Source organism: Lepisosteus platostomus, chromosome 3, assembly GCF_059453375.1.
Source record: "Lepisosteus platostomus isolate fLepPlt1 chromosome 3, fLepPlt1.hap1, whole genome shotgun sequence".
Taxonomy (NCBI): Eukaryota; Metazoa; Chordata; class Actinopteri; order Semionotiformes; family Lepisosteidae; genus Lepisosteus; species Lepisosteus platostomus.
In genome coordinates, this window is record NC_142613.1 from 13119243 (window position 1) to 13406110 (window position 286868).

The 286868-nt window shown below is 50.6% G+C and overlaps 8 protein-coding genes and 4 long non-coding RNA genes across 26 annotated transcripts in view; 4 read left to right on the top strand and 8 right to left on the bottom strand.

Moving 5' to 3' along the window:
- Nucleotides 1-13078: 13078 nt before the first annotated feature.
- Nucleotides 13079-20170, bottom strand: LOC148674450 (uncharacterized). 3 transcript variants are annotated; one of them, XR_015935312.1, is made up of 3 exons: nucleotides 17658-17881; nucleotides 15183-17428; nucleotides 13079-13728 (listed from the first exon to the last, which is right to left on the bottom strand). It is a non-coding gene; the product is annotated as an uncharacterized LOC148674450 (long non-coding RNA). The 3 variants fall into 3 exon arrangements; XR_015935311.1 differs by lacking the exon at nucleotides 17658-17881 and adding an exon at nucleotides 20101-20170 and having other exon boundaries at nucleotides 13079-17428; XR_015935310.1 differs by having other exon boundaries at nucleotides 13079-17428.
- LOC148674451 (E3 ubiquitin-protein ligase NEURL3) lies at nucleotides 18070-25436 on the top strand. Its single transcript, XM_088624568.1, has 4 exons — nucleotides 18070-18227; nucleotides 22222-22731; nucleotides 23353-23475; nucleotides 24148-25436. The coding sequence occupies exons 1-4, from the start codon at nucleotides 18089-18091 to the stop codon at nucleotides 24351-24353; spliced, it is 978 nt and encodes a 325-aa protein (XP_088480694.1). The 5' UTR covers nucleotides 18070-18088; the 3' UTR covers nucleotides 24354-25436.
- A 5790-nt stretch (nucleotides 25437-31226) lies between these two features.
- Nucleotides 31227-58706, top strand: LOC148674452 (STE20-like serine/threonine-protein kinase). Of its 3 annotated transcripts, none has more exons than XM_088624569.1 (18): nucleotides 31276-32417; nucleotides 37913-38077; nucleotides 39647-39695; nucleotides 40638-40787; nucleotides 41410-41482; nucleotides 42547-42741; nucleotides 43681-43885; nucleotides 44485-46518; nucleotides 48756-48782; nucleotides 49016-49146; nucleotides 49676-49799; nucleotides 51191-51370; nucleotides 51955-52084; nucleotides 52861-52985; nucleotides 53189-53374; nucleotides 54726-54851; nucleotides 55844-55957; nucleotides 56565-58706. In XM_088624569.1, exons 1-18 carry the CDS (start codon nucleotides 32268-32270, stop codon nucleotides 56691-56693), a joined length of 4293 nt encoding a protein of 1430 aa, XP_088480695.1. In that variant the 5' UTR covers nucleotides 31276-32267; the 3' UTR covers nucleotides 56694-58706. The 3 variants fall into 3 exon arrangements, with proteins under 3 accessions (XP_088480697.1, XP_088480695.1, XP_088480696.1); XM_088624570.1 differs by having other exon boundaries at nucleotides 31277-32417; nucleotides 44488-46518; XM_088624571.1 differs by lacking the exon at nucleotides 48756-48782 and having other exon boundaries at nucleotides 31227-32417.
- Nucleotides 58707-67953: 9247 nt separating this feature from the next.
- LOC148674453 (uncharacterized) lies at nucleotides 67954-77860 on the top strand. Its single transcript, XM_088624578.1, has 2 exons — nucleotides 67954-68112; nucleotides 72713-77860. The coding sequence occupies exon 2, from the start codon at nucleotides 72732-72734 to the stop codon at nucleotides 74289-74291; it is 1560 nt and encodes a 519-aa protein (XP_088480704.1). The 5' UTR covers nucleotides 67954-68112; nucleotides 72713-72731; the 3' UTR covers nucleotides 74292-77860.
- A 1857-nt stretch (nucleotides 77861-79717) lies between these two features.
- LOC148674454 (uncharacterized) lies at nucleotides 79718-84250 on the bottom strand. Its single transcript, XR_015935313.1, has 3 exons — nucleotides 83765-84250; nucleotides 82941-83658; nucleotides 79718-81556 (listed from the first exon to the last, which is right to left on the bottom strand). It is a non-coding gene; the product is annotated as an uncharacterized LOC148674454 (long non-coding RNA).
- A 1227-nt stretch (nucleotides 84251-85477) lies between these two features.
- Nucleotides 85478-88019, bottom strand: prnpa (prion protein a (Kanno blood group)). Its single transcript, XM_088624577.1, has 2 exons — nucleotides 87757-88019; nucleotides 85478-86308 (listed from the first exon to the last, which is right to left on the bottom strand). Exon 2 carries the CDS (start codon nucleotides 86294-86296, stop codon nucleotides 85688-85690), a length of 609 nt encoding a protein of 202 aa, XP_088480703.1. The 5' UTR covers nucleotides 86297-86308; nucleotides 87757-88019; the 3' UTR covers nucleotides 85478-85687.
- Nucleotides 88020-92764: 4745 nt separating this feature from the next.
- On the bottom strand, nucleotides 92765-111044 carry rassf2a (Ras association domain family member 2a). 4 transcript variants are annotated; one of them, XM_088624574.1, is made up of 11 exons: nucleotides 110896-111044; nucleotides 102495-102617; nucleotides 101193-101268; nucleotides 99729-99880; nucleotides 98701-98798; nucleotides 97811-97959; nucleotides 97159-97260; nucleotides 95689-95740; nucleotides 94762-94883; nucleotides 94586-94683; nucleotides 92765-93922 (listed from the first exon to the last, which is right to left on the bottom strand). In XM_088624574.1, the coding sequence occupies exons 2-11, from the start codon at nucleotides 102545-102547 to the stop codon at nucleotides 93853-93855; spliced, it is 972 nt and encodes a 323-aa protein (XP_088480700.1). In that variant the 5' UTR covers nucleotides 102548-102617; nucleotides 110896-111044; the 3' UTR covers nucleotides 92765-93852. The 4 variants fall into 4 exon arrangements, with proteins under 4 accessions (XP_088480700.1, XP_088480702.1, XP_088480699.1 ...); XM_088624576.1 differs by having other exon boundaries at nucleotides 102495-102579; nucleotides 110896-111038; XM_088624573.1 differs by lacking the exon at nucleotides 110896-111044 and adding an exon at nucleotides 105796-106180 and having other exon boundaries at nucleotides 102495-102579.
- Nucleotides 111045-113344: 2300 nt separating this feature from the next.
- slc23a2 (solute carrier family 23 member 2) lies at nucleotides 113345-162015 on the bottom strand. Its single transcript, XM_088624585.1, has 18 exons — nucleotides 161522-162015; nucleotides 141784-141886; nucleotides 140665-140982; nucleotides 135997-136095; nucleotides 132964-133080; nucleotides 132578-132735; nucleotides 128575-128663; nucleotides 128169-128236; nucleotides 126814-126995; nucleotides 126479-126599; nucleotides 125966-126122; nucleotides 124103-124250; nucleotides 123272-123377; nucleotides 123058-123187; nucleotides 121819-121956; nucleotides 121425-121520; nucleotides 120957-121116; nucleotides 113345-114131 (listed from the first exon to the last, which is right to left on the bottom strand). The coding sequence occupies exons 3-18, from the start codon at nucleotides 140773-140775 to the stop codon at nucleotides 113903-113905; spliced, it is 2109 nt and encodes a 702-aa protein (XP_088480711.1). The 5' UTR covers nucleotides 140776-140982; nucleotides 141784-141886; nucleotides 161522-162015; the 3' UTR covers nucleotides 113345-113902.
- Nucleotides 162016-164122: 2107 nt separating this feature from the next.
- On the bottom strand, nucleotides 164123-256498 carry kcnip3a (Kv channel interacting protein 3a, calsenilin). 6 transcript variants are annotated; one of them, XM_088624581.1, is made up of 9 exons: nucleotides 256183-256498; nucleotides 238903-239074; nucleotides 180442-180566; nucleotides 176765-176834; nucleotides 175635-175705; nucleotides 173531-173638; nucleotides 172408-172512; nucleotides 170803-170865; nucleotides 164123-169733 (listed from the first exon to the last, which is right to left on the bottom strand). In XM_088624581.1, exons 1-9 carry the CDS (start codon nucleotides 256186-256188, stop codon nucleotides 169686-169688), a joined length of 768 nt encoding a protein of 255 aa, XP_088480707.1. In that variant the 5' UTR covers nucleotides 256189-256498; the 3' UTR covers nucleotides 164123-169685. The 6 variants fall into 6 exon arrangements, with proteins under 6 accessions (XP_088480707.1, XP_088480706.1, XP_088480710.1 ...); XM_088624580.1 differs by having other exon boundaries at nucleotides 238903-239077; XM_088624584.1 differs by having other exon boundaries at nucleotides 238903-239186; nucleotides 256183-256374.
- Nucleotides 256499-265178: 8680 nt separating this feature from the next.
- LOC148674459 (uncharacterized) lies at nucleotides 265179-266608 on the bottom strand. Of its 2 annotated transcripts, XR_015935317.1 has the most exons (3): nucleotides 266448-266579; nucleotides 265572-265747; nucleotides 265179-265465 (listed from the first exon to the last, which is right to left on the bottom strand). It is a non-coding gene; the product is annotated as an uncharacterized LOC148674459 (long non-coding RNA). The 2 variants fall into 2 exon arrangements; XR_015935316.1 differs by having other exon boundaries at nucleotides 265179-265747; nucleotides 266448-266608.
- A 194-nt stretch (nucleotides 266609-266802) lies between these two features.
- On the top strand, nucleotides 266803-269469 carry LOC148674460 (uncharacterized). Of its 2 annotated transcripts, XR_015935314.1 has the most exons (4): nucleotides 266803-267320; nucleotides 267871-267951; nucleotides 268372-268473; nucleotides 268996-269469. It is a non-coding gene; the product is annotated as an uncharacterized LOC148674460 (long non-coding RNA). The 2 variants fall into 2 exon arrangements; XR_015935315.1 differs by lacking the exons at nucleotides 266803-267320; nucleotides 267871-267951 and adding an exon at nucleotides 268036-268206.
- Nucleotides 269470-286597: 17128 nt separating this feature from the next.
- Nucleotides 286598-286868, bottom strand: part of pcna (proliferating cell nuclear antigen) — a 6623-nt gene continuing 6352 nt past the window's right edge. The window contains exon 6 of the mRNA XM_088624587.1: nucleotides 286598-286868. This exon is cut by the window's right edge and continues 1408 nt beyond it. The gene's annotated coding sequence lies outside the window, so the exon portion shown is untranslated.

The following is a 286868-nucleotide window of genomic DNA, read 5'->3' on the forward strand; positions in this document are numbered from 1 at the left end:
CGGCTTTAGCCGGTGGAGCGCTTGGTTTAGCGCGACAACCCGGACATCCGGGACCGGGACTGGACCGCCCTGTAGTCTGTGCGCGTTCGCCTGCTAGCCCTGACACACGCCGCTCCACAAAGCGATCTCCCGGGAATGTAAGGTCATTCGCTGCAGTTTCTGGTGTTAAAACCCCACTCCAACCCAACCCGGACTCAAAAAGGTTACGAAGTTTTCTGACTTCATGTAAGAACATTAATTTTCAAACGATCGATCTTTTTTTTTTTTTGGTTGCGAAGTGTTCCGAGGTTCTCTGTCGAGAGGAAGGTTTTGAAATAAACCAGGACCTCGGCTTGTTCCACACCCCCACCACCCTGTGTGTAAAGAAGTGCCTTCCGTCCTCAGCTCTATCTATCCACCTTAACCGTATCCCGTATACTGTATCTACAGGTTTTTTAAGATGGGGTGTTTGAAGTTGAAAGGATGTGCCGGATGGGGAACTAGCCTATTAATTACTGGCAGGTAATTTCAGAGCCGCAATTCCGCCGCTGGCTTTAGAGACGCCTGGCCCCCCTCTCGCGCGCGCTCGGCGCTCCCACACGGGCACGGCTCAACCTCGCCTATGATCCCGGCGAAACACCACCGGGGGGGCTGGGAAAGGGTTCTTTTGATCGGGGTAGAGACTACATAGTATATTAGCACTTCAATCGTATACCGACGGAGGAAAACGGCTTCTAATTAAAAAATAAAATAGCTGCTGTATTTCACTCTCCTCGGTCTGTCCTCTCCCTGTCCTCGTGCATTTCTGCACACATCATTTGTGTCGTCCGCTTGCTCCACCTGTGTGTGTGGTGGGGGGGGTCACAAATGTCCCCCTGGCCTTGACCAATCATGGCCTCCTTACGATCCCCATCTCTGAACTGGCTTCATCACTCTGTTCTCCTCCCCACTGAGCGCTGGTGTGTGGTGAGCGGACTGGAGCATCATCCAGGTGGGGCTGCACACTGGTGGTGGTGGAGGGGAGTCCGATCTGAACTGACCACCTGCCCCCCAGTGGCGAGCACTGAGAACTACAAGCAGCCTGGCCTCTTGTATTTTCAGGATTCCAACAGCTTTATTGGCATGACTGATGAATCATAGTATTGCAAAACCAATAACAACAAGATATTTACAGACACCACCTGAGACCTGTTATTTAAAAGGGTCAGTCGCTGTTCCTTGCTGGCAGTGGGAGCACAGCCTGTCCTCTCTGGGTATTCAGGTCTGCCTGTGTCCAGTTTCTATGGCCAGGCTGTGGTCACTGAGCCTGTCCTCTCTGGGTATCCAGGTCTGCCTGTGTCCAGTTTCTATGGCCAGGCTGTGGTCACTGAGCCTGTCCTCTCTGGGTATCCAGGTCTGCCTGTGTCCAGTTTCTATGGCCAGGCTGTGGTCACTGAGCCTGTCCTCTCTGGGTATCCAGGTCTGCCTGTGTCCAGTTTCTATGGCCAGGCTGTGAACACTGAGCCTGTCCTCTCTGGGTATCCAGGTCTGCCTGTGTCCAGTTTCTATGGCCAGGCTGTGGTCCCTGAGCCTGTCCTCTCTGGGTATCCAGGTCTGCCTGTGTCCAGTTTCTATGGCCAGGCTGTGGTCCCTGAGCGTGTCCTCTCTGGGTATCCAGGTCTCCCTGTGTCCAGTTTCTATGGCCAGGCTGTGGTAACTAAGTCTGTACTTTATCAGGGTCTGTTTCTGTTTGCTGTGTCTCACCCTGGTGAGGTGCTTCCCGGCCAGTGTGTAATGTCATTTTAGGGTCTGGTAGCGTTGCATTTTGTGTTGAGTCTGTGCGTGCGTGTCTCAGTGTGTGAGATATGTGTGAGGCTGGCTGTTGCGAGAGTGGCTCGGGACAGTGAGGGGCAGGTAGCTTCAGGAGCAGCTGGCTCAGAGGGCACTTCTTTCAACAGACTGTTGAATAGCAAACAATACAGTATATCAGTAGGGAAGCCACTTTCCTGTTTGCCTCATTGTCTCGGCTGTAGAGTTCTTCTTAATGTTTAACATCACAAACCAAGAAAAGGAAGTAACGGCCAATTGAGTATCTCAGCTTTGAGGAGAGATTGCAGTGTATGCAATGCATTAAGCAGGGCAGTTACTAGCCCTCAGGTGATGATTACGAGTATTATCCTCGTTGCTCATGTGCAAACGTGCTTCCTATCTCACTTTAATCCCAGTGATTTAAGCTGCTCGCTTGTAGCAGCGGCACAGCAGGTGTTTTGGCTAAAGGAAAAAAAAAACATTTTAAAATAAAAACTATTATTATGATGATGGTGCGACGTCTCCAGAGATCCAGCCTGAAGAAAAACCAAGAAATCCTGTTTTCTTGGGAAGTAGGGTAAGGAAATCAAGCTCTGAACTGGAAGGAACAACCCAGCAGGGGCAAGTGAAAGATAGAATGAAAGTTTAAATTGAATGAAAGTGGAATGAAAGTACTGTAAATAAGAATAAGAATAATTAATTAATAATTGCTTACACTTATATAGCACCTTTCTGGACACTCCACTCAAAGCGCTTTACAGGTAATGGGGACTCCCCTCCACCACCACCAGTGTGCAGCCCCACCTGGATGATGAGACGGCAGCCGTAGTGCGCCAGAACGCTCACCACACACCAGCTCTCAGTGGGGAGGAGAGTAGAGTGATGAAGCCAGTTCTTAGATGGAGATTATAAGGAGGCCATTATTGGTAACGGCCAAGGGGAAATTTGGCCAGGACGCCGGGGTTATACCCCTACTCTTTTCGAGAAACGCCCTGGGATTTTTAATGACCACAGAGAGTCAGGACCTCGGTTTTACGTCTCATCCGAAGGACGGCACCTGTTTACAGTATAGTGTCCCCGTCATTATACTGGGGCATTAGGACCCACACAGACTGCAGGGTGAGCGCCCCCTGCTGGCCCCACTAACATCTCCTCCAGCAGCAGCAACCTTAGTTTTTTTCCCAGGAGGTCTCCCATCCAGGTACTGACCAGGCTCACACCTGCTGAGCTTCAGTGGGCTGCCAGTTGTGAGTTGCAGAGTGATATAGTTGCTGGCCCTTCTTAAGAATAAGAATGAACATTGAAAACATAATAGGCATATAACAGAATTTGCATTAAAAAATACATCCAAGCAGGAATCATTATTCCAATGATTACAAATGTACACATTGCCCATCCATTTCCAGATGACCTGCGAAAGCGTTCTTCAAAACTCCTAATCTAATCCTGTTTTGTTTCTCAATGAAGGTGTGTGGCATGTTGTTCCAAATACCCCCTCACTTTCCACACTTCCCACATCCACCCACATTTGGCCTCAATGCCTTTCCTGCCTGGACTCTGCTCCAGGTCGTGACATTGTTCTGACGTCCCATGAGCCTCTCTGTGTCCCAGACGGGGTTTCACTGTACTGGCTGTGCACCCTGGGTAACTGTCGCTGTTCTCCTAGTTGTTTAAAAGTGTCATGGATGGTGACACCTAAATACAGGATCATTTTAGCTTTTGCAGCCGATTACACCACTTAGCACAATTACAGGGTGCCAGGACTCCCAGAGCCACCAGAGCACCCACAGACCGGCTCAAGACACCAGTATGACATATTTACCCATTTCACTACAGTCGAGCAGGCTACCCTTCACACAGAAGTAGCCCCATGACACAAGACTTCCGATAACTGCCTGCCTGACACACACAACACATGACAACATGACACATCTCATCCACAAGAGCCTCTTCCAAAGCCAAGGTCCTAAAGGAAAAGTCCAGCAGCATTACTGGCGTGCGTCCTCCCACTGTGCCCAAGGAAGGGATGAAACTCTCTGTGTAGCTCCTTGGAGGTCTTCCTCTTACTCCCAGCCAACTCAATCCAGTTTGTATGCTGTGTTTTACAATGGACATTGTCACAAAGCAGCTTTACAGATTTCCAGGCCTGAACCCCCAGTGAGCCAGCCTGAGGTGACAGTGGCAAGGGAAAAACTCCCTCAGACCGAAGTAGGAAGATAGATGTGAGAGGATCGCAGAATGAACACACCCAGTATGAGAGTTGTCTGTGTTCTATTACATGGTGGGAAAAGTACCACACGTACGGTAATGTCCAACAGCATCTGGAATGTTCCATTGGTTTCCTTCAGCTGAGATTTCTCTGGAAAATCGGCTGTTGATTTTACGAGCGGTCTGCAGGTCCAGCCTCAGGCAGGGGGGCAGGAAGACCTTCCTCTGCTGCTCCCTGTGAGGTCCCTGGTGTTTTTCTCCCTGGTGGTTGTTGACGTCCCAGTATCCGGAGCTCAGGACTCCCTCTCGGGGGTGTGGGAAGTGTCCCTTTGTTGTCTAGGGGTGTGGGCAGAGCTAGACCCTCAGGGCTCATTGATCGACAGGTTATAGACAGATGGCCAGGCTGTGTCCTCGCACCCTGCTCCAGAGCCCACCTCTCAGCCTGAGGCCCAGTCAGAGCTGCCTTGCGACCCCACCTGGCACCTCTGAGCTGGGCGTAACCAATGGGTGTCTGTGTAAGGAGGACCTGTCATCAGTGGGAGGAAGCTCAGAGAACAGGGTGAGAAACATGGGGAGACACCAGCCATTCTATGTAAACCTCAAGTCCACACACTGGGGCTCCCCAGAGAGATAGGGGCTCTTCTCACTGTCTTTCCAGCTGTGTGTACATCAGTGACCCCCAGACTGAAGACAGCGCTGGGCTTGAAGGACTGGGGCTCCCCAGGAATGCAGGGCTAGAGACCACCAGCCACTAGAAACTGGAACAAGATGTTTCCATCCCATTCTGGGCTTTTAATTTGCAACTGGCAAGTGGCTCCTCGTTTTCATGTAATTGGAACCCAGAAAAGCAATTCCAGCCATGCTTCTCCCTAGAGCCGGCACGCGTTGCGCGAAACCAAAACGACAGCAGCTGGCTTGCCTCACAGATTTATCCTTGGAATTTCATCATCAGCTTTCATGTGTTGACCCATGTGGTGTTTTTTCCATTTTGCTCGCCACACGTGGTAGGGAGTGGGCGCCATGAGCCGGCTGGAATCCATTTCTCTCGGAAGAGCCGTCTGAGCCAGGGCGTTCAGCTGAGAGACCGGCTGGCGCAAGGCAGAGGAGCTGCCTGTGCAGTTCAAGGGGTGGCAAGGCCCGGAGCTGTCTGTGGCAGCTAGCTCAGATCTCTGAATAAACTAGTAAGCAAATTTTTATTAATTTGAAAACAACGTAATGCCCCTTGCAGCAGGCAAGTCCAGTGCTGGGCCTGGGGGGACAGTGTGAGTCAGATTTACACCAGGACTCACCACCGTCCATCCAGGACCAGGACTTGACACAGATTTACACCAGGACTGACCACTGTCCCTCCAGGACCAGGACTGGACACAGATTTACACCAGGACTCACCACTGTCCCACCAGGACCAGGACTGGACACAGATTTACACCAGGACTCACCACTGTCCCACCAGGACCAGGACTGGACAGATTTACACCAGGAAATCTGTTGCAAGTTTGTTGCAACTGAGCTCTAGAATTATTTCATTGATCAATTTATTTAGCTCATTTGATTATTGAAGGCTTTTTGTCCAAATTATTATTCATTAGAAATGTCATAGTATTACATTTTCTAAGTATCTTAAGACATATTTTTAGCATCTGAAAATAGTGAAAACATCCAGCTAGTCATATCATTGGTGTGCATCAATTAACCTAGAGTTCAACTGGGTGAAATCCAGGAGACACTGTGACCAACAGAACCTTCATCAAACATTTCCAAGCTGTTGTAGCACCAGAGTCTTGCCACAAGGTGGCAGCCTGCATCCGCGTCTGATGTCTGAAATTTCCCTTCAAGTTTTTATCTAAACTGGACCGACTTGCATGCAGGTTAAATGCTGTAATGCCGTAAGCTGCATATTGTTGAATGTTTTGTGATGCCACGTTCTGTGTGCAGAATGAAAGGATATGTTGGTTTTAATGCTGCAATTGCTACAGATGTTTCCACCACCATTATATTTTTTTAATGGAGCCTCAAAGTTTCCTTAGAGGCCAGACACACATACACACCCCTGAAGGAAGGGCTTTCGATCACCCTACACGCTTACAGGGGCTGCTTCAGTGTATGTCCAGACAGTGCTGGCCTGGGCGGGGGCTGTAAGGTACACAGGGAAACCACCCCCCTCTGGCTGGGGAATTCCTAGACCGTGGGGATCAGCCCATGTGCTGAGAGCTTCCTGTGAGGGGCGGTGGCCCAGGACCCTGCATTAAACCTGGAACGTGTCAGAGGACTCGTTCATTCTAACCCCAGCACCATTCCAGCTCAGCACAACTCGCATCCTGAACTTACAGCTCAGTCCACAGAAAACCTGGAAATGTTTCCAGAGAGGAATTATCATCTGAGCCAGCAGACCAGGACTGGACACCCTTGAGTAGAGACAGCAGGGGGTCATCTGAGCCAGTACTCCAGGACTGGACACCCTTGAGTAGAGACAGCAGGGGGTCATCTGAGCCAGTACTCCAGGACTGGACACCCTTGAGTAGAGACAGCAGGGGGTCATCTGAGACAGTAGACCAGGACTGGACACCCTTGAGTAGAGACAGCAGGGGGTCATCTGAGCCAGTACTCCAGGACTGGACACCCTTGAGTAGAGACAGCAGGGGGTCATCTGAGACAGTAGACCAGGACTGGACACCCTTGAGTAGAGACAGCAGGGGGGTCATCTGAGACAGTAGACCAGGACTGGACACCCTTGAGTACAGACAGCAGGGGGTCAATTGGACTGGCTCACCACGACTGGACCCCCTTGAGTAGAGATAGGGGAGGCACCCTATTTTAATTTGATGGAACAATGATTAAATAAATAGACCCAGCTGGTCAAATACATAACAATTAAGTGTTGTGAATTAAAATTTAAATACTATTGAAAATAGAATACTAATTTATTTTTTTCGAACACTTCAGTTATGGGGTTAATGTGTTCAAATACGAAATCCAGGAAATGTCTCTCTTTAAAAGAGTATTGTCAATATCACCACCTCTCCTAAAGATGACAACTCCTTGCCCACATATCTAAGAGAGGATATGATATAACTGTTTTACTTTCATTTTCTTGTTAATCGTGAATGTCTTAGGTGTGGAAAAAACTTTCTTTTGCCCGTTTAGACTTCTATATATTTTATACGTATTCTATACTGTATGTAACAAATGCACACAGACTGTGGTGATCAAGATTCAGGTGTAATGGGAACTCTCTCTGTTTGCAGTTCTGAACAAGTAGGATCTTGCGCAGCTCGTGCTGGAATTCCCAGCCCAGCTCCACCGGGTGCCCAGCAGGACTGAAGTAGAAACACACACCAGCTCCTTATCAATTTCCCCATGGGATTAATAAAGTATTATCTATCTATCGCTATCTTATTGCCCTGAGATAAGGGGGAAGGGGAATGTAGCTTTCTTAAGCAGATAAGATAATTAAATAAGAAGAATTCAGCAATAAAACACTTTGAAGCTGCATGAATAAACAACAGCTGCCCCCTGTTTCCCCCACAGAAAGTGAGGAGGAGGAGAGGAAGGAGAGGAAGTTTCTGTGTGGCTGGGTCACACCAGCTTCAGAGGGCAACAGGGCTTGTTGATGCTCATCAGACCTGGATAATCGCGCCTTCACTGGGACTCATTCCCTCATCTCCTCACACCTCACACACACTCCGCTGGCTCATCAAGGAGGCCGGGAGCACGCCATGCTTCATGTGAAAAATGTGTGTGTCTGCAGTGTCCACCGTGTGCAAATCACCAAAATGCATGTGCCACGTTTGTTGTACAGCTTATTGTCTGCTCTCTGAATACAGAGTTACCACAATTCACGAGGAAGGACAAACTTTTTTTTTTCTTATAAAATATACTTTATTCCGAAAAAAAACATCTCAAAAGTAAACATCTCACTTATAAACACTCCATGTAGTAAAAACAACGGCGGAACGGCGGTGATTGTCCGTTATCAATCCTTGCAAGTGTGGGCGGATTTGCGCTATTATGAGAGTCCCTCCAAACCCTACCACTTGCTGTTAACCATTAATCCCTGTACAGGGTCCATAGGCCTTTCCAGCGCTCCTTTGCCGTGGGGAAGCCCCATTTGGCAACGTCGCGCTTCATCCTCCTCCTGAGGTCCGCCAGGATCCTCTCCTCCAGCTCTCTCGCTCCCCACTTGATGTTGTGCCGGATTAGATTGTTCCTTGCGTCCCACAGGCCTTTTTTTGTGAGGGACAGCAGCAGCACGAGGAAGGACAAACACCCAAGAATAAAGCATGGAGCGAAATTGTGGCTCAACCTGCTTGGCTGGGGGCTGGCTTCTCGGCCATAGGACAAGGACACCAGGACCCCCATGCAGGGTGACCAAGGGGCAGCTGCAGAGGTGGAGATGGGGTGGAGGTGGGATGCAAGAGAGAGAGATAGGGATCTCGCAGGTATAATAATAATAAACTTTATTTTATATAGCACCTTTAAAGGTGGCTTTTTATAGCGTTTTGTAGAGGTAAATACAAAATAAAATAAAAATACTACATAAATCAGGTATTTATAGCGTTTGGTAGAGGAATGGATTGTCAGGAGCGATTGCTAATTACTGACAGCTGTCTGCTGATTGAGCTTGGTTGTTGTCATCCCTCCTGAACTTTCGTTATAAACTCCATTTTTCTTTACAGATTAACAGTAAGGCACGTTGTGCAGTGGACTGAGTCATACAGAAAGCCATAAGCCATTTACTGGAAGTACAATAAAAGCCCAATCACACCTTACACCTTAAGCAAATGATCGTACAACAAAGGTCAGGTATTAGCAGCGCGCTCAAGGACTTACACAGAAGTGTTGCAAAAACAACTAAAAGAAAATGAAACAAAAACAAATGCAGGAGTGGATTGATAAGATTATTAAAGCAGTTACAAACAAGGGTTTGATAACTGGTATTTAAGTGATCTAAAGAGTTCAAGGCTTGGTAGCTTGTTCCCTACTCTCATCATCCTTTGTGAAAAGAAATACCTACTGTGCAGAGTTTTAAATGCACTTAATTTACTCTTCTGGTTCTGAAGAAATGTACAAATGTGTCTGTGACTTGGCACTGAGTGAACTTCAAGGCAGGCGGCAGATAAGGTTCTCTCCAGCAGAGACTTTCTTGCCTTGCACGGTTGGATGCATGAGCTTTGTGAGGTATGTGCTCGTCTTTTCCTCTGCCAGTGCTCTGAGCTGCTGCAGCAGAGCAGGAGGAGATCTCCCAGCTGGGCTGCCCCTGCAAGTCCGACTCCAGCCAGCTGTCCGAAACAGGTCGTGCCGACTTTCACAACCCCGGTCATGATGGATCTGGGCTACAAAACTAAAGCATGGCCCGAAATCACTGCAGCTCTTCTCTGCAGCTGTGCATCTTCTCTTCTCACAAAAACATAAGAAAGGTTTAAGAGGAGAAGAGGCTGTTCATCTCGTCTGGCCCGTTGGGTGGTTAGTATATAAACCTGATCCAAGGATCTCACCCAGCTGTTCATTGAAAGAATCCAAAATATGGGCTTTAACATCTTGGTGGGGTAGCTTGTCCCACACTCCCACAACTCTTTGTGTAAAGAAGAGCCTCCTGTTCTCGGTTTTGAATGCACTTCCACATAGTTTCCACTGGGGTCCTCTGGTTGGCGTTTCACTGTTGTCTCTGAGGAAGTCCACTGGGCGGACCTCATCCGTGCTTTGAAGATTCTGAATACTTGTATCATTCCTGGTACGTGTCTCACTCCTGGTAGGCTAGGCCTGTGCAAGCCTAGGGAAATGATCCACCATGACCAGAATGTACTCAAAGTCTCCTTTTCTGGGCTCCTGATGCAGATTGCCATTGGGAACAAGATCAAAGGGTGAATAATACCTGAGAGGGAGCAATTACACCTTCCAGTGGTTAGGGGGCTTTCAGGGTACATAGCCGTGACTCAGACAGGGCTCTGTCTGGGGTTGAGGGGTTTTTCCAGGTAATGCAGACAGTTTCTCAATCTCTCTCCTGCCAAGCTAACTGCTTTTTCAGTCCCTGCATCAGTAACATCAGCATCCACTGGAATAAAGATGGTGGGGCTGAAAGCCATCCTAACACCCCCCCAGCTTTCTGTACAGAAATCCCAATTCCATGTGCAGCTCATGGAGACACTGTTTCAGAGCTGGTCTTCTGCTGCTCCTGACATGCTGTATTTTCCAACCTCCGAGTCCTCATCTTGAGTCTCTCCAACTGCCCCCATATTTATCCATCAGCTTGGTAAACTGCCCTTGTGGTGGGAGAAATCTCTTCTGCAACAGAGCGATTGCCCTGGAGGTGGGAGGGAGACTTTCCCACCATGCAACAGAGTGCATGTCCTTGCAGCAAGAGCAAAACATTCCCATCATGCAGTAGAGGCACTTTGTTGTTGCTTTGCGTTGGTCAACTCATGACACAGTCCTCCTGCAGATTTTATCCTTGGATGGATTCCCAGGACAGTCCTCAGTTCAGCACAGGATAATTCTCCTTCATTTCTCTGTAAAGTATATCCCATGTCTGAATTTCTTATTGTTTCTCCTTCTCTGTCTTTTTCTGCACTGTTCTCTAATTTTACTGAAGGTGGGCGGTGTCTCTCTGTGTAGACGGCACTACAGTGTGAGGACACATATTTTGGAACAGTGTTTGTGTTTTCCTTATTTCCACTTTTCTAGTGTGAAATATATGACATGCTGTGTGACGTGTTGAAAGCAGCCTAGGTAAATAGATGGAAATTAGTTCCAGCCCTGGACAAGGGTATATACTTTGAAATTATTCTTTCATTGCATTTCTATTTCTTCTTTTTTTGTTTATGCTAGAGTTATAAGTACATTAATCAAAAAAAGGAGATGAATTGATCGTCAGGGAAAATGAATCCCCTTACATTTCCAGAGATTCTTCAACAACTTGATTTCACATTTTTAAAAAAAATCCAACTTTCCATGTTTTCATACAATTGAAATGCTTACAATACCAAACAAACATTGAGTGGGAACTACATATTGAAAAATGTGTTTAATGTGAACTGTACATAATGTACATACGGCAAATTCGCTAACATTGTAAAACAACAACAACAACAACAACAACAACAACATCCAAGAAACGGATTTCAAATCACTTTACACACGAGACAATTCCCCAAAAGGGTGTCAACACTCAGAAGTGCGGATGAGCAATCTGTAAATCATCTGTTGCCTTTTACTTTGAGCATTAAACCTGTTCACTGTGGTAACTTTCCACCAGACAGGCTCGCGCGCTGGGGAATGACGACACGGAAGGGACCCGGATCTAGAGAGGAGTGTGTCTCGTGACAAGCTGCTCCTAACGGCGGGGTGGAAACTCCTTTTCCTGCAGCTGCTGCGAGGTCTCATTTTTCCTTCACCACCGTTGTTTTAAATTCCCAGCCTCATCTTGTTCTCGTAATTCACAACTTTCTCATAAATTGTGTCGCTAACCCCCTGCATTGAATTCTTACACACGTCCGTTCGCGTGACTGGCGATCTGATGAAAACGGAATATTTTCGCGTGTGCTTTTCTAAATCCCTGTAACGATTTTATTGTGATCCAGCAAGCAGGTAATTTTGCAGAAAATAATTTAGAGCTAATTTAGTCGTGTTGGCGGAGAGGACCAGGGTTGGAGATCCCGAGAGAGCCGTGTTTCTCCCTCAAGCGACAGGACTGCGGCTCTTCAACTGCAGAGCGGCCGGAGTTCGTCTTTTCCATTAAAATAAAGGGCCTACCTCTCTCCTCTGTTTCTGAGAAACCGAGGAAGCTGAACATGCTTTAGTACAAGCACTTCAATATTTCCACAGCAGTCACACTCAACTACCAGTGATGGTAAAAGCAATTCTCTTCAGCGCGTGTATAGACAGTTCTTGTATACACCTGAAACACTTGGGGTTAATTTCCACAAACTGAATGCGGGACTTGATTCAACCCGATTGGCTGGTAAAAAAACTGAACAGATTTTAGTATTTCAAAATAGTCACTACTTGTAATTTTTTCAGACTTTTCTGTGACGTTTCCTTACAATAACTGTCGGACAACAACAAAACAGTGAGACAGGTTTAATTGTATCCTCATAACATAAATCTTATTAACCTTTTTCAACCATAAAAAAGCTAATTCCCCAAAGCAGATTCACTGTCATCTAGCAGGTAATCGCGTTCACTATGAAAATAGCTTTTCTCCTTGGTCAGCTCCACATTAAAGCATTAAAATAACTTCCCCAGCACAACTTCACACCCTAATGATGTGTACATGTACAGACGGATAAGTACAGAATTTCCAGCGTACAGTTTGCTGTGGCTAAGGGTCTGCGCCTGTGACTGGAAGGTGGCCGGTTTGTATCCCGCAACCGGCAGAGGAATCCTACTCCGTCGGGCCCCTGACCAAGGCCCTGAACCCCAACTGCTCCAGGGGCGCCGTATAAATGGCTGACCATGCGCTCTGACCTCAAGCTTCTCTCCCTGTCTGTGTGTCTCATGGAGAGCAAGTCTGGGGTACAGTATGCGAAAAGACGAATTCCTAATGCACGCAATTGTATATGGTCAGTCAAGTGATCTGATCTTACAGTACGTGACGTAACATGCATTATTTTTCTTCGACGCGTATAAATGTTTCTCTGGTAAGTTTAGACTCGGGGTACAGCCGGTGGTCTCACCACTAGCCCTATCGTCACATGACTCCCAAATACCACTATACAGACCTCATCACAAACTGCAGGCGGAAGTTTCCAATGAGCTTCCGCTCCGTACCACAAGTCTCAGCGATCTAGCATCCCGGCGCATACAAATCGGAAGAGAGTTACAGAACTTGTCTGTGTCTCGGGCCAACTAGGAAAAACACATACAATTCAGTCTTTTACATAACTGTCCTACATAGTCTTTTAACCCAAGAAGACGTGGTGTATTTTTTTACATTAAATTGTGATATTAGATGTATAGGTGTTAAAATCATTACGATTCATAGGATTTACAAGAATAAAATCCTTAAATGTAAATATGTTGCAGACGTATTGGTCAGTTAATTTTATTTTCAATCATTAGTACGTCCAGACGTACAGTAAATAAATAATTTAGCAAATAATAAAAATGCAGTGCAAGAAGTACATTTTAATAATACGTAAAATTTTCCACATTCAAACACAGCTATCAGATGGATCGTTGATGCGACGCGCCTCATGATGTTACAGTTAAATGAAGTCTTTACGTATAAACCGTAGCGGTGTTCAGATGAATACCGGTCTGCAATTCGGTCTCCCGTATATAACTCTCGGTTCACTCTGTACTCTTCCATCAAGGACCAAACAGTCGTAAGTTTACAGTATATTTCACTGAGATCCAGTTTGACATTCCAATTGTTATGTTCCAATCCAATTAGGATGTTCATCACGTCACCGTAGGGCAGTCACATGAGCCCCGCGCCAGCCCTCTTCCTCTTTGAGTCCCTGAAATAGTTTCTCTGGCCATAAATACAGGGCTTCATCGCACACGTGTTCCCTGTCCTTGCCCTGTGTAAAAAAAGTATTCAAACTCTGTGTTTGCTCTGAGCTCAGGTGGGAGTTTCCCACTGGCCTCTGGCTAAACTCTCCAGAGCGAGGCCCCCCCACCAGCACAGTCTTGATTTCACTCTTTTATTCAGGCTGTCTTCTCCAGTGGGGGACTTTCACACTGCCCACCGACTCCTGACCTGGCAGCCAGAGGGTCTCCACGCCTGACCTCCGCTGTTCGGTGGGCTTTTCTCTGCAATAGGGGCAGGAAAGAGGTTCGGGTAACAGGGCAAGATAATAAACTTTGATTAATTATCAAAGCACATTATTTTATCTACATTGTGACATACAGCTTAATTACTGCAGCACTGTGAGATACTGTACAGTACACATAGAGATGCTACATGAAAACATACAGTTCAGTTCAATTATAATTCCGATTATACAGCTCTGCATTTTTCTAGTTCTTTTCACCTTAAAGGATCCCAAAGCATTTTACATAGAGTACAAGTTCATCCACCAGCAGCCCCACTGGGGTGACGCACTATAGCTGTTGTCCAGCAGTAGCCCCACTGGGGTGACACACTAACACTGTTCTGCACCAGTAGCTCCATTGGGGTGACACACTATAGCTGTTCTGCACCAGTAGCTCCACTGGGGTGACATACTATAGCTGTTGTCCACCAGTAGCCCCACTGGGGAGACACACTAACACTGTTCTGCACTAATAGCCCCACTTGGGTGACACACTAACACTGTTTTGCACCAGTAGCTCCACTGGGGTGACACACTAACACTGTTCTGCACCAGTAGCCCCACTGGGGTGACACACTATAGCTGTTCTTCACCAGTAGCCACACTGGGGTGACACACTATAGCTGTTCTGCACCAGTAGCCACACTGGGGTGACACACTAACACTGTTCTACACCAGTAGCCCCACTGGGGTGACACACTACAGCTGTTCTTCACCAGTGGCCCAACTGAGGAGACACACTTTGTGATTTCAGCTGATAAATTATTTTGTTTGTGCATGTGAGTTTGCAAGCAACATTTGAAAACCTTTAGAGGGTCTGAATACTTCTTCAAGGCACTCTATACAAACTTGTGTACACACACACGCACACTTGTGTGTGTGCAGTACTTGCACTTGAGAACATACACATGCATACACACACATGTGCACCCACACACACTTGTACACACACAGATACTTGTACATACACATACAAACACAAACTTGTGAGCACACAATCATACATATACTCACAGACTTGTACACATACTGTACACAGCTCATGATTTGGTCTCCAGTATTTAACACTCCAGGTTTGGAGAACAGATCAGACAGTGTGTAATAGCAAAGAAAGGAGGATGACTAAAGTGCCTTTTAAGCTGTGAAGATTTTTATTTCCTATATGCAGGTTCAATTCCGTAGAGATTACTGAACTGCTCTCTCATGGAGCATCCTACCAAACAGTCTGAAACATTGTCTGAAACACTGCAAGATCTCCAATGGATTTGAGCTTCTGTGTGCATTTACATATTGCAGTTTTTCAGTGTGCATACAATAACCCTACCACAAAAAGAGATCATACGTGCCCACCCACACTGTCTACTGGAGCTTGAAGCTACACATGCTGAAACAATCTACACATGCTATACAATCCTCCAGAGAGGGCGTGGGAGACAGTACACTCACACTCACAGAGGCAGGAGCAGCCTGGAATTTCCAGCTTCCCCACGCTGCTGAAAGCCCCATTCCTGTTGTACAATGATTAAGAAACAGAAACTGCAGGGTAATGTAGGGCTGAATGCTGCAGCCACTTCTCTTGTGTCAAGGCTGGTAAAGCTGAATATTGAAAGAAACAAAACTCTGCATGAGATCAGAACGGATGCAAACAAGAGGAGGCCGTTCAGCAGATCAGAGCAGCCAGCGGTTAATCGATCTGAGCATCTCATCCAGCTGTTTCGTGAAAGAAACCGGGGTATCGGCTTCAACAACGGTTGGCTGTCTCGTTCCACACCCTTTGTGTCAAGAAGTACCTCCTGTTCTAGCTTTTAAATGCACTTCTTCGTAGTTTCCACCTCTGCCCCCCGCACCACGGTCATGTTTCAGTGTTCATTCAGCAACAGCAAGAAAAATCATAGGAATGCTGCTATCATCTTATTTCTCCTGCAAATTCTACCATTTCCACGGAAAAGGTGACGCATGGATACCTTGGATAAGAAAATCATGCCAAATGCTGCTTTAATTCAAATGGGAAATGAATTCTTCCCTGCCCAAAGGAATGTGACCTGTGTCTGATATTTGTTTGGCAGTGTGGGTGAGTGGGCTGGATCACATGCAGTGTGTGAGTCAGTCTTAAAGGCAACAGGAGCATCCCTGAGCTCAGGCAGAACTTCTCTTATTCACTTTATAAGCATAAGAATGTCATGTCATTTGCCAAACCACTTTATACCATACAGTGTTTCAGGAAGCTGGAGCCTACCCGGCAAGCAACGAGCACAAGGCAGGGTACACCCTGGACAGGGCGCCAGTCCATCGCAGGGCAAGTGCAAGCCAATCATACACGGGGACAATTGGGAGGACACTGGGATAACTCCTTACTCTTATCGAGAAATACCCGGGGATCTTAATGGCCACTGAGAGTCAGGACCTCGGTTAAACGTCTCATCCGAAAGATGGCACCCACTACAGTACAGTGTCCCCGCCACAGTACCCACACATTAGGACCCACACAGACGGCAGGGTGGTGTCCCCATCCGGTCCCACTAACACCACTTCCAGCAGCAACCATGGAGGTCTCCCATCCAGGTACTGACCAGGCTCAACCCTGCTTAGCTTCAGTGGGTAGCCAGTTGAGAGCTGCAGGGTGATATATTTGCTGGCTATTCTAAGAAAAAGAATAAAGAATATGAAATGTGCTGTTTTGTGCTTCTCTGCACAGTGTGTTTTCTGTTTGGGGCTAATTGATAGCTGCTTCTGGTAAGAGTGGTGTCACCCCAGCTCCCGTCCCAGAAGCACAAGGCACAAGGGAGAGCAGGTCTAGACTCTGTTGCAGGGCCCACACAGCCATACCCAGTTACACACAGGGGCAGCTCAGAGACACCAGTTCACCTAGTCAGGGTGTCTGTGGAACGTGGGAGGAATCTGGGTCTCCCGGCAAAAGCCTCACAAACCTGGACAGAGCACGCAAGCACCACACAGAAGGTGTCCAAGTCCACAGTCAAACTCAGCAGCTCTTCAGATTCGCATGCGATAGAGAGCTAAGAAACCATGACCAGGTTTTGAATGACCTGGGCGTTGTGACAACGTGCAGTAAGTAAGAGAACGCATGTCACAGGACAAACATGTCCGCCTCTCACCAAAAACACTCCCCAAACAGGTCCAGAAGAAAGTTAGAGAACGTGAAAGCAATTTCTTCTAATGAGCTGTGTGATCAAAACAAATGTTTGAATTAGAAGAATAACATTTGCAATACTCATTAGCGATTGCACAGACATTTAAACATACTGTATTACTCTTCATCACTCCTCTACAGACATTTCATACAGCAACATAACAAAGATTACAAATGAGAGGAGACCATTCGGCCCATCTAACCCATTTAATAAGTAGTCGGTGATTGAGCTGAGCCATACAGCCACTTTTTAAGATGGATCGTTTCTATACACCCACAACCCTGTGTGTAAAGAAGTACCTCCTGTGCTGATCTGAGAATCTCATTCAGCTGTTTCAAATGGAAACTAAAAAAACCTCCAACCACACGGTGGGGTAGCTTGTTCCACACTCCCACCACTCTTTGTGTAACGAATTGCCCCTCGTGTTTATGACCTCTAGCTGGTGTTGCACTGTTGATTCTGAGGAAGCCCGCTGTGTTTACGTTTGCTGTTGCCTTTCGCCATTGAAGATTGTGAATACTTGGATCAGGCCCCCTTCTGGTCTTCTTTCTGCAAGAATGAACAGGTAAAGTTCTTTTCACCTGTCAGGGTAGGGCATTGCTTTAAACCAAGGAATGTATCTGCTTGCTCTTCCCAGTACTGGTTCCAGATTGCCTTTTGTTATGATGAAATGACCACAGATACACACAATATTCTAACTATAGTTTACACATTGTGTAAACAGTATATAACAAAATCATTGTACAATCTAGCATAATATCCCTAAATTGATCTGTACCTTTAACTATGGTTTTTCACATGCCCTTTTATTGCCCTCCACATTGCCTGGAGGGTGAATTTGTTTCCAGATACGCCAGCTTAAAAAATAAGGTTAATGCTTATCCTGCTGTTGCATCTTCATCAGACATGAACAACAACAACAAAAATCATAATAATCCATCCGTCATTAATTTCTGTGTAGTCCCACACGAGGTGCTGGCGAGTAATAACAAAGTGTCTGCCTGTGCTCTGAGAAGGAAAGTGAAAGTGTTTCCTAGTGAAATGAGATCATTGATGGATTGGTTAACCTTGGCAAACACACACATTTTTAAACATTTATAGTATACTCTGGGTACTTTTCCACCCAGGAGCTCCTCCCACTGGCCCTGTTCACAAACCTTCTGTTAAACCTTTTTTTCCAAACTATTTTTCAGCACGTGCTCAGCCTGTATGTATATAAACACCCCAGCCTCCCTGACTGTAGACTTGTGCTTGTACATTTCACTGACTGAACAGTACTGCGGCACAGAGAGACCCACAGGGCTTCACAGAAGAAAGATGGGTCAGGAGACTTTCAAGAAGAGCTGTGGTAAGATGTTCCACCTCATCACATACCGATAATTTCATTTATTATTTTAAGACAATGTAAGGATTGTTGTGCTGCAACATGTACCTAATGTGTCAGAGGGTTAATAGCATATTATCTATGAATTAATATGTACTGAGAGCACAAGCAATAGACTTCTAAGAAGCACTCTTTTTCAGTTATAATGTATTTGTAAAGATTTCCAGCTGGGGGAAAAATAATCAGCCACAGTGAGATATAAATTATACATGTACAGTATGTACAGTACAGTTATTATGCAAATCAGTAATTATCCATTTTCCCTATGTTATGAAAAAAATTGTGTTCACATATGTACTGTACATACAGTATGAGGCTTGAAATTGATGACACAGGTACATGAGGGGCTACTCAGCCTCATGGCAATATGCTGCATGAGAGACAGAGGCACACTGTCCTTAGAGCACATGCAGTACACTCAAACTACCCAGTCATTTCATCCTTGTTTATGGTTTGTCCTTTTCCCGGAAGAGAATGTGGATGCTGAAAATACTGAAAACCATTAGTAATTTAATTAATAAAATCAATACTGCAGATCACTGAACTACAGTAGATTAGGTCTGCGAATGCTCTTTGAAACTGTCTTCTGCTGGTGAAGTGGAACGATGGCACGAGGTGTAGATGTGATTCCCAGCACCCATGGGCTCCTGTCTGTGGTTAGTGGAGTCATCTTTGTAGGCTACAATTTTAGCAGCATGGAGCTGATTTGCTTCAGACTTTTTTATGGTGGGGGGGAAGGGCTACAAACGGAGGAAATGGGAGCAAGTTTAAAAGCCATTGTGTTGTAGTTATTGGAGGAACGCCAGTTATTGGACTGTTTTCAAAGCTGAGTTTTTCAAATCATAACAAAAACATCCACACTTCCTATAACCACAGTTTCTGTTACGAAACACTAGGTTAGATGACTGCTTTGGAGCCTCAATGTTATTTACATGCATCATTAATACATATTACACACATATACCCACAGACACACATTGCAGGTAATTGTTTACAACAAGGATCGGTATTTTCAATGCTTTACATAGGAAGCAATTCATAATTTCCTGTTTAACATGACTTTAGGTCACATTGCTTTAATGGGAGAGTAGCACTTCCTGCTTCTCCTCATGAATTAATTATGACTCAGTGAGTCAAGGTACTGTACAGTGTTTCCAAATGCATACCAGGTTCACGTGCATTTAATGTATCCTTTGAAAAAAAGTCTTGGATAGACGTCACTTTGATCTGTTTGTGAGCCTCTTGCAAATCCTGGGAGTCTTGTGTAAATGATGCGTTGGACACGGTTTGCTGCCACAGTGGAGGTGATTTGATATGAGAGGCAGAAGAAAAGAGTGAGAGAGGAGAAAGGACAGGCAGAGAGACCGAGTGAGATGTTTGCCTGGGTTGTGCGAGTCTGCAACAGACGACCCAGCCATGCCAAGGATGCTGACACCCTGTCTTATTTCAAGAAACAGTTGGGTGCCATCCTCAGATTAATGAGCGACTAACGGCCAAAAAGTCTAAATCGATCAAATGGTCTCCTGGGGCTGTAACTTTCCTATGTTAGTTAGAAGCAGAATTAATATGAATATTGCATTGCTAGTAATCTTATTCCCCAGGGTCTTTCATGAGATAAGAGCTGACAAGAGTCTGTTATTGATTAGCGGCTGTGCAGTGCAGGAAAGGTGTCTTGTGTGAAGCGACACACGAGACACTGCGAGAATATAGCGCGGCGCTGCTGCAGGAAGTCAACACTTATAGCCACCGTCTCCTCGCAGCCTGTGGCTGTGGCTTTTTTACACTCACACGTACTGTTTATTTACACTTGACCACAGCGGTGCGCGTATAGACATACGTGTGCTTGCAGAGTCGATACGAAGGAGGGTGCTGTACGTCTTTGAGGATCTCTTTCCAAGCCTGCCTGTAAGATGATGAACAAGACACTGAGAATGTTAACTTGGAGGAGCCTGGGTTTGGGAGAGCAGGAGTGTGGATATGCAGAACGTGGCCAATAGTGATGTGCTGTGGGTGCTGACCTGTGGTGTAGCCCCCTGCAGTGGGAGATCTGTATATCTGAGAGCATGCCTTGCACTTGATGTGTGAACCCTCTGGCCTGTGTGCCAGTAGATCGCTCCAGGTTGGATGGGCAGTGAAGTGGGCAAACAGAGGACTTCAAACACATGGTGTGTGCCAGCCAGCAGAGCCCCCTCACTTCCAAGACTTTGCTTTCATGATCCACATCTAGCCAGGATCATCAGAGACTCCTCTGAGCCGGGGAGCAGGATGGGCAGAGCTGATCGGCATCCGATCACTACGTCCGGGCGGGCTTGAGTGGGCTAGGGCATCTTAAATGTGCCTTGTGCCACCACGACCCCTGTGTCCTGCCTGCCATGAGTGTGCTTGAAGCTGGAGCAGTCTGCTTGCGAGATTTTGCTTGCACATACTCTACACACCGTTTCGGCTCAAGGCTGCAAGCAGACAGTGCCCATGGCGTTTTGCAGAGGGATGTGTGCGCATGCAAACTGCTTCTGTACTGGGACATCTTGCTGCTTTATACCAAGAAGCTGTGAGCCCTGTCTTGTCAGCTTGGAAATGCAGGTTCCATTACAGAAAGGACAAAGGCAACCATGCAGTGAGAGTCCCACGGGCACCGTCCCAAGCTCACAGCCAGATCAGAAAGAAACCCCAACTAAAAGCTCATAAAGATATACTGCATACAATAACAGGGGTATATAATCAAGCACAACAGCATGCTATAAAACAATCTGCAATAAGAAATACAGTTTCTTTGTATTCTGTTGCAGTGTTGAATGCCAATAGTCCTGTAATACACAGAGATCTGGGCGATGATAGAGTGCAGAGAGGGGAAGAGAGCCAGTGTGGGTAGCAGGACCTGACAGAGAAGAGCAAAGAAATGGAGACGAGGGACAGGAGGAGGGGGAGAGGAAGTGTGGCCTAGTGGCTAGTGAAAAGACAGCCTCAAGGTCCTCTGTAGACACTGCAGGTTGGCCGCCAGTCCCTAAGAGGAAGTTCCTCTCGATGCACCTGTGTGTTTCTCGCCTTCCCACACCACTCACTGGACAGGTGCTGAAGAGGACACACGCAGGGAACTTTCTCTTTCGGTCTCACCAGCGCTTTCATTTTCACCCACCTTATTGTTTTTATTGCCATTCCGGAGTAATTCAATACGCTGTGATCCTGGCCAAGATCACAGAGCGTGAAAGATAAGTGACTAAAAGATACAAGACATAAAAGATTAACGGATACAAGAAGGTCATTGAAAACTAGTTTTTTTTCCCGTGCAGTTTCCAGTAAATGACAATTGGCACAACTCTAGATTACAAGCCCAGCAGACAGCCAGGGAGCAGGAGAGAGGGATCGAAAGAGTGAGCAGGCAGGAGGAGAGAGGGACTGGAAGAGTGAGAGAGAGGGAGTGAGGGACTGGAAGAGTGAGAGAGAGGGAGTGAGGGGCTGGAAGAGTGAGAGAGAGGGAGTGAGGGGCTGGAAGAGTGAGATTGAGGGAGTGAGGGGCTGGAAGAGTGAGAGAGAGGGAGTGAGGGGCTGGAAGAGTGAGAGAGAGGGAGTGAGGGACTGGAAGAGTGAGAGAGAGGGAGTGAGGGGCTGGAAGAGTGAGATTGAGGGAGTGAGGGGCTGGAAGAGTGAGATTGAGGGAGTGAGGGGCTGGAAGAGTGAGAGAGAGGGAGTGGGGGACTGGAAGAGTGAGATTGAGGGAGAAGAACAAAGCCATGATCTTTAGAAACTTACCTAACAGGTTCCCGATTGGCTGAGTTGAGTACGGGCTGAGCTCGCTGATCCAGGTGTCACGGGTTCGAGTCCGGGTCGGGTCACTAGAGCCCACTGCAAGCGGATCAAGAGTCCGGCCTGTGGGCCCAGCACTCCCTGCGGCAGAGAGGGAGCTGGCGATCCCAGCCTGGCAGTGAGCCTGACGGCCTGTCTTCTCTCTCCCTCTCCACAGCAGGGGCGTCCCTTCGCCGCTGCGGCCGGCGCTGCCTGGGGCCGCTCACCTTCCACCCCCACGCCAAGGGCTCCAGCATCTCGCTCCGCGCGGGGGGGCTGCTGGCGGAGAGGGTGGGCTTCTCCTTCAAGGACGCCATCGTGTTCACCAGCCGGCCGCTGCAGGTGGGCGAGGTCGCGCGCCTGCGGGTGGAGCGCGGCGAGGGCCGCTGGCACGGCGCCCTGCGCCTGGGTGTCGCCTCTTGGCACCCCTCCCACCTGGACCCCGACCTCCTGCCCCCCTTCGCCTGCCCCGACCTGCAGCAGCTCCCGGGCTTCTGGGTGGAGCCGCTGCCCGAGGAGTGCGCCTCCCCCGGCAACGAGCTGGCCTTCTGGGTCACCAGGCGGGGAGAGCTGCACTTCCAGGTCAACGGCGGGTGTAAGCATAAGCTGCTGGGCGGCATTGACATCAGCGCCCCCTTGTGGGGGCTCATCGACGTGTACGGGCAGACCCGGGCGCTGTGGATGCTGGGTAAGTACAAGGATGGGTACCTTACCCGCACAGACCATGTTATCCTGTAGCTCTAGAGCTATCCAGTAGCACTGTATTGTGTTGTCCTGTAGCTCTAGAGCTGTACTGTAGCACTGTATTGTGTTGTCCTGTAGCTCTAGAGCTGTACCGTAGCTCTAGAGCTGTACCATGTTGTCCTGAAGCTCTAGAGCTGTACTGTAGCTGTAGAGCTGTATGGTGTTGTCCTGTAGCTCTAGAGCTGTACTGTAGCTGTAGAGCTGTATGGTGTTGTCCTGTAGCTCTAGAGCTGTACTGTAGCTCTAGAGCTGTACTGAAGTGCTGTATTGATGCTGTAGAGCTGTCCAGTAGCACTGTATTGTGTTGTCCTGTAGCTCTAGAGCTGTACCGTAGCTCTAGAGCTGTACCATGTTGTCCTGAAGCTCTAGAGCTGTACTGTAGCTGTAGAGCTGTATGGTGTTGTCCTGTAGCTCTAGAGCTGTACTGAAGTGCTGTATTGATGCTGTAGAGCTGTCCAATAGCACTGTACTGTGTTGTCCTGTAGCTCTAGAGCTGTACTGAAGTGCTGTATTGATGCTGTAGAGCTGTAGAACTAATGTTCCTGTGGTGTGCTGCTCTTCCCAGGCTCGAAGAAGAAGGGCTGGTTTTCCACCCGGACGTCGTGCCCTGTCCAGGTGTCCAGTCCCATCTCCCCGCTGGACTGCTGTGTCAGCTTCTCCACGCAGGCAGGAAGGACCCCACCAGCAGGTCAGCAGATCCCACAGAAGGCCTAAGCCGCCTGCTGTTAAAGATTTGTATTACTGCCCAGTGACACGGGCAGGTGAAACTGGAAGGTGCATTGCAGGGCTTTATTCTCCCTTAATTATTCAGTGAACTTCTAAAATGCAGGGCGCCTGTGAAGGCAACTGACCTAACCGTGTCATGAAACCTGTGCACTGTGGGACACATATAGAAATGGCACCATTGGGACCTCATAATTATGGACAGCTCAGAGGACATTAGGATCATAGCTGTCCACTAGACTTTCTGCCACAAGCACACACTGCTCGATCTCAGTGAAGCCAGCATCCTCTGCTGTCCACAGTCGCTCTCCATGTTCCCTCTCCACTGCAGTGCACTTTTCATGGCGCACTGGTGCAGAAAGGCTGTCTGATTTCATAAGCACCCTAGACATGACAATCAGATGCAGGTGGAAAGGAAAACCTGGACTGGAATGTGGAGGGGGAATAGGCGGTCCAGTCAATCAGGCCTGGTCATTTTTAGGTGGAATAAAGTCTTGCAATGAAAGGGGTGGCAGAGCCAAAGGTGCCATTCCTGGGCCATCAGCAGCGATGGCAATCTTGTTTTCCTGGCTGCTCGGTGCCGGGAGCTGTCCACACTCGGGTGTCTGAGCCCGCCTCTCTGTGTCGTTGTCTACAGACCCTGTCCCGGCCAGCTGCTTCTCGTCCGACGAGGACTGCATCATCTGCTTCTCCGAGGCGGCCTCGACTGTCCTGTCCTGCGGCCACCAGTGCCTCTGCGTCACGTGCGTGGAGAGGGTGTGGCGCGAGTTTGGGGAGTGTCCGCTCTGCCGCCAGGCCATCACGCATGTGGTCCACGCGACACGTGTCAGGGAGAGCTCCTGACATGGGCGGGCTGGAGATCGCCGATCGATGCCGAGACCGCAGAACAAGAGACAGTTCTAAGCTACCTCCTGCTCCCATTTGAAAAGCATGCCACTCGAACCCACCACCCAGCTGAAGATGGGTAGGAACTCTTTCTTTCTAAGAGCGCTTTCTGGGGGGGGGGGGGGGGGTGCTCATCAGGAGGAGACCGTGAGGTAACCCACAGCTACACCCCCCCTCTCTTCAGTGGAAGAGACCCACCTGCACAGACCTGAGCTTTCTGAGTGCTGTCTCATTACCCTGGAAGACAGCTCACCGATATTCACAAGCAGCCCACGAGGCCTTCTGGAGAACCTCACGGGAGAATTTGTTGATGTGTCGGCCCGTGGGCACTATTAGGTTGCTCCATCCTCTGATTTCTACCTCACGACAGCGGAAGCCCACCCTTGAGCCTTGACACAGAGTAGGTGTCCACAGACTCCCAGCATCCCTCGAGCTCAGAGGGCACGAGCGAGAGAGACTTTTTTTTTAACAGCAGTGCAAAGAGCAAGAGAGCCAAGCCCCTGGGCAAAGTGCACAAAAATAAAACCGTTTACAGCCGCAAACAAAGCACACATGACACGTGCTTTATTTTATTCTTGGGCAGTTTATAATGTATATCCTTCCAACACATTCCCCAGAACCAAGAAAACAGAGACTATTTCCGCACTTATCTCTGGGTAGATAGAGTTCCTTATAACTCACATTTTATCTAATCGCGGTTTGTTTTGAATTCCTCAAGACCTACTGTGTGCAACAGTGATGAATAGCATGTTTGCTACAGTGCCTAGAGTACGTTTACTGGTAGAAAGTCACTATGCACGACCAGGGTAGAGCTTACGCATCTATAGCCAATCAATGGTTTTGATCAGATCTATCCAGGCAGTGTTCAGCAGCCCTGACAAAACATTCACCCGCTTACGAGTGCAATATAGGAATAAAAAGAGGGAGTTAACTGAGTTAATACATTCTGATTCAAAGAGCTTTAATAATAATAATAATAATAATTGTTTACACTTATATAGCGCTTTTCTGGACACCACTCAAAGCGCTTCACAGGTAATGGGGACTCCCCTCCACCATCACCAATGTGCAGCTTTACTGACTGATAAATTGCAGAGTTGCCAAACAAATGACAATTAGCCAACATTGATGAACATTTGTGCACAATGACATACGATACATTTCTGAGATGTTGTTTGATATAATATTCCTACTCTCTGTGTGGGAGGGAGGAGCAGAGCACAGTCAAGATTCAGGGTGAACAGGAAGGAGAGAGCAACAGGCCTTTTCATACTCTCGGACTGTATGATAAACGCATGCACAGCTACACGGAGCGCACACACACACACTCATTCACACACTCATTCACACACGTCTGCTGCCACAAGCTGATCTGCTGGAAGTCACTCAACACCAGCATCACACTGCTGAAAGGACATTCAATTTCATCTGAGAATGGAGAGAAGATCTGACCTCTAGCTGAATGAATGACAGACCAGAGTCAGAAGGAGAGAGAGAGGGGAAGGAGAGAAAAAGAGAGAGTGATACATAAAGGAAAAGAGAGAGTTTTTGTTCTGCAATAGAAAACCTGATTCTGACTTTTAGATTGGAAAAGCAGTGACAAAAAGCGGTCTTTGTGACCTTGGGGGATTTAAACTGGACGAATTAATACCACTGGGGTGATACTGGACCATGGCGTTCTGCACACAGACAATCACACTACATAAATACAGTGTCTGAAAATGCACAGAATGCATCTATTTGCTGTATGATTTGTAAATATCGTCTTTGTAAAGAAATTGATTAAGTTGTCTTTGAAATGAATACTGTTCTATTTTGACATATTTTTTTATTTAACAGTTGATTGCTGCTGGAATAAATGTCTATTTTCTAGAAAAGCATGGTTGTTCGTGTGGTTACTTTGTGAAAATGGTCTGGGCTCTGTTCCTGTGAGAGGGAGACCTGCAGCCACAGAGCCCAGCTCGAGGGCAGTTTCGTTTCCCTCAATGGCTCCGGTCTGCTGCAAATCCCACCATCTGCGGAGTAGTAATGCACATCAGCTCATGGGTTTTTAAACCCTAGCAATTAGTGCAGATTCCAGATTGGAATTCGCCAGCGGCAGGGCAGGTGGAGGTTTTCATTCGACCGGAAGGACAAGCATTAGTACACCAGTGTGAGAACACTAGCACAACTGGATTTATATACCAGCTGCATATCCATATTGAGATAGGCATGTGTACACGTAACAGGCCGAGCTATACTGCAATCAAGCACGTCCACAGGTATGAGCAATAACGAGGTAACAACGGCATATTACTCCTTCACGTAGTATCCAAACCTGCTCAGACAGGTCTCCCACAGTCCCAATCTGTGACAAGAATGCAGGAGCCAAACTATAAATGCCCCCTGCGTGCAGCATTGGATGGAGGCCACTATAGCTACAAGTATAACCAATAACATTGTCCCATGTGGCGTCTAAGCCTGCACAGACAGGTGTCCCAGCAGAACACCACCACACTGAGCTCTGCGACGCACAAATCTGTGACAGACTCCAGGAGTCAGGACGTGACTGCCTGCTGCACTTCTCAGATGACTGAATTGTCTGCTGGGCAGGCTCTTCTTCAACAGGGTGAAGGGGGGGAAAGTCACTGGGGCAGGTCAGATCTGTGAGGAGAGTGGAGCTGCACTGACCGCCCATAACAACATAACCCCCCCCACCCCTTCAGCAAACGTAACAGAGACAGACGCCCCCCCCTCCCTCCTGCGTGCATTATTGAACACCTATAAATCCATTCAGTTCCCAGTTGGCGCGCAAACGGCAGGAGCCCAGCTGCTTGTGCGCCACACTCAAGGAAATGTTTCAAGACTGTCAGGTAAGATTCCAGCAGATCAAAGCAATGGTATGAAGGACAAAGAAGAGAACTGCAGGAGTTACTGGGCCATGCCAGCACAGACACAGAGGACGTCAACTGAGCGGGCTTGCGCAGCTCAAAAGCACTCCCAAATGCTTTCAAGATTGCTGCCACCTGTGTTTAGTAAGGTGGGACATTCCCGTCACACCCTGCCATCCAGTATTTCAAGAAGGGCTGCAGCGAAAAGAATGCTGCCAAGAGCCAAACCTGCCACCGTGCCAAGCACTGCCACTACAGCCTGTCTAGCAGGAACCGTCCCTTTGAGCCCCAGGGGCTGGCGCCGTGTTTCCAGAAAGCGAGAGACTGGTCCAGCAGCTGCAGGAGCTCTGGGTTATTGTTAAGAATCACTCTCGCCCCTTCCATATGACTCTGGCGACAGCACCTCTTGTTGTTATTTCTAGATTCTCTCACAACCTTCTAAAACCCACCGTATGCCACTTTAGCCTGTGGTTACTGGGTCCTCCTGGCTGAGCTGAATCCTGTGAAAGGCTCAGGTGCTGTATCAGTTTGTGCTTGGATAAACAGAACGCAAACTGTACATCTCCAGTATCCTCCCTTTGCTATTTCTCTGATTGCTTCCGCCATCTTCTCTCAGTCAAATGTTATCGACATGAATTCCTGCTTGCAGGAGCCCTCAGATCAGTGCGCGGGGCCCGGGGGTGTCAGACCAGTGTGCTGGGCTGTGGGGGTGTCAGACCAGTGTGCTAGGCTGTGGGGGTGTCAGACCAGTACGCTAGGCTGTGGGGGTGTCAGGCCAGTGTACCCAGCTGTGGGGGTGTCAGATCAGTGCGTGGGGCTGTGGGGGTGTCAGACCAGTGCGCTGGGCTATGGGGGTGTCAGACCAGTGTACTCAACTGTTGGGGTGTCAGATCAGTACACTGGGCTGTGGGGGTGTCAGACCAGTGTACCCAGCTGTGGGGGTGTCAGACCAGTGTACTCAGCTGTTGGGGTGTCAGATCAGTACACTGGGCTGTGGGGGTGTCAGACCAGTGTACCCAGCTGTGGGTGTGTCAGACCAGTGTACTCAGCTGTTGGGGTGTCAGATCAGTACACTGGGCTGTGGGGGTGTCAGACCACTGTAACCAGCTTTGGGGGTGTCAGACCAGTGTACTCAGCTGTTGGGGTGTCAGATCAGTACACTGGGCTGTGGGGGTGTCAGACCAGTGTACCCAGCTGTGGGGGTGTCAGACCAGTGTACTCAGCTGTTGGGGTGTCAGATCAGTACACTGGGCTGTGGGGGTGTCAGACCAGTGTACCCAGCTGTGGGGGTGTCAGACCAGTGTACTCAGCTGTTGGGGTGTCAGATCAGTACACTGGGCTGTGGGGGTGTCAGATCAACATCCCCAAACACCACAGTATCCACTATAGCCTAGCCCTGTGCTTTCTCAGGACCTGATACAGACAAGCACCCAGAAAACTGCTATTTCTACCCTGTGGCATAGAAGCGTTATGGAGGAACACTGGAGAATTGTGGGGAAGCTGCCAGCTATTCATTTATTACACAGCGGGGCTATTTACAACAGAGCTAATCCATCAGCAACAGATCATGTTGTCTTGACCACTCAGTGCTCCAGCCACACTGTGAAAATCACTGCCAATGTCTTAAAATACACTAGAGTCTGAGGACAGAGGTCTACTGAAACCACAGGCCCAGAAAAAGAGAGAGAGGTGCTTTAATGATTTAAATACACACTCCTTGGGTGAATGCAAAGGGTTGGAGAGGAACACTGTCATGCATGTATGCCTCAAGAAATAAATGAAATTTATCATTCTGCTCAAATCCAGGGGTCTCCTTTAAATGATCAGTCTGATCAATGGATCAAATCAATCTGTTTAATTAAGTCAGGCCTGACAATTAAACTTAATTGTGAGTCTGCAGTCATGCGAGGATAATAATAGTAATTGCTCACACTTACACAGTGCTTTTCTGGTCAATCCACTCAAAAAGATTGACATTTTATGGGGACTCCCCTCCATCACCACCAGTGTGCAGCCCCACCTGGATGATGTGATGGCAGCCTTAGTGCACCAGTACTATCACCACACACCAGCTCTCAGCGGGGAGGAGAACAGAGTGATGAAGCCAGTTCAGAGATGGGGATTGTTAGGAGGCCATGATTGGTAAAGGCCAGGGGGAAAGGCCGGGGTTACACCCCTACTCTTTTCGAGAAACACCCTGGGATTTTTAAAGACAGCAGAGAGTCAGGACCTCAGTTTTATATCTCATCCGAAGGATGGCACCTTTTTTTACAGTATAGTGTCCCCATCACTATACTGGGGCATCAGGACCCACACAGACTGCAGGGTGAGCGCCCCCTGCTGGCCCCACTAACAACACTTCAAGCAGCAACCTTAGCTTTCCCAGGAGGTCTCCCATCCAGGTACTGGGCAGCTTCAGTGGGCTGGCAGTCGTGAGCTGCAGGGTGATATAATCAGCTCAGCCCAGTCTAATCCAGTCTAATCCGCCGCAGTGCCTGAATAACACCTGTGTAATCCTGCCGTTTGTCAAGTCACTGAGGAGCCAGTCGGAGATGAGGATGCCAGTCCAAACGAGCTGGCATCTAGTGCACTGAACAACGAGTTGCTGGCACAAACCTTTCCAATCCGCAGATGGCACAAGAGCCACCTGGCCTGTTCACATGGCACATAGCACCAACATACTCCCTAACACCCCTTCCAGCTGGGCCAGCCTTGTTCCTAAAGCTTTACAATAGGCAAGCAGACAGCAGCATGGAATGTACTCTGAGCCAAGTCAAGAATAAAATAACCCTCTCATTGATTGCAATACTGTGTGCCCACTCACACTAAAACTATTTTTATACAAACTCCAACAGATCGTACATCAGTATGCCTTTAGTTTCTCTAAGAAACCCGAAGATAACTGCATTTTCCTGAGTGAAAATGCCTTTTTATTTCTGAAAACAAATTTCATTCTGCAATTCAAATGAACACATTTTTATTTCTAGATTTTTATTCAAATTTTACCCTCTGAATGTGTTTGCAGCAAGACTGTACCACTCACAAACAACAGAGCAGGAAAGAAGTCTTCCTGGTTAAAAAAACCTGTGGTCATTCATATATTGGTCATTCATAGTGTTCCGTTTGCTTGGGCCTCTTACTTTTGGAATCTGTTGTATAACCGTAAATGGCCATTTTAACTGTTTCTATGCCAAAAGCCTTGTTTTAGCTGGGTCCCAAGTCTGCTGATATTGTACACATTTTCACCCCTATTCAGAGGCTGGTGCTGCCCCCTGCTGACAGAAATGAGAAGGAGCCACTTCCTGACACTGCGGAGCCCAGGCTGAGCACGCGAGGTCCTGGTTTCCCACACTGTCTGCTGAACACGGTTATAAAACAGCAATGTGACCCTCTGTGTGTTACCTTTCTAGAGAGGTAAAACACACAAGCAAGCGACTGAGAAATGACAATTCAAACACAGACACACTGACACATACCCACAGACACACACACATACTCATGGACACACACACCCACAAACGCACACACACACTTACTCATACTGACAGACACACACAGACTTGCACATACCCACAGACACACACACACAGACACATACTGTACCCACAGACACATACAAACCGGCAAATACCCACAGACACACACTGACACATACCAAGAAACACACACACACACACACACACACACAGCACCCACAAACTCACACAGACTGACACATACCCACAGAAACACACACACACCCACACAAACCGATATACCTACACACATAGGCAGCCTCATGCTCACAGACACACACAGATAGACATACGTACACACAGGGACTGGCCCATACCCACAGACACGAAATTCAAGAGAGCACATATCCACACATACGAACTTGCACAGATCTAAACGCGAGCAAGTTTGCAAAGACCCCCACACACAACACCGCCGGGGTCAGAGAAGGAGCCATGCAGCTGTCCCCTACCCCTGTGCAGAAGGCAGAGGAGGAGACAGGCGGGGGCCACAGGAACAAAGAGGCAGAAAAAAGAGAGAGAGAGCGAGGGGGGGAGGAGTAAACGAGAAAGAGTGCAATTTCAAACTCCCCATCCTCTGACTGAACGGCAGCGCGCTTTAACCTTCGCAGGCGGCGTGCAGCAGGTCAGAGGGAGGATGTGGCAGAGCCGGAGGACCACAGACCCCGCTCTCCGACAGCTGCGTACACGTCTCCGCGCGACACCTCTCCTCATCCCACTGCCCCGGAGCCTTCGCTCTCCCTAAGAAACAGCCGAAACCGGCGGATACCCCAGCCCTGCCCAGCTCTCTCCCAGGGACGTTTCCACGCTGTGACTCTGCTCCTCCTTGGTTACAACAAAAAAGGTCACGGAAACCATCGCAAATATCTTGGATGCTTTTGGACACAAACGAAAAGACGACCCGGTCAGCTGCTTCACAACCAGTGGGTTCTTTCTCAACCTGGTGGCTCTATTTTCGTTTTTTTTCCCCCCCCTCGGTCGAGAATGTGGCAGATTGTGACGGCGACTTCCTGTGTCAGAGAGAAGGGCGCTTTCGGGTTTCGGGCTGAATCCTCGGAGGGACGCTGGCTCTGAGGGCCTGATGCTGGGACGGGCACTCTGTTCTCGTATGTGGGTGCCATGACACTGGGATGCTGGAACTGCCCTGCTGGATGACTTTGTGTGAAGCCATTACCTGATTCCCATTACCAGTACCAGTACCATTATCACACCTCTACTGGAATGGATCCTCCTCACACGGAAGCACTGTTTTAATTTGTGCTTTAGACCTACCTGGCCTGCTGGGCTTATAGACATCATCTTGGGTTTATTTCACAAACGCCTCGTTAAATTACTTTCTCCTTTTTGGACCCAGGCGACACCACATTGACCCATTCTCTAAACAGAATCACCGCTTCTGTTTTTACCTGTTTGTGGCGGAGGTCCACACTCTGGGATATTGGTGTCAGCCGGGGGATTTCCGGGCATCTGGGACTGCTGGCAGGGTCATGGCATCTCTCCTGATGAAGTTGTTCCGCCTGGGGGGGGAGAAGAAGAAAATCAGGCATTATGAGAACGTACGGAGAGACGTCAACCCACAGGATGGCTGGGAGACGGTGGGCGAACTGGGAGACGGTGCCTTCGGGAAGGTCTACAAGGTAAGAGGGGCTGCTGGGACTGGAATTCCAGCGGGAACCCATGCACTGTGTGTGCCAGGGAGTGTTTTGTGCATCACTGAGGGTGGACTGTACTGTATGTGTCGTTGAATCTGAATCTGACTCTGAAGGATCCTTCTTGGGACCAGACTACAGAATGAATTAGCAACCAACTACCCAAATAAGGTATTTGGGCCAAATTTTCTTCTCTAGTTTGCAAGCTTTCTTATATCAGGTACTGTACATGTATGTCCTGTGGCTGTTTTTAGCTCAGCCAACATGAGAATGGTAACAGACGAAGAGGAGGCCCATTATCTCGCCCAGCCGTTTCTTTAAGATTCAAGAGGAATGAGGAATGGCCAGCCAGTGTGTTTCAAACACTAAGAGCCCTCCAGCTGCATCTCCTTTTTCAAAGCATAAACTCTTAATTTGTGTCCTCTTGAGCTTTTTTTACGCATAGAAATAGCAGAACAAACAGTGACTAGCTGAAAAAGTCAAATTGAGAAAGGGGACAAATCCAAGAAACTGCTTGGACCGGACCAGATCAGATGGGTTTTGCACTCCAGCAAATGAGCTGTGCTGTTCTCTGAGGTATAGCCACTTGGATGAAATGTGCATGCCATTTTCTCAGTTCAAGACCAAAGATGTTCACCTCATTAGAGATGTCTGTGTCTGGCATCAGTGGGATGAGGAATTACTGTTGTTACTCTTTTCTGAACTGTCTGTCCACAGGTCTTGCCTAACTTCACAAGCACAGCCACACAGTAACACTTGCCTATTGATATCACTATATATATAACACTAGAATGAAGCGTTCCACAGGAAGAGGCTGTGTGCTATCTAACAGACCATATAACACCCAGCCTCCCCTGCAGAGTCACAGACTCCATCAGAAAACAGAGACAAAAACATGAACCACCTCAGAATCTAAGGCCTCCCCATCAACATGCCTGCAAAGGAACATATCCTTATTCCTGACTTACACAACTCCCACCAAAGCATCATCTCAGAACTAAAATATTACATAAATACTCTATATGAGCATTATGACAAGAACTACCTCTGAGGGACCGAATCAAAATTAGTTTTGAATAAACATAACCATGGCTAAGATGAAATTTCTATGGCATTTTTAACCCTATCCAGCAACTACTGTATATACTGAACCCGAGCTTAATTTGCAGTAATTTCAGTACCAAAGAAGATGTGCTCAAAGGTGACATATTCGTCTTCAAAAAGTGATCCAATTTATTGTTTAGATCACTCCTCTATTAACCTGCATCCTCATGCATTGTAGTATAAGAATATCCATGCCTAAAAGTATGTCAAAATGTCACAATGGCATGCTGTATACAGTATGTAAGTGTGAGTGTGTGTGTGTCTGTGTCTGTGTGCCCTGCGATGGACTGGCGTCCTGTCCAAGGTGTATCCTACCTTGTGCCTGCTGCTTCCTGTGACAGGCTCTGGCTCATCCAGGACCATGAATTGGAAAGAAATGGTTAGAAAATGGTTGGATGGATATTTGAAAGTGGGTGGCACAGTGGTACAGTGGCCAGCAATGCTGCTTCAGTGCAGCCCTGGGTTCAGTTCCTGGGGGTGCCATCTGCTTGGAGTTTGCATGCTCTTGCTGTGTTCCCATGGGTTTCCTTGGGGTCCCACAGTCCAAAGACATACTGCTCGCTTAATTGTCTTCTGGGGAATGGGCCCTAGTGAGATTGTCTCTGTGTCTGTGAGTGCCCTGTGGTAGACTGGCATCCCACCCAGGGTGCATCCTGTCCTGCGCCAAGTGCTTCCTGGGGTAGGCTCTGGGCTACCATGACCCCATGAATTGGATAAACGATTATTGAAAGTAATGTGATATTTGCAGGCTTTGAGGTGGAGCTGGAGTTAGGATTAGATTTACCCTTTTTTACGTAGCTTTCAAATACTAAAGAGATCTGTCTAAATCGGGGAGTTAAGAAGGCAGAGACTTGCAGACTCTGTTACGTAAGCAGGAACTTGGTACCTTCGGTGACCCTGAGGAGTGGGAAGATGCCCCGAGCCCCCAGGGATCAAGAATAATTAAGAGAGTCAAGACAGCGCGGTGCTCTTGTGAACATGCATTAAGCCCTGGTGCAGAAGCACTGAGCTAGTTAACATGCATGTGCTGAGCTGTTGGTGCCTGAGCCAGGCCGATGTGGTTTTGGCTTTGCTTTCTTCATCGTTTCTTTTTCAGCGCTCATGGATTTTACATAAATTTCAGAAGAAGAGAGCCTGTGGCTCGGCCCTCTGGGTAACACAGAGAGCTAGCTACCTCAGGGGCTTGACGCCGATGTCCCTGCTGTGGCCAGCGGTGCAGGGCTCGAAGGTGCTTTTTTAGAAACGCCCGCCCTCTCCCCTGCAGTGTTATTAGAAGGAGAGGGCGCTGCCTGCACTGGAACTGCGCATGGGCCATTGCCGGAGCCCGCGATGGCATTCTCCTTCCTGTTTCAGCCAGCGTGGAGGGCAGGCGAGAGAGCGAGGGGGTGCGTGTGTGTGTGTGTGTTTTCGGTGATGGAGTCTCGCGGGCCTCCTGTCTGAGAAGCCACAGTCTCTTCCGCTCTGAGCTGCCTGGCGCAGCCCCCCAGCCCTCACTCTGCACCTGTGTGTGATCACTGCGGTCAGGCCAGCACACAGCTCCTCCAGGGCCCAGGGCCTCTCGCTGACCTGTAACTCTGGAGAAGCACATCACAAGCACGCTGTCAACACCAAGTACGCGTGGAGGCGTCACATGCAACAAAGCACAGATTGTTCTTAAGATACACAATTAGTCATCAATGTCCTACACCCATCCTTAGACTTGATTATGCTATGTAATGATATCACAGGTTATGAAGAATTATAGCCCCCGATGCACAGCTGTAGCAATTACATTGCTACATTTCCATTCCTCTAGTGGATATTCATCACATGCAAGACATCAAACCCCTGCAGAGTGGCAATTACCGGAACACATAAACCTGCCATCACATGGACCAGTGTCACCTGGCGCCATTGATATTTTAAAGTGCAGTGACTCACGGTCAGGTGGCACTATCTAATCCCCCCGCTCGTACTGAGGCTATGATATCGAAGAAAGCAGGAAGGGGTTAATATTAACGGTGCATTGACAAAACCTTATATTTAAGGACTGTAAGCAAGACTGTGAAATAGAATTCAGTCAGATATTTTAGTCTTTTTGTTTACACAAACTGTTGCTATGAAGTACAAACACAAGATTCATCCATCCATTTTCTTATCGTTTTATTGAATTCAGGGCAGGGCCAGAGCACAAAGGGGGCACAAGACAGGGTCCACCCTGGACAGGTTGCCGGCCCCTCGCAGACAGACACAAGATTATCCGCACAGACGCGCTTGTGGGCTTCGCCTCTTAACAAGGGGACAAGCATACAAGCACTTAGGAAAACCTCAAACAGGCAAATCTTTGGAAATCGGATTTAACCACGGCCATGTAAAAATCCTGGAATTCTAATTTATTTTCCTGACGTGTTTATTCAAAACAACATGCATTTTTCCTCGTTTACACAGCTGGGCATTTGACTGCAACAGCTCAGGTGAAGCACCTTTCTCAGGGTTACAGCAGTGGGTGTTTTTTGAAAGAAGCTACTGTATCTGCTTCAGTAGCATAGCTGGGTAGCTTGTTCCATACTCCCGCTGCCCTTTATGTAAAGAAATGCCTCGTATTCTTGGTTTTAAATGCATTTCCAACTATGAAATCTGTGCGTAGTGTCCTAGTTTTAGACATAAAATCTGCTATGAGTGTAGTTTTTGATAATCTGAAGGATCCAACTGCTTCATCCAACCAGAGCTGCTGGGGAGCTGGGACCTATCCCAGCAAGCAACAGGCTCAAGGCAGGATACACCCCGGACAGGACAGCAGCCCATTGCAGAGCTGACACAAACACTGACATGCACACAAACGCACCGGGGCCAATTTTCTCAGAAGCCAATTAACCTACCAGCAGGTCTTTGGTTCATTATATAGCTATTTTCTGTTAGGTTTACTCTCTGTACTCTCCACTCAAAGTGATTTACAGGCAATGGGGACTCCCTTTCACTAGCTCCAGTGTATAGCCCTGCCTGGATGATGGGCCAGTACTCTCCCCACACACCAGCTCTCAGTGGGGAGGAGAACAGAGTGATGAACCCAGTTCAGAGATGGGGATTATTAGGAGGCCATGATTGGTAAAGAGACGAATTTGGACAAGACACCAGGGTAACACCTCTATTGTTTTCAAGAAATGAAGAGAGTCAGGACCTTGGTTTTACATCTCATCCGGAAGACGGCGCCTATTTACAGTATGGTGTCCCTGTACTGGGGGTTGGGGCATTAGGACCTAAACAGACCACAGGGTAAGCTGGCCCCACTAACACCTCCTCCAGCAGCAGCCTTAGCTTTCCCAGGAGGTCTCCCATCCAGGTACTGGCCAGACTCACACCTGCTGAGCCCCAGTGGGTTCTCAGCTGTGAGTTGCAGGGTGATATGGCTGCTGGCAACTTTAACCATTGGTTTTTCGTAATTAAGTTAAGATCTCCAGCGAAAAAGAATTGCAGAGGTTCTGATCAAGCAGCCTGTACATGATTACCATCTTTTCCTGACCTCTGCAGTGACTGGGGTGCTCCAGGACTGGGGCTAGGGACTCAACAGTGTCTCGGGTTATTCTGGAAATCTGTTTCTTGGCAGTGAGTCAGGAACCACGAGAGTGGCCTTCTCCTGCTCTCTTCTGACAGAAGAGCCTTTCACCAGCAGCGGCTGCGAAACAGAAAAACAAGAGAGCTACTTTTAAAAAACAAAAAACAAAAATAACGAACGTGTTCCCTAGGTAACAGGTAGGTCGCCTGGCATGCTAGAGTTGACTGCGGTTTAGTGCGACTTCCTTTCAAAGCAGTGCATGCAGCAAACAGCTTCCTGCCTACCGTGCGTCTCTGTCTCGGTTTCTGTTTGAAAAGGGCTTTTTAAAAGTTTTACAGCATCGCTCCAGATCAAAACCAAATGCCCGAACAACAGCACCCAGGGCTCTTGCAAATTGAAACACACATCTTACTCCTTCCTGCTGTCTCCAGCCCTAAACAAACACACACCAGAGCTGTCCTCTGACCCACGCTAACGTCTCCATCTGCCACTTCCTCCCCTCTCTCTGCCTGTGTCTCATCGCTGCGCGTGCAGTTAGCACTGCAGGCTGTTCCTCACGGCTTGCTCTGCTCGCCCAGCAGGGCTTGAAGTCTCCTGAGCTTAATCCACTGAGGGAGACCCCCTGTCACACCTGTAGCATTTCTAGTCCAAGGGGGACCCTTTCAACAGACAAGGTGCTATGTTCTAGGACGGTGATCTTCTCTCCCAGTCCTGACAAAGCACGGTTCTGCAAATCAGACCGCTTAGTCACCCCTGAGATCAGTAAAGCCCTGAAGAGCTCAGGTACCCTGCTGTTCTGCAAGAACAGGACTGAGCACGGCCACGTCCCCGCTTGTCTTTCTGCCAGGCACGCAACCGGTCGTCGGGGCTCTCCGCCGCGGCGAAGGTGATTGACGTACGCAGCGAGGACGAGCTGGAGGACTACATCGTGGAGATCGACATCCTGGCCGCCTGCCGCCACGGCAACATCATCGGGCTGCTCGACGCGCTCTTCTTCGAGGGACAGCTCTGGGTGAGGAAGAGGAGGGGGAGGGCCGCCGGACACTGGAAATGGCAAAGCCCCCAAAATTCTGGATCACATGTACAGATTGGCGCTGAATCTGGAATCACCGTGCACACAAAGGCTGTGGGAAAGGAAAGATATTGCTCATCCTTCCCCATTGCAACTTCCAGATCCTGTAGAGATGCCAGGAGTCACAGCCTAGCTCGGTGAAGATGTGAAAGAAGTTTATTTCACAACAAGGAGGCCTCCTATCCGATCTACATACTGTTGTTCACAAGCACCTTTCGTACTTTTTTACAGCATCTCCTCTAAGGGCCCTGAATGGCACTGGAGAAGCTGGTATTCTAGGATTGATATATTTAGATTGAACCTTTTGATCCTCCCCGCAAGTTTCCATATATGTGAATCAACAGTATGCCTGTTCAGGCTGGCAGATTCTTTGTGACAATAGCAGGTGTCTCTACAGCATGGGCTCCACACAAGAAAATCCTTCACACAGAGTAAATCCTACAATCCTCTAATGCAGGGGTACCCAGGGGTATCCTGGGGTGGGGGGGGGGCTGTCTCTTCCTGGGGTCCCCCTGTGTGGGTACGGCTCTACACTGATGTCTGTGTGTGCTGTCAGCACCACATCCTCCCTTCACTAGGAAAGCTAGTGTAGTGCACTTCCAGGAAGCTGAACTTTTAAGATGCAATTTTGCCCAAATTGTAAGCAGAACAAGCAGTTCAAACATGAACCTTAATATGAGTTATCAGTCTTCACACATACCCTCTCAAGCTGTAATGGTTTCCTAGTATAAGGCAATATGTCTGGCTGCCCACAGTTTTCTGAGAAAACGTTCTCAGCAGAGTCTTTAGAACTTTAATGATTATTAAACACTGCCTGAACTAGACCTCACAGACATTTACAATAACTAGAAATGACTGGGTGTTAGAGCAACAGTTACATCTAATTCTTGGATTTCCAATGCAATATTTCTACTGTATTATTTTCCAGATATAACACAAAGTAAACAGACGCAGATATTTCTCACAAAGCGTTATCCTCAATGTGAAACCCTAACCATACTCCCCGGTCTTTATGCCTGACCCAAATCCCTTTACACATGACCTGCAGGACATCAGCACCAGAGGAGGGGCTTCCAATATCCAGGGTGCCATTCCTACTCCTTCTGAACCTGGAGCCAGGAAAATGTACAGTAACTCATAGATATAAAAAAGAAGCTGGAAACATGTGTTTAGACTCCATTAAACTTCTCTAGCTTCCCAGTTCTTCCTACAATAGGTGATCTTCTCAGCAGCAGTCTGAAACTCACCAGTTCTGTTCTTGTCCTTTCCAGTGCACGACACTTCAATCTCTTCCAGGTTTTACCAGCAGCAGGCCCTAGTGCAATTCCTAACAAGCAAGCAGGAAGGGTCCACTTAATGGATTTTTTAATATTGTTTTAACCCCCATGTCTGACTGTACAAGTTTTAAATGATTGGAACCTGGATTAGATTCAGCTGCCGGGCATTAGTGTCCCTTATATCCACTGTAAGAGTGGGAAAGCGCCTCCAACATCTCTCTCTCTCTGTCAGATCCTGATTGAATTCTGTCCTGGGGGGGCTCTGGACGCCATCATGTTGGGTGAGTGACATCACTGATGAGACGAGAGCCCCTCTCCTCCCTCCCTGTGGCAGACTGTGAGTAAGCCAGTGCTCTCTGGCTGCAGGGTGTGGGGCCAGGCATTGATTGAAGAGCTCTGCCATCACATTCAAACACAGGTTTTTCCCTGGAGTGTTGCTAATGAGGGCTTTGCTCCCAGTCCAGGATCAATAAACCGCCTGCTAAACAAAGTGTATCTGACAGAGCCGCCCAGCTGTGACCTGAATTGTAAATGTAATTATTCTCTGGATGGAGCTGGATTCTCAAGTGCTGAAGTGTGATGCCATACAGATCACCAGCTGACTGGCCAACACAGTGACTGACAGACATATACACTGGCCATCTTACTGACTTTCATGATGGGCCAACTGCATGACCAACGCAGATTATGACTGAGGCAAATAACTGCAAGACCTTCTGATGGGCTCACTGGCACGGTGACTGTCTAACTTGCTGACCGACACACTGACTGACCAGCCAGTTGACTGGCTGTTTTAACTGATCCAGGGAGAGATACACAAATGAATGACACCCTAACTGACCAACACATCAGCTGACACACTAAGGGACACACTGACAGACTCACACAGGGACTGACAGAGTGAACCACACACTAACTGACTGACACACTGACAGACTCACACAGGGACCGACAGAGTGAACCACACACTAACTGACTGACACACTGACCGACACACTGACAGACTCACACAGGGACTGACAGAGTGAACGACACACTAACTGACTGACACACCAGCTAACACACTGACATAATGAGAGACTCACACAGGGACTAACAGAGTGAACGACACACACACTGACAGACTCACACACGGAGTGACAGAGTAAATGGCACACTAACTGACCGACACGCTGACAGACTCACACAGGGACTAACAGCGTGCCGCTGTCTGTGTGTGGCAGAGCTGGAGAGAGGCCTGACGGAGCCGCAGATTAGAGAGGTGTGCTGGCAGACCCTGCAGGCGCTGGACTATCTGCACCAGAACAAGGTCATCCACAGGGACCTCAAGGCTGGAAACATCCTGCTGACACTAGAGGGTGAAGTCAAGCTGGGTGAGGAGGACCGGACACTGTTGGACAACACTTCATCTCTGTGACTCTCTCTGGCTGGGCTGTACATTTATATACAGAGCCCATCTCTCACTGGCTGGACTGTATATTTATTATATGCAGAGCCTGTCTCTCTCTGGCTGGGCTGTAAATTTATTATATACAGAGCCTGTGTCTCTGTTTCTGGGCTCTATTTTTATATACAGAACCTATCTCTCTCTGTCTAGACTGTATATTTATTAAGAGAGCCTGTTTCTCTCTGTCTGGCCTGTATATTTCTATACAGAGCCCATCTCTCACTGGCTGGACTGTGTATTTATTATATACAGAGCCTGTCTCTCTCTTTCTGGGCTGTATATCTATATACAGAACCTGTATCTCTCTCTGGACTGTATATTTATATGCAGAACCTGTCTCTCTCTGTCTGGATTGTATATTTATATACAGAACCTGTCTCTCTCTGTCTGTACTGTATATTTATATAGAGAGCATGTTCCTCACTGGCTGGACTGTATATTTATATAGAGAGCCTCTCTATCTACATTTTCCCTACATTTTTTTCTGTACCTCTCCCACACCTCTTGTCTGACTCTGAATACTGCCCTCTTCTCTCCCTCCTCTCCAGCTGACTTTGGTGTGTCTGCGAAAAACAACAGCACTCTGCAGAAACGAGCTACCTTCATCGGCACCCCCTACTGGTGAGTCAAGTACAGCACAATGGCCAAGTTATAACAGCCTATAGTACAAGGGCACTAATGTTTCTTACTATGGGGACAACAGTAAAAGTACTATTACACCCATACTATATGAACAGTAAAAGCACAATATAATAATCACATTTCCATGTTGTAAAAGGCTATACACATGCTGACTGAAAGCTTATCTGATTGTGAGAAGCTAGACATCTTTCTTCTTGTTTTGTTCTTAAACATTAATTTAAAAATCGTTCAGCGAAGGAATCTCAACTTTTCTCATGAAGACACAACACGTTAAAAAAGCTAAAAATTCAAAGTGTCCTAATGAAACAGAGAAGACAGCGCTGATGAGAATCTTGTGAGAGCTAGGACTCCTGAGACACGTCACCACCCGAGAGGCTAGTTTAATTAATCACAAGTGGAAACTATGTGGAAATGCTTTTAATACCCGAGAACAGGGAGGAACGTCTTTTCACAAAGTGTTGTGGGAGTGTGGAACAAGCCACCCAGCCATGTTACTGAAGCTGATACCCTGGCTTCCTTAAGAAACAGCAAGATGAGATTTTCGGGTCAGTTAGCTGTTAACTACCAAATAGATGGAGCCCAATGGCCTTCTCTCATTTTGAACTATTCTTATGTTCCCATGAATCAATGAAGTATTAAACGGACAACTCTGAGCGCCACTCATTCCCCTGTTGATCAGCCATGTCTGAGCCATGCTATTGTAAATAGCATCTGTGTGCAAAGGTCGTCGCTGAATGAGCCAGGCAGGGGAAAGGTGGACTAGAAGTTATGTCTCAACTCAACTGTGTTCATTTTCTGTTTGACAAATTCCTTAATTATTCTAAACTGAACACCGGCAGCAAGGTGTAAAGAAGTCAGGAAAGGACAAAGAGTGACAGGCTTGATGTCATCCAAAGGCACAGATGAAAAGCCATTCGAGGGATTATAAATGTCTTTTTTTATATTTGGTTGATTTTCAAATGATGCCAAGCTCAAGGAGTGGGAAGGTTAAAGTCCTACCTTATCCGTGGCTCACTTTTCCTTTTTCATCTCCGTGGCAACAGGATGGCCCCGGAAGTGATCCAGTGCGAGACCTCCAAGGATGCCCCCTACAGCTACAAGGCAGACATCTGGTCGCTGGGGATCACGCTGATCGAGGCGGCCGAGATGGAGCCCCCCTACCACGACCTGAACCCCATGAGGGTCCTGCTGAAGATCACCAAGTCCGAGCCGCCCTCGCTGTCTCACCCCCGCCGCTGGTGAGCAGTGGAACAGTAACCCATCAGCGCACACTCTCACACATACGCACGCACGCACGCACGCACACACACAACCTCCACAGCAGCTATTTACTGAGTGAGCATTGTGCAGCAGCCAGCATCAGTGTTTGTCCACCTGGCGCTGGTAAATAAACACACAGCCCTGCCTACACCGTATACACTATAGCTGTGGCTGGTGCATCATACAGGGCCTGACACATAAGCTCACGCCGAAGGCAGATGTTTATATGTTCCGGTGGGGAGATCTCCAGGAGAAGCAGGCCTATCACGGTGTTTGGGGGATGTAAATATCAACCATCTCCTTCTGTACTTACGGTCCATGCAGTCCACGAGAGCTCTCACTCACCGCATTCTCGAGTGCTCTGCTATTAATGCATTGCGAAGGCGGACAGTAATGCACGAAAATTGAACTGCAATGCTAGAAGGCACTAGAGCCACAGGAAAGCTGAAAGCATTTGTTAGTGCTGGAGGGATTCTAAGCCCTGTCTGGGTGACCCCTGCCAATCTGGGGGCTGGAGATGGCCGGGGTGCCCTCAGTCTGCTGCACGGCTGTAATCGCTGTCCTGCGGGGCAGCTGCAAGACTGCAGTGCCACGAGAGCAGCTGTGCTCTCGGTCCTCCAGGTGGCGTTATCCACATGTTGATTAGATGGGAAAAGGCACAAGCGGTCCTCTTGCCTTCAGTGCCCACCCGGGAGGTGTAAGGACAAAGCCCATGTGGAGTCCAGACTGGGAGGAGAGCATTTTTGAGTCGCCAGCCGTCACGTGCCTCTTGCAGAGGGACTCGATTCGCGCCACGCTAAGATGCAACTGCAGCATCCCCCTGGGGATTCGAACCCGCAACCCTCTGGCCCAGGACTCAGGGCCCTGACTGCTACGACTCTTGGTGATGCCCCCCCCCCCGTCTTCTCGTGTTGCAGGTCAGGTGGTTTCAAGGACTTCCTGGGCAAGGCCCTGCAGAAGGACCCCGAGGCCCGCTGGAGCGCCGGGCAGCTCCTGGGGCACCCCTTCGCGGCGGAGGGGCGGGGCCACAGCGCGCTGCGGGAGCTGATCGCCGAGGCCAAGGCCGAGGTCCACGAGGAGATCGAGGACGGGGGCGGCGCCAGGCAGAGCCTGGCAGAGCATGTACGGAGCAGGGAGAGGGAGGGGCGGAGGGCTGCTGGGAGGCAGGGACACATGTGAGAGGGGTGGTGAGGGGGTGAGGGGGGCCGAGAGACCTACATTTGAACCGATCTGTTATTAGAGAAAACAATCACTTTCACACGAGGACGCAACAGGCTCCAGACAGTTCGTACCGGAGTAGCCAGACCACCACCCAGTGCCACAACGGCTTTAGTGCTTCACAGAGCACTGTAGTGCTAGACCAGAGGGTTGCAGGTTCGAATCCTCAGCTGTTGCACCCTTGAGTCGGGTATCTATATATAGTATAGGGATTAGAGGGCCCTGACCTCCTGGTGATCACCTGGAATTATGTGCTATATGTATTACGGAGATCTGTGCTCCTCACCTCTGGTAGAATCGCCCCCCTGTGGCATTTACAGGCAGCTGCAGTTTAAAATGGGTTTGAAGCGGCTCAGACCAACTACAACGGATTATGCTTAGCTATTAGAGCTCAGGCAAGATGCCAGAAGAAGCTGAAATCTCTGACAGATAATTATCAGAAACTATTTTTGATACAATATTTTAGGCACTCTCCTAATGTCTCTTTCTCCACTACCCCACAGCAGGCCGTCCCGGAGTTCTGGCGCTCCCTGTTGGTGCCCGGCCCACCGGGTGCCGAGGAGGAACGTCCAGCAAAGATCCGGCGCGTCTCCGCGGCAACAGAAGCCGAGGCAGAGGGCTCGGGAAAGGGGAACACTTCTGCCGGGAAGGGGGAGGAAACGGAGGGATCGAACATGGAAACGGAAAAGGCTTCCGAAGTTGCAGACGTCTCCGCGTCTAAAGAGGATCCCTGTGCAGCGCAGCCTGTTCGCAGGAGAGCGCCCCCTACAGGGGGGCAATCGGGTCCGGAGGCGACCATGAAAGACCTGAAGCGGGCCAGACGCAGGTCCGTCCCGGCTGCCTTTCTCTCCTTCTTTTCCAGCGGCCAGAGACGCTGCAAGTCCGTCTTCTGGGGCGAAGAGGCAACGGAGGCCCCCCACATCCCGCCAGCGAGTGACACCGAGCCGGCGGCGGCACAGCCTCCTCCAGCGCCGCCAGCTGCTGCTGCTGCTGCTGCTGCTCCCCTCCTCCAGCAGGGGGAGCCGTGCGAGGCCGAGCCTGGACGCCAGGGCCCGACCGAGCCACCAGAAACATCAACCCGAGAAGCCGAAGATGGAAAACGTGCAGAATCTGACAGCATCCCAGAGGCAGGCGAAGATGGGAGAGCAGATGGGAATCATGACGTCGGTGACCCGAGCTCTAGTGCTTCAGCTACAGAGGATGAAGGACCAGGGGCAGACGGACCCACTGGACTGCAAGAGGAGGTGTCCAGCGACAGGGACAACTCGCGGGATCCAGATGTCCAGGATTCCAGGGGTCCTGGAGACCACGGGGGCTCTGAGGAGGTGCTAGAGACAGCATCTCAGATTCTCAGCCCTCGGGAAACAGAGCTCAGCGATGTGATGGGAGAAACTGAAACACAGGATTCCACCAAGCCCGCGGAGACAGAGGTTGGAGACGTACCCGCAGATTGCCAGGAGCATCCTGGCAGTTCCACGCCGCCCGACTCTGGTGACGACATCACCGTGACTGCCTCCGACCACCCGGACAGTCCTAGGGGAGAGCAGTGCCAAGGACATGTGGATGATCTAGTCATCCAGGAATCCCTTGAGGGTCAAGCTAAAGCTGCACCTAACAGCTTGGCACCTTCTGAGCGCATCCAGCTCCCAGGCACGCCCAGCCTCAGTGAGCTCTCCTATCTGGCCTTAGAAAGGACTCGGGCTTCTGCAGGGGGCAGGGAGAAGCCCCACCCTTCAGTATTAGACTACCTTGACTTGGTAGGGAAACCGGTCCCAGCTCGGGTGAGATCCAGGGTCACAGAGAAACCAGCGCTGGGCGTGGGCCCGCAGGGTCTAGGAGATGAAGAGGTGTGTGAGCTGGATGCCGGCCCAGTGCAGGGAGAGAGTGTGGGTGAAGGCCAGCAGACGGCTGGGGCTGAGCTTGGAGAGGGGGAGCAGGAGGACAGGGGCGATTCAGCAGAGGAGGGAAGAGAGTCCATCCCGGAGGAGCAGAGAGCAGGTGTCCCGGAGCCAGAGGACAGCAGCGACTCCGAGCTTCCAGAGGCAGTGGAGATGGACGTCCAGGGAGAAGCGGAGCAAGGCGGATCTGGGAACAGGCCTGGAGAAGGAAGGGAGGAAGAAGTGCAGGACCTGGAAAGAGAGGGGGATGCCGGAGGGAGGGAGGGGCAGGAGAAGGAGCTCGCAGAGGGAAAAGAGGACAATGGACCCCACGAGGGAGGGACAGAGGAAGAGGGGAGCATCGTGCAGGGGGGGCTGCCGGAGCCTGCCGGCGCGGAAGTCAAGCCCAGGATCCGCACGAAGAGGGTGAACTTCGCGGCCCAGCTGGAGTCGCGGGAGGGGGACGGCGGGGGCGCAGACAAAGAGGCCGGCCCACCTGCCATCAACGGGAGCGTGGGGTCAGCAGAGGGGCCAGGACTCTGCAAGGATCAGGGCGCTCCGGATGGGATCCACGCCGAAGCAAACGGGGGCTCGTGCCACTCCACACTGGATGACCACGCACCTGTCCCAGAGGGGAGAGAGACCGGACCCCCCAGCCAGGTGAGGCCCCCTGACTCCTGTAGGCATCCCAGGCTGTCCAGACAACAGCACCCTGCAGCTTAGTTGAGTGTCCCTCTGAAACGCGGTCAGTTTCTCTCGGTTTCATTTGTAATACATACAGTGCCTTGCGAAAGTATTCGGCCCCCTTGAACTTTTCAACCTTTTGCCACATTTCAGGCTTCAAACATAAAGATATAAATTTTTTATTTTATGTGAAGAATCACCAACAAGTGGGACACAATTGTGAAGTGGAACGAAATCTATTGGATTTTTGAAACTTTTTTAACTAATAAAAAAATGAAAAGTGGGGCGTGCAAAATTATTCGGCCCCTTTACTTTCAGTGCAGCAAACTCACTCCAGAAGTTCAGCGAGGATCTCTGAATGATCCAATGTTGTCCTAAATGACTGATGGTGATAAATAGAATCCACCTGTGTGTAATCAAGTCTCTGTATAAATGCACCTGCTCTGTGATAGTCTCAAAGTTCTGTTGAAAGCGCAGAGAGCATCATGAAGACCAAGGAACACACCAGGCAGGTCCGTAATACTGTTGTGGAGAAGTTTAAAGCCGGATTTGGATACAAAAAGATTTCCCAAGCTTCAAACATCCCAAGGAGCACTGTGCAAGCGATCATCTTGAAATGGAAGGAGTATCAGACCACTGCAAATCTACCAAGACCTGGCCGTCCCTCTAAACTTTCAGCTCAGACAAGGAGAAGACTGATCAGAGATGCAGCCAAGAGGCCCATGATCACTCTGGATGAACTGCAGAGAACTACAGCTGAGGTGGGAGAGTCTGTCCATAGGACAACAATCAGTCTTACACTGCACAAATCTGGCCTTTATGGAAGAGTGGCAAGAAGAAAGCCATTTCTCAAAGATATCCATAAAAAGTCTCGTCTAAAGTTTGCCACAAGCCACCTGGGAGACACCCCAAACATGTGGAAGAAGGTGCTCTGGTCAGATGAAACCAAAATTGAACTTTTTGGCCACAATGCAAAACGATATGTTTGGCGTAAAAGCAACACAGCTCATCACCCTCAACACACCATCCCCACTGTCAAACATGGTGGTGGCAGCATCATGGTTTGGGCCTGCTTTTCTTCAGCAGGGACAGGGAAGATGGTTAAAATTGAGGGGAAGATAGATGCAGCCAAATACAGGACCATTCTGGATGAAAACCTGTTGGAGTCTGCAAAAGACCTGAAACTGGGACGGAGATTTATCTTCCAACAAGACAATGATCCCAAACATACAGCAAAATCTACAAAGGAATGGTTCACAAATAAACGTATCCAGGTGTTTGAATGGCCAAGTCAAAGTCCAGACCTGAATCCAATCGAGAATCTGTGGAAAGAGCTCAAAACTGCTGTTCACAAACGCTCTCCATCCAACCTCACTGAGCTCGAGCTGTTTTGCAAGGAAGAATGGGCAAGAATTTCAGTCTCTCGATGTGCAAAACTGATAGAGACATACCCCAAGCGACTTGCAGCTGTAATCGCAGCAAAAGGTGGCTCTACAAAGTATTAACGCAAGGGGGCCGAATAATTTTGCACGCCCCACTTTTCATTTTTTTTATTAGTTAAAAAAGTTTCAAAAATCCAATAGATTTCGTTCCACTTCACAATTGTGTCCCACTTGTTGGTGATTCTTCACATAAAATAAAAAATTTATATCTTTATGTTTGAAGCCTGAAATGTGGCAAAAGGTTGAAAAGTTCAAGGGGGCCGAATACTTTCGCAAGGCACTGTATCGTTTCTAATGAATTCATCCTATATATCCTTCCTGATGTACATACCACTGACCTGAAATGGATATTGATATTATATACAAGGCACATATTCTGAAAATGAAACAGCTTGTCGTCTACTCCTCTGAAAAGAGGTGGTATAATCATGGACACTGGCCCAAAAATGTTCAGTATATAGGGCATGGTTGGGCTGTGAAGGGGCAGATGTTACACTAGAAGTTAGATGCCCTTTGCAGGGGGTGATATTAGAATTTAGACGCCCTTGGAAGAATCAGATATTAGTCTACAAGACAGATGCTCTTGAAAGGGGTTGATTTTGGGTTAGGAATTAGAATTCCTATGGCTACTTTTTGCTTTCTGGCTTATGGGTCAATTATGATGACAGCAGGATACCCACAGCAGAGGTGAACCACCCTTCTGCACTGTCAACTATCCTAACGTTTCTTTGGTCTTCTGTCTCATCGTGCCTTTTCCCCATCTGTCCCCAGGTGATGTCAGCTGTCACAAATGAGGGGGTGAGTTGTCATCGGGGTTTTCCTGAGTTTCTCATCCTTTCCTTTGGATACGCACCTTTGTGTTTGCCGTGAGAAATCAGATCTGCTCCTTGAGCAAGCCGGTTGAGAGCCCAGAAGAAAGAGAGGGGCTTTAAACACTGCACCCCGAGAGAGAATCCATCAGGGAAAAAAAAAGTCTTGTAACCACCATCCCCTCCTTCCCCCTCCCTCCGCCTTCCTTCCCCCTCTCCCAGGACCTGCCAACAACCAGGAAGACGGTGAAGAAGACTCGGAAGTTCACCGTGGACGGCCGGGAGATGAGCGTCACCACCTCCAAGATCGTGAGCGACAGTGACAGGAAGGAGCAGCAGATGCGGTCCGTCAGGTAAACCCTTCCCACCGGAAACAGGGGCTCGGTACAGAGCGGCTGGACAAACAGGAAAGGGAGCTAGGTGTGTGGGAGCCCCCGAGAGGCTCAAGCAGTTCAGGATGAGCCCTGTGGCTCAGGAGCCGCTCAGGTAGAACCTGGATTGTGTCAGGAGACGACAATGCAAGGTTGGCTCTAGGGCAGGGTGGGCACGGCCTTAGTGGGCTTTCAGGAAAGCAGCGGCCCTTGTGAAATGCCAAGGATCTACAGAGCTAGCAGTGATGCCAGCGAGAGACATGCCATTTCTCCACTCAGCGCTGACTTATCACTGTGTAGTTTGTACACCTCACATGGGTATGGAAACATATTCCATAGAAAGGAGGTGCCTTCCATGTGCACTCTAAGCTGGGCCGAGCCGGGACGGTACGACGACCCATCTAAAGCAAAGCGGACAGACCTGATTCGTAGGGCCTGAGGCCCGGAGGCCTGACCGTGTGACTGCATCTGCGCAGACGACAGGACTGACTGTGTGACTGCATCTGCGCAGGCGACAGGAGCTGCACGCGCTCAAAGTCCTGCAGAAGGAGGAGCAGAAGGAGCAGGCGCAGCTGGAGCAGCGACTGCAGCAGCAGAGGGAGCAGATGTTCCGACACATCGAGCAGGAGATGACAGTGAGAGCAATCATATTTATATCTCCCCCAGCAGCAGGGATATGCATCCCTGTTCTTAAAGAGCTGCAGGTCTGCTGGTTTACTGACTCAGTAACTGTATGCTCAATTAACTCTAATTACAAGTGTAGAAAATGGGGACTTTGTACTCTTTTCCAAACCACGCAAGCTGCAGCTCTCTGGTACCAGGAGTATCACTGCTCTAGAGTGTATCAACAGTATACTGACAGCATGCTAAGTTTGCAGTGTATTGAAAAGCTTAATTTAAAAGCACATTCAGACTATTAATATTGTGTATATGCTTCAATCCATTTGCTGTCTGCTTGATAAGACATATAGTGCACTCTAAGTATCACTAAAATTGATCAACATTTTGTCTCTTGCACATAGACAATGCCACCAACAATGCAATTAAAGAGCACCAAATTTATTTCAAATCCATTAAACACTTCATTACCTTGATACTATTAATATCCTGTGCCCTTTGTCTGCTTTGTATTATTCTGAAGCTCTTTCGTAAATGAGGCAGGTTATCTTGGATTATCTTCTTCATTTTGTAATCTCCTACACCACACACCCATGCCAAGGAACACCTTGTCTCTTTCACCAAATAAATTCCAGTCTCGTAAGGAATAATTGCATAGGATTATTCTTTTTATGGACCAGGGAAGTAGACAGACAAAGTGACAGTGCATGAAGAACAAGCATCCGTGAAAAGGACATGCCGGGTGCTGAATATTTGAAAATGAGCTCCTTTCTGGGGTCTTCAGGCCCCTTTTGGGTATGTTTGGATAGCAAGCTGTGATGCCCTTAGGGTGACCGAAGATGAAAAGAGCCTTATATTTTGTACATTAACACGACTGCTGACAATTGGTGGGAGCAGTGGGATTTATTTATGAAATCAGCAGGGGGTAAAGTCTGTATCCTACTGGTTGATCAGCAGGGTTGAAATGTGGGTATAGATGACAGTTCTGTTTCTGATGGGGGCAGGTTGTGAGCTGTTTGTGTGCACAGTCCTGACAGGTAAGTCACTTAGGAACAAAGCTGATGCAGCCTTGAGCTCTTGGGCTTTCCACTGTTTTCATTTTGCTTATTCAGCAATCTCCGCAATAAAAGCAGACACAGGACACAGGGTATTGATCATAACAGGGAAAAGGATCAGTTATTGTCAATAATTGCAAAAACTGAATTAAATAAGTTTTATGCTACAGGGCAGAGCTACCCCTTTATTTTCAACAATGTCAGTGGATAGAGAAACGGTTCCTACAGAGTATTGACAGGAAACTGCTTCCTCTTCCCCACCCTCTTCATCCTCCTTCCACCCTCTCCCCATTCTCCCTCTTCCCCCCATCCCCGGCCTTCCGCCCCCTGCTCCCTGCCCCCGCCCCTCTCAGAGTAAGAAGCAGTACTACGACGGGGAGCTGGAGCGCGTGGAGCGGCAGTACCGGCAGGCCAGCGCGAGGCTGGAGGAGGAGCACACGGTGCGGCTGCGCGAGGAGGCCCGCCGGCTCAAGGCCCAGCAGGAGCGGGAGCAGACCCGCCGCGGCGCCGCGCTCAAGGCCGACCCCCGCGAGGTCCCGTCCGCCAGCGGCCTCGCGCGCTCGTCCCCCGCCCCGCACGCACGCACACGCGCCGCTCGGGCGGGTTCGCAGGCCCCGGGGTCGATCTGCCAGCTCTGCAGCGCCCGGCACATCTCTGCCGAAACGCTGGCCTCACTGGGCGGCAGGGTCTGGCCCCACCAGATTACGCTCTGTGTGGCGGCTTTCTGCACAGCCAGTAATCTACACTCATCTCCAAAACATACTGCTCTGCCACCTAACGCTCAATAGCACGAGCTCACCCTTTCAACGCTGCAGCACCGACACCAGTGCACTACTCATCACAGTGTAGTGCACTACACATCGGTCACTGTACAGCAGGTGACACTGTTTAACGGAGGTGAAGTCACTTTCCCACCAGATCTTTCACATGATATTTCTGCGCACAGCTAATTGGACTTCTCCACTTCTTCATCGAATCACAACGACTCCTGGCCTAACCGTCTCCGTCTCGACACCCCCCGGGCGTAGCTGCCCATCAGTGTCGACCAGTCTGCCTCCTCTTTGCCCATCTCTGCCCGTCGGCGCCGGTAACGCGGCTCGTTCTGCCTGTCTCTCAGGAGCAGCGATTTCTGCAGCGGCAGCAGCAGGAGCTGAATGAGTCTCTGCAGAAGGCTGTGCAGGAGCACAAGAGGAAGGTGGCATCCATGGAGTGGGAGACCACAGCCAAGACCCAGCAGCTGAAGAGAGGTATGAGACACCTGAGCACTCTGTACAGTGTGTACTGTTAACTGCATCCATACTGCACCCTGGATACACTCTGCACACTGCACACAGACTGCACACTGTAAATTCTGCACAGCACATACATACTGCACACTGCATACATGCTGTGCACTGAATGCATACTGTACACAGTATACACTCTGCACACTGCACACACACTGTACACTGTAAACTCTGCACAATGAATACATACTGTGCACTGTATACACTCTGCACACTGCACACACACTGTACACTGTAAACTCTGCACAATGAATACATACTGTACACTGTAAACTCTGGACAATGCATACATACTGTGCACTGTATACACTCTGCACACTGTACACACACTTTTCACTATAAACTCTGAAAACTGCATACATACTGTGTATTACATTACTGCACATTACACTCTATTCACTCTGCACATTACATAATACTCATCAATGCATTCAGTGCACTTCACATATTAGATACACTGCATACATACCTGTACTGTGCAGTATATACACTGTCTATACTGATATCTATACCTGATGAACACCCATTCGTCCTAACAAGAAGTAACTGAGATTTCAAGTAAACCAATGCAGGAATTAATTAGGGAGTAAATACTGACCCTTATGACTCTACAGACATTTACTGGAGATTTAGAAACCAGAATTCATTGTGTTTCTACGCACTGTCTAACAAAAAACGCACCACACTTCTTACATCCATTCACTTTCCGTCATTCTCTTCACACACCCCCCCCCCAGCTCGGGAGTCAGTGATCTGGGAGCTTGAACAGCGCCACCTGCAGGAGAAATACCACCTGTTCAAGCAGCAGGTGAAGGAGCAGTTCTCCCTGCAGAGACAGCAGCTCATCAAGAGGCACAGCAAGGTAGGGTTGGACCTGAGGATCTTCCTAATAGCCAATACTCTAGGTCTTCCTGCCTGTCCAGGTGTGCATCAGTAAGTCTGGGTATCTCCCCGTGTTTGTCCATCTCTAATTCTGTGCTTTCTGGCCTTAAACTGCCCTTCTGTCTCCATACTCATCTGTCTACCTCCAATCTCTTCTCCTTCCTCCCCCACCCCTGCTCCCAGGATAAGGAACGTGCCATACGTTTTCACCAGTCTCTGCTGGAGGAGCAGCGTTCCCTGTTTGCCCAGGAGCGTGCCAGGCTACCACGCACCCAGCGCCCCGAGGCCAAGAACCGACTGGCCCAGTTCAAACTTCGCCTCAAGAGCCAGGGGCTCAACAGCCAGGAGATGAGACAGCGCCTCACACAGGTCAGCACGGGAAGTGCACCCTACCTCAACTGGACAGCTTAAGAAGTTAATTAAGCAGCTGTTCAGAACCTGCTATTACTAGTTCCTATCTCCTGAGGGCTGTCGCGAGCAGAGGACAATTTCTTTATTCCCATGCTAGTTTGAAGACATGAGAGCCAATTACAGATGTTGAAATATAACTTAATGAAACGTTTTTTGACTGAGTCAACTAATGCAGTAATAAGACATGCATTTCAAGTTAAGAACAGTACAGAAAAACATCAGAGATTTGGAATGGTTGTTTCCCTCTGCCAGGAACTCCTGTGAACCTGACACTGATTTGACTGATATAATCTGCAAATCTGCAGATTATAAACTCAGTTATAATCAGTCAGAATCCATGCTGAGCTCTGAACCAATAGACAAGTACAGCAGAAACTGCAGCTTGCACGGAAAGCAGGGAGAATCCTACATGGGTCAGGTCAGTTTTTAAAAAATTGGGCACTTTTTAAAGGGTACATAGACAGACCTGACTACCCAGAGAGGACAAGCTCAGTAACCACAGCCTGGCCATAGAAACTGGACACGGGCAGACCTGGCTGCCCAGAGAGGACAGGCTCAGTGTCCACAGCCTGGCCATAGAAACTGGACACAGGCAGACCTGGATACCCAGAGAGGACAGGCTCAGTGTCCACAGCCTGGCCATAGAAACTGGACACAGGCAGACCTGGATACCCAGAGAGGACAGGCTCAGTGTCCAGAGCCTGGCCATAGAAACTGGACACAGGCAGACCTGGATACCCAGAGAGGACAGGCTCAGTGTCCAGAGCCTGGCCATAGAAACTGGACACAGGAAGACCTGGCTGCCCAGAGAAGACAGGCTTCCACTTCCAGGAAGGAAAAACAGAGCTAGAGATGCTCTTTCCGTTGCACTGCATGAAATACTCTGGGATTATACAAACATTCCTTCCTAAAATAACAAATCCGATCCTAGAATTCCCACACCTGCGAGAAGCAGAACAGCTTCCAATCCTATGGGAGGAGGAAACTCAGTAGAGCTGTGACCCCCTGTCTCAGCCCGAGGAACGGAGAGGGAGCCTCTCAAACAATAACACTGAGTCCTTGACCTGAATGTCTGTAAAGGTTTCCTAACTGAATGACTCTTTCCCTGGCAACACTGCAGCTCAGCAGTCCTGTAAAGGTAAAGGTAAAAATTAGAGGTTAAAACTAAAGGTAAAGTAACTTCAACCTTGCATGTCACCAAAAAAAAGCAAACTAAGCAGCTAAAACAAATCTTGATGGTCAATGAAGCTGGATGTGTGCAGCGGGCCTCAACCCTCTCCCCCTCCCTCCCTCCCTCCCTTTCTCCCAGTTCCTCGCGGAGGAAGAGAGCCGCCAGAAGGAGGAGCGGCTGAGCCTGCAGCAGAGTCAGGAGAGACAGCTGAGGGAGCTGCAGGAGCAGTGCGACTCCAACATCGCCGAGCTGCAGCACATTCAGGTACTGGACGTCCCCGCCCTCCCCGCGGGCGTCCCGGAAGAGTTTCCGCGCACGCTGAGAACGCAAGAGAGGTGTTCCCAGAGGAGGGCGCTGGCCGCCCGCTTGCAGGGAAAAGAGACCCCTGGGAAGAACTGCGATAAGACACTAACGTGCACGGGACGTCCCAGACCAGGCAGACGCAGGAGCGGGCAATGAGATTTAAAGGGTGCTACTACCCCCAGATCATGATGCTCTGAGGGCTGGGGTGCTCCTTACACCTTAATGAATCAAGCTCACTCGATCACCCCGTCAGATAGGCGCTGCACCTCTCTGTAAGAGCATAGGAACAGTTACAAACGAGAGGAGGCCATTAAGCCTAGCTCCTTTGGTAGTTAGCAGTTAATTGAGCTAAGGGTCTCAGCCAGGCATTCTTGAAAGAGACCAGGGTACTGGTCATCACCATGGCTGGGTAGCTTGTTCCACACTGCCACTGCAAGTCGACTTCTGGACTGACCGGGTCTTGGCACTTGCCCTTGAGCCCTCTAGTCGACACGTCTAAGGATTTTAAATACTTGCATCAGGGAAACTAGTGGCTGCACAGCACAACCTTTCTTGTAGCCTGCAAGCACCCTGTGATTTCTGGGGAATGATTGGTCTGGGACACCACATCAGGATGGGATAATGTGAAAGTCCATGCATTATGTAGTTGATTTACGCATTTATGCTCCACTTATGGGCTTAGGCGCAGAAAAAAAACTAGGAACAGGACACAGAGTCTGAGTTGGACTGCAGCACCATTTCTATTTGAAATGATCAACAACCTATTTAACTGCAAAGGTCATCTGATTCAGCGGTCAAAGGTGTTACACAACTGATGAGCTCAGGGTTCCTGCAGGACTGTGGCTCTCCCACACCCTGACACAAGATCAGTACCGGAAGAACCTGGAAGAACGCAAGCCATGCGGCTCAGAGGAGCGCTGGGTAACGGCCCTGTGTGTGTCTGTGTGTGACAGAACGAGAAGCTGCACGTGCTGGTGGAGTGGGAGAAGAAGAAGATCCGGACTCTGGAGGAGGAGCACACCATGGAGCTGCACGAGTGGAGAGAGAAGCTGGCCTGCAGGAAGGAGGTGATGGAGAGGGCTACCGGCAGGGAGGAGAGGGAGGGAGAAAGGCTTGGAGAGAAGGAGCGGGAGAGGGAGAGAGAGGGCTCACTGAGGGTGGAGAGGAGGTGAGAGAGGAGAGAGGGTGGAGAGGGGGAGCGAGATGGGGTAGAGGGTCAGGGAGGGAGCTAAGGGGAAGATCATGAGGAGGTGAAGGGTGGAGAGACGGAGGACAGAAAGAAAGGGAGGGAAAGGAGGTGAGAGAGAGTGGAGATGGGTGGGAGGAAGAGGGAGAAGAGACAGAGGGTGGAGAGAGATGGAGTAGAGGGGGAGGGAGGGAGAGGAGAGGGCTAAGGGCAAGATAATGAGGAGGTGAAGGGTGGAGAGAGGGAGGAGAGGGGTGGGAGGGAGCAGGAGAAGAGAGATGGTAGAGAGAGATGGGGTAGAGGGGAGGGAGAGAGGGGGGGTGTGGGGGGTAGTAGAGGAGAGAGAGGGGGAAAGAAGGGAATAGAAGGAGAGAGAGGGGGATAAGGGAGAAGAAGAGGAGAGAGAAGCCCCAGTCAGCCTCTGAGCCGCCGGCGAGCAGAGGGAGGGGCTCTCTGACGCAGGCTCTGCTCCGCTCGGTGTGCCCCAGGTCCTGGAGGAGGATCTCGCCCGGAGGCGCAAGGAGAAGGAGCGCGCGCGACGCCGAGGAAGTGAGCCGGAATCTCGGAACGCTGGACGCCTCGCCCGCTTCCTCCCCAGTCTCAGCTTCTCCGGATAGCACTCCGGGATGTCTCTGCAGGCGCAAACGTGCACCGGGATGAGCGACAGAATTCCCAGCCCCGTCTCCACTCCCCGACAGCCAGGGACTGGAAACCCCAGCCTCGGACGTCCCGCTCCCCAGATGCAGAGCGGATTTGCTTTTGATATTTCACATTTTAATAGAATTTAAGAAAATTGGCTGTGGCTTTTCAAACTATGTTCAGGAAGTGGAAAGTTCATGGACATTTCCTAAGACTGATCCCCAAAAAACAGTGTAATTCCACTCTTTACAGAGGGAATGATCCATGCCGGGGCATTGGGCAGATGTCAGCACTGTGGAATGGGAATTCCAGATAGTCTGTGGCTGCAGTGGAGGAAGGAATACCCAGGATTCCCAGCCCACAGACTCGTTACCTTTGGCAGAGGTGTTCCTGGTTCCTGCATGACTCCCCACAATCCCCGTCTCCAGTCCTCTATAACGGGTAACACTCTGGCTCTAGAGTCAGGGCAGAAAATGTCACATCTAAGTGACATTACTCAATGGATTCCATTCACATATTAGGACTGGGATATAAATGTGATATGCAAGCTCTACAGCATATTAGACATACTACGCACCAGCTGCCAAACAATATACTGGATACCTACCATATATATCAACTGTACAATATGTCCACCTGGTATATTTAATGTACTGTACTCTCCCTGTTTGTAAACTACACACCTCATGTCTATATATACAGTGCTGAGAAAAGGCTGTAAGCCACTTTGGCTGGTCCATATTGTGATATTTTAGGCCATTGCTCCAGGTCATACCACACAATTTCAAAGAGGTTAAGGTCCAGACTTTGGCTTGGCCAATACAAACAATGACATGTCTTCTTCTTCAGCCACCCTGCTAATACGTTATAGTCCCAACTCCGTGCTTGTCGGTCGGGATGAGCTTCCACTGTTAGAAGGCAGTGTCTGGTTTTCACTGGTCTCTCACTGTGGCCAAAAACTTCAGCCCTTAACTCATCTGGCCAGAGGACATTGTCATTGACATTGTCATTGACATTGACATTGACATTGAGGAGTCTTCCTGAGGGTCCAGGTGCTCTCGAGGAAGCAGTTTCTTCCTGGCTGTTCTCCCATGAAAATCACTCCCATTCCGGATGGCTGAGGCATGACGACTGACATCGTCCAGAGCGAGAGGGGCCTGCGGACCTTAATCATCTTTGCGTACTTCATGCACCATTGCATCTCTGAAAACACTGGACTGCTAAATATAAACATTATTGGTGACTTATGAAAAGAAGGGTGTCATGGCAGGAAATTGTCATTCCCATAAGGAAACTGGGGCTCGGAAACGTTTTCTTGGCACTGTAGTCCAGATTGCAAGCTCCAGCAAATACAGTACAATGTGCTGCAGCCTGGTGTGTATATAGTATACTGCAAAGGAACAAGTTAAAGGTTTATTCCATGCTGAAAGGAGAAGAAAGGAAACACAACGTTTTGGGTGTGAAGAAGAAGGCTCCACAGCTGAAACGTGTTTTCTTTCTTCTCTTTTCAGCATGGAATAAACCTTTTACTTGTTCCTTTGCAGCCTACGCATGCTGACGCAGCTACCCACCTGAACTGCTATATAGTATACTGACATCTATAAACTACACTCCTGTCGACATATAATCTATATAAACACCATGCTCCTGGTCTATGTCTAATATATATTGTAAAGCTCCTTCACATTTAAGATGGTGTATACCTATTGTCCACCTGGGGTGCGTGTGATATACCGACACATGCTGTCTACAAACTATACACATCTCAATATATTCTATACAGTATACAGTGCCATTTTTCCTGGTTTATGTGATGGATAAGATACTGTATTGTATTTCACAGAGCTCCTGCAGATGTGTTTAAAATTACCAATAGCAGTCATTGGCTCCTTTCTTACTGCACATTTCACCTCTGTAAATAAGACGGTCCTGTACCCTAAATGAAACAATAAACACATTTTCAATAAATAAACCGCCAGATTAAAAAAAAACCCCTCCAGGGCTGCTCGGATTTCTGGGCTGTCGGTCAGACAGACAGTTGCGCAGGTGATCGGACGCACAGGCGCACATAAGCAATAAACGCCTTTCCACCCCCCACCCTCGCCTTCTTCAATCAAAGGTCGTTTCCCAGAACCATTCCATAGTTCTAAGTAGCGGCCTTTGTTTCAGATAGATAGCACAACAGGTGCTGGGGAAAACCCCGCGATGGCGGAGTCCGTCCGGTCCGTCGCTTGGTTCCGGAAAATTCTGCCCGAGTTTGTCCTGTCCTTACCGAAACAAACTTAGACCCCTGGAAAACGCCCGGTGAGATGGAGGCACGCTGTCTGTGGCGTACCGAGACGTGCACAGGGAAATGACAGTCCGAAAAAGGATTTCGGACTGTCGGCAGGGGGTTTAGCACAGCTTCGAGGGTCCAACGAAGACAGCAGGACTTCACCGGAAACAACTCACTGGGAGACCTTTCCTGAAAGCAACATCGCGGAATCTTCCTTCATTCGGCGTTTTAGTTATCTAATGTAATTATTTAGCTTATTTATTGCTTGACATGCGATAAACAGCAAGGTCAGAATAATTAAAGAGACGATTTTACCTACAGTGTGTGTTCGATGGCGTGGAGTAGAGTAGGAGAGTCCCGTGTCTAGCAGTGCGTGGTTTCGGCTCTGGGCTCCAGCCCTCCACTCAATAAAGAAAAAAAAACCCTTATCACCTGCTCTTTTGAAAACACTACCAGTGTTAGATCAATTAGGCTGTTCAAATCTACATATCCTGTAAATGACTGGTGCCCTGTCTGGGATATATCCTTTCCTTAGGGCCATTGCATGCTGGGACAGGCTCTTAGAAAACGGTTAGAAAATGGATGGACGTACAAATCACCTTTTAATATCTGTTTAGCTTCCTATCTGTGCCTGTCTTTGTCTTCCTATCTGCCTTTCCACCTCTGTCTAGAAATCTGAACTGGCATAGGTACAGAGTAATGAATGATATGCACAGTAATAATATATATTGCTACAGTATATACTGTACATATAAACTCTTCCAACATTTATCACGTCTTCTTCTTCTTCACTTTTTCCTGACCTTGTTATTTTCTGCTGCATTCCCAAGGCCAGGGAAATATGTGCTTGTGACACACACACACACACACACACACACACTCTCTGCCCACTCCCCAAACTGCTCTGATCAAACCCTCTGGAATCTGTCAACGTGACGTCTCTCCTGCTCCAAACAGGCGCTAACCTGTGCTGCCTGGGACACCCCCCAGCCTCGCTGGCGCGCCCATGTTTCCACAGAACCCTGCCGGATGTCACTGGTCCTCCCCTCTCCCCTTCCGTGCCCTTTCCGAAGTGTTCAGTCTGAACCAGCAGTCGTGTCAGAACAACGCCGCCCCCCTTTTTTCTTTAAATCCCAGATTATGTTACAAATTCCGATGTATTTGTTTTGGTGTAGATTTGCGGTCGGCAGAAACGTGTCAAGTGAGTGCATCATCACAGGAGCCGGTCCAGGCTCCCTCGGAGCGTACTTCAGGACCCTATGCAGACGGTCTTTTTTTTACAAAATATTCTTTATTCCGTATGGACATCTCAAAAAGGAAAAACATTCTCACACAAAATAAACATTGCATGCAATAAAACATTCTGTCCAGTGGTGATTGTCCGTTATCAAGCTGTGCAAGTGGGGGTGGATTTGCGCAATTAAGAGACTCCCTCCAAGCCCTACCACTTGCTATTGTCCATTGTCCTGCACAGGGCCCTAAATCCTCTCCAGCGCTCCCTTGCCGTAGGGAAACCCCATTTGGTGACGTTGTGGTTCATCCTCCTTCTGAGGTCCGCTATGTTGTGCCGGATGAGAGTGTTCCTGGCGTCCCACAGGCCTTTTTTTGTGAGGGACAGCAGCAGCCCCAGTAGGAACAGTATAATCCGGAAGTAAGTGGAGAAGGACATCAGGGGAAGGGGGGCTGACAGACAGGGGGCCAGGCACTCCGAGCACCGGACTCAGACAGTCAGGATGCCGTGATGAAGCCTATGCCATCGGGTCTCTCCTGGACCGGCTGGTAGGCGGACTTCTGGGCGTCCATCTCCCAGTGCTGAGCCCGGAATATCGAGAGCGCCAGGCTTAAATAAGGAGGGGCAAAACAGGGGGACAGGTGGAAGTAATCAGGTGAAATACGAAAGAGCCGGGGCGCCCCTAAGAGGAGGGATTATGATCGTGACAGGCCTCAAACAGATTGAAGGTGTGAAGGGCTGGGATTAGTCAGAGTGACAGTTCTCCGTTTCCTAATCCCCGTTCCCTTCAGCCTGTCCCTAAACAATCCGATGTTAAGAGCAGGTGTCTCCCCCGTGCCTCCGCAAAAACATATGACTGAGAGCAGGAGTCTTGGAAGACAAGTCCAGAAGAGAAATGAGTTTGAATCTAGATGTGATCCCATAATTCTAGTCCCTTTGACCATTAGTAGCTCATCGAACCCAGGATCTCATTCAGCGGTGTCTTGAAAGAAGCCAGGATCTGGGCTCCACCAGCACGGCTGGCTAGTGGCCCAGAGGGACCTGTTGGAGTTGCCTCGGCCCCCCGTGTCACCTGCTGCTGCACTGAACCGCGAGAGCAACGCTAGAAAAGCACAACCGGAAGGAATTCTTGAGGTTTTCCTGAAATGGCCAAAAGAAAGTGTCAGCTCCGGGAACCGGAAATCTGCTAGAAGAGCCCAGTGCTGGTTCAAAAGAAGCATGAGCTCTTGGTTTTGTCTGAAAAAAAAAACATGGACTTGTGAGAACAATACTGTATAAAAAGGAAAATTTGCTCTGTCCGTCTGAGGAAGTGACGAGAGAGAGGAAAGCAGTAGTCGTAGTTTGATTTTTACTTCTTCTTGTTTTTTTTAAGTAGAGTTAGATCGGAGACTAGTGGCACAGTGAATACGTTTTTAGTTTTCTACAGTACTTTAAGTTGCTTTGTTATTTTTTTCCTTTTCCGCTTGAGAAGACCTCTGTAATCGGTAAGCTCATTGTTTTCTCTTTTCCCCTGCTCGCTTAGCCCTCCTAAGTATCGCCATATAAATCCTGTTCTGCTTTAAATCTGTGATCCCTATAAGGCTTCTAAATAAAGAGTTTGTTGCTTTCCTCCTGGGAAAAACTAAGGTTGCTGCTGGAAGAGGCGTTAGTGGGGCCAGCAGGGGGCGCTAACCCTGCGGCTCATGTGGGTCCTAATGCCCCAGTATAGTGACGGGGACACTATACTGTAAACAGGCGCCGTCCTTCGGATGAGACGTAAAACCGAGGTCCTGACTCTCTGTGGTCATTAAAAATCCCAGGGTGTTTCTCGAAAAGAGTAGGGGTGTAACCCGGTGTCCTGGCCAAATTTCCCATCGGCCTTTATCAATCATGGCCTCCTAACAATCCCCCTCTATAAATTGGCTTAATTACTCTGCTCTCCTCCCCACTGATAGCTGATGTGTGGTGAGCGTTCTGGCGCACTATGGCTGCCGTCGCATCATCCAGGTGGGGCTGCACATTGGTGGTGGTGGAGAGGAGTCCCCATTACCTGTAAAGCGCTTTGAGTGGAGTGTCCAGAAAAGTGCTATATAAATGTAAGCAATTATTATTATTATTATTATTATTATTATTATTATTATTATTATTATTAAAAGCTTGCCTCTCAGATCTGACCTTATCTGGCCAGTTAGGGTCGCCTTTGGAGCCTCTCCAGAGGAATTAGCCTTGCAGGAGCACTGGGAGGACTACAACAGCTCTGCCCAGGGGTTTTAGGGTTTGTGCCCCGCAGGGGCAGGAGACTCAGTAGTGCCAGGGAAGTGTCCTTCTCCAGGTAACTCCTGTGCTTTGCTAGTTGAGCTGCAACAAAGGCTTCCAAGGACAAACCCCCTGGTCTTGACCCACAGGGTAGAGTGAGTCCGTGGGCCTGACAGAAGGTTGTTCCATACTCCCACATCCCTTGGTGTAAAGACGTGCCTCCTGTTCTTGGTTTTACGCAGTCTTCCCTGTAGTATCCACTGGTGTTTCCTCTGCTTGGTGTTTCACTGTTTGCTCAGAAGAAGTCCACAAGGTAGACCTTTTTGATGCCTTTGAGGATTTCGCATGATATCATTGTTGTGACACGTGTGTTTGAATAAACTAACCACCTTTATGTGCACCCCTGCTTCCTACAACACAGGATCGTGTGCATCTGCCAGCCCTTCTTCCCTATAGAGAGTTCACTTCCCAGGGATAGAATCCGAGCAGGTTTCTCCCGGTCTTGCCCAATCTTCAGTATCGGGCCACAGAGGAGCAATAACATATCAATCAACCAATCAATCAATCGTTTATTGAGGTCTATAAGGGATATAGTGCCCTTTGCATCAGCTTTCTACAGAACCGCCCAGCGGTTGACAGTGTTGCATAGGAACAGCAGGCCACGTGGGCAGAGGGGAGAGGGGGTCTGGAGACATGTGATCTTTACCAGCATACTAAATGAGTTGAATGTCCATCTGAGGCCCCTGAGAGCAATAGGGTGTGGGCGTGTTCATTGCACACGATCACCAAAGTGCTCTGCTGACCACGACTCCTGCTTCAGCGGTCAAAGCGAAATTGTTCCAAGGGTTTAGAAATGGGAGAGTTATGGGCAGCTCACGTCATCTGATACTCTGCGGCTCTCCATCTCCGGAGTGGGGCTGCCTTATCCAATAACAGCAACACATGATCCATTTACTGCGAAAGCCCATCAATCGTCATCAGCCTGAAGCAAGGGGAAGGATGCACAGATAACATGCTCACTCATCAGGGGGGTGAAAGGATATCACCAGGCTGTGCAAACCCATCAGTTAAGTCCTGCGCTCCCAGGAGACCCCTGTGTTTGCTGCTTTTCATGCCAACTGGGATAGGCTTGCTCTTTTATACTTTTTTCTGCACTCAGGCCTTGGTTTCAAAAATACCTTAAATACCTTGTCCAACAAATTAGGAATTTGCTACTTTATTTCTGTCTAATTGGCTCTTAAAAGATAGCTATTAGGAACGTTAAATTAGGTGATATAATATTAGGAATGACCCTGAATCCCACACTCCCACAGTGTCTGATTGTTCTCTTTCTAAATGGGTTGATAGCAATTACAAACTCTTCTCCTAGAACACAGATGATACTGTAGTAGCAAAACCCACAGGCCAGGCCGCAAGGGTCTCTCACCCAGGACCAGGGCTGTCAGTGAACGATGTGTTCCCTTGGCACATCAGCACAGTGGCTCAGAGAAACAGACATCCTGGGAATAGCAACACAGGCCAGGAAAGCTATTACAGATCCCTGCTAAATTAATACAACACCGTTTCCGGAAGCAAACAGTCATCCCAATCTGCAAGTAGTAGTGAGTGTAGTTTCAGTTACATATCTCCAGAGATCTCTGCATTTCTTTGACACTGAAGTCACGTACACAACACCAGACACGGAATGGAGCAGACACAAACACCCCAGTACCCTGTATGCCTTGGCTTTGTGCATCCTGCAGATCCTGACACCAAAGAAAAAGAAAAAGAAAAAGGATTCGTGTCGGAATTTACCATATAATGCTCTCACACCTATCACACAGTCTTTCAGACTGAAAGGAGATGGAGAATGAGCTTCATCGACATGGCTGAAACAATGATGCTGCTCTCGAAAGCTTGTGAGACATTGAGCACATAAGATGCTTGAGCTTTTCCCGGACATGTGCCCCAAGGCACAGCCCATCTTGGGGAGTGTCTGATTGGTCCACCCAGCAGGACACACCCCCAACAGACAGCAGTGGAACACACAGACTGTCAGCCTGCAACTCAAAAGCACAGAGATGTCGGTTCTCACAGACTGAAGCGTGGTGCAACTAATAAGACAGGAGGCAGACAGACAGGAAAGCCAGCGCTGATGTGCAGCCAGCCACTGCACAGTAACAGGGCTTGAAGGATAAAGAGAAAGTCTCAACAGTTCTTTCAATATTTGGAGAATTATCCCTTGCATAGCAAGCACCGGGACAGGAGACCTCCAGGGAACACCAGTCTGCTGCTGGACGTGATGGGGACAGTGTGCTACAGGATGTGCCAACATCCAGATAAGATGTTACCAAGTCAGCTCTTGGGAGCTAGGCAAGGCTGGGCCTGGTCAGTACTGGGACAGGACACCTCCAGGGAAACCAGGTCGCTGCTATCAGTGATGTTAATGGACCAGCAGGTGGTGACAAGTTCCACTCTTTACAGTCTGACCTCCTCTCTCCTCCACCAGTGGGGCTGCACTGGCAGTGGCTATTGCACAGAAATACTTTAAATGAGGCTTAAACTGTCTGAGAGACTAAACAGACAGAAGATACCTATGGTAGGGCCTTACTGTACAGACTGAAGTGGCAGGTTATGGTCTTTCTTTACTGAACACAAAGTGTACAGACCTTTCCCCTAGATGGCAAGAGCACATGTTTCTCCCTAATCTGCTACCGCCTGCAGTGATACTAGAAGTACAACCTCCTGGCCTTCCCCGGTGGTACAAACCGACCCATTCCCACCCCACGACGCACCCCATACTGCCTGGAAAGATGGCAAAGAGCTCTTAAATCCCAGTCTCCCCCAGTCCAATCCGTCTCCCAGCCCTAGGGGGTATTTCTCTCAGCTGTCCAAGGTCACGTCCCCCTGCTGCAGTATCCATTGCGTGATGTGGCCGTGCGGGGGTCTGTTTCATGTCCCTCTCGGTGCAGGCTGTGGGGGAGATAACTCCGCGCTGGCGGGACTGGAGACAATGTAGTGATTGTGGAGCCTGTGTTACTGACAAGAAAGCATGTGTGACTTGTGTTGTTATTATTAGAAGTGCCCTGGCAGTTTCTCCCTGTCATCTGACATTTGCTGCAGGATAGGGGAATTTTTCCATTACTGTTTTTAGGGGGATTTTAATTTTTGTTTTTTTTTCTTTATTCATTTTTAGGTGAAACCACTTCATTTGAGCCTGGTTTTCACAAAAGTGAGTGCTGGACGTGATGGGGACCAAAATGGGTCCAAAATGCCTCATATTACTGCTAGTTTGTACTGAATAGCGTCATTGTTTAAGCTTGGTCACTCTGCACACATGACTCTGTTCCTGCTGTTTTATGTTACTGCTGATAAGGGCATCGGACGGGCAGCATGGTGGCGCAGTGGTTAGCAATCCAGCCTCAGGGCACTGGGGCCCTGGGTTTGATTCCTGGGGCACTGTCTGTGTGGAGTTTGCATGTTCTCCCCATGTTCACGTGGGCTTCCTCCCACAGTCCAAAAACATACTGGTAGGGTCACTGGATTCTGGGCACACTGGCCCAGATGTGAGTGTGCGTGTGTCTGTATTTATATCAGTGCGCCCTATGATGGACTGTACCCCACCTTGGGCCCACGGCCCTGAATGGGATGAAGCCGTTAGAAAATGGATGGGGGATAATATCATTATCATTATCAAGCAGCAGTGGAGAGGCTGCTTTCTGTTTTTCTGCTTCTAAATTATTGAACTCACTACCACTTTTTATTAGGCAGTCAGGCTCGGTACACTGCTTTAAAAAAATCTTTTTAATGTAGCTTTTAGTTTAAATGGTCCTTTGTTCTTTCGATTGATCTTTCTTTTTTATTGATCTTTGATTCTTCTTATTTTATTACAATTGCCCTCATTTTTATTTCTTTTTCAAGCATAAATTGACATTTATGTTGCTTTACTGTATTACTGTGTTCTCCTTTACAACTTGAAAGTATATCTCTTAATTTTAAGATTTTATTTTTAAGCTTGGTTTGTAAAGCACTTTGAGCTGCCATTTGTATGAAGGGTGCTCTATAAATAAAGTTAATTATTAGGATTATTATTATTTTTATTCACTAGCTACAATATTTACTGCGCTTAATTATGGATTATTTAAATATCTGCATTATTCATCTATTAGCTGAGCACCTGCAAAAATGGGTATGAACTCCCTCTGGCAGGGTGGCCATCCTGGATGGAGTCTGTACCTGTCTGGTACAGGAAAAGGAAGGAAATCCAAGGAACAGCTGTAAACAGCTGTGTGACTCAGGAACTCGCTGCCACATTTTAAACTGCGGCTTGCATTCCAGATCTTGGATGCAAACGGTGAGCAGAAAATGAATTTCAAGAATAAAAAAGATATGATCCTAGGACCGATTTCACTTTGCCAGGGGGAAAAGGCTTTCAAAACCGAGAACAGGAGGTACTTCTTTACACAAAGGGTTGTGGGAGTGTGGAACGGGCTGCCCCGTCACATTATCTGATACTGAAAGCTGATGCCTTGGCCAATTTCAGGACACTGATCCATCATCGGGAGATCAGCTATGTGAATATTGGTTTCGCAAAGTGAAAGAAATTAATCTGGGAGACCGTGCGTATTTCCGTACGAATCACAATTAATATTTATCGAGTAATTCTCGCTTCTTTGTTTTAACAGAAAGACGTTTAGGAAAGTTCGCTTCATTTACTGACTGAACCGGCCCCGTTCTAGAAAATCCTATACTGGATTGCCTTATCAGGATAGTCCGTGGCCTATGTCCTATGATAAAAGATACTTGGAGCTGTATAAGGGGCCCTTATAGACGTTTTAATGCTGAACTCTGCTACACAATAAACTAATTCACGCTCCGTTTATTGCTTCCAGTTTATTGTTAAAAGACGGTGCTATTCAAGACTATCGCAGTCACAGTACCGGCCAAGCTGCTTTGGTGGGTCAGTCGCTCGTCATGTGTGCCGCTCGCTCGTTGCCAATAGCAGCTTGTGTCGGACACTGCGGAGCGGTCCAGATAAGGTGAAGTTTCCTTTGATTTCCATGATGGGCCAAGCCGTGTAGTTCGATTGGCGCCTCTTCCTAAAACAAAGGGGACGTTTTGCTCCTAACAGCAGATTTTTGGCCACTGACTGGAAACAACACACCCATGCGGGTTTGTGTTCCTGCGGAATGTAGTTTAAGCGACTGATCTCCGACGCTTGCGCACCCCAGTCTGTGTACGTGTGTGTGTGTGTTTGTATTTTGGGAGGAGTTAAGCGTGAAAAAAACATTGAAAACAAATAATGTCGATTCATACCGGGGGACCGTGAAATTTCTCCTTGAAAGAAAATGAAAGAGTGAAAAGTGGGAGCCCCAGAGGCGCGTTAACACGTCGTGAACCCCGGGTCCTGCTGTTTTTTTCCGTCCACTTGTAAGTGTGGCGACCCGGGAATCGGTTTTCCCTCTAGACGGGATTAATCCCACCGCAAGTGTCAGAGCCGGGAAGCGGGCGAGACTCCTCCCCCTCGCCTGTCGCTGCTCAAAACCAGCCTGCGCTCCGGCCAGCCGTCATTGCGATCGCACTGAGACAGCAGCGGCATCAGACAAGCGCCGCAGAGACACAGACACAGCCAGGGCGGTGCCAGAGCACTACATACAGTAACTGTACAGGAGATAAGGTAGGCTTGAGTGGGTTCGGTATTTAGCTATATATGCGTGTTAGGTCAACGACAGCTTCAGACAGAAGGCAAATCAACCCTTTGCAGTCTTTTCTCGGCTACTTCAATCTCAGGATAAACTGATGTTGTTTTAAAAAAAAGTTACGTGATTGGTATATGCTGGTAAATTTGCGGCACGATGTGTTGACAGCACTTATATTTACTGTAGACCAGTGTCATAAAATCTCGGGTTTAAAAATGTAGAGAGGTGATCTCATTAGCTCCCAATGGTGGAGAAGCGGTATTCAAGAGATCGGAGTGGGTTGACGAATACCCAGGGAAATGTATTAACGGCAGCAGAAACGTCCATGTCCCGCATTATCCGATAATACGAACATCATATACTCCACACAGAAAGGATGGGAACATTTTATCTCCCCCTCAGTGTAGTACCGGGCAGAAACCGACTGTTTTCGACGTGCGCAGCGCCATTTTAAACTCCAGCGTCAGGGATGTACAGTAGGATGCGATGCGCGGTAGAGCGGAGCTCAAAGCGAGGAAGTAACGGTCGCGCTCGAGCGAGGATAACTGGCCGCTCGGGGCACCACGCCACGAGCCGAAGCTGTTCTGAAAGCCCGTGTTCCGCGCGCACGGAGCGCGCGCACGCCATCTACACAGACAGGCGCAGGTGCCGCCGCCGGCGCGCGGACCCGGGCGGGGGGGGGACACGGGCGCGCTCGTGCGTTCTAACATATGTGCGGTAGATCAGCGTAGATGGAGACAAGGAAGGGCGGGGGCGAATTTCTCCACCCCAGGATCGGGGGTTGGAGTAGAGGTCTGCACGGGCGTGAAATTGAAGCCCGACCCGACCGAGCCCGAATGGTACTGCCCAATCTGAAAGCCGAACCCTAAATCGGTCACTCTATTCCTCTCAGAGCGAGTAGACACAGGTGCACACACACACAGACGGATTCTGTGTCGGCTGCTGTGCGCTTGAGTTGATAGAAAATCCCGTGCGCCGAGAAAAAACTGGTATTTTATCAATCTGTAATACTTGTGAAAGTGGGGAACGGCTGATATCCGTTAGCTAGGCACTGTAGGCTCTGTTACACACATACGAGAGAGAGAGAGCGAGAACGGGCGAGCGCGTTACGAATTTCTTCTAATAAAAATACATTTAAAACATAAAGTAATAAGAATTCATTTTCACTTAGAAGAAAACAAGTTGTACGTGTACGAAGTTGTACGTGAAAAACCGACCTGAACCCGGCCCGAAACCCGATACTTGGGGTCGGGTAGCAGACCTCTAGGTTGGAGTAGAGTAGACAGCGCGTCGTCACTGGGCACTGAACTCGGAACACTGGAAAACGAGAAAGCATTGAATATTAGTATAGAAACACAAATAGTTCACACCCATAGATCTGTAATTAATCGTTACAGGTAGTGCCACTGAAAGACGGTTTTAAAAGGGCATGGAGTTTGGGTGGCTCTATGGATAGTGCTGCTGCCCATTGGATCCTGGGCTCAGGTCTAGTCCTGGGTGCCTGTCTGTGTGGAGTTTGCATGTTCTGCTGGAAGGCTGTGTGGGTCTGTCATGTGCTCCAGCTTCCTTTTTTAGACATGCGGTTTAGGCTGATGGGTGTGTCTGATGCATCTCTGCGTGCGCATGTGTGTTTCTGTGCGTGTGCGTCTGTGCGTGTGAGCATATCTGTGTGTGCAATCGTGTCTATGTGTGTGTGTGTCTCTGTGTGTGCAATCGTGTCTGTGTATGTGTGTTTGTGTGTGTGTGTCTCTGTGTGTGCAATCGTGTCTGTGTATGTGTGTTTGTGTGTGCGTGTGTCTAGTCTGCTGGGTATCCTGGCTTGTGCCCTCTATCTCCTAGGTGAGTCTCCAGTGCCCCCAGGCTCAGGGGTTGCTGATCTTGTGCACGACAAAAAAGTGAAAGAGAAATGAGTCCTTATACCTGACATTCATTTACAGTATGTGTATTTATCCATGGCTAATTAATCTGCAGAGGGTTGTACATTAGTCCACGTTGTCCGCTGGTTATTCAGGATCTGATATTCTCACCTGTTCAGCCCAGTTTGTAAAGGCTGCAGCCTGTCCAGTTCATATTTCTGCCCAGCTCCGTTCCTGACCTGCCTCCTACAGTAGGTCGTGTCAGGTGTTCCCCTGCCTGGGCCTGATGAAGGTAACACTCCGCGTCACAAAGCCCTCTGGTAATCCCAGGACATCTTGAGGGGATTGTGCAACCTTTTGTTTTTCTTCAGGACAAAAATACCTTGTGAACGCAAGAGGAAAAACCATCCTGCGCGTTGTGTAGTGACATTGTGTGTGGTGCCGTTAGTGTGCGTTGTGCAGAGACACTGTGGGTGGTGCCCTGTTATTTTGCGTTGTGTAGAGACACTGTGTGTGGTGCCCCGTTAGTGTGCGTAGTGTAGAGACGCTGCGGGTGGTGCCCTGTTAGTGTGCGTTGTGTAGAGACACTGTGGGTGATGCCGTTAGTGTGCGTTGTGTAGAGACACTGTGGGTGATGCCATTAGTGTGCGTTGTGTAGAGACACTGTGGGTGATGCCGTTAGTGTGCGTTGTGTAGAGACACTGTGGGTGATGCCGTTATTGTGCGTTGTGTAGAGACACTGTGGGTGATGCCGTTATTGTGCGTTGTGTAGAGACACTGTGGGTGGTGCCCTGTTAGTGTGCGTTGTGTAGAGACACTGTGGGTGATGCCGTTAGTGTGCGTTGTGTAGAGACACTGTGGGTGATGCCGTTAGTGTGTGTTGTGTAGAGACACTGTGGGTGATGCCGTTAGTGTGCGTTGTGTAGAGACACTGTGGGTGGTTCCCTGTTAGTGTGCGTTGTGTAGAGACACTGTGGGTGATGCCGTTATTGTGCGTTGTGTAGAGACACTGTGGGTGATGCCGTTATTGTGCGTTGTGTAGAGACACTGTGGGTGATGCCGTTATTGTGCGTTGTGTAGAGACACTGTGGGTGGTGCCCTGTTAGTGTGCGTTGTGTAGAGACACTGTGGGTGATGCCGTTAGTGTGCGTTGTGTAGAGACACTGTGGGTGATGCCGTTATTGTGCGTTGTGTAGAGACACTGTGGGTGATGCCGTTATTGTGCGTTGTGTAGAGACACTGTGGGTGGTGCCCTGTTAGTGTGCGTTGTGTAGAGACACTGTGGGTGGTGCCGTTAGTGTGTGTTGTGTAGAGACACTGTGGGTGATGCCGTTAGTGTGCGTTGTGTAGAGACACTGTGGGTGGTGCCCTGTTAGTGTGCGTTGTGTAGAGACACTGTGGGTGATGCCGTTAGTGTGTGTTGTGTAGAGACACTGTGGGTGATGCCGTTAGTGTGCGTTGTGTAGAGACACTGTGGGTGGTTCCCTGTTAGTGTGCGTTGTGTAGAGACACTGTGGGTGATGCCGTTATTGTGCGTTGTGTAGAGACACTGTGGGTGGTGCCCTGTTAGTGTGCGTTGTGTAGAGACACTGGGTGATGCCATTATTGTGCGTTGTGTAGAGACACTGGGTGATGCCATTATTGTGCGTTGTCCCCATGTATGCGTAGATTTCCTCCAGGTGCTCTGGTTTCCTCCCACAGTCCAAAGACATGCTGCTGGGTTAATTGGCTTCTGGGAGTACTGGCCCTGGTGCGAGAGTGTGTGTTTGTGTCTGTGTGTTCCCTGTTCCCTGTTCCCTGTGATGCACTGGTGTCCTGTCCAACACCCTGCGTTGTGCCCAGTGCTTGCTGGGATAGGCTCCGGCTACACCTCGGCTCTGAATTAGGTGAAGGGTTAGAAAATGTGCAATTACTTCCTTTTTACCAAAACACACAAAGATGTCAAGAATAGCACAACTTACACATAACCAGAGAAAACATGACTGTGGTTAGCAAAAAAGCAGTACCACAAATATTGGTTGTAGCACCTCTTATGAAGAAGCAACAGTCAGACAGAAACAAAGGAAAATGCAAGCAGAGGAGAAGTGTTCAGCCGCTGTGGTAGAGGGCTGTGGGATGCAGGAACATGACATGACACAGAACTGGGCCAGGCTATAACTGTCCCATGCCCTGCAGAACATGTCCGAAGACGCGGAGCCGTTTAAATGCAAATTCCACAAATCAGTCATTTCTACTTTTTGAAACGCTCTGCCTCTGAGGCTTTGATTCAGTCGTTCAGGTGAAACCATGCATGTGGCATATTTGCGGATGTTAAGGAGCCTTGAATTATTAACTTTCTGGCCGATTACACCCAGCAGGCACATTCAGCTGACAGAATTTACAAAGTTTGGAAAGCAGAGTGACTGAATGCCGCTGAACGCATATGTAGCAAGAGTGTCGATGAAGCAGTTAAAGTCTGGATAGTTCGTCTTATTTTGTCTGCGCTCACCTGCCTGTGTAAACTGGCTCAAAGACTGAAGGTCTGAAATATTCATCGGCTTGTGCTGGCTTTTCTGGAGCCACGTGAAACCTGAAATAAGACCTGCCTGGTTGACCATAACAGTTAGCATGAGGGTAGTCATGTTTCCACTGGTCCACTGGTCCTCTCCCAGAAGCCTCCTGGGCCAGTGGCAAGTGGAGGTCAGGAGTCCTCTCTGTGACCTTCGACCTCTCTCTCCCGCAGGTGGTGGGACGCTGCAGCCATGCTTCGCCCTGCCTTTCGCCTCTCCCTGTTGGCTCTTCTTCTGCTCCTGGGCCTGCACTGCGACCCCGCCTGGGGCAAAGGTCGTGGGGGGGGCTCCCGGGGAGGAGGGTCAAAATCCAGCGGCAGCAAGGGCTCGAGCTGGAACTTCGGCAAGAGCAAGACGGGCCAGACGGGCAGCACGGGGCAGACGCGCAACACGGGGACCGCCGCCGGGAAGCCCAATCCTGGGAGCTACCCCAAGCAACAGTACCCGGCGGGGGGCTATCCTCAGCAGTATCCCAACCAGAACCCTGGGGGAGCTGGGGCAAATCCTGGCGGCTATCCAAACCAGTACCCCGCTGGGGGGTATCCCAACCAGAACCCAGGGAGGGCTGGGGCAAATCCTGGCGGCTATCCAAACCAATACCCCGCTGGGGGGTATCCCAACCAGAACCCAGGGAGGGCTGGGGCAAATCCTGGCGGCTATCCAAACCAATACCCCGCTGGGGGGTATCCGAATCAGTACCCCGGGGGATACCCCAATCAGTATCCGGCCAGAGGAGGGGTAAATCCGGGAGGCTATCCGAATCAGTACCCAGCGGCCGGGGGATATCCCCACGCCTATCCAGGGGGAGCAGGGTATCCGGGGGGTGGTCAGGGATGGGGGCAGCCAGCAGGGTACCCCAACTGGAACCCGAATAATAAATTCCCGAGCCCGAGGTTTGGGGGTTACGGTCACGGGGGGGGAGGCTACGGGGCCGGCGGCTCCCCCTTCTCCAGGACCGCGCAGGACATGGGCTACGGCCCGTCGCACAAGTCCAAGGGCTTCGGGAAGAAGGCGGCGATGGCGGCGGGTGTGGGCGTGGTGGCGGGCATGGCGGTAGGCTACGGCTTGGGCCGCTTCCCCCGGCCCAACTTCAACTTCCACAGCCCGGAGGAGGCGCACTACTACAACCACTACATGTGGCGGCGCTACGGCTCGCGCTCCACCGACGAAAACGACTACGGCCGCGACTACCAGTACAACCCACCGCCACAGGGCTACGACAGCTTCATGGACAACTGCATGAAGAGGCCCGACCTCCTGCCACAGCCCGAGGCCACTCCCCCGCCGGCGAGTGACGGCCCCGCCCCCGGACACACCCCTGGCAACGCCCCCGGCAACCCCGGGGCCGAGCCCAACGGCACGCTGCCCAGCCAGGTGAATAACAGCACCGCCAACGGCACCCAGGCTGTGTCCGATGCCGGTTTGGCGATGCCCTCACCACAGGGCACAGGGCCTGACGGGGAGGGGCCAGGCATCCCGAGCCCCAGCCTGGAAGAGCAGGAGCAGGACGACAACGACACCGTGAGCATCATGGAGATAGGCTACCCGGAGCTGATCGAGCAGCTGAAGGTCCGCCGCTGCGTGGAGATGTACATCACCTACTCCGACAGCTACCTGCAGAAGCAGACAGACACCCGCGGTGCGCCCAACCCCAAGGGGGCGGGGACTCAACAGCTCCCCCTCTGTCAGGGGCTGGTACTGCTGGTCACAACCTCTCTCACGCTACTGACCAGCACCCTACTGCTGCAGTGATCCTGAAACGGAAAGAACAGTAAAATCAACCCCCCCCCCCCCCGACTAGGGGACCACACAGACTTCTCAGAGGGCGTGGAGCAGGGAGAGCAGCAGCGATGTAGAGAAGTTGCCCTAGCTAGCGTAAAAAAACCAACCCCTTTAGTTGGGATGTGGTTCTCACAGCTCCAGGCTTTTCAAGCCTTTTTAGCCTCCCTGCATTCTTATTGTTCTATAACCGAACTGGTGCATTCGTGCACGGGCTCCTCGTCTTCACCCCGAGAGGACAAGGGCAGCCCCTGCCCCTGAAACTACCGACAAAGCACCTTGTTTATGAAGCCTGCACTGTACATGTCTGTGCATGAATCCTAAAACAGCTACAGCATACACACTGCCCTGCAAAGACTTAGACCTTCTGCGTGCTCGCTCAGAGACATCCCAGCCATTTCGTTTCAAGCTCACAGTGAGTCCTGAGAGAGCTGCCTCTTCGCCTGTCAGCTCTCTGGAGGTGTGGAGAGGAATGGACCGTGTCAACGAGGGACACTTGACAGCGGGCCGATTAGATTGCTTGATGAACTTGATGGATGAGCTGCTAGAGTCCTTCATATCGGCTGCTCATGTATTGTGTACCTTGCGTGGCTTTATAACGATTCAGATCAATGTTAATTAGTGATCCCCCTTGCTAAACAGGCTAAACACAAGGAAATGTTGTTGCCGTGTAGTGCAGTAGAAGCCTCAATGGAGAGTGAGTAAATCGCAGATGCTCATATTTTGCTTATTTGTAAACCTACTGTAGAGAATCCTGAATGTGCTTTGTTGTCTAAGACTTCTGCAAAGCAGCATACTGGCTGTAGAAGAAGTACAAAGTTGATGTTAACCTGGTCTTTTAAAACCAGTTTGTACTGTTATGCATTGTAATTGAATTCACTGCTTTCGAAGAGGTGCCCAGGGCCTGTAGAAGGAGGGGGAGGGGTGGGCTCTGGGGTCAGCAGAGCAGCGGTGGATAAATACAGGGCCGGTCACTGTGTGCCCCAGACCCAGCAGCCTCCGGGGGGCGAAGCAGAGCCACCTCAGGCTCTTCTACCGAGCCCTCGTGGGTCAGGGGCCGCGTTCGGCGGGTTCTGAAACCCAGCTCCCTCTGGGCCGGGTCCTGCCCGCCGATGTGCCCCGAGCCCCAGCTGCCCACACGCCGCCAATCCCTGCAGGAAGTGCCCGCCGCCGTTGGATAGCAGAAGAAGCGCTGGTGCCCCTTCCAGGGTTTCGGACCCCTCTTCGATCCCCACACATTTCTGGGGCCCCCGCACGCTACCGACTGTTTTATTGCTCCGTTACATGTGGAAACCTGACGGATCAGCTGGTGATGTGCACTCAGTAATGTACCCGCCCTCAATGCGTCGCCCCGGCCGGTTTATCGGCGAGGCACTGGAATGCTGTGTGTGTGTGTGTGTGTGTGTGTGGAGAATGTGCGCACACACGTGAGAAAGTGTGTGTGTGGAATAACCCCCCCCACACACACACACACAGACCCAGTAGTGGCTGGCGGCCACCCTTCAGGGGGTACTGCCCTAGAGAAATGCAATGCACTGCCAGTTTCGTTGCACTTTTTAAGAAAAGGCGGATTAAAAAAAAAAAAAGGAACAGGTGGCAGGCCTGAGAGCCCGGGGGTTTATCTGCACACGTCCCCGTTTCCTTGGTTTCTCCACGGGGACGCAAGTGAAACCCACACGAGCTCGGGCCAGAGCCTGTTACTGGAAAAAAAGTGAGACTCTGCTCTTCACCTGGAGTGATAAGAGCTGAAAAAAAAAAACATTATCTGGCTTCTCTCCTCCGAGACTAGCAGGAATATTTATATTGTATTTATACAGATAGCTAGAAACCTGTGCACACAGCTTTCTACAGTAGTTTTCAGATCCCATCACTTGACCCCTAACAACTGGACATCCATTAATCATTGCCTCAAATCCATATTGGCATTCCAGATTATTTATGGGAAGACTAGATCAATTCCAGCTTGTGCCGAGATGCAGCTAACTTACCTTATAACAATAGCGAGCTGCATCTTCCTTAAAGTCAACAGCGGGAAGATGGATGTTAGTAGTTGGCTCCCTTATACTGAATCTTTTTGCATGGAAGTGAATCGAAATATGAATGTTCTGTACATTTGGCCTGGTTTCACAGGAACTGTTTTGTTCGACACCCTGTGGCAAGTAAAACATGTTCATACAGCTGTGGTGTAGCAGGTTTCCTTCTCTGTTTCCCTGTCATACGTATACAAATACTTGTTAACTATGTGTCTATAAATATTGCATGAACAAGAGAACCTGCTGAACAGTGCTGTTGGTAAGATGGTTTAATATGGCCTGCACAGCAGTGCTGCTCTGTAGGGGGCAGTGGAGAGTGACAGTGACTGTGGGGCTCTTTATTCGTAGTTGTGGGGGCTAGTAGGTGTTCTCGTTTCTGTGGAGGTTCCACCATGAGACCTCAGCTCTGCAGCGGACTCCCTGTGTGAGTTACTGAGCCCCTGAGCCTACTTGAGCCCTGTCCTTCAGGAGAGACCTGTCCCAGAGGTCCGCATGTGCAACAATAAGTCACTTAGCTAGAGACAAATTCTTGGTCTCCATTACTTAACAGCTTAAGGCATTGGTAATAATCATGAATGAGGTGCAAATCACCACCTGCCTTGTGCCGGCACCCGCAGGTGCTGTACGGAACCATATGGTCTTCTGGTGTGTGGTCCACCTGGGCTAGGAGTGGCTGAAGTGGAGCGGGGTTTTGGCTAATTAATCCAAGGTTACATGCTAGTTAGCAGTTTCCAGTTCCCCATAAGCCCCCAGGACCGTGGCTCTCCTGCTGTGGTTCTGTAGAACTCTGGACCCAGCACTCTCCTGTAGGGCCACAGGCAGAACCTGACGGATCAGGAAGAGACGAGCCATCCTCTCTTGCAGCGATGTAGTTGTAGGAGGCAGGTTGTCGCGTAACTCATTGACGTGACAAAAGGAAAACCGCTGGATCGGATTTTCTTCGAGCACGAGCCAAGCGGGCTTGCGAGAGGATGACAAGCCGACCGGTTCTGTGCCGCGCTCTCTGCTGCCCGCTCTCTTCGGGGTGCGCAGACCGCAGGCCAGCGGAGTAATCCTGCTTCCCTTTGGGCAAATTGGAGATGACTGAGTCAAGGACGCAGCCTGCAGTGCGGTCTACACCAGGTGCAGTGGCTGACCGCGAGCTGGCGGGCGAGATTCAGAACCCAGCGCAGCCTGGGCACAGGACGCCAAGTCCCGGTGAAACTAACCGGCTGTGGAGACCCAGAGGGACTGGAACAGAAAGGAAAAGACCTGGACCTGTTTGAAAACGGACAGCGGGTCCTTTGCAATACCAGGAATGCTGATTCTTTGTGAATACGCCCCCACACAGATAAACCCTTAGCGTTTGCATACTGGGCTGAATTTACACACTGTGTATGAGCTTGTAAGAGTCTTTTCTGATGCGTTTCCACTTCCCTCTGCCCACTGAGTGCACCCGCTAGCTTACTGCATATCTCTGTATATAATCGCAGTCAAACACAATAAAGGACGCTGTGGGTTTTCGGGAAACGCCTTTCCTGCTTGTTTCTTTAAGACTCTCCCAGAGGAGTCCGGAAGAGGTCGGGCTCAGCAGGTACTGGCGCCGACCTGCAGTCAACAAAGACTCCCATACGTTCGCAGCAGGACTGCTCGCACTAAAGCGCCCGTGTCAAAGGTCAGAGCGAGGGCACCTGGGAAGGCAAGGTGGAGGGAGCTCTAGAACACAACAGCAGGTACACACGAGAGGCCAGCTGGCCCTTCTAGCCCCAGTGGCAGGTAGAAACTTATGGATTCGAGATACCCAACCCGCTCTCTCTGGTAAGAAGCCAGGGTGTTGGCATTAACAACATGGCGGGGAAGCCAGATCCACACTCCTGCCACCCTTAGTGTACGTGCCTCCTGTTCTCGGTTTTAAATGCACTTGCACACAGTTTCCACCTGGTTCATGTTGCGGTATTGATTCTGAAGAACCCTGCTGGGAGGATGATGTCAGTTCTTCTGAGGATTTTGAATGATACCATGGCTGTATTTGAATGGGCCAACTATCTTTACATGGACCCCCATGTTTTTAATATATGAAACAATATTAATGTATTAATATACTTCAACCTGTTAGTGCAGGACATTCTTTCAATCCCCAGAATGCTTCTGATTTACCTTCTCAGAACTGATTACAGAACAGCAACATCTGTTTGATAATGTGGAGCAAAACTATACGTGATATTCTAAATGAGGCCTCACTAGCGTGCTATACAATTTTAACTTAACATCCCCCCGATTTCAATTCTATGCTTACCTATACATTCTAATGTTCTGCTTACCTTGGGTTCCCCACAGCGTCTAGAAAGCTTCTGTTCCTTTAACAGCTGATTCCCTCACATGAGCTTGCAATCTCGAGCAGGTGGATCTCGAACCCGAGCTGTCTGCTGGGTCTCGAGCACAGGCAGGCAGCTCTTTCCAGAATTTGTAACATTTGTCCCAACAGTTCCTGCCCCTTCTCCCATTCCCCCTTCTGCAGAAAAATTGATTATTAAAAGTTGTTCTTAGGCTAAAAGCCTAAATGGATACACCTCTTTCCAACACAAAGCTTTATTTTCTGCCAGATGTTCTCCGGGCCACTCTTATAGGAGCGAGTGGCCCGGATCGGTTCTCTGGATCAGTCAGCTGTGAAACACCATGACCAACTTGAACCTTGTCTTGGACAACGATGCACAACAATGAGGCCTTTATATCCCTCTTGTCTTCCTATACTGGGCTATCTCCCTCCATGTTCACTGCATCAGACTCTATAGTACTGGGCGACCCCAGTGCACTGTCACCTTGTGCCCACAAAGAGGGAGCAGTGAACTACACATAGGAAATGGGGTGATTTCCAGTTGTAACTGTTCCACCAATAGAACACAGTTAAATATCAGAGTGGTTAGTTTTAGCCAAAAGCAATCATGTTTTCACATGCCAGTCTGGTGCCCATTCACAGAGTCACATGTGCTGGTACATTCTGAATAAAGTGCACTGCTCAAGGATACAGCACCAGTGGCACCAGCTGGGATTTGCACCCACAGCCCTCTGGTCAGGAGCACAGAGTTCTGAAGGTAGGTCAACACTGACAGAGTCATGAAAACTCACCACTCTCAGGAATAGGATCAAAGACTATGGCATATTCCCAGGGTTAACTAGAATCTGAATTTTTTTCAAAAATTCATCGTCCAGTAAGTAAACTACTCTCTATATACAACATTCTTATTATTATACCATGTCTGCAAGAATTGTGTTTTAATTTGTACTTAATGTCTTTGTTATCCCATAAATAGTATGCATGAGGTGAGAAATTATCATTCCTAGATATTATGCCTGCATATTAAAGATGGATATAAGTAAAATCATGATTAATTTATCAAAATTCCACTTTAACAAAAAGTCAAGACCACCTATATTCTGAAAGACCAAATTTGGAATCGGGTTCCATATGGTGTTGTTTTTTAATATAATTTCTAATCTTGTTGGTTTTGAAGGTCACATATGAGGTATAACTCTAAGACGCTGAAGCCAACTTGTGTTTGGGACTTGACAAGAAGATGTTTTCTGACATATTAGGGTTTATTTGTCCATATACATTTATGACATCATCACTAATAAGTTGGGGAATGTCCAGTGAGAGTGCAGTACTATAAAAAATGTTTCCACATGTGTATTCTCCTGCCCTGCTGAATACAGTTTTTATAGAAATCGGCAACAAGCCAAGACGTCTCTTGAGGATCGTCCGTAATTATACCATCTCATCTCGACCGCTCTCCATGACGTCACTCCAGCGCCGTCTCCTCTGTGTGCACCCGGGAGACGTGTAGAGGATAGATCATGAACTGCGATCAGCCACAGCCACACACACACACAGAATCCTCATTCACAAGATCGGACCCGCTATCAGCCGCCTTTGCGCATTTCCAACCATTTTTCCGATCTTGTTCCGATAATGAGGAATCGATTTTGAAATGAAAGACTTTGGCGTGTGCTGCACGCCGCATACTCCTTGTCGTTTGCTATGCAAAGCAAAAACTCACCAAAACGCCTCCACGGAATTGCTTTCACCCCGCCTCACCTCAGTCGTGACCGTCTCACTTGTTATTAAGATAAGCGGTTCTAAATAATCTCCGATCACCTCCGCCACCGTCCTCCCGAAAGTCCCTTTCAATTAGCGCCAGACACCTGACTGAGTTTCAGCGGTGACTCGTCTCTCGCACTCATTGGTTAGGAGTGACGACACCGGCCTCTGATTGGCTGGAAGGGAAACCAGCACACGCGCGCTCCGAGCATGTCTTGCCTGTCCCGAAAATCCCGACACTGCACACTTTCTTCCCGTAACTGGAGTCCCACTGGAATCCTGTGATAATGTCTCTGTCCCCTCCCCAGGCCTCTCGGGAACAGTCCTCATTCAGGACAGCGTGCCCATGTGACACACGCACAGGTAACACGCGTGTGCACTGGGCCAGCGCGATCTCTCCTTTGTTTCGCGGCGCTGACATTAATAATTAAGAGATGTCAATTCAATCAGAAGGATGAATAATAAATGCCGTGCGGCGTGGACTGCTGGAATGACAATCGTGGGGTTGGCGAGGGACAGGTGCAACAGAGACACATAATAACATCGCGCTAATGCCGAGACTCTAAAAGCAAGATCCACGCGCGGCAGTGTGGATCACGAGGACCCGATCAGACAATAGGCTATATTCTTTACGTGACGTCACCTTCTGTGACATGACCGCTGTACTGAGCGTTTTGATTAAAAATGTATTTTCTTTCCATTTTGACCATCTGAGTGGTCAAAATGGAAACAAAAACATCGATTAAACTGGACAATTTCGTTCATGTCATTCAGATATGTAAAACCAATGCACAGATGGACTAATAATAAAAACAATAGCATTAATAATAGCATTAATAATAATAATATCACTCGTCTATATAATTATTACAACAATAATATTGATACTAATAACACGAATAATAATCTGGGAAAATAAAAATGATTTATAAATGGAAAATACCTTTTTAAGTGGTTTTTTTCCATTTTTTTTAATCATCTTAAAAATACCTGTCCTGTGCCAGCTACCCTCAAAAGCCATGTAGCGATGGGAGCTGTTTCCATGGCGACGCTCTCAGCTGGAAGAGATTCTGATGTTGCTAGGCTACAGGTCCCACTGGGGACGCCAGCGACTGAGAGACCTCTCCCTGTGGGTACAGCACAGTGGGACCATTGAGAATGACATATCCAATACCGCAATACGCTTTCAATATCATTTTCATGGGGGCTGGAGGTTATCAAAATTGCTTTGGCTTTTTTTCACTGTCATGAATATTTGTGATGCACGAACTAAAATGTTTTCATCTTCTTTTCTGGCACAATCACAGGGCATGGGCTTAGTGCTCTAATCTTTTCTGTTAATACGCTGCTCTTTATTTGACTTAGCTAAAGAGAGTGACTCAAGGCACTTGGCACGTAGCAAGCAGGCGGGTAATTTTGTACTTTTACTGCAGCCACTACTTAACAGGACTTTAACACTGTCCTACACTACTTTTACTACAGTCTCCACTGTAACAGGACTGTCCTACTGCACTTTTACTACAGTCCCCACTGTAACAGCACTGTCCTACTGCACTTTTACTACAGTCTCCACTGTAACAGCACTGTCCTACTGCACTTTTACTACAGTCCCCACTGTAACAGCACTGTCCTACTGCACTTTTACTAGTCCCCACTGTAACAGCACTGTCCTACTGCACTTTTACTACAGTCCCCACTGTAACAGCACTGTCCTACTGTACTTTTACTACAGTCCCCTACTGTAACAGCACTGTCCTACTGCACTTTTACTACAGTCCCCACTGTAACAGGACTGTCCTACTGCACTTTTACTACAGTCCCCACTGTAACAGCACTGTCCTACTGTACTTTTACTACAGTCCCTACTGTAACAGCACTGTCCTACTGTACTTTTACTACAGTCCCCTACTGTAACAGCACTGTCCTACTGCACTTTTACTACAGTCCCCACTGTAACAGCACTGTCCTACTGTACTTTTACTACAGTCCCTACTGTAACAGCACTGTCCTACTGTACTTTTACTACAGTCCCCACTGTAACAGCACTGTCCTACTGCACTTTTACTACAGTCCCCTACTGTAACAGGACTGTCCTACTGCACTTTTACTACAGTCCCCACTGTAACAGCACTGTCCTACTGCACTTTTACTACAGTCCCTACTGTAACAGCACTGTCCTACTGCACTTTTACTACAGTCCCCTACTGTAACAGCACTGTCTTACTGCACTTTTACTACAGTCCCCTACTCTAACAGCACTGTCCTACTGTACTTTTACTACAGTCCCCTACTGTAACAGCACTGTCCTACTGCACTTTTACTACAGTCCCCACTGTAACAGCACTGTCCTACTGCACTTTTACTACAGTCCCAACGGTAACAGAACAGTTATAATTTTACTTTATTTCGCAGTAACTCTTGTACTCTTACATATGTATCTATAAAAGTGGTCGTTTTTTTATATAAACTAACCCATTATAAATTCAGCGGAACATTTGTAAATATCCTCACTTTGCACTGATTTTTCTTTTAAGTTTTCCAAAACAAACTTAAACAGCCTCAGCCGGGCGCCACAGCGTGAGCAGCAGAGAGGCGTTGCCGTGGGAACGGAAGGAGGAATCTGCGCAACGGCACGCGCACAGCCTTCCCCCGGGGCTCTCGACTTTTGCGACTGCCGGGTCGCCTGGCCGGGACTGCCCCTCGGAGCACAAACAGATGCAGTGTGTGCGCTCTCTCTATCAAAGAGAGGAGAGGGAGCAGCTTCACGGAGCTTCGCCGCGCCGGGCATGAGCGCGAAAGCAGAGCTGCGACAATGGGGGGAAATAAAAACGACTTTGTATGCTCGTCTCCGTGCACGCCTGCAGACTATACAGTCCGTGATCTGACCCCCTCCCCCGGGGGGTCAATAGCTTATTGATCCGACGACCGGAAACCGCCGAAACGGGCAGGCAGTCCGAGCGCACTGCAGCTTTGCCCGAAAGGGCGGGGAGTTGGCGCTCCTATCCGCCGGGGGCTTCAGCGATGTCGGGAAATATCTTCCATCTCACCTCACGGGGCCGGTCCGTATTTCCCAAACCAGCAGGGCTGGGAAATACTGAGCTTGAAACGGTCTGTAGGCACGGACCTGACCTGCGTTCAGTACGCGCAGCAGGAACAATACTACAAAACGTTTTCTGCAAGCCGAGAGCGCCGAGTAATGTTATCCAACAGCCCGGAGCGCTGGGCGCATCTGACAAGAAGAGAGAGAGAGGCAAAAGATCAGTTCAGTGCGCTTGCGTGTTCAGGAAAACAGCCTTCGGATACCTTAACTGCCTCGTAATCTCATTATGATGTACCTTGGCCACATCAATATTTGAAATTGTATGCCCGAACTCCAGCAGGGGGACAGGCGTGTTCCCGGTAGAGCGCAGCTGTCCAGTGTCTCAATTAGGCAGCTCAGCTGGCGGCGAGACCTCCTGCTCAGAGCCCGCTGGAAACCAGCCAGAGTCTGATTGAAGTCTCCAGCATCCGACGTTCACGACTTCAAACAGCAGCACCCTTGACCAAATAAAAACTCCACATCAGAGTATTAAACACCATTGGGATTTCTTCCACGGAGCAGATTGTTTCCAGAGTGCGTCCTGCCCTGCCCACTATGACGATGCCCACGAAGTCCTGTACGCGAGCAAGGTCTCAAGATACAGCGGCCGGGGCTGCGAGTATCAGGCATCCGGCCTGACAGCGCGGCGTCTACGACGAGAAATTAATCTGCCCGCAGAAACGCTGGTCACAGGTTTCGCGTTACAGATAAAAGCTCGGGATAAACATGGGCAGTATGAGGAAGCGGGACTGAGTTTTAAAACGAATTAAACATTTACTGTAAAACCCTCAAGCCTATTACATCTGCTAACCTCTTATAAAAGAATGGAATCTTAAATAGTGAGGCTGCAATTAGGCGCCATTGTCCATGTCTGCAAAGGAACAAGTTTATTCCATGCTGAAAAGAGATAAAAGAAAACACAACGTTTCGGCTGTGGAGCCTTCTTCGGGTGTGGAGCCTTCTTCGCACCCGAAGAAAGCTCCACAGCCGAAACGTTGTTTTCTTTCTTCTTTTTTTCAGCATGGAATAAACCTTTTACTTGTTCCTTTGCAGCCTACGCATGCTGACGCAGCTACCCACCATTTTCCTACGTCTGTTGCTTTATACGCAGTGGGCAGTTTAACAGAGCAGCGTTTTCAATTCTAGTCTGAAAGGATCTGTAAATACGCGAACGTCCCACGAAACCCCACCCGAGTGAGTGATTACTCACAGACTTCGACAGTAGGTCTTGAGGTCTCAGTGATCAAGGCGCTCTCAGAGAGCAGTTGGACCACGATAAGTAAACCGTTTTAAATGTTTCGAAGGAGAGTCAAGCTGGAGACTCAGACCACCCTTTCTTAAAAATTGTCAATAATCAGAATCGGCAATTTTGTTTTTTTCCCCACCTGATCTGTAATGGCTGTGTACTTCTCACGTTACGTTACGGCTACCAAGCCCGCGAGTGTACACGGGAGAGACCGAGGAAGTGCAGACAGACTCCTCCCACCTATCTACCCTTGAGCCAATCGTCTATTAAAACGTCACACACAGCACAGCCCCCAAGCGGAAGATCAGAGCTGATTAGGGGAGAGGTTGCCTGACTGCCAACCTCACCTATCCCCAAGAGACTACCGGCCGACTCACGCTGCTTTACCGCTTTTTGATCCAGGCTCAAACTGCAATCAAGGAGGTCACCATGCACGCAGGGACTCGAGTGCCGTTATCAATTGCGCCACTGGAGTTTGTAGTGGCATGGCTAGGATTAGCTGGTCTGGGCTCTTTCTGGGCACCCAGCTTCTTTTACCATGTTTTACTATACTTGTTTTGTGCAGAAAAACAACAACAACATGCACGTATGTATCTGTAAATCATTATAGACTTCAGGACTTTTCCAGCACACCAAGGTGTGGAGTCACAGATTATGAAGGTGTGACCAGGTTGTCTGGTGTTCAATTCAGCTTAAATTTCTCAATCAGCTCAAAAAAGGGTATTTGTTTTTCAGGGTCTTTTAAAAGACTTTATATTTGAATTATGCACTGGATTCAAGGTACAGTAGCCTATTCAAGGCCGAAGAGTCGGGTTAGTTATCGTAATCAGATACAGAAACCGACAGGAGAGTGGTGCTAGAGCAGTGTTAAAGGCTTTGGCCACTGCTGTACACAGTCAGCACTGCCAGTCCTCGCCAGGATTCCCCGCCTTCCTAGGTTCTTATCCAGGTGCCCAGCAGAACGGAAAAGACCAGCCCAGTGATGATGACAGCTGTCGTTGAGGTGGGCCCAGGGTCCGAGGCTCCGTGATGGAAGTGTCCAGGGAAGAAGACTGGAAGAATAGACTGGTTCCGGAGTCCGATTCCATGTCCGTAGAGAAGCGCGGGGTCTTTCTTGGAGGAGTCCATGTCGAAGCCTCTGTGCAACCGCGATTCGCCCAGAGCTTCCAGCCCGTAGCCCAGTGCCACTGTCCCCATGGCCCCGGCTGCCACCGCCCCCCCCACCCTCAGCCCCTGATTGGTTGAGCCCATCTTGGGCAAGATGTGGGAAGGCAGGCCCTTGAGTTGAGACCCCAACCATCCTCCTGTGGCCACTCCCTTGGCCCCGCCCAAAGCCACGCCCCGGACCCCTCCCAGCGACCCACCTTTGATTCCTCGCCATGTCCCGCCCTTGCCCTTGCCCCCTGCCCTGCCTCTTGCCCCGCCTCTAGCCCCGCCCCTCGATCCACCTCTTGACCCGCCCCTCCGCGACTGGGCTGTGGGGATCAGTGTCATCAGAAGCAACAGGACGACCCACAGTGGAACCAGCCCTCTGTGACACATGATTGCTGAGGCCTAAAAGAAAGAGGGGAGAGAAAAAACAGCGTTGATATCCTGTGATCTACAGTTCTCATAACTTACAGCTCTATTTAGTAATTGCTAAACTTGCAATTCCAGTTAAACTATTCAGGATGTATTCTTGACAGCCATCTTGAAAATTAATGTCCAGTTGGTTTTAGACAGCACACCAAGGAGGGTGGCTCTGAACCTCAGAAAGTGGTACAGGGCTGATACCAATCACAAATCCCACCCTACCTTCTTAGAGCTGAGAGCAAATTTACAAACTTGCATCCAATTGGAAGCTCAAAACAATTAGCCTTTGATTAAGAACTCAGCTAAAGAAAACACTGGAAGACTTTCAATATAGAAAAATATACAACAACGTTTTTAGGGTAGCCTAATTTGGAACAGCCAGTTGTGTGTTTCTCACATCTGGGCTGGCATCTACAAACACTGCGACTGCACACGGGAAGAATGAGGAAGTGTAGACAGACTCCTCCCACCTGATCGCCCTCAAGCCAATCACCTTTTAACTCAAGCAGTGCTGATTGGAAGAGTCGCATGTCCCTCACTGCCTAAGTGTGTGCAAGCCCCCAGGAGGCCACAGGGTACCACCAAGAACCCCGACTGAGTAACCCCACCCTACCCTCAGCAGTGCTTGGACAATTGTGCTCCTCTTCTTGAGGAGTCCTGCTCACAGCTGGCTAGTGACATAACCAAGGTTCGAACCTGCGATCAAGGAGCTCAATCTGCACTCAACTGAGCACCTTTCCTGTTGGAGTCATATTAAGAGGCCCCAGTGATATATTTACATACACATGAATATGTGTTCAGTGCTGGATTTCCCATTATGCACTGTAGGCACAGTGCCTAGGGCCTACTAAATTCTTAGGGCCTACAAAGGAGGGAAACACTAGTGACTAACGAAAAACGAGCTGAAACAACATGCTTGCGTTCGACTCTAGGTGCTCCAAATCAAGGATCAGACGCTATCTAGCGGCTCTTCTAGAAACCAGAAGTGTCGAAGTGATGGTCGCTCGACTTGCTCCATCAATCACGTGGTTTAACATTAGAATAGTTCAAAGTGCATCATGGCAATCGACGTGATTCAATTAGCGTTTACCCCTCTTTTTGCACATTTTGGAGTGAAAGTACCCGGAGCCTACGAACACCAAAATCCGACCCTCTACAGGTATGTCTCAAAATGCTTCAGTGATGGCAAGAGAAACAAGAAAGTACTCATGAAACAAGGAATTTTAAAAAAACTAGACAATAGCCAATAAAGAGTAATTTGAGAAACCGAAAGAAAATAGATGCACAGATACAAAATGAAACTGTCATCATGAAAGAATTCTAGTTTCTAAAACCCAGCGTCAGACTCAGGTTGGTCATTAGAACTGCAGACATGGCGCTGCTTACTCGGCAATGTGCTCTCTTCCCAAACGGGACACTGCACTGCCTACCTGGGAAGGGCGCGGAGCCCGCAGGACAGGGGCTGTGCAGCAGGGGCAGGAGCTCAGCGTCCAGCGTCTGTCACGCTGCGGATCCTGGAGGCTCTCTCTCTCTCTCTCTCTCTCTCCACCCCGCCCCCGTTCAGCACCGCGGGAGCTGTCCCTCAGCCGCCACCCTGGGTGGACCCACTCTGTTTCCTCCCCCTCCTGGCGGATTGGACCAGGAACAATAGGAGTGGGCGACCCCACCCCGCCCCCAGCTCCAGCGCAACGGGATCAATGCCAAGCCTCCCCATTGTGTTTCACAGCTAGCCGGGTTCTCGTCCGCAGTCTCCTCTTTCTCGCGTCCTCTACATATCTGTCTTTCCCCCTCTCCCTTTCTCTGCTTTCCTCTCTCTGTCTGGCTGTGCCCCATCTCCTCCTCCCTGACCCCTCCGTCTCCTAACCCCACACCCAGACGGCCAGCCAGGCCCGTGTGGCAGTGTGTGCTGTGGTGTGGGGGCCACTGGAGCAGTTTCCGGGCTGGTGTGGCTGGGTGGGCTCTCTAGTAACTGAGTGAGGGGTGCCTGCTCAGGGCTCAGGGCCTAGGCCCTCATCCAGCTGTTTGTGTGAAGGAAGGCATGTTCAACAACATGGTTGGGTAATAATAATAATATTAATATGAATAATAATTGCTTACACTTATATAGTGCTTTTCTGGACACTCCACTCAAAGCGCTTTACAGGTAATGGGGACTCCCCTCCACCACCACCAGTGTGCAGCCCCACCTGGATGATGCGACGGCAGCCATAGTGTGCCAGAACGCTCACCACACACCAGCTATCAGTGTGGAGGAGAGCAGAGTAATGAAGCCAATTCATAGATGGGGATTATTAAGAGGACATGATTGGTAAGGGCCAAGGGGAAATTTGGCCAGGATGCCGGGGTTACACCCCTGCTCTTTTAATGACCACAGAGTTTTACATCTCATCCAAAGGACGGTGCCTTTTTACAGTATAGTATCCCCGTCACTATACTGGGGCATTAGGACCCACATGGTCTGCGGGGAGAGCGCCCCCTGTTGGCCCCACTAATACCTCTTCCAGCAGCAACCTTAGTTTTTCCCAGGAGGTCTCCCATCCAGGTACTGACCAGGCTCACACCTGCTGAGCTCCTGATGAGCATGATTCCACAACATTGTTAGGAAACGCACTGAACGCCACTGACTTCACTGATTGCTCATTACCAGAGAATTCAGTTGACCTGCTCTTCCCTGGAGCTCAGTCCTGAGCTCTGAGCCGCTCCCTGCAAGCAAATTCATTTGCAAGCTCCAAGCTGTTGGGAATAAGAGCCTGCTGCTAACGGAGAGGACTACAGAACTTTTCCGTCTTGGATCATGTCTGGGTGGAGCCTGCGTGTTCCTTACTCTGACAAGGGGGCACACGGCTGGTCTGGTCCTGTGCATGGCGCAGTGCAGATTATATAAAACTGTGGGAGACCCCCCCTGCCCTTCAAAAAGATAGCCTCAGGGATCTTAGCAAATAATATTATTAATAATAATAATTGCTTACACTTATATAGCGCTTTTCTGGACACTCCACTCAAAGCGCTTTACAGGTAATGGGGTCTCCCCTCCACCACCACCAATGTGCAGCCCCACCTGGATGATGCGACGGCAGCCATAGTGCGCCAGTACGCTCACCACACACCAGCTATCAGTGTGGAGGAGAGCAGAGTAATGAAGCCAATTCATAGAGGGGGATTATTAAGAGGACATGATTGGTAAGGGGAAATTTGGCCAGGATGCCGGGGTTACACCCCTGCTCTTTTAATGACCACAGAGTTTTACATCTCATCCAAAGGACGGTGCCTTTTTACAGTATAGTATCCCCGTCACTATACTGGGGCATTAGGACCCACATGGTCTGCGGGGAGAGCGCCCCCTGTTGGCCCCACTAACACCTCTTCCAGCAGCAACCTTAGTTTTTCCCAGGAGGTCTCCATCCAGGTACTGACCAGGCTCACACCTGCTGAGCTCCAGTGGGCTGCCAGCTGGGAGCTGCAGGGTGATATGGGCAGCTTGTTCTTTGTTTTAAATGCACTTCCACACAGCTCTGCTGGAACGAGCCAGAGACCTGTGGCTAGGACTCTGCCAGCACTGTGGAGCGTCCGGCGTGCCACACGATGAATGCGCATGCAGGTGGAGGGGCAAGTCGGTCTGTGGCACACTTGTGGGTCACTTGTACCCAGGATTTCATCTGTTGTTCCTCAGGAGCCTAGTGTCCTAGTGAAGTCACGTAGAGCTGGTGAGCGGCAGCACCTGTCATGTGACCCAGCAGGCTTCCAGTACTTCAGCAGGGGTCCCCAATCCCAGTTCAGGATAAGCACAGCTACTACAGTGCCTTGCGAAAGTATTCGGCCCCCTTGAACTTTTCAACCTTTTGCCACATTTCAGGCTTCAAACATAAAGATATAATTTTTTTATTTTATGTGAAGAATCACCAACAAGTGGGACACAATTGTGAAGTGGAACGAAATCTATTGGATTTTTGAAACTTTTTTAACTAATAAAAAAATGAAAAGTGGGGCGTGCAAAATTATTCGGCCCCCTTGCGTTAATACTTTGTAGAGCCACCTTTTTCTGCGATTACAGCTGCAAGTCGCTTGGGGTATGTCTCTATCAGTTTTGCACATCGAGAGACTGAAATTCTTGCCCATTCTTCCTTGCAAAACAGCTCGAGCTCAGTGAGGTTGGATGGATAGCGTTTGTGAACAGCAGTTTTCAGCTCTTTCCACAGATTCTCGATTGGATTCAGGTCTGGACTTTGACTTGGCCATTCAAACACCTGGATATGTTTATTTGTGAACCATTCCTTTGTAGATTTTGCTGTATGTTTGGGATCATTGTCTTGTTGGAAGATAAATCTCCGTCCCAGTTTCAGGTCTTTTGCAGACTCCAACAGGTTTTCATCCAGAATGGTCCTGTATTTGGCTGCATCCATCTTCCCCTCAATTTTTAACCATCTTCCCTGTCCCTGCTGAAGAAAAGCAGGCCCAAACCATGATGCTGCCACCACCATGTTTGAGAGTGGGGATGGTGTGTTGAGGGTGATGAGCTGTGTTGCTTTTACGCCAAACATATCGTTTTGCATTGTGGCCAAAAAGTTCGATTTTGGTTTCATCTGACCAGAGCACCTTCTTCCACATGTTTGGGGTGTCTCCCAGGTGGCTTGTGGCAAACTTTAGACGAGACTTTTTATGGATATCTTTGAGAAATGGCTTTCTTCTTGCCACTCTTCCATAAAGGCCAGATTTGTGCAGTGTAAGACTGATTGTTGTCCTATGGACAGACTCTCCCACCTCAGCTGTAGTTCTCTGCAGTTCATCCAGAGTGATCATGGGCCTCTTGGCTGCATCTCTGATCAGTCTTCTCCTTGTCTGAGCTGAAAGTTTAGAGGGACGGCCAGGTCTTGGTAGATTTGCAGTGGTCTGATACTCCTTCCATTTCAAGATGATCGCTTGCACAGTGCTCCTTGGGATGTTTGAAGCTTGGGAAATCTTTTTGTATCCAAATCCGGCTTTAAACTTCTCCACAACAGTATTACGGACCTGCCTGGTGTGTTCCTTGGTCTTCATGATGCTCTCTGTGCTTTCAACAGAACCTTGAGACTATCACAGAGCAGGTGCATTTATACAGAGACTTGATTACACACAGGTGGATTCTATTTATCACCATCAGTCATTTAGGACAACATTGGATCATTCAGAGATCCTCGCTGAACTTCTGGAGTGAGTTTGCTGCACTGAAAGTAAAGGGGCCGAATAATTTTGCACGCCCCACTTTTCATTTTTTTATTAGTTAAAAAAGTTTCAAAAATCCAATAGATTTCGTTCCACTTCACAATTGTGTCCCACTTGTTGGTGATTCTTCACATAAAATAAAAAATTTATATCCTTATGTTAGAAGCCTGAAATGTGACAAAAGGTTGAAAAGTTCAAGGGGGCCGAATACTTTCGCAAGGCACTGTATGTAGCACTTCTTATGGGTCACCCCAAAATCCTTCATTTCTAAAGCCTTTTAAGCACTGATCCAAGTGAACCCATCCTGCTTGTATCAGGAAGGGATAGCTGTGTCCCCGGTCATATACAGGGTGCTGGTACTTTCATTTTTTAATTAATGAAACAATGGTGCATTGGTGACGCCTGCTGCCTCACTGGGTTCGATTCCAGACTGGGGTGCCTTTTGTGTGGTGCTTGCACGTTTGAACCTGCTCTCCACTGGGCTTTCTTGGGATGTGCCGAGTTCCTCACAAAGACAAGCCAGATACAGAAGTCCCTGCAGCGGACTAGCATCCCGACTGGAGTGTGACCCCCACCGGTGCCCTCCTGCCCTTCCTTTACCAGCTGTCAGCAGACATCTCATAATGGATCGGCCAGATGATCTCTAAACTTAACTGGTCAAATACGATTGTTCCAAATGTGTGGAAATAATTGCGATAAGGGTGACCTGTAGGAACTGCTGATCTGTGGCTCTCCAGGACTAGGGTTGGCCAACCTCGTGTAACAGCTTCATTCTAAATATGTGCGTCCTCATTCTGGCTGTGCAGTACAGGAGCTGCTGCCATGATCCGAGTCTTCAATTACTGACCATTCTTAATCCAGTGGACTGCAGACATAGACTGCAAATATGAAGAAATACAAGAGACAATGGGCAGCAGTGTCACCTGGGAGGGGAGGCCAGGATTTCAGGTTTCAGCATGAATCAAATCACTCTGCTTCAGTCCAGCCCAAGGCAATTGTTGTCTAGTGCAATTCAGCCAGTTGTTGTCTAGTGCTACCCAAGAAATTGAGTCAATTCCAGCTCTCGTACATACTTGACCAGTACAGCCCATCTCAAGTCTAGGACAGCACAAGCTAGCAGAATTCAGCCCACCTCCGGACAGCTCAAAACCTGGCCTAAAAACGGACAGCACAATAATCCAGGCATAGTCCTGTGCAATCTTCCTGAAAGAGCACCCAGCATTGTGCAACACATCTCAATTAAATAATAAAAAAAGTTTATTATTGCAATCCACTTACAGAAAAAAAAATGATGTGCACTTCTTTTCCTCACTCACGTCTTATCTTTAAGCAAAGGTGGACAACGCAGTCGGCTGGAAAAAGCTGTCCAAACGCAGAAGCAGAGAGCACACTCAGCAGACACCCAAGGAACATTCTACACATCAAAATCTTTTTACACACACACACAGCGAAGCTCCATGTTTCCTCAAGAAGACCAAAAAGAGGGAGAAGGAAGACTGGGGCCGAAACGTTAGCCCACGGGACCAGAAGTCCCTCCTTTTGGCTCTTTATTTCCAAACTGATCAGGCAAAGCAGTGCTGGGAAGGGCGACGTCATCGGCGCGGTCCACAAAGGGGAGTGTACATAAAATAAACTGAACCGTGAACCGTCGCGTCGTCACAGTTTCAGAATCACGCAGAGGCGAAGGTCAAGGGGCTGGGCACTGTGGCCATGCCAGTACCCCCAACACCAGAAACACCCGGACCTGGCAAAGAGCAAACAAAGAGTCCACTGCTGCCAGGGAGGTCAGCCTGAGACTGGACGTCCTGCAAGAGGATTGTGCCTCCTGTCCCCAGAGGAGAGCTAGAACCCACTTCTTTCTGACTGACACTTCCTTCTGGGGGTGGAGACTCTGACCAGCTCCCTTATGGAGCATGGGCTTCATTTCTTTAAACTTGGTTTTTATTTCTCTGACCTGCCATTCTGTTCATTAGAGGAACACAGTCCACAGGAACAAAAAGTGCTACAAAAGGTATTCATACTTATTATTGCTGTTCTTCACAAGTTACTACAGTTCACTTGCATCACAGAGGATACTGGTTGCCATGGCGTTGGCTGGGGGTTGCCATGACGATATCAGGGGGTACCAGAGTACGCAGGGATATTGGGAGCAAAACTCTTCCCACAGAAAAGCAGAGTGCCTGTGGCTGCAGAGCCACAGGGGTGGGCAGAGTGGAGCGGTGTGAGGCAGAAAAGGGAGTGAAGGCAGAGGAGAGAGAGAGGGAGGAGTGGAACGATGCTGGGGAGGGGGAGGGCTCTGTGAGGAGGGGAGGGGCTCCGAGGGGTGGTCACATGGAGGTGGGCCCCTCTGACGCGCACTGGAGCTGCCTCTGAATCAAAGAGCGCAGGGCTGTGTACCTGGAGAGAGACAGACACAGAGAGTGGGCGTTTAACATGGACCCAATGTTTCTGCTGTGTGCTGGTGGTCACGTGAATGTGCGGTGACAGACTGAATTTCTCCTTGTGGCCGAGCAGTGGACTGTCCAGATGATTGTTCAGTGTGTGTCATTTATCACACTGTTGCTATTAATGTCCAGGTGCAGTTGTGGGTCTTTTTTGCCTCTTGCTTTGCTTAGTTGTGAATTAAGAAGATGGAAGAGGGAAAGAAGATGATTTTTCTTGCAGTTTTTTGGCTCTGGCTTGTCATTCTGCTTAATTAATTTCTCCAGAGTAAACCCAAACTCTAACCTGCCAACCATTTGCAATCGACAGAGCAGATACTGCATGTTGTTGGTTAGGGCCTCTTTCTTCCACACCATGTGAGCCTGCTGTGAGGCGTATGAGTGACTGGCTAGTGGATCTAAGATTTGCTTTAACGCTTCTGAACAAGGCTCAGTTAGGGCTTCAGGGAGCAGGACATGCAGTTTTTGCAACAAGAGCTCCATCTGGTGGACAGCTGTGGTACCACACCTGGTCATTCAATTCTTTGTGGAACAGTGCTGCAGTATACTGCTCTTTTTACTACACTGCAACACTACGCTCCTGTGGCGTTCAATGCCACCCAGACTGTAATTTACTTACTTAGTCTTCAGTTTCTGCACCTCGCGATCCTCCTCCTCCTGCAGCTTGGCGATGAAACTGCGCAGCACTGGCATCTCGAACTTAATGTACTGAGCCACCTGGGAGAGGGAGAGGAGAGGGGTGAGAGACTGTCCCATCTGGAGGGAGCTCTGTGACCCTGCAGTGTGTGGACTCACGTCGTAGGTGACCTCCTCGCCCAGGTCCTTCTCCATCAGGAAGATCTTGCTGACCTGCTCGCAGGGGCCCTGCAGGACGCGCACGGCCAGAGGGTGGTCTGTAGACTTCAGCTCCTGCCGCTCTGGAGCAAGCAGAGGGGGCAAGACACTGAGACTCGCCAGCCCAGACCCCAAATCCCACACACCCCCCGAGACCCTGAACCCCACACACCCCCAGACCCTGAACCCCACACACACCCCGAGACACTGAACCCCACCCCACCCCCCCTAAGACAGTGAGCCCCACACCCCCCCCGAGACCCTGAACCCTACACACCCCCGAGACACTGACCTCTACTGCCCCTCAGACACTGACCCCACACACCCCCTTAGACACTGAACCCCTCACACACACAGATCCTGAACCCCACACCCCCCTTCCGAGACACTGAACCCCACACCCCTCCCCCCGAGACAGTGAGCCCCACACACCCCCAGATGCTGAGCCCCACACCCCCCCGAGAGCCTAAACCCCACACACACTCCGAGACACTGACCCCTACTGCTCCTCAGACACTGACCTCACACACCCCCTGAGACACTGAACCCCACACACACACAGATCCTGAACCCCACACACCCCCTGAGACACTGAACCCTACTGCTCCTCAGACACTGACCTCACACACCCCCAGAGACTGAGCTCCACACACCCCCTGAGAGCCTAAACTCCACACACCCCCCAGGACACTGACCCCTACTGCTCCTCAGACACTGACCCCTACTGCCCCTCAGACACTGACCCCACACACCCCCGGGACCCTGACCCTTAAAAAACCCAAACAAACACCCAGACACACACGCTGATACACACTCAGACACACACGCTGGTACACACACCCCAAGGCACACCAAGGTGATGACTGAGGGTGGTGACGGTGCTCTTACCCCCGCTGGTGTGCACCAGGTACAGTGAGAACTCGTCGGGGGAATTCTCGATCTGCAGGAGGGAGACACAGAGAGAGGCTTGTGGCAGGCTGGTCTGTGAAGGGGCCGTGATAGCAGCAGACTCGCCACCAGAGGCCACAAAAACTTCGAACACTTGTATATTTCACCACTTGTCAGGTCAGTCATTATATGAATGGTGAGGGTAGGTTACATACTTGCACATGGGTGTTAATCAGGGATGTGTTTTAGGAGTGGTTGGGATTTGGGAAGCAGTTGGCGTATAAACTGCTAAGACTTAGTAACAGAGAGAGGGCTTCTCTTGAGGGCAGGACCTGATATTAATTATATGGAAAGGTCTGTGAGACCACATAGTGTAGAACATGTGCACTTTCATTCAGTGGGTTGCCAGCAGCCATATCACCCTGCAACTCACAACTGGCAACCCACTGAAGCTCAGCAGGTGTGAGCCTGGTCAGTACCTGGATGGGAGACCTCCTGGGAAAAACTAAGGTTGCTGCTGGAAGAGGTGTTAGTGGGGCCAGCAGGGGGCGCTCACCCTGCGGTCCATGTGGGTCCTAATGCCCCAGTATAGTGACGGGGACACTATACTGTAAACAGGTGCCGTCCTTCGGATGAGACGTAAAACCGAGGTCCTGACTCTCTGTGGTCATTAAAAATCCCAGGGCGCTTCTCGAAAAGAGTAGGGGTGTAACCCCGGTGTCCTGGCCAAATTTCCAATTGGCCCTTACCAATCATGGCCTCCTAATAATTCCCACTATATGAATTGGCTTCATCACTCTGCTCTCCTCCCCACTGATAGCTGGTGTGTGGTGAGTGTTCTGATGCACTATGGCTGCCGTCGCATCATCCAGGTGGGGCTGCACACTGGTGGTGGTGGAGGGGAGTCCCCATTACCTGTAAAGCGCTTTGAGTGGAGTGTCCAGAAAAGCGCTATATAAGTGTAAGCAATGATTATTATTATTATTATTATTTGCTAAGATCCCTGGGGCTATCTTTTTGAAGGGCGGGGGGGGTCTCCCACAGTTTTATATAATCTGCACTGCGCCCTGCACAGGATCAGACCAGCCGTGCGCCCCCTTGTCAGAGTAAGGAACACGCAGGCTCCACCCAGACATGATCCAAGACGGAAAACTTCTGTAGTCCTCTCCGTTAGCAGCAGGCTCTTATTCCCAACAGCTTGGAGCTTGCAAATGAAATCGTTTGCAGGGAGCGGCTCAGAGCTCAGGACTGAGCTCCAGGGAAGAGCAGGTCAACTGAATTCTCTGGTAATGAGCAATCAGTGAAGTCAGTGGCGTTCAGCGCGTTTCCTAACAATGTTGTGGAATCATGCTCATCAGGAAACGGAATAACCAGAGGACTGGCGACAGTGGCGAACATCCTCCGCAGGGAGCAGTCTGTGAGGAGACTCCTGGTAGGCAGCGCAGAGCCCAGTGGATTGATCTTGCTCACCTTGAACTTGTTGAGGAGCAGCCTTAGGATCTGCGGCGTCGTCATGGTGCTGTTGATCCGCACGTTGGTCACGGAGCCAAACGCAGGCGTGAAGACAGACGTCTGTGGGAGAGAGCAGCCTGGGGTGAACTTGGGCTCGACAATGTCCTCACTTGTGTGACAAAACTCACATTCTGTTCAATTCCTTTGTCTTGCAAGCTCTTTAGAACCATAAGTACCGCTACTGCTTTGAAGCCAAATTCCCCGTTCCCTTTTTTCCCGCATGTGGAATGAACAGATACTTTCTGTGGTGCTCCCAGTAAACGTGGGGATGGCAGTGACTCTGGGTCTGCGCCCATGTGTAAGGGGGAGGGGCAGCCTCTGGACATTGCAAGAAGCTGAAAGGTGATTGGTTGTCCAGGTGGAGGGTGAGGAGCCTGTCTATCCCCAGCTCAGCCAATCAGGTTTCGGCCCCTAGCCAGCTCCCCAGTACCACCCAGCTGGTGCTGGAGGCCCACACGCCTGCAGGCATCTCTTGACAGGGCGAGCCTACAGGCTTTGCTCTTTCAATGAAAGCCAAAAAGGCCGCTAACCACAGCCCACTCCACCCCAGCACCCCCTGCTTGTGCACACGTGTGTGTGACGAGTCCGTTGCTGTGGAGACCAGCCCTGCCTTGTGGTTGTAGTAGTGGCCGTTGATGGAGAACCGGTGGCGTCTGAGTCGCCGCTGGTCGCTGGGCGTCCGTCTCTTCCCTCTGCGCCACACCCCTGCGTCGCTCTTCGTCCGGAGCAGCTGGGGGGAGTCCTCCTCGTCTTCATCACCTGGGCGGCAACGGACAGGAGGGGGTTGGGAGAGCAGGAAGGGTGGAGGGGAGGGCAGATTGAAACGTTAACCGGAATTATTAGTTAGCAGAATAAATTAGTAGTTAGAAGCCAATGATGCAACAATCTCATCCAGCTGTTTCTCAGCAAACATGGGTGGGCAGCTTGTTCCACACCCCCACCACTCTTTGTGTAAATAAATGCCTCCTGTGTGGATTGGAGGACTAATTCAGTTTCTTCTTGGGGTAGCTACTTCAATAACACGGCTGCGTATTTAAACTCCCACCACCACTCGAACTTAAGAACGATACTGTGGGGAAGAACTAGTGCCTTGATTTTAATTCAAGTCAATTCAATTCAAGGTGCTTAATTGGCATGACCAACGAGTAAAATCAGTGTTCCAAAGCAAAACAAGCACAATTAACATAAAACATTCCTGGGAGTCAGGTTCACTGCTCCTCAGGCTGTGACAGGAGATCACATACTGGGCTGTCAGTTCAACTGCGTTCCCTCCCCCCTCTCCCAGTAGGAGTGGGAGCTGTTATTAACTGTTAGTTTAAACCCACTATGTGACCAAGGGACAACTTAAATCTGCTCTGTATACAATCTGAGGTGACACAACCACCGGGTGTACACTTGTGACAGACTCCTCTCCACACAGTGCTCTCTCATGTCATTCCATGGTGCTGCCCGTTCGATACAGAGCCATGAGGCTGCTCTTCCGTTTCGCCACAGTCCTACCTGCCTCGCCCTCCTCCTTCATCACAGCGCTGCCGTCTGATTGGTCATCGGCTTCGGTCACCTGGATGGCCGGCGGGGCCAGCTGGGAGCCCTCTTTGCTGAACACAGAGAGGAGGGGGGAGCGAGGAGAGAAAGAAGGAGAAAACTGCATTCATCTGTACTGGAACGGGCGATGGGACACTTCCTCACTGTATTCTAAACAGGAAACTGGTAGGACAGTTTAACGGAATGAAGCAACATGGTCTGCGAGAGATTCGCAAAACGCATCCTTATTGTTTTCAATTTTACAGTCATCAGTTTTTGATACAATCAACAGATTTGAAGCTTGGAGCTCCAAACCCCACGATCGGAGGTACTCAGTTCCTCTCGGAGCAGAGGCTCCAGGAGACCACAGGAGAGCGCTATGTCACCATGTCACAGAGGGGAGCCCTGGTCGAACAACCCCGCCCCGCCAGCTGCGCCCCCTCCTGGGCAATTCGAATCACAGCCTCCACAAAGCGACATGACTCGGGCTCAAACCAGAGATCCCAGAGCTCAACTGGGGACCCATTCTTTTACTTCTGTAAACTCTCCTAATTTTGGAAGAGAATTGTTCAATCAAAGCCTACAGCTACAGCCTCCAGACCCCTGTCAGAGTCACACGGCCTGCGACTCACTCCAAGCTGCACATATAGCGCCTTACAAGAGGGCATGCCTCTCACTGGCCATGCTGCACACTGACGTCCCCAGCCTGAGGATACCCCTGTGCTGACAGGCTTGCAGCAAGTGAGCCAGACTGTATTTTTAGATACGTGTTGGTCAGGATAACTGAGATCCAGCCAGTTTTTTATGTAAAACCACATGTGATCATCACTTAGTCCTGTGAGTGCGTAGGAACAGACAGGATCCAGATAAGAAGTAAACTGAATCCTCACCTGGCACGTTCGGCCAGCTTCCCACTATTGCATTTTATCCTAATCGGCAGTGTACATGCTCCCAAAGTCAAAGGACCGAGGAGGAGGAGGAGGAGTCCCGGGTTCGAGCCTCACCTCTGAGCATCCAGAGTGCAGCCTGAGTGCCAGGAGGTGGAGGAGGGGGGAGGTCTGATTCGCTCGTTGTCGTCCTGCATCTGCAGCCTGATGGGCCGGCGGAGACCCCAGGAGATGTTGAGCAGCCCCTCCACTATGAGCTCGCCTTCCTCCTGCCCACGGACACAAGACACGGTGAGGCGCGTCAGTCCTGGAGGGACTGTCATTCCCTGCGCCAAACAGGGCCTCACAGACAAGGAACGAGGTCACCTGGGTGTCACATTACTGTATTATTGAATAAGGTCCAGCACACATTCTCACATGGGCTTAACGTGGGAGATCATGGGCAGTTAGTGGAGTCTGTGTGTTTAAGGGTGTTTCAGTGTGCACTGGGGAGCGTTGTAGAGCTTCAAGGAAAGAATCTGGATGCCTGGAGTATTTTTTTTTGTCGTAAAACTGTGGGATGACGGTAGCCACTCTCTCCAGAACCATTTATTATTTGGAAGAAGAGAGGAACGTTTTCTTTCTTCTAAACAATCAGTTTTTTTCTTCTTTCAAATGAAAGCTAGGAAACATCCTAGACTGTGTTTTGTGGGTGAAAGTTCTCTGAGCCGCGCTACCAGAAAGGGTTAAATGACAACGCACAAGGAAGCTACAACAAAAAGGATTTGTTGTGCTTCTGTCTGCAGGTTTGGCTTCTCTCCCAAACAGGAGAGGAATCCAAGCCATTGTAAGGCTCTCTTGTGTATTCGAAAGATATTACAGTACCTGTGGGGAGTGGGAGCACTTGATCTGGTGTGTATTTCACCTGTACTGCTCTCTCTCAATGGGTACGGGGCTGCAGTGCACACTGGGAGGCAGCAGGGTGCCTGTGTGTGGGGGGTATTCATGCAGAATTGCACACAGACACACGCGGAGTAATTGCCCCCTGCCAAACCACAGGGCATGATTAATTATAGAAGAGGCCCAGTGAAGGAAAAACCGAGCCACACCTGATGCCAGCAGCAGATGTTACAGATGACATGTTTAGCCTGAGACAGAGTGATGAAGGGTGTCTAGGCAACTGGTTATATCTGAGAGGGAGAGGGGGGCAGTGTGGGCTAGTGGTTAGAGCTGAGACACTGGGAGAGAGAGGGGGGCAGTGTGGGCTAGTGGTTAGAGCTGAGACACTGGGAGAGAGAGGGGGGCAGTGTGGGCTAGTGGTTAGAGCTGAGAGACTGGGAGAGAGAGAGAGGGAGGCAGGGTGGGCTAGTGGTTAGAGCTGAGACACTGGGAGAGAGAGAGGGAGGCAGTGTGGGCTAGTGGTTAGAGCTGAGACACTGGGAGAGAGGCAGTGTGGGCTGGGAGAGAAGGAGAGGCAGGTAATAACTGAGAAAGAGGGGAAAGGGGGTAGTCAGACCAAGTGTTGAGGGGTGGAGACAAAGGGAAAACGGGAGCTCTCCCATTAGAACTAATTAGCAACTGAACAGATGGCACAGCTCTTACCTCTCTGTGTCGCAGCTGTAGATTCTGTCCCTCATAGTAGAGATTGTAGGTTTTGAGGTGTGACAGCAGAGCACTCCTACAGACACAGGACAGACCATCAGCCCCAGCACCACAATGGGCAACATGCCAACTTCAGCCAAAGGCTGACCTCAAGGAGATCCAGCAGTCACAATAAAGGGCGCCTGAGTGGTGAGTGATTGAGAGCACACTGCTGCCAGCTCATGCTCCGCTGAGTGGAGGGGTATCACCACACACCTGTGTCAAAACTACACTGAGCTGCGCTGTGACGTCTTGCATCGAGATCTGGTCTCTGTGTGTGTGTGGTACAGCGGGAGGGCTCTGTGTGTGTGTGTGTGGTACAGCGGGAGGCCTCTGTGTGTGTGTGTGTGTGTGTGTGTGTGTGTGTGGTACAGCGGGAGGGCTCTGTGTGTGTGTGTGAGAGGTACAGCGGGAGGGCTCTGTGTGTGTGTGTGTGGTACAGCGGGAGGCCTCTGTGTGTGTGTGTGTGTGTGTGTGTGTGTGTGACAGCGGGAGGGCTCTGTGTGTGTGTGTGAGAGGTACAGCGGGAGGGCTCTGTGTGTGTGTGTGGTACAGCGGGAGGCCTCTGTGTGTGTGTGTGGTACAGCGGGAGGCCTCTGTGTGTGTGTGTGTGTGTGAGAGGTACAGCGGGAGGGCTCTGTGTGTGTGTGAGAGGTACAGCGGGAGGGCTCTGTGTGTGTGTGTGTGAGAGGTACAGCGGGAGGGCTCTATGTGTGTGTGTGTGTGAGAGGTACAGCGGGAGGGCTCTGTGTGTGTGTGTGTGGTACAGCGGGAGGGCTCTGTGTGTGTGTGGTACAGCGGGAGGGCTCTGTGTGTGTGTGTGTGTGAGAGGTACAGCGGGAGGGCTCTGTTTGTGTGTGTGTGGAACAGCGGGAGGGCTCTGTGTGTGTGTGTGTGAGGTACAGCGGGAGGGCTCTGTGTGTGTGTGTGGTACAGCGGGAGGGCTCTGTGTGTGTGTGTGGTACAGCGGGAGGGCTCTGTGTGTGTGTGTGTGTGAGAGGTACAGCGGGAGGGCTCTGCGTGTGTGTGTGTGAGGTACAGCGGGAGGGCTCTGTGTGTGTGTGTGTGTGAGAGGTACAGCGGGAGGGCTCTGTGTGTGTGTGTGTGTGAGAGGTACAGCGGGAGGGCTCTGTGTGTGTGTGTGTGTGAGAGGTACAGCGGGAGGGCTCTGTGTGTGTGTGTGTGTGAGAGGTACAGCGGGAGGGCTCTGTGTGTGTGTGTGTGAGAGAGAGGTACAGCGGGAGGGCTCTATATGACTCTTACTTGCTGATGAACTTATTTTCTCCGACCTGAACTACGTCCTGCCTGTTGTCCATCGTCCGTCAGCCAGGGAGACACATCGGCAGAGCTGTGCAGAGAGAGACGGAGGGAGCCGAGGACAGTGAATTTGGAGAAATGGGGGGAGTGAGAAAGGTGGGAGAGGAAAGAGAGAGAAAGATTAAAACACATAAAACACAACCATTCAACCAAGAGAAGACGACTGAAAAACAATCACCAGACTATCTTTCTTCCCACTGAACCCCCATTACTTGGTGTCCTTTCCACTCTGAAATGAAACCCCACACTAGGGGGGGGGGGGGAAGGACCAAAACCGAAAACCGTAGCATTTCCAGAGTTAAAAGAAGGTGCCATTCATTTGATAAAAACCATGAATTCACATGTTTGAATGTCTGTTGGGAGCTTCTGTCTGTTGTGGAGACTTTTTGTGCAGTTCTGTCCTCATGTTCAAAATGAACTTCCACCACCACGCAGACAGACAGCCACATTGTTTCAAAGCACAGAAAGGCTGTTGGTAAGACTGGAGAGGACTGGAGTCACCGGCTGCAGACAGACAGACGCTCACACATCACTAACTTCAGTCTCATGCTGCTCTCATGACCAGAGACAAGTTCTGAGGCCCTGCTGCTATGACGAGGATAATGCATTTTCAATTCTAATGAACAGTCAACAGTTACCCAGTGGTTAGTCCTGGACATCACTTCTGGTTTCGGTTTGCAGAACGGTTCCCCATCATTCAAACTGATAGAAGATAGAACTATGAATGCTCTTAGTTTTAAGTAAAGAAAGAACTGTGAATGCTCTTAGTTTTAAGTCTGCCAATCGCAGCTCACTTCTTCATAACATTAAACTGAATTTAGAGCGATACAGTTGCATATGCTATATTGTTTTTTATTAGATAATCACTTTGTCCTTTCCCAGGTCTCTCTGCAGAAGATGTTGTAGACCACTCCAGTTTAGCGGTTTGCCCCTTTCGGTGCAGACAAGACCGAGAAAGAACTGACCATTGCAGATTCCTAGTTTCTTATTCCAGGAGCGTCCAATTCCGTGTCCCGGAGGGCTGGCGTTTCTGCTGGGTTGCTGGGGGAAGGTGGCAACCTGTCCCGCTAAGCCAGTAATGAGGGGATTGAGCTTGTTACTGAAACCCTGCAGACACACTGGCCCTGCAGGATCAGGACGGCCCACCACTGTTTCATTCTTTTCGAAAACTGGAATCTGCAATGATTTTTTTATTGAATAGTCCCCCAACTCACAGTCGCCAGCAGTTCTGAAGACTCAGCTGATGGCCACACACCCCGAGTTGCTCTACCCTGACACGCCCACTCATCTGAGCCATTCACCTCTTTAACCACGCCCCGAGATCCACAACGCCCGGCTGGGTCTGCCCAGCCCAGCAACTGGTTTGTGACTGTCCGGACTGGGGTTTATGAGTAAGAACTGGCTTGAACTACTCACCAGCTCCTACCAGTAGAAGGTAAACTGTTGCTTTACTGGACCTGAGTGGAAACTACGTGGAAATTTACTTAAACCAGAAAAAACAGAAAGCACTTCTTTACACAAAGGGCTGTGGGAGCGTGGAACAAGCCATGTTGTGAAAGCTGATGATTCCCTTTACTTCCTGTTAGCTGGACACCGCAGTCCATGTGAGAAGTGAAGGAACTCGGAGAGACAGAAAAATAAAAGAACGTCTCTTATTCAGTTCCCACGATTCAATTTCAATCCAATGTTTGCTAAGGCTGGGATCAGCACTGCGTTCGTTGCCTCTAGCAATTCTATTCCTTACCAAGAAACTGAAAGAAATTTCACTGATGTTTGCCAAGACACAATCCTGTCACCAATGGGTAAAGATTAGGGTTGCAGAAGCACGTTTCTGCAACATATCTCTTTTCCCACCAAATTCTGGTTTGGTCCCATACGCTGATGATCAGAGAATGCTCACAGAGAAGTTCATCACAAATATTAGGCTATGAAATGATGTGCAGTCAAAGACAATGCAGTTGTACACTTGCTTGTACAGTACATCAGGGCCCCAGTTTAATGTCTCATTCACAGGACAGTGTCCCCATACTGGGGCGTTGGTTTGGAAATTCTGACCCAGAGGGAAGAGCGCCACCTACTGGTCCACCAATCCCGACTTACATCAGCAGGAACTGAGTTCTCCTTGGCCACGAGGACTCCCACATTACTTTACATCTCCAGGCGCAGGAGGAGTGCAGGGGGACCTCATAATGCGTCTTACGAGACTGGGCAAAGACTGAGATACCCAGACACCACACTGGGAAAATGTCAATTTGCATTTGCAAAACTTTTTCTTCCAGAAGCAGAAGTGTTCTCTTGGTGATGATACATCTGGCTTGTCTAAATGCACATAAGGGATCTATCCAGATACGGTGCATGTGTTAGCAATGGTACAACGAGTCAATAGAGCGGGTGTTGGTGCTGAAACGCTGTGCTTTTGTGCCGCTCATTGTCTGATTGACAGCCCCTTATTTTCAACAAGGAATTTGAACTTTTCAGAGTAAAGCACGTTTTGGGATACCTAACGTTCAGTCTGGTATGAGCCTCCCTTGCTTCTGAGGACTGTTTGAAAATAAAATGGGAAAAAAAAGCTGAAGCTATGAAAGAGGAAGAAGGTGTTTATTAAGCAAACTCGTTTTCCTCTGCAGTCCGAGGCACAGCGGTGACGGCAGGGCCTCTGTGAACGGAGCACCTCCATGCCTGTAAATCCTGACTGCATGTATCCGGAGTCTGGTCATCTGCAGGCCGTTCGAGGATATATTAGGAAAGTACAAACCACGGCCCTCTGACTGGAGGAAATAATAAATCTCTTAATTTGACTACTGTGGTTCCGCTTCAATACGGATAAACGTTCTATTAATAAACGACTGTTCTTTTAGAAGAAACAGGTGCTCATGCACAATTCAGACCAGGACAGTACACCTAGCCCATGAACAGGTGATATGAGACTCTTCACCTGAACACCTCTGCTCACTGAGCTCACTCCACCAGGCCTGTAACAGCACTGTCCTACTGCACTTTTACTACAGTCCCCACTGTAACAGCACTGTCCTACTGCACTTTTACTACAGTCCCCACTGTAACATAACTGTCCTATTGTACTTTTAAGGCAGTGCCAACTTTTATTTTCATAAAATGAAACAGAACAATACATGTATTAAAAAGAAAAACTCACACAGGACAATTTTACCCTAATTCATGACCCTTCTTCGATTTCTTTGAAAAAGGAAAGAGCAATCAGACAGGAAACAGAGCGAGACTCACACACCTACTGGTGAAGGAGGGATTTCTAGTCCTCCAACTCCAGACCCGCAGTCGGTCACCCTCTCCCCCTGCTTCCCAGCGGGCTGTAGGAGCCTCGGGAGTGGAGAATTCCTTCGGAAGAAGCGCCTTTCCTGGAGGGATGCGCCGACGGGACCTGTGCCACAGCCCGACAGAGCTCTCCCAGCGAGCTGCAGGCCACGGCTCCAACTTCCTCGTTCCGAGAGGCTTCACAGGAAGCCCCGAGTCAGCGAACTGCTCTCGCACTCGTGCGGACTTCCTCCTTGCTGCCGACGCCCGCAGCCCCCTCCGCCACGGAGGCACAGGAAACTCGCGCTCTGACACATTTCTGATACCCTCTCCCCCGGCTCGCCGACGCGCAGACACTCCCACCCAGCGAGCCGGTCCAGGGACACAGCTGTCTCATGGAAACTGCAGGGAGAGGAAAGTCACGGTGCTTCCGAACAAGTCCAAGGGGCAGGTGTTTCCATGGACGGCCCCCGAACTTCGAATTTTGCAGCTTCCTAACTTTTCAGGCTTCTAACCCTGCGCCACGCACTGTCCATGCCTACACATCGTGCCCCTATAGTGCCCCCTTGTGGACACTAACATGCCCACGCAAACTTGTGCCAACCACGGTCCCATCTGTATGTGTACCGACCTGCATCGCTCCACGGAGAGCAGTTTTCAGTGGATTACACACCCACCTTACAGACAGACTAAAAGATACCAGTCCATGCGATCTGATTAACTCACATGTCTCTAGGCCCAGTGTGGAAAATCCATCCACTCGTTTTCTAACAGCATCATTCAATTCAGGGTGGCAGGGGGAGGCCGAGCCTATCCCAGCAAGCTACAGGTGCAACATCCTGGACGGGACACCAGTCCATAACAGGGCAGACACAGACACGCACACATTCAGACCAGGGATAATTTTCCCAGAAGCCAATTCACCCACCAGTATGTCTTTGGACTGTGGGTGGACACAGGGAGAACATGCAAACTCCACGCAGATATGAGGAAAATCCTCTGTGTTCATTGATGAATATTCCAGGAGACAATCAATGAAACTGTCACGATCGCTACTCCTCCTCTTAAGGGCGCTCCAGCCCTTCCTTGTTCTGCCCCATTACCTGCACCTGTTTCTGATTTCCGTTCCACCTTAAAAGCCAGACGCAGACGTCACTCCTGGTTCCTCATTGAATTCCGCTTCGTGAGAGCCCAGGTCCTGCTGCATCTGGCTCCGTTATGCTTTTAACTTTCTGTTCCTGATTCCCCGCCCCACCGGTCCCGACCCGGTTCATGGTTTTGTTCCCTGGAAGGATCCCCTGGCCTTGGACTCTACCTTCAGTCTTGGATTACCCGTTTGGATGTTCTCATGGATTGTTCACCCCGGATTCACTCTCCCTGGACACCTGCACCCCTCGGACACGCCCCCCGTCTCCATACCCTCTCCTGCATGACTTTTTCCCCAGCGTTTCCTCACAATTCCGGATCGTGTCGTCTGCATAGGGCCCAAAAAGAACTGTTCGTGACAGAAACCTTTAACTTAATGCCTCTTGCAGCTATGAACGCCTGTAAAGTTGAGATATTTCCAGGAGTCAAAGTTCTTGATCCCAAGCACCATCTTGAAAAGCAACAGGCTTTGGGTGAACATAAAGGACAGAAAGGTTACGCAGGAAAAGAGGCCCCTTAGTAGTTAGAAGTCAACTGATCCAAGGATCTCCTTCATTTTGTGAAAGAAGCCTAGGTCAACTAAAACAACATGGCTGGGAGACTTGTTCCACTCTGCTGCCACCCTTGACGTAAGGACGTGCTTCCTAATGTACAGTTTTAAAAACACCTCCATGTTTCCACTTGACCAGTGAAGTGAAGTCCCTTGAACTCCTGATCGTACTTTATTGCTCTTCTCTTCTTTTCTATAAGGTGGGGATCAGAATTGTACACAGTATTTTACGCAGGTCTCACCAGCGTGTTTTACAATTGTAATATAGCATTCCCTGTTTTAAATCCTACACTTTAAACTCTGTAAATGAGTCCTAAGCAGATGTTTCAAGTTCATCTTCTCCCAATGCGGATCGATAGCTTGTTTGTACAGAATGAAATGGACATTTCACGTTATGTTCTATTAAATACTGCACAAGACACAAGAGATTTTACTTCCAAAAACTGTTCATATATAAAAATAATCCATTTCATGTATCCATTTAAGACTCACGAAATTTACAGATGAATTCAGAAATTCATGTGCTCTAAGGATGTTCCAGACTAATAGTAGAAATATTGGATCTCCATTCGGACAGGCTGAAAGAAAACTCTTTGAGAAGTGGCGCCAGGCCTGACCTCCAGCTCCAGACAGGCTCAGCTGTGGCACAGAGCACAAGCAAGATTAAATATTAACAGCAGACAAAATTGCATAATTAATATTTCAGCAACAGCAGTGAGGGCTGGGAGACAGCCTCCAGACAGATCTCATCTCCTCCCTCTGATGTCTGCAGCCTGGCTGTCCCTGAACACCGAAACAACTGAACACCTGAACACACCACAGCCCTGGGCACACACTGCAGCCAGGGTCCTTCAGAGCTACAGCATCACATGATTCTGTCTGCAGTCCAGCTGTCCCTGAACACCTGAACACACCACAGGCCAGCTCACCCTGAACATACCACAGCCCAGCTCTTCCAGAACACCTGAACACACCACAGCCCTGGGCACCCACTGCAGCCAGGGTCCTTCAGAGCTACAGCATCACATGATTCTGTCTGCAGCCCGGCTTTCCCTGAACACCTGAACACACCACAGCCCAGCTCTTCCAGAACACCTGAACACACCATAGCCCAGCTCTTCCAGAACACCTGAGCACACCACAGCCTAGCTCTTCCAGAACACCTGAGCACACCACAGCCCAGCTCTCCCTGAACACCTAAACACACCGCGGCCCCCTAAACACATCACACCTAAACTCTCCAGTACCGAGCTCCTGGATATATTGTAACCCGGTGTTCTGCCTGTACTGTAACTGCTGTGACATGGACAAAAAAAACGAATAAACCAACTTCAAACCTGGGCATCAGTTTTTTACTTTGGGCACTGGGCAAGTGAAACAAACCAGACTTTAATGTCAATGTGCATTCCGGCTGTAATTCTTGAAACACTGCACATAAACAGGCCCCTGGGTCAGAGGTCTGTAATTAGAGCCCATTTTGGAAAACCGCAGCTCCTGGATCTACAAGAGTTTTCCAGACAAGATCTACAGTACGTGCCCACTTCAGACCTGACCCAGACTTCCCCTCGGAGACTCTCCCTCCCCAGCTAGCTGGTCCTGGTGGGTGTGATCAGCTGGCCTGGGTCACCCCCCGGCTGTGCTGGTACCCGCTGGACTGCTCTGCTCCAGGGTACTGTGGCAGAGTCTGTCAATGGGGGTCTCTCTGACAGGGTCTCCCCGGGATCAGCCCTGCCCTGCCCCGCCCCCGTGACTCGGACCCGTTCCCACGCCCCGTGTTCCGGTCACGCCTCGCACTCCCCTCGGCTGCGCGGGCGCTTTCCATACACCCACATCGATAGAAACACACACACGACGTTTGTTTGTGCTCTTTTCAGTTTCGTCCGGGCTTAGCGTCTTCGTCTCTTAAAATCTTTCCCTTTCTTTTCCGCTCCATTTAAAGAGACGCCCCCCCCTTCCCCTGACCGGCCACGCAGCTCCATTCAGGGCTCGCCGGCTCTCCCCATTGTCGGCGTCGCCATGGCGACCCCAAAAACACTCACTGACTCACAGTGTCGTGAACTCGTGTGCAGATGGAGCACCGCGCGAGTACGTGTAACAAAACCGCTGCATACGAAGTAGCTTGGGCGAAGTGACTGACGACCTCACACAGACCTGCTGCTCGGTGTACTACGTTTTAATCAACTGCTTGCGAGCAGATGCGTCGCACTAATCCTCATTCTTACGCTCCTTCAGAGAAAAAGAAAAAAACGTCTTAGAAAAATCAAAATGCAGTATTTCGTCATAAAAGAGCAGCTTCCTCATATCTGTGGCTCCGATGGCAAAACCCACCCTTGTCCGAGTTTGTGAAACCGTATCCAGTTCCCTGTTGTTGATGGTTCCGGTTCCGAGACATCGCCGAACCCGAGCCCGCCGGGCCGGCTGGACACGCGCCCGGCAGCGTCCACGCACCTTTTTCACATGGAAAACACGCGCCGGGCGCCTCGAGCGAGCGTGCAGACGCAGCGTTTTTAGAGCCCTTTAATTTCTACTGCTGACACATAAGTAGGAGTATTGCGCTCAGTGATGTTATTTCAACGTGGCCATTGCGTAACTAATTATAGATTCTTATCAGTGACCGATCTGATACGTAAGATTTCTGCGTTTATGTAAAGATTGGGCATACAGCTCTGTTTTTATGAGCACTGTGATATATATTTATATTTTGGCGGCAGTATATGGGTGTAGATGTATAACATACACTTGAGTAATGTGTATTACAGAACACCTACTGTACACCTGTCTGTAGCGAGAGTTCATATTCTATAGACTGCCTCTGCAGTTATACTGGCTAACTAAACCAGAGCCATATACAGCACCCTGTAATTAAAGCAGAAGCAGAGTGTGGTTCATCAATTTCAAGCTGATATTGAAGGCATACTGTACAAGGCGATCGACCGCTGACACGTTATGTAAGATCAGAGACCCAGTCAGTGCGCGGAGACGGGAGCGGCTCTCTGGGTCTGCGGTCTGGGCGCTGGAGAAACCGTCAGGGGCAGACAAGACGCCAAAAGTCACTCGACGGGGAGGTCTCTGGCCTCAGCGCTCAGAGAGAAACTGACACGGCTATCTGAGCCAGCCGTGCAAATCGCAGATTGATGAAACTGCCCCCCCCAGCCCCCCTCAGCCCCCCTCACACCCGTGATGTATATTATACGGCTTTGTTACTGCCTGTTCAGGTCTCGACGCGATATTCCGTGCTGTGTGCAGGAGGCGAGGGGCGGCTGAGACGCTCTTGCCCGACCGAAGGCAAATGAAGAGACCGGGGTGAGAGCCAGCAAGACTCCCAGGCATCTCTTTTCTGCGTGCTGTACTTTTCCCTCGCATAAATAAGGCAACACTCACTTTGTTCCGCCGGCCGCTGTGCCGCTCCTCCGCGCCCAGCGCTCTCCCTGCAGGGCTGACCCGATCTGTTCGCGACGCGCTCTGTACCGTGTCGGTGCGTCCGGTTCGGGTTCGCTCGCGTACAATCGCTCGGGCAAGGGGAAGGCGGGGGGGGGGGGATGTGGAATGGGGGGCGGTCGGACCCCAGGGGAATCCCAGCTGCTCGGAATACATCCTCGGGACCATCCAATCAGCGGCCGCCTCACGCCCCTTTGTTGGTGTCGCCGACCAATGGCGGCGCGGCCGAGGGGGCGGGCTCCCCGTCAAACAATGCCGAGCAGCTCGGAGCCCCACACACGTGTCTCAGAGGGTTTCTTACCCGGGTAGTCTCTGCCGCGCTCGGTGCTCGTCCGTTCCTCCCGTAAATCTATTGTGCGCTACCTTGTTGTCTGGCACACATAAACCCCACGGGACTGTTTCAAAAAGGAAGGATCTCTTCCTGCAGTTTTTGTCTTTTGGCTGGGGAGCTAAAGTCCTTGTGGATATCAACAAATAACCTGAACAATTTTTCCCGAATACGTTCCGCGAGATTTGCTGTGCAAATTCTTTGGGCTGTCGGTGTTAGAGGCTGGCATGTGCCCGTTTTTGCGTGTTTGAGTTCTTCCTTCTGGCCCAAAGTCTATTATTCATGACTGTCTGTACGTGTCCGTCATTCTCCTTTCGCGCGATGTCGCCGCTCCTCTGTCTGGCCGTTACTTCAGCGCCTCCCGTGTTTTATCCACTGAGGAAGTACCGTAGCTAGCAGCTCTTCTCCACCTGTAAACCCGAACACGCGTGGGTCAGAGCAGTCCGGCTCCTGGCGCGGGCAGTCGGCCGCAGTCCAGTGCTAGCCCTGTCAGGTTACTCGGCCAGATCCACCAGCGTGTTCACTAGTACTTCACTCATGCCTAATAGGATCAGTACTCAGTCAGGATAGTGACTCTATTAAAGCACTATGGGACTGGAATGGAAGGACTGAGCGCTGGAGCTTAACCCTTGAATTAGTACATCCTGCCTTGTTTGAATTAGTTTTACAGCACAGGCACAGCCCAACTCTGCAGGGCACAGATTTCGAGGAGAGCCAGAGGCCCAAGCATGAGGTCTGTATGGCCGAGGAAGCCCTGTGCTCGCCTGCGTCTCCGTACCAACACTGCAAACCCTAATCCAATCACCCAGCAGCCATCTGCTCGCCCCATCTTCTCAGACCTCAGCCGGGGGGGTGAACTCCGGATCCCACCTCGGATTCGGGGGGTGAGGTCCTCACCGAATCCTGTTCTGTGGGCTCTCGGACCCTGGACATCACACCGGGGGCGCTCTTGGACCCTGAACATCCTGTTCTGTGTGCTCTCGGCCCCTGAACATCCCTCTGTGTGCTCTCGGCCCATGAACATCCCTCTGTGTGCTCTCGGACCCTGAACATCCTGTTCTGTGTGCTCTCGGCCCCTGAACATCCCTCTGTGTGCTCTTGGCCCCTGAACATCCCGTTCTGTGTGCTCTCAGACCCTGGACACCTCACTGTGTGCTCTCGGACCCTGGACATCCCGCCGGGGGTGCTCTCAGACCCTGGACATCCCGCTGGGGGCGCTCTCGGACCCTGAACATCCCGCTGGGGGTGCTCTCGGACCCTGAACATCCTGCTGGAGGCGCTCTCGGCCCCTGGACATGACTTCCAGCACACGAGCCGCCAGCTCTCTGTGAGCACGCAGGCCAGAGACGTGACCCCAGTGCAACACCGCAAACAGAAGAGCGCAGAACGTACGCAGCCAGGCTCCGGCCTGCAGAGGAAACAGGCAGTCCCTCCTTCCTCTGTCCAGCCCAGCGCAGGAGACACATGGACAGTCCACTACCCGCCCCGGACATTTCTATTTGTGAACCAGGAGCCCCTCCGAGGAAATGACAAGGGATATGAGTTCTGGGTTAAGCAAAATATTGGTCACAGCCCGATACAAGTCCAAATGTCCACTTGTGACCCCGATGTCAGCATTTCTGTGAGATACTAGTGCAGATACTAGATACAGCGCAGACCGCAGGTCCGATACAGGCGAGCGTGCAGCACGATTGTGCTCACAGCTCTTCATCCACCCCATACAGTGCAGACCGCAGGTCCAATACAGGCGAGCGTGCAGCATGATTGTGCTCACAGCTCTTCATCCACCCCATACAGTACAGACCGCAGCTCTGATACAGGCGAGCGTGCAGCACGATTGTGCTCACAGCTCCTCATCCACCCCATACAGTACAAACCGCAGCTCTGATACAGGCGAGCGTGCAGCACGATTGTGCTCACAGCTCCTCATCCACCCCATACAGTACAGACCGCAGCTCTGATACAGGCGAGCGTGCAGCACGATTGTGCTCACAGCCCTACAGTCTGACTTTCTTAGACTAATACATGCTTTTTCAGCAAGTTAGTGAAGAAAAAGAGTCTTGATTCATTCTGTAACATCATATTTTATTAAATAGACACCTTTAGGAACAAGGGATAGAACATATTCAATGCTACCATAACTATACACGATATCTGGTCCAGATAATTATAGCACACTTTTGCATTTTAATATATATTTATATACTTTTGTTTTTTAGAAGATCTCTTTTCACTATTATTAACATGAAACAGGAAGCAATGTTAGAAAAATACATTATGAAAAAGGTCTAGCAGACAAACAAAAACAAACATGTTCTTCTTTCCCATTGAATGACAGTGAACTGAAGACCTCTTGAGCAACCCCCCCCCCCAAAGCCCAGAAAAGGGCTGATGTGTAGACACCAAATCGTAATGAAATGTAATGAAACAGTGCACTGTGCAGCATGAGGATTCAGGATGAAATGCATTTCTTTCATACAAATGTTACTTCTTAGCCTTAAAAAAAAAAAGTTTACAAAAACCCCCCCAAAAACTTAAAGAAGTTTAAGATATGAACCACATGGTATCTTCTATTCAGATATCCCCTTCAAAAGAACTGAAAGGGAGTGTTTAATAGTTCGCTCATTTGCATACAGCACAAAAGATGTCTGGATTGTGTGAAAGGACAAAGGCGTGCCCGCAAGCACACTGGCACTGCTCTGCTCCTCCTCCTGGGGGGCGCAGGGGCACGGGGGACTGGAAGGCACAGAGGACTGTCCACGTGTGCACGTGCCACCACGTCGCACGACGGCCCTTCTCACCACTGCTCTCAGGCCAGTCAGGGTTCCCATGAACTGTACAGTTAATGTCCCTGCATAAATTACAACAGCTACAAAATCAAATAAATACATATAAATAGAAGCAATCAAGAGAACATGAGAGAGAACTTTGTTTTTCAATGGCTGGATTTAGCTGGTGGGCATCACTGCTCATCTCCAACCAGGCGGGAGCTCTGGGCCTGCCTGGCCCTGGAGAGACTGGGGCTCTCGTCGTCACCCACATCTCCATCAGGACAGGAGCCCCAGATCCCTGGGGGACCGTCTCTCTCACCGGGACAGGACAGGAGCCCCAGATCCCTGGGGGACCGTCTCTCTCACCGGGACAGGACAGGAGTCCCAGATCCCTGGGGGACCGTCTCTCTCACCGGGACAGGACAGGAGCCCCAGATCCCTGGGGGACCGTCTCTCTCACCGGGACAGGACAGGAGCCCCAGATCCCTGGGGGACCGTCTCTCTCACCGGGACAGGACAGGAGCCCCAGATCCCTGGGGGACCGTCTCTCTCACCGGGACAGGACAGGAGCCCCAGATCCCTGGGGGATCGTCTCTCTCACCGGGACAGGACAGGAGCCCCAGATCCCTGGGGGGACCGTCTCTCTCACCGGGACAGGACAGGAGCCCCAGATCCCTGGGGGACTGTCTCTCTCACCGGGACAGGACAGGAGCCCCAGATCCCTGGGGGACTGTCTCTCTCACCGGGACAGGACAGGAGCCCCAGATCCCTGGGGGACTGTCTCTCTCACCGGGACAGGACAGGAGCCCCAGATCCCTGGGGGACTGTCTCTCTCACCGGGACAGGACAGGAGCCCCAGATCCCTGTGGTATCGTCTCTCTCACCGGGACAGGACAGGAACCTGTGTGTGTGGCACAGGGCTTGTGCGTACAGTCTGGACAGAAGAGTATCGCGCTCAGGATGTCACAGTTCAAGGTGCCAGAGACACCCAGGGTTCCCGATCAATGAACTCTTAACCTACAAGCAGGGCGGCAGCCTTGCCTATTTTCTGGCTCAATTAAAACCACCAGAGGATTAAGATTTAAGCAGAAGCGATGTATCAACCCGATTCAATCTGGGCCGGATCAAAGTAACTGCTCTCCCGCGTGGATGCTAAACTCTGTCCAGGAATAATCCTAATAAAAATGCTCTACCAGGAGGAATATAGCACAAAATAATTTAATCCAATGTGAACACAACTGCCCCTCGCATTTGGCTGATGTCTCTCCTGTGTGGATTATACAGCTGTTCTCCCAGAATAATACCAACACTTCTCCTCTCCTAGGGTAATCCAAATACAACTGCTGTCCCAGTATACGCCCAATACCACCGCTATCTCAATAGGATGATCTCTCCTGTGTGGATGATCCAACTGCTCTCCCAGTATAATTCCAACAGGTGGACAAGCTTCGAGAGGCATGCCGGAAGGGAACCTGCTGGGTTCTGGACCTGGACATCCAGACCTGGTTTGGATTTATTGTGGGTGAAATGGACTCTCCTAGATTCAAGACATCTGAGGACAGGAGGAGGCTGATGGCTCAGTGCTGAAAGGTTAAGGGGTAAAGAGTCCAGTTAAAGCTTTTATGACAAGATTTCATAATACTGGGCAAAGCATTTTCTTAAATTGATCTATATGGTGAAAGTGTTCTTAATCTTGAGAAACAGGCGAGTTAATATCGCCTCTAAAATGTACAGGACTGGGGTTCTCAGGACCTGTGCTTGACACTACTGCCACCTGGTGGTATTAACCTACAACTGCACACAGCACGCTCAATCCTAACTGCCATTTTATTTTAAAGTTTTCAGACTGGGGAAGAGATCGGTCTGTAACTGTTACATTTGGCCCCCGACAGACGTCTTGTGCTAAACTACATGAGAGTGTAAAAACAGACACACAATGTCTTGGATTGTACAGCCTTGTTTTTTGGCAGAAACAGCTAAGCCTCATGAGAAAAGGAAAAAACCCTTTTATAAGGAGCAGCCAGCCAAGCCCTCCAGCCATTACTCTAGACTCTGCAGTAACACAGCACTGCCACGATAAAATGAGCTGCCTTTGATGACTGTGCAACAAGACATCGGGCGCACAACGGAAACGCCACACACGCAGCGGTGTTCTTCCAGTGCAGGGAGGGAGGGCGGGTGCCAAGCGTCATGCCCGGGCAGTGCCCTACCGCTGGAGGCTCTGCTCTTCTGACACGGCTCTGGAGGCATTGCCTCCCACTGCCCCGCTGGAGATCTGGCTCTCTTGCGCAGGGCTCCAGGACTGGAAAGCATGTTAAAAATAACTTGATTTGAAAAACAGGCAGATCTCTGTCCTCCTAACAAAATGTAGCTATGGAGATGGAAACTGGGACAGAATTCTCAGCTGGGTCAAAACTGTGTCTGTGCCTAATGTAACAATCCTTGCTATAACAGGATTGCTTGTACTACATCCTCTACTGTAACAGCACTGTCCTACTGCACTTTTACTACAGTCCCCTACTGTAACAGCACTGTCCTACTGCACTTTTACTACAGTCCCTACTGTAACAGCACTGTCCTACAGTCCTACAGCTTTAACCCATCAAGCACTGATCGGTTTGTGGGACATGCCCTCCTAGATCAGAACTGTATCTTGGCTGCACCCGACTCTCCGGAGCGTCTCATATGAAACAAGCTCTGCAGCTGAACAGGCTTTCACAAGACCAGCATCCTTGGGAGTCCCAAAGGTCAAAGGTCAAAAGCATGCTTCACGATTAAAAAGGCCTTCAAAGAATTATGTTCACGAGTGTCTCAAATAAGACCAACTAACAGTAAACGAGGGAGAGCTGACAAATAGCATAAAAAATACTTTGTTAAAATAAATGTAACAGTAATTCAACTTCCCACAGACACTTCAACTCAAAAGGAACTCAGAGACTCAGGGATAGGGTCTGGTTCATTCCCAAGCTGAAGCACAAGGAGGTTCACATATCTGGCAAGTGAGAGGGCTGGGACTTTAACTAGGAACCTCTTGTGGAGACTGAAAGACTGAAAGCCCCTCATCTGAACCACTGGACCCCCTAGCCTCCTACCTTTCAGCATGACAGGACACAGATGATCATGTGTACAGGCAAGTGGCTATTGCCCATGCAGGACCTAATCAGAGACAGGTCCTTCCCCTGTCACTACTACCTGGTTTGAGTGACAGGCGCCAGAACCAATAAATACACAATCACAACTATCTACACCAGCACCAACTCCTCCCAAAACAATGCCATTTCCCCATATCTGGGCTCATTCGTGACACCCTTGGTCCATTCCTACCTTCTATGACTTACAACAGCCATAGTGACAATCCTATTGAAGCACACCCTGACTGAAACCCTTTGTCTGAAATGTTTCTTTGGTGCGTGTCACAGCTACAACGTCCCACAGGTAGGAGCAGAGGAGAGCCAGGGAAGTCTGAGAACACCCATAATCCCCCCAGCCCAGCTACTGTCTCCAGCATGTCAGGTAGACTGCGGCTTTGTTACATTTCCTGATGTTCTACCCTAAGCTATACAACACACTTGGCTACGTGACTGGAACTTGAACACCACACAGAAAAGAGCCTCTCCCACGTCTTCATGTGTTTAGTTTTTCCCACATGATGGCTTCAGATGCCCGGATTACTACCGGGCAGCACAGAGAACTGTGGGCGATGGAGAAGACAGACCTGGCACTCCTGATCTCACGTCAGTTATTAACTTCACCTTGCTGGGATGGATAAGTGTTCAATAAACTTTGAAGTGAAGTGATCGCGTGCTGACTGTACTATACAACAGCAAGCTGGACTGGAAGGCTCATACTGTCTTGCCTCTGCTGCAAGATGACAGCTGGACACACTGTGCTTCACTGAAGAGCCCAACCTTCTGAACTGACCTAAAAATGCCACTAGGTCCAGTCAGAAACTGGGGACTACAGATGGCTGATCAAACCTGCAAGATCAGGTCTCTCCAAGCTCTCCTGTGCACAAAGTCAATCACCTGACTATCATGGCCGGTTGATTGCCACACAGCCCTTCAAGATGGAATGGAGCTCCTAGGAGGACAAGGAGACACTTTGGTCCACGTTGCCCTCCAGGCTGCGTTACTGACGTTCCAGTGCCCACGACAGTCAGTCTGTAGTGTGACTCTGAGCCTGCCAGTCCTTCCTAAAATGTACCTGAAGGCAGCATGCAAATGCTGACATTACGTGTGACGTTACTTGAAACTAGTAGTATAGAGCTGTTTGCACTTGTCCTCTTTGCATTTGTAATTCACAGCTAGCAGCGTACACGCATCACGGCCTCATTTATGGTGCAGCACTTACTATACGTGACTTGGCAATTGGCTTTTCCCATCCCCGTTTCCGTGTTAAGCAAATCAGGAGGCCATACGACCCATCTAGCTTGTTGGGTAGTTCGTAACTAATTGATTCAAGAATTTAATCCAGCCATTTCTTGAATGAAGCCAGGGTATCGGCTTCAACCACATAGCTACGTGGCTTAATCTATACTCCCAACACCCTTTGTGTTAAGAAGTGCCTCCTGCTCGCAGTTCTAAAAGCACTTCCTCCTAGTTTCCACCTGCGTCCTCGGGTGTGTTTACTGCCTATTCTGAACCCGCCTGCTGCTGGGGTGCCTTTGAGGATTCGGAATCGGGTCCCCTCCCAGTTTTCTCTTGGTGCAGCTGTCAGGTTGGGACGGCCCCTGAAGGCCTGGAATGTACCTGGTGGTTCTTCCCTGGCCTGATTGCAGGTGACCACATTTATACACACCACAGCTCATTGCACACTGGGAACAACGTCCTAGTCCTTATCTTAACAGGAGGCCTGTCTCGTCACGCACGGTCACTCCCTCCTTACCATTCCAGCTCGGAGCGTCTCCTTCGGCCTGCGGCACTCGAGAGGCTGGTAAACCCGGAGTGGGGAAACGGGATGAGGCCGTGGGAGGATATTTACACGCCGAATGAAAAATAAAGCTACACACAGAATACGACCGGCAGCTGGGGGGGTCTCGCCCCCGCCCTCGCTCTCGCTCTCCCGCGCAGACCCGCAGGCAGGAGGTCCCGGAACCCCGGGCAGAGCTCCGAGATACCGCGGAGGTCGGATCCACTGTGGCGTGGGTCTCAGCTTGACTGCCCCCCCTTCTCGCTCTCTATCCTGCCCCCAGACAGCACCCAATCCCAGCCGTCGGCCGCAGGGGCGTACCCCCGTCCCCACGGGGTGCCGCCAAAGCCTCCGGCCCACGCTGCCCTTCACAGGAGCGCGGAAGAGTCGCAGGTGCCAGTCAAGAAGACGGATCAGACTCCCGTTGCGCAGCACCGTCATCCATGCCAGGTTTTACCAGCCACAGGCTGTGATGAAGCAGAAAAGCGATCTACTTCACGCAGTTGTAGCTCCATGCATGCGGGTGGAAATGGCCTCTATTCAAGGGGCATAATCCTCACAAAAGCCCCTGCCGGGTGTTAGTCTGTACAACTGTCCACAGCTGCTCAAACCTGGCATGGATCAAACTGCTGGGCAGCAGAAGGTACACTGCCATCCCCTCAAGGGGCAGACGCCTTCAGGGAATAGGGAATACAGTACTAGGACTACGAAACAGGAATTAGGGACTACAGCACTGGGATTAGGTCAAAGGGCACAAGGATAAGGGAACAAGGGAATGCAGAAGGGCTCAAACTGAGACACAGCCATTCATAACTCAAATTTAAAAAAATCATACAACACTGGAGATGGAATTCTTCATCGAAGCATCAAAAATAAAAATTGTCTAGAACAGCAGAAGACCCCCCCCACCCAGAATCCCACAAAATACGCAGCCCTGCCCTCCCCTTACTAAGGTGCAGGATGTCACTGTAATAAAACCATGTGTTCAATTTAACTGAACAACATTAGTAAACAGACACCATTATCCACAAACAACAACAGCTCAGAGATTAAGGAAAGTAGACAGGTATATAAACAGATGCTCTCTCTCCTTCTTTCTCTGTCTCTCAGACTGAGTGCAAAGGTTTTACAAAGCATTTGTATCAGCTTTTCCCTCTCAGCCTCTCTTTTAATCATGTTGTCATTATCTATAACTAATATATTAATTATGAACAATCTGGTCCCCAAATTAACTGGATAATAAATAGCACTTCCTGCTCAGTCAGAAAGGCAATTTCTAATCTATAAACACTGCGGACATTTTTGCGATATGCATAGTATCTGAGAATCTGAACGGCCATTCATGGCGAGAGGGTTTTAGGCAGAGAGTTCCTTGCAATATAGCCAAGCCAAGTTAAAGAAGCATCGTTTTGCATTTCTGTTACGTGCCATATCTTTTGCATATTTGCATATTATGATTGTTCAATTTGCATGCATTTCAAATGCTGGTATTTAGTCACTTTGGGCACCCCCTTGTCAAATGCACATTTACAAAGCCCAGCCACATTAAAATGAGCACCCTCCCACTTCAAGACACAAGCCTCTGCACTCTGAGGGAGACACATCAGCTTTTTAAATAACATTATTTATGGCTGATGCTCTCCTTCAGGCTCTGCACGATGCACCAGGACAAGCTATACCAGGCACTGATGTGTTTGTGCCTGCTCCATTTTGTGCTCGGTGTTGCATCGCACTTGCACGCTCCGTCCCTGAAGGCTGAGGCTGCTATTTTAAGGCGGCAGGGGGCTGCTGGGTTCGTCCACAACAACGCACGCTGGCTGAAGGGTCATGCTTTTTAAAACCTTTGCTGAAAGTAAGCAGCCTGTGTCTGTGTCGTTGGCTGTCGGTCAGAGGACTCCTCCATCGCCCCTGGCTATACACCGCTCTCCCCCGCGCCCCCCCCCTCGCCCGCCCGGGCCCCGCAGCGCCCAACCGAGGCGCACGGCCGCCCGCCGTACCCCGCGAAGGTGGGGCTGATGGGCAGGTACTGGAAGAAGCGGTGTCGGCGGAGGAAGTCCATCCCGAATGGCAGGTCGTAGGACCGCATGCCCTCCAGCTCGGCCGCGCTCTTGCCCGCGCCGCGCTTCAGGCGCCGGATGCCCCGCTCCTCCGGGGAGCCTGGGAGAGAGGGACACGCGGAGTCAGAGACTGAGACAGGAGAGAGAGAGCCTGAGGAGCAGTGAGCCTGTCTCCCAGTGATGCTCCAGATGTTCACGTCTTTATTGTAAATGTCTGTAGACTCGTGTTTTACGTTAACTGTATTTGTTATTTGCTTTGGCAACACTGATTTTATTCATCGGTCATGCCAATAAAGCATCATGACTTGAAAAAATTGAACTGAACAGAGAGGGACAAGCCCGACAGGCTGACAGGACAGGACAGGACAGACAAGCACAGGCGGGCGACAGAGAGCTGGGCTCCGTTACCGGGTATAGTGTTGTCCAGAATAAACGCCACCGAGCCCCCTACAAACATGGCCGTCGTCAGCAGCACATTGAGCACCTGGTCTATCTCCACTATACCTGGGAAGGGGAGAAACAGACTGAGGTTAGAGACTGAGCGAGAGTGCTAAGGTGTGTTCATCTCCGTGACAGGGAATCGCATTTGCTTAGGGAATGGCGGTCGGACTCCTACTGCACAGAAGCAGCTCGATCCATTCCAGGCTTTATTCTAAACCCCTCAGGACTAAAACAGACCTGCTCTTCTACTGCGGCGCAACCTGTGCGCGCATCTGCCTGGGTCTTTAAAGACCTGAAACGGATCAGAACAGCAGAGCGCCGGGCGTCCCCCCAGACTTCCACCACGGCCGTCCATTCACACCTGTGACCAGCGGGTTCTGTTTCAGGTAGCTGGGCAGCACCAGGCCAAAGAAGATGGAGAAGCCGAGCACGAAGAGGTTCCGGGAGGAGTTCAGATCGATGAACTGGAGGTTCGAGAGGCCCACAGCCGTGATCATCCCTGCACGCGGAAAAGGAGGGGTCACACACGGGCAGTCACGCAGAGACACAAGGACATGCACCTCAAAACCTCCTTCACTGCAGCCTTGAAGAAATTCTACAGCCAGAGCTGCAGCTTTGGGAAAATAAGCAAACGAGAGTTTTTGCTGGAAACACACTGTCAGACTCCTTATTACTCCGAGGCAGGAGGCACATCAAACTGGGGAACATCCTAAGTGCTGGAGACAGTGTGGAAACCAAGATGGTAATCACTGGCATTGTAGTGCAATGCAGGGAGTGTCGGGTGTGGGGGGCGGAGCCTTGGATTAAGGGAGACGCATCGCTATGGAAACCACACCTGGCGTGAATAAGTGAATGAATGGCAGGTGTAGAAGTGGTTTCCATGGCAACGTGTCTCCCTTAATCCAAGGCTCCGCCCCCCCACACCCGACACCCTGCATTGTACCACTGCATGTATCTGGGAGTGCCCTAAAATAAGGCTTTTCTGGGATTATTTACATGGGGCCCGAGAGGACATATCTGAAAGGAATCTACCCTTTACATTTGAGGTTCTGGATTTTGGCAGGCTGGATTTTCACTTGAGTAGTACTGACAAACATCTTTGTGTGATTTTTATCTGAAGGTAAAAAGACTATAACAAGAAAGTGGCTTCTCCTGGATTTACCAACATTATGGTACATGTAAATGAAATGTACATCATGGAAAAATTAAATTTCACTTAAATTACAGATGAACAAATTTGTCAAATATGGGTCTAGGTGGATTAAGTACATTAAGCCTGAATTTGTTGAGATACAGAATAACAAACTGGAATTAAGAATCTACATATTCTTTCCCCTCTTCAATCATAAAAATGTATATCTCTCTTATTTCAAAAGTTAGAAGTGAAACAATTGTAAAATATTAAAGGAATAGATAAGAATAGACATTTTCATGTGTGATATATATTGGTACATTTGCATTATAAAAGGATGGTTGTGTAACATCATTGGAAGTTAAAATGGTTTTATCTGATCTCTAAAATACAAAAAGACATCATAAGCAAACGGGTCTCATGCCAGCAGGCGGGAGAGGAGGCAGACGGGGGGCAGATGTTCCTCACCGAAGAGCGTGCAGAAGAGCGCCCCCAGCACGGGGTCAGGCAGGGAGGCGAACAGCGCGCTGAACTTGCCCACCAGCCCCAGCAGCAGCATGAGGGCAGCGCCGTACTGGATGACTCTCCGGCTGCCCACCTGCGAGGGGGCAGACACCGTCAGCACAGGGGACTGGCCGAGAGGCCGGCGGGGGGGGGGGGGTCAGAGGGCAGGGGGCAGTACCTTGGTGATCCCCAGGACTCCGATGTTGGGGCTGGAGGAGGTCGAGCCGTTCCCGGTCCCAAACAGGCCGTCCAGCACGCAGGACACCCCCTCGATAAATATCCCCCTGAGAGACGGGACGGGGAGAGAGAGGGCTCAGTATGTCACCCGCCACTGGATCCCCAGCCCACGATCGCCCCAGAGGGCAGTCAGGACTGTGGTCTGAGCAGGAGCAGCTGTGGGGTCCTGGTGCTGGGACAGAGGGAGGAGAGCCCTGTGCCCATGGGGGCCCACTTCAACCCCAGGAGAGACTCAGGCTGCAGCTCCACAAGAGCGCAGGCTCAGCACAGTAGCCGTTCGTAACCTCCACAGCGCCCTGGTTATCTCCACCTTGGGTATTTCTGCTCAGGCATTATCTTTTGAGCAAATTTTGAAAGAAACGAGTCCAGTTCTTTAGAGGACCAGCTCGATCAACAGCTCCACACTTACACCTGTGTGTAACCCTTCAGTTCACGACCACCCTTACTCCTGCACCAGCTGCCCCCTGAACGTCAGGGCTCGCAGGTGCAGGCCTGGGAAGAACAGCCCTGAGCCCTTCTCCGTCCTCGGGCACGGATCACATACTTACTAACGTCTCCTGCAGTAAGGGTCTCGTTTGGCTCTCCCCCAGCACCGAGCTCTTCTTAATTAAAATCAGGATTTCAGACGGAGCGGCGGAACCCGTATAGGCGCTCCCCCGAGTGCCGCCGAGCTCAGCGGCCCCGGGTGCGAGCCTCCCCCCCAGCCAGCTCCGATCCCGTGACGTGTTAAAGAGGAGAGTCTCGGGGGCGGCCACGGCGCGGGGGGGCTCACCGGTTGATGGCGTGGATGGGGGGCGGGGGGGCGCAGGAGAGCCGGGCGCAGGCGTAGTAATCCCCGATGGACTCGATGATGCTGGCGACCACCGCGCTGAACATCCCGATCACTCCGGCCGCCGACACCGTGGGGTAGCCCCACTGGACTGGGGGGGGGGGGGGCGAGACGCACAGAGCGCAGGTTAGCATCCTCCCAGCCCACCAAACACAGGGCAGGCGATTCGGCGCCAAACGGCCGGCTCCTGGCCAGGTATCACCTGCCCCGTCACCAGGCAGACTCCCGTTGCACAGCAGTGCGATCCATCCCGGGCTTTACCAGCTACCAGCTGTTGCTGATCAGACTGTAGTTCTCTGCTTATCTACTCAAAATTCATCACAGTGTAAAAATGACTGTAACGACATGATTAGTAATTTAGTCATTAGAATGTGAAAACCTGGAATAGATCAAACAACTGTGGAGTGGGAGTCCAACTGACTTCAATAATACACAGGCCTGCTTCCTTTCATTGCCTGATTGAGGGCCACGCATAAAACAGAAATAGGGTGCGAGTCTTTTTAAGTACCTGCTTAAAGGGCAGCTGCTTGCTGAATCTGAGTGGAGGGTGTGGACTACTCCCTCTGTCCGTTAAACTGCCGTTTGTGGTTTCTGCTTTAAATGGTTTGAATCTTACAGCTCAAACGTCTTCACAGCACTTTCTGAGGCACTCTTTAATAGAGGGGTGGGCTTCAGCCTTTCAAACTGCTTTAACAAGGCTATAGAGAACGGGTCAGTGTGTGTTTTAAATGAAGGTTAAACCAAATTCATGAAAAGGACTTTGGTTAGACCTGGGGGCGACAGTGACGGTGAACAGGGTGGGCCGAGACTGGGTGTGGGGCAGTGGTGCAGCCTTTTCAGTGCCTGGACGATAGATGACGTGGGTTCAAGAAATGCACTGTCGGCCTCTTCGCTCGTGATCACACGAACAGAAGCCAGAGCACAAGCACATCCGCAGCACTCAACGGTTTTCTTTTTCGCTTTGTCGTTTCCACTTCTCCGATACTGGGGAGTCCAGAGACGCCCTGGGGGCTGCATTTCTTACTAGCACAGCGTGCCCTGGCAGACTGAGGCTGCAATGACCATTGGGTCACCACTAGGGGCCGCCAAAAGCTGCAGCTGGCTCTACTGTAAGAAGTTACTGTTGGCAGGTCACTCAGGCTGGTTCATTCAAGGACTGTTTATTCTTCACTGGCTGTGATAAGGGTCACGCAGAAAAGTGTGTGCGCGCCAGCTGGCAGACAAGCAGAGTAAACATTGGTGCTTAGCAGGCAGCCTAGAAAGCCTCTGTGATTTTTGTTTTTATTGTTGTGAAGTGTCTGTGCTTCAAGAACAGTCAAGTGAAGAATAAGCCAGGATCCTGGTATATACAGTATATGTCTATAGGTGAGCTCTGACCATTTCAGTCAGTTAATTGGTTGAATTACACCAGGAATGTCCAACTGGTGTCCTTGGGAGCTCAGTTCAGTTTTGTGTCACACAATTTCTAAATGATCTCTAAATCACGTCTGCCCTGTCCCTCACTCGGCCAGCCCAGGCCAGGACAGAAGGTCCCACTAACAGGGCAGAGCAGACGTCAGCTGTGGTGTCGAGCAGAACAGAGCAGAAGTGATTCACCACCCCCAGGCCCGAATGGATTGATCCTGTTTCTCCAGAGAGACACATGGGAATATCTACAAACCCTTCACAAGAAGCCTCAGGACAAGGCTTTTTTTAAAAGCACACATGATGCAATAATGTTTTTAGCAGTGTCTGAGCCTACGTGGTGCCCTGTGTTCATCATGCCAGGCAGAGCGTGGGTGAGACTGGCAATCCGGTGTAACTCACAGGGATATGGGATCTTGAACCAGGGAGCCACAGACAGGATGCCCTGTCTTGCATCGGTCCTGGCATAGAATCCGTACTGGTCCTTCTCCGGCGGGAAGACGTCCGTCACCGTGAAGATGAAACACAGCAGCCAGGACACCAGGATGGCCATGATTATCTGGAACACACAGACAGACACAGTCAGACAGGGCAGACCCAACGAGCAGCGCACAGTCAGACAGGGCAGACCAAACGAGCAGCGCACAGTCAGACAGGGCAGGGAGAGAGACAGGCAGAACAAGCAGCAGACACAGACCGACAGGGCAGGGAGAGAGACAGACAGAACAAGCAGCAGACACAGACCGACAGGGCAGGTAGAGAGACACAGGCCGACATAACGAGCAGCAGACACAGGCAGTGCAGGGAGAGAGAGAGAGACAGACAGAACGAGCAGTAGACACAGGGCACACACAGTCAGACAGGTCAACAGGCACACACAGTCAGACAGGTACACAGGTGGACAGCTGGACTCACTGGGAACATTTTGAAGAGCTGCAGGCGGTAGGCAGTCCAGCCCTTCTTGGACTTGTACACAGGGAAGGGCAGCTGGACATTGCGGGCATACTGGGAGAACAGCAGGACCAGGAATATCGTCCTGCAGAGAGAGAGAGAGAGAGATACTGAGAGGGACAGATACAAGAGAAGAATGGACAAACCGGGGAAGAAAAGAGGGCTGAGACAGGTGCAGAGAGAGAGAGAAGAATCCAGATCAGAGAGATGACAGAACCCAGGAGGGGGGAAAAGGAGAGGTGGTGAGACACTCGACTGGAAACGGACAGAAAGAGAGAGACGGGGAGGCAGACACTCACAGCATGGCGATGCCCCAGTGCTTGCCTGCCCTCTCCCCTGCCGCCTGGAAGCCGGACAGCCCGATGAGCGCCACCGTGGGCGTGATGGTCAAGGGTCCGATGAACTGCAGCAGCACGCCGGGCAGGCCCAGCAGCCCGATACACACCTCCACCAGAGAGGACACGATGATGGCGCCCTGGATCTGACAGAGCAAGAGACTGACTCTCACCTGACCGGACACAAGCACACCACTCTTGCACTTGGGGACAACCGCGCTACATAATGCTCTAACCTCGAGTAACAGGAATTTAAACCCGACACAGAGAGCTGAAGGATGAAACAGGGGAAGAGGCCCGAGACATTTCAAATCCCAGAATTCCCCATACTTGCAACGGAACAATTATCAATCCTGCCGGGAGAGAGGGAGGACTTGCGACAGTTGTGGGAGATCGGGGGGGCCCGATGCAAGTATTCAACGCCAACCTAGAGGACTTCTTCCACATCAACAGTGAAACACCCAGCCATGGAAACTACAAGGACGTGCACTGACTGTACAGCCGAGAGGCTTGCGGCAGTGTGGAACAAGCCCCACTGTTGTGAAAGGCTGGCACCGATGTAGAGAGACGCTATAAAGAGGAGAGCACTCTGGGCCGCCCCATGATGTCCTTCTGGTTGCGATCTCGCTCCCCTGCCCCCGCTGGGCAGGTTGAGCCTTTACATGGCCAATAAAAGGACAGATGGGGGAAGTTCTCTCTCCATCAGCCCTCTCCTCGTTCCTCCATCCATCCACTTCTCTCTCTCTCTCCCCATCAGCCCTCTCCTCGTTCCTCCATCCATCTCTCCTCTCCTCGTTCCTCCATCCATCTCTCCTCTCCTCTCTCTCCTCGTTCCTCCATCCATCTCTCCTCTCCTCTCTCTCCTCGTTCCTCCATCCATCTCTCCTCTCCTCTCTCTCCTCGTTCCTCCATCCATCTCTCCTCTCCTCTCTCTCCTCCATCCATCTCTCCTCTCCTCTCTCCTCATTCCTCCATCCATCTCTCCTCTCTCTCCTCATTCCTCCATCCATCTCTCCTCTCCTCTCTCCTCCATCCATCTCTCCTCTCCTCTCTCTCCTCTCTCCTCCATCCATCTCTCCTCTCCTCTCTCTCCTCATTCCTCCATCCATCTCTCCTCTCCTCTCTCTCCTCATTCCTCCATCCATCTCTCCTCTCCTCTCTCTCCTCATTCCTCCATCCATCTCTCCTCTCCTCTCTCTCCATTACCCTTCTCCTCATTCTGCCATCCATCTCACCCAGAGCTCTTGTGCCACACTCTTTAAATCTCTCCTCCCTCGCTCCGGCACCCTGTCAGTCCCCTCCCTGTCTGGGTGTCTTACCTCCCTGATCCTGGGGTGCCAGATGTGCTCTGTGTGGAGCAGCTCTGTGCTGTTCAGCACTGGGACCTCTGTAAAGACAGGGGGGGGGGCAGAGAGAAACCGGTCAGAAAACACACTCTGTAAAAGTATCGGGAGACTACTTTACCAGCAGCCCGGGAGCATGTGTGGGCTCCCAGGAAACCGGTCCCTCCATCTCCCCAAACTCCAGCTATTAAACCCCGAACCGGGGGCACGGGAAGGACCCCTGGGTCTGGATCCAGTTGCTGCGGTTCCCAGAAGCATTATGGGATTTTCCCCCAAAACAGCTGGACGGGATTTCGACAGTCATTCACTTAGAAATAATCCCCCAGTCTAGCCGGGAGCCCACACCGAGCCCCGATTTCATCACCAGCTCAGAGGCCTTTACCTGTGGTGTTGCATTTCCATTTCTCCAGAGACAGGATAGCTCGAGCAGGGGCCAGGAACGCAAACGCGCTGGCCTGGAAGAGGGGCAGCCTGGAGAGAGAGCGGGAGACGGGATGAACAAGACGCAGGGAGCAAAAGACGACGCTACAGAAGCTAATTTCACAAAGAACAACTCCTGAAGCCCTGTTCACCTGGGGCGAGACACGGGCAGGTTCCAAACGAGAGACGCCTCTAGAAAAAAAGTCAGGGTATCACATTCCACAACACAGCTGGGTAGCCTGTTCCACACTTCCACAACCCTTTGCGTAAAGAAGTGCCCCCCCCTTCTCATTTTTAAACGGAGTTCTAAGTAGTTTCGACATGTGTCACCTGGTTGATCAGGCTTTCAGTGCATTTGAGGATTTAGAATACTTGGATCAGAACCTCTCGTAGTGTTCCCTGTTCAAGACTTGAGAGATTCAGTTCTCTTAGCCTGCCAGTGCGTGACGTTCCAGACTCGCACACGAAGCAGCCCCAGTCTCCGGTGAATCAGTCCCCCCCAGAATTAGGACGTCTGGTTCTCAGCTCTCGTGAATGACCACGTAACACTCCTGAAATCTCAGCTCGTTAATTGCACCCAGCTCATTAATTAAACTGTCGGGGGACCGTCGGGTGGCTCTTCAGTAGGGGTAGAATGGCTGATCATCTCCCCTGATCTGAAACTGGGTGCAACGGTCTCTGAATTCTCCGCAGTTCCCAAACCTGTTTGATCACATTTGCCTTCCCCCAGGAACGAAATTCTTTCTGCTGTGCGCTTGCGGTTACTCCTGCCTTTGGGGTAATATTGCCAAGCCCTCCTGTGTTGAGCAAGGGATCTGCTGACATGTGGTATGTCAGGACAAGACAGAGGTTCCTGGGTTCAGTGGCCTGACTCGCAGCTGTTCAAACAGACAGGGCAAACAGCAGCTCATCCTGCTGTGAGAGTGTCGTTCTCACCAGGACAGGCCAGACAGGGACCACCATGTCGTCTGAACGCCCCATCCTGAGAGGGGGAGTCTCCAGGATCTTTCCAGGTGCCCACAGGGTTGTAGTAAAGTGCTCTAGTCCTCCAGCAGCCGGCAGAGGAATCTTACTCCGTTGGGCCCCTGAGCAAGGCCCTGAACCCCAACTGCTCCAGGGGCTCTGTACACTGGCAGTCCCTGGGCTCTGACCCCAGGCTTCTCTCCCTGTCTGTGTGCCTCAGGAAGAGCAAGCTGGGCTATGCGAAAAGATGTAATGCAAGAAACTGTAAAAGGTTAATAAAGTGATGTTATAAAAAAAAAAAGTCCTCCAGCACGGCGCTGTGGGACCTGCAGTGAGCCAAAAGACAAACGTTTCTACGTTTCTGTCTACAGGTCCTCGTGTCTCCCCATGCAGTGAAGATGTCGCTCCCCTCAGCCACGATGCGCAGAAACACCTGGCATCTCCTTGACCAGTCTGGCAGAAAACGAAACTGAAAATCAAACCACCAGGGGGCGCTGCTATTATCACTCATTGTCCTCGACGGGCCCCGTGCTTTAAAAGCACCCTGTGCAGCCGAACCTCAGACACAAACCCCGCAGCAGTCAACCACAGCGCTCGCTCACAGTGGCACCCAATCAAGTTCGGCTCCACCTAATTATGAAGACCAACACCCTTCACAGGTTTACAACCAGGGCTGTTTTGCAATAGGTTTAACAGAACGTGGTTTGACCTTTTCCTGTGATGATTTTGCACATTCTTCATGGGTGGCAGTCAAGATCTAAGGAGTGCACTTGAGCGGCTTTAGAAAAAGAAGCAGAAGGGAAAAGCCTACAAAAAGTGACTCACTGCAGCCTTATGTACACACTCTTTGTAAACAGACGTTGGCCAAAAATGGAGGGAAAGTTCAGCAAAACTTTGACGAGGGAAGGCTGTTGTGGTGTGGCTGACCAACGAGGCTCTTAATCCTAAATGAGCTTTCTACCTCTTGGAGCGGACGTTGGACTTCTCTTTTGTGTCTGTTTCCAGGTGTAAATGTCTGCGATGGAACAAACTCCACCTGCTAAGACGTTTGTAGTTGTGGGGTTCATCCCATTCAGCTTTTACAGGGGGTGGTTTGCCAACAGGAGTAGTTATGTCCTCTCTTCACTGAGGGAGTATGTTACACAAAGAGTTGTGGGAGTGTGGAACAAGCTGCCCAGACATGCTGTTGAAGCTCCTAAATGCTGCAGGTAGGGAAGAATTGGCCGAGTGTCTTGGATGAAGCAGCGAAAGGCAACAAGACAGTCTGCAGGACCTCTTCTCAGCTGGGAACCTTCTTGTCTCTGCTTGTACCTGTTCGGCAGTCGCCCTTACTGCATGCACACCACTGTGGATAACAGTGATAGCAGGGCCCCTGTGTGTGCTGCCACTATGTATGGGATTCTAAGTCCCAAGGTCTCGTTTGTGTACCAGATTCACTGTAGAAATGGGCACAAGACAGTTAACAGTTGACACGCTGGATGACCTGACCGACAGTGTGGCAGCTTGAGTCACCTACTGACTGACACGGCCTGAGGGACAGCTTGGCGTGACCGACACCCCGGCTGACACGGCCTGAGGGACAGCTTGACGTGACTGACACCCCAGCTGACATGGAACAGCTTGACGTGACCGACACCCCGGCTGACATGGAACAGCTTGACGTGACCGACACCCCGGCTGACACAGCCTGAGGAACAGCTTGACATGACTGACACCCCGGCTGACACGGCCTGAGGGACATCTTGACATGACTGACACCCCGGCTGACACGGCCTGAGGGACAGCTTGGCGTGACCGACACCCCGGCTGACACGGCCTGACAGCTTGATGTGACTGACACCCCAGCTGACATGGAACAGTTTGACGTGACCGACACCCCAGCTGACATGGAACAGCTTGACGTGACCGACACCCCAGCTGACATGGAACAGCTTGACGTGACCGACACCCCAGCTGACAAAGCCTGAGGAACAGCTTGGCGTGACCGACACCCCGGCTGACAAAGCCTGAGGAACAGCTTGGCGTGACCGACACCCCGGCTGACACGGCCTGAGGAACAGCTTGGCGTGACCGACACCCCGGCTGACACGGCCTGAGGAACAGCTTGGCGTGACCGACACCCCGGCTGACACGGCCTGAGGGACAGCTTGGCGTGACCGACACCCCGGCTGACACGGCCTGAGGGACAGCTTGGCGTGACCGACACCCCGGCTGACACGGCCTGAGGGACAGCTTGGCGTGACCGACACCCCGGCTGACACGGCCTGAGGGACAGCTTGGCGTGACCGACACCCCGGCTGACACGGCCTGAGGGACAGCTTGGCGTGACCGACACCCCGGCTGACACGGCCTGAGGGACAGCTTGGCGTGACCGACACCCCGGCTGACACGGCCTGAGGGACAGCTTGGCGTGACCGACACCCCGGCTGACACGGCCTGAGGGACAGCTTGGCGTGACCGACACCCCGGCTGACACGGCTTGATTGTCTGCCACTCTGGCTGATTTTTTGAGCTGCAGGCCACTGATTTGGATTCCCGCTGAAGAACAGGTTAAGCCACTGTAAGCCTGAATAGCTATTAACTTGACAAAAACTCCCACTGCTAAATAGCAGGCAGCTATTCACCCGAGAAATCAAACTCCCACTGACACTGCAGAGGAAGGGAGCGACGCCTGAACAAGTATTTAAAAATATCCCCCTGAGCATTCAGACCCTGTCAACCCCAAGCATTCCTTCAAAACCAAAAGAGAAACACAAACCAGAGACCACATGTGGAAACTACGTGGAAGAACACTTAAAACCAAGAACAGGAGGCACATCTTTATGCAAAGAGTTGTGGAAGGGTGGAACATGCTATCCAGCCATATGTTTTCTCTCAAGAAGCAGCTGGTTGAAAACCTCTGATGAGCTGCCAACTACTAAACGAGCTAGAGGAGCTGCATGAGCTCCTCCCGTCTGAAACCTCTCTCGTGTTATTCAGAGAGAGGGAAGCAGGGCTCTTACCGGCAGCCCAGCGTAGTCTGCAGCAGGGTAGTGATGCCCACGCAGAAGAAGATGGTGCCAATCAGCTGGCTGGTGGCCCACTGGTCAAACCCCACACACATGGCGTCGGCCAGCAGGAAGGGCACAGCGATGGTCCCACTGAAACAGGTCAGGTAGTGCTGGGGAGAGAGGAGGGGCATGTCCAGCTCATGGTACTTCATTTAGCGAGCGGTAATTAATTGGCTTAGGAAAATGACTATATACTGTGCAGGACCAGTCTGCTGTCTACTGGGACTGTATCTGCACCTGGCATGTCAATAGGAGTTTTTGTTCTAGTTATCTGAGCTTTGTTAAGACAGCAGGACACAGAGTGAAAGGTGAACGAGGGGGTCAGCAAGAGGTCACACCTGCAGTCCCAGGAAGAGACAGAGGTACCAAGGAGGTGTGTCCTCAATGGTGTAAATCATGTCCATCCGCTGGGCCTCCATGCTGTCCCTGCTGTCCAGCGTCTCCGAGAGTGAGCTCTAGAAGAGAGAACAAAGACACTGTCAATACTGCCCACAGACTGTCCACACTGTCCCTGCTGTCCAGTGTCTCCGAGAGCGAGCTGTACAAGAGAGAGCAGAGACACTGTCGATACTGCCCACACACTGTCCCTGTGTCTCAGAGACCGAGGGATGCAGAGCTTGGACAGAGAGAAGAAACACACAGAGACCTTGCAAGATCATCACGAGCTAAAACAACACTTTGTCAACACAAGGACGTTGGAGTGCTCATTCTTGAGCTGTGTCAAGGTCGCAGTGCAGAGACTGTCAGTGTGTAAAGAAATTGTGGGGCCTACAAAACACCCTTGTCACCCTGCACCCACTAAAGTTTAAATTTATAACATCTGTATCTGTTCGGTGTGCTTACATTACAATTAGCATGTCTACCCAAGCAATTACATAGTCCTGTCGATAAAGTAACTTCTGTATCTGAATTTGACAGAGAAACCAGAGAGGAAGAAAGGATCTGAGAGAGAAGGAGGGAGAAAGAGCCTTTTTTTAACTTAACATTAACAGTTCCTCTGTTACTTACTGTTATTTAGAAATTAGCATTCAGTATTTAGTATTAGACAGCTTGTGCCACAAGTAAGGTGCTTTCAGCACAGTAGTCAGATACTGTTAGGGTCGTTTTTACTTTCAGACTAGTTTCAGTTAGACTGTTATCGGTGCTTTGCCTACACATCAGCATAGCAATTATCCCATAACTGGCAGGAATAACTTGAATATTAGCTACAAATTGCACCAGGTGTGTGACCTGCGTATGAAGCTGTGTACAGCAGGATTTCATCAGCCATCTTTAAAAAGAACAGGCAATTTAGGAATTCAGCACACGGACAAAACACGTCAACAACAAAACGTCCTGAGCAACATCTGGCACAAATTCAATCTTTCCAAACTCCAGTGAAAGCACTGAAGTTTGCGCCCGGCCAGATGGGGGAACTAGCCAGCACTACCTCCATGGAGAGCGAATCATAAATGGCTCTACACTACACAAGCTCCACAAGACCAAAGAATGAACTTGTTGGTCTTGAACAGGGAAGACTAGGAGGAGCCCCGATCCAAACATTCAAAATCCTCAAAGGCACTAACAAGGTCAATCAAGTAGACTTCTTTTGAATCTACACTGAAACACCAACCAGAGGACTATATATAAACCGAGAACAGGAGGCATTTCTTCATGCAAAGGGAATTAAGAGTGTGGAACAAGGTACCTAGTTTGTTGTTGAAACCATTACCCTAGATTATTTCACGAAACAGAATTTGCTCATTAGCTATTAAAAACACAATTGATAAGATGATCTGATTGGTGACCCTTTGTTTTTAACTTTTATGTTCTTAAGTGCATACTCTTTGAAGGAGTGGATTACATCATTTTGGCACTACACAAGTTCAAACACCACAAGGCCATTCATACATTTATACACATAGCACTCTGCTTGTAATCTGTATTTCTGATTAAAACACAGACGATGGCCTGAATTCCCTGACTCTCAAGTCACACGTGCCATCAGTTCATCAACACAACGCCCAAACCATTCAATCAATATTCAGAATCCATATAATTTATATTTCTAAAAACATACATGCATAAACAGAATGGCAAGGAATTATTTACGGATTTATTTTTGCAGATATAGCTTTAAATCTGTAAATTTGTGTGCCGTCAGGATGACTGCACGAACTTTTACAGAATAACTCCCATATAATTAACTGGCTCTGGCGTGAATCCAGCTTATTCAACTGAACTATCGGGAGCTAAAGGTGGTCATTGTTAACCTGCGCACCTGCGGCAATTAACTGACAGCAACGAGCCTAAAACGTCATTCCCTCTTCCTGTGCCAAAGACCGGGCCTTGTCACATGCGCGTAATAACCGCTGGAGAGTCACGAGTAAGTGTGAGTCAGCGGTTTTCCCCAGTTCAGGCCCTCGTGCTCGCTGTTGTTGACAGCATCTGTGCTGAGTCACCCCACCCATGTGAAAGAGCGCCAGAACAGAGGCTGGCCTGAAGGGGAACGGAGACAGAAAAGTGAATGAAAGAAACAGAAGAGGAAGAGGGAAGTGGGAAAACTGTGGCGAGAGGGAGGGAACTAGGACGTGTATTCTCTCTCTCTCCTGTCATTCCTCCTCAGTTCTGTGGGCCAACATCTCGAATTACACACCTGTCAAGAATGACACACACACACACACACACACACACACACACACACACACACACCGGAGTGCTCCGGAGCCTCGGGTGACATCTGTACCCAATTTCAAGGCTCCACACAGCACTATGTTTCCCTCATACTGGTAGTCAGCCAACAGCCTGAGCACAGTTCCCAGAGCTGCCCCTCTCCCTGCTATCCAACACTAATCCAGCGGGAAGGCTTCAGATTGGCCAGTTAAACAAATGAGCTCAGTCAGGTAACTAAGAGCCCGGGTGGAAATAAAACCAGAAACCTTCTTGCTCCCCTTCCTTAAACACTCCAGTTTATCAACACAATACAGTACGCAACTACATGGGAAATGCTGATTGAGGGTGCTGAAAATAATCAGTCTTCATACTGTAAGTAACATTTGTATCTGTTTTACTGAACTGCCACATCATTGCCGGCATTTTGCCAATAGAGGACAGAGGGAGAGAGCTCCAACTTTGCCTCGCTCTGTATTTCCTCCTTAGGGACCTCAGCAGGCACAAGGTGTGCCATACTGCTATACTGGGGGGGGGCTACAGGTAGACAGGCAGGGGGACTGTTAATACAGATGCAGGCTACCAGTGCTTAGGAGTTTTACTTCCTCTGCTAACACTTAAGGAACCTGGGCATGCCCATGACGCCAACCCGAATGAGACAGGAAGACAAGAGAGATGGACGCAAGACGGGCGCACCCAGCTGGGCGGCGGGCGTGAGTTACCTTCTCGGCTGTGCCGCCCTCCCTGGTGTAGATGGCCATGAGCTCGGTGTCCTCGGTGTCCTGGTCCCCCGCAGACTGGGCCGCGCCATTCACCACCACCTGCGGCGAGACACAGCGCCCGTCAGCCACCCGGTCAGCCGGCCGGGCGGGCAGGGCGCTTCCCAGGGCACCCCTGGGAGACCCCCGGCTGCGACGCTCGCCCAGGGCTCCGCAGATCACCAGCTGACGGTCAAGGGGATTCCCCCCCCAGCGGCGGCATGAATTCCCCTGCACCACTGCGGTGGAGCGGGGCGCCGGTGCGTGTCAACACACCGTCTCTGTTCCGCTCTCTCTTTCGCACGAGCACGCGTCACAAGCGCTCGGCTCAGCGCTCACTGCACGGCGCAGGTCTGAGGCGGAGATGAAGGAGGACTCCCCCGGTGCAGCCTAACAACCTCGCACTTTCTTCCCAACGACACCTGGATCACTGCAAAGGAGGTCTTGCGCCCTCTCTCGTGCGTGTGTGTGAAGGCACAAGCGTGTGAGCGTGCACAGGTGCACAAGAGAAGTGGGCACAGGCCGAGGTCAGACTGACACAGCGCATCGGGCACTGCCCAGTCTACCTACAGTAGGGGTCTAGAATGTATCCCCATGGGTCTGAGCATCCATTCACTCAGCCACTATCGTCTTGGGCCAGGAGGCTGGACAATCGACTGGCTGCAATCTGCTCATGTGCACCAGGGGGTGGACAAGTGGTGGGGGGGCTGCTGTCTGCACCTCAGGAAGCACACGGTCGTCTCTCCAGCTCAGTTGACAACAATCAAGGTTTATTTTCTGCCTCACAGCTGGTGTAACAGGAAGGGGAACCCAGAAAAAGCACAGGGTGGAAAGGGGAAGGGAAAGAGATGAGCGCGCGCGTCAGGAAGGGGTGGGAGGTCCTCTTTTCATGTTTCGTGGAACAGGGAAACGGCGGGGCTGGAGAATTCTCTGAAGCAGCGCGGGCGCGGCCCGTGATCTGTGGTCAGTCCGCCTGCTGCCCAACGTCTGCTCCCTGGCGAACTCCCTGTGCCCAAGCGGGACGCCGACACTCCTTCGCCTCAACAGCCTGGTCAGCCGTGCAGCGAGGTGGGGGCGAGCATGGGGTGGGGTGGCCCTTCACCCCAGACATGCGGTGGCCCTCTGTGGCCCTAGTCAGGATGAGTGCCGAGCGAGAGAGAGACAGGACAACAGTGCCTAATCCACCCAGTTCCTCCTCTTACTCTCTCCTTTCCTTCCAGTCTCCCTCTCTGCTGTGCCACCTCTCCCTCATCTTCAGCCTCCCTCTCCCCTCTCCAGGCTCCTGTCCACACCCAGCTTGTCACTGTCTACGCTATCAAGGAGCATCCTGCTAGAAAGGGAGAGCCGCAATCTGGATGACCAGTCCACGGCCAGCAGTCAACCCTGAAACGGATTCAGCTGCTCTGGAATGGGAGTCTGAGTGTGTCCCAGGAATGATGGGGCCTAGCCGTGTTTTCACTACTTTGCGACACCATGCCGCGGCAAGTGTTGCACTGCACCGCCGCCAAAAGTTAGGAGGGGTGTGGGCCGTTTTCCAACTCCGTTCCGTCTGCCGGCTGGTGAGTCAGACTGCGGGACGTGGCAAAGAGGAGTGTGAAAAAAAAAAACTCTAGACAGGTCCCCGCCTCTCCCCTCTCCCCCCTCCCCCTCCCTCGACCAGCGTGCCACACTCTCCATCTCGCTCACTGGCTCGCAAGTAATGACGCAGATGGTAACAATAGTGATAATTACAAAGTGGGGCAGCCACACTGACAACCACAATCACTGAGCCTTCATCCCCTCCGAGCAGGTGTGTGTGAGTCACACACTGAGAGCTGAAGGAGGCACGGATACGAGAGAGGAGACAGGGACAGAGGGAGAGAGGAGGCCAGAGAGCAGAGAGGAGGATAACATAACATCACCTTATTAGCCCTATACAGTTTCTTGCATTAGGAATTCGTCTTTTCTCATACCCCAGCTGGCTCTCCATGAGACACACAGACAGGGAGAGAAGCTTGGGGTCAGAGCGCAGGGTCAGCCATTGTACAGCGCCCCTGGAGCAGTTGGGGCTCAGGGTCTTGCTCAGGGGCCCAACGGAGTAGGATTCCTCTGCCGGCTGCGGAATTTGAACCGGCAACCTTCCGGTCACGGGCGCAGATTCTTAGCCACAGGGCCAGAGGAGAAAGAGAGAGGGAAGAGGAGATGGATAGAGGGAGAGAGGAGGGAAGGACAGAGAGAAGGGAGGGAGGGGGAAAGGACAGAGACATGAGAGAGAAGAGGGATAGAGGGAGAGAGAGGAGATGGACAGAGAGAGAAGACAGAAGACGAACAGAAGAAGAGAGAAAGGACAGGGATGGGAGATGGATAGAGGGAGAGTGGAAACGGTGATGAGGAGAAAGAGGGGGGAGAGCCCTGGAGGGGGTGGGTATGATACACTCTGAGCGGTACAGATCCCAGGTCTGCACAAAAATGTGAAAAACAGAGCAGTTTTAAAAATAAGCCGTCTGGCATCAGCAGCAGTAACAGAGTGGGACAGGAAGGAGTCACGCAGGCCTTCGTGGTTAACCGAGAAAGATTACAGCAGAAACAGCCTTGCCAGCCTGGCTTTGAGAGAGCAGGAGGCACACACACACACACACACTGCAGGACAGAGGCCGGGGGGGGGGGAGGAGGCAGAAGAGAGCAGTCCTGCAGACAGGCTACAAACAGCCCAGACCAGTACCAGAGAGCAAGGGCAGGCCAGGAAATCCAGACGTTCCCGAACCCCTTCCTGGACACGCTATCGGACCAGGACGACAGGCTACGCCAGATTCAAAACGCACATCTGGGGAATCAGCCTTGAAACCAAAATCACACAGGATGAAATAAAAACAAAAGCAGAAGAAGGAAGTTTTGATACAGACTGCCAAAACAGCAGAAACAGCACTGCCAGAACTATGAAACCAAAAACACGGGCAGCCGCACAACACAGATCTGCCCCTCAGATACTGCGAGATGGTAAAACTACAAACGCAGCCTGAAGAAGAAATGCAGCAAACGGACAACTCACAGAAATCAAGGAATCAATAAACCACAACTGCTCCCGGGAATAGTGGAATCTTTTACATCAAGTTAATTTAAATGGACTTAAATTTAAATCAATATATCAAAATCCAAGAATAGAACAGACTGGAGAAAACCCTTTGGAAAATCTTCACCTGAAGTCCCCAAACGCAGAAGGATTAGACCAGAACAACACGTATGGAAAAACTCAAAACTCTGGAATTGGCTAGTAAAGACCCCTGATGTTCCCAAATCTCAGAGCAGGAGCTACTAGACAAATCCCAGGCCCACACGCTATGACAGCACAGATGGAGACGACAACGTGATGCCGAGGCACAACCGCCCAGCGCCGCAACAGGCCCCGCTCTCGACCTCGCGCGTCCGATCACACGCACACACCTGACTTCCCGACAAGTGCCGGTATGGGACGCCCAGGGCGAAACTGCACTCACCCAACCCCGCTGCCACGGTGGGTAACTCCCTGCCCCAACCTCCCACTTCCTGATGCCCTGCGCCATTCCAGAAAGCTGCCCGACCTGTTCCCCGTCACCTGTGGCCCTGTTGGAGCCCGCAGTAACTGAGGTGTTGAGCGGTACCCGATAAGAACTGCTCATCAACCACGCTGCAGGAATTCCTGCATGCAACGTCGGGATGTTTCACAAACAAGACCATACGGAATATTTGGTTGCTAGAGGCTCACTGATCTGAGGATCTCATCCTGCCTCAGGTGCAGATCCTTAGCCACAGGCCCAGAGGAGAAAACCGTTTCCCCAACGGTTCATAACGAAACCCGTTTCAACAGGATGGCTGGGCAGCTTGTTATCGGTACCCCCAACTCTTTGTGTAAGAACACGCCTTAATATCCGCCTGTGCCCCAAGACCCGTACATTACTGCTGAGGAAACTCCGACAGAGTTAACTGGGTTATATGAAAGCGCCCTCTCTCACAATCTCGGCGCTGGCTCTGTCTGAAGGCCAGAACGTGCCTCCCAGAATGCACTTCCCCGTCAAGCGCGTGCAGACCTGCGAGTGCTGCCCGTGTTGTGTCTAAGCCTGCCGCGGCTGTAGCTATAGCAATGGTCGCTGTGATTCTTTTGTTCTCCTCCCGAAGCAGCTCCTTCACAGTGGCGTCCCCCCGCCCGGGGCCAGTGAGGACGTGGCAGCCCACGCCGGCGCGATGCCACCAGCAGGCTCGCCTCTCGCTGGGGCTGTGCAGGACGGCTCAGTGGCAGTACCCCGCATCCGGGGTCTGGACTCGAGGGTTATGGGAAATCTGGGCACTGCACCACTGGCTCCGGGAGACTGCCGCTTCACTGCTGCTGCTCAAATCACAGTCTGCTCAACCACACTGGAATCAGCCAGCTACGATCTGCATCGCTGCAGTGTCATCATCATCATCATCATCGCTGTGTTTACTCATCATCATGAGACCGTGTTTTGCTACTTGGGACAAATCGTTCTCCTTTCAGTCTAGGTCACTGTACCTGTGCTTCCGCAGTGTGAATAACAGAATTTTAGGGCTCCGGGAGGGTACCCCACTGAAAGAGTTACCTGACCTGCTCTGGCAGGGGTCAGGGGTTCGAGACGCACCCCCCCCCCCCCCCCGGCTCACCTGGATGGGGTAGAAGGCGGTCGCGTGCTTGGAGGGCTCCTCCTCGTATTTGGCGTCCGCCCCGCCTCCCGAATCCATGGATTTGGAGGTGGTATTCTTCCCCACGCCCATCCCGAGGCCGGAGCCGGCCGCCGGCTGTCCTCCCCGCAGCGTGCCCCCGCGTGCGTGCTGCTGGCTCTCCACGGGGCGGCGGCGGCGGCTGTCCCTCTCGCTGGGCGCCCCTCCCTCTGTCGCGCTCTGCGTCCGGTCGCCGACGAGAGCGGCTCCGTCACATGATCCGGAGACGGCCTGCCGAGGTCACCGGCACGCGCTGGGCGTCTGGGGCATGGGAGCGCAAGCAGAGCGAGAGATCAGCCCGCGGTTCCCATTTCCACAGAAGGGCCGCTCCGGCCAAAATACCCACAATGCCACCAAACCATGTGACCACCCCGTCTTCGGTGGCGTCTGGAAAGGGCATCGGACCTTTTCCCCACAACAAAGCCAGAAAAACACGCAGAGCAGAAAACAATGGAAACATGCAAAGTTTGGGATAAGCAATCCAGCCAGCTCGGGAGCGGATCCCCCAACTCCCTGCGAGAAAAGACTGGACTAGATCATCAGATCCATTAACTACCAGCTACCTAACAGGCCAGATGTTCTGAAAGGTCTCCTCTTGCTTAAAGTCTGGACTCAAGACTCTCACAGCCCTAACCACCACCTCCTCCGGCTACGCTAATCCTCTTACTTTAACCTGCTTAAATTATACAAAACATCGGCGCTGAGTTATTTCCAAACAGTGTTAAGATTTACTGATGAAATATGCAGGAAATGCGAGTGTTCATTAACCACCCTGCCCTATTTTCTTAAGGCCAGAAAGACGCTTCTCTCCCACTGCGACTGAATTAAGGGATGAAAGGCGGTGTTAATCCACACGTATGCACACACAATGAACAGCAAATTAAATCGACATGGGCTACCTGAGCCGCAGAAACTCCCCTGCCTCTGGAGAGGGCAAGAAGCGATTAACAGGTGTTAAAACTGGCTTAAGCAAGACCATTAGCTTGAAAGCGCGGGCACTTCTTCATAGTGTTGTGCCCTCTGCAAAAAGATGAACTTTTAAAAAGTACCATGACTACTCACAAGAGAGCCCGTGGCTCCCACTGCAATCTGGACCGGATCGCGCTGCTACGCAACTGGAGTCCCGTCTTGTCTGCTCAGCGGCTGCTCCACAGAAACCAAGAGGCTGAAAGAGAAACAAGAAACCAGTCAGGCTGCGTGGCAAGGGCAAAACACACCTTCAGGCATCACACCGCGCTGAAGCACCAGATACAAGCGAAAAACCCCAGAGCATCAGGAGAATCAGTACTCTCTCTGCTGCAGAGACACGGCCATAATCGTAGGTTACAACCATTGTCCACATCTTCCTGAAGACCACAGGACTGACAACAGTCCCCTACTGTAACAGCACTGTCCTACTGTACTTTTACTACAGTCCCCACTGTAACAGGACTGTCCTACTGCACTTTTACTACAGTCCCTACTGTAACAGGACTGTCCTACTGGACTTTTACTACAGTCTCCACTGTAACAGCACTGTCCTACTGCACTTTTACTACAGTCTCCACTATAACAGCACTGTCCTACTGTACTTTTACTAAAGCCTCTACTGTAACAGCACTGTCCTACTGCACTTTTACTACAGTCCCTACTGTAACAGCACTGTCCTACTGCACTTTTACTACAGTCCCCACTGTAACAGCACTGTCCTACTGCACTTTTACTAAAGCCTCTACTGTAACAGCACTGTCCTACTGCACTTTTACTACAGTCCCCTACTGTAACAGCACTGTCCTACTGCACTTTTACTACAGTCCCCACTGTAACAGCACTGTCCTACTGCACTTTTACTACAGTCCCTACTGTAACAGCACTGTCCTACTGCACTTTTACTACAGTCCCCACTGTAACAGCACTGTCTTACTGCACTTTTACTACAGTCTCCACTCTAACAGCACTGTCCTACTGCACTTTTACTACAGTCCCCACTGTAACAGCACTGTCCTACTGTACTTTTACTACAGTCTCCACTGTAACAGCACTGTCCTACTGCACTTTTACTACAGTCTCCACTGTAACAGCACTGTCCTACTGCACTTTTACTACAGTCCCCACTGTAACAGCACTGTCCTACTGCACTTTTACTACAGTCTCCACTGTAACAGCACTGTCCTACTGCACTTTTACTACAGTCCCCACTGTAACAGCACTGTCCTACTGTACTTTTACTACAGTCCCTACTGTAACAGCACTGTCCTACTGCACTTTTACTACAGTCCCCACTGTAACAGCACTGTCCTACTGCACTTTTACTACAGTCCCCACTGTAACAGCACTGTCCTACTGCACTTTTACTACAGTCCCTACTGTAACAGGACTGTCCTACTGTACTTTTACTACAGTCCCCTACTGTAGCAGCACTGTCCTACTGCACTTTTACTACAGTCCTCTACTGTAGCAGCACTGTCCTACTGCACTTTTACTACAGTCCTCTACTGTAGCAGCACTGTCCTACTGCACTTTTACTACAGTCCTCTACTGTAACAACCTTGAACAAAGTTTTATTCTTCTTCAACTCTAAGTTGTGAAGGTGAATTCCAGTAGCCAGCTCAGAAGCAGTCACAGCTCTCTGTGTGACCAGTGAAAGTCAACAGGAGAGGAGAGGAACCTGACACACCCCAACAATGCTGAACCTAGAAATAGGTCTGCCACACTACAATGCAAAGCAGGCACTCTGGGCAGCCTGACAAGTCCCCAAGTCAACACTACGAAAGACGACCAATCTCTGCAGTCTTGAACACAGGAGACATGACTGAACCCTGAACCCTAACCCTAACCCTAACCCTAAAATCCCAGACTCCTTCAGGATGAAAGAAACGATGTGCAGACACAACCGAAGTGAAGTGGAAGCATGCTTGTCATGGACACTGGCTGACTACTCGTCCGCAAGAGATCAGCCCAGGATCCTCCACCCGACACCCGACAGCGCTCGCCCGCAAGACATCAGCCCAGGATCCTCCACCCGACACCCGACAGCGCTCGCCCGCAAGACATCAGCCCGGGATCCTCCACCCGACACCCGACAGCGCTCGCCCGCAAGACATCAGCCCGGGATCCTCCACCCGACACCCGACAGCGCTCGCCCGCAAGACATCAGCCCGGGATCCTCCACCCGACACCCGACAGCGCTCGCCCGCAAGACATCAGCCCAGGATCCTCCACCCGACACCCGACAGCGCTCGCCCGCAAGAGATCAGCCCAGGATCCTCCACCTGACAGCGCTCCATGCCCAGGCTTGACCTCACGACCCTGAGGAAATCCCGGAACACCAGGCGGCTCGCTTGTCTTCTCCAGCATCCCCTCCCTCATGGCTTCTCGGAACAGCAGGCACAGGCGGAGCTCTCCCTCCCCGGGCTGGCACAGACCGCAGGGTGCCAACCCCTTCCTCCCGGTGAGAAAACCAGACGCAAACCGCCTCGTTAACTGCGCCCACCCATCCCAGATAGACTGATCATTCCATATTAATTTGATCCTACAGGACACCTACATTGTCAACTTAAAGGCTCTACGAGTTACAGGGGATCCTACAAAAGCAGATTTCATCTGCCAGACAGGAGTGATGGGACCACACCGTTCAGTCCGTCAGAGCCAGCTGCTCTTCCTCTGTGCGCTGCCCAGCCGTCTCACACTGATGGGATGACGTCCTGGATGATCCCAGCGTGTCGGCCTCAGGATGGCGGCTTAAAGAGGGATTCTGACGCACTGCCAACTCTCCGTGTCAAAGGGCACTTTGAGCGAGGGGAACAGTATATATCGCGAAATATATTTCGAATGCTTCTACATGAAAGACTATCAAGACTGGGCGTCCGTGCGAGGCCCCCGTGTTCCTGCTGCCGAGGAGTGTCGCAACTGGGGCAGATGGCAACACCCCAGACTCAAGGCGAACTGCGAAGCGTTCGAGTAAACGGATGGCATTTTTTTCCACCTCGTCCTGGGCGCTCAGGTCAACCCTGCTGAGCCATCTAGACCAGAGGGAAAACAGTAAAAGAAGAGAGACTTGCACCCAGCCCTGTAACCCTATATAGTAATTTTCCCCAAGGTGTTCAGTGCCAGGGGCAAGATGCTGGTGCCGTTTAAACCCGATGCAAACGGTATTCAAACTAGATATTCCAGCTCTGCTTGGGGACATCAATATCCTTCTGCTGCATGGACAGGTTGCCTCTTGAATGTGGAACGTCCTCTGTGTAGTGCGGTTTAACACTGACCACCATTTGTGCCCAAGAAGGCTTGCACTGCTTGGTGCCCACTGAGGATGTGCTTCAAGTTCCCCACACATTTATAGACACTGAATTCCAATTTCTCAGTTTTCCCCAAAGTGGAGGTGCCTGGAACAGGCCAGCTACTTTCAGAAGCGCTTGAAACTCTCCCTGCTGCAGTCCACACTGGGAATCTGCAAGCAGAATTCCAAGGAATACGAGATGGCATATCTGGTAGTTATTAGCCAACTGCTCCAAAGATTTTATCTGACCGTTTCTTAAAAGAAGCCAAAGCACCAGCTTCAGCAGCACTCCTGGGTGGCGTGTTCCACTCCTACCACCCTTTGTGTAAAGAAACATCCTCTGTGCTGTTTTACATACACTTTTACATAGTTTCCACTTCTGTCCCTTGCTTGGTGGTTCAGAGCATACTGAAAAAAGCGGGTTGAATTCCTCAGCATCTCTGAAGATTTGGAATGCTTGAATACTTGTACAAAATCCTCTCATTGTCTTCTCTGTACAAGACCAAAAAGGTTTTTTCCTTCAGCCTGTCAGAGACCTGGAATATATCTCCAGACCCAATGCAGAGCAGCAACAACTTTTCTATAGACCAGCAAGATGTTCACAATTGTACACAAGATTCGGAATGATGCGTTATACACTTGCAACAGTATTGCAAACAATATTCTGTTTGCCTTCTTCACTGCATTCCCACATTGCCTGGAAGAGGTAAACAATGCGTCTACAGTATATAAACACCCAAGTCTTTTTCCTAAATGAGCACGTAAAGGGAAGTGACCGGAATATGTTTAGGTTCTGCCTTGATGCTAAAAAATCTTGTTTCGCTCACACAAACTAACTAGGACCAGAGGCCAGGTCACCTAGAGGATGTGACAGGCGTATGGAGACAGGAGTAGATTTTTTAAGTGCTTCTGGGAGGGGACTGGAATGATACCCCCCAGAGCAAACCAAATACCTGGTTTTCAGGTCTCTTAAATGCTACACACTTTTATTTCTATTATGTCATTTACTACCAATCTTCTGCACAACTGGAAGCCCAACCATAACCCTGATGACAGATACACAGGATAAAATATATATCAATACACACCGAAAGTCTCTTCCCAGCTAGTACATCATTCGGCACTTTGTAAACCACCTGGTGAAAAACGATCGTGCAAATCGCTGTGCTCTCCTGGCTTACTGCCCGTGTGCCTGGATCAGGAACGCGGAGTCACCTTCTCCGGCAGCACTGTAGCCCACAACCACCGCCACGCCTTCCCCCTCCTGCCCTGCAGGCACTGTGGGCACACCCCCCCCAGAACAAACCGGATCCCCACTGGAGGGTGAACCGAGCCACACCGGGATTTCCCAGCTCCAGGCCCTGCATGCAAGCCAACCCCAGGCCCTGGCTCATTTCAGATGAACCCTTTCCGCGCAGGCCTGCCCAGACAGGCACACACCCTGGAGTAAAACCTGAAGCGGATCTTCCCGCTACGCAGTGGCCTCTGATCTATGCAACGCATTTCCCGGTAATGCATCCTTTGTAGCGCCAGCGGCTGGTGTCTGGAGTGGGCTTGTCTCTCCGGCTGCTACTACAGTCTTTCCCTTACACAGCCCTGCAGCAGAGCTGGAGGAGTTTGTGTGTCATTAAGGTGTTTGCTTTTAAGCAAATCTTTCGCTTTCTGTCCTAAGACTGGGCTTGCATGACAAGACAAAATAACCAAATCCACCCAAATGTTTTTTTTTTTAAACAAAACAGTTGTCATGACCAGAACCTTGGGTAAACATGACCTGAAGACCATAGCTGAGGGTGAAGAAAGCTCAATGCATTCTGGATAATTCTGAATACTTAGTAAGAAACAACACCTTGCAATGGGTCACTGCATACTGTCAGGGATTTCTTCTTTATCACAGTAGAGTCTTTTTCTGGAGCAGATCGCCTGCATGTCAGCCTGTGAAGTCTTTGTCTCGAAATATGCACACACTAGGGCTTGCAAATCTGCTGTAAATTACAAAACAAAATAGCAATCTTGGAAATCTACAACAGAATATGGGCATTTCTCCCCAGAGGCAGGAATAAAGCTGTTCTCCTTTGAAAATCACTGGGACACTGCAGTGCTAGTCTTGCATTCTTCAGGGACAGTCCATTGGACAGGACTGCAGAGAATTATTTTCTTAATAGTTGGAAGAATTTTACAGAAGTATTCAAAGGGCATGAAGGTTTGTTTCGAGTGTGTTTCTGAGGCCACAGGGATGCTCCAACCAGACCCAGGTTCCAGGCAGGAAAAGCAGCCACAGGGATCCCTTAGGAACACGACTTTCCGACCGAACTCTCCTCTGAACTACAGCAATGTCTGCACCAGGTGAGTCCGTTTACACAGAAATCTTGAGACGCAAACAACATGACATTTCTGCCTAATCACACACATTCACACAGACCATACACCTCCACCACACCAGCGGCCAACCGAGACACATCCTGGCTCCCTGTAACGACTGCTATTCCAAGGACTGTAACCCAAACTGGGATAACGCATTCTGCGTGCAGACTGCTTCCAGATCAGAACCTCCTCCCAGGCTAAATCTGGACCCGGCTCTTCTTCATTTGACAAAGTTCCAACTGTTTCAATTTTCCTAGCTCCAAGCCAGACAGGAATTACACTTTCCATGACAGTGGGGTCAGGGTTACAACTCTAGCATCTGGGAAGAACCCATAGACCATGACCCCCCCCCACAGGGGCACTACCTGAGGACCACGCTACCCAAGAACTACCTGCAGACACGCCTCCCTCGACACCACGCTACCACAGGACCGCCTGCAGACACGCCTCCCTCGACACCACACTACCACAGGACCGCCTGCAGACACGCCTCCCTCGACACCACGCTACCACAGGACCGCCTGCAGACACGCCTCCCTCGACACCACACTACCCAAGAACTACCTGCAGACACGCCTCCCTCGACACCACGCTACCACAGGACCGCCTGCAGACACGCCTCCCTCGACACCACACTACCCAAGAACTACCTGCAGACACGCCTCCCTCGACACCACGCTACCCAAGAACTACCTGCAGACACGCCTCCCTCGACACCACGCTACCCGAGAACTACCTGCAGACACGCCTCCCTCGACACCACGCTACCCGAGAACTACCTGCAGACACGCCTCCCTCGACACCACGCTACCCGAGAACTACCTGCAGACACGCCTCCCTCGACACCACGCTACCCGAGAACTACCTGCAGACACGCCTCCCTCGACACCACGCTACCCAAGAACTACCTGCAGACACGCCTCCCTCGACACCACGCTACCCGAGAACTACCTGCAGACACGCCTCCCTCGACACCACGCTACCCGAGAACTACCTGCAGACACGCCTCCCTCGACACCACGCTACCCAAGAACTACCTGCAGACACGCCTCCCTCGACACCACACTACCACAGGACCGCCTGCAGACACGCCTCCCTCGACACCACGCTACCCAAGAACTACCTGCAGACACGCCTCCCTCGACACCACGCTACCACAGGACCGCCTGCAGACACGCCTCCCTCAACACCACGCTACCCGAGAACTACCTGCAGACACGCCTCCCTCGACACCACGCTACCCAAGAACTACCTGCAGACACGCCTCCCTCGACACCACACTACCACAGGACCGCCTGCAGACACGCCTCCCTCGACACCACGCTACCCAAGAACTACCTGCAGACACGCCTCCCTCGACACCACGCTACCCGAGAACTACCTGCAGACACGCCTCCCTCGACACCACGCTACCCGAGAACTACCTGCAGACACGCCTCCCTCGACACCACGCTACCCGAGAACTACCTGCAGACACGCCTCCCTCGACACCACGCTACCCAAGAACTACCTGCAGACACGCCTCCCTCGACACCACGCTACCACAGGACCGCCTGCAGACACGCCTCCCTCGACACCACGCTACCCGAGAACTACCTGCAGACACGCCTCCCTCGACACCACGCTACCACAGGACCGCCTGCAGACACGCCTCCCTCGACACCACGCTACCCAAGAACTACCTGCAGACACGCCTCCCTCGACACCACGCTACCCGAGAACTACCTGCAGACACGCCTCCCTCGACACCACGCTACCCGAGAACTACCTGCAGACACGCCTCCCTCGACACCACGCTACCCAAGAACTACCTGCAGACACGCCTCCCTCGACACCACGCTACCCGAGAACTACCTGCAGACACGCCTCCCTCGACACCACGCTACCCGAGAACTACCTGCAGACACGCCTCCCTCGACACCACGCTACCCGAGAACTACCTGCAGACACGCCTCCCTCGACACCACGCTACCCGAGAACTACCTGCAGACACGCCTCCCTCGACACCACGCTACCCGAGAACTACCTGCAGACACGCCTCCCTCAACACCACGCTACCCGAGAACTACCTGCAGACACGCCTCCCTCGACACCACACTACCTGAGGTCCAGCTACAAAAATAACCCCAAAATAATCAGACAACAGTAACAAGATCAGAAATTCCATCGTGCTGTTGTAATTAACTTACAGTGTTAGAGGCTCTGAAACCTCATGCGCACTTATTTTATTTTGCGGGTGCTTATCTTGCACAGACAAGATCACTTGCGACACAGGCCTTCCTGAGCCAGGGACACCCTTATCGCAGCGCAAGCTGTCAGTGCTTCATCGCGATAAGCGATTAGGCACAACGCAGGCGCGGACTGGGACGGGCGAAGGAAACAGCGGTAAGGGCAGCACAGGCGCGAGTACCCCTGGGTCCCCTTGCTGTCGTCGTGACTGAATAAAGCCGGGTGGGATTTTTAAAACCAACCCAGGCAGAGAATTACATAGCAATGCTTCCTAACAGCAAAGAGTTGCAGGAGGATGGAAAAGCTACCCAGCCATGTTGTTGAAGCATGTTCTGTCAAGAAACAGCTGGATGAGACCTTCCAATTAAGGTACTACACACTACTTTACACAAAGGGGTGTGGGAGTAGGGAACAAGCTACAAAGCTGCTGAAGCACACACCCACTGCCCAGTCCTGGCTGTCTGGAGAGAGGGGAGCAGGGAGAGAGCATAAGCTCCCTGAGACTTCACTGGAGTCAGCAGAAATTACACATTAATCTTCTGGCTCCACGAGCCGGCTCACAGGGAGGGCACGGACAATGTAAAAGTATTAAAAACATTCATTTTTAATGCTGAAAAATATTTATTCAATTACTTTTCTCTGCTGGAAGTGAACACAAGGCACTACTACAATGTGTTAGAGAGCACGCACAGTAAAATACGTCACTGTAGTAGAGTTTAAATCAGTTCAGTACAGACCAGTGCAGTGCAGTACAGCAACACAGTAATTTAAAAACCATAAGGATCAGTGTAGTTGCATGGGCTGCACAGTACAGTATGGTAGAATGCATTATAGATTGTAGCAGTGTAGGTGAGCATCGCATTGTGCAGTAAGCAACACAGTATAGGTCAGTGCAGAGCAGTGGAATGTATACAGTATTGTACAAGACAGTATAGATCCATGATGGACAGTACAGCATGGCAATAAACTCTAGATCAGAGGAATGTGGGAGAGTATGGTAATGTACAACACAGTATACATTATTGCACTGCAGAAGAGTAAAATACTATGCAAAACAGTGCAAGTCAGTGCAGGGCATAGATTATTTTAGGAAATACAGCATTGTGTAATGCAGATTAGGTCTGTGCAGTACAGTGTGGTATCATGGAATAATGTATGCAACAGTGCAGTACTTTAGAGTATGAAAGTATGTAACAGTATTGACATGGCAGTACACCATTTGCTGTATTGTGCAATGTGCTATAGATACAGTACAGTAAAATACAGTATTGCACAACACAGACCAGTTTAGAACAGCGTGGTTTTGTGCAGAGCAGTACAGTGCAAACCATTCTTTGACAAAAAAAGAAGCCAAGGTTGCAAAATAACAAATTCAAGAATCCTGGAGAAAAATAAATAAAAAGAAAAACCCAAAAGCACAAAACTTCAGTAACCTGCCTCCTCCGTCCTACCCAGCACCGCAGGCAGAAAAACTACTGAAATCCTCGTCCCCCCACCTTTAGAGAAAGCTCGCAGGTATGTCATACAATCAGTCGCATTCTTTTTCCATCTCTTTTTAAATCACTTGAGTCTTTCGACAGAGTCTTGCCTTTCAGATGCAAGACAGAGGGCAGCTACATCCTCTGCGTGCAGCGATAATGATCAGACTGCGTCAGGGCTGGCTCCTAGTGGCACCAGGTTAGCCATGTGCTGGAACTTCTTATTTTATTAACAATAATGGATGAGGTTTCCTCTCAAAGCCCTTCAAATTATGACTGAGGGCAAAAGCAATAGAACAATGAGTCAGGAATGAGGAAACCAGTTCTGTTACAATAGAATACTGTAGGACAGTCCTGTTACAGTAGGGGACTGTAGTAAAAGTACAGTAGGACAGTGCTGTTACAGTAGGAGACTGTAGTAAAAGTGCAGTAGGACAGTCCTGTTACAGTAGGGGACTGTAGTAAAAGTGCAGTAGGACAGTCCTGTTACAGTGGGGACTGTAGTAAAAGTGCAGTAGGACAGTGCTGTTACAGTGGGGACTGTAGTAAAAGTGCAGTAGGACAGTCCTGTTACAGTAGGGGACTGTAGTAAAAGTGCAGTAGGACAGTGCTGTTACAGTAGGGACTGTAGTAAAAGTGCAGTAGGACAGTGCTGTTACAGTAGGGACTGTAGTAAAAGTACAGTAGGACAGTGCTGTTAGTTTAATCAAGTGACATTACAGGGCCTACAGCAAAATTACAATGGAATAATTCTGAGTGTTCAAGTACAATAGTCATATCAAAATTTACAAGTTTCCAAAGGAGACGTGGCTAATGTATCACACTCTTTCTAACGCAATGTGGACTAAAGTTGGGATATTTTCAAGAACAAATATCCCTGAAGCCAAACTCCCCTCCAGTGAATTAACCTTGAAAGGGCTTGTGCACAGAGGTCACAAAGATAAAAGAGAGACAGTACATTCTTTGTGCGCGACACAAACTGCCTCACAGCAGCCCTGACCACCCGCCCTGCCCTCCTGTTCCGATGTGTCAGAGGCCCACAAAGCACTTTCTGGGCCACTGGATACAGTTTACATATTAACAAGGCAAGCTGTGCGATACTGCCAGCTGTCAGCACTTCCTCCAGCCCACTGCTTCCACTGACTAACAGGCCTCGAGCCATTTAGCAGAACTCTTCAACCAAGGAAACCGAGCACTAGGAGAACCGTGCATCACTGGCCTAAACAGAAATAAAGTGGATGTACATTTAAAACCAAGACCAGGAGGCAGCTCTTTACACAAAGGGTTGTGGGAGTATGGAACAAGCTTCCCAGCCATATTGTTGAAACCAATAGCCCCGACTTCATGATACACCTGGATGAGGTCCTTGGATCAATTAGCTACCAAGTAGAGAGCTATTTGGGCTAAATGGGCTCCTCTCATTCATCACTGCTCTTGTGATCTTCTGATCGCTAGCGCAGTTACTTAATTACAGAACCTAGGTTCTCCGTTTCGGCTAATGAGCGGAGCAGGGAGGCAGGGGGACCACCAGGTGCTCAGAAAGATGAACGGAGAACCGTGTGGCATAGCCAGGCTTCAAACTGGGAAACCTCCTGCTAACAAGCCAGGTAGGATATTGGGGGGAGGAAGACCCCACATTCACAAACTCACTCTAGACTGCCATCATTTTCAATCGGCCCTGTGCAGGCTCGAGGCGCACAGGTGTAGTGTGCCCCAGTGCATTCACACACCTGACTGAAAAGCCGGAAGTAAACCTGCTTATCAGGAACACAAAAAGACGTTCTTCACACGTTCTGGACCCACAGAGCCAGTGTCTTTGGAGCTTTTCCAGGTCTCTTTAAGGCACCTAAAGACCAGGAGAAACCCAGCTCACACACTAGGCCCTGCAAGACCAGGAGTTATGATCTACATATTAACAAAAGGATCTATCTACACTGTAACCTTTCTTAGAAGCAACACTTTGCAGGTTTAGTGTGTAAATTAAGGGCAATGCATATAGCATTGTGCTTTGCCACAGTTAAATTTTCACATTTCATCCCTCCCTGGAAAACAAATCCAAATCGCAATATCACACAGGTCTACCATCCACGTTCGTCAGAGGGTTTCTATGAGTGTTATTGTACAGAGGCTTTTAAAGGTAGGGAAATAAAACATTCTTCCCTGCAAGACCCGATTGGCAGACAGTTTTGATTTTAAACTTGCAGCGGTGACTTGCAGTTCACGAGCACTGCGAGGGCCATTCCGGGGACAACAATAGGCCACTGTCCGGGTTTTACTGCCGACCGGTCAACAGCTCCGGTCCCAGGCACGTCTCTGTGAAGTAGCGGACTGCTCTGAATCCCCTGCGTCTGCACAGTGACCACAGTGACACCCCGCCACCTGATAATTTCACAGGGAAAAAACACACACTGTCCACTTCAACACGAAACAGGTTCTTACTGCAATACAGGCAGCTGCTGATCACCCCACCCGTTAGTGAAAGTTAGTTTGAAATTAATCCTGCTTTTAAGAAGGTGCTGTAGAAAGTACATAAGTCACTCCGGTTATAAAACTGTGTAATAATTATCATGCACAGTACTGCGAATCTGAACATTCCTTAATCCCTAATTACCCTTGCTGGTGAAGAGGACGTGGCGAGAGCTGAGCTGAGCTGCAGGGCCCCTGTGGACAGGCGAGCTTGTCCCCTGTGCGGATGTGGCCCTGGGCCCTAGGCTGGCCTACCCAGCCCGCACTGGTGCAGCCGAGCTAGTGCAGTGATGTGATCGCCCGCACTGCGCGGAGCAGGAACCTCAGCTGCCCGGGCTGAGGGAGGTCTCCTTCAGCTCACACGGTTGGTGCCCTGTTGCGTTACACCAGAGACCTGGGTTCGCGCCCCAGGTATGTGGGACGGAACAGGTGGCGAAGGGCACGAGCCCCCGCGGAACCGCGACGCTCACACTAGCAGCCCGGGAGGGAGCTGTGAGAGGGGGGTCCGACACCATATTAGAAGTGTGCAGTCTGCTGTAGAGAAACGCGCCCCCCACCCTCAGAAACCTCCCCTCAATTGTTTTCTTCCTTCACCTTCTCCAAAGGTCCTTCAGATCTGAAGCCAGGACCTAACTCATTGACACACGCTGTCGGCAACCCCCGAGCAGATCTGAATTAAGGGAGAAAAAACAACCCAGACCCACAGGATGCCCACGTGCCAGTGCAGACAGTCTGGCATCTTTCTGGCCCGACTGGGGGAGCAGTGCTTCGCCCCACGCCTGCACTGCCCAGGAGGAAGGGGGAGACCCCAGCCCTGCCCCCCCAAGCTCGGGGCCTCCTGGGAGATCCCCGCCACGATCCCAGACCCGGGTTCAGACTCGCAGTGTCAGGAGCTGAAACTCGGAGCGAGAGCTTCCCGTAGCTCATGGAAAAGCAGCTTGTCATTCGCTCCTTCGCCACTGAAAAAGTTTCCAAGACACAAAATATCCAGCAGTTAAAAACTGAACGGAAGGTCAAATTAAGGGAAATAACTGCAGCCTTTCCTCCATGTCTGCCGAGTCTCGGAAAGACAACAAAATTAGCAGGCAAGAAGGGAACAGATGCCGAATGGCACAGCGGCCTTCAGGCAAACCTGAGAGGGACAGCAGGAACCAAAACCAAATGGCACGTGCATCCTGAGGACCGGCTTCAGCGTGACACTGCTCATCAACACTGGTTACCAACATGTCCTGAACATATAGATCAGTGGAGGTTTCAAGTTTAGGGAGGGAGTGAAGAGCAGCAGTCACAATGAATTATTTTTCTTATCATCCTAACTTTGTTACAGAAAAAAACCTTCTGTATACGACAGTAAACGCATCATGATTGGAGATTATATCAAATTAGAAGGATTAGCTAACACTGTCAAAGCAGCAAACACAATTAAAAAAAGATTCAGATAAAATTCAAGACTGCAGAAACGCCAGACAGATGACATTTAATGCAGACAAGCACAAGGTTTTGCATGCAGGTAGGAAATACAAATTAGGAAATGCCAAGCTAGACGAGACTATGTATGAAAATGACTTGGATGTTTACGTTGAAGTCATTTACATCTAATCTATGCAACGTGGGCAAGCAAATAAGAAGCACAGAGGATATATACTTAAAACCTCAGAACTGAAATCAAGATGTTGTATTAAAATTCTATAACTAGTAAGTCCTCATTCAGAATATTGTGTACAATTTTGGTCACCGCATTACAAAAACAGATATTGCTGTTCTAATCTAGAGAAGAGCAACTATACACTCTGAAGCTTAAGGGACTGTGCTTCACTAACAAGCCAAAGGAACTGAACCTCTTTAGCTTTTTACAGAGAGGACTAGGAGATCTAATACAAGTGTTCAAAATCCTCAAAGACCTCGAAGCCAGCCCAGCCGATTTCTTTAGAACCAACAATGAAACGCCAACCACATGGCACATGGAAGTGTATTAGAGAGTGAGAACGGGAGGCACTTCTTTACACACAGGCTGGTGGGAGTGTGGAACAAGGCACCCAGCCACACTGTAGAAGAAACAGCTGGATGAGGTCTCTGGATCAACTAACTACCCAAGGAGCTAAATGGGTTGACCAGCCTCCTCTTGTCCGAGACCCTGCTTATGTTCTTTGACTTGAACTCAATGAGAGGCTGCAGGTCTGCTAGCCCTGCCCTGCACCAGCCCTGCTCACACCTCTGAATCTGCTCACAAGGAGCCGATTCACGCGTCCCCTCTGACGCGCCCCCAGTCTCCGTGCACTGCACGCTCCCCAGCACGCAACTGGAGGAGCGCTGGCGTCTCTCAGTCGACGGGTGAGGTTGGGGTACCTCAGCCGACTCATACCATCCTGTCCTTCGGATGAGACGTAAAACCGAGGTCCTGACTCTCTGTGGTCATTAAAAATCCCAGGGTTTTTCTCAAAAAAGAGTAGGGGTGTAACCCCGGTGGCCTGGCCACATTTCCCATTGGCCCTTACCAATCATGGCCTCCTAATAATCCCCCTCTATGAATTGGCTTCATCACTCTGCTCTCCTCCCCACTGATAGCTGATGTGTGGTGAGCGTTCTGGCGCACTATGGCTGCCGTCGCATCATCCAGGTGGGGCTGCACATTGGTGGTGGTGGAGGGGAGTCCCCATTACCTGTAAAGCGCTTTGAGTGGAGTGTCCAGAAAAGCGCTATATAACTGTAAGCAATTCTAAAATTATTATTATACCAGCACAGCCCCAGCGCCGATGGGCCAGATGCACGCTTGTACTCCACAAGCTTCGGCACAGATCCCACTTGAGAAGCTGTGTTAATAAAGCCCGTCTATACCCACTGCACTTATGAAGAGTCTTTCGTATACACCGACTAATGAGCTGTGTTTACAGTCTACAGGACCCAAAGTATTTATACCCACAGTCGGCAGCCCCCCAAGGTACTATCAAGATCCCAGCCCACAATGGTGTCCCAATAAAGCCATCACGTCAGTACTGAAACAACGCGATGGAACCTAAATCCTGCAAGCTCCCTGCCTTCCAGTTTCTTCTCCTCCTTTTAGAACAAGGCTGCCTGATCAATTCTTCACTTGAAGGCCGAATGCAGTAATTTACTGCAGCCGCTCCGTGACCGCAGCCAAGGAGACGGATTACTCGGATTGATAGCCCTTAGCCATGCGGTGCGATCATACCCCGGTCTCCTGCAGGGTGTGAGCAGATCGCTATCTGCCCTGGCTATTCATTCTCATTTCTACCGGATGGCTCCTCCACGCGTTTCGGCTCCCAAGCCAATTAACTGGTTCGTTTAAGACGCCGGCTCAGTGCCCATCACCCTGGTCCAGCTGCTTGCCCGCCCTGTGGACCCAGGACTGAGAAACTGGTCTGTCCAGGCGTTGGAGGGGCTTGTGAATTTCTTGTGAATCCTGTCGCACTGCAGGAGCTCAGCAAGGCCGGGTCTGGCTCGCACCTCTCAAGGTGCTGAAGGACCTGCAGGGGGCGCTACGCCTACGCCGATGCCACTACACGGTGACGGGCCTGTGGACTGTGCGCTGTGTGGAGGTGCCTTCTTTTCGACAGCTCGGCTACCTGGTCAGTAAAGATTCCAGGGTGTTGATCCCAGAGTACTGGCTAAACTCCACTCTGGAATGAAAACATCTGACCCCCACCTAAAGATCCCCCTTGATTTTTGAGGCTGACACTATTCCCCTCCCAGCCCCCCGCCCCCGTCACCCCGTTCGGACTCGGGCTGGGAGGTGGCTGGGCGCGATCACACCCCCGTGACTGAAAATCTGGCACACCGCTCCTTATTTTAGGAATACAGCCGTGGGACAGCTGGGGCTGGGTAAAGCTGCATGTGAAAGCTCTGGGATCCAGTGGGATGAAAAATGCTACACAAGCACAGTCCGTCGTTGTCATCATCATCATCATCATCATCATCATCATCATCGCCATATTACTGCTGTTAGGAGGACTACTCTGTCCTGGAAGAGGTCATTGCGAAACAGGCGCTCGAGCCAACAAGCACCCCAGGCTCCGCAAGTTGTTTTCTTGAAGCATCAGCTCAATGACTTCCTATTAATAGCAGTAATAATTAACACGGATGCCTGGAGGGAAGAGAAAGAGGCAGGAGGGAAAGTCGGGGCTTTGAGTTACGGGGCCCGGGCGCTTAATTGCTGATCAGCATGTTCCGAATTCCTCCCAGCATTAGGGCTCTGAAGGTCTGAAGGCACACAGAGCTCCAGGCGCAGCCCTGCCCGAGCCAGCCAGCTGTCTCCGTGCCCAGGCACAGCAACACCGAACAGGGCAGAGGTCGGCGACGGACACCGGTGTGGGGGGGGGGGGTCCCCAAAACAGGACTGGAAACAGGTCAGCCCCCGACTGGCTGACTCGAGGAGACAGGCGGAGAGATCGGTCAGCCTCCAGCCCCTCACTAACAGGAAAGGCTGGGCCTTGTTAATTAAGGGTCTGCTACCGGTCGGTGACACTTTTAATAGAATTATTTCACATGACTTTGACTGTGCTAACAGCTTACTCTGGTCACCACTGACCTCAGCGCAGGCTGGCCTCACATCCACGTGCTTAGTGTGCTGAGGCAGGCCGATCTCCCTCTGCACAGATCGCTCTTAGCCAGAGGGAGGCAGTGTGCTGAGGCAGGCCGGTCTAACTCTGCCCAGATCGCTCTAAGCCAGAGGGAGGCAGTGTGCTGAGGCAGGCCGGTCTAACTCTGCCCAGATCGCTCTTAGCCAGAGGGAGGCAGTGTTTCTGAGGCAGGCCTGTCTCCATCAGCTCAGATCGCTCTTAGCCAGATGGAGGCAGTGTTTCTGAGGCAGGCCTGTCTCCATCAGCTCAGATTGCTCTTACCCAGAGGGAGGCCGTGTGCTGAGGCAGGGCTGTCTCCCTCTGCCCAGATCGCTCTTAGCCAGAGGGAGGCAGTGTTTCTGAGGCAGGCCTGTCTCCCTCTGCCCAGATCGCTCTTACCCAGAGGGAGGCAGTGTTTCTGAGGCAGGCCTGTCTCCCTCTGCCCAGATCGCTCTTACCCAGAGGGAGGCAGTGTTTCTGAGGCAGGCCTGTCTCCCTCTGCCCAGATCGCTCTTACCCAGAGGGAGGCAGTGTTTCTGAGGCAGGCCTGTCTCCCTCTGCCCAGATCGCTCTTACCCAGAGGGAGGCAGTGTTTCTGAGGCAGGCCTGTCTCCCTCTGCCCAGATCGCTCTTACCCAGAGGGAGGCAGTGTTTCTGAGGCAGGCCTGTCTCCCTCTGCCCAGATCGCTCTTACCCAGAGGGAGGCAGTGTTTCTGAGGCAGGCCTGTCTCCCTCTGCCCAGATCGCTCTTACCCAGAGGGAGGCAGTGTTTCTGAGGCAGACCTGTCTCCCTCTGCCCAGATCGCTCTTACCCAGAGGGAGGCAGTGTTTCTGAGGCAGACCTGTCTCCCTCTGCCCAGATCGCTCTTACCCAGAGGGAGGCAGTGTTTCTGAGGCAGGCCTGTCTCCCTCTGCCCAGATCGCTCTTACCCAGAGGGAGGCAGTGTTTCTGAGGCAGGCCTGTCTCCCTCTGCCCAGATCGCTCTTACCCAGAGGGAGGCAGTGTTTTTGAGGCAGACCTGTCTCCCTCTGCCCAGATCACTCTTACCCAGAGGGAGGCAGTGTTTCTGAGGCAGGCCTGTCTCCCTCTGCCCAGATCGCTCTTACCCAGAGGGAGGCAGTGTTTCTGAGGCAGGCCTGTCTCCCTCTGCCCAGATCGCTCTTACCTAGAGGGAGGCAGTGTGCTGAGGCAGGCCGGTCTCCCTCTGCCCAGATCGCTCTTACCTAGAGGGAGGCCGTGTGCTGAGGCAGGCCTGTCTCCCTCTCCCCAGATCGCTCTTAGCCAGAAGGAGGCAGTGTTTCTGAGGCAGGCCTGTCTCCATCAGCTCAGATCGCTCTTAGCCAGAAGGAGGCAGTGTGCTGAATTTGCACATATTATCCCATCATACCTCACCCAAACCTGCGCCCTGTCTCTGCCAGGCCATCAGACAGGCCTCGCTGCTGCCACAGCCCCACAGGCAGGCGGGCCTGGTCCCATCCACAGCCTCCCACTCCATGATGTTGGGGTCGTCCTGAATTAATACCAGCGCCCCGATACTCAGCCATCCTCTGACCTGGATTCTCCATGTCCCACTCCCATCAGCGGGACACCGGGAGCCCAGAGGGCCGCCAGCCTCTGTCCCTGCTGGTGCCTGCGTTCCTGCGATCGGTTGACCAGAAGCAGATGGAGCAGCCCGACGCCGCTGACCGGGCTGAAGGTGCTGTATTCTGGCAGCTGCAGCACAGACCGCAGAACAGGGAGCTTTAAAAAGAGCCGCCAGGGGGGCCTGATTAGGTTAACTGACAGACTGGAGTCAGAATGAAAGCCAGCCTGATCCTGTGGCTGCCCCGCGGGGGTGGAGACAACCCCCCAGCGCACACGAGAGGGGAGGGGTCACCCCACTGCCACCTCTGGCCCAGAGCACCCCTTCCAGGAGAGGGCTCAGAAACACCCCAGGCTCATCCTGGGCTGGCTCCGTTTTGTGCCCGGTGTTGTGCCACGAGTCTCGAATCTCTCCGCTGAGGCTGCCCCGCTGCAAGACGGCACAGCTTTGTCACGATGATACAGGGACAGAGGAGAGAGTGGGGCATCGTCGAGGGCGCACAGTCTTCAGCGAGCATACGGCTGCGGCGTGAACGACTCCCGACATAACGGGCTGTGTAAGACTGTTCAAGAAGCGCGCACACGGGCTCTGCGGGATCGGTGAGCGATGCTCTCCGCACAGCACAACAGAGCGCGGCCCCATCTCTTTATCCTCCGGGCGAGCACGGTACATGCGCCAGCCGATCAATAACGCAGCCGATGCCTGCTTCCTGGGCTTATCGATATCGAGCCCGGCGCTGCAGCCCGCCTCCCCCTTCTCCCGCGCGGCGGATGTAGGGCAGTGGGTAGGATCTAGGGCACCCGGCTACAGAAATCATCTTTGGTGGGGGGGGGTCTGTCTCCGTGTCACACTGGTAATATTCGCGGCGGGGGAGAAACACGGACCCAGGGGTGAATTTCAACATTATGCAATTTGAGAATGACGTAAACCCATCCCAGCGGCGCGGATGTAACAGCTATAACATAATTAGGACTCGGCTGGAGAGGACGGACAGACGCCCGGTGCGCGGCAGTCGAGCCCTGGACACTACGCCATAGCACAGCGCAGTTCGGATACAGTATGTAGCACAGATGGCAGAAGACCGATCCACACTGCAGCATTTGCGGCCGCGAGTCACGAGTGGGAGGGGGGAGGAGGAGGATAAGGAGGAGGAGTGGGGGCTGGTGTGTTATAACACAGCTGGTCCACGCGTGCAGTTCGGTCTTCTTGTTACAACACAGCGAGCGATACGCCTATCAACACCCACGCGAGTGGGGACCCGAGCGGCCTCATTTCGTAACGCACTCCGGACTCCACACCTGGACACGCCAACACAACACACTCTCCCATCATATTCTTCTGTCTGGGGGGCGGTAAATGCATAATTATCTGCCCCCCGTCCACCTAGATGGCTAGTAAAAAACTCTGCGCACTGCTCATGAATGCTGATACAGAACTGGTTAGATGCACATCAAACTGGATATAATATATTATATTTACACATAATAACACATAAGCACGCATATCTAATCCTCCCCCTGCGTTGCTCCACCAATAACGCCGCCTGTTGTGTAGCTAATTGCTGTTTCCCACCCGGTACGTGTAGCGGCCCGTCTGTAACAGAGCTTCACAACGCGCCGGTTCGTGCGGGGCTCGGCGCACACGCCGCATCCGAGCCGAGCCACAGCGCGACCCGCAAGCCTGACTCCCAGACCCCGCAACATCTGCTGCCCCGCGCGTCCGCCGGCGAGCGTCACCCGGCTCCTCTTCCTGTCACATCAAAGCCCCGTCGCCTCCGGACCGCGCAGTCACGGCACCGCCGACACCGTCTCCCAGCGCGGCCGGACCCGCCTGCCCCCGGGCTCTTACCTGCCTGTCAGCGCGTCTCAGCCGCTCTCTGCCCCGGTCCCTTCTCGCACACACGCGCGCCGAGCTCCGGCCAGTCCCCTCTTTCCCACCCCGTCTCCCCAGTCATGCAACGATGATCTTTAATCGGAGACGGGTTAGTTTTCGGCGGGTCGGGGTCGGCAGCAGGTTGGGTCCTGAGGCGAATTTCCGGCCGGTGGAATCTCCCCGCTGGTCAGTCCCCTGGCGTCCGCCTGTCCGTCTCGGAGCGTGTCTGAGAAGCGTGTGTATGTTGTCTGCGAGCTTAAGCCTCACCGCTCCAGTCACACATTTTGCAAACCTCGCTAAATGCGCAGGTCATAAAGGAAAGCGACGTAAAAGGCATCTCCCCGCCCCTCCGACGTACTCGGGCCAATCAAACCTCTCCCTCGCTCTGTCGTCATCGTCATCGGGAACGTCAACAGCTTTTTCTTTGAGCACGCTGGTTTTCTATCGCCCCTCTCCACGCTCTCCGGCTCAGGCTCATGGCTGAAAATGGCGCCTCCCTTCGCTGGCCCGCACCGCGGCCTCTAGCGGCAGATCTGCAGAACAGAGAGACATTACCTAACTGTCCCACATTCGCAATGTCAAGATATGACTTCTGTCTCAAACTCACATTCAAAGATGCTCTACTGAAAGATACTGGAATAAATATATAAACACCAGTGAGCAGTGTAAAATATACAGGTCGCCCTATATCACAGGCCGGGATACATATGTTATATACGCACCTAACTTTACAAGAATTTTGTATGAATCATAACCTCAATATTTTTGTACCTTATACATTTTCTCACGAAAACTTAGCAACATCGGCCTTTTACAAGCAGCAGAATTTACACAATGTAGGACCACAGTCTACAGGAGCCAGGTCGTCAGACCCCGCTGTGCCCCTCGCTCACACGAAGCAGAAACGATTTGTCCCCGCAGCTAAGCGCTCGGACCGGTGGAGCTGCGCGGGGGTTAACGCCGCCCAGGTCAGGTGCTGATCTAAGAGCCGCACCAGGATGACAATGCAAATACAGGACTTATTTTTTTCCAGTCACCAGAGAGAGGGAGGCAGGTTTTTGTGCTTGGTGTTGTCTGGCGTCATTCTGAAAAACCCACGGACACGCAGGGCAGCGCGACACCTCAAATGCGCGGCCCCGAGACACAACACCGTGCAGCGCGCGGAGCGCTCACGAACACGCCGTGGTGTGAGAATGCTGGGCCTCTGACGTCATGCAAAACAGAGACGGTGTGGGCCGAGGCTGGGCATTATAGTTTCTAGGTAGATAGAATACCTACCTGCGAGAACAGATGTCTGCTGAGCAATTGCAAGATGACGAGGAGCGGAATGTGTGCCTCCCGGCCTTCCCAAGACGGGACGCGCAACTACGCTGCCCTGTCATGTCTCACACTCCGGGAACCGCGGAGCCGGTGTGACTTTCACAAAGACTAATTGTTCCATTTTCGCTAGGGGCGTTGTCAGACACAGATCTAGCAGAGTGACTGACTTCGCCTTCCCGTCCTCAGCCCGTACGTATATAAACCACAATACTTTAAAACGCTGTCAGCGGGCCGCCGAGTATACTGCGCACAGAAATGCAGGACACAGGCGCGCCCTGCACCGCTTTCAGAGGTACAATAGACAGGAGGGATTAGCCAATGTTCTCTACAAGCAAAAGAAAATGAAGGGCTTTTAATACTGTTTGTATTTCTTCTTGGGGATTTTGTCTCAAGCTTGCTCGGGTGTTGTTTTAGGTATGCTATGCCTATAAAATGTGTTTTATTTAACAGGCTTATGGGCGCGCTGTCCCTCTGCGGTCGAGTACTGTCGCCCTGGGCACACGCTGCGCATAGCGACGCCTGGCGACCCTTAGGCGGAACTGCAGAAATGTCCGGGGCTCAGGTCGCGCTGTGTGTTTGCGCCGCTGCAACCGTGTCTGTAATTCTGCTTTTGAATCCCTGGAATGAAAAACAAGCCCTGTTTGTACATCTTCTAACGTGTCTGTCCCGGTTTCAGAAGAGGTTGAAATGCATGGTACAATACTGAGATTTTATTTTATGTGGCACACAAAGTTTAACAATCAAAGATGCTCGCCGCAGTACTTTTTGGACATAAATCCCCAAACTGTGACGAAAACAAGTGTCGCAATTGTGGTTAGTCCAAACTTTTTTAATGTCGTGCGCGACACTGAGACACTCGTTTTTGTCTATGTATCTATATACTTCAAAGACCTTCGTTAACATGGCGATAAAAGTTGCCGAGCAGCTCCAAATTTTTGCTAATGAAAGCTCTTGGGTTTTTTTGGGGATTACACAATAAAAGTGACGTAAGAAAGTGTCTCATTAAACGTCACCACTTTTGTAACTCGCGTGATGCCCTGTTATAAAACGCCAGACCACAAAGTTATAAAACCAGGAAATAGTCGAAGTCGTCTCTTGCGTTCACGTGACTCCCCGCGTCACGAGGGTCCCTCACCCAAGTTATAAAACCCACCCGAGTTAATTCATTAGAGAAACATTAAGCCAGCTTGAAAGTAAACGCCCAGCACTTGCTATTGTGTGTGAAGTATTTGTGTGAAACAGACGCACACAGACGGCCACAAGTAAAATAATTTATTAGAAGCCAGTACCATTCATAGCAGGAAAGAATCTCTAAGGAACAAGTAAGAGAAAGGTTATTTAACAAGTCCATTATAAGTAAATTCTGCAAAACCAATAACCTAAACGAAAGAAAGGCGTAGATGCAATTCACTGTAGAAATTCGGGCATTTCAGAGCTCCTGGAGAAATGTCTCTGTCCGTCTTGGGGTCTTACTCTCTCAGAGTCCTGCAGAACAGAACCTGCACAATGAAAGACTCAGGCACACGAGCGTCTCAGTAATTCACAAAGCACGAGGTCTCCCTGCACACCTGCGCTGTTCCTAACGTCATCGTAGTAACACCACACCTCATTCGACTACAACATTTCTATAAAGCTTGAACCACCTTTTATAATAATAATAATAATTTACAAACTAATAGCATCAGAAATGTTCAGGAGTTTTGTAGTCTCCTTGGAGTGTCTTGGTGCACAGAGCTGCGCCCCTCTAATGTTGTTTTGGGGACCCGTTTCTTCCGTCACTGCCTCCTTTCTCTGTGGCGAGAGCACCGGCACCTTGAGCACAGAGTACAGGCGGGTCTCTGGCCAATCTCACCCGATCGGCTCAACCAGCTGCAAGAGGACACAGGTGGGCACTACAGGGAAGGGCATTTAAAACTGCGACCTGGAGGCATGTCTCTACACACAGAGTGGGGGGAGTGTGGAACAAGCTGCCCAGCTTCTTTCAGGAAACAGCTGGGGGAGATCCTGGGATCAATTAACTAGTAATTACCATATAGGTCACATGGGTTGAATGGCCTCTCATTTGTGCTTTCTTCTTATTGATCTCCTCTGTGGTGTTTTTTTTTCCCCTGATGCAGTCACCAGACACCAAAAAGGCCAGTACAGAACAGGGTAAAAGACTCCAGGTAAGACTGAATTGAGTTCAGTACCATGTGTGGCTGAGTAGAGTGTCTCTGAGTAAAATTCAAAGCTATCGTTAGGATATTTATTCTATTAAATGTCTGCAAGACTATTTACCAAGTATTTTTTACAGTGTTTTGTAAGAGGGAGCGGGATGAAAAACTGACGCCCCCTAGTGTCCATCTAGTCCTACCATGCACTACAGCAGTATTGTGCTCTAAGTCAATCTCAGGGTGAACAGCTCCACGCATGCTTGGTGACAAGGACACATATACTGAAATCTCCCACCCCCAGTCCCAGTCTGTGCCCCCGAACCTCACCACCATCATTGCATACAGGCAGGGAAATAAGAGGGTGCTGCCCAGCCTCCATATCAGCTGGATTCATATGGAAAACTTTAAGAAAGGGAATCTGGGGTTCCTTTTTCTGTCCCATGCTGCTGGACCCCGAACACTTATCCTCTCCCCGCCCCTCACCCCACCAAACCACGCCCACACACGATACAACCACACCCACGGGCCCTGCCCACTGCCCCGCCCCCTCCCATTGCTTTGCCCATCAGCGTCAGTCTGCCGAACAGACCAGCTGGTAGATGACCCGGTGCTCCCCTGGAGTCTGTGCTCTCCCAGGGGTAAAACAGGCTCCTGCAGTGGAGTGCAGTTTGAACCCTGCCCAGGTGGTCCTGGGTGGGGAGTCCTGGTGTTTCCCAGATTCCTCTCTGCTCCCTCGGCTGGTGTCAAGGTAGAGAGAGGGGGAGGACTGGGGGCCTCCAGCCTGCAGGGGTGCAGGGGTGGGGATCAGCAATGGGAACCCCTGAGGCCCGCTGAGATCCCACTCTGTCCCGAAGGAGGCTGCAGGAGGGGAGGGCGTCATATTCTTGGAAGATGCATGGCCAGCGCGATACACAGACAGAGGGACAGAGACAGACAATATGAGGCATCGTCAGCTGGATGAAAAGATCTCCCAGCGTCACCCCTTTAACTCTCCCCTTCAGCTCTGCAGCAGCCAGCCCTCCTCTGCCGTGTGCCCTCTGCCCGTTGGCGCAGGCAGATTCTGTCCCTCGGAAGCGAGGAGCGCGGATAATCCCGTGGGAAGACCCGGAGCAATCGGCGCCGCCGGCCCCAGGTTTAGCAGCAGTGCGCGCCTCCGGTGGGTGCAGCCAGCGGGAGACCCCAGGGTGGACTAGACTGGCGGGGACAGGCAGGCGTCCAGTAAAGTCAAGCGGGCACGCCCCGCTGCGAAACAGAGCGGGTCGCGCCAGCCACGCCTCGATCCAGAGAGAAACAAACCCGCTTCCCAGAATTCAGCCCGGCCCGGACACGAAGCGCTCGCTCCCCGAGGCCTCTGCGGGCGAGAGGAAATGTCCCTGTGCAGCACTGTCTTCACGCTTCGCCGCCCTGCCTTGACATCATCTGCGGCTGCAGCCTCAGAGGGGCAGTATCGCCATATTCCCATGATGCTCCTGGGGCCCCGGGCGGCTTGAACGAGCAAACGGGGCACAAAAAACTGCCGAGGGCGAGCAGGGTCCCCCGAAGAGCTGCCCGTACGCGGGTGGGCACAAAATCATTTCACTCCTGGGCGGCTCAGCACTGGCGCCATCCAGCTGGCACGCCGAGGGACCTCTACAGCCCAGACTCTGCCAGCTCAAGCCTAGGTCCTGACACTGGCTGTGACCAGGACTGTCCAATCCAGCGCGCCATCAGGACACCGCTGGGGTGAGGCGACCGTGACTCTCCAGCCTTTCCTGCCCCAGGAGGGCATCTCCTGTGACTTCCCAGCTGCCCACAGGCGTGCAGTGACATCACTGACAGCCCCAGCGCTCCTGCCAGGCTGTGCGGAGCCTATCAGAGTGGCTCTGTGTCTTCTACTCTCCTAAGAGCTGCCAGAGAGTCTAATCAGATGGAATTTCCGAATTGAAGGGGCATACCATAAAGAAACCAGCCGGAGGGTTTTCTCCAGCAGCTGGTCAGGCGCCAGTGAGCCCGTAGGGCTGTCGGCGAGAGCTGCGCCAGCCTTCCGTCCAACGCCTCAGTCCTGCCGCGTGCGCTGGGGGAGCCCCAGTGTGAGAAGGAGGGGATGGACCCGCTGGCTCAAGTGGGTGAGGACACGTGAATGTGGACACAGGGTAGAGTGGTGACCCATGATGAGCAATGAGTGAAAAGAAATTCTGGTCTTAAAGGAAAGTATGAGGATGTCTTATTTTGGGTTAGACCGTCATTAAGGGCACCGGTGAAGTTGGCCTGGCTTCTGATGACAACTGTGTATTTTAAGTGTATTGGCCAAACGGCATTTCACAACTGCAAAAGAGCCAAAAGACAGATACTGTACACTGTGCTCTGGGGCCAGACTGACACCTTATAGCAGGGGACTGTAACTCTGGACTACAGAGCCACAGGGTGTCCTGGTTTCATTCCAGCAGAGCTCCAGCTGATGTAATTGGATCAACTGCCTCCTTTAAGACAGAGTAACCTCGTGATGGGAAATCTAGTTACTGGGGTTCATGAAAGAAATAAAACAAACACTCCTGAAATAAACACCTCATGACATTTGGCCCTGCGTCTGGTGCGTGGTTCTTGGCCTAAAGTTCATGGTGTAGGGCCTGACACAGAAGCTCAAGGTGAAAGAAGACTGAGGTACATGGGGCATGAACGATGTGTTGGGTGGGGGGGGGGTCATTATAAGTGGGTGTGGCTCTATACCAACAATTAATGAAAATATCTCACTGAATGACTGACACCAAGAACTGGCCAATCAGCACTGTTGAGAGACACACAGAAAAGCAGGTGCATTTCTGCTCGCAGAAACACATAACCAGGCAGCAGCACAGGGATTAACAAAGGGATGCTAGCAAGCGGAAGCCTTGTCTGTTTCCTTAGAAAACACCGGAGTGCCGGTTGTAAAAAAATAAAATAAAACAAGCCACAAGCAGATCAAAGTCAGAGCAAAAAGTGGAATTGTCCTGAGGTTAGTGGCTCACCTCCTCTACGGTGCATGCACTAGCAGATGTCAGGTAGCAGGCCGAGCAAGAGGTTGTGCAATGCTTGTCTGTTTTGGTTCAGGGAGGCACAGATTCGATTTGAAAGCCCCAGGCAGTGGCTGAACATGCACGTCCGCTGCCGGTTTCTGGCGTGAAGGCGTCGGCGAGCAGGCCCGGGCCTTCTTCACCTGGTACGAGAGTGACGTGGGCCACCCCCCCTCCCCATCCAGATCACAGCTGCTCATCATCCCACTCTGACACCCGTGAACCGTGAACTGCACGACGGCAGACAGGCCTGAGGGGGGGGGGCTCATCTGTCAAGTCTGAAAGCTTGTTGACAATTAGCTCATTGTCCTTCTTTTACAATCCGCAGGCTTCATATTCCCGTTCCTTCAAATCAGGAGAGAGACGCATCGTTTAAGAACTATTTCAAAGGTGCTTTCCTCGTTATGATCCTTGTTAGGGTTTTTACAAGCGCCGTCGATTATGCGATACAGCATCTGAAGCTTTTCTTTGGCAAGTGAAACGATTTCGTAACTTGTGAGCTCAGTGGTGGCAGTCTCGTACCGCCTGGGAGGAAAGCACGTGCCTGGGACATGTGACAGGCCCTGTCGAACACAGAAGAGGGTGGGGTGGGGGTGTTACGAAAGATGGATTCACACTTCCCCAATATATTCATGGGACTCTGATGCCCGTGGCGCTCGAACGTCTTCAGGGACCGCCTCTACATGGCTTCCCGCTGTGGTCGCGCGTGCTGCCAGAAATAAAAACGCAAGCCTGCTCATGTGTCTCGGCGAAAGGCGGCCGGAGGCCGGCGGCGGGGCACTGGGAGAGGACGATGGGATACTGCGCTCTGCTCCACGTTGGCTACGTCGGTTGTGCTGAGTCTACAGTATTTACAGCGGGCTCCCAGTCAACAGCATCGTCTGCCCCACCTCTAGATCATCTTCAGGCCAGCTTTGACAATGTCACGGACATTGCAGTCTGTCCCAATTGCAGCAACAGTTCGCACTCTCCTCTTTTTCGTCTTGGAGGGCTTAGGGGTCAGTTCTTCGGTTTTACAAAGAAAAGGCTTCTTCTTCCTCCTATTTCATCCTTCCCTGTACCTCCTTAACAACTTCTCCTCACTGTCCACCCCCCATCCCCGACCCCCACAAAACTGCCCCCTCCCCAGCCAGCAGGGGTGAGGTTGTGTTGGGATTCTGAATTCAGGAAAGCTGCTGGCTTGGCTTGGAGCTGCAGGCCTCTGCGTTCCCTTGAGTCTTACCAAGTCAGAGGAATCAGACAACCTGTTTGGAGTCTTCCACCTCCTTCTTCCTCGCTCTGAGATCCTCAGGGGTTGTACGTCCCAGTCGAGTGGCCTGTCTGTCCGTCCGTAGGAACTGCTCCCCCTCTCCTCGTGAAGCACAGGGATGCTGTAAAGTCAGTCTCCAGGGTTTGTAGGTGTCATCTGTCTTTCTGAAGCAGGAGCGGTGCAGAGAGTCGGGGTGCCATCCGGTGTCTCTGGGGCACAGAAGGTCTCCCCCTCCAGGAATCTCTTCTGTATATGAAAAGTTGGGGGCCTGTTTAATAATCCCTAGCCAGGGAGGTGTGAGGTGTGAGACAGGATAGGTGGAGCGTGCGTGCGAGTTTACAGTGGACAGTGGGTGAGTCTGTTCCGCACTAGTTTTTTTAGAACACGTTCTAGATCACATTCTCGAAGAGCTGCATCGAATTCATGATGTTCTCATCCTGAAAGAGGGGAAGAGAGGTTGTAAATGAAATATATCAGGACATCAGCACACCACAAGATTGTTATTATTAAAAAAAATAGTCGTCGTCATCATAGATTCTATTTTGCAATATTTCAAGGTATTAAGTACACAGAAATTAAAACATGCTATTTGTTAAAATCCTTCTCATTCCCCGGTGTTATACTGAGCGTGAGCGAGATGTATGATGTGTGCCGGAGAGAGTTACAGGTGCTGTGTGTCTTTAAGGGTCTACACGCTAGTGTGTGTCTGTGAGAGTGTTAGTGGATGATATTGTAAGAGTGTGTGTTATTGTGTCTGTGTGAAAATGCATTGGAGCGTCACAGTGAGTACACATTGCAGCATCAACTGCGTTTCACTCGTGTGTTGAAGTTTAAAGGTCTGTGTGAGTGCACAATCTAGTGTGTATTAGTATTCGTGAACCTGTGAGTGCATGTGGCTTCTGTTTCACTGGGCTACTACATCTTGTAGAAGTCTGTGTTAGTGAACCGGTGTGTGTGTGTTACTGCCCATTTAGGGCCAAATCCAGAGATAAAGTGCCCACAAGGACAGTAACTCCTGACAAACAGACTGACATGACATTTTTATAAACCAAATTGCATTGGCTTTTTAATCTGTGCCAAAATATTTATGTCTTAGTTCTGTTTTCGCCTCCGTGGAGTTTCCTTTGAGTGGGCTTTTGAACATTATATAAGGACGGAGTGAGTGGCAGTGGGGAATCCTCAGAATTAACCATAAAACACCAACCAGAGGGCACAAGCGGAAACTATGAGGAAGTGCATTCAAAACTAAGAACTGAGGGGGTACTTCGTTACACAAAGGGTGGTGGGAGTGTGGAACAAGCTACACAGCTATGTTGGTAAAGCCAATACCCTGGTTTCTTTCATGAAACAACTGAAAGAGATTGTTAGATCAATTAACTACTAACGACCAAAGGGCTACGCGGGCCGAATGGCCACTCCTTGCTTGTAACCTTTTTCATGTAATATTCTACAGGAATATAAACCTGTGTGTCTGGGTGCAACGTGCATCCATGCAGGCATCAGTACCTTTTGACAGGTCTCCATGAACTCATCAATGGTCACCACTCCATCTCTGTTTCTATCCATTTTCTGAAAGGAAGAAATATGACAACATTGCTACACAATATATTTGAGTGTGTGCTCATGTCTCTCAGTACTTTTTTTAAATAAAATAAAGGTTCATTATATTTGTGTGATTGTATGGTGAAAAGAATTCAGATGCAGTCTTTGGGACAGGAGAGTGAAAGATCAATAATTTAACAGCAGCAGAAATTACTGCTGCTACTACCACTAATACTGACACTACCTGCTGCTTCTGCTACTATTGCAACTACTGCATTTCCCCCTAATGTTACTACCACTCATACTAATAATACTGCCAACACTTCTGCTACTACTATTACTACTTTTGTCACAGCTAGTGTTGAAAATAACATTCACACTGCAATGCAGATGGAAGTAAGTAGACTTTACAAAATGACTGCCCACAACTGAGCAATCACCAGCCTCACCATCTTGAGCTAATGGTCAGCTGTGCTCTGTTCACCCCTCAGTTTTACTGACTTATGAAAAACAATGCCTGAGAGAGCAGACTGTGACTCCGGGTTGCTCCGTTTTAATTTGTCCACTCTGAACATCACATTTCCTCTACTAACGGTTAGAACTGAAATTGTGTTCTAGCTATGCCTTACGAAAGAAGAGGCACATTCACAAAATCGGAGGTAGGCGTGCGTGTTTGCTAGACCAGACCAGATTGCTTACTGTCTTAATGACCGAACAGCAATCTACCAATTGAGATCATCTGAAATAAATGTATCTTGGATGTTTCCAAAACTTAATAACGCTCACAGAACTAATGTCCGAGTGGAGAGAACAGCGGGGCAAATGGCAGTCCTGATAGGAATCCATTGTTGTTAAAGTGGATGCTTTCTGCTGAAAATTACACCTGCTCCTTAGTGCTTTCTTTATGCAACACAGCTTCAAGCAAACATGTGCTTCACAAGTTGCTCTGAGTGTAGCTCCCTTCAATGTGGTGTTTATTATTGTGGAAAGGCACAGCAGAGGGCGCTGTTTATCAGTGAGACGCCCTGGGGCCACATTGGCCGGCCCTGGAAGATGCTGTCTGTTCTGGATGGGAAATGCGGGCAAGTGGTGGCGGTGCTGGGTGTGGCCCCGAGGGGCGCCGCCCCCTCCTCTGCCCCAGGTAGCGGGCAGAGGACATGGGGAATGGGGAATGCAGGGGGGATCCGCGAGGAAGGGAGTAGCACCCCTTCTTGGGCTTCAGTTCTTTATTCTGTCTGGACACAGGGCACAGCCTCCATGTGAAACATCAAGAGCACTGAGGTTCGAGTCTTACAGCTGAGTCCCGGCGTCTCTTTGGTAACCTCACGCTAATGTACTGTATGTTTGTATTGCTCATTAAAGCATGGAACAGGCTGTAAAGCCTTCATGTTTTACTTTATTAACTTATTTCTTAATTAAAAATAAATGCTATAAATGAAGAGCCCTGCTCCTACACTGGGAGTGCTAGTGCCCTCAATCTAACCCATCCATTGGTTGAGTCAGCAGTCACACCTCCACAAAAAGACAGCAAGCTACATCCTGGGTGTTGAACAGTAATAGACTTAGTACCTGGAAGAACTTCTCCACGTGCTCAAAAGGAGCGTCATCTCGGACGCAGGGATAGGTGTATCGTCCCATCATGTCGTAGATGGATTTCATTATCGCCAGCATTTCCTGGAGTGACAACACAGGCTTAACACACATACTGTAGCGCTCAGGCTGCTCCACTGCTAGCTGACAGACACCAGGGACATTACTCCCAGCTGTGCGAACAGCAAGCTGGTCAGAGTGACGTCCCTCTGCTGGCTGATATAAAAACAGGTAAGCGTCCTGGACCAGGGCTGTGGGTCTGCAGAGAGTCTGACACTTGTGTGAGCTGTGGGTCTGCAGAGAGTCTGACACTTGACTGAGCTGTGGGCCTGCAGAGTCTGACACTTGACTGAGCTGTGGGTCTGCAGAGTCTGACACTTGACTGAGCTGTAGGCCTGCAGAGTCTGACACTTGACTGAGCTGTGGGCCTGCAGAGTCTGACATGTCTGAGCTGTGGGTCTGCAGAGTCTGACACTTGTCTGAGCTGTGGGTCTGCACAGAGTCTGACACTTGTCTGAGCTGTGGGTCTGCACAGAGTCTGACACTTGACTGAGCTATGGGTCTGCACAGTCTGACACTTGTCTGAGCTGTGGGTCTGCAGAGTCTGACACTTGTCTGAGCTGTGGGTCTGCAGAGTCTGACACTTGTCTGAGCTGTGGGTCTGCACAGTCTGACACTTGTCTGAGCTGTGGGTCTGCACAGAGTCTGACACTTGACTGAGCTGTGGGTCTGCACAGAGTCTGACATGTCTGAGCTGTGGGTCTGCACAGAGTCTGACACTTGTCTGAGCTGTGGGTCTGCACAGAGTCTGACAGTTGTCTGAGCTGTGGGTCTGCAGAGAGTCTGACACTTGACTGAGCTGTGGGTCTGCACAGAGCCTGACACTTGACTGAGCTGTGGGTCTGCAGAGACACTTGACTGAGCTGTGGGTCTGCAGAGTCTGACACTTGACTGAGCTGTGGGTCTGCACAGAGTCTGACACTTGTCTGAGCTGTGGGTCTGCAGAGTCTGACACTTGTCTGAGCTGTGGGTCTGCAGAGAGACCTAACATGCACACACTCCACCCTTGCACACGCTCCACTGTCCCTGGGCCCTGGCTGACCTCCTTGGTGATGTAGCCGTCCTTGTTGATGTCGTACAGGTTGAAGGCCCAGTTGAGCTTCTCTGTGACGGAACCACGCAGCAGCACTGACAGCCCGATCACAAAGTCCTGGGACAGGAGGAGCACAGACCGCATCAGTACCATCATCGGCACTGGCCACAGTATCAGCAGTTAAACACAAGAGCAACATGGACGTCACCAGTATTTACAACAGACAGCTCCATGACCCCGTCCCCAAGAACATAGACAAGGTCCATAATGTCATCACTAAACAAGCACAAGAATAACAATGATATTGGAGATGATTGCCTCCAAAGGTGCTGTACAAAATTCAGTTATTGTTAATGGCAAACTCTGTGACAAAAATAAAATAGCAACAAACAGTACAGGCAACATCCATGGCCACTCAAGTCAAAATCTAAGTTAGCTATTGTTTTATACAAAATACAGCACAATCCTACATGACAGTGAAGATAGAATCCACAAATCTACCAATAGATGCTTTAATGAATACGTTTATAAGTGTTGAGTTGAGAGAGCAAATAGCCTCAGGGTGGGTGCTCTTTCGGATTGGCTCTGTTCTAGTTTGACAGGTCTCAGCCTTGTTCCTGAGCGAAGGAGCTCAAACAGGGGAAAAGCTGAGTGGGTGTGACCACTGATAATCTTCATAATCTCATCCAACCTTAACAACGAGGTCTGTTTTTCTGACAGACTCACTGCATGTTCATTTCAAAACATTCTGTCCAAGGTTGACACTTGATGAGCTGTGTGTCTGCAGAGAGACTCTGACACTTGTTAAGAAATTAAGAAATCGGATGCATTAAGGTCTGACAAAAAGGATTCGCTCATTTTCACAGGGCTGTGGGGGTCTCCAGCGAGCCGCCCATCTGAGCTGTTGAAGTAGATTTCAGGGGATCCTTCCGTAAAGTGCTGGATGAGATTCTGGGATCCATGGGTTTCTGAGCAAACCAGATGGGCGAGCTGGGCCGAAGGGTCTCAGCTGAGACCTTGCGTCCACTTGGAAGACGACAGCGGGAGAGTCACTGTGCTTTATTAGCAATCAAGCGAACTCTCCAAAAAAAGTGACCCGGAGTTTGTGCTCATGAAGACAGGACGAGTCGATATCTAAAACTGGAGTGGTGAAATGTCCACCAGGTACCCTTCAACTTCAACAGGTGGGCAAGTCTGTCCTATCTTTCAGCATGGTGCCCTTTCTCCTATCCACACCCCGGCCGTATCGCTGCACAAGGCAGTCGCACGCCCACGTGAGGGAGTGGTGTCGACCCGCCACTGGGGTGTTCCTGCGCCACAACTCCGGTCTCGTCAGCATCTCGGAAGTGGCTTCATCGTCTGGCCTGGAGAGAGGAAGCCAGCAGCCATATCACTCTGCAACTCACAACTGGCAACCCACTGAAGCTCAGCAGATGTGAGCCTGGTCAGTACCTGGATGGGAGACACCTGGGAAAAACTAAGGTTGCTGCTGGAAGAGGTGTTAGTGGGGCCAGCAGGGGGCGCTCACCCTGCAGTCTGTGTGGGTCCTAATGGCCCAGTATAGTGACGGGGACACTATACTGTAAACAGGCACCGTCCTTCGGATGAGACGTAAAACCGAGGTCCTGACTCTCTGTGGTCATTAAAAGAGCAGGGGTGTAACCCCGGCATCCTGGCCAAATTTCCCATTGGCCCTTACCAATCAAGGCCTCCTAATAATCCCCATCTATGAATTGGCTTCATTACTCTGCTCTCCTCCCCACTGATCGCTGGTGTGTGGTGAGCGTTCTGGTGCGCTATGGCTGCCGTCTCATCATCCAGGTGGGGCTGCACATTGGTGGTGGTGGAGGGGATCCCCATTACCTGTAAAGTGCTTTGAGTGGAGTGTCCAGAAAAGCGCTATATAAGTGTAAGCAATTATTAATTATTATTATTATTATTATTAAAACCCACCGCCGGGATCCCGGACTGCGAGGTGGGGCGGGATGAGAGCTCAGGGACGACACCGAGGAAAGGGGTTAGGGGGGACGCGATGACGCCCGTGCCCCTCGTGAAGCCGGCAGGGGCCGGAGGCTGATGGGAAAACAGACCCTGCGAGCGACTCCGGTCTCACCTCAAAGCGGATGGAGCCGTTCCTGTCGATGTCGAAGGCGTTGAACAGGAAGTGGGCATATGTCGTGGCGTCTGCAGGGAGACAGATCAGCTCTGTTTACTTTTTTTCCTGTCCACCCAAACCTCTCTGTCCCTCTACCTGTGACAGTCCAGGATTGGACTACACTGCTGGAAGTACGTCTGACACTACAGATACTTCAGGCACCCGTCTGTGTGTCTGTGTCTGGATATGTATTATTATGTCATATCTAACGTCTCACGTCTCAAAGTATGAATGTGAGTGAATCAGTGTGTGTAAAAGTGAGAGTATGAATGTCTGAGTGAATCAGTGTGTGTATAAGTGAGAGTATGAATGTATGAGGGAATCAGGGTATGTATAAGTGAGAGTATGAATGTGTGAGTGAATCGGTATGTATAAGTGAGAGTATGAATGTGTGAGTGAATCAGTTTGTATAAGTGAGAGTGTGAATGTGTGAGTGAATCATGGTGTATATAAATCAGAGTGTGACTGTGTAGCTCTCAGTGTGTCTTAGACTCTGACTCAGAATGACTTGAGGAGGTGAATGTGTGACCAGAGAGCCGTATTGTTTCGGTCTCGTAATGAAATAAGAGTTTCAGCACTTCCCTGCAGTCTTTCATGCCTCCCCCTCCTCCTTCTTACTATTCACTCTGCTCTGCCTGCCTCTTACTCCCTATTCTCCTTTCTTAATCTCTCTCTCGACTCCTCTTTTTCTCTCTCCCTCTTCCACTCTTAATTTCCCTCTCTTCTCATCCATCTCTCTTGCCCGCATCCCTCTCCATCCCCCAATCCCTCTCTCCACCCCACTCTTTCTCTCTCTCTCTTTATTTCCCTCTCTCCTGGTCCGTCTCTCCTGCCTGCATCCCTCTCCATCATTCAATCCCTCTCTCCACCCCTCTCTTTCTCTCTTTCGCTTTATTTCCCTCTCTTCTTAATCCATCTCTCCTGCCTGTACCCCTCTCCATCCCCCAGTCCCTCTCTCCACCTCTCTTTCTCTTTCCCTCTCCCTCTCTCCTGGTCCGTCTCTCCTGCCTGTACCCCTCTCCCTCCGGCGATCCCTCCCTCCACCCGTCTCTCTTCTTCTCTCCCCCCTTCCTCTCCCCCTCTCTCACCTCCTTGAGGGAAGAACTGGGAGTAAATCATCTTGAAAGTCTCCTCGTCCACCAGGCCACTGGGGCACTCCTGTAGCCGAGATGGGGAGAGAGAGAGAGACAGCGGCCACCTGATTCAATTACTGCTTCAAACCAGCTGCAGGCGCCAACACAGGTAGCAAATCATCCTACCCCCCCACCCCCCCCTTCCGAATGTCGCTCCATCCTTCGTGAACACAGCCGCCTCCTGTCTGCTGCGGCTGCTGCACACTCGCACTCCGCCGTCACACACCTGCACGGGGTCTCGCCAACCCTCCCCCATCACCGACGGGACAGCTGGGAGACCTGGGAGCTCGTGGAGACGTGCGAGCGCAAACTGGTCTTTATTTGCTAAGGGAATCCGTCGCGATTCTTTCTCGCCAGACCTCTCAAATCCCTGGAATTCTACTGTCCAGTTCGTTTCCGAGCCCGCCCGTGCGACGGTGATAATAACCTGATTGAGCCAGTTCAAGTCCAGGGACTGGGAGAAGAGTGGCATGACCTTTGAGAAGCGCTGCTTCTTATGCACTGGTTGTCCAGAGCTATGTCGAGGATGAGTGGGAGTTTAGAGGGAGACCAGAGCAGGAGGGAACCAGCCTGACAAACAGTTCTCAGATCACCGGCGGGCGGGCTGCGCGCAGTGGCAGTGACGCAGGGATGATGGGTCACGCTCTCCCGTCACGGCTTCACGTCTGCTCCTGATATAGCGGCGACTCCAAACAGCAGATGGAGGCAGGCAGGCTGGAGCCAGACTGGACGTGACGTGTGCAAAGTTCAGATAGGAGCTCTGTCCTCGCCCCCCGGTCACCGACACCCCCGGGCGGGACAGATGGAGCAGGAGAGCTTTTAATCAAGCAGTGGAGCGAGGAGCAGAGTCGGGTTCAAGGGGCAGGGAGTCGAGAAGCCGCTCCTCTCTTCCGTGGCCTGGACGGGCTCCGGAGGGAGTGCTGCAGGGAGTGGGTGATGGCAGCCGGCTGCTGGCTGATGGGTTAAAAGCTCATGAGAGAGCGGAGAACGGAAACCGAAAGCAGGAGTTTCACATACAACCTCCCCGTTTTGCAGCTGTTTACAATCCAGCTGTTTCTCCGAAGGCCAGAGTGGAGATTTTGCCAGGCGGGATTCCTCCGAGGATGGAATTCCGGCAGGAAGGGGGGTGCAGGTCACAGTTCATGGGGCGACTTCTGAGGCACGGTCTGGGGTGAAAACCTCCTCTGTCCGGGAACGTCGGGGGCACAGGGCCCTGCCTTGGGCAGAGAACAGTGCTCACCCAGACAATGTGAACAGGGCCTCACTGCACATACTGCCTGACCATCACAGGCAGCGCTTGTGTTTGCTGCGTGTCAGCAGGAGCTCAGATCTCACCGTCTTTGCTTCAGCTTTCAGCTTGTTTATGGCCTTGAGACCAAGTCAGGCCTCATAGTGAGAAATCCAAGTCATAGCTTCACTCCTAATGCTCCCAGTGTTTCTGCCAGCGTGGAATTCAGTGTGACACGGTTCCTTTGTGCTGAGAAACCAGGCAGATCACAGGCAGAATGTTTGTGACATTCTCAAACAGATGGGCATCGGAATACGCATTCTGCGCTGTTTTTAAAAATATTCCAACACCTTGTGTGCCCTTCTATATTCTGTGCTTGAGGACATGTGCGTCCTGTTCCTTAACGCTGCCCTGATGTCCTCAAGCACATTTTCATCAGTTTCCCTGTGGGATCAATGAAGTCTTATCTATCTATCCTATCTATCTAACGGTTGCTCAAGAGGTTGACCGGGGCTGTGCCTGGTTTCGGAAACACCCGGGGAACTTGTTTCAGAGCAGAGCAGGCAAAGATGCGTCTGCTTTACTGTCTGGTAGGCCGTCTGCAATAAACCTATTTCAAACCGGCACTGAACTGCACTGTGATTTCTTGCATCTTTACAGCTTCTACAGTACCTAACTCTGTCAGTACCTAACTCTCTGTACTGTCTCTGTCAGTACCTACCTCTCTGTACTGTCTCTGTCAGTACCTACCTCTCTGTACAGACTCTGCCAGTACCTAACTCTCTGTACAGACTCTGTCAGTTCCTAACTCTCTGTACAGACTCTGTCAGTACCTACCTCTTTGTACTAACTCTGTCAGTACCTAACTCTCTGTACTAACTCTGTCAGTACCTAACTCTGAACTAACTCTGTCAGTACCTAACTCTGTAAGTACCTAACTCTCTGTACTAACTCTGTCAGTACCTACCTCTCTGTACTAACTCTGTCAGTACCTAACTCTCTGTACTAACTCTGTCAGTACCTAACTCTCTGTACTGACTCTGTCAGTACCTACCTCTCTGTACTAACTCTGTCAGTACCTACCTCTGTACTAACTCTTTCAGTACCTAACTCTCTGTACAGACTCTGTCAGTACCTAACTCTCTGTACTAACTCTGTCAGTACCTAACTCTGAACTAACTCTGTCAGTACCTAACTCTGTAAGTACCTAACTCTCTGTACTAACTCTGTCAGTACCTAACTCTCTGTACTAACTCTGTCAGTACCTAACTCTCTGTACTGACTCTGTCAGTACCTACCTCTGTACTAACTCTGTCAGTACCTAACTCTGTACTGACTCTGTCACTACCTAACTCTCTGTACTAACTCTGTCAGTACCTACCTCTGTACTAACTCTGTCAGTACCTAACTCTGTACTGACTCTGGATGGTGACTTACAGTAGCTCCTGAACGCCAAGCCGCTGAATTTTGCTGGGAAGCCCAGATGGCTGATGGTTGAGAAATAGAGAACAGAATTCCACTGTGCCCAACATCAGTGACCTGCTATACTGTGTGCAATCCCTGTTCCAGGATTTCAGGTCCTGACCTTTCCCATTTCCAATCCCCAGTCTTCCGCACCAAGGCTCTGGAATTCTCGGAATTCTGTCAGGGCTGGTGACATTCCCAGCCTGTCTGAAACCTGCTTTTACACTCCCACTCTTCCTTTGGTGTCGGTGTATTCCTGGACCTGTCCTCTTGCTTGTTCTCGAGTTGCTCGTCTTGTCATTTTCTCTGGCCCCCAACACGAGGTGCTCTGCAGGGTGCTGGGTAAGAGGGGATCACCTCTGGAATGGCTGAATTAGCTGGTGAGGGGATCACGCAGGGCGTACAGACAGAATCCCCGCCTCTGCTGTAAGGCAGTGGTTACGACCAGCGATCAGAAACCTGTTACCAGGAAATGCTCGAACCAGTCCCCAGTGCCGGCTGATTCCACAAAGCACCGCCGCACGTGTTAATCAATCAGTCTCACTACACTCATCCCAGCCTCCACTCCTTATAAACCCTCATTCAGAATCAGTCAGCGGTCTGTATCGGCGCCTCCCTTGGAGCTCCTTCATCGCCTGTAGTTCTGACTTCCTGTTCTTAACCCTTGGCTGTTTTGGATTTTTGCCTGCTTATCGACTACGGATTGCTCGCCTAACGCGCCGAGATCACCGCACAGGGTCCTGATATACGTTTTGGCAGCTCGCCGTAACAGCAGCAGTTCAAAAGCACGTGACTGACGGTCTTCAAGGCCGAGGGGCTTCTGCTCACAAGGAGCCACTTCGCCTGGACGTGTGGGGGGAGATGAGGGGGTTTCTGGAAGAGGCAGTGTTGGGGAGAGAGCAGTGGTGAGGATGGGAGGGGCCAGGAGAGGGTGACTCACATTTTTAAAGCCCCTGTAGAGCGACTGCAGCTCCTTCTTGGTGAATTTGGTCTGGGCCTGCAGCTGCTCCAGACCTTCCGGCTGGTGCCTCACCGTGGACAGCTCCAGGTCACTCTCACTGCTGTCTGTTGGGACACAGAGTGAGGGAGGGGTTACAAGGAAGGAGAAGGTGTGCAGAGCTTCCTACACCATGAGGCTGTACAATATTAACTCCATTGTAGTACTCTGGCTCTGAATATTTAAAACCGTAATCCTCCCCATTGCCCTTTGTTGTTGTAGAGTGTGTGGTCCAATCACAGATGAGGATTAGACCCCATAGGAGCCCTGAAAACAGAGTCTTGTAAAATCATCCTCCATGTGCAAAGCAAAACTCCACACAATTCATGCAGATCTGAATTAGGTTAATACCCATTGCTAATCCATGTACAAGAGGGAGCAATAAAATATCAGTTACACCTAAAAAGTAGCAAGAATTTCTGAAGCTCACTGCCCTGGGCCACAATGACTCCTGCTTGCTCAGGGTAGCATTGCTGTATCCACACAAATCAGAGTCAACTAAATCACTATACAAACAACACTACCTCACCCACTGGGACCCATTCAACACAAACTGAAATGTTACCAGCTCTAGAAAGACAGAACACAATGGTGGAGTATGTGACCAGGGTGAAAGAAAACAAGGAGAAACAGACCCTGATGAAGTACAGGCTCAGTGACCACAGCCTGGCCATAGAAACTGGACACAGGCAGACCTGGATACCCAGAGAGGACAGGCTCAGTGACCACAGCCTGGCCATAGAAACTGGACACAGGCAGACCTGGACACCCAGAGAGGACAGGCTCAGTGACCACAGCCTGGCCATAGAAACTGGACACAGGCAGACCTGGACACCCAGAGAGGACAGGCTCAGTGACCACAGCCTGGCCATAGAAACTGGACACAGGCAGACCTGGATACTCAGAGAGGACAGGCTCAGTGACCACAGCCTGGCCATAGGAACTGGACACACACAGACCTGGATTGATGCACTTTTTTCTGCATGCCAGGATCAGACATTCTTCAATAAAATAGCAAACCTAATCTTCCTATATTCCTAAATTCCTATATCTGCCAGAACCAGAACAGCTATCAATCCTACAGGGGGAGAGGAGGAGGAACAGATAGGGAGAACAGATGTTTCATGTGATAAAAAATAATAATGTTTTATTGTAAATGCTCTGTTACTTTTTTATCTGGCAACACTAATTCATCCATCTTGACAATATAACATCTGTAGCACACCATTTACAGATATTTACAGAATCCACATTTTTCTCTCCTCTCTCTTACTCCTTTCTTTGTTCTCCTCACCATCTACCCTTTTCCTGGCCTGCTCCACCCTCACTCTCCACCCTCCCTCCACCCTCCCTTTCTCCTCCCTTCACCCTCACTCTCTCCCCTCAATCTCTCCACCCTCACTTTCCCCTCTCTCCACCCTCACTCTCTCCTCCCTTCACCCTCACTTTCCCCTCTCTCCACCCTCACTCTCTTCTCTCCACCCTCACTCTCCTCCATTTACCCTCACCCTCCCCTCTCTCCACCCTCACTCTCCTCCATTTACCCTCACTCTCCCCTCTCTCCACCCTCACTCTCCCCTCTCTCCACCCTCACTCTCCCCCCCGTCCACCCTCACTCTCTCCCCTCCCTTCACCCACACTCTCTTCACCCTCACCCTCCTCTTTCCACCCTCACTCTCTCCTCCCTCCACCCTCACTCTCCCCTCTCTCCACCCTCACTCTCCTCCATTTACCCTCACTCTCCCCTCTCCACCCTCACTCTCCCACCAGTCCACCCCCACTCTCTCCCCTCCCTTCACCCACACTCTCTTCACCCTCACCCTCCTCTCTTTCCACCCTCACTCTCTCCCCTCTATACACCCTCACTCTCTCCCCTCTATACACCCTCACTCTCTCCACCCTCACTTTCCCCTCTCTCCACCCTCACTCTCCTCTCTCCACCCTCACTCTCCTCCATTTACCCTCACTCTCCCCTCTCTCCACCCTCACTTTCCCCTCTCTCCACCCTCCCTCTCTTCACCCCCACTCTCCTCCATTTACCCTCACCCTCCCCTCTCTCCACCCTCACTCTCCATTTACCCTCACCCTCCCCTCTCTCCACCCTCACTCTCTCCTCCCTCCACCCTCACTCTCCCTTCCCTCCACCCACACTCTCTCCTCCCTCCACCCTCTCCCCTCCCTCCACCCACACTCTCTCTCCCCCCTGCCCCTCTTCCCCGACTCATTCTTTTCCTCTTTCCTTACTCACTCTCTCTCCCCCTACCTGGGTCAGTGATGTCTATCAGCCCCAGCAGATGCAGCAGCTTCAGGAACATGAAGACCAGACAGACAATCCCGACTGTCTGCAGCCCCTCCGACTCCGAGCTGCCCCTCACCATTTTCACCTGCCCCCCGGACTTCCTCCAGCCGGCCCGCCCCCCCACTCCCCCTGCCCCCTCCGCTGGGAGCTCAGACTCCTGGTGATCAGGACAGGATCCCCCCTCCTCTGACGCACTGGAGGTCTCCCTTCTCCTCTCCTCCCAAATTAACGGGAAGGATAGATCGCAGATCGGAACGCCAGACAGCGTGCCTCGGATCGCACCCTCCAACAAAGTCCGACAGCTTGCCTCGGTCCTTCTCCTCATATCTCTCTCTCTTTTTCTCCTCCACTCTCTCTCGCTCTCAGAGGCTTAGGTAACAGCAACATGTTGCAGCGAACAAGCGACAAGGGAGCCATCATAACTCAGTCTCCCTCCCTCCACACTTCTGACTTTGTCTACATTCCCCTCTCCCACCACGTTCTCTCTCCCAGTATTTCACTGCTGGGGGAAAAATAAAGAATACAACAACAGCCACAGCAAGCCCTCCCTCTCTGTCTCTCTTCCCTGCTCTCTGTGTGCAGGTCTCCTGGTCTCCCTCCCTCTCTGTCACACTTATTCCGCTTTCAGGACAAAGCTCTTTGCCAGTTTCTAATTGCTAATGGGCACTGGGGTGAGGGAGAGGGTGGAAGGGGTACCAGTATGGTCCTCTGAGGCTCCAGGCATCAGTGCAGATGCGAGGAGGACTGCCGTTCACCAAATTGAGTTCCCTTCTTTTTTTCCAGAAATTCAGAAAAGAAGGTACTTTTCCTACCCAGTTTGAGAAGCCAATTACGCGTTTTTTCGATACTGGGCTGCGAACCCCGTGACTGCACACGGGGAGAGCGAGGATGTGGCAAACCCCTCCCATCAGCTGGTGCTCGAGCCAATCATCTTATTACATGTCACAGGCCTGTGCTGGAGGATTGGTGCTGATTGGAGGAGAGGCGCGTCCCTCACCGACAGCGCTGTGAGCCTGTAAGCACCCGGGAGACCACAGGAGGCGCTGTTGCTGAGAGCTGAGAGATCCCACCCTAGCCTTAGGCACTCAACTAGCTGTGTGCCTCTGCCTGGGGATTCCCAGTCACAGGTGGCTAGTGACATGACCCAGGCTCGAACCCATGATCATTGAGCTCAGTCTGAATCGTACACCCTGAGTACATCTGCATTACATTTTTTACATTGAAATACTGTACATTGTTTGTATACATGTGTGCCAGTGTGTCTAACAGGAGACCTTTTTAATTTTCCTCAGTTTACTCATTTGTGTGTGTCCCTTAAGAGGGACAGAAAGCTTTCTAGTTTTGCCTGACAATAACAACCACAGACCGGTCTAGAAGAGGGGTAATCAGCACCTTCAAGAGGAAGAATGAAACTAGAGGGTATCATTGCCAGTCCTGTGTCAGTGTACCAGTCTCCCAGAGAGCCACAGACCACAGTGCCAGTCCTGTGTCAGTGTACCAGTCTCCCAGAGAGCCACAGACCACAGTGCCAGTCCTGTGTCAGTGTACCAGTCTCCCAGAGAGCCACAGATCACCTTGCCAGTCCTGTGTCAGTGTGCCAGTCTCCCAGAGAGCCACAGTGCCAGTCCTGTGTCAGTGTACCAGTCTCCCAGAGAGCCATAGACCACAGTGCCAGTCCTGTGTCAGTGTACCAGTCTCCCAGAGAGCCACAGTGCCAGTCCTGTGTCAGTGTACCAGTCTCCCAGAGAGCCATAGACCACAGTGCCAGTCCTGTGTCAGTGTACCAGTCTCCCAGAGAGCCACAGTGCCAGTCCTGTGTCAGTGTACCAGTCTCCCAGAGAGCCACAGTGCCAGTCCTGTGTCAGTGTACCATTCTCCCAGAGAGCCACAGACCACAGACAGTGCCAGTCCTGTGTCAGTGTACCAGTCTCCTAGAGAGCCACAGACCACAGTGCCAGTCCTGTGTCAGTGTACCAGTCTCCCAGAGAGCCACAGACCACAGACAGTGCCAGTCCTGTGTCAGTGTACCAGTCTCCTAGAGAGACACAGGCTACGATGTCAACCATACATCTGACAAGATAAAAAAGATTCTCTGACCTTCTCTGTTACTCCCTGCTGCCCCTAGCTAATTAGCCCAGCTGAATAGATTTTAATTTCAATCCATCACTCCTGCCCTACTTCAGTTCATTATTATGATTATTTTTGAGAGCATATCTTTCCTCTTGGTCTCTCAGTTACTTGGCGAGTTCTCATGAGATACACGATTTATTTCTGCCTGCTTCTCTTTCTCCCTCAAATTCATATTCAAATTAAGATATGTCTTACTGGCTTGAAGAGAGTAAGGCTCTAAATAACACATTTCTGTCCTCGTAAAATGACACTGCAGTGATTTCTTAATCTAGTTGTCCACAAAGAAAAGATATATAGATACTACATCTATAGGTACAGCACAGACACTTACTCAATAGAGCACAGAACAGTCACTAAACACAGCACAGAACAGTCACTTAGCACAGCACAGAGCAGTCGTTTAATACAGCACAGAACAGTCACTAAATACAACACAGCACAGTCACTCAGTACAGCACAGAGCAGTCACTCAATACAGCACAGGGCAGTCACTCAGTACAGCACAGGGCAGTCGCTCAGCACAGAACAGTCACTCAGTACAGCACAGAACAGTCACTCAGGACAGCACAGAGCAGTCACTCAGTACAGCACAGTCATTCAGTACAGCAAAGAGCAGTCATTTAGTACAGCACAGAGCAGCCACTCAGTACAGAACAGTCATTTAGTACAGCACAGAGCAGTCACTCAGCACAGAGCAGTCACTCAGTACAGCACAGAGCAGTCACTCAGTACAGAACAGTCACTCAGCACAGCAAAGAGCAGTCATTTAGTACAGCACAGAGCAGCCACTCAGTACAGAACAGTCATTTAGTACAACACAGAGCAGTCACTCAGCACAGAGCAGTCATTCAGTACAGCACAGAACAGTCACTCAGTACAGCACAGAGCAGCCACTCAGTACAGAACAGTCATTCAGTACAGCACAGAACAGTGTTTAGTAACTGTACAGCACAGAGCAGTCACTCAGTACAGAACAGTCATTCAGTACAGCACAGAGCAGTCACTCAGTACAGCACAGAACGGTCACTCAGTACAGAACAGACACTCAGCACAGCACAGAACAGTCACTCAGTACAGCACAGAGCAGTCATTTAGTACAGCACAGAGCAGCCACTCAGTACAGAGATGAGCACAAGAGGGTTAGGAGGGGGGGGGTATTTAAATAGGTATTACTGATTTGAAGAATGAATGGAGTCAGGCCTGTTTTTGCTGCTCTGGGGACGTGGGAAAGAAAGAAATGTTGAAAGCTAATGTAAAAGAAACAATAAATTAAATTAAGCCGAATGTTCCCCGAGAGCTGAGGCGCAGGAGCAAGAGCAGTCACTCCCGACAGCTGGAGGCCAGAGAGGGAGGGAAAGGAACAGGGAAAGAGGGAGGCAGGGAGAGGAGGAGAGACAGCAGGCGCGAACGAGACAGGCGCAGAAAGAAAGGGAGAGGGCTGTGTGGTACTGCTGTCTTGGCAGGGTTTCTAAGGAGTTGTAGGGATTCATGGGCAGTCAGAGTTTCAGGAATGAGTGTTTTCACTCAGAGGTTTGGAAAAGGCTTTGATGTTGCTACACAGAGAGGGTGAGGGTCCAGAGAAAGGAAGAGAGCACAGAGAGAGGAGTGCAATGCCTGTGCAGCCTGTACATCTCTCAAGAGCCACAGAGACAGGCACCTTAGCTTTGCACGTGACTGAAAGAAGCTAACAGAGCAGATATGCCAAGTGACATCTAGAATTCCCTGTACTGCACTATTGGGAAACTGGATTTCTGCTTTCTCCAGTTTTGCTCCTGTAATGCAACACCTGCAGCCCACACAGGCTATTCAGTCCACTGCACTCCTCTCTGGGTAAAGAGTCTGTTCACGACAGCAGTGCCATGAGCAGTGGTCTAGAGCACCCCCTAGTGGCCTGATTCATTATGAAGCTCCATTCTTTTTTCCCTAGTATTTGCACAACGCCGATTGCTCATGTCTAATAATAATAATAATAATAAAATAAATAAATAAATGCTCACACGTATATAGTGCTTTTCTGCACACTACACTCAAAGCACTCTACAGGTAATAGGGACTTCCCCTACCACCACCACCAATGTGCAGGACCCACCTGGATGATTCACTAATAATAATACATTCATGAAAAATCCACTAATATAATAATAATAATAATAATAATAATAAAAATAAACTTTATTTTATATAGCACCTTTAAAGGTGGCTTCTCAAAGCGCTTTACAGAATGACAACAACAATAAATAAGAAGAATACACAAGATAAAACACAATTACCATATATAGAGGAGACCGTGGATGGTGGTATTAAGAAGAGCAGAGGGGTGAAGAATGGAACCAGTCAAGTAAAGGCTTTTCTGAAGAAGAGGGTTTTGAGTCTGGATTTGAAGGAGTTTAGAGAAGGTGACTCTCTGATATCCTTGGGGAGAGAGTTCCAGAGCTTGGGGGCATAACAGGAGAAGGCCCTGTCACCCATACAATGTAGGTGGGCTTGGGGGACAGTTAGGAGACCAGAATTAGAAGACCGAAGATTGCGAGATGGGCAGTAGGGCGATAATAGTTCAGACAGGTACTGAGGTGCCAATACAATATCTAAGATGATACTGTGGAATCTGCACTCAGAAACATTCGAAACGTTTCCATGGAGAGTAGTGCATTTGGCTCATCTTTTCTTGGCTTCTGTAGGCTAGCACAGGCTGAAAGGCCAATTTAATCTCCTGAACAACCCCAACACCCATGTCTGTAAGACGCTTTGGATAAAACTGCTGAATGAGTAATTCAGTATTAATTGCAGCAGGTAGCACAGCTGCGTTTGTGTGGTTGTGTCACAGCTCGAGGGTCCTGAGTTTGTTTTTCTGGGCTTGGACACCTGTCGTGCAGAGCCTGCATGTTCTGCTCAGGTTTGTATGGGTTTTTTTTATGCAGGTGCTCTGGTATCCTCACCCTCTTGAAACACACATGCTGGCCCCATTAATTTCTTTCTTGTGTGCACCGTGCGGGTGTGTATGGCCCGTGATGGACTGGCGTCCTGCCCCGAAGGCATCATCACTGGTGCCTTGTGGCTGCCGGGCTGGGCTCCGGTTCAACACTGCCCTCTGCAGGATGAAGTGGATATGGACAGAGGATGCGTGGAAAGATTAGCAGCAGCTAATTCAATCCCAGAGTCTCGTCCACAAACCCAGACAGTCTCAGCAGCAGGCAGGGGCAGACCTGCCTGATCAGATGTCTAACCTGCAGAGCTGAGGACTGACAGCTTTCCTGTCTCCCAGGGCTCTTCAGTCAAGGAAACACAACGTTTCGGCTGTGGAGCCTTCTTCGGGCGTGTGAACATCTGCACACCCCAAAAAGGCTCCACAGGCGAAACGCTGTGTTTCTTTTCTTCTCTTTTCAGCACGGAATCAACCTTTACTTGTTCCTTTGCATCAGGTCGGTGTGACCCCTTGATCAGTGAGAAGAGAAAGGACAGCTCTGGGGCTCAGGGTACCCCCCAAACCTCGCTCTCCCCTCGCAAGCCCCGGGAGGGGACAAAAGGAAGAGGTCAAGAAGAAGGGGAGAGAGGGGGGTGGTGGCGGGCGGGCGTCCCTGGCACGTGCGCGCAGGGCCCTGCGTCAAGAGCCCCTCGCGTCAGCGATCAGAGTGATGGATCGCCGGGACGAGTCTAAATGGGTCAGCTATCGATCTCAGTGCTACTGCACCCCCCACTCCAGGGCCGGCGGCTCCGGTTTCACTGGCGCTGCAGGGATTTTATTTTTACAGCGTCTCTGGGGCTAAAAATAGCCCTCGGCAAAGCTGTACTGTAAATAACAAAAGGCTGACGATGTGATGGCGTGCGGGGGGGTTGTTGGGAGAACAAAAGACACAGTCTGAGAAAAAACAACTTGCAGAAGCATTTACCATCAATGGACAGGGGTTCACACAGGACCTCCTGTGCTTTTACCAGACACAAGCACAAGATATTTGCAGTGTGACAGCCGGTCTACAACCACAACAATCCTTATTGTGTCGCATTTCAGGAAGGAACACCAGGGGAGCAGAGATGGGCATCACGACTCCTGTGGCGCCGCCGCCTGATCCATGCCAGGTTTTACCAGCTGCTGGTAAAAGTCACTGACACAGAAGTCAGCGCAAGGTGCTTGCTGTGAGACAGTGTCCACGCGCGTATGCATGGAAGTAACACATGACACAAAGGTGCATATTCATTGCCCTGTCGCTGTCCAAAAAAAGTCCAGTATCCCAGTGGCCCTGCTGTGACACTGTGAAGCGCAGGCTGGGATGTGTCCTTAGCTGATGTGCGCCCCCTGGAGGTAGGATGGCCGGTTTGATCAGTTTGCTATGCAACCACCGGGACCTGCTTTACGTGTGCAGCTTTGTGCAAACCAGAAAATATTTTGCACTTCCTTCTCTCAGTCTTTCTCCCTCCTGAATTTGAAAGTCAAAAAATGGATTCGGCAGTGATTCGGCTAAAACTTTCGGAGTTTCCAGAACAAGATGCAAATTTGCTTCTAGCTTACTTCAGGCTCTGATGGACCATCAGTTTTAATGAATAGGAAATGGTGTGTGTATTTCAGAACCGCAAATACAACCTCCACAGTAATAGGAAGATAATCTGGGCAACACCGATGACAGAGAAGACAGCAGATACTTCCACTTCGCCGAACATCACAGACAACCGCAGGCCGAGTCAGCTGAATGGGCCTTCTCTCTTTGATGGAGGTGACAGACATCCTGGCCTGTTCTAACAGGTGAGCATACAGGAAGCCTAGATCCAAAAGCAACACAAGCTTTTCCCAAACCCTCATTGTGGGACAAGCATCTGCACAAGGGTGTGCACAGAGTACTACTTACTCTGCAGTGGCCACACTGAGCTGAGACAGCACCCCCTAGAGTGTGATGAGGGAATAACCAATTTTAAGAACATAAATGTGAACAGTTTCCAACAGAAAGAAGAGGCCTCCCTGCCCATCTAGCCTGTTTGAAAACAGACATTTTCTAAATGTATTGGCTTGAACATGCCTAGCATTTTTAACACAGATGCTTGAACAGGCCAGATAAACTCACAAGAGCCCTACATTCGAAAACCTCCAACCACTAACCATCATGTCCCCACCTATTGCTTCTCTGTGGGAAATACTAAACTCGGGGAACAGGCAAGTTGATCCCTCTTGCTCTCTGGAGCTGAACAATGTCCATTAATAAGGGAGGTGGAGAGTCACAGAGAGCAAGAGCAGGAGAGGCTTGATGTGCACACCGCTGCCAGGAAGCAGAGTGAGAGAGGCGATACTCTGTCCCTGGGCTCTGAAAGAAGATGATGCGAGATGAGGAGAGAGAGAGCAGGGAACTCCGTCACTCCGCAGAGAGAGAGAAATACGTGGGACTGGGAGGCAGTGAGATGAGGGGCTTCAGGAGAAAGAGCTGGTTAGAGCTGAGGCACTGGGAGAGAGAGAGGGAGGCAGTGCGGACTAGTGGTTAGAGCTGAGACACTGGGAGAGAGAGAGGGAGGCAGTGTGGGCTAGTGGTTAGAGCTGAGAGACTGGGAGAGAGAGAGAGGGAGGCAGTGGGCTAGTGGTTAGAGCTGAGAGACTGGGAGAGAGAGAGGGAGGCAGTGTGGGCTAGTGGTTAGAGCTGAGACACTGGGAGAGAGAGAGAGGGAGGCAGTGGGCTAGTGGTTAGAGCTGAGAGACTGGGAGAGAGACAGGGAGGCAGTGTGGGCTTGTGGTTAGAGCTGAGACACTGGGAGAGAGAGAGGGAGGCAGTGTGGGCTAGTGGTTAGAGCTGAGACACTGGGAGAGAGAGAGGGAGGCAGTGTGGGCTAGTGGTTAGAGCTGAGACACTGGGAGAGAGAGAGAAGTGACCGAAGTGACTGGAAGTGACCGATCTCTCAGTCTCCACACGGAGATCGGTCACTTCCAGGGCCAGGGAAACGTGCTGCTCTGTGGTGACCTCAATGCACAAACAGGCACACTGGCAGACTACACCAGCACACAGGGAAACACTCACATATTCGGACAATCCCCTCTGTACCACACACCGGTCACCTCACACAGGTGCAGCCATGACACCACGGTCAACAGCACCGGGCGCGAGCTGCTCCAGCTCTGTCAAGGGCTGGGCCTGTACATCGTCAACGGCAGGACTAGAGGGGACTCTCTAGGCAGGTTCACCTACAGCTCAGCTCTGGGCAGCAGTGTGGTGGACTACGCCATCACCGACCTGGACCCCTCCTGAATCAGTGCCTTCACTGTCAGGCCACAAACTCCCCTCTCTGACCACAGCCAGATCACACTCTACATGAAGAGAGCACACCAGCACAGAGACACACTGACACAGCCCAGCCAGCTGTATGACCTCAACCAGGCATACAGATGGGACACAGACAGCCTAGACAGATACCAAACTGCACTGGGCCATGACGAAATTCAGACACTGATGGACACATTCCTAAACACCCCGTATCAAACCAACAAATTAGGCATAAACTTGGCCACACAAAAACTAAATCACCTATTCCACAAACTAGCATCAAAATCTAAGCTAAAAACAACTAAATAAAAAAACTACCAAAAAACAAAAGCAAAAGAAAAGTGGTTTGATACAGAGTGCAAAAACATCAGAAATGCACTACGAAACGTCTCAAATGAAAAACACAGACAACCACACAACACAGATCTGCGCCTCAGGTACTGTGACATGGTAAAACTTTACAAACACACGCTGAAAAAGAAAAGAAACACATACATAAACAAACAACTTGCAGAAATTGAGGAGTCACTAAATCAGAACTGTTTCTGGGAGAAGTGGAACAACTTAAACAAATCAAAACCAGAAGAATTGGCCATCCAAAATGGAACAATCTGGCAAACATACTTTGAAAATCTCTATGAAAAGCTCCCAAATACAAATCAATCAGACCAAAACACCATTTATGAAAAACTCAAAATTTTGGAATTGGCTATCAAAGACAACCAAAACCCCTTAGACTCCCCAATCACTGAGCAGGAGCTACTGGACAAACTCCAGGCCCTCAGACCACGCAAAGCCTGTGGCCATGATGGAGTCATAAATGAGATGCTGAGACACAGCAGCCCAAAGTTGCAACAAGTCCTGCTCAAACTCCTCAATCTCATCATGACAGCTGGATGTTTCCCCGAGGCCTGGAACCAAGGACTGATCACGGCCATCTATAAGAGTGGAGATAAACTCGATCCCAACAACTAACGGGGCATCTGTGTAAACAGTAACCTGGGGAAGGTATTCTGCAGTATCCTGAACACACGAATACTGGCCTCACTTACCGAACACAGTGTCCTGAGCAAGAGTCAGATTGGCTTCTTGCCAGATCACCGCACATCTGATCACATTTACACCCTACACACACTGATAGACAAACACATCCACCAAAAACACAAAGGAAAATTTTTTGCCTACTTTGTCGATTTCAAAAAAGCATTTGACTCGATTTGGCATGAGAGATTGTTTTACAAACTATTCCAAAGTGGCATAGGGGGCAAAGTGTACGACATAATTAAATCAATGTATTCAGAGAGCAAATGTGCAGTGAAAATTGGAAACAAAAGGACTAAATTCTTCACCCAAGGCCGCGGGGTGAGACAGGGCTGCAGCCTGAGCCCAGCACTGTTCAATATCTATATCAATGAATTAGCAGGAATGTTGGAGCAGTCTGCAGCTCCTGGTCTCACACTACACGACACAGAAATCAAGTTCCTGCTCTACGCAGATGACCTGGCCCTGCTGTCGCCCACAGAACAGGGGCTGCAGCAGAACCTGGCACTGCTGGAGCAGTACTGTCAGACCTGGGCACTGACAGTCAATCTGGACAAGACCAGAGTTATGGTTTTCCAGAAGAACGCCAGACCTCAGGGAAACAGGTACAAATTCACACTGAACAACAACACATTGGAGCACACATCCAGCTACACATATCTCGGTCTCACCATCAGCTCTTCCGGGAGTTTTGACCTGGCAGTGAAGGCACTGAGGGAGAAGGCACTCAGGGCTTTCTACGCAATAAGAAGGAGGCTCTTCAACATCAACCCACCAACAAGAATCTGGCTCCAAATATTTGAAAGTGTAATCCAACCCATTGCCCTACTGTATATGGCAGTGAAGTGTGGGGTCCCCTCACAGACCAGGATTACACCCAATGGGACAAACACCCCACAGAAACTCTGCACATGGAGATCTTTAGAAACATCCTCCGTGTGCAGAGAAAAACTCCTAACAACGTGTGCAGGGCCGAATTAGGCCAGTACCCACTATTGATAAACATACAGAAAAGAATATTAAAGTATTGGCTACACCTAAAAAACAGCGACCAAAATTCCTATCACCACAAGGCCCTGCTGAGCCAAGAGCTGAGCTCAAAACAGAGCCCCCTGAGCCAGCTGGTCCTGAGGCTCACCGACCTGAGCCACACCAACACTAACCAGCCTCAGGACAGCACTGCTAGAGCACCACAACCCAGACTCAACCACATCACAGCACAGATCAAACAGCAATATCTCACACACTGGGACACACACACACAAACACAACATAAACTGGAATGCTACAGAACCCTAAACAGACAATACACACTAGCTGAATATTTGACCAAAATAAAAAATAACAAACAGAAACAGACCCTGACGAAGTACAGGCTCAGTGACCACAGCCTGGCCATAGAAACTGGGCGACACAGGCAGACCTGGCTGCCCAGAGAGGACAGGCTGTGCTCCCACTGCCGGCGGGGAGAAATAGAGACAGAGGTGCACTTCCTACTGCACTGTGACAGATACTCTGGGATTAGAGAAACATTCTTCCCGAAATTCAGAAATCTAATCCCAGAGTTCCCACACCTGCCAGAATCACAACGGGTCCCAATCCTACTGGGAGAGGGAGGAGGGAACTCAGTTGATCTGGCAGCCCAGTATGTGATCTCCTGTCACAGCCTGAGGAACAGTGAGTCTGTCTCCCAATAATGCTCCAGCCGCCTACAGTATATGTCAATATTTTATAATATGTCTTTGTTGTAAATGTCTGTAATATGTCTGTAGATTTTATTTTACTTCTATTTTTGTTTTGTTTTGTTTTGTTTAATGTAAATATCATTACTTTTTGCATTTGCTTTAGCAACACTGATTGTACCCATCGGTCATGCTAATAAAGCACCTTGAATTGAATTAAATTGAATTGAGAGAGGGAGGCAGTGTGGGCTAGTGGTTAGAGCTGAGACACTGGGAGAGAGAGAGAGGGAGGCAGTGTGGGCTAGTGGTTAGAGCTGAGACACTGGGAGAGAGAGAGGGAGGCAGTGTGGCTAGTGGTTAGAGCTGAGGCACTGGGAGAGAGAGAGGGAGGCAGTGTGGGCTAGTGGTTAGAGCTGAGGCACTGGGAGAGAGAGAGGGAGGCAGTGTGGGCTAGTGGTTAGAGCTGAGACACTGGGAGAGAGAGAGAGGGAGGCAGTGTGGGCTAGTGGTTAGAGCTGAGACACTGGAAGAGAGAGAGGGAGGCAGTGTGGGCTAGTGGTTAGAGCTGAGGCACTGGGAGAGAGAGAGGGAGGCAGTGTGGGCTAGTGGTTAGAGCTGAGGCACTGGGAGAGAGAGAGGGAGGCAGTGTGGGCTAGTGGTTAGAGCTGAGACACTGGGAGAGAGAGAGGAGGCAGTGTGGGCTAGTGGTTAGAGCTGAGACACTGGAAGAGAGAGAGGGAGGCAGTGTGGGCTAGTGGTTAGAGCTGAGACACTGGGAGAGAGAGAGGGGGGCAGTGTGGGCTAGTGGTAAGAGCTGAGAGACTGGGAGAGAGGGAGACAGTGCGGAACCAGAGGTAGACTGGCAGTGAGAAGTGGGAGAAGGTTAGTGAGGACTGTGGAGGGGATGAAAAGTGAAAATCCTCCACCCCAACAATGCATAAAAAGACAAGAAAAATGAGAGTAGAGAACAAAATGATTTTATAAATGAGAAGGCCCTCAGGGAGGGTGGATGGAGGGAGAGTGTCCTTCAGGACTCCTTAAGAAAGACAGCAGATTCCATATTTAGCCCCTGAATAGAGGAAGCCTGATCAATGCGGCATCTATTATTAATGCACAGTAATGCTAGACCACACTGTGGTCCCTGCGAGTCTCTGTACGCCATGGGAAACAGAGAGAGCAGAGGGGGAGAGAGACAGCGTTCAGCGAAGAGAGGTCAGAGCAGGAGAGAGGGCAGAGAGGGACAGGGACTGGGCGAGAAAGAAGGAAGGAGAGAGGCGAAGAAAGAGAGAGCTCAGTCTAGCAGAAGAGAAGGCGCTGATGTCAAGTCCTAAAGACTGCAGACCCAAGTTTTCTCCTGCTGGTTTGCAGGAGAGCGCCCCCCCTTGCTCAGAGGAGTGCACTACAATATGGCCCTATGCAAGGCACTACATAACCTTCCCCAGGGCTGTGCCCCGCGTGGCTCTTTTCTGCTACACATCCATTCGGTTTGCAGCAAAAACAAACAGGAAATGGTAAAAGCACCACGTGACGGGTGTAAGAGAGCCAAGCGTAGTACCAGCTGGTAACGTAACACCCCTCTCGAGCTGGCAGCCGAAGAGCAGAGCTTGCTGAAGAACTTTGCGCCCTGCTGCGTTGGAGGTGAAGCAGGATCACCCACCGTCAGGGGAGAAGACCCGAACCAGCACACTGGAGCTGCAGTCTAGCATATTTTATACAGGCCAAAGTTACACATTTTCACACTTCATATACGACTGCAGAATGGCCATGTAGATCATCTGTGTGCATCCAGTACAGCCGCCTTGGGGCAACTCTCCTCCAGGTATTGGGAAGGCATAGACTTGTCAGAAGAGCCTGAAGTACAGCTTAGTGACCACAGCCTGGCCATAGAAACTGGACACAGGCAGACCTGGATACCCAGAGAGGACAGGCTCAGTGACCACAGCCTGGCCATAGAAACTGGACACAGGCAGACCTGGATACCCAGAGAGGACAGGCTGTGCTCCCACTGCCAGCAGGGAGAAGCAAACAGAGATGTCATAATGTAAGAAATAGTAAGTTAAGAATAAGACCAGGTAGAAGGCTGGGCGCCACAGCGGTAAGGAAAATCTCTTATTACAAACCTTGAGGTCAGGAAAGAAATGAAATAAGGAAAAGCACATTAACTTATAAACGTGTGTTCTGTAAGTGGAGTCATAGTCACAAACTCCACCTGAGGTCAGAAGTCGACTCGCCATCTCTCAGGCACCTCCCAGATGAGCCACTCCGATGAGCCAAAAGACTGGTCATGGGACCTCCAGAGGATCATGTGACACAAAAGGGTTCAGGTCAATAGTGTACGGAAAATATAACTGTATACTATATGGAGAAATATCTAACATCCTAAAATTGCATCGCCACCTGTGTTGAGACTCCCCTCAAGGGTGATGTAGTGTGGTCAGACCACCCACTGTGATTTTTATCCATGAGTTACAGGCAGTCCCTCAGATGAGACATTAAACTGAAGTCCTGACAACATGTTAGCCATTGCATCCTGGCCAAATTGCATTCTGGGACTGCACAGTCTGGCTGCTCTAAATATCCCTAAAAACTCAACCAGTGAAGTCCTTTCTCACTCCTCCACCTGATCTGCTGTGTGTCACCCAGGTAGGAGCTGCACTGCACCGCTGGATGAAGCAACTCCTCTATGTAAAACAAATACAGGAATCTGCCGTCTACTCATGTAAATGCACAGCTTGTAAAAACTGACCAGCCGGGTGCATTTAAGAGCTACTTTCAACAACTTCCTTAGATGTGCGATCAGTGTTGCAGCATGAACAGAATGTATCAGAACATATCCAGTCCCCATTTACAAGGGGCACGTGGAAAGTTCCAAGTCTAATATCGAAGGACAGTTTGGCCAATGCACTCGGACAGGCTGCAGTACTCCTCACTGCTCTTCACCCTTAGCAGCTAGACTAAAGCAAATCCTGAAAATAAAGAAAAAAGCTAAAAGGAAATGCAAACATCGATTCCAAATGTAGAAGACAGATCCAAAGCAATCTAACACACCAGAAAGGTACAAAACGTCTCACTTGTGTTTGTCCTGGTGGTTGAGGAAGAATAAGAGGGAGAGGAAGAGAGAAACAGCTGTCACGCCAAGTCTCATAACACCAAGGGCAGCGCCGCACTCATCACAGCTACCGAAACAGTAAACAATGAACTAAAATTGAAGTATGCTGAAGCTTCAGATCAACGGTATAAGGGATTTCAGGGCTCCTTCCTTTATTTCATACATCAGTTGTGCTCTCCTCTGTATTTCTGAAAAGAAGACACATACCTTTTATCTTATATCGATCGATCCCTTATATTGGGGGGTTACACCGGTATAACGGTGCCTGAACCAATTTCTCTGGCAAATTAAAAAAACAAATGAAAAGCTCATAAGACCGCTGTGCATTACAGTCATTCCCACTGCAATAAGCAATACCAACTAACAGTGCATTCATAGGTAACTTTACCAATTAACACTGCAATCAACAATACCAACTAATAATGCAATCACAGGTAACTTACCAATTAACACTGCAATTAACAATACCAACTAACAATGCAATCACAGGTAAAACTTACCAATTAACACTGCAATTAACAATACCAACTAACAATGCAATCACAGGAAACCTTCCCAATTAACACTGCAATTAACAATACCAACTAATAATGCAATCACAGGAAACCTTACCAAATAACACTGCAATTAGCAATACAAACTAACAATGCAATCACAGGTAACCTTACCAATTAGCACTGCAATTAACAATACACAGATGCTGGTCCATTAGCAACGTCGAAAGCCATGATTCACACTGCAGAGGGAGATGTGTGTCTCACTCTTCTGCTCCAAACAATGCACATCATTTGCCCTAACCTGTCAAAGACCATCGTGAAGTGTTCCCAACAGCTTTTAAGAAAATCTCTTGACTTTCAAGTGTCTTTCATGAACATTTCACAAACTGCCAGATCATTAGAGAACTTGCCACCTGGCGCAGAGAAGGGAGGGCCAGTTTATCAGTACATTCTGGTTCTGTCACACCTCTTAATGACCGACATCAGCTCATTGTAGGCCGAAATGGACCATATGACCCACTTGTCCCACTTCTCACTGGACTCGGGGGCTTTAAAGGAACCAGCTGCAGACACACCCGCCATCCAGATCCGTAAATCCCTCGTTGTAGACCAGCTGAGAAATGACAACGTGAGCCACTGCTCCTGGAAGGCTCTGCATTAAAACCTGTCAGCTGCATTTATAACGTCCAGCTCCAACATTTACCTACTTCCAGAGAATTCAAATTGTCCACATACGCCATTGTCCACATGCAGTTTCATTTGTGATGATGTTTCTAGAACAGATTTCAATGTATATGAGGATATAACAGGTGTATTACTGTAGCAGAAGGGGAGCAGGAACCGAAAATCTGACAATAGTGCCTCTACGCAAATGAACAGATCATTCAATACAGCTCCCTTAGAGCGCAATACCCTGGAAACGCACACAGGACACAGGCTGGGCACGGGGCCTTCAGTGTCTGCCCGGTAACCCCAGGGGGCCTGGGTTTGAGAGGGCAGGTCTCATTTGGCTGGGGTGCCACCCTACCTTCCATGGACATGGGCTCCAGGATGCCGAACTGCTTCAGCACGGCCACGAAGAGGATGATGACCACGCCCACCGCGAACAGCTCCATGCCGTGGATACCCATCCCTGCGCCGCGCCCACTGGCATCCGGGACGGAGCGACAGCCCCTTCCTTCGCTGGGGTGTCTCGGGGGGCGGGGGGGGGGGGGGGGGGTGAGGGCAGAGGGGAGAGGGGGCGGTAGGGGTGGGGGTCAGGCAGTCCGATCACTTGTGTGTGTGTGTGAGACGAGGGGTTGGGGTGGTACCCTCTCTGGACGTTTCAGGTTCACCCACTCATGTCCGAGCCCACACCGCTCCGCTCACCCCCCCAGAGACAGAGGAAGAGGGAGCGAGAGGGAGAGGAGGAGGCAGGTGGCTGGAGACAGGCCGGCAGGTCCAGGAGCTTCGTGGTGGTTTTGGTATTAAAGTAAGAACGCAGGGAATTTGGAAGAGCAGAGACCCCCAGTGCACGTCGCAGACCCCGTAGGGATCATCTCTGCAGCTGGGAACCAGCACACAATTTCTGTGCAATTTTTTTTTTTTAATGTCAAAATGTGGCTTTCTCTAGAATGGAAACGATACTCTTCTCCTCTGTTTACGAGGATCGATAAGGGGTTGGATGCCCACCAGCCTGATGCGCTGGGCTTCTCAGCCTTGTTTGTTTGCGCTTTGTGTTTTGAGGTGTCAGGTTTCGCCCTCCTTGAGAGCTCAGTCCTCTGCGCTCTCCAATCTGCCAGCTCCTCGAAGGGATACACCAGGAGCTCTGGGGTGAAGCCTCCTTCAACACCGCCCGAAAGAAGCACTGAGGCACGCTGACTGACTGACACACCGAGCGATCTACTGACCCGGCTGAAATAGCCCCTGCCACACTGACTGAAGAACGCCTCAAGTGATATAATGCCTGACACCAGGACTCAGATAATACCCAACACACTGAATGTCTGACACGTCAGTTGAAGTAATCCCTGAATCTCTTGACTGCCTCCCTGACTGAAGCAATCCCTGAAACACTGATGTACTGACTGTGTGACTGATAGAATCCCTGAATCTCTTGACTGCCTCCCTGACTGAAGCAATCCCTGAAACACTGATGTACTGACTGTGTGACTGATAGAATCCCTGAATCTCTTGACTGCCTCCCTGACTGAAGCAATCCCTGAAACACTGATGTACTGGCTGACTGCCTGACTGATATAAACCCTGACGCACTGACTGGGTGATACCCAACCAAAATAATTCCTGACACACTGACTGACAACACGTTGACCCAAATAATCCTTGAATCCTTTAGCGACTTGAAACCTTAACTGTAGTAATGCCTGACACACTTATTTACTGGCTGAAACCCAGACTGAAATAATCCTTGATTTGCTGACTGACACCTGGACTGCAATAATGCCTGACACACTGACTTACTAACACCTGGACTGCTGTAATGCCTGACACACTGATTTACTGACTGACACCTGGACTGCAATAATGCCTGACACACTGACTTACTGACACCTGGACTGCAATAATGCCTGACACACTGACTTACTGAATGACACCACAACTGCAGTAATGCCTGACACACTGACTTACTGACTGACACCACAACTGCAATAATGCCTGACACACTGACTTACTGACACCTGGATTGCAATAATGCCTGACACACTGACTTACTGACTGACACCACAACTGCAATAATGCCTGACACACTGACTTACTGACACCACAACTACAATAATGCCTGACACACTGACTTACTGACTGACACCTGGACTGCAATAATGCCTGACACACTGACTTACTGACTGACACCTGGACTGCAATAATGCCTGACACACTGACTTACTGACTGACACCTGGACTGCAATAATGCCTGACACACTGACTTACCGACACACAACCACAACTGCAATAATGCCCAAGACACTGACTGACTGAAACCAAGACTGCAGTAATGCCTGGCACACTGACTTACTGACATCCCGAATGAAGTATTTCTGACACGCCGACAGTCTGAGTGATGAGGCGCTGCCTGATTGTACTGATGTCACGTCCTAGAAATGTTTCTCTGCTGACTGACTGCCTTAACTAACCCACTCTTAATTAAACAGCAGAGAAAGATGTGCATGCACGCTGACCACATCTAACCATCTAAAAAATGCCTCCAAACAAACAGTCAGACCCCGACTTTTATCCCTAGAATAAACACACCCGGCACAAACTTCAAGTCACCCACACTTCCTCTCCCAACAGCCAGAACAGCCACAGCCCCTGTGGAGCCATCACGCCCAGAAGCAGCCCCCTCTTGCCCTGAATTCGCCCGGCTGTGAAGGATGAGCTCCGGAAGGGCCCCTCAAGGCTCACCCTGCCCCTGTGAGCCGCTCGACGTGTCCATGGGGTCCCTGCTGGCCTGCCTCCGGCTGCCCCGCGCTCGGAGAGAGAGGAGGAGGCCGGGGATCTGCGCGTCCTCGACGGGGATAGAGGGGGTAAGGGGTGAGGAGGGGGTCGGGGTGGGCGGGCGCTAATAACACGTCCTGCGAGGGTAGCTGTTGCCCCCCCCTCCAAAAAATATCTGGGGTTGTCTCCCGAAGGTCGGATCGCGTTTCCTGCCGTCCCGGGACACTCCGGAGGATTATTTCCTGAAAGGCTGAGCTCTCGGCTTCTCGGTTTCCACCTCCCTCTGCCTCGCCTTCTCTCTCTGTCCTGTGAGAAAAGCACTGGATATCCCTGCCCGGGACGCTCTCTCTCTCTCTCTCTCCTCCTCTGCCCACCTCCCCCTCCCTCGCTCCCTCCCTCCCACTGACAGCGCACTCTCATCCCATCTCTTCTGTTTCCTGTTTCACCCACACGGCCCCTCTCGCTCTCTCTAACCTCAGTCACTCTGACCCTTAGACAAACATCTTCCCGGGCCCGCAGAGGGGAGATTAAACTCCCTGGGACACTCCCTCCCTCCTTGGGTAATGGCGTTAGCAGGGCTGGAAAGCCAGAGCTCAATGCCCTGCGATCGACAAGCACAGGAGCAGTCAGACAGTACCCTCTCAGCCTGGATCTCAGATCAGATCAGATCGCCGGGGCACAGCAGTTTCAGCCGTCCCAGATTTGAACCAGCTGCAGATTCTTCAGAAAAAGTACTGTATCTACTCCACATACTTCACACCTGTAGCCTGTTGTTGAGTTAGTTTGCTCACACCGGAATTTGTTTGGAATTAAGATCGGCGCATTTGCTTTCCGGCTTCATCGGGGTGCACTCTGCACAGTCTGCGGCTGGTAAAACCTGGAGTGGATCAAACTGCTGTGCAAGAGGAATCTTCATTCGTTTCAGGAAGCTGTGCAGATCAGGCACGACCAAGTGGCGCAGTTCAGTCTACACGAGCTGCAGACAGCTCACATTAATGTCATGTACGGACGGTCGGCTAATTGTAGAGATGTTGTACGGATGTGGCTTAGAACAGATGCGTGGAATCAGACAGATGTAATGACTGTACTGTGGCCACAAGTTCTTCCACAATGCTCAATTGCTATACTGCTGTAGTGAAAAAGACTCAAACTCCGAACTCCGATTATCATCCAATGCAGAGCGCTGACTAGGGACGCCTTCCAGATATTTATATGGAGTCTGCATCTTTGTGAGATGGGATGATTTGCCCACAAAAAGTTGATTTTTCCTACAAATGCCATAGAAATGCCTACAACATGGTTCTGGTGATAAACCATGCATGTGTATAATAAATACAGGTAAATAAATATAAAAAAGTATTGTTTAATACTTAATACAAGAGTTTAGCTTGGTAGTCCTAAAAGTCCAGCAGTGTAATAATGACATCGGGGAGGACAGTCAATGACACATGGTGCACGTTTCCAGTAGACAGGAAAGACAGAGCTGAGCAGGGTCATAGACCTGGGTGAGCCCAGGATTTCACACACCTGCAGTGTAGTCAGCCCCCTTCCTGTCCAGCACAGCCCTAGGGACACTTCGGGTCCCCCTGTCCTCTAGACTTCAGCTCTTTGCAAAGCATCTTTACAGCCTTTTGACTCAACGCTGACACCTGCTGACCAGAGAGTGCCAGTGCATAGTCTCCAGGGTGCCTGATTAAAACGCAGTGTCATCTTAACTGACTGACTTCTTCACTCCTCTCCGGACAGACCTTGCATTATTGATGAGTGGGGGGCAGGAAGTGGGGGGGGGGGCTTTTAGGAAGAGCAAAGAGCTTAACTAACTGCCAGAGGAGAGAGCAATCATGGTGCTGGTTTTGCAGTGATGCTCACACAGCAGAAAACTACACCCATCCTGGGGGCAAGAAACACACACACACTCATCTCTTCTAACGTGCACACGTTCTCACACACACACACCAGTCAGCCCAGGTTCCTGTTAACCCTTTAGCTGACCTTCATGACACCAAATACCTGCAGGAGGAACTAAAAGCACAGAGTTTAGCGGATGACACTATAGCCCGTTTCACCTTCACTAGGCTCCCAGCAGGTCTCCTCCTTCTCCTGCCCTTTCCCTCCATCCATTCCCCTTCAATAAGCACTCAGTCCGATACAGGAGCAGGGAGCTGGGGCCTCACCCAGCACAGACCAGGCACCAGTCCATCGCGGGGAACAGAAAGGGTGATTAAGACAAACGGATGAAGTCTGACAGCATGTCTCTGGACTGTTGGAGGAAACCGGAGCACCTGTATGACATGTGGCCGGAGACAGAACGTGCACACTCCCCACAGACGGCACTGTACTGAGTCCCCTAGAGCTGAGGCAGAAAAGCTAACCACCACACTGGCCCAGTGCTTCTGCATCCCCTGCTCTGTAACAGACCAAACCCCTTTCCTGTCCGGATCGAGCCCCACATATCCGGCCGTCACCAAACTCAGATGAAGGCGACCCTGTCTCCACCCTCCATCAGATCGGGATGGGGATATTTCAAAATCATGTGGGACACACACCGAGTCCTGTTCCAGCCGTGCTTAGTGTGCTTACTATCACGAGTGTCCCAATATTCAGTGGAGGCTCCTAATATTCCTAATATTCTGTCAGTTGGCACCAGTGCTTCTCGTTATGCAGTCCAGATCTCATTCCCTAATTTTAATCCCGGCCCACATTCCTAAACCTAATTTAAAAGGATGTGTCCGTTCACTCATTCCCCGGGGTGCGGGTGCTTCCACGGTCGGCATGCTGATCTCCTGTTGATCTCCTTTGAGGGGGAAGGGGCAGGCGAGGGTCTCACACACAACTCGGCTTTGCTTGGAGGACAACAGAGACAAGAAATGTAGTGGAAAGTTTTCTGTGGCGAGAGCAGAGGAAAGCCAGCGAAGGAGGGAGAGAGGGCGAGCCCAGCGCACTCTGCCACTCAGAGCGCTTTAATATTTTACATGCTCAAGGTGGATCGATAGCTTGTTTATTGCTCAGCGCTTATAAAATGACAGGGAGAGGCTTTTCAAAAAGTCAATCTGCAAGACAGAAGCAAGAGAGCCATGCCACCCCCCCTCCCCTCCACTCCACTCGAACAGTCAGCTGTTCTCCCTGCTTTCCCAGAACTTCCATTAACGAAGAAACTGGCCCACCCTAAACGGTCTAGACTCTGCAACCCTACCACTCTTCTCCTTATCTCACCAGAAACCTTAACCCTTACCTGAAGCGAAGTCTAAGCCTCAGCTGCCACTCAAACACAGACTCGTACACCTTGTTGGAGAAAGGTTTCTGCTCCCCCTTGAAAGACAGTCGGGAGTCTGTCTCGGAAGGTAAAAGAAGTATTTATTTAATGCGCGTGGGAGTGAAACAGGCAGAGAAATACGCTCCTGTCCGGGCATCCGCTTCTCTCAACACTGTTAGCTCAGGATAAACAGGGGGAGTCCGAGCAGTTAACACAAATGGACATTAAGAGGAAGCGCATTATGAACAGAGGACAGGAAGCACTTACGCAAAGTGTGGCAGGTGCCTGGGACAAGCCACTCACAGCAGCAACACTGCAAGCTCACACTCACACTGCCAGCCACTAGGGGGCGCTACTGCAGTTGTGTCCTGGCTGACCACACACGCTGGCAATGGCAGCACTCAGCCAATTGTGCACATCTGCTGGAAGAATCAACAGAAGCAGAACCTCCAGACCACAGGCCCTGTTACTCAACAGCCCCACTGACTCTGATAAGCAAGTTGGAGATCACGCTGTCAGCCACCCAGCACTGCTCTCATTGAGGTGGCTCTGGATCTCTGAGCACGTGAAACCTCACAATGACAACACTGTGAGGTGCAAGAGAAGCTCCCTTTTCTCTTCTGTTACTGAACTCTGCAGCAGTCTGCCCTAAGCTGCTTCCAGCCCCAACGGCACTAACCCCAAACACATCCCTAATTATCCATGCGTTATCTAACCCCTCATCTACAGTCCAATAATGAGCCACTTGACACACAGTGAAAACGTCACAAGTGACAGATGCCTTTGGCGGCCTCTTGTGGCAGGTCATGGGTCATTACAGTCCCTCCACAGCCCGGCCTTCGGCACTTGTGTAGTGCCAACATGGTTAAACGATGACACTCTCAGTGACACTCTGTTTGCACGAAGCGGCGAAACACAAAGACCAGAAGAACAAACTTGTTTGCTAGCGAACAGGTATTACTTTTAAACTGTTGTATTTTAATGCAACATCTAATGATAGTAAAAAAAACTCTCACGGTTGACCTTAGGGAACTGAACAAAGTGAAGGTTGCTGCTGAACTGTCTAGGATAAAAGAGGTCATTGTCAGGTGACGCAGGAGAAATTCAAACAGCCAGAAAGACCATCCTCATTAGCTCATTCACCTCCTCACTTCTTCAGTGCCCATGCCGACAGTGTGCGTGACATGATCGCCAAGTGTGAGCCTGGCAGAGCCTGCTGGGATACCGAGCCCTAGAGCCAGCTGTCCTTACACAGACACCATGCATTACTGCAGACAGGGGGCGCCTTGGCTTGGGCTGGAGATGACAGGGTGTTTGAAAGAGATTTGTTCTTCCTGAACTGAGAGAGATGTCATTCCCCTAATGTACCAAAACACCCTTACACCTAAGCACGCAATAGGAATCAAAGACCTGATGAAAGGTAATTTATTTGATTAATGATGATCACTGTAGAGAACTTCATGACAAGAAAAACAAGCTACAAAAAATGTATTTCCACTCTGGAACAGGTGGAAGGGACTGAAGATCTGTAGTTTTGAACAGAGCAGGCTACGAGGGGACCTGACCCAGGTATCAAGTCCTCAAAGACATTGACAAAGTCAACCCAGTGGACTTCTGCAGAATCACCACTGAACACATGAACAGAGGACATACGAGTGGAAACTATTTGGAAGTGCATTTAGAACTGAGAGCAGGAGGCTCTCCTTTACACTATGGTTTGTGGGTGAATGGAACAAACCACACAGCCATGCTGCTGAAGCTGATACCAACAGGATCGAGGGACCAGATGGACCACTCTCATTTGTAATCTTATGTTCTCATGTTCTATCAAATCTTAATTCAAATAAAATGTGCTTTCTGTTAAATAGCAGTAACCCCACCAATCACTTTGAGAAAATGTCTCCAAAAACACAGTGGCCCCTGGAGAGAGAGATGATGTGGGGGGTCACCCCGATGATGCACCCAATTTCTGTCTTTACATACCTAGTGACATTTTCTTTTTAAGTGCAGCTTTATTTCAGCAGATTCAAGGACAGGAGTATCTAAGCAGAAATAAAAAGAATCGGAAGAAGACAGAGGCAGGTGTAAAAACCTGTGTTTGTGTGGTGTGTGTAGTGCATGTTGTGTAGTTTGTGTGTGGTGTGTGTAGTGTGTGTGGTTTGTGGTGTTTGTGGTTTGTGTCTGTGTGTGTGGTGTGTGTAGTGTCTGTGTGGTGTTTTTTGTGTTGTATGTATGGGGTGTGTAGGGTGTGATGTGTGTGTGTGGTGTGTGTGAGGTAAATGTTTTTGTGGGGTGTATGTGTGGAGTATGTGTGTGTGGGGTGTGTGGTCTCTATGTGAGCTGCGTGTAGTGTGTGTACAGACTGTGGTGTGGGTGGTATGTGTGTGCTGTGTGTGTGGTGTATGTAGTGTGTGTAGAGTTGTTGGTGGGTGTGGGGTGTGTGGTGTGTAGTGCATGTGGGGTGTGTAGTGTTTGGGGATTGTAGTGTGTGTGGGGTGTGTGGGATGTGTGTGGTGTGTAGGGTGTAAGTGTGGTGTGTAGTGCGTGTGGGGTGTGTAGTGTTTGGGGATTGTAGTGTGTGTAAAGTGTGGGATGTGTAGTGTGTGTAGAGTCTATCTGTGGTGTGTGTGTGTAGTAGTGTGTAGTGTAGTGTGTGTGGGGGGTGTGTAGTGTGTGTAGAGTCTGTCTGTGGTGTGTGTGTGTAGTCTGTCTGTGGTGTGTAGTGTGTGTGTGGGGTGTGTGTAGAGACTATCTGTGGTGTGTGTGTAGTAGTGTGTAGTGTGTGTAGAGACTATCTGTGGTGTGTGTGTAGTAGTGTGTAGTGTGTAGTGTGAATAGAGTCTGTGATGTGTGTGTAGTAGTGTGTAGTGTGTGGGGTGTGTGTAGTGTGTGTAGAGTCTGTCTGTGGTGTGTGTGAGTAGTAGTGTGTAGTGTGGAGTGTGGAGTGTGTGTACAGCCTGTCTGTGGTGTGTGTGTACAGCCTGTCTGTGATGTGTGTGTGTAGTAGTGTGTAGTGTGTGTGGGGTGTGTAGTGTGTGTAGTGTGTGTGGGGTGTGTAGTGTGTGTAGAGTCTGTCTGTGCTGTGTGTGTAGAGTCTGTCTGTGGTGTGTGTGTGTAGCAGTGTGTAGTGTGTGTGGGGTGTGTAGTGTGTGTAGAGTCTGTCTGTGCTGTGTGTGTAGAGTCTGTCTGTGGTGTGTGTGTGTAGCAGTGTGTAGTGTGTGTGGGGTGTGTAGTGTGTGTAGAGTCTGTCTGTGCTGTGTGCACTGTGTGTGTGGCCTTACAGAGCGCAGGGCTGGCGCAGCTGTGATAAGTGCTGAGCGAGCAGTTATTAATGCACTGTGTTAAAAAGAAGGGAGAGGTGTGGGGGCGCGGCGATCGATGGGAATGTATTCCGCTGTGCTGTTTATCTTGCTGAATGGCTGCTGGCAGTAATGGGCGCCAGAGGGTGGCATTGGGTTGGGCAGGGGCCAGGGAGGCACTTACCTGGACACACTGGGGAGAGAAGAGCTTTTACTGCACACATTGGACAGAGAAGAGACCTTACTGGGCAGAAAGTGTTAACTGGGTGAAGGTCATGTGAAGTCAGATCCCTCTCTTGTGCAGAACCCTCTCTGAGAACAGATTCTTCTTGTGCAAAGAGAGAGTCCTCTCTTGTGCTGAGAGCTCAGAGGTCGGATCCCTCTCTTGTGCAAAGTGCTCTGAGGACAGATCCTTCTCTTGTGCAGAGCCCTCTTAGGTCAAATCCCTCTCTTCTGCAGAACACTCCGAGGTCAAATCCCTCTCTTCTGCAGAGCTCTCAGAAGGCTGATCACTCTCTTGTGCAGAGCCCTCTGAGGGCAGATCCCTGTCTTGTGCAGAGCCCTCTGAGGGCAGATCCCTGTCTTGTGCAGAGCCCTCTGAGGGCAGATCACTGTCTTGTGCATAGCTCTCTGAAGGCTGATCACTCTCTCTTGCAGGGCCCTCTGAGGGCAGATCCCTATCTTGTGCAGAACCCTCTGAAGGCTGATCACTCTCTTGTGCAGAACCCTCTCTGAGAACAGATTCTTCTTGTGCAGAGCTCTCTGAAGGCTGATCAGTCTCTTGTGCAGAACCCTCTCTGAGAACAGATTCTTCTTGTGCAGAGCTCTCTGAAGGCTGATCACTCTCTTGTGCAGAGCCCTCTGAGGGCAGATCCCTACAGTATCTTGTGCAGAGCCCTCTGAGGGCAGATCCCTATCTTGTGCAGAGCCCTCTGAAGGCTGATCACTCTCTTGTGCAGAGCCCTCTGAGGGCAGATCCCTATCTTGTGCAGAGCCCTCTGAAGGCTGATCACTCTTGTGCAGAGCCCTCTGAGGGCAGATCCCTATCTTGTGCAGAGCCCTCTGAGGGCAGATCACTCTCTTGTGAGGTCAGATTCCGCTGTTGCTTGTAGAGCAGTGCACTGTGGTCAAGGGAAGTATTTAGGATCCCATCGAGGGAGAGAACAGTCAAGTCTTTTGCTTAGCACCGTAGCTGTGAGTCACCTGTTGCTGCTGAAGGGAATTGCTATGGCCACGGCAATACAGGCCTGTGATTTGGGTTGAAAGAAGGATGGAGAGAGACAGAGAGAGATGCTGAGACAGAGTAGAGACAGAGGAAAGGAGTATACAGACAGCTAATAACCACACTCCTTCATCAGATGACAGGATGTGCAAGTGACTGATGGCTTTCAGGTGAAGAGGAGAGGAGGACGGCGTCATTAAAACACTAACATGCTTTTAACTGCTGACACAATAACCAACTGGGAAACCGCAAAATACAGGATATCACAGTCAGCCTTAACATTACGTCAATACACCCGCAACACAACAAGCACAAAACCTAGCAGACACCAACGCATCAGACCCTCTCACCCAGGGGGTCTGTCAGTACTGAATTCCATTAGCTGCCGCTTCCCAGCGGAGGTGCCCTCCAGTGGTCATGGTGTGAACTACGCCCTCTTTCAGTCCCTCACCTGATCACTCTCGCTCCCCCTGCCCTCTCACGAATCTTTGCCAGATCTCCCTTTCTCCGCCTCTGTGGGGTATGCGAAAGGACAAATTCCTAATGCAAGAAATTGTATATGGCCAAAAAAGTTTTCTTATCTTGCATATTATTGTTATTATTGAGAGGCTTCCTCTCTGTTCTCTGATCTCTGAACCGGAGATCACACGCTGGGCTGCAGCTCTATGGAGTCTCCACCTCCCCTCTCAGTGTTTCCGGCTCTCTCCCATGCGCCGGGGGCTGTGAACAGACTCCTCTCTCCTCCCCTCCGCCCCCTCCAGACCCCGCACTCCAGACTCCGTGCCCCCGGCGAGGAACGCAGCCGGCCCAGGCTGTGATGTCCCAGGGATAAAAAGCTCAGAGCCTTTTAAAAACCGCCCTGCTCCCACTCCCTCTCTCCCAGCGGCCCGAGCAGAGACTTTTCCCCAAAGTCAGCAGAAAGCTGAGAAATAAATCAACCCACAAGAAGGCTGACCCTCCTTGGGGAGGCTCGGCCCAGACAATTAGCTGGGCTCTTAACGATTAATGGAGCGAAGCGAAGCGCTTTGTCTATATCGGGGGGATACTGGGCGGCACTGGCTGCAGGCCAGTCAGTCCTTCTGGAAAAAAGCCCCTGTCATCACCTCTGGAAAGAAATGCAGTTTGGCTCACCTGTAACTTCAGATTGACACAGCCCCTCCACCTACAGGAACCTGGCCTCTGGCCATAACAGCTGGGCGAGCTTCCCAGCAGCAGGTCCACCTGCTGCAGAGCGTGTGATCGCCCTGGAGAGACCCAGCGAGAGTAACGCACAGAAACCCAGCGCAGCTCTCCGGGCTAGCTCTGCCCCGGTGTGGCACCCCACATGAACACTCCCGCCAGCAGGTCTGCGGAGCAGGCGAGAGGAACTCACTCTAGTTCAGCCACAACCATTTTACATGCTCTACTTGAAGATCTGCAGGGTGCCGAATGGAAAGACCAGCTTACACAATTTACTGTGGGAGTGTGGAACAAGCTGCCCAGCCATGTCACTGAAGTCTATATCCTCGCTTCCTTCGAGAAGCAGCCAGATGAGATTCTCAGATCAATTAGCTCCTAATTACCGAACGGGCAAGATGGTGCAAACGGCCTCCTCTCGTTTGTAACCTCTTGAATGTTCGAATTTTCCTATTTTACTTCTCATTGATTCGAAAAAGAGGCTTTAACCTTTGTATTGACCTTTGACCTTTGTTAAAAAGTGCTGCATACTGTACAATAGTTCATAACCTTGTCTGCAACTCCAAGTGCGCCCTCCAGAGATCTGAAGAACAGAATTAACGTGAAGAACCTCAGCCCAGCTCACCCATAACACACTCTCTTCATGCAGAGCACTATAAAGAAGCTCACTGGAGCTCAGCACTGACGTCACACGCTCCCATCTCACAAAGCTCACGACCATGACGGTCCAGAAAGCCGGTGTGACCTCGAGCACACGACACCGGTTCTGAACAGTCCGATGGCCAACCCGTCTCGAACCAGCGCGATCGCTCTGTACCCCAACCCCAGTTTGGTCATGTCTCGGGCCTATCGATTCCCGGGCAGTGCGGCCGTCTTCATGCTGCACGGAGATTCGGCGGCGCGGCTCTGAGCGTCCCTCGAGAGACGAGACCTGGGTTTCCAACAGTATCCCTCCTGCCCTCGCCCACTGACTGCACGAGCAGCCCCTGCTCTGCTGCTGTGTGAAAAGATGCTGTCTGAGGGCCTGTGCAGACTGAGGCTGCAGAACAGCTGACGAAACCGGGAGGTAAGGCATGAGATACAAACGGCTTGTTTAGAGGGGGATGAGGTAGGGATCGTAATACATTTCCCAGACCTGAAGGGAGAGCGAAGGAGGGGGAGGAAAAAGAGGAGGAAGAGGAAGAGGAGTAAGGAGGGAGAGGAAAGGAGGAGATGGAGGAAAAGATCTGGAGAGGGGAAGGAGAGGAAGAGGAAGGGTGAGGGAGCGAAGAGGAAGGGGGAAGAAGGGAGGGGCGTGTCCTTACCTGAGCGGTGGTATTTGGTGGAGCTGATTGGCCGCGACTCAGAGAGGAAGCGGCGACCCCTGCGGGAGAAACGGCGCCGCGTCTCCAGGGACAACACCGCGACCACGCCCCCCATGCTTCGCCGCCGCCGGCAGCCCGAGGGTGAAAACAACAGCCCCCACACGCGACCCGGAGGCCAGAACCGAAGAACTATCGGCCCTCGCGGAACAAGGCCGGGTTTTATAACGGGCTGATCCTTTCTTCGTTTGTTTGCCGAAAAACGAGGGAGTCTGACACAGACCAGCTTTCCAACATTGCAGGAAAAAAAAGGTTCAACGGACAGAGGCCTGCGCGTGCGCTGAAACCCGCTGACAGTCTGCGTCTCGGGTGTGTTTCCTGGGCTGAGAGCCGGGGTTGGTGCTCGACTCAGGCGACTCCTGCACTGGACTGAGGTGCGGTGAGGAGCGCAGGGAAATGAGAGCCCCTTACACAGCTGGGGCTCCCCGGCCTGCGACACACTGAGACGTGTGACCGTGTGTGCATGCGTGTGTGTGTGTGCGTGTGTGAGGTAGTTCCAGGGCAGGCCAGTCCGTTTGAAGACCCCATGTGGTCGTGGTGACTCAGAGCAGACAGGAGGAGGCTGCGACAGGGAGAACAATATATATAGAAAGAGACAGGGAGGCCGACAGCTCGGAAAGGACACCTCAGGGCTGGTTGAAAGGGGTGAAAGATCAAAGTCTTCGCGGCAAAGAGTGTGACCTTTCCAAAACCTCCAACACAAGAAACTCCTACTTCACTGCCTATAGTTGAACTCCTCTTTTCTATCATATCTGTCTGCGTTACCTTCTCTGTCTCTCTCTACTGTGGTTTTACTACAGCCCCCTACTGTAACAGGACTGTCCTACTGTACTTTACTACAGTCTCCACTGTAACAGCACTGTCCTACTGCACTTTTACTACAGTCCCCTACTGTAACAGCACTGTCCTACTGTACTTTTACTACAGTTCCTACTGTAACAGCACTGTCCTACTGCACTTTTACTACAGTCCCCACTGTAACAACACTGTCCTACTGCACTTTTACTACAGTCCCTACTGTAACAGCACTGTCCTACTGCACTTTTACTACAGTCTCCACTGTAACATCACTGTCCTACTGCACTTTTACTACAGTCTCCACTCTAACAGCACTGTCCTACTGCACTTTTACTACAGTCTCCACTCTAACAGCACTGTCCTACTGCACTTTTACTACAGTCCCCACTGTAACAGGACTGTCCTACTGCACTTTTACTACAGTCCCCTACTGTAACAGGTTCCATGTACTATGGTCACTTCATGGACATAGACAACAGTCACATTGACGTGACAAAACATGCACCACTGCCAATAGCAAGCTTAGCTCCTTGAAGCACTTTCTCGATAGATCTTTGAAACTAGGCATGACCTAACAGTACTCAGATGGGAGTCCTCCAAGAAAAATAAGGTTGCTGCTGTAGAACAGTGTTGGTGGACCAGTAGGTGGCACTGTTTCCTTCAGGACAAATGCCCCATGTTGGTTACAAGGGACACTTTGCTGTAGGAAGTGGTGTCCTTTGGATAAAATTATAAACCGAGACACTGGTTCTGCTCTGGGCTGCGTAAATACATCTATTTTCGAACCGCTTTTTGCAATTCAGGGTCGCTGGTGAGCCAGAGCCTATCCCAACGAGCAGCGGACGCAAGGCACGACACACCCTGGACAGGACACCAGGGACACATGCCGTGTCCAGAAAGTCGCATTGAGCCCTGAGCTCTTCCTGCAGGACCGCAATTTTGTGACGTGGCACAGAGGTGGGACTAAGGCCTGCAAGCATCTGCTGTGCAGTGGCGCTCTAGGATGACCGGTGTCACCCAGGTGGGGCTGCACTGCAGGGGGGGGGAGTGGGTCTGAAATTTGTACTTATTAATTAAACTTGTACTAATTATTGTCTTACAGGAGTTGTTCCCTGTAGGACCTTGGTCTCATGTCTTTCTAACAATGCCGTCTGTTCTCACAGTGCAGTCAGTTACCCGAGTCTGTCACCTCGCTCCAGAAACACAGTGGGCACGGGGTATTGTATGGCTTTGGTAAGGAAAGGAAAGATCCTTCCCCGGTCTCTTAACTGCAGTGAGGATAGCACGAGAGTATCACAGCCCTGACCCGAACTGTAATCCCATCCTTACACACAGACAGCTGTGACACACCCTCCCACTAGCAGGGCTGTCCCTAGGGCCACAAACTGAGGTCAGCCTTTTCAGGTCACAAGCAGCACCAAGCAACAGGAACCACAAAACCCAACCACCACCAGAGACAGGCACACCCTTTTAATACCAGGCAAAAGCCCAAATACACCTATGAAAGTACAGACCCTTAACCAAAAACACATTTGACAACAAACCTCATTTGTGACCCTTCACGTACAGTAGATTAAAGGCGGTACAGCGACCTCTAGTGGCATGTCAGCTGTCACTGCAGCCCTTCTGAAACTGGCCTGTCACACTGACTGTGCAAGAACTATACATATAATATAACATCACTTTATTAGCCCTATACAATTTCTTGCATTAGGAATTTGTCTTTTCGCATACCCCAACTTGCTCTCCATGAGACACACAGACAGGGAGAGAAGCTTGGGGTCAGAGTACAGGGTCAGCTATTGTACAGCGCCCCTGAAGCAGTTGGGGTTCACGGCCTTGCTCAGGGGATCTGTGGGATTTGAACCAGCAACCTTCCAGCCACAGGCACAGATCCTTAGCCACAGAGCCACCGCTCCGCCCCATCATAAAACAATATGAGATTCTTTGGGATAAAAAGGGGCAATAGAAATGCAAAGAACTGTTTGTATTGTTGGAGCAGAGTATTTCTGAACCGCTTAATCCAATTGACGGTCACAGGGAAGCCAGAGTCTATCTTGGTGAACAACGAGTGCAAGGCAGGGTACACCCTGTACTGCCAGTCCATCACAGGACAGACAGACACGTATACACTCACACCAGGGCCCATATACTCAGAAGCCAATTAAACCATTAACAATGTAACCAAATTAGCAATTGCCAGCAGCTATATCACCCTGCAGCTCCCAGCTGGCAGCCCCAGTGAAGTTCAGCAGGTGTGAACCTGGCCGGTACCTGGATGGGAGACTCCTGGGAAAGCTAAGGCTGCTGCTGGAGGAGGTGTTAGTGGGACCAGTAGAGTGTGCTCACCCTGTGGTCTGTTTGGGTCCAGTATAATGTAGCAATGAGGACACTATTCTATCAAAAAGGCACCGTCCTTCAGATGAGATTTAAAACTGAGGTCCTGTCTCTCTGTGGTCAATAAAAATCCCAGGGTGTTTCTCGAAAAGAGTAGGGGTGTAACCCCGGTGGCCTGGCCAAATTTCCCCCTGGCCTTTACCAATCATGGCCTCCTAATAATCCCCAGCTCTGAACTGGCTTCATCACTCTGCTCTCCTCCCCACTGAGAGCTGGTGTGTGGTGACTGAACTAAGGCATTTTGGCTGCTTTTGCATCATCCAGGTGGTGCTACACACTGGTGGCAGTGGAGGGCTGTCCCCATTACTTGTAAAGCACTCTTGAGGGGACTGGACAGAAAAGCACAATAGAAGCGTAAGCAATTATTAACTTACAGGGGGAGAACATACAAACTCCACACAGACAGGTCCACAGGAATCGAAGCCAGGGCCCCAGCGCTGTGAGGCTGCATTGCTAACCACAGCGCCACCCGCGCAGCAGACCACCGCACTACAAGTCTTTAACGCTATAGCGCCCTCTTGTGGTAACTATAAGAACTGTACAACATTTCGTTTTTCTTGTTAACACGAGATCTCCAGACTTTGCTGCAGTTTGACCCTTCAGGTTTGTAAGCGCTTTCAGTCAGAGGCTAAAGCATTTATAAATTTCACTTAGATTTATTATTTTAATATAATATAATATATAATAATAATAATAATAATTGCTTACACTTATATAGAGCTTTTCTAGACACTCCACTCAAAGCGCTTTACAGGTAATGGGGACTCCCCTCCACCACCACCAATGTGCAGCCCCACCTGGATGATGCGACGGCAGCCATAGTGCGCCAGAACACTCACCACACATCAGCTATCAGTGGGGAGGAGAGCAGAGTAATGTAGCCAATTCATAGAGGGGGATTATTAGGAGGCCATGATTGGTAAGGGCCAATGGGAAATTTGGTCAGGACACCGGGGTTACACCCCTACTCTTTTTGAGAAACACCCTGGGATTTTTAATGACCACAGAGAGTCAGGACCTCGGTTTTACGTCTCATCCGAAGGACGGCGCCTGTTTACAGTATAGTGTCCCCTTCACTATACTGGGGCATTAGGACCCACATGGACCGCAGGGTGAGCGCCCCCTGCTGGCCCCACTAACACCTCTTCCAGCAGAAACCTTAGTTTTTCCCAGGAGGTCTCCTATCCAGGTATTGACCAGGCTCACACCTGCTGAGCTTCAGTGGGTTGCCAGTTGTATATATTATATTTTAACATAATAATCTTTAATTGCAGTTATACTGTATGTGTATAATGATATATATCTATGTTTCTACATTATATATACATTATTCATAATATAGTCATTAAATAAAGACTGCTTATTTAATTAAGTAATTAAGAGGCACAGCTGTTGCATTACTGCCACACAGCCCTGGGACCCTGAGCCCAGTTCCTGGGGTGCTGTCTGTGTGGAGTTTGTATGTTCTCCCCAGTTTCCTCACACAGTCCAAAGACAGTAGCTTCTGGGAGAATTAGCCCTGGTGTGTGTTGGTGTCTGGTGTCCTGTCCAGCGTGTATCCTGCCTTGTTTCTTTTGTTTGCTGGGATAGACCCTGCTCCCCCCCCTGAATGGGATGAAGCAGTTAGAAAATAATGGATGAATAAAATGCACATTCAGGATCTCCCCAGCAGGGGGAGCTGTTCCCTAATACAATATTCTCAGGGCGGCAGAAAATGATTCCAGAAGAGAAACACAGCACCACATCTCATGCAAAGGATTGACCGTTTTTGACTAGTCTAAGGCATATTTACAAAAACACAACTGTTTTATTGTTTTTTTTTAATTTGAACTAATAGCTTGTAAATCTTTGTTTTATTTGTCTCTGCTGACCCCCAACCTAATTTTTCTCCCTATTTCCCTATTCCTCTATCACAGACTCTTTACTCTAATCACAAGCCCACACTGCCTCCATCAGTCCCTCTGCTCCAATCACAAGTCCACACTGCCTCTATCAGTCTCACTGCTCCAATCACAAGCCCACACTGCCTCTATCAGTCTCTGTTCTAATCACAAACCCACACTGCCTCTATCAGTCTCTCTGCTCCAATCACAAGCCCACACTGCCTCTATCAGTCTCTCTGCTCTAATCACAAGTCCACACTGCCTCTATCAGTCTCTCTGCTCCAATCACAAGCCCACACTGCCTCTATCAGTCTCTGCTCTAATCACAAGCCCACACTGCCTCTATCAGTCTCTCTGCTCCAATCACAAGCCCACACTGCCTCTATCACAGTCTCTGCTCCAATCACAAGCCCACACTGCCTCTATCAGTCTCTCTGCTCCAATCACAAGCCCACACTGCCTGTATCACTATCTGCTCTAATCACAAGCCCACACTGCCTCTATCACAGTCTCTCTGCTCTAATCACAAGCCCACACTGCCTCTATCACAGTCTCTGCTCCAATCACAAGTCCACACTGCCTCTATCAGTCTCTCTGCTCCAATCACAGGCCCACACTGCCTCTATCACAGTCTCTGCTCCAATCACAAGCCCACACTGCCTCTATCACAGTCTCTCTGCTCTAATCACAAGTCCACACTGCCTCTATCAGTCTCTCTGCTCCAATCACAAGCCCACACTGCCTTTATCAGTCTCTGCTCTAATCACAAGCCCACACTGCCTCTATCACAGTCTCTGCTCTAATCACAAGCCCACACTGCCTCTATCAGTCTCTCTGCTCCAATCACAGGCCCACACTGCCTCTATCACAGTCTCTGCTCTAATCACAAGCCCACACTGCCTCTATCAGTCTCTCTGCTCCAATCACAAGCCCACACTGCCTCTATCAGTCTCTCTGCTCCAATCACAGGCCCACACTGCCTCTATCACAGTCTCTGCTCCAATCACAAGCCCACACTGCCTCTATCAGTCTCTCTGCTCTAATCACAAGTCCACACTGCCTCTATCAGTCTCTCTGCTCCAATCACAAGTCCACACTGCCTCTATCAGTCTCTCTGCTCCAATCACAAGCCCACACTGCCTCTATCAGTCTCTCTGCTCTAATCACAAGTCCACACTGCCTCTATCAGTCTCTCTGCTCTAATCACAAGTCCACACTGCCTCTATCAGTCTCTCTGCTCTAATCACAAGCCCACACTGCCTCTATCACAGTCTCTCTGCTCTAATCACAAGTCCACACTGGCTCTATCAGTCTCTCTGCTCCAATCACAAGCCCACACTGCCTCTATCAGTCTCTCTGCTCCAATCACAAGTCCACACTGCCTCTATCAGTCTCTCTGCTCTAATCACAAGCCCACACTGCCTCTATCAGTCTCTCTGCTCCAATCACAAGTCCACACTGCCTCTATCAGTCTCTCTGCTCCAATCACAAGCCCACACTGCCTCTATCAGTCTCTCTGCTCTAATCACAAGTCCACACTGCCTCTATCAGTCTCTCTGCTCCAATCACAAGCCCACACTGCCTTTATCAGTCTCTGCTCTATTCACAAGCCCACACTGCCTCTATCACAGTCTCTGCTCTAATCACAAGCCCACACTGCCTCTATCAGTCTCTCTGCTCTAATCACAAGACCTCACTGCCTCTATCAGTCTCTCTGTTCTCCCTCAGTCACTCTGTATCTCTCTCTGGACTGCTCTCTCTGTGTCACACTGTACACCCCTCTTACTCTCTGTCAGTTCTATAGAGCTGACCTGTTTGTTTTTTCTTCAATTTGCACAGCAGTCTCAGAGGTCATAGCCCTGTCAGACAGCCACCAATAAAATACAGCAGCCAGTTCCTTCTACAGAGGACAGACCAAGGGCTTGAGGGAGGAAGTTAAAAATCCCCATTTTTTATGGCAGCCACTTGAGTATAATGGGACAGGAATTCCACACTCTCAGAAGAGATTAACCAAGCGGACAAAGGAGGACAAAGACTGTGGATTTACTAAATCACACCTCCCTGTACCCCATTCTCCATCTCTCTCACATGCTCACCCCCATCTTCCTCTCCTTCCTCCACTACCTTCTCTTCCTGTCTCCCTTCTCCCTCTCCTTTACTCTTCCCTCTGTCTCTCCATTCAATGTCCCATCTGGACATGTCTTGCAATTAGTCAGGTTTTCAGACTCAACAAAATGGCTGGGTAGCTTGTTCCATACCCCCACAACCCTTTGTGTAAACACGTTTCGCCTCTCTCTGTACCCCTCTCTCACTCCTCTCTCTGTCCCCCTCTCTCACTCTTCTCTCTGTACCCCTCTCACTCCTCTCTCTGTACCCCTCTCACTCCCTTCCTCTCTCTGTACCTCCCTCACTCCTCTCTCTGTACCCCTCACACTCCTCTCTCTGTACCCCTCTCTCACTCCTCTCTCTGTACCTCCCTCACTCCTCTCTCTGTACCCCTCTCTCACTCCTCTCTCTGTACCCCTCTCTCACTCCCTTCCTCTCTCTGTACCTCCCTCACTCCTCTCTCTGTACCCCTCTCTCACTCATCTCTCTGTACCCCTCTCACTCCTCTCTCTGTACCCCTCTCACTCCTCTCTCTGTACCCCTCTCACTCCTCTCTCTGTCCCCCTCTCTCACTCCTCTCTCTGATCCCCTCTCACTCCTCTCTCTGTACCCCTCTCACTCCTCTCTCTGTACCCCTCTCTCACTCCTCTCTCTGTCCCCCTCTCTCACTCCTCTCTCTGTCCCCCTCTCTCACTCCTCTCTCTGTACCCCTCTCACTCCTCTCTCTGTCCCCCTCTCTCACTCCTCTCTCTGATCCCCTCTCTCACTCCTCTCTCTCTACCCCTCTCACTCCTCTCTCTCTACCCCTCTCACTCCTCTCTCTGTCCCCCTCTCATTGTCCCCCTCTCTCACTCCTCTCTCTGTCCCCCTCTCACTCCTCTCTCTGTCCCCCTCTCTCACTCCTCTCTCTGATCCCCTCTCTCACTCCTCTCTCTGTACCCCTCTCTCACTCCTCTCTCTGATCCCCTCTCTCACTCCTCTCTCTGTCCCCCTCTCTCACTCCTCTCTGATCCCCTCTCACTCCTCTCTCTGTACCCCTCTCTCACTCCTCTCTCTGTACCCCTCTCTCTGTCCCCCTCTCTCACTCCTCTCTCTGTCCCCCTCTCTCACTCCTCTCTCTGTCCCCCTCTCACTCCTCTCTCTGTACCCCTCTCTCACTCCTCTCTCTGCCCCCCTCTCTCACTCCTCTCTGTACCCCTCTCTCACTCCTCTCTCTGATCCCCTCTCACTCCTCTCTCTGAACCCCTCTCACTCCTCTCTCTGAACCCCTCTCACTCCTCTCTCTGATCCCCCCTCTCACTCCTCTCTCTGATCCCCCCTCTCACACCTCTCTCTGAACCTCTCCCTGTCAGAGTCAAGGTGTCTCTTAGACAAACAACAGGCTGCATCTCTCGTTTTCTTTTCCTTTATTCTGCATTTCTGTCTCATGTTCTTTTCTCCTGAACACGCTGTTTTTTTGTCTCTGTCAACAAAAACGCTGCTCTGCTCCAATGATAAAGTGACAAGTCTCCTCTCTCTGTCTCTCTCGTGCTCTCCTTTTCTGGGTCCCTAGTTTGTTAATGTCTACAGTCTCATAGTCTCAATTGGCGGCCTTTAATAGCGTGGTGTGTTGATGGAGTGTGTGACACACAGGGCCGGAGTGCTTCTGTGTGTGTGTGGGGAAATCGTGCCACAGACAGAGAGGCTGTAGATAGATCACTCTCTGCGACTCACTTTCCTTTTCCATTATTCTTATCTTCTAAGATCATATCGCCAAACGCTGTTGATTTAGTGATCTTCAATAAAGGCTTGTGAAAAGGTCGTTTTGTTTCTCACCTGTATTTATTAGTTGTTAGGGTAGAGATGACTAAGAGTCCCATCATTCTCTCTCTAACGCTACCTTGCCTTTTCCTCCAAGCACTCCTCCTTTTCCTCTCTAACTCTTCCATTCTCTTCCTCTGCAACTATTTAATCACCAGTCAGGGGAGTGACCTCACACAGCCCAGCAAACCCCAAGATCACCCCACATTGCAGAGCAAAACACGGTGAGACTTCACACCTCACACAGCAGAGTGAACCACAAGGAGAGTTCACACTGCAGAGTAAACACCTCACATGGCACAGTGAACCCCAAGAACACCTCACACAGCCGAGTGAACCGCAAGAACACCTCACTGTAGAGTGAACCCCAAGAACACCTCACACAGGAGGGTGAACTCCAAGCACACATCAGACAGCAGAGCAAACCCTAAGGACACCTCAGACAGCAGAGTGAACCCAAATGACACGTCACGCTGCAGCACAAACCCCAAGGACACCTCACGCTGCAGCGCAAACCCCAAGGACACCTCACGCTGCAGCATGAACCCCAAGGACACCTCACGCAGCAGGGTGAACCCTGAGAAGACTTCACAGCTCACACAGCAGGGTGAACCACTGAGGACAGTTCACACATCACCCAGAAGAGTGAATCCCAGAGACACCTCACAAAGCAGAGTGAAGCTTGAGGACAGCTCACACAGCAAGGTGAACCCTGAGAAGACTTCACACCTCACTGGCACAGGACAGTAGGGGAATGCAAGGAAATGAAGAAGACTGGTACAGGCTGTCCTTCCCCTTGTCACTGTAACTGCTGACGGAGTGCACAATGAATAACGAGGCAATCCTGAGTCTGAATGCTGGAGAGGGAGGCAGTGTGGGCTAATGCTGAGGAGAGAGATAAGGAGAAGAGCAGAGACAGGAACAGGGACAGGGAGCAGGAGAGAGGCTGTGTGGGTTAATGCTGAGGAGAGAGATAAGGAGAAGAGCAGAGATAGGAACAGGGACAGGGAGCAGGAGGGAGGCAGTGTGGGCTAATGCTGAGGAGAGAGATAAGGAGAAGAGCAGAGATAGGAACAGGGACAGGGAGCAGGAGGGAGGCAGTGTGGGCTAATGCTGAGGAGAGAGATAAGGAGAAGAGCAGAGATAGGAACAGGGACAGGGAGCAGGAGGGAGGCAGTGTGGGCTAATGCTGAGGAGAGAGATAAGGAGAAGAGCAGAGATAGGAACAGGGACAGGGAGCAGGAGGGAGGCAGTGTGGGCTAATGCTGAGGAGAGAGATAAGGAGAAGAGCAGAAACAGGGACAGGGAGCAGGAGGGAGGCAGTGTGGGCTAATGCTGAGGAGAGAGATAAGGAGAAGAGCAGAGATAGGAACAGGGACAGGGAGCAGGAGGGAGGCAGTGTGGGCTAATGCTGAGGAGAGAGATAAGGAGAAGAGCAGAGATAGGAACAGGGACAGGGAGCAGGAGGGAGGCAGTGTGGGCCCGTGATCAGTGCTGAGGGATGAGTTGCAATTTAAAACAATTTCTGACTCATTCAAATGTCAGGCGACTCAGTAACCTGTTCTTAAACTCCATCTGTTTAAATATGGATTTTAATCACCTCTCAGCTAAACAGCTCTCTTTAAGTCACACATAACCCACTTTACAAATCTCTTAGCCTGAGGCTGAGCAAGGCAGACAACTCCATTATCCTAAACGAATTTGAATTTACTGCACTGCTTGTTCAATACTCATAATACAACACCCCTTATTTTTAAAAGTGATAATTATTCATCAATAGAGGCACTACAAACACCCAATATGTTTTTCCTATAGATGTGTGAAATCAAAACATTTGATTTATAAACATTTATAAACAATTTATTTTTTACTTATTTTTTCTTTCGCTTTCTGGGACAATGAGATTCTTTCTAGACATGGAAGGGTAGAAATAAAATCCCTGTACAATCTTTCTCTGTGCATCACAGCATTGCTGTGGGAGTCTGGGGAAGAGGGCTATTATATTAGGAGAATTAAGTTTGCATAATGGATTCAGTCTCATTAGGGCTGATGATCAGGACATGAAAGTCTGGTGTTAGCGGTGAGAAAGGAGGAAAGAGGAGGCTGTCTAGGCTAGTGGTTAGAGCTGAGACACTGGAAGAGAGAGAGAGGAGACAGTGTGGGCTAGTGGTTAGAGCTGAGACACTGGGAGAGAGAGAGGGAGGCAGTGTGGGCTAGTGGTTAGAGCTGAGACACTGGGAGAGAGAGAGGGAGGCAGTGTGGGCTAGTGGTTAGAGTTGAGACACTGGGAGAGAGAGAGGCAGTGTGGGCTAGTGGTTAGAGCTGAGACACTGGGAGAGAGAGAGGGAGGCAGTGTGGGCTAGTGGTAAGAGCTGAGAGACTGGGAGAGAGAGAGGGAGGCAGTGTGGGCTAGTGGTTAGAGCTGAGGCACTGGGAGAGAGAGAGGGAGGCAGTGTGAGCTAGTGGTTAGAGCTGAGACACTGGGAGAGAGAGAGGGAGACAGTGTGGGCTAGTGGTTAGAGCTGAGACACTGGGAGAGAGAAGGAGGCAGTGTGGGTTAGTGGTTAGAGCTGAGACACTGGGAGAGAGAAGGAGGCAGTGTGGGTTAGTGGTTAGAGCTGAGACACTGGGAGAGAGAAGGAGGCAGTGTGGGTTAGTGGTTAGAGCTGAGACACTGGGAGAGAGAAGGAGGCAGTGTGGGCTAGTGGTTAGAGCTGAGACACTGGGAGAGAGAGAGGGAGGCAGTGTGGGCTAGTGGTTAGAGCTGAGACACTGGGAGAGAGAAGGAGGCAGTGTGGGTTAGTGGTTAGAGCTGAGACACTGGGAGAGAGAAGGAGGCAGTGTGGGTTAGTGGTTAGAGCTGAGACACTGGGAGAGAGAAGGAGGCAGTGTGGGTTAGTGGTTAGAGCTGAGACACTGGGAGAGAGAAGGAGGCAGTGTGGGCTAGTGGTTAGAGCTGAGACACTGGGAGAGAGAAGGAGGCAGTGTGGGTTAGTGGTTAGAGCTGAGACACTGGGAGAGAGAAGGAGGCAGTGTGGGCTAGTGGTTAGAGCTGAGGGATTGTAGGAAAGACAGAGGGAGGGAAGCAGTATAGGGTCAATGGTGAGAGCTGATTGGGAGATTGTGAGATTGGGAGATGGAGGCAGTGGTACTTTAGGTCTATAAAATTATATCTTGCCACTGAAGGGCTTCTGCAGGACCATGCGACAGCAGAAAAGCTGGAGGCAATATCACCGTGTCACTTCTGGGACTTATATAAAAACTACAAAATCACCATGCCCCTTCTGTGACTTCTTTAAAAACTGCAAAGTTACAATCACCTCTTTGACTCATATAAAATCTGCAAAGTCACAGCATCACGTCCAGGATTCAGGTGAAAACTGCAGAATCATCGTATTCCCTCTGTTACTGCAGAGGCTGTTCTCACCCTCTAACTTGAGGCATCTGGAATGGAACACTGTTGGGAGGCAGGTTGGTTTCTCCCTAATGACGACGTGTTCTTGCAGTCAGTACAAGAGGAACCGCAGGCTGGAGAGCCTATGGTGTGAAGATGCTACCTAAAGGATTATGACTGAATGCCACTCAGTCAGATTGCCCCTAAAAGATCTTATGAAAGGCACTGCAGTATTACTACACCCTTAGCCCATACTCTACCCTCCATCAAAAAGGTCCAGCTGAGGCCCTGTCGATTGTCGTGCGAATCACTGTACAGCTGCTGGTTCACCAGTCATGTACAGACCAGCAAGGGGGTGACAGTACACTCCGTGGCCATACCAAATGCAGGGAAGAGGAATGAGAAGAGGGATGTGTCCAGCCAGGCCTTCTAACGTCTCTTGATGGCCTACAGACAGCCACTCCAACATCGGCTTTTCAAAGTTCATGAGCCAGAGAACAGTTGTTTATAACTGGACTGCACGAGCAAATGTGAAAACAATGGCCCCGACCAGGATATAAAATACTGACATAATTAAGCATTTGAACTCTGATAGTTGATGTTCTTACCTTGGCAAGACATGGCTACCTTTCTGATGCTCGATTGTTTTGCCTGTAGGTTTTGCAGGTTGCTGTGATGTTTTTAGCACATTCGGGACATTTTGTGTAATGACCAAGCTTGGGGACTCTGACACTAGAACTCTTAACTAATAGATGCATGAGATGTTTGCACCTTGACCTTTGCACAGCAACTATTACGACCTCTGTCTGTGTCTGTCTGTCTGTGCGTTGGGGCCAGCAGGGGGCGCTCACCCTGCAGTCCATGTGGGTCCTAATGCCCCAGTATAGTGACAGGGACAATATACTGTAAACAGGCACCGTCCTTCGGATGAGACATAAAACCGAGGTCCTGACTCTCTGTGGTCATTAAAAATCCCAGGGCGTTTCTCGAAAAGAGTAGGGGTGTAACTCCGGTGTCCTGACCAAATTTCCCATTGGCCCCTACCAATCATGGCCTCCTAATAATCCCCATCTCTGAATTGGCTTCATTACTCTACTCTCCTCCCCACTGAGAGCTGGTGTGTGGTGAGTGTTCTGGCGCACTATGGCTGCCGTCACATCATCCAGGTGGGGCTGCACACTGGTGGTGGTGGAGGGGAGTCCCCATTACCTGTAAAGCGCTTTGACTGGAGTGTCCAGAAAAGCGCTAGATAAGTGTAAGCAATTATTATTATTATTATTATTATACAACAGTGACTTCAGCCACCATTGACCATGCTTGCTTCTGGCCCCAGAGATGATAGTACTTGCACTGTAGTCTAATCACTGCCATGTATCTGACAAGTCTTTCCCCAAAGAGTTTTGCCACTGCACTACCAATACAAAGTCAATGTTCCAAGGCACACAAACACATATATAATCTTTAGTTTCTTCATAAAATAATTATGCCCTTCTGTTTTTATAGTGGAAGTATGTCAATGCATATTGCTCATGACTATAGATTAACAAGTACTGTATAGTAGTAATACCTAACTGTGCATTATAATAACTGTAATTGGTATACTACATTTTAACATACGGTGTCTGAACTGCACATCTAGAATAGCAGAGATCGCACCGCAAGCCTTCAGTATTTATCTTCATGCATATTTCACCTATGCTTTACAACAAGATGGAAGACAGTAAGACTATTCATGTGTCCTCAGTTCTATCAAAGTGGTATCACCATCTCAGCTCACTGCAACCAGCAAAGAAAGGATGATGACAACCTAGAGGTGACCCTCAGACCACCAGTTTCTCTTTACACTGCAAGACTGCCTGCTCGCAGGCAGCTGAGGCATCAGACAGAGGACAGATCCAGCTCTCACTGATAATACTGAGAGGTCAGAGGTGCCACATGGCATCGCTGCTGCACTGCAACCCAAAGAAAACCCGAAAACCGGCCATCTGTGATTAGCGGAATCACAGACATCCACCAGCATAGCCAAGACTGGAACAAGCAACATCTGGGCTACAGACCCCAGCCATCACTCCAAACAAGTATCATCACTGCTTAACACCTTCTCACAACAAGGCTTACTGAAACTGTATAAGCTACAATGTGTGATGTATTTTTTAATGTCACAAAAAAACTGTTGTGGGTTTAAATTAATTAATATCAGATGTGGGAAGTAGGTTGATCTTAGCAAAGTATTGCACCCCTCCATTTGATATGAGAGACACAAGGCTGATCTGAAACAGACTGCAGAGTTTTCAATCTGAGTCTGCAACGGTCTTAAATGAACACATGTAAAGACCATAATCAATTAATAAAAACACAAAAACAGAAACAGGTGAAAGCATAGATGTCACAGCAGTCCTTGGGGGAGCCAGCATGATATTCTTCCACCTGGTTTAGGGAATTTGGCACAAGCTGGCTTTGTAATAAGAGACAGAATTGGGCCGGTTAAAATAAAAAAAAAGCAGGCTAGACCTGATGAGCACAGAGTAGTGAACATAGAAATACAGTGAGCAGTGAGCATTCATGAAGAATCAGCACCACAGACAGGACAGCTCACATCACAGAAATACACTGAGCACTGAGTGTTCATAAGATTCAGCACCACAGACAGAGGACAGCTCAGATCTTAGAAATACACTGAGCACTGAGTGTTCATAAGATTCAGAACCACAGACAGAGGACAGCTCAGATCTTAGAAATACACTGAGCAGTGAGCCTTCATGAAGAATCAGCACCACAGAGGACAGCTCACATCACAGAAAAACACTGAGCAGTGAGCCTTCATGAAGAATCAGCACCACAGAGGACAGCTCACATCACAGAAAAACACTGAGCAGTGAGACTTAATGAAGAATCAGCACCACAGAGGACAGCTCACATCACAGAAATACACTGAGCAGTGAGACTTAATGAAGAATCAGCACCACAGAGGACAGCTCATATCACAGAAATACACTTAGCAGTGTGTGATCATGAAGAATCAGCACCACAGAGGACAGCACACATCACAGAAATACACTGAGCATTCATCAAGAATCAGTGAAGAAGCACACCGAACAGTTAGCAGCAAACAGAAATCAGACTCCCCGTGCGCATCAGACTGAACCACTCCAGGTCTTACTGGCTGCAGGCTCCTGCACACCTTAGTCAACACCATATTGTATGATATTTTTAAGAACATTTGCATAGGTAAGCATGCAGAGTTCGTATTAAAACCTCTGCTTCATCAGCACAATTTATATAAGATATCTTAAGAAGGAGTAAAAGTTGAAATGAATCAAAAGTGTTATTCAACTACAGAAGTTTCATTTGTCTTTCTCTGTTGGAGCCTCTCAAGCTACTCTGCACCTGTGACAAGAAAGACAGCAAAAGCTGAATGACGTGCAGCAAGGAGTGAGGAAAACTGACCTACCCTCCTTTTTCAGATTAGAGATTAAGATTAACATTGTTTTTCTTCAAAATGAGATTGGACTACATGCATGGCACAAGCAGGTGTAAGGGCAGGAGAAAGTTCCCAGGACGCCCTGCAGCGGCTCAGTGCCATCGGCCCGAGCCGAGCTGGGAGCTCCGGTACCTTGTGTCAGCGTCCCGGTGATGAAGCCGAAGAAGCAGCGTATGATCCTGCCCAGCTCCCTCTTGCACCCAGAGCTGCACTTGCTCATGGCGCCTCTCCCGGCGGTCCGAGTCTCCCCAGGTGCAGCCGGGAACGACCCCAGGGCGAGCCCTGCCCTCTCCGCCCCACCCCACGGCGAAGGTGGCGGGTGGGTGAATCCGCGTGGAGCCGGGGCCGGGGCGAGTCTGGGACAACCTGCCCGCCGCTGAGAATTCCCACCAAAGAGATCTCCTCCCTCCCTCTCTCTCTCTCGCCCCCTGGGAGACACCGCCGCGCGGCTATCAGCTTCCGCAGCCGCTTCTCGAACGCACTTCTGTCCTCTTTTCGGGTGTTCTTACAGATGCAGCCCCCCCCCCTCTCTCCCCAGTGCCGCTGTGCGTGTGTGGGGGCAGAGCGAGGAGAGGCCAGTCTCCTCTGGCGGACCCGGAGCCCGCAGCAGTGGCCTCAGGGGGCCTCCAGTGCCCAACTTTTCCTTAGCTCTGGCTGGGAGTTCTCTCTGTCGGCTTGCTTCAGACTTATTTCCTTCCTGATTGTCCCCAATGCGTGTCTCTCTCGCTCCGTCTCCCCCGGCTGTCCGTGTGTCCAAACGTCTTTTCTGCTTTCAGTCCAGCTCGCAAGCAGTCTTGCAGATTGGTTCCCAGTGTCTCCCACAGACCTGCTCCAATGCCGGAGGTGCTGGGCTACGAAGAGATACCCTCAGCAGTGTCAGCAGCTCTAGTTTGCTATTATTATTGATAATAGTAACATTAAAAGATGAGATCCAGGTAGTAGGTTGTTTTTTAACAGGAATGATGCTCCACACTGCTCATGTCTGCGCAATTACAATACAAATGTCCTCTAATTTCATTTCATCTCCTCCTCCTTCCCCTCTCCCTCCCTATTCTCCTCCCCTTTCCCAGTCCTGCTCTCCTCTGTTCCTCCCCCTCGCTCTCACCTCTCCATCAGAACACTTTCTGCCTCCTTTCTGCACGTTTCCCTTCAGCTGCCCATGTCTCCCACTCTCTTCTCCTCTCTCTCCTCCTCTCTCCCACTCTCTTCTCCTCTCTCTGCCCCATCTCTCCCACTCTCTCCTCCTCTCTCTGCCCCTCTCTCCCACTCTCTTCTCCTCTCTCTGCCCCATCTCTCCCACTCTCTTCTCCTCTCTCTGCCCCATCTCTCTCACTCTATCCAACTCTCTGCCCCATGTCTCCCACTCTCTCCTCTCTCTGCCCCTCTCTCCTCCTCTCTCTGCCCAATCTCTCCCACTCTCTCCTCCTCTCACTGCCCCATCTCTGCCCCTCTCTCCTCCTCTCTCTGCCCCATCTCTCCCAGCCCTCCCTCTCCCCTCCCCAGCGGGCTGTGGTTGCTGTTCTTGTTAAATCACTCTCTCCTGTGGTCATGTCTGTAACCAGCCTCCTCTGTCTGCCCCACAGATAGCTCCCATTGCCTGTCTTCTATCAATTGCACTCCAGCTCAATAGCAACAGTCACTAATTCCCCACTAACTGCATTACAGACTGCGCAGGCTGCTTCTCTCCCACTATAATGTGCTCCCTATTTAGCTTTCTCCGGCTGGCCCCAGTAGTGGAGAAATGGCCAAGGTGCGTTTGCACAGCACTCCTTCTCTTTGGCCATCTGACCTTTGGCAATCAGAGCGCTGCTCTGCAGCTCTTGGTTGAGTTACGGCTCCCAGTTCCTCCTCATTTGTTTTGTCAGAGGGCTGCCAGAGAGGTGCAGGACTAAGGAGTGGAAGAGAGAAAAGGACTGTGACCCGTGAGGCTGCTTTGGAAGCGGGTGTAGCCCTCTACCTAATTCAAATCCCCCCACCCCAGAAAAGATCAGGGACTGGAAGTCTACCTAGAGGACTAGGACTTGCAATAAAACATAATCAAAACATAATCGGACAACGTCCGTGTGCATCAGACTGATTGAACCGGTCTGTCAGGTCAGCTTATTGCCGGGAGGTTAAATCCAGTTCAGATCCAGGCTTTGCCACCAGCTCACTGCGTGATTAAGTCACAGATGCTCCCGGTGCTGCGTCTCTCCGGAGGAGATGAAAATCCGCGGACCTGCCGTCGGTGAGACTTCACTCCATGGTCTTTGTGGCTGAATACGGATGAATGCCTCTGTGGAATATCTGCAGAACGACTGTACACTGACATTTTAACTGGGGCCTTTAGTACAACTATTTTGCTGAATACGACCCCGTCCAAATCAAGCTGTGCTGTTCTGCTGCGACTCTCAATGCCTCTGCATGAACACTCACCAGCGCTCTGCCCTCAAAACAGCAGGAAATCATGAATGTTTAACTGACTTAATTTTATGATTATTATTACTAGAATAATACACTATAGTTCAGGGATTTCCAAAGCTCCTGCACAGACCCAGGTCCTGCACCAGTCCAGCTATTCTTACAGGTCACGGCGTTTATAAAGATAGGCAAAACCTATCGGCTAGAAGCAGGAAAAGTGATTTGTTTAAATAAGACAACTCCACTCCTTCAGAGCTGAACAGTACTTAGATTAGAGTGCTAAATGATCCCTAAATTCACGCACCTCACCTCTTTAACTGATCATAGTGGACACATCTCTAGAACCTGCTGAGTGAGGGGTGACCCACAATCCCTGCTGGACTGGGGCTCTCCTGGACCTGAGCTCTGCCTGCCTCACCTCTCCATATCTCTAGAACCTGCTGAGTGAGGGGTGACCCACAATCCCTGCTGTACTGGGGCTCTCCTGGACCTGAGCTCTGCCTGCCTCACCCCTCCATATCTCTAGAACCTGCTGAGTGAGGGGTGACCCACAATCCCTGCTGGACTGGGGCTCTCCTGGACCTGAGCTCCGCCTGCCTCACCCCTCTGATCTCACAGTAGCTGAAGACGTTCACCCCTCTGAGAGCTCCCTGCACCCACGGGCAGTTGTCCCGAGGCAGAGGGCACAGGACCACGGCGCCCACACTCACACAGCGAGGGTTACAGCGCGGAGCACTGAGCAGCCCAGCCCCGGCACTCATCCTGTCTGCGGTGCGGGCTGTCCGTCTCTGGGCCGGACAAAGCCTTCCCGCGGGAGGTGTGGGAGCGCCCTGGCGCAGCGACAGGACAGCGAGGGGAAATAAACGTCTTGTGCACCTGTTGAAGCGTCTCTGGCAGATAATTCCCAAGCCTGCTCGCCCTCCCCGCCTCTCGGCCTCTCCTTCCTCTCTGTTCTCGCTAACGAGATAATGGCTCGTCCCCAGTCGTTTATCCCACTTTACTGCTGCCAACGGGAAAAACGGCAATTACCGGCCTGTGCAATTAGCAGGAAACCACCATCAAGAGAAGGAAGTTTATACCGAAATGACGGAAACACGAGCCGCCTCACAACATTCATTATAGCACACAACACGCTACAGAATGTGCAACAAGTGTGACTCGTCTGTCGAAGAGCTTAAAGCAAAGAGATGTTTTCGCCTTCTCTGCTATGCAATCAGCACTAATGTAGAAGATGAGGGAGATCAAATTGCATGGTCTTGCTCTGCCCCCTCCTCCCTCCCTCCTCTCCCACAATGATAACCCTCTTCTTGCCCGTTCTCTCTCTCTCTCTTCCAGGCTATTTATAGAGACACAACAACTACTGGAGGAAGGCCTGAGGGGCTGGGCACTCACACACTAACAGACCACCCTGAGAAACGGCCCCTCTCTCTGCTTCCCTCTTTCCTTCTCCCCCCTCTCTGATGGTGCCTGGGGGTCTCGGAGGGACTGCCCACGCTAAATGCCCTCCCCGAAGGCCTGGCCCCAGGAAGCCCACATGCCTCTCCGTGTGCCCGTTGCCCCGGTGACTGATGGCTGTATTGTGGCTGGACCAACGCAGCGCATCACAAAGGTCAGAGACGAGATGATGTCATGCAGCCCCTCTCGTGCCTTTGGTTGCTCAGCAGCACATCCACTGCAGACTCCAATCCCAGCTCTACCTTCCAGAGGGTCGGATTCAGCAACATCCCCGAGATCTGGCGGATTCCTCCTGCTAATACACATCTCCTGATCCCTGCCCCACAGACACCTGTGCTCAGACTCCACGTGGACTGAGCTCAAAGTATTTTCCATGTCAACCCAAGGGGTGGGGCCGTTGAGGAGTCTGGACACCTGAATCAAAGATGCTTGCAGTCTGCTCTCTTCGGAGCTAAAGAGATTCAGGGGAAACTGTGCAGACTTGCATTTACAATCATGAACGTCTTTACACAAAGAGTTGTGGGAGTGTGGAACAAGCTCCACTGCCATGTTGTTGAAGCCGACACCCTGCCTTCTTTCAAAAAATGGCTGGATCAGACCTCCAATCAGGACAGGAGGAATTTCTTTACACAGAGGGTTGTGGGAGTGTGGAACAAGCTGCCCGGTCATGTTGTTGAAGCCGATACCCCGTTTTCTATCCAGAACCTTAGAACAACTACCAAACGGGTGAGGTGGTCTGAAAGGCCTCCTCTCTTTTTTGTAAATTTTCTGAAGTTCTTACGTTATTCTAAGGAAGGTTTTAAACAAAGTATTGCATTATTATTGCTTCACTGCTTTGCAGCTTTGCCCTTTTCCTGGGGTACTATGTACCCCAGCACTTACCGCACACAGCTGCATTCGCCTCAGGGATGCAGTTTAGATCAGAACAGTTACACAGCAAATATAAGATTCTTTTTAACCTGGGGTTAGTGCACCAGTCTGCCGTCTTAATTAAAGACTGACATAATCATGCTTTGAACAATTTCATTTCACAAGCCTGGCTTAGTAGAGATAGCAGAGATTTGCTTTGATTCAGACCTTTTTAATTAAAGTACAAAGTCCACACACATATGTACATACTTCCCTATGCAAACATTAGTCATCATAATAGATGATTGGTTACTATGGAGACCACTGTCCAACCAGGGTTGTCTAAATCCTTTTTGGATTACTGTAGCACACTCTAAAGCAATGTATACAAAACTACAGTATACTCTAATCTAATCTGTAATACTGCAGCATGAACTGATGTATGATCTTAATTCAGATGATGAAGTTTCATGTAAGCTAATTTGCAATAGTGAAGCACACTCTAATCCATTGAGTAATATTGCGGTACAGTACCATCTGTAAAGTTTTAGTGCAGTGCTTCCCAAATTGTTCCTTGGCAGGCTGACGTACAGTGGAAAGATCTCAGGTGTGCCATGAAAGCAGAAAAGATTGTGTTGACAAAATGTACAATGAGTGTTGATCATTCCGTGCGTCAGGAAAACGTTCAGGGGGTTCATGTACCACAAACTGAAACACTTCTGGGAAGCGCTGCACAACATATTCTAATGTAATGTGGAATCTTACACTGATGTCTATTCTAATCTGAACACCACAGTATACTATGATGCCATCCACATTAATCTTGGAGAAGAAAACCACACCTGTGATAAGACGTTCAGCAAAGCAGGAGATCCCAGGAAACGCCTGTCAATGTCCATATGTGATGTCTTTGAAAGAGTGTTATCTGCCTGCATCTGGAATCATTTTTCATTCATGCAACACACACATTCCACTCTACACATGCAAACAACCCCCCTCCCTTCTTAGTTCCACATTTCTTAAGGTCCATTGATTCCACATTAGCATCCATTAGCTCAGCTCCCCGGAGCCTCCCTCACAGTCCCCCACCCCCCTGCTCTCTGTGCTCTCCGCTCCCTGGCCTCCACCTGGTTGAAACGAGTACTGCGCACAGGAACACGGGAGGAAGAAATAAAGTAATAATAATCGCTTACAGTTACATAGTGCTTTTCTGGACACTCCAGTCAAAGCGCTTTTTGACAAGTACTGGGGACTCCCCTCCACCACCACCAGTGTGCAGCCCCACCTGGATGATGCTCCAGTCTGCTCACCACACACCAGCTCTCAGTGGGGAGGAGAACAGAGTGATGAAGCCAGTTCAGAGATGGGGATCGTTAGGAGGCCATGATTGGTAAGGGCCAGGGGGAAATTTGGTCAGGACACCAGGGCTACACCCCTACTCTTTTCGAGAAACACCCTGGGATTTTTAATGACCACAGAGAGTCAGGACCTCAGTTTTAACTTTGACTTTCGGCACCTCCTATAGAGTATAGTGTCCCCATCACTATACTGGGGCATTAGGACCCACATGGATCACAGGGTGAGCGCCCCCTGCTGGCCCCTCTAACACCTCTTCCAGCAGCAGCCTTAGTTTTTCCCAGTTTCTCCCATCCAGGTACTGACCAGGCTCACAACTGCTGGGTCTCAGTGGTGCTGCCAGCTGGGAGCTGCAGGGTGATACAGCTGCAGCCAGCCTTCTGCTCCAGCTTTCACTGGCAGCTGCAAGCTCTTGATTACACAGCCCCCAATCCCACATGCAGCAGAGTCTCAGGTTATTTTGGTCCCATGACGTTAACGTTAAATATGGCCCCTTTTCTGCTTACATCAGGAGAAGCGATCCGCGAGCCTGCCGCCGGAGAAGTGTGACGCGGAGCGAGCTGCCGGTCGATGGCAGCTCGCTCTCTTCCCCGGGGAGCATGGGGAACGCCCTGCGGCCCTCCCCGAGATCTCACCTGCTCAGACTGCGCCGGGGGAGCCTGCGCGCTGCAGGCTGCAGTGCTGTGTGCACACACTGCACCGTGCTGCGCCGGGGATCCTCTCCACTCGCCTGCACTGCACTGAAGACTACCGGCCTTCTCGCTGCTCAGCCCCCACAGAGCCCACGCCTATCCTTCAGATACCTCTGACAAGCCAGTTCTTAAACTACCAGCCATATCTCCCTGCATCCCCACTGGAGCTCAGCAGGTGTGAGCCTGGCCAGTACCTCGATGGGAGACGCCTGGGAAAGCTGAGGCTGCTGCTGGAAGAGGTGTTAGTGGGGCCAGCAGGGGGCGCTCACCCTGCAGTCTGTGTGGGTCCTAATGCCCCAGGACAGTGACGGGGCCACTATAGTGTAAAAAGGCTCCGTCCTTCAGATGAGACGAAAAACTGAGGCCCTGACTCTCTGTGGGCACTAAAAATCCCAGGGCGTTTCTCGAAAAGAGTAGAGGTGTAACCCCGGTGTCCAGGCAAACTTCCCCCTGGCCCTTACCAATCATGGCCTCCTAATAATCCCCATCATCCAGGTGGGGCTGCACATGGTGGAGGTGGAGGGGAGTCCCCATTACCTGTAAAGTGCTTTGAGTGGAGTGTCCAGAAAAGGGCTATATAAGTGTAAGGAATATTATTATTATTATTATTATTATGATGAGAGTTCTGTTGGAGCCAGAGCCCATTTTTCCACGTTTCTCATCAGTACAGCTGTTAGGGCCACAGGTACACTCTGTATTTGGACTTGCTGTGGGGTCAGAGATCTATGGCCAGCACATTACACCAGCACTGCGGGCTCAGGCGTTACTCGTACAGTATTGGCTGTAGTGAAGCACGGCGCTGTGGCGTGGACTTTAAAGTTAGGCTGTTTTATTTCTTTTTTAAATGTAGGCCTGAGAATTGGCAATTCTTTCTCCCCACGGTTTCATGACACAGAGGGAGCTGGGACGCCTGAGCAGATGTATTGATTACGGGACCTGCTCACCTCTTACAGAAAGCAAGCAAGCAGGGCCCCAAGTCATGGTTTGGACCAGAGGCAGTCCGCTTAAGCAGGTGAATTCCATGACTTTTGTAAGTCCTTGCTGCAGCTGATCCTTAATTATAGAAGTGATCTGTGACCCCTGGGCTCATTAAGAAATAAGAATCAATTCAGTGCTTAACTTATTGGAAGGTGCAAAGCCCCGAACTGATACGCAAACAAGTGCCATAGGGGGCCAACCCTGGTTTACACGACCAGACTGAAAACAAATATCAAAGTGAAGCACGGGGGGGCGCCAGAGGACACATATTAAAAAAACCGATGCTGCAAGTATAAGTATGGACGCCAGAGGGCGCTGGTGGATGTGAGTAAACAGTGCCATGTGCTCTGCTGGGACGGCACAGCCTCCAGCTAGAATGATCAAGCTTGTGTAAATATTTAAGCAGTTGCTGGTTTTCAGCATTTTGACAATTCCACTCTCCCGGTATTAAAACCTTATCAGCACGCATGTCTTTATTAAAAATTAAAAGGGAGCTTACTTATCCTGGGCTCAGGTAGTTGAGGCTCGGCCTGATCCCTTCCACCTTATTCTCTGGTGCTCACGAAAGCCGTTGTCTGCAGGCTGCTCACACCTGGCTACTGCTCAAGACTGCAAGAGCGTACTTAGACATCCCTCGGTCCTATTGTCCTGGACCTCTGTCCAGGGCTCAGGACAGCTCTGGGCCTTCATGGGGCATTCCCTGAGTCTGAGCCTCTCTCCTCTGCGGGCCAGTTTTGAAAGAAGACCGCAGTGATCCAGAACAGAGGCCGTCCGTGGTTCTGCAGAGTCCCTTGGTACACACGTGAGGGCTCATCAATGTAGTCAGTTCATTGGCTTAATCAAGCCCTGAGAGTGTGTGAACAATGATCCTTGACAGCTACATGCTAATAATAATAATCCTTACACTTCTATAGCGCTTGTCTGGACACTCCACTCAAAGCGCTTTACAGGTAATAGGGACTCCCCTCCACCACCACCACCACCAGTGTGCAGCCCTCACCTGGATGATGCTCCAGTCTGCTCACCACACACCAGCTCTCAGTGGGGAGGAGAACAGAGTGATGAAACCAGTTCAGAGATGGGGATTGTTAGGAGGCCGTGATTGGTAAAGGCCAGGGGGAAATTTGGCCTGGATACCAGGGTTACACCCCTACTCTTTTCAAGAGACACCCTGGGATTTTTAATCAATAAAGAGTCAGGACCTTGGTTTTACATCTCATCTGAAGGACAGAGCCTTTTTCCAGTATAGTGTATAGAGTGACCCCCCTGCTGGCCCCACTAACACCTCTTCCAGCAGCAACCTTAGCTTTTCCCAGGAGGTCTCCCATCCAGGTACTGACCAGGCTCACACCTGCTGAGCTCCAGTGGGCTGCCAGCTGGGAGCTGCAGGGTGAGATGGCTGCTGGCTTAAAAGAGCAACTCCCCGTCGGGGAATCGAACCCTGGTCTGCGACAGGCAGGGATACTCACCACTACACTAACGGGGAAACGTGGTGCAGGAGCGGATCAAACCCTCCTGAAATCAGAGTGGCTCTTGCAGTCTCTTACAGGGATAGCCGCCAGAGCCATCCTTCTTTTGAAATAGGCGCTATGAAAGATTCATCGTGGCTAGCCCTTCCACGACACTGACACCCCAGCTCCGGCCTGGAAGTGTCTGTCAAGGGAGGGGAGCTCAGCCTGGTCACCTTGCGCTGGCCGGGCTCACATCACCTCAGCCTCGCCGCACACGAGGCACGCCATCAATAATTGACGTGTCCCGGGCACATGTCTTTAAAACTGGGGGAGGGAAGGAGGCCAGGCGGCAGTAAATCAGACGTTCCGGCTGAGGTGGCAAAGAAGGGTTAATTATAAACTGGTGCCCTCCCCTCACTCACACACGCGAGTCAATCTGCTGCGCTTCATCGGGCTCCTTTCACTGTTTGTCTGAGACTCGTTTTCTGCTTGTTGTGCACATCTGACTGGAGCTCAACACTGAGAACACTGAGACACAGAGCCGCACAGCCTCTGTACCCCGACTACAGGCCCACAGCCGCACACAGCCTCTACACTGACTACAGGCCCACAGCTGCACACAGCCTCTACACTGACTACAGGCCCACAGCTGCACACAGCCTCTGTACACTGACTACAGGCCCACAGCTGCACAGCCTCTGTACACTGACTACAGGCCCACAGCTGCACAGCCTCTGTACACTGACTACAGGCCCACAGCTGCACAGTCTCTGTACACTGACTACAGGCCCACAGCCGCACACAGTCTCTCTACACTGACTACAGGCCCACAGCCGCACACAGCCTCTGTACACTGACTACAGGCCCACAGCCGCACACAGCCTCTACACTGACTACAGGCCCACAGCTGCACACAGTCTCTACACTGACTACAGGCCCACAGCCGCACACAGCCTCTGTACACTGACTACAGGCCCACAGCTGCACACAGTCTCTACACTGACTACAAGCCCACAGCCGCACACAGTCTCTACACTGACTACAGGCCCACAGCCGCACACAGCCTCTGTACACTGACTACAGGCCCACAGCCGCACACAGCCTCTGTACACTGACTACAGGCCCACAGCCGCACACAGCCTCTGTACACTGACTACAGGCCCACAGCCGCACACAGCATCTGTACACTGACTAGAGGCCCACAGCTGCACACAGTCTCTGTACACTGACTACAGGCCCACAGCCGCACACAGCCTCTACACTGACTACAAGCCCACAGCCGCACACAGTCTCTACACTGACTACAGGCCCACAGCCGCACACAGCCTCTGTACACTGACTACAGGCCCACAGCCGCACACAGTCTCTGTACACTGACTACAGGCCCACAGCTGCACACAGCCTCTGTACACTGACTACAGGCCCACAGCTGCACACAGTCTCTACACTGACTACAGGCCCACAGCTGCACACAGTCTCTACACTGACTACAGGCCCACAGCTGCACACAGTCTCTACACTGACTACAGGCCCACAGCCGCACACAGTCTCTACACTGACTACAGGCCCACAGCCGCACACAGTCTCTACACTGACTACAGGCCCACAGCCGCACACAGTCTCTGTACACTGACTACAGGCCCACAGCTGCACACAGTCTCTGTACACTGACTACAGGCCCACAGCTGCACACAGTCTCTACACTGACTACAGGCCCACAGCCGCACACAGTCTCTGTACACTGACTACAGGCCCACAGCCGCACACAGTCTCTGTACACTGACTACAGGCCCACAGCCGCACACAGTCTCTGTACACTGACTACAGGCCCACAGCCGCACACAGCCTCTGTACACTGACTACAGGCCCACAGCCGCACACAGCCTCTACACTGACTACAGGCCCACAGCTGCACACAGTCTCTACACTGACTACAGGCCCACAGCCGCACACAGCCTCTGTACACTGACTACAGGCCCACAGCTGCACACAGTCTCTACACTGACTACAGGCCCACAGCCGCACACAGTCTCTGTACACTGACTACAGGCCCACAGCCGCACACAGTCTCTACACTGACTACAGGCCCACAGCCGCACACAGTCTCTACACTGACTACAGGCCCACAGCCGCACACAGTCTCTGTACACTGACTACAGGCCCACAGCTGCACACAGTCTCTCTACACTGACTACAGGCCCACAGCCGCACACAGTCTCTACACTGACTACAGGCCCACAGCCGCACACAGTCTCTGTACACTGACTACAGGCCCACAGCCGCACACAGTCTCTGTACACTGACTACAGGCCCACAGCCGCACACAGTCTCTGTACACTGACTACAGGCCCACAGCCGCACACAGTCTCTGTACACTGACTACAGGCCCACAGCTGCACAGTCTCTGTACACTGACTACAGGCCCACAGCCGCACACAGTCTCTGTACACTGACTACAGGCCCACAGCTGCACAGTCTCTGTACACTGACTACAGGCCCACAGCCGCACAACTAGAATCTGGTTTTCCAAAACCAGGATACCGGGGGGGGGCCGGACTAGCTCCTACCACCTCAATGAGGAACCGTTGGATTGAAAACTCACTGTCCCGGCAGACAGCGCCACCCACCTGGCCCCTCTGGGGCGGTGCTGGCGATGATCCACTTGACCAGGCAGCACTTCATCAGGGTCTTCCGGGAGAGGCGGGGCTTCTGCCACTTCCCGCTGTCCTTCTTCCCGCCCGGGCTGGGCTCCACCCCGTTGGCATCGCCCAGCAGGCTCCCGTCCACAGCCTTCCGCTGCTCCTGGCCCACAGCAGGGCAGAGCCGGGGAGAAACAAGGGGGGAGGAGAGGAGGGAACGGGAGAGAGAGGGGTGACGAAGACAGGGAGAGAGGGAGGGAAGAGAGAGAGGTCTCCACAGTGAGTGATAGAGACAGGAGAGGGAAAGAGAGAGAGAGAGGGGTGATAAAGAGAGGAGAGGGAAAGAGAGAAAGAGAGGGGTGATAGAGACAGGACAGACAAAGAGAGAGAGGGGTGATAGAGACAGGAGAGACAAAGAGAGAGAGGGGTGATAGAGACAGGAGAGGGAAAGAGAGAGAGAGGGGTGATAAAGAGGAGAGGGAAAGAGAGAAAGAGAGGGGTGATAGAGACAGGAAAGGGAAAGAGAGAGGGGTGATAGAGACAGGAGAGGGAAAGAGAGAGGGGTGATAGAGACAGGAGAGGGAAAGAGAGAGGGGTGATAGAGGAGAGGGAAAGAGAGAGAGAGGGGTGATAGAGACAGGACAGACAAAGAGAGAGAGGGGTGATAGAGACAGGAGAGGGAAAGAGAGAGAGGGGTGATAAAGAGGAGAGGGAAAGAGAGAAAGAGAGGGGTGATAGAGACAGGAAAGGGAAAGAGAGAGGGGTGATAGAGACAGGAAAGAGAAAGAGAGAGGGGTGATAGAGACAGGAGAGGGAAAGAGAGAGGGGTGATAGAGACAGGAGAGGGAAAGAGAGAGGGGTGATAGAGGAGAGGGAAAGAGAGAGAGAGGGGTGATAGAGACAGGACAGACAAAGAGAGAGAGGGGTGATAGAGACAGGAGAGGGGGGAGAGAGGGGTGATAGAGACAGGAGAGAGGGGGGAGAGAGAGAGGGGTGATAGAGACAGGAGAGAGGGGGAAGAGAGAGGTGATAGAGACAGGAGAGAGGGGGGAGAGAGGGGGAAAAGGGAAAAAGAGTCACTTCCTTCCCACAAGACTCCCTCTCCTCAAATATGTGATGCTATAATTCAGCATTAGAAAAGAAATAGGACAGATATTGATTTTTCGATCAATTATTAAGTAACTTTATTTCTGCATCAGCAGGGAAGGGAATGCATTTCTTATTTTTAATTTTCCAGGGCAAAGATCAGCTTTTTGCAAGTTCTTCACTGCTCGCAGCGACAAGAGAATCAGAGGGGCTAACAGGGGGCTTCAGTGGCAACAGAAGGCACCTCTTCAATAGAGGTGTGAGTTTGTTTGTTCCGGTCCTGGAAGGACAGCTGTGCATGCATATTCTTCACACATGCAGTCAGTCCCTGAATCCAGATCCCCACTGTGGGCCCTTGCTAAGCCCAGGAGAGTATCAGGACTGTATCAGGCTCATTCTAAAACACGAGACCTCTCACACAGAGTGACGAGTGAGTCTCCACACGCTTCTCTGTGCGAGTGGGTGCGTGTACACGTTTGTGCATTTGCAAGCATGTGTGTGTCTAACGGGGAGAATTGAGGAGGGGGCTGGAATGAACCTCTCAGATCTCATCAGTATACACAAGTGCCTGGCTGCCATGGCAACGTGCCAGAATTCTCCAGCAGACAAATTCTACACAGGTGACAAACACACTGTCCTGTACAGTGTGGCCTTATCACCTCCAGATATACAGTGAGCACTGCCAGAATGACACCGTCCACACTGTACACAGACACACACACACCACCCAAACTGTACACAGACACTGTTCACACTGCGCACAGACGCTGTCCACACAGTCACACTGACACTGTCCACACTGTACACAGACACACACACACCACCCAAACTTCACACAGACACTGTTCACACTGCGCACAGACATACAGACACTGTCCACACTACACACAGACTGCACACACACACTACCCAAACTGCACAGACACTGTCCACACTGCACACAGACATACACACCCCACCCAAACTGCACAAAGACACACACCCCACCCAAACGGCACACAGACACTGTCCACACTGCACACAGACATACACACCCCACCCAAACTGCACAAAGACACACACCCCACCCAAACGGCACACAGACACTGTCCACACTGCACACAGACATACACACCCCACCCAAACTGCACAAAGACACACACCCCACCCAAACTGCACACAGACACTGTCCACACTGCGCACAGACACACACACACCACCCAAACTGCACACAGACACTGTCCACACTGCGCACAGACACACATGCACCACCCAAACTGCACACAGACACTGTCCACACTACACACAGACACACACACACCACCCAAACTGCACACAGACACTGTCCACACTACACACAGACACACACACACCACCTAAACTGCACACAGACACTGTCCACACTACACACAGACACACACATACCACCCAAACTGCACACAGACACTGTCCACACAGACATCCAGACACTGAGTGGAAAAAGAACATGTGAGTCCTTGCTGGTCTGCAGTAATGTGTGTAGCCATGCATGCACACGCATCTGAGCGTGTGTCAATGTGCGTGTGTCAGGGACAGGGGGGCAAGGAAGTGTCCAGGGATCCCCCCCCCCACACACGCACACCTGCACTACAAAGCCCAGCCACAGTTCACTGGGAAAGGGCGCTGAATAATTAAAACGACGTAAAAACATCATTAATAAAAGATCAGTTAAAGATGACTAATCGCTCGGTGCAGGAACAGCCCAGCGGACACAAGGGGAAACTCGCACAAATGAACCAGGAACCAGGAAGAGCGCAGTACCCACTCCTCATGTCTCCGGGAACAGGGCCGCCCTCATCATTCTACCGGGAGAGGTCAAAGGTCACAGCGGAGGGACACACTGACTAACACCATCCCTCACCCCCCCACAAAAACACCCTGACCAAAAGCCCTAGAGGATATATTGTCAAAGCAAAGCCAGCAGGACTGATGGTTGAAAAAAAGAAAGTGGCCAGGTCCTGAATTCTGGGCAGGGATCACAGCAGACAGTGAAGCATGTTCTCACATGGGCATGACCCCTGGAACAACAGCAGGCGGGGCATCAGCCAGAGCTGGCACTGCCCTCCCTGAGCACGGGGGGACACCAGTGATGTTGGTGTCTTTCCCATGGGCACGTGATCTCTGCGGTTCAGTGTGCACGTGCAGCATGTGTGCCCCACAGTGCTGCACGAGACGCCCACGGCACGGACCGACTGTGTCGAGGGGGACACAAGCGCACGGATTCAGGTCACGCACAACCAGCCCGCTGGTAATGAAAAGCGATTCTGTCTCCGTCAGCTCTGGGGCCCGAGCAGAGCGTGCGTCGTGTGCCGGTCTTGTGCTGGCCCCGCTGTTGCCACGCCCTCTCACTCAACACAGCGTGCACAGTTCCCACCAGTCCACGAAGACTAACAGGATGATCTCACACGCTCCTCGTGGCCATCGAGGCCGGAGGACCTGAATCTCCACAGTCCTACACAAGTGGGATCTGACCAAAGCGTTCCTCAAAGGTACCAGCAAGGTCAGACTCCCGCCTGCACAGTGAAACACAGACCCCTGGTCACAAGCAGAGGTAAGAAAGCAGGTAACACTTTACGTAGAGACACAAAGTTTATCTGGACCAAACCACTCATCCAACGCTGCCTGAAGCTGGATCTCCAAGATCTTTTAAGAAACAACTGGATTGATTGGCTGCAGTGAATCCAAATGAGTAGGATGGACCAAGGGTTTAAATGTTGGATCTGAATCATAACCAATGGGTTATTTTTTAGTACTGAAATCAATTGTTTCATGCTTGACTGTTTCATGCAGTCAAGCATTTGTTCCTTCAGCATAGTCATTTAGTAATTTGTCACCTCTTTTTCAGAATCAACAACTGCTTTTTCATTCTAGTCAGTGGCAACAAGTCCTGCAGGCACTGGGGAAGTAGCGCCGTATAGACACACCCCTTTGACACGCCCACCTGCTCATCATTGGCCATCATTGCTCATCATTGGCCAGGCTACCAGCTCCACTGCGACTGACAGGAGAGCCAATTCTGACTGGAGGGGCAGGCAGTCCCCCGCTGACATCACTGCAAGCCTGCAGGCAGGGGTCGCTGACTGCAGGAGAGCTGGGAGTGCCCAGACAGACTAATCCCAACGCCCAGCGCCAAGGAGCCACTGCTGATTAGGGTCTCCCAGCCCCACGTCTAGGCTGCCGAGCTCTGCTGCTGACATCGTTCAGGTGCCAAAAATCATTTTTCACAAACACAATAACTTCCTCAGACACAAGAAAGAATGAAGACTGCCCAGGACCTTTCCTAAACGGCCACAGCCAGGCCGCAGAAACACTCAGCAGGAGCTGTGGGCGCCCATGGTGCAGGAGTTATTGTTCAACCGCCGAGCACAAAACACCTCTATTTCTTCTGGTGTCGCAGTGCCTGCCTGAAAGGCTGCAGAAATACAAAGAGGGGGACCCCCTCCCCAGCCCCCAGGAGGATACGAATGCAAGGGGAACTTCCGCAGCAGAACTGTTGACATTTCTCTCCCCATTTACAAAACGCCTATCTGGAGACTGCGCCAACCCCTGCCGCTGGCTGCCGGCTCCCGGCGGCGAAGGAGAAATTAGGAAAAAGAAGAAGCGCATTACGGCAATAATCACCCCCGGGCTCGATTTCTGTCAGATATAACAACAGCTGAAAACGAAGCGTCTCCACTGCACCCGGGGGGAGGTAATGCGCGCCCGCAGCGGGGGGCGTCTGGCTGCTGCCGCACCCCCCGCGGGGAGAGGGGCTCGTCTCGCCGGGACGAGCACCAGCCGCGCCGCTCTGGAGGAACGGCAGATGAGCTGCTGCCACCCCCACGGCACTGGGAAGTCTCCCGAGCGCGCAGAGCCAGATGACAGACCTCTTTTACAGATCAGTAGAGACATGGAGATAGGGGAGCTCATCGGCCACGTGTACACAAACAGGTACACTGGGATTCTCATCCGCGACGTGCACAGGCCGACAGACAACCCCACACATAGGAAACCAGAAGTAATAGATAGTGACAGCATGGACAGACTAGAAACACACAGAACAAGGAAGAGAGATAAGCGTGAGTGTTGTTTCTTATTAGCAGTGTCCGGAAATGCTGTTGCCGACTCGGAACACTGGGTGTTAGAGAGTGGAAAGGGAGAGGGAGGAGAAAAGGGGAGAGCAGTGAGCGGGAGAGGAACCAGAAGGCTACGGGGCCCGAAACAGACCGCACACGCTGGCCGAGTGACCAGGGCGAGAGAGAACAAGAAGAATCAGACCCTGACAAAGGACAGGCTCAGGGACCACAGCCTGGCCACACAAACTGGGGTGCTTTCTGTTCGTGTTCCCTCCAGGAGTTCTGGTTTCCTCCCACAGTCCAAAGACATGCTGCTGGGTTTACTGTCTTCAACAGCATGGCCGGGTGGTTTGTTCCACACGCCCACTACACTTTGTGTAAAAAAAAAGTGCCTCCTTTTTCCAGTTTTAAATGCACTTCCATATACTGCATACTTGTGTCCTCTGCTTCATCTTTTACTGTTCATCTCGAAGACGTCCTCTGGGTTGGCTTTGTCTATGCCTATAGTTATGATTACAGTATCCTTGTAGTCTTTTCCAGTCAACACTAAAAGAGTTCAGTTCCTTCAGCCAGTCAGGGGAGGAGATTCCTTTTAATCAGTGGTTCCCAGTCTTGGTCCTGCTGACACACAACTGCTGGTTTTCACTCTGTCCTATCTTGATTAGATAATCGAAGACTTAATTAATCTAAGAAGTTGCTTCAATTTAATATTTGTTTCTATTCACAAATTGGGGATTTTATTTCACTCAAAAAATACAGGAATTAAAGCTCCAACATGTTAACGACCTGGGGACAAACAGCACAGATTAATCTTAATGAAGGGTTTGATTGTGTAGCTCAGGGCTTGGCTGGAACAGAAACCAGCAGGTGTGTGGCTCACCCAGGACCAGGACTGGCCACCACTGGTATAAATCCCGGACTGTGTCTGACTGCTCTTCTCCGGACCGATTCTACAACAGCTCTATCTTCTCTATGACGTGCTGACCAAAACTGAACACAGTATTCTAAATGTACTATTGCAATGTGCTGTACAATTTTAACAGTGTTCCTTGATTTGAAAACTACACTTTTGACTATACAGTCTAACATTTTCTTTTTTACTGCTTCCCCACATAATCTGGAAGATGTAACCAATGTATTAACATAAACACCTAAATACTTTAAGAACGTAGCCTCTTCTAGCTCAGCGTTTTCTATTGTGTATTTGTAGTTTCTATGTTTCCTACCTGCATGCAAAACCATGCACCTTTCTCCATTAGAAGCCATCTGGCAGGTGTTCACCCAGTCTTGTATTTTACCTTAATCTTTTTGAATTTCATGTAATACTTCTACAGTGGCTGCTAAGCCTCTTGATTTATTATCATGACTAGTTGACTCACTATACCAGATCATGAATATGAGAAAGAGAAGTGGTCCTAGTACAGATCCCTGTGGTACCCCACCAATTTAATAATCCCAATCTGGACCTTTACCACTGATCTGTACTCACCGTACCCCATTAGCCAGTTCTCATTCATTGCAATTGCACACATTTCCCTAAATGCCATGTAATTCGAAAATTAATCTTTTATGCAGAACTTCATCAAAAGCCTTCTTTTATACAAAGCGAAAGGGAGAAACGACTACACAGCTGCAAACTCAAAATCTGCATTAATGTTTGTTCAGCCTGTTCGTTCAGAATGGGGGAGGTGTATGAAGAGAGATCTGAATTACATAAAGCCACTTTTTAAAGAATAAATCTACATAACACATGTTTATACAGGACGAGTCTGAGCAACGGAGACAGAAAAACAAAGACACTTCACCAAGTAGAAATCTGCATATCTTTTATACTTATTTATTCAGCTAAAAGAGACTGAGACTGGTGGAGGCGGGAATGATCAAGTGCAAGTACAGGGCTCCAGACGGCTGCAGCTCTTTTTCATTTCACTGCTGCGGTTCGATTTGGACCTGTGACACAGATCTGCTCTCTGCTACTTCATTTATTACAAACAGAGCAACCAGTGCACCTGTACTGCACCCTTCCTACACACACTCCACAGGAACACTGGGCTTGTCTCCACAGTCAAGGACTGTACTGTACTTTTACTACAGTCCCCACTGTAACAGCACTGTCCTACTGCACTTTTACTACAGTCCCCACTGTAACAGCACTGTCCTACTGTACTTTTACTACAGTCCCCACTGTAACAGCACTGTCCTACTGTACTTTTACTACAGTCCCCTACTGTAACAACACTGTCCTACTGTACTTTTACTACAGTCCCCACTGTAACAGCACTGTCCTACTGTACTTTTACTACAGTCTCCTACTGTAACAGCACTGTCCTACTGCACTTTTACTACAGTCCCCACTGTAACAGCACTGTCCTACTGCACTTTTACTACAGTCCCCTACTATAACAGCACTGTCCTACTGCACTTTTACTACAGTCCCTACTGTAACAGCACTGTCCTACTGCACTTTTACTACAGTCCCCTACTATAACAGCACTGTCCTACTGCACTTTTACTACAGTCCCTACTGTAACAGCACTGTCCTACTGCACTTTTACTACAGTCCCCACTGTAACAGGACTGTCCTACTGTACTTTTACTACAGTCCCCACTGTAACAGCACTGTCCTACTGCACTTTTACTACAGTCCCCACTGTAACAGGACTGTCCTACTGTACTTTTACTACAGTCCCTACTGTAACAGGACTGATCTACTGTAGTTTTTTGGCAGATCTGTAATGGGAGTATTCTGCTGTACTGAAGTATTGAATATGAAGGGTATCGTAGGGTTATATGCTTGCTGGTAGGTTTTGATGGATTTGTCCTTGCCATAACAAGGTAACAAGACACCGAGCACAAAAGAGAGCCGACAAACACCTCAGTATCCGCAGGGCCTGATGCAGACAGTCGTTCAGATTGTGGATGTTGAGAACAGGGGGGTGTGGAGGCCGCGGGGGAAAAGCTAACACTTCCACTGTGTTTGCTGAGGGGGGAGGCAGGCTGATGCCAATACCAGCTCCGCTACAGAGAGAAGGAACTTCGCCAGGGCTGCGGTCTGAGAGACGAGCAAACTGAGACTTGCGGCCCCTGCATTATTCACGCGCTGCCACTGAGGGTGGCACAGCTCCCGCCCCGGACAGGAAGATCGGGGGTGTCAGGTGAAACGAGTCCCCGTCTCTTCATCAATTAGACACCTTTCCTGGCACACACGCAGAAACACAAACACGCCGCTGGCGCGCCTGCCATTCGGAACAGTCCCGGGCTCAGTCATCTGCGACCGGCCTCCGGGCCCAGGCCTGTCACCGGAGAACGGCAGGGCTCTACATATACGAGCGCGAGTACTCTACATACACAGCACTGCCGCAACAGAAGAGCTGGAACTGACGGCACCTGGCTCAAGGGTTTCAATTTTCAGACAGACTAAGTACCACAGGAGAGGGCTCTTGGGGAACAAGCTCCCCTGCGGAGCCAACAGATCTTTCAGGGGCGAGCGGTCACCCTCACGTCTCCTCTTCTGGGGGCCCCTCAGCGGTTGCTGGACAGGACAGAGCGAGAGAGAGACCTCAGTCTACACACGCACATGAGCCACATTATACAGACTCTCCATCTCAGCAGTTCGGAGGAGCACACTCCAGCTGGAGCACTCTGCAGGCTGCACACCCGAGGAGCACACTGCCTGCGCTCCAGTGAACCCTGAACACCACCGTCGTGCACCCCGTCACCCTGTTCCCACAGCTATCACACCACTTTCCTTACACACCCTGAATTTATGATTAAAACACGTACTCCATTCAGTTCCATTCTGAATCAGCACTCCTCCTCTGTTTTTGACAAAATACAACAACAACTTGAATTCGCTCGACTCTACTTGAGTGGCACGGTACTGTCCTTCCAGTGTCCGAGAGACACTTACTGCATTCCCAGGAGGAATTCCCAGCAGCCTGGAGTCTATCCTGGAAGCACAAGGCACACGGTGGGGAGGCCAATCCATCACAGGGCACACGCGCATGAATACACACACACACAAACACACACGAATGAACACACGTGCACACAAAGGAGCTATTTAGAGACACTAATTACTCCAAATCATAAAAGCACAAGGTAAGGAAGCCATCCACTGCGGGGCACACATGCGTGAACACACGTGTGCACACGGGAACTACTGAGCCACACTGTACCAGGCAGCCCAGGGACCGCTATGAAAGCACGAGGCAGGGATGCCAGTCCATAGCAATCACACACACACAGGCACAAACACACAGAGACAATTAACCCTGCCATCATGTTTCTGGGAGCTGGGAGGCTCCAGGGTATTTCAAGTAGTCTTTTCTATAAAACACTCTTTTCCTTCCACAAGGAAGCAGGAGACGTGACCCTTTAACTGTGCTTTTTTCACCGCCAGGAGGACAGTTCAATTAATAAATCACGACTGATTAAGACCTCCAGTTCTACCGCAGGTAAGTCCGCCAGTGTCTGAAGGTACTGTACATCTCAGCTCTGGCTCAAAAAAAATCTCATTTGTTGAGATGATTGCTTTCCGTTCCGGGAGAAGTGCCTCAGTGCAAGTCTGAAACGCGGACGTCGTCAGCGCGAGAGAAAAGTTTGCTCGATGACGTCAGCGTCGAGGGAGCTGATCTGCTTCTCTTTCACTGCTTTTTCTCCAGCAACATGCGAAGCTGACGCCTTAAGCAGGGAGGAGGGGTAGTGCTTCTTACCAGGGGTGTGCTTGTCGCTGTGGACAAACACCAGGAACCTATTAACTGGTTTCTGGTGCTCTCTCACTCTCCAGCCTCCCCCCTGCTCCTGTCCCCCTCTCCTCCTGCTCCTGTCTCTCTCTCCCCCTGCTCCTGTCTCTCTCTCCCCCTGCTCCCGTCCCTCTCTCCTTTTGATCCTGCCCCCCCTGCTCCTGTCCCTCTCTCCCCCCTGCTCCCGTCCCCCTCTCTCCCTCTGCTCCCGTCCCCCTCTCTTCCTGCTCCCGTCCCCCTCCGCTCCCGCCCCCCTCTCCTCCTGCTCCAGTCCCTCTCTTCCCTTGCTCTCGTCCCTCTCTCCCCCTGCTCCCATCCCTCTCTCCTCCCACTCCTGTCTCTCTCTCCCCCTGCTCCCGTCCCCCTCTCCCTCTGCTCCTGTCCCTCTCTCCCCCTGCTCCTGTCCCTCTCTCCTTCTGATCCTGCCCCCCCTGCTCCTGTCCCCCTCTCCTCCTGCTCCCGTCCCCCTCTCCCCCCTGCTCCCATCCCCCTCTCCTTCTGATCCTGCCCCCCCTGCTCCTGTCCCTCTCTCCCCCCTGCTCCCATCCCCCTCTCCCCCTCTGCTCCCGTCCCCCTCTCCCCCTCTGCTCCTGTCCCTCTCTCCTCCTGCTCCCGTCCCCCTCCGCTCCTGCCCCCCTCTCCTCCTGCTCCAGTCCCTCTCTCCCCTTGCTCCCGTCCCTCTCTCCTCCTGCTCCCGTCCCTCTCTCCTCCTGCTCCCGTCCCTCTCTCCTCCCGCTCCTGTCCCTCTCTCCTCCCGCTCCTGTCTCTCTCTCCCTCTGCTCCTGTCCCTCTCTCCCCCTGCTCCTCTCTCTCCTTCTGATCCTGCCCTCCCTGCTCCTGTCCCCCTCTCCTCCTGCTCCCTTTCCCCTCTCCCCCTCTCCTCCTGCTCCCGTCCCTCTCTCCTTCTGATCCTGCCCCTCCTGGTCCTGTCCCCCTCTCCTCCTGCTCCCATCCCTCTCTCCCTCTGCTCCTGTCCCACTCTCCTCCTGCTCCCATCCCTCTCTCTCCCCCCGCTCCTGTCCCCCTCTCCTCCTGCTCCCATCCCTCTCTCCCCCCGCTCCCGTCCCCCTCTCCCCCTGCTCCTGTGCCTCTCTCCCCCTGCTCCCGTCCCCCTCTCCTTCTGATACTGCCCCCCCTACTCCTGTCCCCCTCTCCCCCTGCTCCCGTCCTTCTCTCCTTCTGATCCTGTCCCCCCTGCTCCCATCCCCCTCTCCCCCTGCTCCCGTCCCTCTCTCCTTCTGATCCTGCCCTCCCTGCTCCTGTCCCCCTCCCCCCCTGCTCCCGTCCCTCTCTCTCCTTCCCTCCATGCAGGATTGGACTAATACGAACCAGATCAAGGCAGATAAACAAACAGGAGCCGGGGTCTCCTGGCCATTACACAACAGGATGACGAGCCTGCTCTTCCTGCCGGGCAGCCGTCTGGTGGACTGGCAGAACAACTGCTCATCTAGACAGAGTCAACAAAGCAAAACTGGGATGAGCCGCGCAGCCTGTCGGGCACGTCTGCTCTTACCACCTGAGCGCCACAGGCCAGCACCTGCTGCTGCGCTGCTACTGGGAAGGAGAGATACCAGTTCATGGCAGTGTTGCATAACCACGTCATCCATGAACTAAGCTATAGTTGGAAGCAGGAGTCTCCAGCTGGGGTCCTACTGGGAAGCTACCGATCAGGGGGTCTCCATCCCCGGCCCCGGAGAGACCCAGGGCAGTAGGTTTTGCAGGTCACCACTAAACCAGTTCCTAAAGACTGGTGGACTAACCAGGACCAGGGGTGGAGACACTGGATATAGACAAGGAGGAGCTGCGACGAGCTCGTGAGCCCCCCACAGCCCCCCAGCGGCCCCGCCCCGCCCCTCTCCCGGAGCGACAGACACAGGGGGAGACGCGACGAGCTCGTGAGCCCCCCACAGCCCCCCGGCCCAGGAGCACGAACCCCGTCCTCCTCCTGCACTCTAAAAAATCGCCCGCTCCCCAGACAGCCCCCCCCAGGCATGGCGCCTCTGGGGGGGCTGTTCCGCCCCGCGTGCTGAAAAATTCATGGGAGGGATTGTTTCATTTCTGCCTGGGTATTGTGCTCTAAGCACGCTGGTGAAAGCTGAATGAATACGGAGGTGTCCCGCTGCCCTGGAGGAGTCCTGGGACCAGGGGCTGGGGCGGTGGCGTGCGCCCACCTGCCCACCAGCAGCTCTGAACGGGCCCGAGTGACAGGCTGGGAGAGCTGGAGAGCTTCGAAGTGCGAAGAGCATGTTGTTTTCTGGGAGGACCCCGCTAACGCTACAGTACACCTGCCCATCCAGCAGGCTGGAGCCTGGGTAGAAGCATTAGTTATGCAGCTAAACAATTAGACCAGCTGTGTCACCCAGAGCTCACGCAAAACAAAAAACAGACACTGAGCCCTGCAGGAGCCCAGTCTGAATCTGCAGAAAGTTCTTATGCATTTTTAAAAATGACCTACCCTCTACACAGGCATAGTATTGTGATACCGAAACTCTCTAAAGAGAGCTTCATATAAAATTCAGTAAATTCAGGAAAGCCATTTTGTACTCAGTGCTGTTACAGTAGGGACTGTAGTAAAATTGCAGTAGGACAGTCCTGTTACAGTGGGGACTGTAGTAAAAGTACAGTAGGACAGTGCTGTTACAGTGGGGACTGTAGTAAAAGTGCAGTAGGACAGTCCTGTTACAGTAGGGTCTGTAGTAAAAGTGCAGTAGGACAGTGCTGTTACAGTAGGGACTGTAGTAAAAGTGCAGTAGGACAGTGCTGTTACAGTGGGGACTGTAGTAAAAGTGCAGTAGGACAGTGCTGTTACAGTGGGGACTGTAGTAAAAGTGCAGTAGAACAGTGCTGTTACAGTAGGGGACTGTAGTAAAAGTACAGTAGGACAGTGCTGTTACAGTGGGGGACTGTAGTAAAAGTGCAGTAGGACAGTGCTGTTACAGTGGAGACTGTAGTAAAAGTGCAGTAGGACAGTGCTGTTACAGTAGGAGACTGTAGTAAAAGTGCAGTAGGACAGTGCTGTTACAGTGGGGACTGTAGTAAAAGTGCAGTAGGACAGTGCTGTTACAGTAGGAGACTGTAGTAAAAGTGCAGTAGGACAGTGCTGTTACAGTGGGGACTGTAGTAAAAGTACAGTAGGACAGTGCTGTTACAGTAGGGACTGTAGTAAAAGTGCAGTAGGACAGTGCTGTTACAGTAGGGACTGTAGTAAAAGTGCAGTAGGACAGTGCTGTTACAGTAGGAGACTGTAGTAAAAGTGCAGTAGGACAGTGCTGTTACAGTGGGGACTGTAGTAAAAGTGCAGTAGGACAGTGCTGTTACAGTAGGGACTGTAGTAAAAGTGCAGTAGGACAGTGCTGTTACAGTGGGGACTGTAGTAAAAGTGCAGTAGGACAGTGCTGTTACAGTAGGAGACTGTAGTAAAAGTGCAGTAGGACAGTGCTGTTACAGTGGGGACTGTAGTAAAAGTGCAGTAGGACAGTGCTGTTACAGTGGGGACTGTAGTAAAAGTGCAGTAGGACAGTGCTGTTACAGTAGGGACTGTAGTAAAAGTACAGTAGGACAGTCCTGTTACAGTAGGGACTGTAGTAAAAGTGCAGTAGGACAGTGCTGTTACAGTAGGGACTGTAGTAAAAGTACAGTAGGACAGTCCTGTTACAGTAGGGACTGTAGTAAAAGTGCAGTAGGACAGTGCTGTTACAGTAGGAGACTGTAATAAAACTAGAGTGGAAAAGTTACTAAGGAGGAACAAAAGGGATCAAATACAGTGGTCAACCTGCATTTTTTATGCGAAATTCAGAACGTATGCCCCATCAGAACAAAGAGCATAGGAAACTGCTTCAGAGAGAACTGATGGGATCCGCACACCTCAGACACACAAACCGCACAGTAATCATGACAATCGCCACTCTCCCTCAGATTCTCAACACGCAACACCCAACCACCAACACCTTGTTCACAAAGCCAGAGATTCCACTAAGTGCTCACAAGGGAGTTTCCCGGAACTCGTTGCTGACCGTGTATTGAAATCCTGCCTCGCCTGAGGAGCACGCCGTGTTGAGGAGCACGCCGTGTTGATGCACACAGTGTAGCTTCAGAGTGTGGAGATGGCCAGTGTTTATTTATCTCCTGCAGCAGGAGACCTGATGCGTGTGTGTGAGAGAGAGGGCCCGTCCTTCAGTACTGCAGCAGCTGTTCACACTAAATTAGCTGTCCTCATCGAAGGGCCACCAGAACGCAGTGAACTCTGCGGATTTCAAATCGCGGACCGCAGAGCCTTGCACAGCTACAACAGGCACAACTAAGACAATTGGGAGCCTTTTACTGTACTTTGGTCACTGTGCTACACAGAGGACAGTATCACCTTGGAAAAGCTTTATTGTACAGCAGTAAGGCTGACTGCTCTGGAACTGCAATTAAAACAGAGAAGAGGAGGCACTCATTTACACAAACAGTGGTGGGAGAATGGAACCAACTACCTAGCCAAGCTGTTGAAGCCGATACCCTGACTTCCTTCAAGCAACACGTGAGAGAGATCTTCAGATCAGTTAGCTACTAATGGCCTCTCGTTTGCGATGTTCTGATTGGGATCTCTGTCCACTCTGTATACTCTGCTTCAGACAGGTCTTGCTGTCAGTCAGAGAGAGTCAGCTCCCCTCAAGCCCTCAGGTCGCAGGCAGGGGTTAAGAGGGCTGAAAATGGGGGGATCTTTAGCCAGACGTAAAGAGTAGTTGATGTCTCTAACAAAGTACAGAGTCTGTTACCATCCTGGGGAATTTACGCTACTGGGCAGATGGACTGGAGAGCCACTGTCCTCTCTAATCCGTGCTGTGCTCACTGACTGGTAATCTCCTGGTGTGTGTGTGACAAAGAGACCTGCTCCATCAGTGTGTGTGTGTGCGACACAGAGACCTGCTCCATCAGTGTGTGTGTGTGTGTGTGTGTGTGTGTGTGTGTGTGTGTGTGTGTGTGTGTGTGTGTGTGTGTGTGTGTGTGTGTGTGTGTGTGTGTGTGTGTGTGTGTGACAGAGACCTGCTCCATCAGTGTGTGTGTGTGTGAGACAGAGACCTGCTCCATCAGTGTGTGTGTGTGTGACACAGAGACCTGCTCCATCAGTGTGTGTGTGTGTGAGACACAGAGACCTGCTCCATCAGTGTGTGTGTGTGACACAGAGACCTGCTCCATCAGTGTGTGTGTGTGTGACACAGAGACCTGCTCCATCAGTGTGTGTGTGTGACACAGAGACCTGCTCCATCAGTGTGTGTGTGTGTGACACAGAGACCTGCTCCATCAGTGTGTGTGTGCGCAACACAGAGACCTGCTCCATCAGTGTGTGTGTGTGTGACACAGAGACCTGCTCCATCAGTGTGTGTGTGTGACACAGAGACCTGCTCCATCAGTGTGTGTGTGTGACACAGAGACCTGCTCCATCAGTGTGTGTGTGTGTGACACAGAGACCTGCTCCATCAGTGTGTGTGTGTGACACAGAGACCTGCTCCATCAGTGTGTGTGTGTGTATGACACAGAGACTTGCTCCATCAGTGTGTGTGTATGACACAGAGACCTGCTCCATCAGTGTGTGTGTGTGTGTGTGACACAGAGACCTGCTCCATCAGTGTGTGTGTGTGTGACACAGAGACCTGCTCCATCAGTGTGTGTGTGTGTGAGACACAGAGACCTGCTCCATCAGTGTGTGTGTGTGAGACACAGAGACCTGCTCCATCAGTGTGTGTGTGTGAGACAGAGAGACCTGCTCCATCAGTGTGTGTGTGTGTGTGTGTGTGACACAGAGACCTGCTCCATCAGTGTGTGTGTGTGTGACACAGAGACCTGCTCCATCAGTGTGTGTGTGTGTGACACAGAGACCTGCTCCATCAGTGTGTGTGTGTGTATGACACAGAGACCTGCTCCATCAGTGTGTGTGTGTGTATGACACAGAGACCTGCTCCATCAGTGTGTGTGTGTGTATGACACAGAGACCTGCTCCATCAGTGTGTGTGTGTGTATGACACAGAGACCTGCTCCATCAGTGTGTGTGTGTGTGACACAGAGACCTGCTCCATCAGTGTGTGTGTGTGTGAGACACAGAGACCTGCTCCATCAGTGTGTGTGTGTGACACAGAGACCTGCTCCATCAGTGTGTGTGTGTGTGTGTGACACAGAGACCTGCTCCATCAGTGTGTGTGTGTGTGTGACACAGAGACCCAGCCAGAGAGGCGATCCGGCAGCACAAGCGCGGCGACCTCAATTAAAACACCATCCGCCCCCGCCACAGCCCGCTGAAGAAACTCCGCGGAGATCTCGTCGCTCTTTCTAGTTGTGCACCAGATGAAGGGCTGGGGTCCCTCCCGCTGGATCGCGGATCGATTGTACAGATCGAGAGCCGCCTGCCTGCTCGGCGGTGCGGAGAGGCCGGTTACCGTACTCCTGCTCGACCGCCTGTCTCTTGACTCACCGACTCAGACCGCTGCTTCACAACCGGCGGGCATTCCCATAACAACAATAATACCGACGCTGGCGGTCATGAACTCCGCTGTTTTGACTGATTACGGTCACGACGCCGCGGGGGACACAGTCCTGGGACACAGGGGGCAGGGGGACAGAGCGAGCCCCCCGCCCCGCGCCCTGCTGCTGGCGCACGCCGCTCCGAGGACCCCCCGGCCTGGGGCTCTTCTTAAAGTCGTACCGGATCAGTAACCCGTGTCTCGGCGCCCGGCAGCCACCGCGCTGCGAGCCGAGGAACCCAGCGCAGCGCGCACGGAAGACAGGCTCGGGTCGATCACACTATCGGGCAGCTCGGTACGGGACTCTAGAACCGGGAATCCTCCCTGGGAGGTTTAGCTACAGGGTGCTGAACATGCCTTTGCTCTCCCAGCTCTGCAACAGAAGGAAAAGTTATCCTTTCTGGAGAGCTGCCAGGAGTTCACCCTAAAAGAGACAACGAAAGCCAACGCAGGGCACACGTCCGCACACAAGGGAACACCTGAGAGACACCAGGTAACACACTTCAAGCGGTCCCGGAGAGAACATGCAAACGCCCCACACACAGGCGCCGGACTCGCACCCGGGATCCGAGCGCTGCGGGGCAGGGGCAGGCCGTTCGGGGTGAAGGGCACCACACAGCCTCTGCGGGCAGGTGCCGGCTGCAGAAGCCGAAACTGTTGGGCCGGTTACGTAACTCAGGCAGCGGAGCTCGCTCTGCTCACGAGAAGGGAACAGCGCTGCACTCGCGGTGCACCCGTACCAGCGGGGAGTCAATGCGCGTGCTAAACAAAGTCGAATTCTTGCGCGCTCGGTAGAATCACGAGCGCTCCGCTCCACACGCGGAATTCCGACGCAGCAGAGACCCGAGCCGGAAAGTTATTTACCTGCATGTTAACTGGACGTCGTTTCGCGTCGTCGATCTCGCCGCTTGGGTGTCGCGAGTCGGCTGCCTCGCTCGCTCGCTCTGTCGGGTCTGATACTCTAAAATTCCTCCGTCTCTCTCTTTCACTCCTTTCCCGTCCCCCTCCCTTCTCTCTCTCTCCCTCTCGTCGTTTTGACAACTGGGCTGAGCAGCTCCTCACTGACAGCGCTCCGTACTGCCCCGGCGTTTTCTTGAGACGAGGATGAGAGAGCGAGCGAGAGAGACATTCCCCTCCACGAGTTTAACTGTTTCCGCTCTCGCGGGCCCCGCTGCTCCCCGCGAGGCGCCCGGCCGGGCGCTCGTTTCCACAGGTGATCCAGTCAGACCCCCGACTGGGCGGGTAGATCCCAGTTCCCCTTTCTTCATCCACGATCCCTCAGGCAGACAGATGCACAGACAAATGATGATACACCTTGGTAGACGACGCCATGGTGTCTTTTTTGACGGAAAAAAATATCCAGTTCTTCTACGGTCCGGCGTAGAAAACGTGTATTATTTCTGTGGTAAATCTACTTTACAATATATTCCGCCAACACCTTGTAAAATATTTTCTCCATCACTCGTGTAGTCTTCTGTTGGTAATTTTTTCTTCTAAAAACACAGGAAGAGGCGGGAAGCCCGCGAGCTCTGGGATGTTGCGGCGGCGCTGGGATCAATGAGCGCGACCTTGGCTCGCGGCAGGGCGCGCGAGCGCACGCGGGACTGGAATGCCGAGGAGTGCGGATGCCTCGCGGCTGACAGTACCGATCGATTGGGGGGGACAGGCGGCCTGCGTCCCCCCAGCCTCTCGCCGTGACCGCAAACTCAGCGTCCCGCTCAGCTCTGAGCGAAGGCCGCTGTACTGTTATTGAACTCAATCCCCATCTCGTCAGCCCGCTGCCCCGTCTTGAATTCCGCTTCTGAGCATTTTTTGATATCGTGGTGTACGGAATATTCCCAAATAAAGAATTGTTCTCCAGCTTTTAATAGGGTCTGGCACAGAGATACTACAGTGTTATAGCTGATGTACAGCAATGCCAGCATTCAAACTGGTCCAGCTGTTGTCCACTTGGAAAAATTCAAACTACCGTCCATCTGTTTACAGGGTTGCGGGAGAGCCAGAGCCTATCCCAGCAAGCAACAGGAGCCCGTCCACCACAGGGCACACATAGACACAAACACACACACCAGTGTATCTGTACTGAGGGAGGAAACCTACACAAACCTGGGGAGAACATACAAACTCCACACAGACAGAGTCGAACCCAGGGCCCCAGCGCTGTGAGGCAGCCATGCTAGCCACTGTGTGGCCGTGCCACCCAGTTCAAGCTGCAACTCAGTTTACACCCAACTGGCTCATATTCAATTTCCACATTAGATCTGTATTCAGTATGTGTGTGTCTGTGTGTATATACAGTACGTGTGTGTGTGCATGTCTCTGTATTTGTGTGTGTATGGATGCAGAGGATCACAAGAAAATTCACCTGTAACTGCGGCAACTTCACAGTCTTTAACAGTGAAATTCTGTATTTTTTTAGATTGACTAACATTAGGCAGATTCTCCATAACTGGGTTTCTCAACAGGGATTCTCCTGTGAAAGTCACAGGCTAGCAGCCCGTGTGGCCTCTCTGGGAAGCTGTTCAAGCTGTACATCTGTGCCATGTGGTTTGCAGCAGGCTGTGGGATTCTGTCCCACTCCTCTCTGAGCCCAGAGAGACACGTACCTGCTCCCTGGTCTCTGAGCCCTGGCTGCCTCACACTGTCCCTGTGCCGAGTCTCACCTGGGCTCTGAACCCGCAACCCTCCCAGGCACGAGCCCTGAGCCCTACTCTGTAGAGCTGTGCCGAGCCCTTGGGCTCTGAACCTGCAACCCTCCCAGGCACAAGCCCTGAGCCCTGCTCTGTAGAGCTGTGCCAAGCCCCACCTGGGATATGAACCCGCAACCCTCCCAGGCACGAGCCCTGAGCCCTACTCTGTAGAGCTGTGCCGAGCCCTTGGGATCTGAACCCGCAACCCTCCCAGGCACGAGCCCTGAGCCCTACTCTAGAGCTGTGCCGAGCCCCACCTGGGATCTACACCCGCAACCCTCCCAGGCACGAGCCCTGAGCCCTGCTCTGTAGAGCTGTGCCGAGCCCTTGGGCTCTGAACCCGCAAACCTCCCAGGCACGAGCCCTGAGCCCTGCTCTGTAGAGCTGTGTCGAGCCCAACCTGGGATATGAACCTGCAACCCTCCCAGGCACGAGCCCTGAGCCCTGCTCTGTAGAGCTGTGCCAAGTCTCACCTGGGATCTGAACCCGCAACCCTCCCAGGGAGGATCTCTGAGCCCTACTCTGTAGAGCTGTGCCGAGCCCTTGGGATCTGAACCCGCAACCCTCCCAGGCAGGAGCCCTGAGCCCTGCTCTGTAGAGCTGTGCCGAGCCCTTGGGCTCTGAACCCGCAAACCTCCCAGGCACGAGCCCTGAGCCCTGCTCTGTAGAGCTGTGTCGAGCCCAACCTGGGATATGAACCTGCAACCCTCCCAGGCACGAGCCCTGAGCCCTGCTCTGTAGAGCTGTGCCAAGTCTCACCTGGGATCTGAACCCACAACCCTCCCAGGCAGGAGCCCTGAGCCCTACTCCGTAGAGCTGTGCCGCTTCTGGAGCCCCAGGCCATCCTCAGTGTACGGACTGACGGGTCCATTACCAGCCCCCGACTTCACACGCCACCGCTGTGTAACCACACGTCAGTCAGCACTGCGAGCTCTGCAGAGGTGGGAGTGGGAGTGTGGGCATGTGTGTGTGTGGAGGGGGCGAATACATATTTCACATTCCCACTGAGACATCGAGAGGATCGCCCTGGGGAAGAGAGCGGGAAATGCACAGTTAAAAGAAAAGCCTGGAAAGGCTAATGAAAAATAAATCACCCCGGGCCAGCAGGGGAACGGACGAGGGTAAGCAGGTGTAAAACTGTACCCGATAGGGGTTTCAAGACATCTCTGACTTACCACCAGCGCCACAGACCCACAGACAGTGGCAAACAAAACGTGATTCAATTAAGTCATTAGAATCTCCAGGCGGAATGAAAAACAGGCTAAAAAGAGACCCCTTGTAATTCTGCTCCACAGCAACGACAGCCAGGACTCTGCAAGGCTGTGAAGCTCCAGTACTCGTCTCTAGATGCCTGTGTGCAGGGTCTGTTTTTGAAGCTCTGCCGAGGCACGTGGTATTTCACAATATCACTGCGATCGGCTGTTCCTCTCCCTGTAAGCCGCTTTCCGCAAACCAGGGTCTTCTGAGGTGAGCGCTCCGCGATCATTTATCTCCTCCACCGGCTTTGAAAGAGCGAGAAACACGAGACGGGAGAAACACGAGAAGAGAGCGGGTGGCAGATCTCGTGCCGTGTGGCTGTTACTCGCTTACTGATCCCGGCGTCTTCTCCAGCCGCCGGGAGTACGATCCCAGCTTCACCAGAGTGGCCGGGTGGTTTGTTCCACGCTCCTGCCACCCTTTGTGTAAGGAAACGCTTCCCAATTTCAGTCCTAAAAGAACGTGTCCGCTTGGGTCCACAAATCTGCCCAACAATCTTAATCCTTACTTCACTGAAAGGTAGGGACTTCTGAAGAGGCAGAATTTGCCCTTCAGGGGTTGTTGAAGTGGATCTCCTCCTCTATCCCAGAGCACTTTAGGATCCTTTGGGATATAAAGTGCTATATATAGTCTGGGAATTCTTCTTCTTAATAAAAGAATATTTAATTCACATTCCTCAATGACTAAACAGACAGTTGTAATTGAGAGCAGCTAAATCGAAAGCTGATTGAATTCAATAATTTGAGAGCGATTGGGTAGAATTAAGATCCTGTGACTTGACGAGACTAGATGTGAGGAGTCCTGCTGCAGTCTAATAGAAGATACAGGGGAAAAATACCTTTTTTGCAGCTGTGCATCCGCCCATCTTTGAACCACTTTATCCAATCCAGCGCTGTGGGGGAGCCGAAGCCTTTCCCAGCAACCAACGGGCACAAAGCAGGGTACACCCCGGGGTACACACCAGGGTACACCCCGCCGGACGCCAGCGGGATGCCAGTCCACTGCAGGGCACTGTTGTAGCAGACAAATAAGTTCTGGATCCTGAGAGGAAGTTCAAACAACCGGGTTTATTGCACGCAGGGAACGATAAGATCTGTTCGGAATATAGGCACAAAACTTCCAGTTTATACAGCCCATTTCAGCCCTTTCTGACGCAAACTGTTACCGTGGCAAAGGGGGGAGGTCACCCGTGTTTGGACATTCCCAAGACCTTGACCACTTTGAACAGCTGGATTTATCTTTCCTTAGTTAGGGGGTCTCTACCTTGCACTTGGAATCTCTTTTCAGTTCACTCCCCTCCCTGCCTCAAAACTCAAAAGGGCTTAAGCACGGAATGTCTTGTGTCACAAGAGGCCTGTGTGCAGAAAGAAATCACATCTTGCATCTTTCTTCAGCACACAGACACGCACACTCTCACACCAGGGCCAGTTTTCACAGAAGCTATTTAACCACCAGCCCATCTCACCCACGCAAACACAGGGAGAACATGCAAACTCCCCACAGACAGCGCCCCAGGTCTGGAAATGAGGCCAGGGCCCCGGCGCTGCGAGACACCCCCCCTTGTCACTGCCCTGCCCCTTTCTGCCCCTGCACTTGGCTCTTGTTTTTTTGTCCTTCTGTAGCGTCCTGGTGCTACACTGGGAAGCTCCCCAGAACCGCGACGTTCTCACTGCAATTAACTCACCCAGTGCACAAAAATCCAATTACTTCGCGGCATGCATGTGGTGTGCTGCGTTCTCTGCAGACGAACAGTAGCTGTGTGGGAAGAAGGTGTTGAGAAATGTCTCAAGTTGCTCTTGAGAATAATTGCCAGGGGGCTAAATTTAGCTTTTCAGATAACGAACTCGCTGCAGAAATAGCTCTCTGTAACAGACACTATAGGACTTTTGTTTGGTTCTTCCTTTTTCGTTTCTTCCGCTGGATCGGTGTTTATGAACGGGAGCGGCGTTGTGACGCGGCAGCACCTGCCTGTAGCCAGGACCGTCCGGCTCTCAGAAGCTGGGCCAGGCTGGGACTGGTCCCAGCTGGGACAGGGAACACCGAGCTGGTGCTGCTGCTGTTAGGGGGTCTTGTGTGACCACGTGGTGGCGCCCCTCCCTTCCAGCTCCCCTGTTTGAGTTATGGTGAGCCGGGACACCGTGCTGCAGGGGGCGCTGTCCTGCCTGCGAGACATTAAGCTGCTTGGTCAGTAAAGACCCCAGGGCTGAGATCACGAGAGCGGGGGGCGTTAATCCCAGTGCCCTGGCTGGAATCCACTTTGGACATCTGGCCTCCCTAAATCTCCCCCATAACACAGCCGAGGAAGCGATTCCTTCCTCCTGCCCCTGATCTGCGGTGCAGTGGGGCTGCTGGTGCAGAACGACTGCAGGGGGGCGCAGCGCCGCAGGGGTGGATGAAGGGGGTATGTGCTGTAAAATCTCTATCAAGTCCAACCAGTATTCTTTGCTCTTCACCTTATCATTCCAACGCAATTGCCAAAGGTGGAAGAGTAGCGCTCTGTTCAGACTGTGGCGCTCTGTACCCGCAGCGCTCAGATCCCACCGGACCGGCAGGGCAAAGCAGGGTTCCAACATGACAGAGTTCAGATCAAAAGAAAACGGAGACATCTGCATGCAAGCCCGCTGGGTTCTCGCAATGGAACATGCTGCTTCAAGTCTTCTGGAAGACGAATGATAGCCAAATCATCGAGGGATTATTAGAAAGTGTCTGACTCCAGTGGGGGGACGAAGCAGTTTAGATCAGCATGTCTTTGGGAGGAGGGAGGAAACGGCCATGAACACAAACGCAAGAAGAACATGCAAACTCCATTCAGACGGTCGCCAGAGGCCAGGACTGAAGCCAGGACCTGTGACACACCAGCACTAACCACCACACCACTGCCTTGTCCTAAAATCAGTAAACCTGAGTAGATTTCCTAACTATGACCCTAAACGTTTCTGTCATATTAATTAAATATTAAATATGCTTTAATAACGATACTGCACTAGGGCCATTACCAGTGCCATTGTTTTACACAATCAGTACTTCTGGATACATTGTAACACACGATGGCCGTGCAGCAATAGTTCCTCAGCGTACTCTGAACGGCTAGACGACCAGGGGCTACGAAGATATTACCACACCTGCCTTCTACTCCTCGGTGTCCCTTCTTTGCATTCCTACAGCGCTGGTGCCAGTGTGGTGGCTTGTGTTTTATCTTGTATCCCTGTTCTCCATGCAGCATCAGTGCAAGTGCAGTAGACAAGTGCATCAGTGAAAGTGCAGTAGATCAGTGCATCAGTGCAAGTGCAGTAGATCAGTGCAAGTGATACAATCTCATCGTGGGCACCCCGTTCTGTGCACTGCACCCCTCCACGATGTGAGCTCTGTAGCTCTGCGGCAATCGGTTCATTACTGTCATAATAGCGTAATTGCACACACGCAGAGAACGGGCCTGTACCTCAGCTTTGCCACTCTTCGACGTTGCCTTGGGTAAAGCAGTCAGCTGAGTCTTACAGACTGACTGAGCCCAGCTCCAGAGATCCCTGAAGAAACACCTGCAGGAGCTTATGGGATCCATTAGCTACTAAGCAAATAAATAAGCAAACTTATTGGGCCTCTGGTTTGCGAGCTATCTGTGCGTTCAATTGAACAAGCTTCCAGGATGAGGGGGGGGTAAAGATAGTTAAGACCATCAGTGAATTAGAGGTATGGATATTTAATAGCCCTCTGTCCAAAGGGATTTCAGAAAGGTGGGATTGAGAATTTGTGAAACGGTCCCATCTCCTGTAGCATCCTGATTGGTTGAACAGTCAATTGCTATCTGATCGCCTGCTCTCCGAAAACCATGCTCCTTGAGGTTAATCTAACAGGGCCAGCCAACGCCATCAACTTGGAGACTTTGGAGACTGTCCAAATGTGTCTATGTAACTTCTCCATCTATTGCATATAGCATTAATTAATTAGCTAATTAGCTAATAAGTGATTCTTAACAAACGTTTATAAATGGAATAATTATTATCCGTCAAGTTATTCAGCTTTATAGAATTATATATACAGTAATGCTGTTCTTGAGAAGCGATCACAGTTAAAATTGTGTTATTATTAGTAGCAGTTAATTTGCTTATCTGTTTATTGCATTGGTTACAAAGCTCTTTTCAGCCAGTTCTATATTTAGTTGTGCACTAAGATGTTTTTTTTAACGTAATCCCTGAGTGTTATTGGCAGAATGAGGACTGCCATGGTTTTGGCTGTGCCAGGTTGCACTCCTTGGGTAGTCAGGAAGGCAGGATGTTCTAACCCTTGGCCACCTGTACACCTGTGCCTCCAGAGCTTCCTGAGAAACTCTGTGCTGGGGAAAGGAGGCAGAAGGAGACGGCCACCGGCCAATCCCAAGCACACAGGGAGGGAGAGAGGCACGAGGTTTTGTTGCTGGGGAAACGGTTGCTAGGCATCAGAGTAAGGGATGCTTAGAGAGAGGCAGAGAGATGGACAGAGGGAAGGATGAAGGGAAAGAGAGAAAAAGAAAGAGAGGGAAGAGAAGAAGAGACCGACAGAAATCAGGTGTGATCGAAGAAGAAAGATCAGTGAAGTCCAAAGCAATAAAGAATCACCACAGCCTATTTTTAGAAGGATCGGGGGATGGAGTGCCTGACCAGCTGTGGTGTCAATTCCCCAGGCAAATGCTGAACAGCAATACAGTAACAGCACACACAGCACAAAGCCAAAGACACCATGCTGAAAAACACCAGAGAGCAGGACATCCATGACAGAGACTGAAAGGAAGAGAAAGAAGAAGAAAAGAGAAAGCCAGCGAGGAAGAGTGACAGGAGGAATGGAGAGATGAAGGGGGCTGAGAAGACTGAGAAGGTGGGATGGAACGAGTGAGTGTGAGTCAGAAGATAAGGGGATGATCTGGAGATGGAGAAAGAGGGCTAGGGAGAGTCACAGCCATTGACACTCCTTTTGGGCTATGCCCATCCCTATTGGCATGAACAGGGTTCACAGTCTTAAACACCTGCGAGCACCTGTTTACACTGCTGCACTACACTGAAGCTGTTGTCACTGCTGTACTGCGTTACACTGCACTAGAGATGTTCCCACTGTTGCACTGCACTGCACAGGAGCCGCCCTCACTGCTGCATTGCACAGCACTGCACTGCACTAGGGCCATTCTCACTGCCGCACTGCACAGGAATAGTATAAAGGGACACCTTTCGTCAAACTTTTTTGACAGGTGCCACACCCCTGTTTCAGCCAATGGGTGTCCACGGTGGGGCGGATGACCTGCCCCTTTGTCATCCAATGGTGCGTTGTTATGGTTGGATGTCCCGCCCCCTCCCGAGCCGAAGGTGTGTCGTTAAGGGTCGGATGTCCCGCCATCCCCCACCGAGCGGTCCTGAGCCTCAGGGTCCAAAAGCCCCTGCCACCGCATCTCTCGATTTATAAATAAGTGTATGAAAGCGTGTATGAGGGTTGGAAGGCGATCATGTCTGCCGCGGGGTTGAGCGCGCTCTATTATAACCCTAGGGAATCGGGGAGTTACGGCGGCGTGGGGTGTCTGGTGAGGGCCGCGAGATCCCGGGGTGTGAGCAGCACCTGCCGCGGCCGGGTGTCAGAGTAAATAGAGGGCATAGGTCAATATCTCAAGAAACTGTGAAAAACACTATCATGTTTAAGTAAAGAATGTGATTTGCTTCAGAAAAAAGAAATTGTTGCTATGTAACTGGTACCGTGTCAAAATGTAATAAGATGTGATCATATATACTGTTTTAAGTATGTATATTAATGTAAAGCATTTGTGATGCCCTGTATTTTATTGTGAAAAGGAAATAAAAGTTCTTAAAAATCGAAAAATCGAGTGGTGGACCCTGACAGCGTGTCTCACAAAAACATCAGGGGCATGTAAGCAGCCACACACACTCGCAGGACCAATAGCATGTGAAATGTAAACCACTTTATTTCATTAGTAGGTTTTCAAACACGGAAACATCACAACACACACTTTTGAATTTTTCACACACGTGACAGACTCCTGTTTGCAATCACCAATGAAATGTTGGTGCGGAAAAAATAGTTCGGTACAGGTAACGATCACCCCAACATTGCTCAGAAACTTTGCTGCATCTGAAAAAGCGTTCATAACGCCCTTCCGCTCCCCATGTCTAAAACCATAAGAACCGCACCGGGCGACCTGGTCTAACGGAGCAAACAAAATGTGCCTGAGTAACCAGAGGGATGACGTAACCACAGGTTCTATGCAAAACACGTTGTATTTTGGAAAACACACAGCAGAAGCCACCAGGCCTCCGTTTCTGATCTGAAAACAACAGGAGGGCTGTAATTTCACTCATGTTCTTGACATACACATCTATCTCTTGAACAAATTTAAGGACCTTAGCATTCGACTCATTGATTTTCACATCAAGCTTTGCAGAAAGAAGAGTGTAAAGCACTCTTTGTAAGAATTCCGACGTATTCTTCGGACGACGGCACACCCGGGTCTGTAAAACAGAGTGAAAGCGCTATTCACATGGCGTGTATTTCACAGCCGTGTTTTTACACAGATATTTTTTCGCGTCTGTAAAAATATGTACAATGTTTCTTTTGCAACGCAGGAAAAGTCACGTCTACTATTTTTTCATCTACCTGGTCAAGGAGCGGACATGCTCGTGTGGCGTGTGGTCGAAAATTATGTTTCTCAGCAGGTGTATTATACCCCGCTCGGTATCATTTGTAATGGTGTATGCACCCAGCCCCCTGGCGATGTACAGAACAGCCGATACAATTTGGGCTAGACTGAGAGACTTATAAATTTCTAACGCGGCAAACGTCACATCTTCAAACCCATCTGTGTAGCCGACAGCCAGACATGTGTGACCCCGTTGACCGGGGTGGTCAGTCAAACAGGCCGGGCGTTCATCAACCAGAGCCCCCTTTGAACAGTGGTTGAAGATGCAACACACTACCGCCTTTACAATCTGGGCCATAACATCGCGCGCATTAGGGACATCGTTAGCTAGACCTGCTTGAGCATCATCATTATGAACATTTTGACGAACACACAAGCACAGACACGAAACATTCACGCTCGATGGTAGTCTGAGGATTGATGCGTCGACCTCTTCGTTATTCTATTAAAGGAAAAAAGAAAAGGAAGGCTTAACAAAATAAATAGGCATGCTTTTAACCTAAAATATTTACCATTTAACGCCTCTTTTGAGTTAGGGTTCTTCGTTTCCTCCGCGTTAGCAGCGGTTTAAGATTTACCATTTGTAGCGGCTGCAGCCTCTGTTATTACAGGGAAGGGCGGTGACGTCACCGCTCCGGTAAGCCGGCTCTTGCACACTCACTGGTGGCCGTATGCGTTACAATATTTTAACGGACAGGTCATAAAGTTTTAAAAATAATTTAATAAGACACATTTAGCTTATTTTTAATGACACATTTTCGACGGCTTTTCTAAAGTTTGCCACAAATGATGTGGTGTTGTTCTTTATATTTTAACGGACTGGTCTTAAAGTTTTAAAAATAATTTAATAAAACACATTTAGCTTATTTTTAATGACACATTCTCGACAGCTTTCACGACACAGAGGCGGTCATCTCTGGGAGTCGTGAGGGGGGGGGGGCTGTGGTCACGAAATGGACCGACCGTTAAAGGCCATGGGATGTAGAGACAATGTATGCTTTTATCAGACAAACACAGGCGGTCATTTAGACACCCGGAGTCAGGGGGGGTGTGGATGGTCAGCGGGGAGGGGCGCTAAAATTGATCTCATAGCGAAAGTTCATAAAAGTTTTAAATTTTAAGCGGGTACAATTAACAGTGACAATAAACGGACGGGTATAGGAGCTTTAGTTTTTCTTTTGTTTTAAATGCTGTTTTGTATATACATTTTAGGTTTATATTAATGTTAAATTTTCTAATTTATAATCCCTACATGTGTTTTACGCAAAACGTAAATGTTCTTAACTCTGCATTGAGGAAAAATAAAACCCTCAAAACGTCAAGGAAGGTTTGTGAACACGCCGCTGTAAAGAAAATACACATTTTCTTAAAGCGATATTTCCCACGTATGTACAGTACATTTGGATTCTTCTTCTTCTTCACAGCCTTAGTCCCAGACTGTCCTGGGGTCAGCTGCTTTGGTTGCTCTTCTCCACTTGTCTCTGTCGAGCACATCTGCCTCACTCACTTCACATACCTCCATATCTTTTCTCACACAATCTGTCCATCTCTTTCTAGGCCTGCCTCTTCCCCTGTTACCTTCCACCTCAAATTCCATTACCCTCTTTGTTACTTCCTCAACGTCCCTCCTCATATGTCCATACCACCGTAACCTCGCCTCTCGCATCTTCTCAACCACATCCACCACCCTACATCGTCTACGGATTTCTTCATTTCTGATCTTATCCTTCATTGAAATCTGCAGTATATTTGGCTTATTGTGCGATAAAATTACAACGTTACTGTGCTTGTCTCGTGTAGCCGCGTTGTTACCTATAGATGCAAAACGTTGTATAATATTTGTATGTTATACAATATTGAATTATTATAATGGAATTACAAGGGAGGTGTTTAGTAACGTGGCAGTGACTGCCGACATCCATTCTTTTCCATTAGATGCACCGAAAACAACGACGACACAGACCGTCGGTTCGATAGCGGTCAAACGACCAGCTACAGCGATACACACCAACACCGGTGAGTAATTACGACAATGTTTTGAATAACGCTTTACGGCCATGTGAGTCTTAAAGGTACCCGGTCACTTTCTCCACATCGTCACACGGTTGTGTCTATTCGCAGACGCTGGTGAGGGGACGAGTCGGCACACGTTTAAAATAAATTCCCGTTTGTGCTTTTTGATACCCCCTCAAAATCTTGTGGAGACTCAGGCAGATGCCCCCGTTAAAGCAGGGGGCGCGGAGCATATTACCAGATCGTCTGTGAGAAAAGGCTGGTATTAGTTAAGATTTGTCTGTGCCGTATTATAAAACATTATTTTAACATACATATTTAAAGGCGTCTATAACTAATTAATAAAAATTCCGACAGTTTTCTGTTTTTGGTAATTTGGGGTGTTGAGGTCTTTCTCTAATGGTATTTTCCCCCTCCGCGCAGAACCCGAACCGGCAAAAAATAAAGTACCATTTCGACGGCCAGCGATCTCAGAGACGTCGAGTGAAACAGCGAACTCAAAACGTCACAAATCAACAACCAAAGGTTAATATAATTGAAGCGCGGTCAAGATGTGGTATGAACCACTTCTTGCAACAGTTCTTGCAACAGTTACTTCTTTTGTTAGAATGTTAATTCGTTGAAAGATCCTAGTTCACATAGTTTTCTGATTTGGGGTATTAAAAAGTCTTATTTTTAAACTGCTAAGCCTTTAAGACTTCATATTTAAAGTTAAAAACGACTGGTCTGCGTCTTGTGTCTACATGCAGTTAATCTAACCGGCTGTTAGTAGCTCCAGTAGTGTCTTAAAGGAAACCAGGGTAACAACTTCATCATGGCCGGTAGCTTGTTCCATTCTCCCACAACCCTTTGTGTAAGGAAGCGCCACAAGTGTGGCGTTTTTATCCTAGTTAACGCAGTTTTCTGATTTTGACCGTTTAGATTGCATTGGTTGGGGTCTTAAAAAGTCTTTTATTTTTATTTTTACCCCAGTTTGCGTAGTTTTCTGATTTTGAAATATGGAGCATTTGCGGGGTATTAAAAAGTATTTTATTTTTATTCACACAGAAGCTGTATCGACGAGCGGGGGGAAAAATGTGGAAGAAACGCCAGGACCTAAGGTGCTGACCAAATCCAAACGTGTCAAGCCTTTGGAGAGAAATAATAACGCAATTAGAGACTTGGCGTTTGGTGATGCGCTAGATTCAGTGCAGTATATTCCACGGTTACTATCAACAGTGAGCACTAATGAGGTGGATAAAAAGCGAGATTTAGAGCATCTAAGAGCGGCTTTAGAAAGTGTACATTATTTGTTTCCAAAACCGATCCAGGCTTTCGCAGCTAACCTCTTAGACATAATTTCTACAGAGGATGCTGCTCTAAACTCAGGATTTCAAAACCTGATAATGCTATTTCATGGTTCATTGGAAGATCCCCAGTGATACATGACTCTAAGCATGCGGTCTAAAAACTGGAGTAAAAGACCGACCTCTTACTAACATCAAGCGTTTGTATGTTAATAAAAGAATTAAACTGGCAAAAGCATGTTTGTTGAGACGTAATAGATTAAGTGAGAGGCATCAGATTTCCCAAGGGCAAGCCGAACCACGCAATGAAAATGCAGTGGTAGAAAAAAACTGAATGCCCGGGGGTGCTGTAGCAGAACCGGATGGCAGTAACTTTGAAAACCGAGAACCGGTTGTTATGAACGATGTGAATCAGGTTGGTGGCGGTGTCGGTGCGAATAGAGACCCCTTAGTTTTCCTGGAGCGTATACGTAGTTATAACAGGTCTTATAATAATTTTAGAGCAACAGAGCACTATGAAGAATTTCGTTTTGTTAATCTTGACAGAACAGCGTCGTACGTACAGGCTATAGACGCTGTGCATGGTGCAGTCCACAGAATATTGGATGAACTTTCTCCAAACATAGGGGCGAATGATTTTGTACAGTTGCGTTTGTCTTCGGGTGGTTTTAACAAACCCTTGTTCTCACGCAGAGAAGCCCTGGAGAATTAAATGCTGCCAATTTTTTTAACCACATCTCAGACCTCTTACAGAGCCACACAGAAGTTCTCACCGATGACAGCCTCCGATTAGTGGTGACGATAGTTAGGAGCATGCAGGGGGGTGCCCGCAGAAGATTTAAATCCGTTCTGTACAGCAGGGTAATTGAGCGGGAAAAAAACGCACCTTATAGACTTACATTACACGGGGGGTAATCTGTGTTTCACCGGTAGTGTGTACGGTTTGTTAAGTGAAGGTTGTACCGATGAGGAAATGTTACAGGGCGCTAAACGAATGCACAGAGAGTTGGGTTTTCCAGAGAATCGGAAAATTAGTTTGTCAGACATTACAGCTTTTGAAAAACATTTAAAAGTAGTCATTACAATTTTGTACCACGATCAGGGTGATTGGAAATATTTTACAACGGGTCCCACACCGCCAGATTCTAAAATACTTTTTGTTCTACTGCATGAAGATCATTTCTACCGGGTTTTAAATATTAAAGCTTTTATGGGGGCGGCGTATTTTTGCAGTAACTGCCGTATAGCCACAAGACCTCACGCCTGTGTTAAATCTTGTAAAACTTGTTTAGATCCCCAGTGTTGTGAAATTGATGCCGAAATTCAGAATTGCCCGGCCTGTAAGGTCTTTTGCCGTAGCTCTCAGTGTTTGACGAGACACTTCAGAATGTGGTGTCGGGTGTTAGTAAGTGTGAGAGCCGGTCCTTTTGTGAGAAATGTGGGGTTTATAACCTCGCAAGTCACAAATGTAAAGAAAACTGTGCTCGCGTTTTAACAACGTGATCGACACCCCTGACACACACTTGTGCTACATACAGCCTTTGCACAAACCCAAAATTTCAAGCAAGTACATTTTTTTCGACTTTGAATGCATGCAAGAAACTGGGACACACATTCCAAATTTCGTCCACGCCCTTCATATTAACAATAAACGAAGCTGGGAAGCTTATAGTGAAACTTGTCTAAAAGGATTTTGTGTGTAAATTTATCGATGGGCGTTTCAAAAACTATACTTTCATATCACACAATGGCAAGGGATATGACAATTACCTAGTAATCAGACAGTTGCTAGATGAAAAGATGGATGTTGAACTAATTAATTAGGGTGGTAAAATAATGTGTATGACCGTAAAAGCTCTGAACATCAGATTTATCGATTCTCTAAACTTTCTCCCTATTAAATTAAGCAAACTGCCATCAACCATGGGGGTAAAGGGCATTTTCCACACTTGATGAACACTTCAGAAAACCAAAAATATGTAGGCCCGTCGCCACCGCCAGAACTTTACGGCGTTAAGTACATGCTGCCGAGCGAGAAAGCTGAGTTTTTGGTTTGGTATGAAGAATGCAAGGGAACTGTGTTTAACTTACAGACTGAGCTGAAACGCTACTGCCGACTGGATGCAGCAATTCTAAGAGAAGGATGTGTTTCGGTACGAGGTCATGAACATGACCAGACAGAATAGTGCACGGTGGGCTTTTAAAAAAAGTTTTTATTACTTTTTATTTTAACACCAGAAATACAAAAACGGAGACAGAATATGAAATACGATACAGAAATAGACGATTCACATCCAGGGGAATTCACAATTATAAAAGCTGAAACTTATGCTTTTTACATATTTCCATTGTATGTCATTTTTTACTTAAAAAAGAAGGTCTTCTTTAGCTCAACTGGCAAGACCTGGGTTCGAGCAATGCAGTGAGGCACGAACTAGGGCGGGAGCGGCGAGGGCACAACCCCTAGAACCCGAATCCGTTACAATACCAAAAGGACAGACAATGAAATATGGGCTATTTCGAAGTCGCAAATGTGAGATATGAAGTCGCAATTCTGAGTTACTAAGTCGCAATTCTGAGATATTTTTTTACTCCCTGGCGGAAACGGGCTTCCATAACTTTTGGTTGGTTGGACAGAAAGACGATGGTGAAAATTCATTTTCTCAAAATGGGAGGTTTTAATGTGCGTGTTTTGTGGGAGCACGAGTTCAGAGACACGCTTGCTGAAAATGGAGACTTGAGGAAATTTCTCGCTTTTGCACAGTTACCAGAGCCACTGCAGCCGCGCAATTCGCTTTTTGGGGGGAGAACAAATGCCATTTGTGTGCATTACACAGAGCAGCCCGGTGAAAAAAATCATTACTGATTTCACCAGTCTGTATCCGTTTGTGAACAAAACAATAAAATACCCACTGGGTCACCCCATAATAATTTATAACAACTTTGGAGCTTTAAAACGGTATTTTGGTTTAGCGAAGGTGAAAGTTTATGCGGGATGCGGCGGCAGGGGCTTTTGGACCCTGAGGCTCAGGACCGCTCGGTGGGGGATGGCACTGCACTGGAGCCGTTCTCACTGCAGCACTGCACTGGAGCCGTTCTCATGGCCGCATTGTACAGCACTGCACTGGGGCCACCCTTACTGCCCTGCACTGGGGCTGTTCTCACTGCCGCACTGACCAGCACTGCACTGGGGCTGTTCTCACTGAGGCACTGACCAGCACTGCACTAGGGCTGTTCTCACTGCGGCACTGCCCTGCACTGGGGCTGTTCTCACTGCGGCACTGCCCTGCACTGCACTGGGGCTGTTCTCACTGCGGCACTGCCCTGCACTGGGGCTGTTCTCACTGCGGCACTGACCAGCACTGCACTGGGGCTGTTCTCACTGCGGCACTGCCCTGCCCTGCACTGGGGCTGTTCTCACTGCGGCACTGCCCTGCCCTGCACTGGGGCTGTTCTCACTGCGGCACTGACCAGCACTGCACTGGGGCTGTTCTCACTGCGGCACTGCCCTGCCCTGCACTGGGGCTGTTCTCACTGCGGCACTGCCCTGCCCTGCACTGGGGCTGTTCTCACTGCGGCACTGACCAGCACTGCACTGGGGCTGTTCTCACTGCGGCACTGCCCAGCACTGCACTGGGGCTGTTCTCACTGCGGCACTGCCCAGCACTGCACTGGGGCTGTTCTCACTGCGGCACTGCCCAGCACTGGGGCTGTTCTCACTGCGGCACTGACCAGCACTGTACTGGGGCTGTTCTCACTGCGGCACTGACCAGCACTGCACTAGGGCTGTTCTCACTGCGGCACTGCCCTGCACTGGGGCTGTTCTCACTGCGGCACTGACCAGCACTGCACTGGGGCTGTTCTCACTGCGGCACTGACCAGCACTGCACCGGGGCTGTTCTTACTGCGGCACTGACCAGCACTGCACTGGGGCTGTTCTCACTGCGGCACTGACCAGCACTGCACTGGGGCTGTTCTTACTGCGGCACTGACCAGCACTGGGGCTGTTCTCACTGCGGCACTGACCAGCACTGCACTAGGGCTGTTCTCACTGCGGCACTGACCTGCACTGCACTGGGGCTGTTCTTACTGCGGCACTGACCAGCACTGCACTGGGGCTGTTCTCACTGCCGCACTGACCAGCACTGGGGCTGTTCTCACTGCCGCACTGCCCAGCACTGCACTGGGGCTGTTCTCACTGCGGCACTGACCAGCACTGCACTGGGGCTGTTCTCACTGCCGCACTGACCAGCACTGCACTGGGGCTGTTCTCACTGCCGCACTGACCAGCACTGGGGCTGTTCTCACTGCCGCACTGCCCTGCACTGCACTGGGGCTGTCCTCACTGCGGCACTGCCCTGCACTGCACTGGGGCTGTCCTCACTGCGGCACTGACCAGCACTGCACTGGGGCTGTTCTCACTGCCGCACTGACCAGCACTGCACTGGGGCTGTTCTCACTGCGGCACTGCCCTGCACTGGGGCTGTTCTCACTGCGGCACTGCCCTGCACTGCACTGGGGCTGTCCTCACTGCTTCACTGCACTGGGCTGGAGTTGTTCTGGACGGCACTGCACTGGAGCCAGGTGTAAGGTAAAGACAGAGCTGGGGGGGAGAGGAGGGAGACGGACAAGTAGAGGTATTGAAAGCGACAGGCAGAGAGCAGGGCAGAGTGCCTGAGCCCAGTCAGTCCACTCTCCTCTCTCGGAGCTGCTCCGTTCCGCGGGGCTTGGCGAGCCCCTGTGAGCACCCTTAATAATTGATGGGGTGTACTCATCGGCATTGTTTTCGGCAGGTCACGACCTTCCTGTGTACAACAGAGAGGCCCGTGGCCGGCGACACACACACAGGCACGCGCCGAGCAAGACGAGCCCGAGGACACGGCTGCTCCGATCCAGCATGATGCAATGCCGAAAGGGAGAATTTAAAGCGCTTATCATTAAACCTGAAGAAGGCCGAGCAGCTCCTCCTCAGACTTTCGATTAACAAACCATTTGTCAGATCTGCAGAACCCGCACACCGAGCTCATCAGTAACCCCAGGCTGGTCCTGCGCTTGCGTGGACTCTCAGTTTCTGTCTTCCTGAGGCCGTGCGAGTCTGTTGATGTGTCAAACTCCGCTCTGTACTGCGGATGAATCTGTCCGTCCGGCCGTGTGAATCGCTCTCCCTGGCCAGTGTGGATGCTGTGGTTATTTTTAGACCCTCCAGCTCCTGCCTGCACGAGCGTCTGTGGTCTCTGGAGGACTGGCAGCCTGTGCCGGGTTTAATTGTCTCCCTCTTTCAGGAGATGAGATAGTGGCTTCACACCAGCGGGGATTAACATGCTCTCTTCCTCCGTCTCATTCCAATACTCTCCTTGCCTCTCTCTCTCACCCTCTTTCCCTTCTGCTCTCTCCTTTTGCCCCGTCGGCCTCTCTCACTCCCCCGCCCTGCATCAGCCCTGTCTCTCAGACCGTGCTCGTCTCCAGGAGGCGATTGGAGGACCAGGAGACAGATCCGGGGAAAAGGAAATGAGCAGATCCCATAAGAATCAGATGATAATTAGGCTCCAATTAAGATAAGCAGAGAGCTCAGCTACGCTCCCCTCCCTGGCCACAGCGAAGGCTGTGCTGATGCAGGAAGGCGGAGAAGGATTCCCACCTTGTAGCTTACAGAAGACGGGCTTGCGATCGGGGGGACCGGTGGATGAAACACAGGTCGAGCCGCCTGTAGACCCCTGGGCTTCAAACCCACTTCGAGACTCCAGGGCGCTGAGAGGTGGACAGCGAGAGGCTGGTGAAAGCTAGCAACTCGGGCAGAGACACGTCCTCGCCACCTCTACGCCGCGGTGCGACGGACCTCGATCCACCCTCTGATCCGCAGGCCTGCCGGACTCTCCGCTGTCTGGCCCGGCTGAATGCAGGATTCAAGACCCGACCGGCAGGAAGGCTGGCTGCGTCCCGGGCCGGTGCTGCAGTCCGTGCTGGGTGTTGCAGGAGACCCCGCGCGAAGTGGTAAAGGCTGAAGGAGACAGGAGGAGGAGGAGTACGGGGAGGACACACGGGGATTTCATGGTGCAGTAAAGTCAACAGAGGCAGTGATCAGGGAAACAAACAGCAGCTTCCAGATCCGAGCAGGTCCGAAACAGGGGCCGGACCGTAAGACCCATCCCGGGACGAGATAAGGTTGAAATCTCTTGGAAGGGGAAAACACGAACACACGGACGTGGAGATCCTGGGATTTCGGGGCGAAGTCCTCCAGCCCCCGGGCTCAGAAGCGGGAAATGTCGGGGATGAGGCCTATGCCCTCAGGCCACGGACGTGGGGCGACCTGGTGTCAGGCGAGCTTGACAACATCCACGTGCTGCTGCCGAGCCCTGAGCCCTGGAGGCGCGGAGAGCAAACGGGGAGACAGCAAGGCACACCTGGGGCACGTGTACACCATCACAGGGAACGACTGGCAGGAGTAATGGAGCGCCCCCTAGGGGTGGAGTGTCGACCGTGACGGACTGAAGCTGCAGCGGTCCGCTAACTCGGGGATAGAGCTTCATCAGACCCTGGCGCCAGCACGGACGCCCCTCGTGTCACCCTGAGCGCACGCCCTCAAACCGAGGCAGGTCAGCCGTCTTCAGCGGCAGTACACAGTTCACACACACCCCCCCAGGCCTTGCGAGTCATGATGGATACAAGCAAGATGAAATAAACACAACTGTTCTGTCCCTCGCTCTGCTTAAGCAGCGGGACTAGCTGAGAACAACGTCCGGGACCGGAGCAAGACTCCCGCTGGACAATAAATGGATCCACCCCAGGTTTTCTTAGCTGCTGGCTCTTACATAAAGTGCACTGACGGCCGGAAGCGAGCGGGTGTGTTTTTCAGATTATTTCACTCTATGTCAGTAAGTACATTCAAACGACGGTCACAGGTTTGAGGTATTCAGAGCCCAAGTCTGGCAGGAGGTTAAACCTGGACCAGCCCGCAAAGCTGACAGTATTCGGACAGTGAAGACGGGTTAAAAAAACAACAACTACAACAACAACAACAACAACTAGTGATCCTCACAGGAGGTCACGGACTCCCAGCACACGCTCAGGACACGCCAGCCACAAGCGTGTGCAGACATGTGCCCCTGCGCAGCTGTGTTAGGGGAGCATTCCTGAGGTAGATAACTTATTGATGAGGCATCGTCTTCCACTGGCAGGGCTGGGAGAGGGGGGTTATATAAGCCAAATAAGCAGGGTTTTACAGCCACGCAACTGGAGCGCCACAGCTCCCTCGACACATGCTCCTTCAGCACAGGGCAGGCGTTCAGAAGCAGTACATGTTACTCAGAGAGGCTAAGTGAGAGGCTCGCCTGTCGCACACTGTACAACCTGCCCTGTACCGTTCTGTAATCTCTTGCTTGGTCCTGCATTATGCTCTCTTGTATCGTAATGTATATATAGTTTCTGGCTTGTGTACTGGCCCCTTGGACCTGCAATTACTTAATTCACTGGATCCTCCTAATTAACACCCGGATGAATGAGTACTCTGTACACCAGGAAGGGGAATCAGAAACCAGCAATTACAGTTTAGCAAACGTAGCGTGTGCATGTCCGCTGTTTCTCAGGGACCTCCAAGCCTCCCGATCATCACTCAGGGCTTAAGGGAGTGTCCTACTGTACGCACGCAGGCTTGAGGAACTGATTCTTTTCAGTCTGGAGCGAAGCAGACTACGAAGGGGACATGACACCTTTATTGAAAGCGTCTTAACGTACTGTCTCACTGGCTGGGTTGGTAAATTCAGTACCATTGATGATAATAGGTTGGAAAGACTAGTCAAAAGAAGCAGCATATTAATTGGGCAAATCACATCACCTTGAATATCCTGGACAAGCAGAGGGTGGCAAAGAAAGCAAAGTGTATTATGGCCTGTGTCTGTCACCCCCTCCACTGCGAGTGCACACTCCTCCCATCAGGGAGATGCCTCTTTGTCCCCAGGTGTAATACTGATAGACACAGGAAATCTTTCATCCCCACTGCAATATCTCGTAACTATCTTCTCCCTTATCTTCCGGTAAAACTGCTGCACTGACTTCTTGGTGGGTGAATGTTGTCTGTCATCGTGCTGTTATGTTGAGAGTGTGCCGTAAAACAAAGTTCCCCAATGGGACATTTGTTTTTGATACATTGATACAAGATTGATACAACTGATGCACTAATCCAAAATCCTCAACAGGGAAACTCAGTAGGCATCTTCAGAATCAACAATGAAACCAACCAGAGATCACAAGTGGAAACTACATCCAAGTGCACTAAACACACTTTACACAAAGGGTGGTGGGAGCGTGGAACAGTTACCTAGCCGTGTTGTTGAAGCCGATTCCCTGATCTCCATCGTGAAACAACTGGACAAGATTCTCTAACTACCAAACAGCCAGATGAGCAGAAGGAGGCAAAAGGCCAGGAAACATGGGCCTTGGGCCAGGAAAAAATGGGAGACCTCCTGGGAAAAACTAAGGTTGCTGCTGGAAGTGGTGTTAGTGGGGCCAGCAGGGGGCGCTCACCCTGCGGTTCATGTGGGTCCTAATGCCCTAGTATAGTGACGGGTACACTATACTGTAAACAGGGCCGTCCTTCGGATGAGACGTAAAACCGAGGTCCTGACTCTCTGTGGTCATTAAAAATCCCAGGGCGTTTCTCGAAAAGAGAAGGGGTGTAACCCCAGTGTCCTGGCCAAATTTCCCCTATGGCCCCTACCAATCATGGCCTCCTAATAATCCCCATCTATGAATTGGCTACATTACTCTGCTCTCCTCCCCACTGATAGCTGGTGTGTGGTGAGCGTTCTGGCGCACTATGGCTGCCGTCGCATCATCCAGGTGGGGCTGCACACTGGTGGTGGTGGAGGGGAGTCCCATTTACCTGTATAGCGCTTTGAGTGGAGTGTCCAGAAAAGCGCTTTATAAGTGTAAGGATTATTATTATTATAACAGAAGGGCCTCTGTTATAGGAACCCGAGTCTGTCTTGTGTTCTTATTCAGTGTGTGTTAGAGTGCAGCTTACTCTGGGGCCCTGAAGGTGTGGGGAACCCCTGGGCTCACAATACGGGCTTCTGGCTCAGGAGATGTGCTCACGTCACTGTGAGCCGTGTGGGTCTGGGGGACTGGGGAGCGCCCGAGAGATGGTATGGTCTGATCGAACCCGACACCCAGCATGCCCGTGCAGCCCCTGCCAGCCGTTCCCCCTTCTCCACTGGCATGCCAGAGCCAAGGGAACTCCGGTACCAGTCCGCAGCACACAGGCCGGCAGGCTGGGTGACTCTCGCCACCACACGGCGTTGGTCAGGGCGCAAGAAAGAGGAGAAATACAGGCAGGCCTCGCTCGTCACGATCCTGGCACACGGCAGTATCCCAGAAGAGTGGAGATCTTCAATCCAAAAGGAAAACACACCGGCTCGATTTAGTTTGGAATTAGAAATAACGAGTACAGGTGGAAATGAGTACAATAAAAAATGAAGACTGGTTTTTCACTGGATACAAACCTCTGCTCTCTCCTGCACAGCTGCAGATACGCTGCCCGCAACATCACGCATCACAGCGCGGATGCAGCTGCTACTGCTGTGCCCTTATTGTCCCAGCAATATCCCACTCACACTGTAATTCATCTGCACACATTTTTCTAATAAAAAACCTTTATGAAAATGTATAAAGGCAAATGAATGCAGCATTGCAACCCGGATGTACAGTTCTCATCCCCAGAACAAATAGGGCACATCCTGTGTGAGGGATCCCCAACACTTAGTGAGTATTTCAGATAACCAGTCTTTTATGTCCACAGCTGTATATATTCATCCTTCCAACATTAATCTTTCTAAAGGCCAATAGCCACAGCTAAGTTCTTTATTTCTCTAGCAGACACTGCCTCACCCAATGAGCTGAGCTTGCATGGCTGACACCTTTTAACCTCCAGAATGAACTTCGGAGCACAGGGTTTTGAAAGCAGCACCTGGCACAGACAGAAGCGCTTGCCCTGTCCGTGTGAAACCGCCTGAGTCACCAAATCACGTGGTTCAGCTCACTTTGCTGATTGATCTACCCTTACTCAACAAAGTCACCCTTTTAAAGGCTACTGAAAGCAAGGAAGCCGGCAGGTGAATGAACTCAACTCCACGTTTCAGCCCCATTGAGCATGTGTGGAATGCGCTGGGACAGCCCCATTGAGCAAGTGTGGGATGCGCTTGGACAGTGTGAGACAGCCAGGGCTCAGAGACCAGGGAGCAGACACGTGCCTCTCTGGGCTCAGAGAGGAGTGGGACAGAATCCCACAGCCTGCTGCAAACCACATGGCACAGATGTACAGCTTGAACAGCTTCCCAGAGAGGCCACACGGGCTGCTAGCCTGTGACTTTCACAGGAGATCAGATCCTGGGTTTAAATGCTGCTGGACCCTTGAGCAAGGACTGACTCAGATTCCTCCAGCGAAGGCCCTGCGGTACCCAGGCCATCACTGCAGCTCGTCTCTCTGCCCCCCCTTCTCCTCCCTCGTTCTGATAAGTCATTTAATCAGAGAGACTGCTGTAGTTAATGGCTGTCTGGTGTGCTTCGGCACTGCTGTAATTGATCCGTCATGCCAATTAAGTCCTTTGAATTGAATTAAACTGGGAGAGAGAGAAGCGACTCTGTCAGAAATCACCTTCAGGAAGGACGGCTTACGCCAGTGTCCTGAATCCCTGCGTTCCAAGAGCAGTAATCTGAGCGAGAGGAAAGAGGAACGACAGGGAATCACCAGAGAGAAAAACCAGGGATGAGGAGGAGAAGAGGTGACAGGAGGAGAGAGAGGGGTTGGAGGGAGGGGACAGGAGAGGGATGAGAGGAGGGGAGAGAGGGATTCGAGAGGAGGGGAGATGAGAGAGAGAGGAGACAGGGATGAGAGAGAGGGGAGACAGGGATGAAATGACGAGAGATGACAGGAGGGGAGAAGAAGCTGACAGAAGTGTGAAAGGATGGCTACGAGGGAGCGCTGGAGAGGAAGAAGGAATGCAATATAATGGGGATGACAGGGAACGAAGGAAAAGGGAGACGTGACAGAAGGGGAACGAGGGATAAGGGAGAGAAAGATGCATCCTGAAAGCGTCCCAGCCTCAGACAGCCTTGACTGATGAGATCATTACAGGGAGCAGATCTATTCATCAGGTTTAAATGGGAGTCCTGGAGCAGAGTGGAACAAGATAGCAGGCTGGCAATGTACACTGTACACTGCACACTGCACTGAACCCAGTGCTGTACACACAGCACACTGCACTGAACATGCAATACACTGAACTGAACCCAGTACTGTACAGACTGCAGTGAACATACGACGCACCGCACTGAACCCAGTACGGTACACACACTGTACACTGCACTGAACACGATACTGTACACTGCACTGAACAAAGTACTGTACACACTGCACTCAACCCAGTACTGTACACACAGCACACTGCACTGAATACAGTACTGTACACGCACAGCATACTGTACACTGCACTGAACGTACAATACTCTGCATACAGCTTACACTGCACTGAACACAGTACTGTACACACACAGTACACTGCACTGAACACAGTACTGTATAGACTGTATATTGCACAGAACATACAATCCACTGCACTGAACACAGTACTGTCGACACACAGCATATTGTACACTGCACTGAACATACAATACACTGAACACACACTGTACATTGCACTGAACACAGTACTGTACAGACTGTATACTGCACAGAACATACAATCCACCGCACTGAACACAGTACTGTACACACACAGCACACTGTCCTGAACGTACAATACACTGCACACACACACTGTACACTGCACTGAACACAGTACTGTACACTGCGCACACTTCAACCTTGAAGCCTGGGCATGTTTGAACTGGCATTTGTGTGTCTTCTGTGGCCTGTCCCTGCCGAATGAAAGGCGCAGCTGGTACAGTATGTAGTGTAAAACACATCAAACGCACCTGTCTGAGCAGACAGATACCATTCACACACTCTGCCCTGCCCATGCCCTCTCCTCCGCCAGCACGTGGAAGAGTCAGAAAGTTAAGGAAGACTTCTCTACTGCCTTCCAATTAATTCTGCCTTAATCTGCCACTGGCTAATTAAATATTGAAAGAGCTAACGGGGGCAGAGGCAGTCCTGTCACGCTGGTCATTGGGAGAGGAGAGAGGCTGGCAGCGGCAGGACCCAGGACACAGCCCGGCCTTGACACACGGGGGCCCTGGAACACTTTCGTCACCAGGCACGCGTGGAAATCGCTATCCCTGATGCGGATGGGGGGGGGGGGGGGGGATTTGTCAATCAATATTTGTCAAAATAAATGTGGCCGAGGGAAGCAGGGTGGGAGCCCGTGGAGTCCTCCACGACGCCCCGCCGGCTAGGCGCGAGAAGGAAGCCCCAGCCTGCTTCGCCCGACGCCGTTTTCGACGTACTGAAAAGAACCGTTCAACTCCTTCACCTGCCGGACAGGAGCCCGACGGGCGCTTCCTGTCAGAACAAAGGGAACGGGTGGCTCGAATGTGGTCGGGTGCGCTGGCCGTCCACAGCGGGTACCATTAGCGTGGATATCATTTCCTCACGCGTCCCCGTCTCGCTCACAGCTGTGCGAGTACGCCACACAGTACTGTACAGACTGTACACTGCACAGAACATACAATCCACCGCACTGAACACAGTACTGTACAGACTGTACACTGCACAGAACATACAATCCACTGCACTGAACACAGTACTGTACAGACTGTACACTGCACAGAACATACAATCCACTGCACTGAACACAGTACTGTACAGACTGTACACTGCACAGAACATACAATCCACTGCACTGAACACAGTACTGTCGACACACAGCATATTGTACACTGCACTGAACATACAATACACTGAACACACACTGTACACTGCGCTGAACACAGTACTGTACAGACTGTATACTGCACAGAACATACAATCCACTGCACTGAACACAGTACTGTCGACACACAGCATATTGTACACTGCACTGAACATACAATACACTGAACACACACTGTACACTGCGCTGAACACAGTACTGTACAGACTGTATACTGCACAGAACATACAATCCACTGCACTGAACACAGTACTGTCGACACACAGCATATTGTACACTGCACTGAACATACAATACACTGAACACACACTGTACACTGCGCTGAACACAGTACTGTACAGACTGTATACTGCACAGAACATACAATCCACTGCACTGAACACAGTACTGTCGACACACAGCATATTGTACACTGCACTGAACATACAATACACTGAACACACACTGTACACTGCGCTGAACACAGTACTGTACAGACTGTATACTGCACAGAACATACAATCCACCGCACTGAACACAGTACTGTCGACACACAGCATATTGTACACTGCACTGAACATACAATACACTGAACACACACTGTACACTGCACTGAACACAGTACTGTACAGACTGTATACTGCACAGAACATACAATCCACCGCACTGAACACAGTACTGTCGACACACAGCATATTGTACACTGCACTGAACATACAATACACTGAACACACACTGTACACTGCGCTGAACACAGTACTGTACAGACTGTATACTGCAAAGAACATACAATCCACTGCACTGAACACAGTACTGTCGACACACAGCATATTGTACACTGCACTGAACATACAATACACTGAACACACACTGTACACTGCACTGAACACAGTACTGTACAGACTGTATACTGCACAGAACATACAATCCACTGCACTGAACACAGTACTGTCGACACACAGCATATTGTACACTGCACTGAACATACAATACACTGAACACACACTGTACACTGCACTGAACACAGTACTGTACAGACTGTATACTGCACAGAACATACAATCCACTGCACTGAACACAGTACTGTCGACACACAGCATATTGTACACTGCACTGAACATACAATACACTGAACACACACTGTACACTGCACTGAACACAGTACTGTACAGACTGTATACTGCAAAGAACATACAATCCACTGCACTGAACACAGTACTGTCGACACACAGCATATTGTACACTGCACTGAACATACAATACACTGAACACACACTGTACACTGCGCTGAACACAGTACTGTACAGACTGTATACTGCACAGAACATACAATCCACCGCACTGAACACAGTACTGTCGACACACAGCATATTGTACACTGTACTGAACGTACAATACACTGAACACACACTGTACACTGCACTGAACACAGTACTGTACAGACTGTACACTGCGCACACTTCAACCTTGAAGCCTGGGCATGTTTGAACTGGCATTTGTGTGTCTTCTGTGGCCTGTCCCTGCCGAATGAAAGGGCTGTACGACAGCGAGCCTGTCTCCCAGGAAGGCCCGATACGTACTGTATGTAAATATTTTAGGATGTGTCTTTATTGTAAATGGCCCTAGATTTGTGTTTCATGTTCATTGTGCTTGTACAGCTTTGGCAACACTGATCTTACTCATTGGTCCTGCCAATGAAGCGCCTTGAAGTGAAAAAAGACCCTGAATTCGAAGGCTTTGTGCGCCGACTCTTCCTCTCGCGTGTGCGTGTGCGTGTCACCCAGCCCGGCGTCTGCTGTTGCACGCCCCCCCCCCCCAAGTTGGGCGAGCTCGAGCCCCCCCTCAATCACGAGCGCCCACCCACAGGGGCTCCGCCACAAGACAGCTTGACCTCTGCTATCGAGGAAGGCCGCTGCCGGTCCATCCCAGAGTGGAGGAGGAGGAGGAGGGAGTAATCTGCTCTGTTACACAAGGCCTGGTCACCTGCGCAGCGCAGCCAGATGTCCAGAGCCAGGGATTAGAGCTGGGTGCTAATCCCCTTCCCCCAGCACCGCCTTCTCAAGTCAAGAAGCTGTACTGGCATGACCCGTGAAAGTCAGTGCTTCCAGAGCAGACCTTTACAATACAGGCACATCATGATGCATCTGCATACAGACATATGGAGCGTTACTGGGAGACGGGCGCACTGCTCCTCAGGCTGTGACAGGAGATCACATACTGGGCTGCCAGTTCGACCGAGTTCCCCCTTCCCACTCCCCTCTCCCAGTAGGATTGGGAGTTGACCTGATTCTGGAAGGTATGGGAATTCGGGGATCACATTTTCTAAACGGGGGAAGAATGTTCCGTCTTCTCCCTCTCCTGCCCAGCCCTCTGTCCATCCCCCGGCCTCTCAACGCCTCAGGGCTCAGGGGTGAAGGAAGGTCGAGGAGCACAGGGGAGGAAAGGAACACACGGGCGAAGGGAAATTCATTTTCCACGCGGAAGCGCTCGTTCTTAGGAACGGGCTGTTTTCTCCCTCTCCGCTCACGAATTTCATTAATTTCGCCGTCTCTCGTAGTGGAGTGGGTTGAGCGTTTCTGTGATTCAAGGTGAACGGGAATGTATTTTCCCCCCTTGGTTAGATGAAACACCAGGATAACTCAGGCGCGGGTAACTTCCCAGAGCAAGCGGCCAGGTGACCGGAAGAAAACAAGCGCGCGAGCCGCACGTGGCGGCGAGATGCCAGTATCACCGCGCGACTCAGTTTGGCTAGGGAGAGGGAGATTTTGTCCAGTTTCGGCCACAGCTGCCCCGTTGCGGGTTAAACCAATACGTTTCCTGCCTGTTCACACTCATCTCGAACCCAAATAAGATAAATTAAACATATAGAGCACTTGGGGTCGTTTCAGTTAAATTAAAATGACTGCAAAACCCAGCCTATCAGTAAAATCAGCAAGCCACGGGTCTAGTGCACTTACTTTTTTTGATGGGCTCTACTTTATCTCCGAGCTGAGGTCGTTGAACACGAAACCCACTCGTTTGCACCCGAATTCATCTACCACTTCAAACGCCGGGTCCGGTTCTGTCCGGAGCGAGGCAGGAAGGCGTTACCGGGTCACTAATGACTAGAAACCGGACCAGGTTCAACACTGGCAGAGCCGTCCTTACCTCGCTCAGCCGTTGGTTCCGACACGTGAAAGTCAGCCCGTGCTCACCAGTCCCGGCTGCCTCAGCCCCACAGCCTCTCACCCCTCTGCGGGGAGCAGACTCCCCTTCCGCTCGTGTCTTCTGCTCTACCGCCCCCGTGTGGCGACAGCGCGTCTCGGCCATCCACAGCAGTATCGGCTGCAGGGACTCCCGCCCGCCACGGCTCGACCTGAGGAGCTCGTTTGCAGCTCACTAGGACAAATCTCCCAGTCTCTCGGGGCGCAGCCGCTGCTTTAGAGATTAAGAAAGGCCGCACACACGCCAGAGCTCCAGTCCTGGCTGTCACCATCCACCTGTTCTACATCTCCATTGTACCATCGTGCTATTTGACACATTTTTATATCACTCCTGCTCGTCAAGAGATAATTGCTTAAGCAGGAAAGGTATTGCCAGCTTTCCATAAACCCAGCAAATTCTATTTTTTAAGCGCTTATTTTTGCCATCTTTGACTGCTTTGAATTCTACTGAGTGATATAGCCAGCAGCCAGATCACTCTGCAACTCACAACTGGCAGCCCACTGAAGCTCAGCAGGTGTGAGCCTGGTCAGTACCTGGATGGGAGACTCCTGGGAAAATCTAAGGTTGCTGCTGGAAGAGGTGTTAGTGGGGCCAGCAGGGGGCGCTCACCCTGCGGTCCATGTGGGTCCCAATGCCCCAGTATAGTGACGGGGGCTCTATACTGTAAAAAACAGGCACCGTCCTTCTGTGGTCATTAAAAATCCGAGGGGGTTTCTCGAAAAGAGTAGGGGTGTAACCCCAGCGTCCTGGCCAAATTTCCACTTGGCCCTTACCAATCATGGCCTCCTAATAATCCCCCTCCATGAATCGGCTACATTACTCTGCTCTCCTCCCCACTGAGAGCTGATGTGTGGTGAGCGTTCTGGCGCACTATGGCTGCCGTCGCATCATCCAGGTGGGGCTGCACACTGGTGGTGGTGGAGGGGAGACTCCATTACCTGTAAAGTGCTTTGACTGGAGTGTCCAGAAAAGCACTATATGTCAGGATATTATAAAACATGCAATACTTGTGTACATCACAGTATGATACACATAGTGTAGCACCGGTTTAAAGAAAAGTTTATGAATTCTTTGATACTTCCCCTGGGTCAGACCAGACTGCCAGAAAAAGGTGAAAATTAGATTATGGGCAGCTGAACAGAGAACTTGCATCTTCAGCAATAATCCACATCCTAAATTTACCACTCCTAAACACTATGAGCACCTCACTACCAAAAGCTGTCAAGACCTACAACACTAGGCCAAGCCCTGCCACCCCCCTGCAGGAAACCAACTGCCAATGATACTGTTCCGCCAGGAGCAATCAAGACAAACAGGCACTTTTAAATCTTTTTATTACAGGAGTCTGGGGGGGGGAAAAAGTAAAACTTAACGTTGTATAAATGACCAGGTGTCATCCCCCCCCAAAACACTTATTTACAGAAAAAATATCTACAAAAAAAAACAGGAGGATTCATAACAGGGCTGAACAGAAATGATAGAAAACGGAGAGATTCCCACCTCCTGCAGCTTGGGGTAGAAAATTCATGTTTATTCCACTGGGGTCTGTGATCCGGGGAAGATCCCCTATCTCAGGACAGAGTGCAGC

Excerpts from the sequence above, each read along its gene's own strand:
- LOC148674451 (XM_088624568.1), top strand. The coding sequence starts at position 18,089 with ATGTATATAAACACCCCAGCCTCCCTGACTGTAGACTTGTGCTTGTAC. Across the intron at positions 18,228-22,221 it reads GACTTTCAAGAAGAGCTGTG|CAGGGGCGTCCCTTCGCCGC; the intron begins GTAAGATGTTCC and ends CCCTCTCCACAG. Across the intron at positions 22,732-23,352 it reads CCGGGCGCTGTGGATGCTGG|GCTCGAAGAAGAAGGGCTGG; the intron begins GTAAGTACAAGG and ends TGCTCTTCCCAG.
- rassf2a (XM_088624574.1), bottom strand. The coding sequence starts at position 102,547 with ATGGACAACAGGCAGGACGTAGTTCAGGTCGGAGAAAATAAGTTCATC. Across the intron at positions 97,261-97,810 it reads GCCACTACTACAACCACAAG|ACGTCTGTCTTCACGCCTGC; the intron begins GCAGGGCTGGTC and ends TCTCTCCCACAG. Across the intron at positions 94,884-95,688 it reads CCTGGTGCACACCAGCGGGG|AGCGGCAGGAGCTGAAGTCT; the intron begins GTAAGAGCACCG and ends TGCTTGCTCCAG.
- prnpa (XM_088624577.1), bottom strand. The coding sequence starts at position 86,296 with ATGTGTCACAGAGGGCTGGTTCCACTGTGGGTCGTCCTGTTGCTTCTG.
- LOC148674452 (XM_088624569.1), top strand. The coding sequence starts at position 32,268 with ATGGCATCTCTCCTGATGAAGTTGTTCCGCCTGGGGGGGGAGAAGAAG. Across the intron at positions 46,519-48,755 it reads AGACCGGACCCCCCAGCCAG|GTGATGTCAGCTGTCACAAA; the intron begins GTGAGGCCCCCT and ends ATCTGTCCCCAG. Across the intron at positions 51,371-51,954 it reads TCAAGGCCGACCCCCGCGAG|GAGCAGCGATTTCTGCAGCG; the intron begins GTCCCGTCCGCC and ends CCTGTCTCTCAG.
- slc23a2 (XM_088624585.1), bottom strand. The coding sequence starts at position 140,775 with ATGGGCGTGGGGAAGAATACCACCTCCAAATCCATGGATTCGGGAGGC. Across the intron at positions 136,096-140,664 it reads CCGCCTTCTACCCCATCCAG|GTGGTGGTGAATGGCGCGGC; the intron begins GTGAGCCGGGGG and ends GTCTCGCCGCAG. Across the intron at positions 126,123-126,478 it reads AGCTCTTCAAAATGTTCCCA|ATAATCATGGCCATCCTGGT; the intron begins GTGAGTCCAGCT and ends TGTGTGTTCCAG.
- LOC148674453 (XM_088624578.1), top strand. The coding sequence starts at position 72,732 with ATGCTTCGCCCTGCCTTTCGCCTCTCCCTGTTGGCTCTTCTTCTGCTC.
- kcnip3a (XM_088624580.1), bottom strand. Across the intron at positions 180,567-238,902 it reads CACCGCCCCAGAGGGGCCAG|ACAGCAGTGAGAGTGACCTG; the intron begins GTGGGTGGCGCT and ends GTGTCCCAACAG. Across the intron at positions 173,639-175,634 it reads ACGGCTCCATCCGCTTTGAG|GACTTTGTGATCGGGCTGTC; the intron begins GTGAGACCGGAG and ends CTCCTGTCCCAG.